This window comes from Anopheles merus, chromosome 2L, assembly GCF_017562075.2.
Source record: "Anopheles merus strain MAF chromosome 2L, AmerM5.1, whole genome shotgun sequence".
In the NCBI taxonomy this organism is placed as follows: domain Eukaryota; kingdom Metazoa; phylum Arthropoda; class Insecta; order Diptera; family Culicidae; genus Anopheles; species Anopheles merus.
Genome location: NC_054083.1, coordinates 36,160,810 through 36,443,545, shown reverse-complemented (window position 1 = coordinate 36,443,545; position 282,736 = coordinate 36,160,810). Strand labels below are relative to the sequence as shown.

The window sequence follows — 282,736 nt, the reverse complement described above, 5'->3', positions numbered from 1 at the left end:
CTTGCAAACGGGCTTCAAATTTCCTCCAACCAAAGCAGGGGCCAATCTGTATTTGATATTTGTTTGCCATCGTGGAACGATAGTGCCATCGTCCGGGGTGAATACATTCCTCCCACAGAGCACATCACCGAAAGCCAATCTGTGCGGAACGCTTCACAAAAACAGCCAAAATAAGGTTCCACGATCCACGATGGATCACCGCCCATTGCCTGACGGCGCACTATCTTGTGGGTTCTTAGCGGAGGGAATACCGGCACCGAAAAAAAACGGGAAGAAAATCGTTGCAGACATTTTATCGTCAGCAGCCGCCAAAGGACATTAACCGTCGAGACTGGGACGAGCTGTTCGTGATGATGATCATCGTCCCCAAACCAACCCGCCGTTCCTAGAAGATACGCTTTCCTTTCCTTACACGCCAGCTAATGACGACGATGACGGGGCGCTTCTTCGCGCTACAACATAAAAGGCAGGATGCAGATGAAAGTCACATTCCCCCAAATGTGGGTGAACCTTAAAAACCTTCTTCTATGTTTTTTTTTGTGTGTGTTGCTCTCTCCTTCCCCGAACGACCCAGCACGACTAATGCATTTCCCTTGTGCTGCTCGCTCGTGGATCTAAGGTAAAAACCTCAACATGATCGACTCGGTTAGCTTATTGCGCGAACAGTTTCTCCCGCCTGATGATGATAATGATGCTGACGTGGCGTTTACTTCCCGCGGCAACTACTGCTACTACTACTACTTCTTCTTCTCACAGTGGAGGGGAAATCACATTGGCCCTGGATCTTACCGGCCGATAAGCTTACAGTGCAAAATGTACCCCTTTTGATAAGCCACGAACCATGCGGCGAAGTAACGGCCGAGATGGAGAAAGGTTGCATTGCTTGATTGGATGAATTGGTTGGTTTGACTGTTTTTACTTCCCAGTTGGTGAGGTTCGAAGGTTTTGCTTGGGGAAGTAAACTTACTTTTGCATCGTGGTTGTATGATAAAAGCTTTTTTCTTCCCCAGAAATTGCTTTGATGTTAGGAAATTGGAACGTAAACTGAGTGCAATGTGCTAATACCTCAATTGTAGCTCTATTTAGAGTAACCAATTGTACCGAAAGTCTCGCAGTAAGTTCTTTCAACTTGTCCAACAGTTCATCTGGTTTAAACTTCACAACTCTATTTCCGACGTCCGACATCGCTGCTCCAAACAAACCGTGATGGTTGTAAACTATATTGTGGTCTAAAATTTATCACACCACGCTCAGCCAGGCCGGTCGTGTCGGGTAGGCAGCTGGTGCCTCTTGATGGTAAACTCAAGTTACAAAATCTCGCACCCCGATTGCAATAAATTCCAAACCCATAGCAACGGGCACAAACCGAGCTGACACCAGGCAGCTCACGCTTCACCGGTTCCAGTTGGCTCCCGTTTTGTTGTGCGGGTAAGCTTTGCATACCATCTCGAAAGGGAGACAAATCTCCCAACACTCGACAGGATGCATACCGATGCATCGACCGATGATGCGTGTCTTGGGGGGGGGGGGGGGGGCAACACGTTTGCGAGACGGTTAGAAAACGATCATATCCATGACGCGCTTTTGGGCGTTGTCATTCGCAGGCCCTGGGCTGGGCGAGGCGTTGGTGTGAAAGCTTGCAAGTGATGGCACTGTTGTTGCGTGTCATCTATCCATGACACGCGGGGATGAGATGCGCTGCTGTCTGTTACGGTGGAAAATGATGATGCTGCAGAATCTTTGGAAGTTTTGCACAGTTTTGACTTGGGGGCTTTTCGGGTTCCGGGTGAACATTCTCCGGGGCTGTTTAATGTGCGTGAAATGGTGGTTAGAACGATGTACGATGGTTGCAATAAAAACGGGCTGTAAATGTGTATGATACATGGTACACATGCTGGATTTTGCAGGGTTTCTCAATCTCAAGATAGAAATTATACTACTATGAATAAAACTCCAACTGAAATAGATATTAAGGGTTTGAAATTAAACACACCAACAAAACACTTTCTGCTGGTATCACTGAAGTTATTCCTAACTAAAAGTTGGTTTTGATGTTATATAGTAGATGCCTGAACTATTTATTAAATCATGTTTGACAAAATCATTTAAACTCATTTTTTTTTTTGCATGAATTCAGTTCTTTCAAGCAAAGAAAATAACAAGAAAAATAGGAAAATAAAAGAATAAAGTGCCTTCAATGTAAAATATACCTCATACTTTCATGGAGAATCATTTGTTCCGGAGTAAGTTTTTATTTATAATTTACTAGTATGCCAGTTGATATCGCTTATCGCATACCACCCATAAAATACACAAAGTTCCAACATAACGACAAAAACGACTCTACACGAACAGCCTCTGTCACAAAGCCCTCAGCCCTCACTACAAACGTAACACACTCTACTGCAAAATCGCATTTAAAACACGACTGTCCATCGTTACAAAATGAAAACATAACCATTATTTTAATACTGCCTGCTTGCTCCCAGCAGAATATAAAATAATTCATCCCTCAACAGTATCACGTTACAATGCTTTTTGGCATTCATAACAAGCGAGAGGTGGCAGCAAAAACCCAACGTTCGGTTTGCAGGTTCGTACTTCAAAATCGAACCCCCGTACCTGAAAGTTGCACGGTGCATTTGTGTCGCCCTTTTTTTTGTCGCCCGAGCAAGTAATTTTGCATTCATGCTCACAGTTCGCTGGCTGGCTGGGGATGAATTCCAGAGGCGTTCCGAATTCCACATTATTTACCCAACCGCGCGCACACTCCCTATCAGTAGCACTGTGCACAGCAGCCATTTGCCACTAATAGGTTCTCTAGGCGTACTGGGCTGTGGTAAGCGTAACTGGTTTTTTTTTTTTGGGAGATTGTTATAGAGAGAGATTGCGAGTAAAAGTGTTGCAAAACACAGCAGCTAGCCATTCCAGAGCTAATAGCAAAATTGTTTTGGTTATTTATCATTTCTCGTACATGTAGTGCCTCCCGAAGGTTTACCAAACAATAATTACACTTTTTGTGATGGGAAAGCAAAGTGAATAAGCACAAAAAAGGGGCTTTAAATATCATTGTGTCACATAACGACCAGTTTTTGCACTCAGATAGACCACATTGTGTGGGGTTTTATCCTTAAAGCTATCACTTTCATTCAATTTTTTAGTTGAATTCTCATAAAAGCAGGCAGTTTACTTTAAAACAAAGCCAATTAGAGAAAAGGCGGATGCTTTGGTAGGGAGATTAACAGACATAATCTACCTAATCGTTTTAAAGTCCTAATTACTCTCCGGGAAGCTCATTCATCAAATTATACACGTCATACCTGTCTAATGAGTGCGACTGTAATCAATTTTCATCAAGTTACGGGACTCATTTTCATGGCCAAAGTGTTTTTTTTTTCACTGATAAATTATTTTAACCATTAAGTTATTTTAATAAAAATAACATTATTTTAAATTGTTGTAAATTGAACAGCGTTTGCGACTCGAATTGAAATAAATTCCATTTTAATCACCACCACAGATAACACTGTTTGTCATGCGTGTCGTGAAATTTGTCACCGAATTTACAATGAAGCAATTTGAATAGAAATTAGGAATTTTCCCACCCGAACGCATGTACGCTTTCCCCTTGTGGCACACGATTAACGTTAAATCAGTGCACGTACCATGCCAGTGGGTGTCAATCGTAACGCCTTCTGAGTTGTTGCTCCCTTCGGAATGTCGATGAACGCCAAACAAAAAAAAAAAGAACGTTACACAGCGACTGATTGACATCAACTTTACTCCCAATCGCGCTTGTATTGTAGACACACAGTTGAAAGTGATTGTAGAGCCTTCTAGCCCGTGGTGCTTCACCATCAGTAAAAAAGTAATTTCATGAATCGTTGGTAAAATTTACAAATTCTTCCGGAGCATGTAAACGTATTCCAGTTCAACGAAGTACGCACAACACATAAACCCCTGTCAGCAGCTTGTTCAAGCATATTGAAAGGAAACGAGCTGATGAAAGCAGGGGTAAAATTTCCAGAAGGTAAGGCAAACCTATCATTAAAGGGAACAAACTTCTCTAATTAAGCAGCCTAAACAACCGAAACGAATTCCTGGCTGTCGACGAAATTTCCACATCCTTCACTAAAACACCGAGTGTCCGAGTATCGCAGGGTGACTAGCAAACACATTCGGCACGTACTTTTACCCCCCCGAAAAAAAAGGTGCCAGAGGTGTTAGTTAAAAATTAATAACAATAATGAGTGTCCTTTGTCGCAGCCCCGGAAAGATGAAACCAGTCATTTTTTTCACAAAAAAGTTCCTTTTTGTCCCGCTGTGAACTCCCCGAGAAACGCTACACCACGCTCTTTATCCGATAGAAAAGGTATTTCTTCTACGATGACATTGCTTGAGAGACTTGAGCTTCGAAAAGAGGAAGTGGATGTGAAAATAATCTGATTGAAACGGTGGGGTGTTTAGTGTTTGCTAACAATACACTAACGATGACGACGGGGAGGCTTCAAGCTGCTCAAAGTGATAGGTCATTGGAAAATTGAACGAATCTTTTTGAGCTGTACAGAGCTTAGGATCCATTTCAACGCAACAAAAGAGTGCAAGCTTCCTAACATTAATGAAGGAAAGAAGTCATACCATTTCCTATTTCTTCTGTCAAAGTTGAGCATTCTCAATCCAAAATTGCAAAAAAAGTATTATGTTTCCAACGCATTAATACGATATCGTTCACCCGAGGCAACTACGCAAACGGACAATAGCAATACCACGTACGGAAACTTCATTTCATTTCCACCAATTGTCCAGACGTCTGCGATTGCGGAACGTACGTATCGTCTGCTAACTTCTCGACACCTTCGAAACAAGCAAAACTTTGCCCTCCTCGGCACCAAATTAAAACTTCAACCCAAGCTCCGGGCTCGGCGGGGCAATAGTTTTAAGCAACTTTTATTTATTTTCAACACGGCAGAGTTTCTGCAGCAAATGAAACAAAACTCTGTGCCCAAAAAAATGATGGACACTTCACCGAGCGGGTTCTGGTGTGCACGATCATCATTAATTTTGAATTTTCACGACATCCGTTTTTAAAACGAAACGCTCGAAACGAGCAGCTCTGGCAGTAGGGCCCGAAACGAACGCATTAGCCTAACACCACAGGTTCCCAACCCTGAAAGTGGAAGGAATGGAGAGAGATTTTCACTGCAAAAAGTTACTTCCATTTCAGTCACAGCTTCCTTTCAACACCAATCCCTTATCGGTTGACCGAAAACTACGGCGACAAAAAACGGAGCTCCCATTTTCCTTTTCCCCGTTGTCCATTATGAGAAATGGGATCCGGGACTTGGTTCGGAACGGTGACACAACTCTTTGCCTTTCACCACCACCGGAGAAAGTCACGGTGTGGTTTGTCGTTTGTCGGGACGACCGAAGCAGCTGCAAATGGGTGCGGGCTTGTCAGTGTGGTTACTAGAAGCTAAATAAACAGAAGGTTAGCATTTGTATGGGAAGAACTTCTTGAACGGTTCGCAACATGCGGAAGGAATTCGTTGCTTAAATCATTTTGGCGTTCTTTTAATGCAAACAATGTTAAGACTCATTTCTGATGACCATGAAAAGGAGGAAACTATTAATAAAACACTACAACAAACGATAAAACGATAGAAACAAAGCTCACAATTTCATTTAATTCTTGACGATTTGCTACTCTAATCCAAAGCTCAATGAAAGGAAAGCGTACTTCTAACGCTCCCCCCAACAACAGCGGACGCCCGATTTGCCGACGAGATAAACACGCTCACACCTTCCACGACCAGACACCTTCCGAGCCAGTCGTATCGATTCTGTAAGCGGAGCTTTAGTTGGCTTATCAAATTTCTCTAATCATCAACGAAACACCATAAACATGAAACCCTCGTTCCAACAATCCAACGAATCCTGCCATTGTTCAATCGAAAGACAACAAGCAAAACAATAACGATTCGCACAGGCCTTTCTCGTCGAATCTCGCCATCCATTTGATTCCGTTCCCTGTGAAGACAGTCGCTGGGTCGAATTTTCTTCTGCCATTGGACCTGAAATGTCTGCTTCCATCGCTGCCCAAACAAGACGGGCAAAAGGAAGGTCGGCATGTGTCGGATGCGTGTGAAATGTCCTTTCGGCACGCAAACTTTACCGCCTAAAGTCTAAATGCGGTGCGATTGGAGCGCTCGGAGTGTCCCCATAATAAGCAATGACAGTCGTTGGCCCAAAATGGGGAACAAAGCAAAATTGAGCCTTGAAATAGGAAAAGGATTGTCTTTCTGTTGGTGTCGTAAAGAAGAATCGATCTTTGGAAGGTATTGACGTGATAATAATTGCGTAAAGTCTTACTGAAAGATATGAATTGTGTTTCGGCAACAAACATGTTATGAAGCGTTATTTGGCTTCAACACAAAACACTCTTTTCGAACACATTTTCATCGCAACAAGAACCTTCAATTCTATTTTAGCAGCTTGAATGAAAACAGCCTTTCAACCATTATACATTTATAGCAATTTCCAACCATCACCATGCCTTCATGTGTGGCACAACGCTTTTCAAAGTACTCCTAATGGAATAAGAGCCGCACGAGAAAATGAGCAAAATGTTTGTCCACCGTATGAAAAGCTCCCGGGAAATAAGTGAAAAAGTTTCATCGTTTCCGCAACCGTTTCCTGCCCCTCTGGCGAATTATTTCTATCCCATAGCTTTCTGTGTTTGTAACGAGCAGAAAATTGGATTGCCATCGATACTTAAAAGAAGTGAAAAGTCGCAGCGCAAAACTCGCCAAACCGTACCTGCCTTGCCAAGGAGCAAACGATGCGAAGCAATGGCCCAAAATGCTTTGGACAATTTGGCCCTGCCCAATGGTACGTTTTTTCATTTCGGTAGCTTCTTTGATACTAATAGCACAACAAACATCGACCAGATTGGTGTAATGGCAAACGTAATAATGTTTTTGTGTGTTTGGTCTGCTGGCCAGTGTCACGTTTCAAAGCGGGAAAGTGAATGAAGAAGCGTAACGAAAGCACAATGTAGGCTTTAGGTATTTTTTTTTTTTTGAATTAGTTGATTCAATTTCGACACTAAAGCTTCAGAAAGCAGTATGGAAAGCTTTTATTATTGTGCAAAAATGCTACGAAATAATATATTTATTATTGTAATTGCAATGAATTACATTTTATATTCTTGTCTAACTATTTCTAACCATACAATCTGACTGCTATAATTTGATTATTTTTGAATTAGTTTTTATTTCAATACCAATAGGAGAAACTGAAGATACGAAAAAAATTAAACATATTATAATTGTTTCAAAATGTTATCTTATTGCAACACACACAGTTATTTCAATGCCCCAAAAGTTGCCTTTGCAGAAACATCTATAGGAAACAAATATTGACACGCGTATAATCCCTTTCTTTGTTTCCAAATCATGCCACGAAACATATAATCTAAATTTGAGCAACTGTTGAAAAGATCGCCTTGACTAGGCGCAGCACCAAAAGCAGCACGGAAAGTGGACAGAAGAGAAGAGAAAGAAAAAAACTCCATTATAGCAACAGCGACTGATCGTTTGAAATACACTCTCCACTTCGGAGCAAATATTTGGTTTGATCAATCTGCCAGCAACAGCAAAAACTCCCCCCCACAAACACGAGACCAACCAGAAACCACCATTATCATCCACCGCCCGAGCAATGAAGTCAAAACAGACAAACTTTCGCGGCTGGGACGGCATCTTCTTTGCTTTGCCGGTTCGAAATTTCGTCCCCACTTCCGCAAAGCACGCAGTCGAACGGGGAGCACTGCGAAAACTCGGAACAAACAATCGGGCATAACAATGGTGTACGGGTGCAACAACATTCGCAAGCGCGTTGTTTGGGGAGTGTTGAACTAATATCATATCAGCGAACAATTTTGCGAAGACAACAGGCGTCGCAGGGTTTGTTTGACTGGGGTTTTTTTTTTTTTTTTTTTTTTTCTAACAAAACGGCACGGGGAATGCGTTTGCTTTTAATGAGATAACTTTCTTCGGAGAGTTGGAGAAAATCCGAGCAGCAAAAAAGTACACAAGACGCTGTGTATGTGTGACTTGGTAGAACATGGCTTCCGGATCAAGGAAGAAAGTTTAGCTATTTCAAAAATGTCTGTGACTCCCCGGGACATACAAGTGTTTTGAGAACCGATCAGTTTTGAGTGCTCCAATCAACGCTTCCTGAAAGTGTTGTGGCGTTTTCTAATCCATACTCATGGACTCATGGATCACTCCAAAAGAGGGAACTGTACCTCAAGGCACCTTTTTAAACTTTTCCAATACTCCATGCTCCTTCGAAAGGCTCTAACCACTTTCATCATACACCTATTATATCGTCCATGACGCGACGCTGAATTATTGGTCGTTTCGGGTGGTTCGTGACGGCGGCGCGTTAATCATTGCCCTATAAACGATGGGCAAACACGCCAAATCTAACGTGTGTTTTTGTCGGGATTGTTAAAAAAACGTAGAAATATCCTCCCTTATAACTAGACTAATAAGCAGATCCAGCACCACGAGCACCCGTACCGTCCGATTGAGTTGACAAACTCCTTCGCGTGGTAAGGAACGTGAACAAGCTCTTTGACAAAATTAACCCTTCAAGAAGGGCTAGTCGTGGTCCGTCGTAGCCACGTGCAAACACGAACACGAAACGTTGCCGAAGCATGCACAGATCCAGAGTAATTTGGTTCGCCTGATACCAATTGGAAAATTAGTTTTAATGGCTTAATTTAATGCACCTGTTTGAAGGAGCCGGTGACCATGCGTTCGGTTGCTTCTTACTGCAGACGAATAAATTTGCATGCATATAATAAATAATATAAATGCATATAAATAAATAATAATAATAATAAGCGTTACTGGGCTGGGCACTTGCGATGAAAGGTATGCGCTCTTGAGACAGTCAAAAGACTTAACCACAAACAAACATAGTGTGAGGAGTGCAATTACTTCTCACCCTGCGTGGAATGCTACACAAGAGGCGTTAGACTAGTCCCTTTCTTTTAATCACAAAAATAAACTAGAAAGAGATTTCTTTTTTTCCCGGAAATGTTCCTCATTCTACTGCATCCTTTTATTAAGCCGTTTCCTTTTCGTAGTCCCCCATGCCAGAGCAAAGCAAAGTAACGTCTCTTATCTCACTTATCGCAGATTTAATATTGACTTTCAGCATAAATACCGCAAGGGGAAGTAAATGCAATCCACCACCTCCAGCGTGTGCTCTGCTCTCCGGGGAGTTTGTTTTATGATGACAAACCGAAGTGAACTGCTGCTGTGTGTATGCCATTGCGAACCCCAGTACCCGGTATTTTACGCAGCGATGATGCAATTCAACCGGTCCCCTAAACCGGTGGTTTGCGATAATTGCTGATCCCTCCGGTGAGATAATGCTGCTTTGATATTGTGCAGTTAATATGCATGAATTTTTCAACATTTCCGGCAGTAATTTAGTCGGTTGGAAGATAGGCAGTGGCGAATCTGTAACAGATGCGATGCGATTGTAAGTGGAATAATTTAGTGACATTTTGAGAATGTTCTTTGGTAGCTTTTATTACTTAATCACTAAAAGTAATGAATATTAAACCAATAAGTAACAAGCAAATATACAACTGTTCAAACTATAGAACTTCATATGAAAAATCGTATTATTAATAAAACAAAATAACTATTCTGAATGTCATGAATTTATGGACTTGTTCACTCTAAGGTTTTATCTTGTAATTTTGGGATTTTGGAAAACAACTATGTTCAGGAGTTAGTTTGTAAGATTTTTTATTTAATTATATTTTAAATAAGTTAGTCACACATAAACCATGTAGCTGTACTAGCTTTCTGTTTTTGTTTAATGGCATCACATCGTTTCAAATTTTGAAACTAGGCTTGAAGCATTATTTGGAGAAATTTGTAGCTTTATTGTATGTGACATAATTACAGTGATGGCCACCTTAAATCGCAACCTCAATTTTTTATATATTATAATACATTGTTGCACTCTGGAAAATTCCCTGGAACACTTATCGGAAAACTTCATTCTTGGTACTTCTTTAATATTTAGTTACATTAAAATTATGAATAATATGAATATCCTCAAAATCAAAATAACTATGAAATTCATTTAATTGATTCCATATCGTGCTTGTCCTAGGCTATGTAACAGGCATCTGGCCATCCAAGATTGTTGATTGGCCTTTAATAACTGATAGCAAACGATTTTAGATCCAAATTGGCCAATCTAGGCACACTACATGGGCATTTTGTCAAGGAATGGAGGCTGTCCGACTTTCAATGAATTGCATAAAATTCATACCTTTTCTTACATTTATACATGATGTTTTGATATTGTTTTATTAATACATTTTCCGGAAAAATGGTCCTGGGAACTGTTTAGGTCAGATAAAAGGTGAAAATATTAGGTCCGCCACTGTATGTTCTTTGGACAATCTTCTTCAATAAAAAAGCATTCAAATTGGCCAACCGAATATATAAAATCATCATTTGACTGTACTGTATTGCAGCATTATACAACAAAACTGAAAATACCAACTGATAATACACATCTATTAAAAATATCATAACATTGAAATCGTCAAGAATGTGTAATCCATTACAACTTCTGATAGCATTAACCAATCAACATGCTGCTGCAAAATCGAATTAATCGAAAAAGATGTAACGAGTCTTAAATAACGTTTACATTCATTACTATCTTGTTAAACATTTGACTGCACAATTTCATTGAACAGAGCCAAGCAGAATGCTTCCTCGCACAACGTCCGTAAACAACAGTAAAACGATAAAATAATTCAGCTTTCCCAGCAGCGCGTTCTCCGATCGGCAAAAGTACCAACAAAAATGCACACAGCTCTACACACAGGAAGGTAATTCTCACAACCATCAGCCCCATCGAGCCACTCGAGCATCAACGCAGGCCGGGTAAGTAACCTAAGCATCATCGTGCCGAAGGAAGCTTGGTCTACTAAAAACCAATTATCACGCTCACTCGCACGGATGTGAAGTTGTGGTGTTGGTGGTGATGGTGATGGTAGTCCTTTGCCTCAAGGATGCAATGCTCCTTGCTGGCTGAATGTTTACACGGTACTCATTGATTTCCGGAAGGTACCCGAAGCCGAAAGTGCGCCACTTCAGCTAGTAGTAAGTGAGCATTAAATTTATGTAAAATGGCATGATGAGATACGTCAAGCGACGATCGTTCAAATGGCGGTGAAGGGGCAGGAGAGCAAGGCGGGCGATGGTGAAATGAGATGAAAATATTTGAGGGCACTGGATGGCGGTTGTTTGGCAAGTTTTGAAGCATGATGTTTCATGCTCTTAAAGAGCAGATAAAGGAAATGGTGCGTGGAAAATTATTGCAGGTGAGTGGGTTTATCGTTAAAGAGTCGTAAGATGGCTATCAATCGGAGCTCTATTCAGGTCAAAAAGGGATTAAAATCAATTTTATATATATTTTTCTTTAAGTCCAATTGATCTAACTTAAACATGAAAGTAAAATCATATTCAGTTTCAATGGCACTTACATCTTCGCACTTTGCTACTGCTGCTCTCACCTTCGCTACTAACCTCCAGTACCTGCAGACGACAAACAAACTACTTAAGCTGTGCTCAAGCGTCAAAGGAAATGGAACGAAACTGAAACACATGTCACCATTTCAAGGGGAGAGTTGGCCCGAAAGTGATCTAAATAACGGCCCTGGAAGGAGAAATACCATTCAACAAGTATCATCTCCCATTAGAAGGAGCATATCGAAGTTGGAGAACGGCATGAGCATGCGCATGCTTCGGCTGTGCTCGGTCGACACATCGGGCTTACAGCGTTTACTTCCGAAGGAGAATTGGATCTAAATTCTTGGCAATGGTAGGTCAGTCTGTTGGGTTTCGTAGCTACAAGCAGTTGTACTCAGACACGGAAAGAGGCTCTATAATGCACGAAGTAGCAATACACGTAGTTGTGTTGCTTGTTTAATGATTCATTGGAATGTTGGCTTCCTTTGACTGTATGTTATATTAAATACAATATCTTCGGCCATCTTGAGCTATCAACATCATATATAATTTATAATAAAATAAAATTGGGACAATGAAAACAAATAAATAATGTGCTAAGCTTCCATCCCGTCCTTGATGCAACTACAATTATTCAAAATGCGTAACCTTTCGCCCGTGCGTTGACCTCCAATAAGATGCACGTTGTTTTCCCTTCTTACAAACTCGACACTCTTTGTTACAAAAGCAGACAAATGACTCAGCTCCAGCACTGACAGGGCCAGGATATCTTGCAGCAAATGCACAATGCACCAATAAACCACTTTATCAAAATTAAGCGAACACGGGCGTTCGTTTTGCCTGGCAACACCATCACGCATCTCGCAAAACTGGTCTCGAAGAAAGCGAGGGAAAAGTTTGCCCGATTCTGTCGGAAAAGCTGACAACCATGACAGGGCATGTTATTGGCAAAAAAAACGGCACCATAAACACGTGAAAGACGTTGAAAGGAGAGAAGAGCATTTATTCGCTTTTTTGTTCTGCGCTGTATGCAAAATTGGTGTCAGAAATTGATGCCTTTCTTTGTGGCAACAAAATTGCAACAAATTGAGAATATTTTCCTTTCTTTGTACTTCAGGTAACATGTTTCAATACAATGTAATGAAATTAGTTCTCTTAGTGTACAATTTTTGGAGTCAAATATTCCTTTTATTATAGCAAAAGTAACAAGATAGCTCAAATAAAGGAAATGCAATGTAATGAATTTAATTCTCTTAGTGTACAATTTTTGGAGTCAATTATTCATTTTATTTTAATAAAAGTAGCAAGATAGCTCAAATAAAGGAATAATAAAATACATATTATTTTTGGGAATTTCCTTTGCATGTTACCTTATTATGAGCACAATGGACAATGGACCCACTTCCCAGTCGGAAACATAAATCTTCAAATCGAGCGACAGCACTCTTGCAACATAGCACTGCCTTCAGCAAACCGCAATGCAGTGTTCGATGCGTTCACCCGAATTTCATTGCCATTAAACCTTTGGTGGTGGCCATTTATTATGCGTATCCTATCAGGAATATCGGAAGTGAAAAAGTGTTCCAGTAGTCACTGAACCATTTTTGGGAATTTTCTTTAAAATTAAATAAATATTTTATTCGGTTTCAACTCCTATTAAACGTACAAGTTGACAGTAAAATTGAGTCGATAAGAGAGAATGCTTTAAATAATTTCAAATATATTGAAAAAAGGGCCATTCTTTTGAAAGCGACTACAATAATTAATCCTCTAATCGATCCATCACACTAAATTGCCACTGGTTTTTATTTGAGAATTGAAAAGAATAACGCTCTTTCGTTCGCTTTCTTCGCGTAAGTGGTTTTACTACAAAAAAAACACTCAAACAACCACGCAGCTTCCATGCTGCCAAAGGACAACTAATTCTCAACCACACCCACCCCACCACCCCACACCGTTGTTCCATTGGTCAGCTATTGTTGGTTAGGTGCACGAGGATGGTAACATATGTACGAACATTTTACTCCCGCCTTTTTTCCCCGCCAAACACCACTATGAATGTCCTGAATGGCTCGAAGCGTTTACTTAGTTTTGTACTATTGTTGCATCGCATTTCATCCGGTTTTGTTTTTTTTTTTTCTTTGCGCTCGTGAAACAATTAACAGGGCAGCAAGTGGACCAGATGCCACTAAATGTTGAGCATGTTTTGGTCAATTATTAAATTCCTTCCATACAACGTTTATGTGATAAAGATAGACAGCCCGTTGCCATTTTTTGTGTGTTCGCTGGTGTAGACAGTGTTTCTATTAAACCAGTGTCCAGTGTAATTATTTTTTCTTATGATGGCGTTTTTGGTTTCATGCTTTGTGAACTAAAACAGCCTATTTTTTTGTGTGATAAACTATGTTTATGTTGTTAAAACATGAAATTGCATGCGTAAAACCCATAGGCATGAGTGGATAAAAATATTCAGGATAATTATTAGCGATGGTCATTGCACGTCGTTCTGGACATATGATACCATCACCGTTGTGGGTTTTGCTCAATAACGTTTGCAAGCCTTTTTTATGCTTCATGTTATGAGTTTGAATTCGATGAAGTATGTAATACTAAGCATAAAATGACATAAAATGCACCACATGGTAAAACAGTGTACTTTTTTCTCTCCGGGTTGCTTGTAACGCTGGTAATGTGCAGGGAATTAAAGTCTTTTTTTGAACAAAATTAAATGTTTATTTTCTGGTGAATCAAGTTCCAATAACAATTACATTTTACCGCTATTAAAGGCAACAATAGAGCAATTAAAAGCATCAAGAATTTATTTCCACAATCGTAATTGTGGCGCAATTTATTCAAGTACACTATTATTTTAACATATATACATTAAAGCAATGTTTTATGCCATTGAAAACGTTTAATTACTTGCGTAATCCTATTTGAATTCAATTGCTCATGAATTATCACAGAATGGAAGTTTATGAAACTCAATAAAAACTGAAACTATTGTGACATAAATTCAGCCAACTGGCACAATACAGCGATAATTAAAAATACTAAATACTTACCTATTTTTGCAGTTAACACCGACTAAGCTTATAAGCCTCTAAAAACATGTTTCGAGTTTTGTAACGAACGCCTCACAAAGGATACATTTCGATACACGCTGCACTAACCCTACCCTACTCGCAGAGGTAAACAACCGCCTCCTACCAATCCTACCTGCCCAACGTTTACAGTCCTCCGCCTGCACACTGCTAAAGGCTTCCGGCCGTAACAGAACGGAACGTAGAGAGAGAGAGAGAGAGAGAGAGACAGAAAAATGCTAAATTTTCTCCCTCACACAAAAATCGGCGGTCAAAACAATAACCGCCACACAATACGAGCTCATTGAAAATCTGTGCACCGGGGTAGAGAGTGGGCGTATGTGCACATCCATTGAAGATTCGTGAAAAAAGCAGTGAAAATCTCCGGCACGAGTTGGCACCGTTTGGTTGATAAATGGAAAACAGCAGAGTTCATCCTGGACAATGGATTTTTCCAGGTGCGCACACCGCACACCGGGTCGGGATTTGGCCACATACACCTTTGACCATAGACACACACACACACACAATCGTGTGGACTTTTGCCGTACACATTAAGGGCGTAGCAGCATTCGGGATGATGTTTGTATTTGAAGGTGGGAAAAAATGCTATTGAATAAAACCGGAGTGCTTGAGTTTTGATCTAAACGCTTCAGCTCGATGGTTTAGCTCGTTCTCACTGCTGCACTGCTGTACTGTATAGAAGCGAAAGCATGGGATATCTTAGTGCTTGTTCAATATTCTCACTTGCCGGATTGCAAACAATAGCACCAACGTCCGGTGCAATCCATTTCGACTTCCACTTTCTTTGACAATGGATGTCGATGGACAGGCTACCAAACGAGAAAATGGACCAACTTCATGCATAGACAGATCCAGTTGAATCACTGCAACGGGAGCTTTAAAAACAGGCGGCTAGAAATATGGAAAGTGTTTTAATTACCATTCAAAAAGGGCTTCCAGACTTCACATCCAATTTTAAAATCAGTCACTCAACTGTAAAATGCACAGTTTCATACACACACAGGAAGTTTCTAAAAGCATGTAGTTACTTTTTTGCTTTCGTTTGAGACCATTTAACCTCTCCTCCAACCTTTCATCGTGCAAATCAAAGCTGTGCAGAGAAATGGACGAACACATTTTTGGCCCAACACCACAATCACCCGGTTGCCGGCAGTGTTTGGTTGTGAAATGTGTCAAAAAGTTGTATGGCTGGCACTTTGCATTCACCAAACTGTAATTGCAATTCCAGTTATTGCGGAGGAAGTAGCTGTCGTGTTCCTGCTCTGTACAGGAAACAGTTTCACTAAATACTTTGCTATGTGTAATGTCAAATTGATTGAAAACTGCAGCACTTGGAGTGAGCCAACATCGCCAACTTTTTAAAATGTAACTACCAATGTGTAAGGGTGCTGTAACAGGATAATACTTGGGTGCTGTTAAAAGCAGTTTAGCTGAGAGTTTATCAAAAACTTCAGCTCAACGGGGGCCAGATGCGATCGTAACTGTTTATGATCATGTAAAGCCAAAACTATTATTTCCACTTTACATAAAGTGATTTCCGGTTCTTCAAGCCCATGACTATATATATATACAGGGTGTTCGAGATAAATTTGACAGTTTCTGAGGGAATAGGAAAGGAATTTTTATCAAATTTATGTTAAATATTGAAAAGAAATTTTGTTCTACAAAGTTTAGCTAACCATGTTTGCCGCATTTTTTGTTCGAAGTACCCCCCCTCCGCGTCGATGGCCGCCTGCACCCGCTTCCGGAACCGTGCGCCAGCCCGGACAACCATGTTCCTGGGGATGGCCGCAAACACGGCCTTTATTCTGGCCACCAGCTCCGCTTTGGTATTGCAGGACGCCCTGTTGGTGTCCCGCTCAACTGAGCCCCACACAAAGTAATCCATAGGATTAAGGTCAGGGGAGCTGGGTGGCCAAACGTCGGTGCTGGTGTATCGGTCGAAATTGGCAGTGAGCCATTGGCGTGTTTTTACGGCCGTATGGCATGGTGCAGAATCCTGCTGCCAAACGTACGGCCGCCCATTGTCCACCGTATTGTTTTTACGGTGTTCAGCGAACACATCGCCGCCTTCCGAATTTCGGCATTCGTATGGCCGGCACGAACCATCATAACACACGTTACGCGCTTGTACAATTCGGACGGGTTCCACATATTTACGGAGCTAGACATTTTTTACACTTGTTCGCACAACTTTTAGCAATCGAATGACATATTAATCATTTCGAGACGTCAACTCAACCCTGAGATGTATAACCAAAGGCCAGGTGTCAAATTTATCCCGAACACCCTGTATATGGCTTACTACTGGAAATAATTATTAAGTTTATTAAAGGAGATTAAAGATTGTGAACATCTGTGTACAAATATGCTAAAATTGATTATCGAACAATGGTACCCTGCTCGCGATCGTTTAAGACAATATTTATCTTCACATATAAGTTTCACCTACATCACGTATAAGCCATAGAGGGCAAGAAGATCGTTCCTTATTCTTGTTTGAACTTCGAACAGGTCATATTTTGAACATCGAACTGAAAGCACTTTTAACATCGAATCCTTCATTCTGTTTAGATTTTGGGATCAATTTTGATGATTTGCTCGTCATATGGCTTTACATATAAATAAAATAAGTATGATGAACAACTTTTGGAGTAACTAGCGTCAATTAAGTCGATTAAAATATTTTTCAGCTATAGACGACAGAAGAAAATAGTCAGCAAAATTACTCTCCCATGTACCATTATAGGCCTGTACATGCACTTTCAGCCCGTTTTGCATCATCCGAAGGTATGTATACACTATAATCCCCATGATATTTTTCATTAAAAATTCATGCAACGCTTTAAATTACGACAAATACGCAACACACTCTCGGCACCCCATCCGCAAACATTGAACTAAACTCCAACCAAATTACGAGACATTCCCACGCCTAATGTTGTACCGACCAGTGGAATGCACAGTGTACCGACATATTCCCAATGCCCACACAAACAGTAGCCTCCCGTTTTCCCCCATCGGAAAATTCCCACTCCCTTCCAGCAGAACAGTACAACCTACAAAACATATCTTCATAAAACACAAGACAAATCGTCTGGTCGGGAAGATCACGCAAGCGAACGAACGAACGAACCATTCTCTTGTCGGGAGGGGAACATCAAGAGATTCTTTAACTTGTAAACAATCCTCCGTACGTGCCGTGGATGCTAATGCTCAAATTGTTCGGCTTACCTTCCGGATGCAAGCCGGTTCCCTGGTTGGCTTTTGGCCTCCCCACACTGGAGGCTGCTGGAGGGAGATAATTTTTCATCGGCTTTCACTCCAGCAGCACACTCGACAACAACCACTGACTCCACAGCCACTTGAAGGACGCATTTTGCCACGAATGCGGGGAATGGTTTTGGCTGTTGACGCATACCATTCGAACTGTGAAAGATGGTGACGATGGTTGGCAAAATCGCTGGGCCAGACCGTCACGTGAGAATTGCGCGTGCAATGTAAAGCATGTAATGGAAGTAAGTGAAAGTTTAAAGCTTTGCTAATAACAGTCGTGTAAATGGGTGGGTTTTTTATTATTGAAAAATACAAAAACTATACAAAACAGGATGGAATATTGTTATTGTCCATGTACTATTCCATTAAACCGTAATTCATTGAAACTTAATTCACCGATACAAGCCTCATTCTTTTACTTACAGATCCCGTTCAATCAAACTCTTTACTGCTAAATAATTGTTCCCAACCACCATTCAATTCCCGATCAAATTTCACTTAACCTCAGGCCATGCTCCCGAGCGCTCGCCCTGCACCTTCATCGCGAAACAATTCAATTCCCATCGAAGCAAGACTATAAATTTTAAATCACAAAACCCCTTTTTTGCTGCCAACCACCGTACCAAAGCGTACACGCGAAGGAATGTTTCAAACTTCAGATTAATCGTAAATCAATCAAACAAATCCGGATTGCGGTGGTGAAAGTACGGGAATCCCTACCCTTTCTGCTGTGTTTTTTTTATACCATTTTCATTGATTCGATCTCACTGTTGTTCATTCCCCAATTCTCGAAAGGTTTCAGCGGACCTTCGGTGGTGATTTTAATCACTCGTGCGAAGAGGCGATCAACACACACATACCCACAGCTCGTGAAGGTGAATCGGGGTGCGGACACAGAGGTTGCAAACATAGCAACATTGTAACTACTACCACAGCGGAACAATGTCATGATATCCTTGCTAAGCCTTTGGGTAAGGGGGCATGTTTTTAGATTATTCCACTTTCCACAGCACACAAAGCATACCAGACGCAGGTAAAGCTTCGATAAATCGTACCAGATAAAGATGTAAGTCTGTGCGGCTATGTAAAAACCTGGATAGCCTTCTTTTTATCGCATTTTGACCGGTTTGTTCGCTAGGAACAGGAATGATAGAGTTGCATGTTAATGGGTTTGAATATTTCTAGCATTTCGTTTGCTTGGGCTTTGTTTTTATATAACCTTGCTCTAAATTCTTATTAAATTAAAGAACTGTTGCTGATGCGTGCCTGAAATAGACACATTTGGCTTTAAATACCTGTGACTAGCAGCTGCAACGGTAGTAAAACAAGGTAGACAAGCTTATGAGAGGCTTTGTTTAGAAAAGGTTTGGATCCTTATTTACCATGTTATAAAACTTTGATAAGCTGTCTGTAATCTATTACGTTTAGATCACGATATAAACTCAAAACAATTGCGACTCTTCATTCTGATTGAATCTTCCGCTCGTTGACTCTTCGCAATGGACTCTTAAATTTTACAGCTCTATGGTTTTCTGACTTAACAACCTATCCTAGTGTACAATTCATGGGCTCTACTAATCTACTACACTTCAACTCTCTTGGACTCTGTAATACTTCGATTTTAAGATTATACGAATCTTCAACTCTTTGATTATACGACTTTACGATTCCACAAATCTTTTGGTATAAGACAGTTTGATTTTTAACCAATTTTCTTTCAACGCTGATCTCCCAATATACGAAAAGTGGTTGAATTTATTGGACAACTGGAGTGTTTTTATTGTTTTATTTACTTGCATCAAGTAAAATCAATTGCAGAATTGCCAATTATTCCTAACAATACTTTCATTCTGAACCTATGCAATTGAAGATGAGGTTCTGGTACGCAGAAATGATGAGTCGGCTATTGGACAGATGTGATACTCAATGCGAAATGCGTTCTATAGATGAAGAATATCGATTGAGGTCTTATGTTGAGACAATATGTCAATTATGAATTACAATCCTCTAGAATATCCATCTTAATACACAACATGTGAGTACACATTCATAAAGAACGGCACAAATAATACTAACTCATTTCCCAAAAATATGCAATAAGTAATATGCTTGATAATAGCGTCTAAGATTAAAGCACTTGTCTTGCTCATTAAATCAAAATCGAGTGCTTTTCATATATCCCAAATCACAGAGCATCACCTCATACAAGCACTGCATCTCCCTTTCATTCAATCCGCCTATTGCGTCATCCACACACACACACACACGCACACATGGTATCATAAACCGGGCAAAACTAATTAAACTCTTGCTCCGAATCATGGCCTCCTCTGTGTTAATCCCCAGTCGATCACTCGTCCGCAAGCGAGAATGCCCAAGTCAAGTATCGCCGTACAACACCAATTAAGAACACACGCTACCTATGATCTGTGGCGCCATGGCGCAAACCTGCTCGTCTCGCTCGTGCCGACGGTATTGTACAATTACACATCACCGCACAATAATCTCTTTTCCAATCAGGGTCCAGCATGCACATGGGATATCCTCTCACACGACCATATACAAACACGCGTATCTTGCGAGCAACCGCACGCCCGTTTCCATTTAGCATTGATTATCATATCTGTCCAATGGCCGACTTATCATTTCTGCGTACGGGAGTTGATTCCACGCACCTTTGCCTTTTCCATAATCGGCTGCTGCTGCTGCTGCTGCTGCTTCTGTCCTCCCGCACTGTCACGGTCCCAAAACCCCCCTAAAGAACCCGAACCTCGGGCAATGTGCATGCAAGAGCGGCGACCATAGACCGAGCGAGCGCGTCTGGGAAGAAAAGTGAGATTTAATAATAAATTGATTAGTTCTTCAGTTCATCTCGGGCGAATGATCCTGGCAAATGGCCAATGGGTGGATGATGATGATGATTCCCGTGGCACCTGAGCAAAAGCAGCGCCCGTGTGCGCCCGGCGTCCTGGGAAAACTCCAATCGGCAATAGACTTTCCACTCCAATCCACCGGAAAAGATCGTTACGGTATGGTACGCTTAGCGCCCGAGGCACGTCGTCGCCTGCATCACGCGCGTGCACCCCAGCAACCGAACGGAAAGCAAAATAAAGTCTTCAAGACTTTGCCCATCCCCGGTGCGGTCTAGTGTGATTCTATTTTCCGGAAAATCAAGCACGGCAACACGTAAGAAGATTATCGCAGCTGGTACGGGACGGGACGCTTCTCGAGCGTACATCGGGCAGCTGTGGACGCGCAAACCCGTCTTCACTTCGGTATCGCCCGGTGCCCGTGGCGCACTGACCAGAGATGCATCGACGGTTCGCTTCCGTACACATCTTGCAAGGGAACATCCGGGAAGGTAGAGGGAAAAGTTGCTAGAGTACAAAACTCAACACATAAGGCTAACGACGATGATGGTAAGGTGGTTTTTGCACAACCAGACGTGCCCCGCCCGTGCGAAGTGGTTGTGAGAAGCAATATTTTGCTTGGGAGTAAGGTTTCACCGAGGAGCCAATCGTATCAGCTCTGCCGGTTGGAGAGGCGGGAAAGGATGCCATATCAATATCCTAAGCTCTCTCCAATATCTTCGATGACAGATTGATCACCCCATCAGCATCAGCAGATTTGTAAAGAAAATCTACATACATTCAAACTTTGCGTAGAGCTAGATTACAAAAAAACTGAAAAAGAGTAACCTTTCACAGAAAATATGAGAATACTTAGTGCAAGAGAAGGTTTCCCTATAGTTCGTTGGTCATTATTTATATAAAATATGTGACTGTTTCATAAGAAATATTAGCTTAATGCATTTCATCATTTAATATTCTACCAATTACGACTATGAAACTTTTATTTTTCAAGCTATTTTATGTGGTTAATCGTTAATATCCTGGAATATATATCAATTTTAAGGCAATGTCTGCTGCTAGTTTGAAATGAACGAGAACGGTTTATCCCGCAGGTTGAATTCAGATTTTTTTCTTCTAAAAATTATAACATTACGAGGTGGATCTAGCTCTTAAAACTTCCAGTTAGAACATTTGCTTATTAGTAATTGAACAGCTCTGAAGTTCTAATTTGAATTCAAAATTACTACAACAGAACTGGAAGATTTACATCAATAATATGGATGAAAAATCTTTTCTGATACCGCTTTACGAATGAAAACAACTGTGGAACCAGTTGATGTGCAAGTTAAACTTTTACTAGCTACCTATTTATTCTTTTACTTATTTGGTTGTAACGACTTACGTGTTCTTGCTGGCCTATAAATGATTTCAAGACTTAGTAAGTACTACACAAACGATAGTCTGTCGGGGGACTACCGTGGACGGTCCAAATGAGGTTTGAACCTGCGACGGATCGTCATGCTGTTAAGATCTGCGAGATGACAACTGTACCATAGGACCACTCCACACTCCAGGAAATCGCTTTATCAATTTACTTAGATTCATATTGTAGTATAAGAACTCGTTGACTTTGGACTCCTTTCTTATCGAAAATGCGTATATTCGAGAAGCGCTAAGGTCTCTCAATATCTTCGGACGACTAACAACTTTGGTTAATGAACATCAATAAATAACCCAAACACTCTTCGAAGCTCACAGTCTCTGGCTAACTTGGAGCATCATCTGATCCAGTAGCCCTGGATTCTACTGCCACCGGTTGGTTAGTAACCGGGAACAGATTTTAATTCTTGCAATGTTGACAGAGAGCTGTTGATTGTTTTCATTCATTAATTTCCGCAGTGTCCCGAAATTGAACCGTGTCCAGCCGATTGAAATGCCCGCGCCCTTAAAACCGGCCCCAACCGCAGCACCCAGCACCGAAATCAACAAGCTCATCGATGATGTGTTTGTCACCTCCGGAGCTGCCATCAACTGTGGTGCGTTGCGCCGATTGCTTCAGCAACTCACGGCCCTCATTCAGCCCGGCGCTGGCGGAGGTCCGTGCCGCTGCTGCTGTTCGGCCAGCCGTGTAACGATCGATGGACGGTCGTTGAAAAAATCCACCAGCAAAACTGGGAAACTGTCCGCCCGGTCCAGCACTTCCAAAACCAAGGCGGGAGCAAAGGGTGGAAAGGATGCCGATAAGGAGCATGAAATCATCCTTCAGAAGCTGCAGGCCGTGCAAACGATGCTGAAAGTGATGCAGCAAAAAATTGCGAAAATCGAAACGCGCCTACCAAAATCACAATCGAACGTTTCGCTGGGCAAGGGTGGTGGACGGCGGGGACAAAACTCGAAAGCGTCCAGCTTACGGATTGGGGGTGGTCGTGGTGGTATGGGAGGAAGTGCAGTTGCTAGGAAACATTGCTGTGTGTCCGGTAGGCCACCGTCGGTCGTGGTTGTGGGACCATCGAATCTGAAAGCCTCGACGAGGTTCTGCTAGCGGAATGCTCAGGTTCTCAGTTGGCGGTGAAGCAATTTAGCTCACCGGATAAACATTCCCCAGTCTAGTATGCTCTGATCGTGGAGCTACGAGTTTGGCACTTTGTTTTCGATTGACTTTGGCTGTGTATGTGCTTCTTGTGGAATTAAAAATTAATAAGTGTAATTTCGTGTTTTCGAGTTTTTTTAACTCCACATTTGCCGTCCTGGCAGAAAGCTTGGTAAGATGGTTGATCCAACTCCAAGCGATCTAGAAGCATTGGTGGATGAGGCCATTGCACTGCCGGACGGAGTGATCAACTGTACCGAATTGAACCGACTGCTAAAGTACTTGGTCGAAGGTATGTGCAAGATTTCACAAGAAATTGAAGACGCTCGAACAACAAATGATGATCGGTTTCAACTTCTTGAGGATGCCATTACCGATTTTAAAGAACCAGAAGAGCCGGTAGAAGAGGAAGGTCAAGAGCAACCGACAGCAGTAATACAATGTGGTGTGGCCCTTGTCTGTGAGCCTCAAGAAGAAGACACTTCACCGAAGGAAACCGCCCCGAAAGGAGTCACCTCCGAAGCACTTCTAGAGGAAATCGATGCACAAGCGTCTCAATTCCAAGAGCAAGAAACTAAACTGCTCGCTGTGATAGGCGATCTTAAACAGCGGCTGGAGAAAATAGAACAGCTATTCTACCAAAAGCTCGAACGCTTATCGAACGAATTCCAACAGTTCCAACAGGTTGTGGAGAGCAAGCAGAACAGCGTGGAGGAGACAACATCAACCCCATCCGTGCAGCAAACCACGTGCACGGCGGACCAAATCGACAAGCTGTCCGAGTTTACCGACAAACTGGATGAACTGCAACGACAGATGGAGCTGCTCTTAAGTCATCGCGATCAACTGCCACTGCGAATCGAAGCTCTGCTCGAGGAAAAGCTACGAGAAGGCGAGCTTATGACTAGCAGCAAGAAAAGTCTCCAGACTGACGGTGGTGTCAGCTCACGGAAAGGTTCCATTACTCCCTCGAGATCCTGCTCTCAGGGTCGCATAGCAGAATCGGCCGGCACGACCCAACCGGCGAGTGAAAATTTGAGCTGCCTTTCCTGTGACACAAATAACGTTGGGCAGCGGAAACGCGATGGACGCTATCTAGCACCGCGCACCAGCGCCAAGCTGGCAATGATCGCCCGAAGGTTGGAAGAATCGGACGCTGCAGCTCGGCTGAAACCGGGCGCTCGCTGGTCGCGTACCTGTGGCGGTTCCTACACGGTCGTAAAGCCGGACGAACGTGTCTTCCGGCAGGTGAATGTACAGTTCAATCGAACGATGCAGGGAGAAAGTTCGGCCAACGACAGCTAGGAAGAGAAGTAGGCGCAGAATCCAACACACAAGCAAGAACAATCGAAGCATTCATTTGAAAAGCAGCAGTCTATCGTTTAACACAACACAAACGTTTGTAAATTTTTCTCCATCCGTCCCAAATTGAAGTAAAAAAGTGGTTTTAAAATTCGTACAAATGGCATCGTTTGTTCCAAAACTGAAACCACTGAAACGGAAAAGTTGCTGCTGCCTGATACCAAGAGAGAAGGATGCTGGGGGACTGGGTGGTGGTCGATATACAGGCGGCATTCACACGGTGACGCATCCCGAGGAGCGTGTGTTTCGCGATATACGCTACACGGGAACGAGGCCGAGGTCACAATCGTGCGGAACAACGAAACTGAAGCAACTGATTAGACAACGTCCAAGTAATTGAAGCCCAACGATGGGTTAGATGGTTTGTATTGCTTTTGTTGAAGATTAAGTACAATGGGAAGTGAATTAATTTCGTTCGAATAATTTTATTTTTCCTATGGTAGATCTCAACCTATCTGAAGAACCTGGAGAAGAAAAAGGCCCTTCTGCTCGAGAGGGGTTCAGACATGCTTTTGTACATTAAATTGATCGTAGCTTAGAAATTATAGCATTTCAAGAACGTTCTAAGAGAGTCTTTATATTATTGATGTAGAATAAATTAACTTCAAATCATTTTAATCAACATTTAAGCCAAAATAGTTCAAATTTTCATCGTTTTAATACGTTTGGAGATAAAAAATCTGTTGTACGGAGAAAAAGAAATAGCACAAGTCATGACACAAACCATGAAAATATAACAAATTAGTTCTTTTCCGTGAATGGTCCTAGACCAAGTTCCGCTCCAGCCTTAGTGGCCATAAATTCATGATTAGCTTTAACTAAAATAAATAGTTTTCGCTTAACGCACAACAAGCGTTCCAGCCCAACCGGTCGCCACTATTTACCCAAAACATCAATTTAATTTATCTTGCGGAAATGTCCGTTCATATGACGCTGGCGCTCGGGAAAAACTCGCCAACATCAGGGCTCAGGCATGACAAACCGGCAGCAGCGAAAGCGGAAATGAGCCTATAAAAACATGGCAGCAAACTTTCGCCCAATCGAGGGACGAATTTTGGGATTTTCGTGAAGCTTACGTGACTTTCCGTAAACCTCCCCCTCTCCCCACACCAAACGCAACACACACACACACATGGTGTCGAGTTTTTACGGGACAGAAAAATTGGAATCTGACTACTCGTCTCAGTGCTTCCGGCACCAGCAAACAGCCCCGCCGCAAAACTTTAACCCGTTTTGCATTTCCTTTTCGCTCGAGGACGCAAACGATTTTCGGCTCTGTTCGGGCTCAATTCAGCGTAAAGTTTGTGCACCAAAATAATGAAGTTTTTCCGCAACAGCTTGTCCCAATCACTGTCGGTGGCAGATTGGGAACGGTGTGTTTTTGGGCGGCAATACGGCGATCGACACCGGTGGGTGGTGAGGTGATAATGTGATTTGTTTAAAAATCGTGTTTTAAGTGATGGAAAAATGCAGCACATGGACGACTTTAATCGAGAGGCTGGTTGTAGCTGTAAAGGAAGGATTGGGTTCCTTTGTTTGAGTTTTTGGAATCATTAAAAATCTATAAAATGTATTTTATTATTTGGAATATTTCGGCGTACTGAAACAATCTCGCCATGTGCGTTTTGGTAATTAAACAGTAATCAAACTCAATTATTTTTTCAGGAAAAAAGTATCAAATAATCCTTTTTTCTTTCCTTCTCTCTCTGGTTTTAATACACTTGACAAATTTGAAATTTCAACGACACAGAGTGTGCAGAGTATTTAAACATCAGCCCCCCCCCACAAACCATGCACGTTACCATGGCAGACACGGTGCACACAACCGCCTGCTTGCAGAAAGTTTTTCTCATCACCCTTCCAGCGCCACCTCCACCATGCGCCCCATCATCGGTCGCCTGTACGGCTTGTTTCGCTCGGTACGTTAGCACCTTCACCTTTCATTTAGCATAAATCCCGAAGCTAGCTTGCTTTTAAATGTCACGAACCGTGAAATTAATTGCTATGGCGCACTGGTTTCTTTCAACCCGGCTGGCGGCTTTTGCTGCCTTATAAAATCCCTCTTTTCGTCTTTCTCTCACACCCGGCTATCCCAATTTTCTTATCGCTTTTTTTTGTTTCCCTCTCCAAAGCTTGCTCCTTTCATCACCAACCGGGTTGGTTGTCGGGTGCCGTTGTACGTTCGTTTGTACTTTTGTCGTTTGTCGGGGTTTAGGATTTCTGTTGCCAATATATTGGCTTACCGAGGGGGGGGGGGGATGGTGACCAACCAGCAAAAAAAAAGGCCAAGGTGCCAAAAGAACCGGAAACGGACTTCTTGGACGCTCTGCTATCGGTGTTTCGCCGCAATGGCAACAACACAGAAACGATTGCATTTGCGAAGGGTAGATTGAAGATAAACACACAGAGAGAGAGACACTCACGCACACGGATGTACCGTCCGATACGGAATCAGTTTAATATCCATTCTGTCACATACAACGGTACTGGACTTCCGGGTTGTCGAGTTTAAGACAAATCTTCATCCACCTCCAGCTGGCTGGCTGGCCGGCATTTGCCGGGTGAGCGAGTGATGCAACGACTGGTTTGGTGCTTTTCTGTGCACTACACCACCCGCTGGTCTTTGGGTTCAATACAGGAAAATAAATTACTCATGTGTTATCGCACTCACTTCCTGTCTTTTCTACTGCCTCGCACCGGAGCAATTCCATTCGATCCCGGGCAATGTGTTTGCTTTTGCCGCTCTCAGTGGTGGGTGTGGTTGCGAGGCTTTTGTTGCCACTGCTGCAACTCGGGTGGTCAGTTTGATTGTGAAGCATTTGTTTCGTTTGTTGCAATTGGGGGCGCAGATTAAGCAGCAAGAAGAAAGCAATTGTTTGCTTAAGCGAAGGAGCAGCATCAACCAGCTACTGCTACAATGGTATAAAAGGGCACATTTTATGTTGTTTTTCGTTTTCTTTTTGCATCCATATTGAATTTTTTTGTATTACTTGTTGAAGATAAGTATCATTCAAAAACATTGTAATGTTATTTTTACTCAAAGATTGTACTCAACCAAAATGTGTTGTTTTGACGTTTTCTGATATGATCTAATTAGATTTCTGTCATGGTATTAAATTATTTAAAAACCTGTACGACTGTTACTTCTAGAAAAGTTTTATTTCTTCTTTTAATTTATTTTTCAATTTGTATTAAAAATACTCTTTATTTTATTTGTTCTAAAGACGTAATAAAACTTTATTGACCAATTGATTGATATATTTATTTATTTAAATTATAGGTCATCTGGCACACTACTGGCTACTTACCACATAAATTTTGAATCTTCATCGACCATTACTTTGACACATCAAAGCCCAGAACAAAGCCCAACAATTTACCACGCAAATAAAAAAAGAAAATAAATTAACGAAAAATAAGAACATTGCTAACGGAAATAAAATCTTCAAAAATGTCTAACCTGTTTCATTGCCATATTCCAGTCTATTTGGTTACTAGATGAATTAGAATAATTTATTATTCTTATCATCGGGTCATTAGTGCCGAAGACTGTGGATCGAAAATGTGAAGTTAAAAAAATCCTAGGCCTCAACATTCTTTTAGTATCAGTGAAATTAATCCTAGATAGGAGAGACGAGGCGTACGGCTAGTCCAGCAATCTCCTTATGGAAAAATATACACTGAGCCGTTCTCCTCCTTTGCTGCAGCGTTTCCAAATAATAAACACCTAACATTGTATGATGGGCGCTCCACAACATTGGACCAGGCTAGTCAATAATACATTATTTTCGTAAATTTGTTTTTGATGGCCTCTATTTTATCTATTATATTTCATTGTAATGGTGAGCAGACAATATTCGCCAACTCATCTATACGGCGGATTAATGTAAAATACAGTAAAGTTAAACAAAATGGCTCGGTAAATTGGATGGACACACGTGTGACAAAGCCTTAGTAGCGCTGAGCTTTGGTGACTAGACCTTCATGGTGGTAATAATTGACCAATTAACGAAATTATTAAAGCTGTGTTTGTTCATATCGATGTTCGAAATATACTTAATGTACTCATGTACCACAAAAGTATTACATTTAAATGGAGCAGCCCAGTGATTAACGAATTAGACGTCAAATTTATCACCAGATATGACTCGATTCTTATTTAAATCCCATACTTTATTCCCCCCCCTATATAAAATATGCTGATAAAAAGAGCTGCCTTTTCCCTGCGACGATTTTTGTTTTTTTTGCTAAACGATAAATATCCAGTAACATAATTTCAATTACCGAACATCCATCATCAATTACCGCACAAATACCAATAGTGATTTACATGCAACGAAGCACCAATAAAACTCCCAACAACAACGCTTTTCAGCACCCGAAAAATTACCCACAACTTTGAACAACCGCAAGTTGAGAGCATTCGGTGTAAGCATCGTTCGCTCCACAACAAGCTAAATGGTTTCCGCATCAATTATTATACACTCTATCATAATTTATGATCGCTTCTGTCCCGACCAAGTGGCAACCGATGGCGACACACACACACACATTCACACTTGCCAGACACTGCTGTACAGTAAGCTAAACAAACCATGGGATCAATTAGTTTCTGCAATCGGTGGCAAAATGCCACCTTGCAGGCTCTTCCTCTTCTGTAAAAGAAAAATAAAACCACATCGAGATGTTGGAAAAACACTTAAAATTTTATTACTTTACCACCGAAAATGGCTTTATGAAACGGGCCATTAATTTAATGAGGGTGGCCGGTTGGCTCTGGCACAGCGAGCCTTTGAACCGTTGGAGAATGTAACCTTTCGTACCACGTCACGGGTCAAGTGTGCAAAGTGCTGTGCTGTGTGGCTAGGAGGGTCGGGGAAAAGTTTGCTCTTACGTCACTTTCGGTGACTGTGAGGGGAAAAGTTTGCCAAAGATAGCCAAAGTCATCCTAAAGAGCGGTGCGGTACATTATTGTTGTGTACTATTTTCTTGGTACTGTCGAAGGCAGAATTGATTCTGTTTAATGAGAAAATCAATATCTTATTTTTATTTACAAATATAAGCTTTCACATCGTTACTTGATACAAATAGAAAAACAAAAAAAAACTGCAAGAAGGTATCCACGTATCAATCATGCTCATTTTCCATGAATTTTGAAGCGAAAAGTTAAACTTGAGCGTCGAAAGCATCTCCGACCCACTCGATAACGAATACGAAGAATTGGAAACTTTTAACGCACACGTTTAAAGAGAAGCTTAAACTCTCTAAAACAATTAAAAAAAAAACTTTTGATCAATATCCAAAACGGACCATGAAATCAAGCCATAGGCTAGAAGATTGGCGTAGGAAAATTCCTCACAACCTGCACATGACAACCTGTCCAGCTTTCTGGGCGAGCTGGTTAGTTAGTGGTTGATTTTGTGCTAAGGTTTGGTGCAACCCACATCAAACCCCAAAAACAGTGTTATGGAAAGGACAAAATCAACCATCGAACCTGTGAAAATATGCTAAAATGCTTCGATTGTTCGACAATGTTCTCGAGTTATTAACTTTCAATTAGTTCATCCCTGATTTGGGTCAAAGAGCCTGTCATTTCCAAAAGTGAATGTTCAGTTAATCCATTTTGCTTGCATGTGTGAGCAAGAGAGGCAAAGTTAAGTAATGTTGAAAATACTGTTCCTTCATGTTGTGAGCCGAAGGGATATAGGAATACCATTTATTAATTTACAATGGTGCTCTAAACTCGGCAACACTGTTTTCACTACTCCACCGCTGGTAACCCTTTTCCCAATGCGCAATTTGCTTTTCGAAACAATCTTCTGTTATCATGCCCTCACCCTCACCAAATCGAATCAATATTCTAAAACGTGCTCTTCACGTCCACATCTGCTCAGCTTTGCAACGAATCGCGCCAGCTCACGAGCCGATAATAATTTCATGCATTATTTATGACCATTTATTGGTGGATTTGTGGTGGCTAACGAGCATGATTTTATGGTCGAGTTGAGCGATATTTGATATCGGGCCGTTTGTTAGGCCGAACCGAAGCCGAAAAGAAACAACAAAACTGCACAAATCTCATTTATCATTTGCGTGCACCAAACGCCAGTCGCGAATGGACATAATTGACAAACTAATATCATTGACAGTCGTTTATTTGTCCAGCATTTTTGTTGCTCTTGCAGGGAATTTATATACGAAGCGATTTGAATGATTGAATACGTACCGCCACTTTCGTTAATGTATGCATTCATGTAAATTGGCCATGCAAAATGCAATCAAATCAGCTCAATTTTCATCGCAACAGTGCGTTGACGGTGATGACGAATAATGCAATTAAATTTGCCGATTGCTGTAAACTGTGTAGCTTTGTTTAATTTGCTGCATTTTATGGTAATTCAATGTTTATAACATCTTTGTGTATGATCAACTAATTCATAAAGCTTACAGCTATGAGCTAGCTTACTGAAAGGGGCACTAAAGAGATCTTCAGTATTCCTGTATTTTAAATTGAATTTTCTAGCAGAACCATTTTCATTTTCACTTTCATCCCATTCAAACTCTAGCCAACTCTCGTTACTTTATTTTGACATCCATGTTGGCCCATCTAAGCTGGTTCTATTGTGAGACATTCCAAAGCGCATAAGACTAATGATAGCATATCCTCACGTGCCAGTGCACAACAAGCGTATTTCGCTTTAATTAAGCACAATAAGTAATGTTACATCTCTCATTTCATTTCATTTCAGTTTCATTTAACGGCTTTTAATTTCAACTGTACGACAAACAATGCAAATAACTCTAAGTTGGTTTAATCATCTGCTTTTTTGGAAATACTTGTCTTTTTTGTCCTTTCATAATTCTTATTTACACTGTTCACTTATGTTCTTGATGTATAAAAGCATATAACTCTACAAGCTGCACACTTACTTTGGTATTTTGCTTAAAGCCTGATTATAAACTGATACAAACACGTCTGGACAAATATGTGTTATAAGATATAAGATTGAAGAATCGAAACAAAAACAAAGCAAATAATAGTGTAAAACATATCCTTCACAAAGAAAGTGTTCATCTACCAACCCCAATGAACAACCATATGGAATTTAAAGAAGAATTGAAAACATACACTAAATGGGTCAAACGAAGAATTTTTAAGCATTGCACGTCCTATATTTCCGCACGTACAGAACATGGCTTAATCGACCATAATTAGGCTCCTCCTTGTGGCTATAAACAAAAATTTGATAAGAAATTTCCACATGGCACCGGAAGAAATCAGTTGACCCTAATAAAGAGGACAGCTGCAGAAAAAAAACTCGCCCCCTTCAAGTTATTAGGGCAAATGCACCGCTGCACTACTCTCAAACGCCCAGGCCAAGTGTGTTGGGATGATTGAAATTTAGAACAAACGTTGCAAACCACACCCGTGAGACACAGCTCGGCAGTGGCAGTGGTAAAAGAAAATAAAAACGATATTCTTCCTTTTACCCGCAAGTCCATAGCATCCAACAAGACATTACCGTTCACGGATGACACCGGACTGGTGCACCAAAGACTGGTGTTCTTCTGCATAACCTAATTGAATTTATGAAGTTTTTTTTTTCTTTTCATTTTTGTTCCTTGCTCCCCCATATCGTACCGTCTTTCACCTCCACAAAGCGTCTTATTCGCGCGTGTGAGTGCAGTTCGTTTTTACCACGCGAAAACGTACCGCCGCGAACCGGTTGAAAGCTCCATAAATCTTGGCCCTCCGTGCTGCATTGCTCCCAGCGCACCCATTTCCAACGCCCGAAGAGCCTGGAGTCGTTATGATGCAAAATATGCTTATCTGGCTGCCCCCGTTTTTTCCCTTCTATCGGAGGGAGGGAGGGAGTTTTCCTGTTTTACCTCCTCTTTTGCATCGCTCGACACACACAAACACACATGTGTGCGATTTGTACGGAACAACAGTTTTGAGGCTCTCGGTTTCGCTTGCTCTTCGCGATTTCGCGTGTAGCTTCGTACGGGTGTGCCCCGCGCGGTTGGAAAACAATTCAACCTCAATTGAGACAGCACAGCAGACATTTTTATAATACATACTCGATTCCCGTGCCGATGCTTTGGTTGTGGTGCGATGCTATCGATAGTGGTGTATCGTGGATAAACATTAGCAACGGTGCCCCTGGCTTTTCTATAGACCGGGTCTAGGATGGCTGGTTAATGAATGTCGATGTGGTGCCGAAGTATATTCTCGATGGAAATCTGAGGAATAGAAGATTATCTGCATCAAACTGCATCTTACTTCAGAATGGATGACAGCCTTTAAGTGTTGCTGAATGATATGATGGATTGCTGTAGAATACTAAACCAAAGAACTTTTGATTAAAGACGCTTTTCAGATTTTAAGTATCTCTTTTCAGATTTTTCTAAAGGTCAATATTTTACCATTAAAAGTTTTATAGCAAGGAGGTTAGCATTCAACAACGACTCACCAGCATTGGTCTGTCAGTGGGGCCTTTCACGATACTAGCATTTTTTTATATGGAGTTTGACAGTTAGCGGCTGAAAGCTCCATACAAAACGACAAACACAAAACTAGCCCACGATTTTCAGCCTAGATTATTTCAGCCTCAAAGCGTATAATTAGATTCGAGTACCTGTTCGAAACAATGTCTTCTTATCCTTCTTCTTTGTCTTTGTAGAGCAGGATGTAATCGTTCATGCTCTACAGACGAATGTTTGATAGAGACATATTCAAAGATATGCTGCTCTGTTTAGGTTTCCGACTGCTTGAGTCATATACCTCTCCAAATTGATTTCGTCGTAATGTTGGTATCAAAACTTTTGTCTGTGTTTTTTATGTCTGTCGATTCAACGAAACAATGTCAAAACTAGTCCGTGTTATCATCAAGGTGGAATATAGAGGAGTTGTCTTCTTAGCGTTAGGTAAATTGCCATTTTGAGATTCAGTTTGACAAACAGCCATCGATATTTTTTTATAGGCGGCAGCTGCAATATAACTTGGAAAATGTCGAACCACCACATAGGTTGCAAAATACTAGTTTTATGTGCTAAACAATTTTTTTTATTAAATGCAAACAATTCGTTCCCATCAAACCCATATACCAACAACGCTCGTCGCATTTGACAACTGGCGTCGATCCTGATTTTGAGTTTTTTTTTCCTAAAGCCTTGATGGTCAACTGTTCTACATGACGACACCTCCTTTCTACCCGCTTTGGTTATCATTTATCCCAAGTTACATTAAAGAGATCAGGTGGTGGAATCTATATGCAAAGTGTATGTAGTCCAGGTGGTCTCTTAGCATGTTTTTTAACCAAATTTAAACGTCACTTTTTGAAAGGACGGGTTTTTTTTGCTAAAATAGGCTTTCTTGTAGCTTGAAGAATTCACAAAACACTTTTAAAATCTTCATTCAGAAGCAGAAGCGATAAAAAATAGTCTTCTAAAGACATATACCTTGGGATAAGCCCTCCTGTATGTGGGTATAATATTTGATAGCTGCTCGAAAACTGCTATACAATGCAAACAGCTGACAGGCTGAAATTTCAGCCTAAGAACCTAAAACGGAAAGGACCCCAATATCAGAGAATGCTTCACATCTTGAAAGTCGGGGGTTCTTTTGTTGGGTTCTCGCCTGAAAGCAGTCGATACAGGCGATTTGTATCAAATTTCTACCGTCGTATTAGCCACACCTAGAGACCGATAAGATGAAAAAATCGATTTATTCCAAAATTTAATACAGCATTCATATACATCAAATATGTAACTCGAAGTACACACAAGTATGTACAAATACAAAACAAATTGTTTGGAACGTTTCTTGGAGGATCTATCCTAATAAAAAGCAAAAAAAAAATCAAATAAAATCCAAGCTCTTCGATTTTGGTACGACTAAACTAACCCTTTTTGCGATGGTTGATCTGGTTCATGAGCTACTAATCAATATTGGTACAAGAAGCAATCACACTCCTTAGTCGCATCGATTTATCTCTCCTCCGCTAGTCGACACAACCCGCTGGTTGGTGGTAATTCAATAAAGGAAACAAATTGTACATTATATTGGTGCAATTTATCTCGCTACTAGCTGAAGCACTGCCGCGTGATGAATATCCATTTGCTGGCAATTTACTCGCCTTAGGTAGTGAATGATTAATCAACGGTGGTGGAAGCTGTACCTAGAGATAACTGAGAGATTTCTTTCCATCAACTTGAACGAGATTGCATAAAATTCGATACGCACAGCTTGTGCATCGTGAATATTTGGTAAAAAGATGTTCAAAAAAAAGACCCAATTTGTTAGGTGCTGTTGTGCAAACTGTCAGCTGCATCCAGGTCCGCCTTTATTCAACGGCAAATTGATTTCAACTCCATGCTCCAAAAATTGTATTTTATTTCTCCTCCTATTTGTTTGCCGCCATTCAGTTCCGTGCAGTTATCAGCATTGGCGCCACCGCACGCCACACGACACGGCCAGAGTGATTGACACGATGAAAACAATCTCCTCATGTCTCACTTCATACAAATCGCCTTTTCGAGAGAGAAAGAGTGTGTGTGTGCGTTATCGAATTTCCGTCCCAATGCCCGACACGCTGCAGCACCGATTCAATGCAGCTTATGTGTCGTGCAGTGAAATTGAAATTTCTCCCGTACCCAACACCTTGCCTGATAGGTGCGACTGCATCAGCATGCGGCCTGTGTGTACCCCTGTGTGTGCATGATTACGATCGATAACGGAGGTGGTAAAATGCATTCTATGCCACGTTTCGGCTTATACGGTCTACAGGTCGGTATGGTTCAGCGCAGGCTGTTGTGGTAGCAACACTTTCAAAGCAATTATACTACTAATGGAACGATCATTCAATCTGGTTGTATAGCGAGTGAGTGTGTTTGTGAAACGTGAAAGCAAATCCTCATACAAATTGTACAACTTCAAAGAAACGTGCAAAATTACCTTTTTCAAACCTTTGGTCAGGAAATACGCCAACCGATAAAGAATATAACTTATTTGAGGACAACCATCTTCAACCTCAATTTGAATGTGAACAATCTGTATTGTATCTGATGAATAATTACAAAATGTCAAGTAAACCATGTCTGTCAACAAGAAACTAAAGAACATTGTGAATGATCATAACTGTTTTTATTTATTATACGACAAAACTTATGATTCTATTTAATGAACTAATTCAACCCATACTTCCACTAATAGACATTTGTATCGCTCTTCCAACTGACATCAATTGATGATTGATCTACGAATATTTAGAGATTCCTATAAACCATTTCAGGACACACGTGACATTGTATAAAGTGTTAAATTTTTTTTAAAAAGCTAAGTTTGTTTACCTTGTAAAGTATTTTCTTTGTATTACCATACATCAAACGTATCATTCAATTATTTTTATGTTTTATTAAACCATGTGATCTTGGTTGATCTACGATCAAACAAGCTTTTAAAGTAATTTTTAAACCTCATCGATCCTCTTATGATTTTCAGAATGCAAATTTCTACTCCAAAGCATATCAAACCGAGCACCCAACCGTAGCATAGCAAGTAAAGCACTGGTACCACATCCGAAAACATCAACACTGTAGATAGATCCGCGTTCAGTGCCTTGTTCGGTAGTCTCCACGCGTCATCGGTTAGCTTTAGAGTAATTCCAGTTTCATATAACCTTTCCAAACACTCCTTAAACTTGTTACAAAACTTCGACCATAGTCCAAACATATAGCAAGAGTCGAATTCATGCAGCGGTTCCTGCATAATGTAGAAAAAGCTCGAGTTGAAGAATGATTCATCCGATACCTCCTTTTGCATCGCATCGGATGCGTACTCTGTAATAATGTATGCAAAGCCTGGTTCATAAAAATCGTTCTCGTAAATAACAGATAATCTCGGTTGTTTGAGCTTTTTCTTCAATTGTTCTGATACCGTCACAGGTAGATGAATAAACATTTCATCCATTACCTTTGGAGCGTTCAGCATAATGTCCGAGGCAAAGAACTGTTCCAGTGTCTGTGGGTTCTCCTGATATCGCAACCGTATCATAAACGATGTCACTTGTCCTAGGTACGCTTCTAGCAGAATAAACTTCAGGAACTGTAGTACCAATACTAGCAAAGCTGTCAGTCTACTCGTTTCCTGCTGATATCCAAAAATGATCACCATGAGTATGTTTACTCTTACTCTTTTCCAAAACACCCAATTCAACACACCAGCTATGGTAAGAAGTAAAAGCAACAGATACCATGATTCCGCCTTGTACGGTTTAAGGAACTGAAGATTGAAGTTGAACCTCTGCATTTTGGGCATCAGCACTCGCACGTTGAACTTTTCGTGGAGTCGAAGTTGCGGTAGTGCCACTGCTGTGTTGCATCCCCTACGCGTCAAATACATGTCCATTTTCTTCTCCATCAATAATGTAGGTATAATTGCATACTTCAAAGGATTGACGTGTCTGACCGACAATTCTACCCCTATCATACGGGCAACTAATTTAGCTATTTCAATATCTAATCCAACCACTTGCCATTGTTTTGACAGAAATGAGTAAGGTTTACTTTCGGTTACGATCGTTCGCAAATGGTGATCTGTTAGTCGCACTTTGTAGATGCTTGTAAAATCCACTGTTTCGTTTAGTAAAACTAACTGCTTTTGTTTCATATATCCCACTATGCTTGCATTGCTTTGGTCACGAAACTGTACCACAATGACATAGGACATAATATTTAAATAATCGAAATAATGTTCTACCTTCAAGATCGTTTGTGGTACTTTGATGTCGTAAAACAACACGACTACATACTTTGCTAAATAATGATCTGTTGAGCCCGTAAACGCCGCAATAATCAGATCGTACATATCTTGCTGTGAAAAATAAATCATTCAGTAAGAGAAATAGTACTTTTTCACACTGATATACACTCACATCCTTTGTTGGTTTCAGCTCCATGATCACCAGACAATTTTCTCCCAGCAACTGCTCAAAAGCAATTGTGCGATCAAACACTATCCTGGGGTAAGGCAGCGTGTTCACAATCGTCGCTTCTGCTGCATCCCAAAATATAAGAGTGTCTACACCGCTCAACGTGTGAAAAGCACGATGAACAATCCGCTCCACTACATCCATGTTCGGTTGAACCAATCCTTGCTGAAAGAACAGTAAGCCGAAGGTTATAACTCTACACCACGCCATCCTGTGTCCGAGTGAGCAGGAACGATTGTGCGCTGAAGGATATGTTGGAAGTTTTTGAGAGTATGCACTAAATCGCTATGCAAACAGCTAAATGCCATTGATTGCGCAAGTTTTTTCTTCAATTTGTAGGTGTTTAGGGAACAATTGTGTGTTGTTTAAAGGGAATTTCGTTTTCTTAACATTTAAGGAAATTGAGTTTTTCTCATTTATTCACTAGATTTGCATGGATCATCAGAATGTTGCTGCCATATCTCATATATAAATACTCTTTTGTTTCATAATACGTTCAAATTAATGTAATAGCCACTTTTCTGTATGAAAGAAGGTATTGCAGTCTGTAATGGCGATTTCGTATGAATATAATGGTTAAAACTGCAACACATTTTCCAACAAACTTGAATTGTTTCATTTCGTTTAGCAACTCTTTTAAGGTTTTTTAGCATGTTTGTTTGAAAGACAGATTATGCCGAATCTAAGAGAATGATAAGTGGTATTCTGTAGCAAATAAAAACTCAGTGTTTGTATTTGCAAACGATTTTTATTCCAATATATTCATAAGCGTGCGAAACATCATGTTCAAACCAGTACACAAAAACAATTAACAACAGTAATTATTTAAATAAACATTTTAAAGACATACATCTCAAGAGAATCTTCATATGAACAAAAAACTTTGTATCCTGTTTTGCATGAGTTTTGCAATTAGTTAAATGCGGGGTTTTCATTTCTTGCTCAACAAATTAACCTTACTATAATGCCTTCATTGAGCACTCTTTTTTCTGTTCTAACTTCCTTAATATTCAGAAATCACATCATACAGCATCACACTCATTAACGAAAGCGCACTCTCTCAAATCGATCATAACACATGAAACACAATCCTCGCGCTCTCTGTATGGTTCTTTCCACAGCCAAGCACACAACACTTACCAGCCAACCGTAACCGATGAAGCGAAACACTGGTACCAGATCGGGAAACATCAGCACCGTAGCTGAATCCGCGTTCAGTGCTTTGTTAGGTAGTCTCCACGCGTCATCGGTTAGCTTTAGAATAATTCCAGTTTCATACAATCTTTCCAGACATTCCTTAAACTTTGATCGAAACTTGGACCACTTTCCAAACATATAACACATTTCAAGCTCGTACAGTGGCTCCTGCATAATGTAGAAAAAGCTCGAGTTGAAAATGGACACTTCCGACACCTCGTTTTTTAACGCGTCTGAAGCGTACTCCGTAATTATGTAAGCGTAGTTTGGCTCAAAAAAATCGTTCTCGTGGGTGACAGATAATCTCGGTTGTATGATCTTTTCCATTAATTGTTCTGAAAGTGCAACTGGTAGAAGTCTGAAAAATTGGTTCATCCCGATTGGAGCATTCAGCATAATGTCCGAGGCAAAGAATTGCTCCAGTGTCTGTGGGTTCTCCTGATATCGTAACCGTATCATAAACGATGTCACTTGCCCAAGGTACGCTTCCAGTAGGATAAACTTCAAAATCTGTACGATCAGTATTATCAAAGCTGTCATTCTACTCGTTTCCTGTTGATATCCAAAAATGATCACCATGAGTATGTTTACTTTTACTCTTTTCCAAAACATCCAATTGAGTACACCGGCTGTTGATATTATTAAAAGCAACAGATACCACACTTCCGGTCTATATGGCTTAAGGAACTGAAGATTGAAATTGAACCGCTGCACTTTAGGCATCAACATTCTCACATTTAGCTTCTCCTGTAGTTGAAGTTTTGGTAGTTTCACGACAGAATTACAAGCTCTTCGCGTCAAATACATCTCCATTTGCTTGTCGCTCAACAATTTCGGAATATTGTCATATGATAAGTATTCTAAGTAAATGACCGATAATGATACACCCATCTTTTGTGCTACGATCTTTGCTATCTCAATGTCTAAGCCACCCATGCTCAAGCGCTTTGATAAATACGAGTAAGGCTTACTTTCGGTGACGATCGCCCGTAACGGTAGATCGTGTAGTCGGGCATTGAAAATGATACCAAAGTCTGCCGTTTGGCTCAGCACAATGAACTGATTATGTTTCATGTATCCCACTGTGCTACGATTGCGTTGGTTAGGATACTGTATCACAATGACGTAGCTCATAATGTTTATATAATCGAAGTAATAATTAACCTTTTGCAGCGTTTGTGCTATTGTACTATCGTAATGCAATATGACTACATATTTTGCCAAATAATGTTCTACAGCTTCGATGAATGCTGAATTAATAAGATTATGCACATCTCGCTATTGAAAGAGAAAACAACTGTAAACTTGCTAGATATTCTTCATTTACTTGTATACTCACCTCGTTGGTAACTTTCATTTCCATAATCACTAGACAATTTTCTCGCAATGCGTCTTTGAAAGCAGTACTGTAGTCTAACACCATCCTGGGATATGGAAGTGTGTGAATTAGCGAATTTTCTGATAAATCCCAAAATATAAGCGTATCCAGTTCTCGCATGGTGTGGAAAGCTCGATGAACAATCTGCTCCACTATTTCCGCGTTCGGTTGAACCAAACCTCGCTGAAGTATCAGTAAACAGAGGACTAGAGCTGTACGCCACGCCATCTTGTGACTAACTGAGCATGAACGCTGGCGAGTTGAAGGATTGTTAGTGGTATTAAAACGGATGGACTAAATCGCTGTACAAATAGCTAAATGCAGTTGATTGTAGCTATTGTTTTCGTGCCTGATAATGCACTACAAAGAGGAGAATAGTTTTACAATGCCGATCAAATGACACTTGAAAAGGAAGTGTTCACAATTACAATGGGAATAGGTTTCCAAAGATTGGCGTTATATTTATTTTCAAAAGATAGAAATACATGGTTCAAAAGCAAGTAGTTATTGGCTTACGGATTTTCAATGAATAAAACATAAATAAATTAAAAAAAAACATAATACAACTAAGTAGGACAACCTATGATGTACGCAAAAACAGTCTTGTGTGGCGATATTTATACTTCCACTGTAGTTGTTTAATTTTTTTTGAAAGCCTATTTCTAGCAACAAGCAAATCACGCTTACTGCCCAACCGTAGCACAAAAACAGAAACACAGGAATTAAATCAGCAAACATCAAAACCGTGAACGTGTTTAACGTTTTGCTGGAAAATTTCCACTCTTCTGCGGTAAGTTTGTTAATTATTCCAGCAGCATACAACCATTCAAGACATTCCTTGTACCTCGCAAAAAATTTCGACCAAACGCCAAACATGGTGCACATTCTGATCTCACACAGTGGTTCCCGCAATATGTAGAAAAAGCTAGAGTTAAACAATGACTCGTAGGTGAATTCATTTTTCATCGTACCGGAGGCATACTCCAGCACGAGATAGGCATAGCCTGGCTCATATGCTCCACTATGGTCTACTGTAGACGTGTAATTTGGTTTGAATTTTGGCTGCAATTGCATCGATATAGCAAGTGGAAGATGAATGAAATAATAATTCATTGCCACAGGTTCGTTTAACATAACGTTCGAGGCGAAGAATTGCTCCAATGTCTGGGGCCTTTCCTCATATCGCTTCTGGATCATAAACGATGTCATTTGTCCAAGGTACGCTTCCAGTAGAACAACCTTCAGAAATTGAGTTGCCAGCAGTAGCACAGCCATGAACCTGCTCGTTTCCCGATGATATCCTAGAATGATCACCATCAGTATGCTCACACGCATTCTTCTCCTAAACAACCAGTTTAAAGCGCAGGCTAATATTATAAGCAAGAGTAACAGATGCCATACCTCCGCCTTGTATGGTTTGAAAATCTCAAGAACAAGATTGATATTTTGTATCTTGGGCATCATAATTCGAATCCTGAATTTTTCTTGATGTTCAAGCTGTGGTAGTTGCGCTGCATTATTGCAGCCTTGCCGGGTCAGGTAAACGTCCATTTTGTCCTGGAAAAAATAATCTTCCAATCCTGCAACATTGGAGTCATTCAAATGAGTCAAAGATAATTGTATACCCATCATTTTGGTCACTATTTTAGCTACATCAATGTCTATTCCTTGCACTTCGTTTTGTTTTGAACGATATGAATACGGTCTTTTATTGGTAACAATCGCTCTGAACGGTAGATTTTTTAACCGTGCTTTGAAGATTTCTTCAAAATTTACTGTTTTGTTTAGCAAAATGAACATGTTTGATTTCATATAGCCAACTTCCTTTACCTCACCTAGCTCAGGATAATGAATCACTACAACATACTTCATGATGTGTGCATAATCGAAGTAATGTTCAAGCAGTAGGAGCGTTCTGGATAGCTCACTGTTATAGCTTAAAATAATTACAAATTTTACCAAATGATGACATGAAGAGCCCAACAGTGCCGTTTGTAGACGCTGATGCATTTTTTGCTAGATAAATACATACATTTCTTGAGCAAGTAAGCAACTACAACGAAAAAACTGTTACTCACCTCGTCAGTACCATCCAATTCCATAATCACGAGACGATTTTCGCAGAAAAAGTTGGCTAAACCTTTTGTTCGATCAACTATGATCTTAGGATAAGTCAGTGTGCTAATACTCGATGCTATATACTCAGACGCATCCCAATAGATAAGTGTATCTACATATCCCACGGTTCGAAACGATTGATGTGCTATATCCTCTATAACTTGCACGACGGATTGAGCCAATCCTTCATGGAGAAAAAGTATGCCAAACAGTACAGCACTGCGCCACCACATGTTGTCGAAATGCCGGTTGGCAGGGTTGTGTACAAAATCTACAAATCGGTTGTGTTGTACACAAAACTGTTGTGTACTCGTCATAGATTTATAGAATTTTGGAATAACGAAGGTAATTGCTGCTCAAATAAATAATTGATTATGTTGTTTATACGTATTATTAAAATAATCTTTTCCCGTTATCTCGTAAAACATCTGTACGTGGATTACAGTCAAATTGCAAGCAATTTGGCAATCTCTGTGTAACGATGGTATGCATACGATGGTAAATGCATGTGATAAACAATTGATTATTTAAACGGATGAGTTTGACCACTAAACACAAAATGTCCACGTTTCGTCGGTCAGTTGGCTCGTAACCCCAGTGACGTACAGCCAATTGGATCAATAGCTCGAATTAAAGATTGATCCAAACGATAGTCCTATGTCCAAGGCATTAGATATGTATTCTGTACCCATGTACGCATATCCAAGTGGATTTCTTCCATTCCCCTCGATAGTAAACGTGTGGTTTTGCTAGAGCTTTTCTTGCATTCGCACCGATACCACTTGGGTTAGATCGTTAAACAGTTGGATCATTCCATGGGATGCGCTCAGCATGACATTCGAAGCGAAGAATTGTTCCAATGTCTGTAGATTCTGACCCAACACTTGCTGCACAAAGAGTGAACAGTAAATCAAAGCTCTACTGAACAACGTGGTGTCCTCAAGAGTTTGGATATTTTTTTTAAATAAAAAAAGAGATTTAAGATTAAAATGATCTTATATTTGGTCAACACATACACAGACTTAATTTCACACACCGACTTATTTTTCAATAAAATTACACCGTAACTTGACATACATTGTTACTTGATATTCAAATGAACACTTATATTTCGGTATAAAATAATTATAAGCACACAAATAATTTCTCAAGGCTCTTTTTGAGATGCGATAACATTACTCTGACCTTGTTGATAGCTATCTCTACTGCAAAGCATACCGCACTTAGTGTCCAGCCGTACAATATAAAGTAAAATACAGGAACCAGATCAGGCAACATAAGCACAGTAGATGAATCTCCTTCCAAACCTTTACTTGCCGGTCGCCATGCTTCATTCGTAAGCTTGTTGATGATGCCAGCAGCGTATAGCAGTTCTAGATTTTCCTTAAACTTCACTTGAAATTTCGACCATATCCCAAATATGTAGCACATGCTAGTCTCATACAATGGCTCCTTCATGATGTAGAAATGGCTCGAATTGAATTTTGACTCATACGAAAGTTCGTCCTTCATCGCGTCCCATCCATACTGCGTGATCAAATAAGCATAATCCGGGCTGTAAGTGTCAATTTCGTTGACAAACATTTGGCGTTGTTTGAGCTTGCTTCGTATACGCTGTTGTGTAGTGTCTGGCAGCTGATTAAAAAAGTGATTCATTATCTCAGGTGCATTTAGCTTTATGTCCGTGGCAAAAAACTGCTCCAGTGTCTGTGGGTTTGCCTGATACCGCAGCTGTATCATGAACAATGTCACCTGTCCAAAGTACGCCTCGAGCAGAATAAACTTTAGAAACTCTATCGCCAATAACAACAGTGCCTTCAATCCACTTGTTTCCTGTTGATAGCCATATATTATCACCATTAGGATGTTTATATTATGACGTCTCCAGAAGACGTAGTTTAAAGTGCACGCAATTGTGATTGAGATGAGTAGCAAATACCACACTTTGGGACTGTATGGCTTGAAGAATTGAAGGTTGAAATTTATCTTCTGCGTTTTAGGCATCAGGATTCTCACGCTGAACTTGTCCTGTAGATGTATTTGTGGATAAATCAGTTTCCAATTGCAACCTCTGCGCGTGAGATAAATGTCCATTTCGTTGAACTCTAATAGATTACCAATTATTCGATACTCCCAGGCTTCAATCCGTTTTATGGATAATGATACACCCATCTTTTGGGTGATGATTTCAGCAATTTCAACGTCTAAGCCTATCAGTTTTCCTTCGTTTGATACGTACGAGTAAGGTAAACTGTCGGTAATGACCGCTCGGAAGGGCTGATTTTTCAATCGTGCATCAAATATGGCTTCAAAGTCCGCCGTTTGGTTTAGCACGGTGAACTTGTCTACATTCATGTATCCCACATCGCTGTTCGTTCCATCATTGATCACAATGGCAAATTTCATGATGTTTAAATATTCGAAAATGTACGTAATCATCCTGATTATTCCTTCTGCAGCGCGGTTTTTATCCAGAATAATCAAATATTTTGCTAAATAATGATTTTCAGAATCAGATAATGCTACGCTGAGAAGTTCATAGGTATGATCCTAGAATGAGAAAAAAAGAAATGAAATTAAATAGGGTTTTACGTAGGCAAATGATTGCACGTCTATCGCATTCAACTCACTTCATTGACAGCTTTCAATACCATGATGACGAGACAATTTTCTCCCAATGATGTTTCTTTCAAACCGGTGGTACGATCAAACACTACCCTTGGATATGAAGATGTGTTGAGATTTGACACTAAAAGATCTGATCCATCCCAAAATATGAGGGTATTCACGTATCCCTTCGTGTGAAACGCTCGGTGAACAATACGCTCCACTACTTGCACGATCGATTGAGCCAACACGTTGTGCAGCAACAGTAACCAAAGGGTCGATGCTTTACACCATAACATTTTGTTTTCACAAAAAGAAGGATCTTTTATAGAACCAAATATTTGATTAAAGAAAAATTGCTCTATAAATTATTACTCAAACATCTAAACAAGTTTGATTGAAGCTAAAGGTTGCTTAAGTCTATTAGTGATCATTTAAATGTAACTACTGATAACTAGTGAAAATAATTCCAAACAACGATTCCGGCCTTGATAGTCAAGTATTTGCAGCGTTTGTACGTGTAACACGAATCGACCAGTGGCCACCAAGTGGCACGGTAACGGAAAAACTGATTTAATTTGCTAAGACATTTTGTAGAACATATCACGGTGTGACTATTAAAATCAATCTGCTTGTAGTTTAATTATATAGTTTGATAATCTCCAGTTTAATTATATAGTTTGGCAGTGATGTGATGATTATTGGAGTAATAAAATGGGTGGAAGATAAATTTCATTAGATAAATTAAAACCACGTCAATCGTAACCATCTCTCCCAGGGAAACAAAATCAGTTTCAATGTACTTTAAAAGGGGAATTTAAGCCAAATAAATGGTGTTAAATTCCAGGATATTCTAACAAAAGTAAAAAATAAATGCATTCAATATTGATTGCGTTCATTGAAGTTTCATATAATGTAATGTAATACTTGTAGTGAGTTGTAAAACTCAAAATGGACTATAACACGGTTATAGCACTGAGCTAGAGCATTTGTTTCTTTGTTTACAATCAAAATTACATGGCCCATACAAAGACTCGCACTTCCGCTCGAGCATCGAAAAACTGAAGGATGAATTATTGCATCAACATCCGTCCGGCTGGAGTTGAAAATGAACGGCCCCAACGAACGAACAATGAATAATGCTGGGACCGGTGCGAATCGTGCAACTCAGCGGTACTCCTGTACGTTCGGTGTGGATGTGTATGTGTGTGTGTGTGTGTGTGCTTGTGCCAACAGACAGGCAATTTGTTTGATCTAAACTACCGCACGAGGTTAAACTGCGCACCTCGCAACACTAGCACTTTGTGCACACAAAATTGAACGCCAGTCAAATGCCATTTGTTTGAGGGTGCATCGATCGATCGGTAGGGCATGGCAGGTTTGTATGAGGTAATTTGTAGCCGAAGATTCCACCCGATGCTGGTGCTGCTGCTGCTGGTGGGGAATGCAGGGCCAACAGGACGATAGGCCGGTCGAACCAATGTTTGTCAAACACAAACGTCACCACCAAACCGGTACCGTTTCATATTCAAATGATGTGCAGTGATGTTGCAAGCGCATTGCAAGTTGGCGAAGGCTCGAGGTGAGGTTCGCTTTTGGGGCGTTTGTGTTCGACCTGTCCGGGCATGCTTTATTGGAGCAACAGGACAAATCGGTCCAATATTTGAACCGACAAACACAATGTGCACAATCGAGTGGAGCATTTGGGAAGTTTCAGGAATGCTTACGGGAAGGCGAATTTAAAATGCTAAATAACACAAAGTTATCTCAAATAAAATTGTTTAGTGTATCCATCACATTCAAGAAATTGTCCTACACAGTATAGCAAATTGTCTTACATCCAGATAAGTGGCTAATAATTAAAGCGAAAGAGAACATTTCATTGGAATTAGTTCCGATATAGGTAGAAGTCAGGCATTAACTATCAACCAATTTTGCAATAATTCTAACCATTTAGACTTTTTTTAACTAACTTCCACCAGTTCTAAGGTATCTGTCATCTTCCTTAGGGCTTTAAATGAGTATTATTCTTCGCATTATGCTCTACAAGCCCAGAACCTGCTGGCCTGAGTTTATTCCATGATAATTAAATGATCAAATCTAGAATGGGCATTCTAGAGATCTAGAATAGAATACACTTGAATCAATACAACCAATTCAACAATATTCCGATCTGAAAGCAGCCTTTGATAGTGTGAATCACAAACTCCTTGAGAAGAAACGTCTGCACATAGGTTTATCTTATGATACTGTTTCATTGATTAATCTTACTTATCAAATCGTCGATACGGAGTCAAAATTGATAATGTTGTGTCTGAAGAATTCGTTAGTTTATCTGGAGTACGCCAATGTAGTAACTTAGGCCCGTTGTTGTTTTTGCTGTTTATCAACGATTTGACCACTTGTGTTTCATCCAATACTTGTTTAATGTATGCTGACGATTTTAAACTATTTTTGCTTTTTTGCCACTATTACAACTAATTTAACTTTAACTATTACAACAGTTCATAGACTCTTTTAAGTCTTGGTGCTTAGATAATGATCTCGAACTCGCAATAGACAAATGCTTTACAATAACGTTTCACAGAATAAAGCACCCAATTGAATATTCGCTGGCGACGTTACTTCGTCGACAGCATGAGTGTGATTTAGGACTAACTTTGGACCAAAGCTTAACGTTCCACTTGCACATTGACAATATTGCTAGTAAGGCTTATAAATTATTAGGGTTTATTTAGCGTCAAATTTGCCTAAAATCATCAAATCTCTTTTGCCTAAAAATCACTCTATGTTCGTTCCTCCTCTTGGTTCGTTCAAATATTGAGTATTGTTATATTATTTGGTTTCCGCATAGTGCTAGTTGGGTGAAGAAGTTAGAAGCTGTACAACATAGATTTTCTAGACTAGATATGAATTTTATACCTTTGAGAGGAGTTAGTGTTAAGCCAAGCAATAGGGACCGTGGTTAGTTATTAGGTCTTCAAACGCTTCAAAATCGTCAAAAAGTAAGTCAAAAGTGTGTTTGTTAGCAAATTGATAAATAATGAATTGGATGCACCTTCTCTATTGGAAAAGCTTAACATTTATGCATCTGCTACAACACTTCAATCGCGTAATTTACTCTACACCGTACCTAGACGTACACACTTTATGATCTAACGATCCTTTATTATCAATGGTAAGACAATTTAACAACTGCATTGATAATTTTGATTTTAATCTTTCTACTGATTCGTATAAGTCGACCCTCCTATTACTATTCAATTTCGGTGATAATAGTCGTTGATATAGGGAGTAGTCTGAAGCTTAACAATAAGTTAGTTGAATAAGTTGTCGTAGCATAAATACACAGGACAATTATATATGAATAAATAAATAACTATTGAGAACATGAACCAACCAATACTCAAGGCGGACACGAGACCGTGCGAGCCTTATCATTGAATCAATAATCAAAGGAATTGCATATGGAACAAGAATACATAAGAAGGACAAGTGCAAGGACACAAAATTGCATAGAATGATATGGTCTAAACATCAGTATCTAAAAGAATAGTATTGCTGTAACACATGTTGAGGCTCAAAATGATGAAAGATAGCTGAATTTATATGAAATCACTCAATAAAAAAAAAGAACGCTACCAATGGTCTATAAAAACCACGAAAGTTGTGCGTATCTTCATAAATAAATCAATGCAAAAACTTAGAAAGACTCAGCCCATAAACTCCTTTTAAGTCATCCACAAGAACAGAGGAGTAGACGTGGTAGACTCGGAACGAGGTGAAAATATTGCCAATGCGACAACGGATTGACAGAAGAAGGCACAAGACCGTGAGCTCGCTTGCTGCAGTCGAAGACCACAAAGTGGTACTTACCCTTAGCGCCCAGTTATTAAATAAGCATAAAACTTCATTCGCAATGGATTCTACCTTACAATTCAAACCCCCGCAATGTATACTTTTCATCTAATATTTATGCAGTTCATCTGCTATTCACTCTGCCGCACAAAACTACTTAACCTTTTTCACCGTTTTCCCGCCAAACTATCGCAACAATCGATTCATTCTGTCATTTCCTGGGGAAAGTCGAGCGCCTGTAATAACAATACCTTGGCGTATCAATTTATACAGGAAATTATGTAGTAACATAGAGCATAGGAAAAGGGAAAATGAAGTGGAAATAGGACTTGTTTCATTCAAATTTAATTCAAATTTAATTCCTTCTGATCGACATTAAACAATTTGATTGTCGATAGACTTCAAAAATAGCTTCTTCGAAGAAAATCGCTAACGCTTTTTCCGCGATTTTCTTTGAAGAAGCCATTTGCCTTTTCAACCATTTGCTTCCCTTGTTAGCCATCCCCAAACTGGGTACAATTTAAACACTTCGCAATTTAGCTCTCCTAAAGCAACAACATCACCACTTCACGCTATCTTTTGATGCTCTCCGCGATGGCTTTCTGGGACAGAACTTTCCGATAGAATGGTACCGGCGCGTCAACCGCCTGCCGCTCAAACAGACCCTTCTCCACCAAAAACCGTGGCCGGGGCAGTGCCGGTCGCTCGACCAAATAGTCCACCAAATACTTGACCGAGCGCAGGTGCCAGATGTCACGGAACAGTCGCTTCAAACTCCTCAAATCGTCCGGAACGTCTGGTCGCTCCACATCGCACCCGACCTGTGCATCGTCCTGCTTCCAACCGCTCCGCAGCTCCTGCGGCAATCCACGCCCGAAAGCTGTCCTTCTAATGCCACCCCTTGCCAGTGCCCGGTCCTGCTCCATCAGCCCTGCAATACGGTTCTCCAGTGCCAGCTGCGGCACGTTCCACTCCGTCGCCACCTGGCCCGGCACGGCCCGTATCTCCTTCGGTGCGATGCTGAGCGCCCGGGACGTTTCGTCGGCCGACTCGATCGAGAACAGTCGCTTCACCACGTCCGTCGTCAGGCTGGACCGGTCCGCGCCGAGCGTGTTCAGCCAGTCGACAAAGTCTTGCGCTCCCACGTCGATCAGCTGTTCGACCCGGTCGGCCGGCGGCCGGTCCGAGCAGCGTGGTTCCTGTTCGTGCAGCTTCGACCGCCACCGGACGCGGCCACGCGCCGGCTTCCGGAGAAAGTTTTCCATCCAATTTTCCACCCTCGGCGGAAGGGGTCGCGGTTTGGTGCGCGGGTCTATCGTCACCTGGACCGTGGTCGCTTTTTGCGCTGGAATTAGCGAGCCGAGTTCGTGGGACGGGCGGCTGCTATCGCCGTCGGTTGGGCGGGTGGCAATGGACGAGGGTGGCTGAAAACGGGGCGGAACCGCCTTTATGCAACGCTTCGTCCTTTCACGCAGCGCCGGAGACAGTGTGCGGTCCATGGTGCGTTCGAGGGGATACCGTTGCGTGGCCGCTTTCTGGCTTCGCTCGAACTCTTCCAGCAGGCGACATCGTTCGTCCCGGTCGTCAGCTGCGGCTGGGTCGTTGAATTCGTACCTCGACGGGCCTATGCGGTGCCGGGTGGTGCGGCTCATCTTCGTCGTCAGTGGCTGTATTTTGTTTGTTTTTGTCGTTGCGAAGAGGGCTACAGCATAGCCAACTATGATGACTATTTATTCGTAAAAAAGCATGGCTTTCTTTAAGCATGACTGCATCTTCTGGTTTGGTGTTATCATAGATATTACATATTGAATCGTTAATGCACTTTCCCTTTTACATTTTTTTATTTTAAACTATTTACTATCGACCGTTTACGTCCACATGGCGTAGTCATTAACTCAACTCATATCAAAACACATAAAAACATGCCCGTTGTGCTTTTAAATAAATAAATAAATAAATAAATAAATGAACGAGTAGGTCCAAATAGAGACTAATCAATCATTTTTACTGAATAAAATAAAATATAACAGTTTTCCCCACAAAAATAGCCTTTGCATAGCATAAGCCATGCCATATCGATTGCTGTTTTAACGTCTTTTAACATTCTTTGGAAGGTATTTTTTAAACTTGTTTGCAAAAATAAATCTACGACCATGCAAACTGCATTTGAGCAAATGTTTATATTTCAGGGCCAAAGCGGAAGGCACGCCAGTAGAAGGCCCGCGTTGAAATTGTAGAAGTACAGTTCAACAATTTTGGTTCAAAAAATTTTCATGGAAAACAGCTGGGGCCAGCATGGCCAGACAGTAAGGGGACTAGGGTATTATGTCGTCATTCCAATTTTCCGCCGAAAATCATCTCAAATAGTCGCATTGAGTTTTGGCGTCATTGCTTGTCGCTGGTGGGCGATTTCTGCTTCCTGATATGTTTGTTTATGCTTTACAGATACTGTTTCACTATTTGACCGGTTGCATCGACCTCCCGGCCAAGTGAACACAGCGAAGTAGCGACATTTCCCTCGATCTTCATTTTCCGCTACCTTAGAAACCTCAAGTCGTTCAGGGTCGTCGGCCATTCGGAACCGGGCTTGCGTTAGATGGTATGATTGGTGCATAATAGTGCCAAGAAGTTGTAGGTGCCAGGACAAGCTTATACGGCGTCTACAACCTAGCGCACGGAGTCCATTTTAGACGGTTCTTTGATTGCGCACGCTTCTAAACGAAGCTGCTTCACTATTTTGGCCACCATGGTTAAAGTTCGACGGATAGAGGGGTCAAATTTTGTCTGCAGACTCATGGGATAATATTATTGAAAGCGCAATAAACGTTTTATTAAACACGTTTTATTTATTATTACGCGCCTAAACACTTTGTTCTTCGAATAGTAAATGCGAACCTTTCTGGCGTCACACAGTATCAATTCAATAATAATTCCTTTACGCTCACATATTGCCGCTGTTGTTTTAATATAAATCTATGGTCTTTTAGTATATTTTTCAATGTGGTTAATAATTATTGCTTAACTAATATAGATACATTAACAAATGACATTGTCACATAGTCCATTGTATCATACAATAAAATTTATATTACACCTCTGAATTGAGAAAAAGTGTTCATACTTTTACCAGCTACCATGCGCCTCCATCGCAAAATACAGTCATTGCCACCTGATTTTGGCCTCAAGGGATCAATTTTTGACGGTGCGTATCAATTTTTGCCTCTAAGGCATCAATTTTTGACAGTGCGCATCAATTTTTGACTCTAACGCACCTATTTTTGTCTGTAAGTCATCAATTTTTGACTCCTATAGGAATCATGGCAATTTTACAAGGTATTTAAGCAATTTTTAACATTTGTGATCTTACATCTCCGCCGGTCTCGTAGTACAGTCGTCAACTGGTACGACTTAACAACATGTCCGTCATTGGTTCAAGCCCCAAATAGACCGTGCCGCCATACGTAGGACTGACTATCCTGCTATGGGGGGATCAATAAGTCACTGAAAGCCAAACCCACAAGTAGTGTGGTACAGACAGGCCTTGACCGGCAACGGTTGTTGAGCCAAAAGAAGAAGAAGAAGAAGAAGATCTTACATCTCATAAAAATTACAAAATCTGTGTAAATTGATTGTTTTTAGAGTTTTTTGAAACTTCTAAAATTGGCAAAACAATTGTTTTATTTTAAATTCTATCAATAACACTATTTACAGCTTAACTTAATTTCAATCATTTTAGAAAACACAGGTTCAGAAATTATGTAAAATTTTGTAAAAAAAAGCGATTGACTCACAGTCAAAAATTGAAGCTTTCGAGGCAAAAAATTGATGCGCACTGTCGAAAATTGATGCTTTCGAGGCAAACATCGTGACACGCTGTCAAAAATTGGTGCTTTTGAGACAAAAATAGGTGAGTTAGAGTCAAAATGTAGTGGTAACGACTGTAAAGTATTTAAAAAATATAGTATTTAAATATTTAATGTCACTTTCTAACCGTTCGATAAAGATTACCCTTAACTCTCCTTTAAAGAATGAGTTAAGAAATAATAAATAAATAAAAAAAGATTGTTAACTAAAAATCGTAATATTTTGCAGTTTTTATTCGTAGCTAAGACAAGGGAAACTGGAAAGCCCCTTTCTACCTACAGTGAGGTGCATCGATAGGGTGGGAAAAAAAGGCCCAGCAACGAAAACAACAAACCAGCATGCTATCTACCCCACCATCAAACCAAACGAAGCGTGTAGATAAAGCGACTATAAACCACAGCCTCTAGCAAATCAGGTTTCCCTATTCCGCAAGCCATAGGCAGACTATCCAACAATGAGGTGGCTCAGCAAATGCAACAGCAAAACCAAAGCACAACGGAGACAAGGTAGAAAGGTAGTGCAGAAAAAGAAGCAGCAACGCAAAAGCAAAACCAAACAAAAAGTATGATAAATATTTGCATAAAAAATGCCACCGGAAGCACTTTTCGAAGAATGGCGCGACAGCGTGTCCAAAAACGCAAATGCAAAATAGAAGAGAGAAGAAACGGAATACAAAAAAAAAAGATGGTAAAGTTTATTATGAGTTTCGTGCGAAACTCTGGGCACACCGGAGTTGAACACTTTTTTGTCTCTGTATATGAGTTTGTATAGCTATATTTCCCGTCTGAGTTGTGTGTGTGTGTGTGGATAGTGTGCGGCTTAAAAAGAGAGAAACTACCAGTTTTCGGTTAGTTACTTTAAATCATTTCACTCATAAGCGACACAAGTGGATCCAGAGCGGCTGGCGTGTCGATGACAAAATTGTGTTATGAATTGGATTAAAATGAAACACACGATGAAAATGATAGTTTACGGTTTGTTTCTCCATTCATTCAGAGTCGGTATGCTCTAACACGTGCAAAACTGTTCAAACTAAATACCTTCAAATGTAAATAACCTTAGTGCCTCGTTTTTTGTTTCGATTTTAAACATTTCTCATCCGAAGAAAGAAATACCCAACTTTATAACTTTTTCGATCATTTTCCCTGTCCATCAAACGTGTCAAGAAGCGCGCACTCGAGCTCGAACAGGAGACACCCGGGATGGAAGGGTAGGATCGATTCACAGTTTCACAACTTCTCACCTTGGCAGGGGGGTGGAATGGCAGCGTATGCACACACACACACATACACCCCGGGCTGGCGCTGTGCAGACAAAGTTTTATCTATATGGCCAAAGTTCGTGCCGAATTGGCCACTTACCATCGATTCCATCCGACATCCGGCGGCACTTTTTGACACCTTTACACGATGTGCGCCCATGTACACACACAGAGACACAGACCAGACTTTTCACCAGCAGCACGTTGCCATTTCCAAACCGAGTGTGTCCAACGGTGCTGGAAAGGCGAACGAGACGTGTAATGGTGTACTACACTTTCTTGATTCTTTCGAGTGTGCCCTCGAAACGCTTCCTTTTCATACTTTACCACCCCTGCTGGGGAATCAGAGAAGGGAATCAAAGTGAATGTGAATTTTTATACCACACACACAAGTGCTGAAATGCTTCGAGGTGTAAATGAAACACAAAAAGGCTACATTTAGCGTAGAGTATGGTTTTAGTTTAATTACACTCAGATTGATGTTTGATGTATTGACAAACGCTTCGCAATCATAACATTGATTTTAGTTTGTATTATCAATCAGCTTAATTGTTTGTTACTTTCAGTTATTAAAATTCTACTTCCACTTCCGTGCTCCAACGATGAACGACTTCAGTTCAGTACGGTGCACCACAATGAACACGACGGTTCTATTCTCTGTTCTGCTTGCAGGACTGCTTCAAAGGCTTTCAAACAAACATTCCTCGCTGTATGCAACAGTGGGAAGACTGGCCAAAGAAGCATACAGCTCACGATATCATAGTGTAGAACAGGTGTATGCTATAGGCATTCCCGATGAAGCGTTTGGTGAGTGGAACGCGTATGTACCGATGATAAGCCTGCAGGAGCCTTACACAATCCGTTGGAAGCTGGAAAACGCATTTGTTATCGTGAAAATTTCTAAGGTAAGTGTTGATAAAATGCTTCCATTGGATTATTTAGAGTAAAAGTGTATTGGCATTGGTAGTGACGAAGGATCAAGCTTTCACTCATTTCATGATCATATTGTAGTAATGTTGGCATCTTGGACCATACAATATATTCATGTTCTTATTGTAGCTCAAACTCACTAAATTTATTTGCCAAAATTCATAGTAAGCGATCGCTCCTGATCATCAACTTCTACTAATGAGTTGATAGTAAGGAGAGAGAGAGAGATAGAGAGAGAGAGAGAGAGAGAGAGAGAGAGAGAGAGAGAGAGAGAGAGAGAGTTAAAGCATTTATTGTGACATAATTATGAAATAAATTACTTAACTTACAAATGATTTTAATCGATATGTGTTAATTACCTGATTCTACTCTGAGTAAGAGTATTTTGGGAAGTTGAGAGATTGGATGGATTGAACTCAGCATGGAGCTTTTTTTATTGGCGTTTTTTATGACTCAATTTTTTGTGTAACTTGGCGTTACATATAGTGAGTTTAATCGCATTGGATTTGTTAAAGGGTTTATGGCGAATCTTCAAAGAGTGATTTCAAAATTAGCAACTCTCTCTAGCCACTTCCTTGGACTGGTTAATGCAAATGAATCTACCCGAGAATCGGAGTTTAGTTAGCATCAGTTCCAAGGCGAATATGGGGTAAGGATCAGTTCCAGAAACAAGATCTATTCAATGATCTGAATGAGTTCAGTGTCCGTTTCTGGGTTGGGATGTATAACATATCAATTTGAATGCTCCTATATAGGTCACCTGACAGGGGCGGATTCAGCAGTACGCAAACTAATCGGTCGCGTGAGATCCCCAGCATTTAAGGGGCCCCCGAGAAAAGGAATCCATAAGTAAATTTGTAATTCTGGTTCGGATTTCCTTACACGAGAAGTTGCTCGACACTTCAGATAGTCCTACATTCGTGTTGATCCGCCGCTGGGTCCTGAGTAGTGATGAACCCACTACTCCGATCCGACTCCGGTTATTGTTAGTCCGACTCCCACTCCTGCAAAACCGAAACCACTAATTTAACTCAGAGTCGGAGAAAGCTGGAGTCGGCTGGAGTCGTTCGAAGTCGTTCGGATTCGAAGTTAGAGTCGTCCAGAGTCCGTCGAAGTCGGAGTCATCCTGAGTCGCCAGAATCATCCGGAGTTGCTCGGAGTCGGTGAGACGGTCTGGCCGTCATTTCATTTCGCTTAGTGTTTTCAACTTTTGCTTTACTTGGGCACTTTGCAAACAGGCCTTTGTTTCTAAGAATAGCTTAACGAGGACTCCAACTCCAGCGACTCCGAAACCGATTCCAGACGACTCCGACACCCGATGACTCCGACTCCGGACGACTCCGAACGGCTCCTACCTTCCGGAGTCGGTTCCAAAATTTTCTGAATTCGATCGGTGTTAACTCCGGATTATTGCCAACTTTCGTTAGTCCTGCGGTAAAGTAGGTGCCGTATAACTATTACTCATGGGAAAGATGTGTGATCAATTTCAGAATTCGGATAGGTTTAGCAATACCAGCTACTTCTTTACCATGTTAGATCTTTTTTTATATATCCTTTGTTTTAATAATCTTCTGCTACTCATTACAGTTTCTAACACTCAACGTACTAAGCGCCATTCTATCACACGCACGAGATGTTGAAAAGGTTTTCCTTGCAGTAATAATAGATTCCCCGCCTAGTCATCACACCCTCAAACCGCTTACAGGAATGCTACTTAAACGAGGACTTCTGAACTATTGCATCATTCACACCAACACCCACGGAACTGAGCCTACCGTATTAAAATACGACACGATCGCGAACCACTTTCAATCGCACGATCTGAATCACACTTCAATCGAGCAACTATTTCCACCATTCCTCCGAACGTTAGAAGGCCACAAACTGAACGCCCTGCTCTCCGACAACTACCCTTACGCCTTCCTACTGTCCTCTGTCTGGGAAGGGGTGGACGCTTACATACTTACACTTGCCCGTGATCGCTTCCGGTTCGAGGTCCAACTCATCAATATGGCCATCAATCGACAGAATGCTCTCCACCGGATGGATCTGATCCGTCAGCGGCTCGAAAACGGCACGATCGACATTCACATGCCCCGGGCACATGTGTCCCGCTCGTACGTCAACGTCGATGTAGCGGCCGCCTACGAGTGGGAAGCATTGGTACTTGTAGTTCCAAAGTCGGACCAGCTAAACCTGACCAACATAATGCTGCAACCCTTCACGATCGAAGTGTGGACGATCGTACTTGCCTACCTGCTGGTCCGACAAATGATGAAACTGTTTTCCTTCTTCAAACGTCGCTGTAATCGATTCAATCTCAAGAAAACGCTCACATGTCGCTGGTCTTTTGGTTCGTTCGGCAGCCTGGCCACAGTAGGGGTGGAGCTGGTGTCTTTCCTGCTGATCGAAGCGTACCTCGCGAAGATTACCGAGTTTCTCCTCTACTGCCGCTTCCGGTCCGATCCTCAAACGTTGGAAGAGTTCTTTCGCTCCCCCATTCCCATCCTCATACCGCAGTACATGGATCCGCTGGTGGAAGCGCTTGGCCCGACCGTTGCTGCCAACTTTCACGCCAAACTGATCCGCCCGGATGAGTATGCCAAGCGGGCGGCAAGCTGTTGCGCTCGGATCCACACCCTGCCGCGGGCCGAGTATGTCGTGCGGATGGGAAAGTACTTCGATGCCACGCTGGGCCGCAAGCAGCTGTACATTCTGCCGGAGCAGCTGACGATAATACCGATGAGCTATCTGCTGGGGAGGAACTTTGCCTTCAAGAACTCGTTCGAGCTGTTCCTGCTGGCCGTGCACGAGAGTGGGCTTATAGGGCGGTACGTGACCGCTCATCGCAAGGACATGGCGATGATGGAGCGGAACTTTTTCACCAAAGGTTGGCTTACGCTGGCCGATCTGTTGCCACTGTACGTGCTGGTTGGGGCGGGTTGGTGCTGCAGCTTCGGTGCTTTCCTGTCGGAAGTGTTTGGGGTGCGCTTTAATCGATATTGGGCCAGGAAACGTGTCCGTCCCTTTGTTGCCGAATGAACGTTGGATCTAAATTATTTAAAATGATCCTCTAAAAAAATGGTAAAGCAATAAATGGATGTCCAAAAACTGGGTTTTAAATCACGCTACATGCATTTAATTTGTATAAATAAGTTGAAAACCAATGTTTACTTTATTGCTTTTCGTTTTTTTCGCAGTAAATGGGGTAAAACGAAACGAAACGGCCCCCTCTAGAGCACATCTAAGAATATTTTAAAAAGAATCCGCTATCTGCACTATTCACGATATATGCGTCATAAAAGTCAAATTTAACTAGTCGGCTAATGTTAATCCGTATTTCAATCTCTTGCCTTCCGTACTTTACACGCCAATGTCCAAAAACAAAAACACCTTCACTCGCGGTGTTGTGGTTTTGTGTTCCTGTTGGAAAACCGATCCGAACTGGAAAATCTGTCGCTCCAAACGGTTTTGCTGATTATTGTTCCTGCACCCGCCCCCTCGAAAAGGCTCTTGCGTCTCTTGCCCTCACACATGCAGCGACCGTATCGTCCGCACCGTCCGTAACCGTGCCTTGCCCTCCTCGCTCAGCTGCGGACAGTTGAGCGCGTTCAGCCACACCAGGCTGCGGCAGTGCCGCACGATATGTTCCACCGACTGGTCGGTGATCGCTTTACAGCTCTCGAGATTGAGCAGCCGCAGGCTGTGCAGATCGCGGCACAGGTACAGCACGGCTTGATCACAGATACGCTTGCACGCGTCCACCAGCACGTACTCCAGATGGGGACAGTCGCGCACGAGCGACGCAATGCCCGCCTCCGTCACGTGCAGCCCCCGCAGATCGATCTTCTTCAGCAGCGGGAACCGCAGCGCCATCAGCGCCTGATCGGACAGATCCCGGCAGTGGCTCAGGTTAAGGTAGCACAGCTTGCGCAGGTTCGCGATCGGGTAGAACCGTATCCGCTCGAACGGCATCACGATCGTGTCGAACACGTCCCGGTTGAAGAAGCTATCCCCGATATCGATCGTCCGCTGCAGATTCAGATACTCCAGCCCCTTCAGGTGCGAAAACGCCAGCTGCAGATCGTGTATGTTCTCGTACGTGCACTGGTACAGCGTGAGGCTGCGAATGTTCGGGCAGCGCTCGAAAAACCGTGGCAGCGTGTTGCGCGAAAACATTGCCGCCGACACGAACAGCTTCTCGAGGGCGGGGTTTTCGTACGCGCTCAGGTCGAGATTGCCCTTCAGCTGCGTCGCGTCCGTTATCTTCAGATAGTTCAGCTGCGGCATGTTGGCCAGAAACGACCGGTGCAGGTTGGTGATGCGGGCGACCCGCAGCTTGATGCGCTTCATCTGCGGCAGGAAGGCACTGAGGGCTTGCAGGAACTGTTCGCTCGCGGAGAACAGGTTTTCCAGGTTGAGGTGCACGATCGTGGGCTGCAACCGGGCCAGCAGCAGGATGTCGTTCTCCTTGATGGCGAAGCACGATTTGAGCGACACCTTGCGCAGCCGCAGCTGCTCGATGCGCCCGATCTGCTGCAGTATCACGCCGGTCGCCTTCGTGTAGCTGAGCGTGATCGCCTCCAGGGTGGCCCGCAGCGTCGCGACGAAGCTGACCAGCTCTTCGCCCCACCGCTCGTACGAGGAAAAGGTGAGCTTGATTGCTTTCAGGTTCGGGCAGATGCGCTTGAACAGGTGGAACAGCGCGTCGTACACGAACGAGGACCGTATCGTGAGCGTGTGCAACCGCTCCAGGCGGAAGTCGACCGGTGTGTCGTAGATGAGGTGGTCGTCAAGCTTGATCGATTTGATCGTCAGGGTGCGCAGATTGTCGCGCGTGCACCGCAGCACGCCCACCAGCGTTTGGCCGGTGATTGTGCAGTCGCTGAGCGACAGTTCCGCCAGCTGGGTGCCGATCGTTCGCCACAGCACCGGGGCGGGTGCGACCGTGCACGTCTTGAGGCACACTTTCTCGAACGTGCTGCGCGTGCCGCCCAGCACCCGGCACTGTTCGCAACCGTCCTCTATCCGGAAGTTGCGCAGGGACAGCACGAACCGACTCATCAGCGTACGGTTGCTAATCACTATCTCGTACCAGTGTCGGCAGGTTTGGCGCACCGAGGCCAGATCGGGCACGCGTAGGTGGTGAAAGATGGCCGTCAACACCTCGGTCGGCAGTGACTGGATGGTGGTGGTGGTGCTGGGGGTTGTGGTGGTAGTGCCCCCAGTGGGGACCGACTCGACGGAAGGCGATTCATCCATCGCACCGAGACGACGATGGCGACGGCGACTGCTGCTGAAAAGTGGGGAAAACAGTGAACTTGTTGGACTCCTTCCCCTTACGAGGACTACACTCTCACTTACCCTCGCGACCGAACAACGCAATGATGGTGGTGCGGAGAAAGTGTCGGGAAATCGGAAAAACGGAATTGCAACAGAAACAGCACGATTGAATAATACGAAACAAAGAGACGCAAAAAGGAGAACGAAAGTTGTTGTTTTCAATCGCAATTTTTTTCCCCTTCCGTTTTTTCCCCGTACAACATGGGCGAGGGTTTTTGACGTTCGAATATCGCTGCATCTCGCTCATTTTCGCTAGCCGTCCTTTACTTGCTTACAGTGCTCGTTTCGAGGTGAGCTACCGTGGTGTGTATGTTTTTGTTCGAATTGTCGTGCCATCTCTTTCGCGCATGTGGACGCTTGAAAAAATGTAAACAAACTCGGTGACTAATTTGTATGTGGAGCGAACAATTTTGTTTAACTTTTTACGCTTCTTCATGCACTTTTACATTTCAGATCTACAGTCTTTCTCCGAGTTACGCGAATAATGCGTCAAATATCACGCTTTACAGCCAAAATATGCTTGAGTAATAACAGTTTTTGAATGAATTTAGTTCAGTTACGCAATTTTTTACTTATTTGATGCGATTCGTATAGAAAATTCGGTTATTTCTGTGTTTTTGGTGATTTCAAACTTTGGGGAGAATCGCAACTTATTTTTTTATTATTAAATTGCACTAATTTGTCATCTGAATTGTAAAAAAAAATCGTGAAACTTTGCGATCTTCTGATGCGATGATCGTCTTTCTAGGTGGACTACTCTCGGCTGAGCATTTCGTGCTGGCATGGCCAGGATGCCAATCATTCTCCGGGTCACTCGGCACAGGCATGCCTTCCTTCATTCTCGTCTGGTCCCGATCGGCGACAGGTGCTCCTCCACTAGCTTCAGCCCTCTAGCTCCCTTGTGGTGTCCTGCATGTAGTGCCATGCGGCAGATCGATGCGCAGAGCGCTCAATCACCTTCTTCCCGTGGCACGCGGCCACTATTTGACATGTACCAGTTATTGTATCATGCTGACCTTGCCTCCATCAGGCAGATGATCCCTAATATGCGTTGTGCAAACCGGAACATCGTGCTTTAATTTAAATAAAAACTTATCACAAAATTTTCAAACGTTCTTTCTTACTCTGTACGAAACAATCAAAAGGAAAGATTTGAGAAATTGTTAAGGCCGGGCTACATTGATCGTACTCCGAGGTGTAATTTTTATATTCACTAGCGCATCTGGCGGCGGCTGACCGAAGCATTTTGCCAAACAATTTGGAGCCGTTCCAGAAAATATGTTATTTTTCCATGTTTTTCACTTTAACTGGACTGAGAAAGCTTTGTAATTGATACATAAACATGTTGTGCAAGTATTTCAACCGTTTTCGCGTCAAAAAACGATGAAAAAACTACTTAATTTTGAGATCCGGCACGACCATTCCCTCGATGACCAAAAAAAGCTTCCACCAGCCGCCGCCAGATGCGCTAGTGAAAATCAAAATTACAGTACGGAGTACGATCAATGTAGCCCGGCCTTTATGATCTTGATGACATTTATTTTTATTTTTATGTACAGGTGGTCCCCGAGATACACGATTAATGGGGACCGAAATCGGCAGCAAAATACCGCGTAACTCGAATTTCCGCGTAAGTCGAATCTTGTGATTTCCAGCCAAAATATCACTAATTTTCGTGCAATTTTGCCAGTAGGGGGTGGTTTTAGCCACTGAATTAATTATTTGATATGCTTCTAATGAATTGAACAGTTTTAAACCTTTTGAAATGGTATTTTACATTCATCAATACGGAAATTATTTGGTATTTCACAATGGATGTGTCAAATCAGTACAATTTGCTCAAAGATGACAGTTCTTTGGAAAACCGCGTATCTCCGAATCCGCGTATAAGAGGTACTGTGTATCTCGGAGACCGCCTGTAGTTATTATCCACGCGTGAGCTATGGCCAAACCCAAAATGGTGTTGCCTTCGGTCCTCGATGCCATGGCAATGTTGCGTATTGACTGGGAACAAGAAGAATAGCAGGGTGACGTGGGAAAATCTTCCGAAACCTATTTTATGCATAGCGGAATCTATTTTATCACATACAGGGTTTCCCACAAATTATTGGTTGGTTTCCATAATTTTCAAAACCATAAATTGGCATGGCACGCGAATGGCCTCGTCAGAACCAGCACGGAATAAATAAGGGTGGGGAAGGAAGTAGTGGATTTTTTTATTTTTTTTTTTGGCCTTTTAATTTTGCCCACCAACACAATCGCACACCAGCGCGAGCATTTTTGGCGGCCATCTTGATCGCTCAAAAAACCTCGCTCGAAAGGTCAAAAACCGTCACAACGACTTACAAAAAGCATCGCCATCGAGGGAAAATCGCTCCGATTTGGAGCGTTGGCGAGCTCAGGACAATCGGTTTTTGCCCTGCGGGCCCACCAGCTGATTGTCAACAAACAAACGTCAGCCACAAACCGGATTGAAATCAAAACAAACGAGACAACAAAAAAGGCTATTTCATCGCAGGTTCGTGGCTGCAAAAGTGTGCTAAAATGTTTAATTAACTACACTATGTGCTTCTTTTCAGTGCTTAATTATTTCTAAACCATCAAGCTAGCATTAGACGCCCACGATGTGGCCACTGATTATGCAATTCATGCGGTCCAACGCTGCCTACATCACGCTCCCGATAGCCACATTAGTTGGCGTGATAGGGTACAACATCGAAAGTCTCCTTTCGGACAAATATACTCCATACAGTCGTAAGATAGAAACGCTCCTGAACACCTACATGAATTTCAGTATGATGCAAATTTTAATGCTTAATTTATAAATCGCATTTTCAGCTTCCATCCAGGAGAAACGTGCAGAACGAATTACGGACGACGAGAGGCTGAAAGCGGCGACCGATGTGGAAAAGCTAGTCTACAAGGAGAATGTACTTGGGCGAAACCTTTCGCCATCGCTGGAGAAAGGAAAGTAGCATTAGAAAGAGCAGCTTATTAAGTTTGTAGTCGTAGGAGGAAAATATGCAATAAACCTGAGCCTAGGGTATGTATGTGTGCATTGTATATGTAAAAAATAAGTATTAAAATAAGAGGAAAGAATGAGAAATCATATCCAAAATATATAATTTCTTCAATTTCACAATTAGCTGTGAAGATTTTAGAAACTGTTATACAACACGCTGTATGACAGAGTGGTCACACGTTGACTTCTGTGCTACGGTATTGGGCTATGACACACTGGCCTCGTTCATGATATACTAAAAAACTTAAATTTATTTAAATAAGTAAACTGGCTAGTTAAGATTTAACATTTATTGTTGCATAATTGCTAGTTGAAATAGCTGTAAAACCAATTTTATTTTATTTATGAATTAATTTTACAATTTTTACTTTACGAAAAATATCCTTGCAATACTGCTGCAAAGGATTATCACATCCTTACTTTCACTACTTTCATGTAAAATTCGTTAAACTAGTTACTTTTTCCATCAACAATAAATCTACAGAACAAAATATAATCTTTGTTTGCAGATCGAAAGAAGAAGACTTTCAACTGCTTTACTGGGGTTTAACATACTGTGATATATGGTTAAAGCAAATTCATACATCACGAACAATCAGCTTTTCGCGATTCATTGACTCCGAATAGAGTAGACTAGTAACGTTGGTAAAAACTGCAAGGAAAATTGCTGGAGGTGGATCACCTATAGAAATCACCCAATGCTTGGATACTTTAATATGTTTATAGCTATTACTAATTATTGAATGCAGCGCAGGACAACCTCATCAATGGGCTACATGGTGATAAAATGGGCTGGATTAACCTTCATAAGGAAGAGAATTCTTCATAAGGAAAAACTGTCTCGACAGGGCACACAAAAAATCTGGAAAAAGTCTACCCGTTGAATCCTTCTTTTGCTAGGTTTTTAGGGTTTTATTTAATAAAACTCTGTTTTTTACATCCGTTTTTTTCGAAAAAAACGTATTCATTGCAAACTTTTTTTTAACGGAAAAATAGAATTATTCATTGATTGAAAAGAAAAACTATTTTTAAAAAAGCTCAAATGATTATTTACATGCACATGAAAACATAAATTAAATATAATACTTATAATAGTAATAAGAGGATACATCAACGCAATTCTTGCATGATCAAGCACTTGACAGAGTGAATCCTATCAATAACCAGTGCCATTATAATGAACGCGTCAAAAGGTTCTAGAAATAAACCCAGTCCTAGTGATAAAAATAAGCGCAACGGCATCTCTTTCTCTGGGTGGTAGGTATTCTCCATTCATCAGAAATTGCTCTCCAGCAAAGCAAACTGCGTGAAAGATCAACTGCCCTAACACAAATTAAGAACCCACCCCAAACGTGACGTCAGCCGCTGTACAAACACAATAACGAACGATCCAAATCCACTCAAAAGCTCCCCTGCGGTACGAGATTTGATGCGTGCCAAAATGTAGACAATCATTCTGCTCAATATTTACGCGCCCGTACAGTACGGGCCACGCCAACAGGTGTCCTCTTCGCGGCTCTAAAACCCCCTTGGGTCCCATCAACCCAGGGTAGCGGAGGGAGGGAGGCCCATCTTTGATTGAACCAGTTTTTGTGCCTTTGCAAACGACCTATCCATTTCCTAAAACCAGCCCTGCACAAACAAACCAGCTACGCAAGGGAGCAGGTTGCGACAAAGGATTGGGCTGTTCTGTTGGACCCGTGTGGAAGGTGGCAAACACTGCTTTTTGTTTAATGTTGCTGCCGATGGCTCTCGCCCCTGATGGTAAGCCATACTAAGGCTCCGACGTCATTATCCTCGCAGCCGTGCTCATATCGATTCCACTCCACCGCTACCGGCCGACCGACCAACCGACCGGCGCAAAGTCACCGGAACGAAACGCCCTTAAGAGTGTATAGCCCGCGAGCATTTCGCACCAGTGCGAGTCGATCATTCGAGCGCGCAACATCTGATCTGAGTAGAATAGCTGGGATCGCTCGCAGCGAATCACTGTCCGGACGTCCCGGTTTTTTTTTGTGTGACAAAAGTGTACCAGTGTGAAGTGGAAGTTTCGCATCAGAACATTTTAACAAAGCCATGAAGCCTACCACCAGCTCGATCGCTTTGCTGATCCTCGTGATCGTACAGTGCACACTGGCCAGCCCAGTACCTCAAGTAAGTTGTTTGAGTGTGTGGGGGTTTTCTGTTTTTTATTCGTTTATTTCTGTGTCACGCATGAGATACGATCAGCTTCGATTTGCTAGAATGGACAGTGTTTGATATGACGTTGGTCGTGAGGTATTTTTTCAAAACTTGAAGCACTGTGTCGTCGTTTGAAAATCGTGAGAAGCATTACGATGTGAAGCCACTTGGTGCAGATGGCAGCGAATTGCAAAGATCGATCCATTTCATTACCATACAAAAGCCATTGGATGGGTGAAGTGTGAGCATTTTTGTATTCCCTTAATGTGGGTTCTTTTCCCTCACTTCTCTCACTAGGATCGTGTCCTATATCAGAAAGTGCGGCCATGAATTAATATCATTGTTCGCAGTGATGACACGGTTTGGAGGTGGAAAATACCATACTGTCAATACAATATGTATGCTTTGCTAGAGGTAGTTAGGAATGTTTTCAACTGTCGTTAACGCGTGATTCATGATAGGTGTGTTAGTACAATAATTATAGGGGCGGGAGTAAGATGAACCTTCGGGTTCGTTGGTGATCGTGATGTTCCTGCTTGATCTCTAATTTTGAAGTGAAAAACGAGGCAAAAAAAAGATGTTTCTAATAATTACAAGACTTTTTAATGCAAAAAATAATGCTCATGATCAATTCGTCATGGCTTGTCAGGAATCATTTTTAAACGATTGTTTTTCTCAAGAATTGCTTAGTCATAGCTCGCCCATTACTTACGCCCTTTGGCACATGTCATGTTAAATCATTCACAATTAATTTTTTTTGTTTTAAATTTCGAATCTTCACCTTGCCCCATGGCGCATTAGAAACAAAGTCATCGAACAAAAACCCACACCGACAAAATAAGTTTTCTTATCCAATCAGCGCAAAGGACGCATCGCTTCACAGTTCGCTGCCCTTCTGCAGAAAGCTGATAAAAAAAATAATCTGATGATGATGTTGGCATCGCTTCGTTATTATTTTTTTTTTTGCTACTTCCACATGGAAGGCTAAATTACATGCCTAGGTGGGCTAATCGCCGTTTTCTACAGGTGTCTGTTTCACCGCACGAAGTCTCACTATGCCTTACAACGCTTCAGAATCCACTCTCGCGAACAAAGCGAAAGGGGCAATGTAAGAAAATGGGATGAAAAAGCAACTTATCTGCTACTACTACTACCCCATCCCAAATTTGTGCTAAAACAAACCGGTGACACTGTTTAAGGTCTACTTTCTGCGGGATCTGGCTTTTTTTTGGGGAGTGATGATGCGAACCACCGTACGATTATTTGAATAATGCATGAGCTTTAGGGAAGAGTCTGTGTTGTGAACTGGTTTGTGTGTGTATGTGACAGAGAGAGAATATTAATGCTAAAAACAGTTCCAGCCTCCAAAGCACTTTTGCTGGTTGGCTGCAAACAGCCGCTACAACGAAAGACTTGCGCGCGCGCGCGCGCGCGCATGAAACAAAGGCGACGAACCTTCCTTTGAGGCAAGCTGTAAATCGGTATCGCCGGTTTGTCGCTATCACGCACCGTGGTTGCAGTTGCTAGCAGTTGGTCCGAAATAAAAGTAAAAGTTGCCTCTCCTTTGCAGCCCGACAGGAAATAGATCATGGTACAAGCTGGGTGATATTACACTTGACATTGACCATCGCTTACTGTTCGATGGTCGTGTTCGATGCAGCGTCTCCCTCAGCGGCTTTGAGCGGTGTGAGAGGGAATGAGTGTTTTGGGGGCTTTTCCTTAACACTTAGTTAGTTAGTGACGCGTTCGGTGAATCAACTGATCTTCATCTACGTTGTTTTTTGTTTCATTATTTACTGTCTCAGTAATCTGAGTAATTAAACCATTCCGATCTAGCGCTTGCTGCCGGTCGGTCTGAACTTTGCTCCTACTACGTGTTCCCCGCTGTGTTGCGATGCTTCTAGATGAATCAATCCTTCATTAGCTTCTGTAACACTTCCAATATTTTCCGTGCACTTAAAGAGTCACAAAAAAATAAACGTTCTCGAAGGTCATTTTATAGGTGAGCTGTTTTTTTTTGTATTTCTTCTACCCCTATTACACCCTGCATCTCTGATTGATTAGTTTCAGCAAACGGGTCATGCAATCAACTGCGATTTACTCGTCTTCCTGACTGGGGTTGCTGCCTGCTTTTTTTTCTGCCATCGCTAGTAGAAAATAAAACTACAAGCGGTACAAATACTTGGCTGGCAATCGTCGTGACGGTTGAGAGAATTTTTCAGAGAATATTAAACATTGACCAGGGAAGTTGCCGCATTCAGGCATGGGCAGAGAATGGCACAAGTTTTCTACATATGTATGAGAATGTATGTGACGTGCAGGATAGATAAAACTTCCGTCAGTAATGCTAAATGTTGCTAAAACAGGTTTACGCGCAGAGAGAGAGAGAGAGACGATGGTTGAGCTTACGTTCCATTATGCCTGCTTGCTTAAGAAACCAGTCACCAGTGTGATCCTTTTTCTCCAGACCATCTAAGGAAGAATACTGCAGCTCAAATTACTGCAAAGGTATAGCTTCATAGGAATGAAATTGTCAATTTATTCGGTTTTTGGAACCTTTGAACTTACGAAACAGCACTCATCTTCCTCTCTTTTCACCGTAATTTGCTTAATAAATTGCCAGTTTTTGATTCTCCCTCTCGAGTGGGAGTTTCCAGTGTCTCAAACAAGTTTGTTTATGCATACGAAGCCATCGCCAGACCGAGAAACTCCTCAAGTGGCAGAAGCTTTGCAAAAAAAAAAAACTGCGACACTGATCATTCCCCCTCTCCAGCAGTGGCATTTGTGCTGCACCCTTGGTACCCTCCCGGACACGTCACACAGATTGCGATTTATCAGAATCAAGATCGTGGAATTCATGCACGTCTAGCGTAGAGCTCGATCGAACACACTACCGCGTGGTGACGCGTGCGACACGGTGACGCTCGGCAGGTAGAACGATCAATTATCATGTGATGCGATCAGAGCACCGTTGTTCGTTTCGTGCCTTTTATTAATGATGTGATTGTGTAATATCGCACCCGAGAAAGATATCAAAACTGGATGTTGCAAACGCTCTTTTCCTCCCTCCTGTTCCTCCAAATACTGACCGACCCGTGCTTGTTCCGGTTTCACATCTCTGTTTTTGCAGTTTCTCACCTTCCGCGATGGGAAGTTTGGCGTCAACTTTGGCGGCTACCATGCGGAGGCCGGTTTGGGCGGTCTGCTGACGGGCAACAGCGCACACGGTGGTTTGTCTGCTTCGGCCGGCACGCCCCACGGTCAGCAGGCCGGTGCCGGCATCGGCGGACTGCTCGGCGGCAACGGTAACGGCGTGTTGGGTGGCTTCTTGGGCGCTTTCGCACGGTCGCCGGGCTATTACTAATCGCACGCACTATTTTCTACACGCGCCCCGTTGTGTGTCGGTGCATGCTGACGACACACATACACACACAAACGAACACGTAGATGCACACAAAGAACTACCGGTTTGTGTAGAACAGGCATCCGAAAGTTGTGAAATGTTGTTTTTTTTAATAAACTAAATTTATTTGTCGCTTTGTTCTGAATTGTTAAATCACTAACTGCATGCTCTTAATGTGTGTTTCTTCTAACTGGTAAATGTGTAAAAATAAAATACTAACCGTTCTAGAATAAAGCTGCCTAACCTTGAATGTGTTTTTGATTGTTTGTACTTAATCCGAGACGCATTTAACCACACAACAACAAACAACTAAACACACGGCAAGTAGTTCGGCATTGGTTGCACGGGAAAAGGGGAAAGATAACTAATCCAAACCCTTCAGAAGGTCAATGGCTTACCGGAAGAAACGACCATTCTCAGAACGGACCGCGGGCGGAGCGTACGCTGGAGCGACGGCCGGACATGGCGTTGGAGCTAGTGCTGCCATCGGCGGTGGGCTCGATGGTGCCGGCGGTGCTGGAGGCGCCGGGGCCGAATCGCACGCCGGAGGAGTGAGCAAAAAGGTCGTCCGGCTGGGCCAAACGAACCAGGGTGCTCCACCAACGGAGGTAAGAAAGGAGAGACACCTCGATCGGACTGTTTTTGAACCATTTGCTCTGCTTGAAAGGTCGTAATTTCGAAGGAAACCGGAGCTCACCATCAAGGAAACTTTGAGCGTATCGACGATCATCACGTGAAGGAGGTGCACACCGAGCTGAGAGCGCCAGCACCGCAGCCTGCCCCGGAGCACTCCTTCCGCAAGACGATCTACAAGAAGAAAGTGATAAGCCACCCGCATAAGGTAATATAGAAAAAAAACCCTCCCTTTTACTCCCTAAAATGTGAGGAAATGTGAACTCAAAATTGGATTGCTCAAAATTTAACACCACACAAAACAAAACACACCCGCGCAACATGATCTTTCCTGATTGTCTAGGTCGTCGTACACGAAACACATCACACCGGAGGGCCTCCCCCGCTCGACCTAACTCGATTCTTCGACTTTCAATCATTCACCAACTTGGGGGCACAGTTTGCTCATCCTGCACCACTACCACCACCACCACCACCACCACCAGCGGCACCGATCGTACAAAAGACGTTTGTGAAGGAAGTGTCCTATCAGCCGATCCAAACCCCTACATACCATAAAGAGGTACAGCCACCATCAGATTGGATTTCGGTCGCTTGCAATCTGCAATGCAGAGCACCATTTTAGAACTTTTTCGTTTTAATTCATCGCCGCTTACGCTTGTACATCTTCATGCCACGAAAGCACACTACACACATACACTGCAACATCATTGTGAATATGTTCATTTGATTCAATTGGCACACCGTTTATGACCATAACAGGATCATCAAATAGCTTTGGTAATCATTATCATCCTCCCAAAACCGTTTCAGATTCACACTCGTATCGATTCGTCCAACGGGCATAGCGGTGGACACAGTGGTGCATCCTCCAGCACGCACGTCGTTGCAAGCTCGACCCACAATTCAAACTTCTGGAACGATATCTTCAACGTACGTTGGGCTTATTTTATGCTCATGTCCTTTAATTCCTATTAGCTAATTTAAATTATTATTTTATACCTACAGATTCCAATCTCTACCCTGACCGCAGTCAATCAGCTTTTGAACAACAAAGCCGGCAGTGGAAGTCTGCACGTGGAAAAGCGCATAGAGCACCATTAAATGTACCGCTCGGAGGATGGTGCATGATCAAGCTTCAGTACTTTTTGGACTACTTGTGTCAAGTAAAATGGTCTTCACATTAAATACACGTTACAAAAGTTGTAACAAAAAATAATTGTGTATATTAGTTGATGCTAATTTCATACGAAAGAAAACACGAAAGTTGTAGGTTAGCAATTGAACAATTGTTTATTGTTTAGGTAAAGTTAAAATTAAGCTCTCATTAATTCAACAAATATATTTGATGTTTACTTATTAATCATGTGTTTGTTAAATGCAAATTTATGAAGTTGTTAGATTCTTTTAAGATTTTATTACGGTAAATTTGGGGCTATTTTCCTACTAGCTTTTGTAATTATTTATTTACTCTATTTGCAAATGCTCGAAATATAAAGATCCTTTACAGATCATTATTTGATTCTAAACATAACGAAAAAAAAAAACAGATTACACATTGAACATTAGATTGCAAATCTTTTTTTTTTGTATCATTTTAACAGAATGGTGCTCATAATAATAATCTACTATCTGGAATAATATTGTATAATTTTATTATGGAGGTAGCGCTATTTGTGCAATTTTGCATTGTGCGCTACATACATACACATCAATAGAAAAAATGCCATGCTTGATGCAAAACTGATTTCTAATTGATTTTTATCGATTTTTATAGAGTTACAGTGATGGTCGACCGATTAGAGGTAAAATTTCAGTTAGTACACAACTTTACATATTAGTTCAACGTTGCTTAAAGCATTCGACAGCCTAGGAGTGCCCAAGTTGAAAAAACAGCCTGCTTTCTTTGTTACTTTGTAATTGTTAATTTAAGTTGACAAGATTGTTCCATGTAAAGTGTTTGAGAAGATGCAGAAGTTGTATAAAGTGCTCAGTCAGATTTTTAAAAATAAATGTTGCACCATCGCAAACCAATCACGATGCAGAGTCAATTCTACTAAAAACAAAACTCTTGATCGTTGGCTTTTACTCATTTTCTTTTGATTTTGTAATAAAATTACTTTAGTATTTTGTGGAACCAAAAACATCCTAATTTTATGGTTTTTAATCTGAGAAGAATGTAAAATACTAAATTTTCCATGATTTTCCACCCAAAACCGTTAACGAAATGCGAACCGGTAATGTAACGGACATTTAACGAAACGTTTCAAACCGAACCAACCGTTTCAACGCCCGCAGGCCAAAAACCGGTTTATGCGAGCTCGCCAACGCTCCAAATCGGTGCGAATTTCCTTCGCTGGCGATGCTTTTTGTAAGTAGTTGTGAGGGTTTTTGATGTTTCGAGCGAGGGTTTTGAGGGTTCAAGATGGCCGCCAAAAAGCTCGCGCTGATGTGCGATTGTGCTGATGCGTAAAATTAATAAAAAAAAAATACAAAAAAATAAATACACTCCACTACCTTCCCCCCTCATTGACCTCGCGGAGTCCTACATTTCATGTGTGTGCCATATTAGCATCAGCGCTCCGCCGTCTCACTTGCTCATACGTGTTCCGCTATTGCATTAGCTGATTCGGTGGTGGCTTGTTATGTACAGTCTTCATTTGCGAGTGATCTTGACGCTGAAGGAATCGGGGAAAGCCGGTATTGAACTTTAAACTATTCAACTAATAAATCGCATAAAATAGATTTCCAAAAATTTTCCCACCTCACGCTGTTCCCAGCCAACACGCAACATTGCCATGGCATCGACGACCGAAGGCAACACATTTTTGTTGTTGGCCATAGCTCGCGCGTTTGGTACTGCATGTATAATAACCACCGACAAACCGACGTGACACTGGTGTTACAAAAGTGTCCCACACGAAAGTACTGTCATTTACCAGTGAGGCGAACACTTCTGTCAAAGTAAGCTCTGTTCACTGCTGCTTCGATGTAAACAACTTTTCTAAATACAAATTGTGCAGGAAGTGTGAGGCACGATTTTGTGAGAATTATTGAACAAAACACCCAGGAAAATCATTTTATAAGTTTCTAAATCAATGCAAAAGATGTGAGAACTACATAAAACAATACGCATTAGAATTTGCGAAGAAAAACAAAAAGGGGATTAAGCAGTTTCTTCTCTGTGTCAGTGTAGTAAGCGAAACATTATAGAGATGGCGCTACCCAAGCGCCACAGATTAAGCTTAAACGACTGGAAAATTGAATATCCATAGAAAAAAAATGAAAGCTCCACAGCTTCATTGGTTTGATCAATAGATGGCGTATTACAACTCATCATTATATTGCTATCCTTTTCTTGCAATGTATTTCGACAAGTTGCATTTTATTATGACCTATATAGCCTTCTAACTTTCCGAGCAAAAATCTATATGAATGGTCGTGTGGTCAGATACATGGGTATCAACACCAACGACCATCACTTAAATCTCACTTGCTTCAGTACTGGTGGTTTCCATTGGAGTTTAGTATTTAAACAATCGTATCGCCGTTCTAGTTCTAGCGATGCATAACTTCAATGCGAAACCATACAACAGTACAGAGGAAATGAGAACCCAAGTAGCACAATTCTGTTAAGAAACCGTTAAAAGTATGCCTAAAAGTATTACTTTTAGCTTTCCATACAGCAGTAATTTCAGGGCTTAAAACACTGCGTAACGCTTTCCTGGCTTCGTTAAAAATTCAAATTTCGCCGGTATTTTTAACGAAAAATATCAAACTCAACGAACAAATCGACAGAGATGGCTGTATTGCTCTGTCTCATTCTATATGCATTTGCTAGATCTTCGTTAAGTTACAACAGAAGGTGTTAATATTTCATGGAATAAATGCATAAATTCACCACAAATACTTTTATTCGACATTTCATCGTTTTGTCACTGCATATTGTCACTGTATCACATAAGTTTCTTTCATTCCATGGGTTTCTTCCATTATATCAGCATGGAGGTCAGCTGCAGCCGTGTACGAAAAGCATGATGTCCAAACGCTATCCAAATCAAATATGCTGCGGAATATAAAACTTATGTAGCTCATGTGAAGATAATGGTAATATCGATACACTGACCTGTTATAAAATCATGATGACACACAAATTAAACAATAGCTGATAAAAGTTGTCGCAGACGCTTGGTTTTGTTGCCATCTACACACAAGCTACACACACGAAGCTTGACGAACTTTTTGACATAAGAAATGGAGGCGCCATGTACGTGACCATGTACAGTATGTCTCAAAAATTATCGTCATCAAGAGCATATTATTTTGCCCAAGAAAATATACATTTTTATGAAAAAATTTCTCATTTGCAAATATTTCATACCCTTTATCAAACTCTTCACATGTATTATTTGAAAATATGAAATATAAATTTTTTATTTTTAAATTCTTTTTTTATTATCACCGCAGCTTCAAATAGAGGAATAAAAGAAAACACATAGTTTTCAAACAGTTAATAAAAAAATAGTTTGGTGTAAAAATAAATACGCATTATTACATAAATAAGAATGAAAAATGATTTTCCGAATATTGAATAAATTGGAAATGGTGTACATAAAATTTGAAAAACACTGTGTGTTATAGTAACCCGAATCGAAAAAAACGAGTGTAACGGAATACGTCGTTATGATGTAACGCTGGCAAATGTCATATTCTCTTAAGAAACTCTATTTGATTTTTAAAGGCTTTAAAAAACTGTTAATAATCAAATAGAGTTTCTTAAGGCTACTTGGGAAAGCTCTCCTCCAAGCGATGAAGCTCAACTGGTTGGGGTATCCCACCAACAGATAGCGCCACCAGCTTTTTTGCTATTTTTAGAATGCATGAGTCGTTTGGCGTCTGCTAAACGAAGTCTTTCTATATTCCGTTTAGGTAGAGAACTTGAGTCGTTTAGAAGCCGTTTAGTGGTCGTTTAGTGGATTTGTGGCACTTGGGTAGTGTTTAACGTATTTTCATTTGAAATAAGGAGAAAACTTTTGAAGCTCATTTTGTTCGAAGAGTCACGTCGGTTTGTCGGTGGCATTCCTACGGTCCTTGCTCATTATTTTTAATAACATTTGCACTAAACTGTAGTCAATTGCAATGCAAATTATCAACAAAACTGCGCATTTCTAATTCACATCACCGCCGAGTTTGTTTACGTTTTTTTCACGCTTCCACATGAACGAAAGAGATGGCATGATCAAAGAGCGAGAAATACACACCATGTTAGCTCACCTCGAAACGAGCACTGTAAGCGAGTAAAGGACGGCTAGTGAAAATGAGCGAGATGCAGGGATATTCGAACGTCAACAACACTCGCCTTGCACTGCGGGCTGTCAGCCGTGCACGACATTTGCAGACTGGGTCTGTTTACCCATTGTTTTCGCAATTGTGGGGCGCCGTTTTATCGTTCTTGCTAACAACCCGTGCGGACGCGTCGTCGCCTTCGTCGTCGTCGTCGTCGTCGTTGTCGATTCGTCCTCGTCCGATTTCGCGAGAAAAAACAAGAAACAAGTAAAAGCAAAGAAGTGCATCATCATCATCATTGTCGTCTTTACATAGGGAACGTTTTTTTTTTTTTTGGTATGTTGCGGGCAGCAGCAACGCGATAACATTCCACTACATAGTGCCGCGCGTGTGTGTGTGTGTCTGTGTGCGTGTGCGTGAAGGAGTGGAAAGGTACCCTCAGCCAGAATCTGCGTCGAGAGTAAAGGAGCCACCGACCCCAATGGTGGTAGTGTGGGGCGGCACCGTGTGGGCATTCAAGACGGTCGGTGGGTTGGCCGCGAAAGCAAAGTGTGCGGGGTTTCTCGGGGATAAGGAATTTGTTTTACGATAAGAGCATGTCTTTCAGTGGGGCGAGGGGGACGGCAGTGGAGCGAGAAGAATTTCGGCAGTGAAATTCAGATATTGTTCCCATGTGTATGTGTGTACGTGTCTACGTGTGCGTGTGTGTGTGTGTGTGTGAGGGTGATGCGGTGGGCGGCCGTGTAGAGGTGGAGGGCTTCATCATTTCCTGTTGTGCGGGGCACGGGTGGGCTCTCCCCGACACGAAAGTATTACAACCTGCGCGCGAGTGTGTGAGTGTGTTAGTGTGTGGTACGACCGAAGAGAAAAAGTAGCAACACCAATTGGCTGTGTGGGCTCTGTCACTCCGTGCTATCCGTGCGTGCGTGTGTGTGTGTGTGTTGGTTTGTGTGCGCCCAAGGGTGCGCGTGTGTTTGTGTCTGTTTCTATTTGTTCGCTCTTTTCTCACCCTTTGCAACGCGCCCCCCACCTCCCCCACCCTTCACCTCCCTTCACCGTCTTTCGTCCATCGTAGGCGCTTTGGTGAATGAAGTGGTTTGACAGCAGGAGAAACGACGCATCGATTGCTGCGTATAGCCCCTCAACACACACAGACACACCGAGACACGGGCTGCCCCAAACCCAAAGATGCTGCCAACCCCCCTCCGAAAAGAAAAGGGCTCGCTGGGAAGAAATGTCACCCCACCAGTGTTGTTGTTGTTGTCTTTCGGAAGTGGTTCGCCGAGGGAGCCTTCTGTCCATCCACTGCTTTTTGTTGTTGTTTCCGGCCGTGTTTTAATCGTGTGCACTGCGGTTTCGAGGAAAGAGAAACGACACCTTGTGCAAGGGAAGGCATGCCGTGCCCCCCCCATCGCCAGCAAGGGAGCGAATTCCGGTGCGCCAACTTATCTGCCAAGGTTGAGGTTGAGCATCATCGATTGGTGGGACTTGTTTTTGGAGTGGTTTCTTCCGCCCTGCTTCTGTTTGATTAAAATGCGAATTTGCCATGTCGCGTGAAAACAACCAACCTCTCCTCCATCCCTCTCAGCTCCCCATTGGCCCTCTGTCAAAGTAGGCGACAAAGTTCGGGTGGCTGTTTTCCTCGCAATCGTAATTTTTGGGCCTGCTTGGATGGGAGGAGGGGAGGGAGAGGGGGGAGGGGGTGGAGAGAGGGATGGTTATCTTTCTATCCCTTCCCTTCATCAACATCGTCATCAGAGCAATCCTATCATCTCGGTCAGAACCAGTTTCATCCCAATTGGTCGCTGCATGTGTGTGTGTGTGTCTGTGGTTGTGGTTGTTGTCCCACAACCTCCCCCCCCCCTCTTCCTCTATTCGTTGTTGGTGCTTCATTGTTCGTGTTAAAATCGCGATCGATTCGATTGACGACATCTCCTCCTCCCCCCCAACTGATGATGATCATTGATGGGGAAGGGGGGAGATGGTGGAACGATGATTTGGTGATATAAATTGGCGCTCACAACAGCGCGCGCGGAAACAAGCCGGGGTGTACGATGCTCTCTCTCGCGGACTCCCCCCCCGCCCCCCTCTCCATCCATCCCCCTAATCTATGCGTTCAATTGTTATTTTATCATTCTGTTTGCTACCACTTCCCACAAACAAACACAGCCCCAAAACCCGTGCACGTGTGTGTGTGTATGATCGCCTTTATTACATATGTGTTTATTTCTCTCTGTATGTGTGTAAACCGGTGATGATAGAAGTGTGTCTCCCTTCCCTGATGTGCTTGTGGCTGTAGCCGTGCTGGGGCCGAAATAATAATAAAAAAAAACCCTAAAGTGACCCGTGTCCAAGAAGAAGAAGAAGAAGAAGCAAACGTGCTAGGTTTGTGAAGGGAGGGTTTTGAGACTCCCGGGGCCTATCGCCCAAATCGAAGTAAGCTGGTTTGGTGGTGCCTACCGACGCCGAACCCTGCCCAAAGGCACGTCAAAGTGCTACAGTGTGTGAAATTAAAGCAGCACCGAAAAAGTGTGTACAATGTGCGTCGCTGTACGGGGGAATCGGCCGGCGATACTGTAAAGCCCGCCACCCCTCCCACCAATGTTGCACCACCATACCGCGACAGCGCCACCCACCGCAACAACAACAACGACAACAGCTGATCGACGCAAACGACGGATGCACTTTTGCCGCTTGGTGGTGGTGGTGGTAGTAGTGTTGGTGGTGGATGCGCTTTCCACCGGCGGTGCGGTTCTGCTTACGGACGACGGGAACCGGCGGCGCTGAATACCCAACCCACAAGCCCACACACAGAGCAGAGGGGGGCTAGATACTCTAGTTGCGGCGCGGCAATGACCGAATCGTTCCCGTCGGCACTCGGCGGGCTCGGTATGGCCGCCATCAAGCAGCACCAGCAACAGCAGCAGCAGCAGCAGCAGCAGCAGCAGCAACCGCCCCAGCAGCAACCGCACCACCATCATCATCCGCACCACCACCAGCAGCAGCAGCCGGGCGCGATGTCGATCGAGAAGCTGGTGCGCGTGGGCTACTACGAGCTGGAGAAGACGATCGGCAAGGGCAACTTTGCCGTGGTGAAGCTCGCGTCCAATGTCATCACAAACTCTAAGGTACGGATTTGTTTGTGCTGTTTTATTGTGCTAACATTTTGCTTTATTTTTCGGTACTCGAATGCGCTCTGCGGGAAACGGCGGCAACCGAATATCGTGCGAGAGAAATGCTACCAAATCAATCAAAATCACGTGTGTTTGTGTGTTTGGTAATGATGGTTCGAATGGAGGAAGTAAAACCTCAGTATGATTAAAAACATCCCGGGGGTATGCAGTGAGTGGGCGCGCGATTGGGTAATCGGTGTCACCGCGTGTTTGATTAAGCGTTTCAGCAAGGTTTCATAATTTCATAAAAGCGAATGCAAATGCGGTTTGTGATCGTTTTTATATGCTCTGTAAGACAAAATTGAAGGTTACATTTTAAAATATGGCCTGCTAACTGGGAAATGTGTAATGATCATGCAAAATTACCTTCCTGCGAGGGTTTCCTTTTGCAACTGACGTGATGCTGTCTGTTGCTAGAGAAGAATCGTTTGAATGTCACGCTTTTGTCACGTGTCATATTACAACCAAGCAAGCAACCGGCTTCCGATACACGTCCGTCGAATGGAACCGGCTATTAAATCAATCAGCTGTTGTAATGATAGCATTCCAGGGGATGATTACTCAACCCTGAGGCAAGTTGTAGCGAGTTGAGTGTATCACTGACCGGTAAAGGGTCTTAGTTGAGTTTATTTTTTATTAGTTGCTAATATAGTCTTTTACTCCTTACTCCATTCCATAGTCCCAACGGTCCTTTGAAGGGTCATGATTTGCCGGGACTCATAATTTCACGCATAAGATCGCATACTTTTGCGTGTAGGAGAACGGTTTCTAACCATTTGAGCGCGTGGGTTTCTTTAAGCTATTTTCTAACACGTTTTGTTGGTGCTTTCGAATCAAATAAGATTCGTTTCCAAGCTTCATCCACTGCGTAGTGTGCCCCACTCGCTACGCATTTCCAGTATTAATTCGTTCCTTGGTCAGAGTCCGACCATGTTGGATCAACTCCATTTTTATTGCTAAAAGGCTATAAACTCAGCTGTTAATGTTTGGCGTATTTTTTAATGACATGGTTTGTTCTAAAACATGGTGTCCTACAATAATTAAACCCATTGTATAATGCTGACGCGATGATACATCAATGGGTAATTTGTACGATTGACCATTAAGTTAAGTAGACTTTGTCCTCGTCATTGCATTCGTGGTGGTAAAGAAGCGTTAAACATCCTACTTTTGTTGAAAAAAAAAAACATCAAAAATCTAAAGAATAGTTCTGCAATATTTGCAATTTATTGCGCCGTTTCTGACTAAACATATAAGTTTCAACTGTGTGTCAAAGATCATGCTAAAACGTTCTGCTGTTATGATTTTTAAATTATGTTTTAGTCATCCATGTTGTTTGCTGTAATGCTCCTTGTGATGTTCTCATTATGAAAGCATCTTTCGCCAAATTACTATTTAAATCTTACTTATTTCCTCAATAACTCAATAACCCAATAACATAACCCTCGCGGGTTCGAGCCTAGAATGAACCGTCCGCTCGTAGCTCTAGAACTGGCTATCTATCCGGCTGCGTGGTACTTAAAAAGTCTCCAAAAAAGGCCTGTACAGGTCGGCATATCCGCGTAGGGACGCTACGCCTAGCAGTGGAAGAAGAAGAATCGATTGATTAATGAAAATGATAATAAGGTTTCTGAAAGATCAATCAGAATTAATATTTACATCGTTTTCGAGCGTAAATAAACAATGTTAAGCTGCTTTTGCACATTGCTCGACTGTAAGTAAACATTGGACATCAAACTAATACTAATACTAAATACTAATGCCTATCGGAACTTTGTTCATTCGTTACTAAACAAGTGAAACCCCTAAGGTAATCCGTTTGCTGTTCGGAGTTTAGACTGTAGTTTGTGCCTTGATTCATTGAAAATAGTTTATTTAGTAGAATTTATTTGCCAATTCCTTTTATTAATAATTGACTTTTAAATTAGAACAAAATTAGTTTGAATTAAACCTAGTTGACAAGTAGACAAACAGGCAGGTTGATATGCCAGGTTGCAAATGTATACAATTAAAGCCTTTGATTGAGATAATTGTTAACGTTGTGACATGATTATTTTCTTATTAACTGCCCACATTCAACAGATAAAGCGTTTCATCTAGTTCCATCAGCAGAATGTCTTTCTTTTTTTCTTTTTTATTTTGTTTACACTGCAGAAAAAGTAAATTATTCTGTTTATATTCAATTGCTACTAGCCACTATTGTAAATTGTTTTGTTTACGTTATTCCGTTATTTTCTTCCCTTCTTCTGCGTATGTATGTGACCACGGCGATATGCTGCTTAATTACTTTCCGTTTCCTTTGATTGACCAAGCGCGCCTGGATGTTGTGTCTAGCTTGCGCAATCTTTGCAATACTATAATGGGGGAAACTATCGTCCCATCGTTCGGCTCTCAACCCCTTGCTTTGCAAAAGGTTTCACGATGAACTACGTAACAAAAACAATGTTTGATTAAAATGAAATAAGCATCATTTAAAGCTTCGATAGTGGGGGGGAAAAAGGAGGAGGACAGATCGATGCGATCCATTATTTGCCAAATCGCACTCGATTAATCGACACAACACTTGGTAAACGCCACTCCACCCCTCCCTCCAAGGAGAAGTCATCCCCGGGCACACGAGGTCAAAGGTCACCAGTGCCGCTAGCTTTCGGGTGAAGTTTTGCGCCAAGGCACTGTGTCAACTTCCAGCGGTGGGATTTTTACCAAGCCGCTTGACCGAGCAACAACTAAAAACCAGTCTCTCTCAGACCCTAACCCCTCTACCACTCTAGAAACAGCCACGGAGGAATGTGGAGAGACAAAAAAGAGAAACGATACGATATGATGGATATAATTTGCATGTAAAAGCGTGGCCACTGGCGCTGATCAGTGACGCCAGGGTGTTAATGATTTTAGCTTTGCTCTCTGTGCTGTACATCTCTCTCTTTCTCTCTCTCTCTCTCTCTCTCTCTCTCTCTCTCTCTCTCTCTTTCTCTCTTGCTCTCTCTCTCTCTCTCTCTCTCTCTCTTGCTCTCTCTCCCTCTCTCTCACACCGATGAGGTGTTTGCTGAACTCAATTGGGGTAGAACACCAAAAATTCGGTCCCCTTCAAAAACTGCTGTATAACGATTGAGTAAAGCTACCCCCACCTTCCCCATCCCTCCCAATCCGGTGGAAGTTAGTACCTTCTTCCTAATAAAAACATCCTTAAACGGCGTGTCCAAACAGTGCCAGTGCGTGCGCTCAGCCAATGTGTAACCAGCCGGCCGCTTTATCCAGCAAAGCAGGCAATGGGTGGAAATTTTCCACACTTTTGAACCGTGTGTGTGTGTAGATAACGTTATCTATCCTCACCTGATCTCCAGCAAACTTCCTACTGCCCACTTCCTCCTGTCTCGTGCCCGGGCGAGTGTTTGTTTTTCGCACGAATTGTGCTTCCTTTGGCTCGCGCAACAGTACTGTCTAACGATGGAACCAACAGCGAAAACAATCGCGTTCGCACAAAAAAAAAACCACCTGCAGCGTAACGGCAGCATTAATCACGTGCGTCGCATAACCCGTAGGCAGGGCAACGGATCGCAGCCGGCCGGGGACCGCGGGAAGGAAGGGGGTTTGCGACGTGCTAATTTTCATCCCAAACACAAAGCACGCCTGTTGTTTATCTGTGGTGTTTGTGACCGGTTGCTGTCCAGAGACAGAAGAAAGACACAAATAAGAGCCATCTTCTTGCCACTCTTCCTTTAAAGGGCGAATAATTCACCATCTGACCAGTCTGAGGCCACCAAATATACCTCGGGTGGAACATAATCGATCTTTATTTGTATGTTTTTTTTAGGTGCAGATGAAATTGTGTAACCATTTAAACCCATACAGACACCCAATTTGGTTTCATTTTTGCTTATTGCTATGGATTATGAAAACGTTGGATTGGGTCCAAGCGCTGGAGGACACAGAATGCCGTTGGGCATCGATCGTCGTCGAATGACGAACAAATAAACTCCAACACACACACACATGCCCGGCGAGCCTCGAAATAATGCACCATTTGTGCAAAAAAATAAAGGGCCCGAGGACGACGACGACGAATCGATCAGCCGGTGTGTTGTGTGTGAGTGTATGCAGGCCTCAGCCGTGTGTGTGTATGTGTGTGCAGGCCACCCTAAGTTCGCGTCACAACCACCCACTTGCCACCAGTCCCCCCTCATTTGGGCGTTCAAAAAGGATATGGCTGCGAGCGCAAACCGATGCAATTCCGGTGTCCGAGTGTGTGTTGGAGTCGGACCCGCGCGTCAGCAAAGAATTCAAAGAGAGGAAGAGAGAGAGAAAGTAGAAGCTCCCTTTCGTCAGCTTCCCGTCCCACGCGCAGTACGGGCGGGAAGTAGGAAGTGGTGAACTTTTAATGACCTAAAAATGAAGGAAATCCATCTATTATGGTCAAAGCCGGTGGCAGGACGACCAACACCATGCCTGCCTGCCACAGAAATGGCACAGGCATGGAGGCTCGTCCTTTCCGCTGCTTTATAAATACGGAACAACTACTACGGCGATGACGACGACGATGAAGGCGGAGGCTTGACCTCGCGGGACCGGGCGGAAGCTTAAAACTGGGAACCGATCGAACCTCGCCCCAGGCCGAGCCATGAGCGGAAGTTGTGTAACAGCGAGGTTGGGTTGTAACCTGCCACAACACTGCTGACATGACTGGTCAATCCTCCCCCCCCCCACCCAACCTCATCCCTTCCCATCTTAGAGAAGGAGGGAGTAAGAAGCGCGAAAGGGTCACTGAGTTGGTGACGACAAACCATAGGCACACCGGGCGTGTGTGTGTGACCCATAAATATATTCTATAACACATTTCAGTCTGGGTGGATGGGGTGGTGGAAGGGAAGGTCCTCTTCAAGGCGGTCGGCCAATTTTATGCCTTGGGACAGTTTAAAATAAGACCTCCGTTTGGTTGCTTTTTTGCTGCTGGACCCCCGTTTAGGGCAGGGGGGGGGGGGGGGTGAGGTGGTTGAGGAGAAAAGAAATATTTGCACTCATTTTGGTCCGATTTGTGTTGTGACCTCACTTTTAGCCGTAATGAGGCAATCCACTCCCCCCTCCTTCAAAACCATCCTCCCACCACCCCCCTCGGTGGGGTTGAATCAGATGTTTTGAATAATTTATACATACCCTACTGCTTAGCTTTCACCTGGATTGGTGGGTGGGTGGCTGTTGGGTGGTGCCCTATCTTATGACACCCGCTCGGTGACCCAGAACCGGCGGAAGGGGAAAGAGCGTGGGTTTGAGAAGTTCACGATATTCACGCTTTATTGATATAACCCGGTCGACCTCGATGGACATAATACAACAACAACAACAACAACATACTATAGGAAGAAGAGATAAAAGAAAAGCTTTTTTTTAATCGGGACACACCGGTGAGGAAGCCCGCCCTTCCGTTCAGTTATTTAACACACAGAACCGCCGGACTTTTCAACCTTACTAGAACCGCCATATGGGACAATTTTGTCCCATTCGTTATATATACATGTTTAGACATGTTTATTATTTCCTAAAGGTTTATTTGGGCTAAATAATTAATAAACATCATAATTAGGTACAATGAAGTTTTATTAGCAACTCAATCAATATGAAAAAAAAATCAAATTGAGATAATACCAACCGCATGCCAAGGAGACTGAGGCCACTTTTCTTTCTGCATTAATATAATATTATAGAGCTTCTAGTGATAAACGCTTTTTAATGATTCCTTAGAGGGTTGAAAGACAGTAAATCTTCGCTTATATTTATAAATTATTTAAACAATCAAGTGATAAGTAGAGTTTTCATGATAATACAACAAGTCTATTGTTCGAAGTTGTTTGGGTCTACGCAAGCGTCTGTGACAAAAATTCGATGTCAAAACAGCTCTTTTAATGCCCAAACGAAGAGGAAAAGGCTTTTTTCGGAATCAAAAGGAACACCTAGATAAATTATTTCAAGCATCCATAACACATCTTTGCTTCATCAGAATCTGGTTTACATAAAAAAAAACGCATACGTACAAAACTCTTTTAGTACAGTCATGAAAAACTATTCTATTGCATGTGAAGCATTCGTTAGCACTTTTGCCCTCGAAACAAGACATTTGAACCTGGTAGCGCTGACGAGAACCTCTGAGCATTTGACACAGGGGCAGTGCTGCAAAATGTCACTGTCAATGTCATACAAAAATCTGACTAACACAAAATCCATATCAGCGTCACGTATCACGTCAATTGTGATAATCAGAGGTGATACTCAAAACGGTTGGTGTGACCAATACATGCTTCATGACATTTTTGCGACCATCGCTTGGTCAGTCACTATGTCATGACTTTTTTTTACTGTGATCAGTTTTGCGAAATGTCACTGACATAGTCATGACAAATTACTGCTGAAACAAAATCATATGCCGGCACGAGCTCTACTGTGATGATCAGAGGCGAGCCTCAAACAGTTGGTGCGACCATCACATGGTTGGTATGACATTGTGTGCAACCAACTCTTGGTCAGTCACTTGGTTGCGACATTTTATGTCGGTGATCATCGCGATGGCCATAGGAGCTATACGGTGCTTGCGAGTGGTTCCAAGAAACATAATGAGCATGTCTTCTTGCTCTGTTTGATCCGCCAAATAATCAAAACAGACAGAGGGAGAAAGCATGCTCATTTTTTTGCTTGAGCCCACAGGCCAAGTATATTTCAAGAAGGTTGTGATAATCAGCGACAAAAATGTCGTGACCAAGTGAGTGTCCAAGAGTTGGGAGTTAATTAAAATGTCACCAAGCATGTGATTGATCCTCCAACTGTTTGAGTCTCGTCACTGACCATCTCAGTTGTGTACGTGAGCTGATTTGAGCTTCGTTTCAGTCATGAGTGTTGGTGACTGAAACAGTAGTATTTGGCAGCACTGTTCTCAGCCAAAAAAATGATCATGATTATGCTTGGGCCGGCATTAAGCTAAGCTTGTCAGTCAGAGTATCGCGTTGGACTCAAGAATTCGCATGTCGCGTTCGGCATGTCATGACGCACTTTCATTGAGTATCAGCAATGAGCATCAAGCTACCACGCATATGTTCATTGTTTTCGTTGGTGAAAATCTCGTGATGCTCATGACATTTTGTAGCACTGGACACTCAGCGGTGGGCATTTCGGTTCTCTTAAGTGAATTTTTTTTTAAACGTTAATTATTTTTATTTCAATTTATCAAAAGAACCATAGCGTTCTGTTCTTGTGAACCGATCCATCCAAATTTTAACGTGAACTGAATGAACCGTTCGGTTCTGGTTCATTTGGCACGCCTCTACTGGCAAGTTAGCGTTAGCGCTCCTATTTTCAACAAAACAAACGGGACAAAAAGTCCCATCGGCGGTTCTAGTGTTAATGTGTGCGATTTGTTGTGCCTCTGGTTGCCTTTTCTTTCACTACTATCACGCTCACACACTCATCCGTTTTTTTTCTCTCTCTCTGTCCTTTCCTTTTGCAGGTTGCAATTAAAATAATCGATAAAACATGCCTGGACGAGGAGAACCTGGCGAAGACGTTCCGCGAAATATCGATACTGAAGGTGTTGCATCATCCGCACATAACGCGCCTGTACGAGGTGATGGAGTCGCGCAACAAGATCTACCTGGTGACGGAGCACGCGGCGCAGGGCGAAATCTTCGACCACCTCGTGGCGAACGGGCGCATGCGAGAGGAGGAGGCGGCCCGCATCTTTTCGCAGATCGTGGCGGCCGTCGACTACTGCCACCGGAAGGGCATCGTGCACCGGGACCTGAAGGCGGAGAACGTGCTGCTCGACACGGACATGAACGTGAAGCTGGCCGACTTTGGCTTCAGCAACACGTTCGTGGAGGGACAGCCGCTGCGCACGTGGTGCGGGTCGCCGCCGTACGCTGCGCCCGAGGTGTTCCAGGGTGTGGAGTACGATGGGCCAAAGTCGGACATCTGGAGCTTGGGCGTGGTGCTGTACGTGCTGGTTTGCGGAGCGTTGCCGTTCGACGGCACGACACTGCACGATCTGCGCAGCGTGGTGGTGGCGGGCAAGTTCCGCATCCCGTTCTTTATGTCGCAGGAGTGCGAGCAGCTGATCCGGCACATGCTGGTGGTGGAGCCGGAGCGGCGGTACACGCTGAAGCAGATCGCGCACCATCGATGGTTGGCGCAGTACAACTCGATCCCGATGCTGGAGGCGGGGGACTACGGGCTCGGCAGTGCGGGTGGACCGGTGGTGCGCGAGACGGAGAACCTGGACACGGTCGTGATGACGCACATGCTGCAGCTGCCGGGGCTGACGGCGGACATGATTGCGCAGTCGGTGCACGAGAGCCGGTTCGACCATATCTACGCGATCTACAACCTGCTGGTGGACAAGCTGCGGCAGAAGCGGAAGGAGAAGGGGCGGCTGCAGCACCACGCCAGCCTGGCGTACTCGCGCTCCCGCAAGACCAGTATTACGACCGGCGTGGTCGACCGGACCGAGGTGATTAAGAACGATTCGCTCGAACGGTTGAGCCCGCTGACGAGCGTCGGCTCGACCATACTGAACATATCATCCGGGCTGGCCGGTTCGGAGGAGCTGGAGAAGTACGACCAGGACACGGCGACCACACCGACCGGCGGTGCACCGGCGAGACAGTCGGACGTTGGGACGGCTCTTGGTAGCGATCAGCAGCAGCAGCAGCAGCAGTACCAGCAGCAGCAACAGCAACAGCAGCAGTATCAGCATCATCTTTTCCCACCGCCAAGCTGCCATGGGGCAAATGGGGCGGGCGGTGGTGGTGGTAATACACGCCGGCACACGGTCGGACCGGGCGATGTGGCGCACGAGCAGGTACTGGTCAACCCGAACGTGGTGCCGATCAGCTTCAAGATTGGGCCGCACGAACCGCCGGTACCGCCGACACCGAACGTGCCGATCAACATTCCTTCGCTGCAGAACCAACCGATCCACAATCTGACCATCAAGGATCAGCATCTGCTGAAGCCGCCTACTGTGATGGGTGCAAGTGAGTTGTGAGGCGTCTGCCCCCCGAAGGGGGATCGTCAGTGCGCGTGCTAATTGCCCTGTTTTTCGGGTGTGTTTGTCTTGCTCTCTCTGTTTCTCTTTTCAGCGAGCTCCTTTGGCCGCCGGGCATCGGATGGTGGAGCGAATCTGCAAATTTACTACCCTTCGTCGTCTACCAACTTCCACGATCAACATCATTCACACCAGCAGCAGCAGCAGCCGCAGTCACAGCAGTCGCAACAGGCGCAGCAACAGCAGCAAGCAGACGGATCGTTGCTGGGTGCGAGTGGGCCGACTTCCGCCCTTGGACCGATTAGCGGCGCGGTAAACAATTCCACGCTCATGATGGACCACGTGATGATGCTGCAGACGCCCAACAGCGAGGGCACGGATGATTCGAACGATGAAATTCAGAGGTACGGGGGTAATCGTAAGCTGAAGCGTTTCATTTGCAAAACAGTTGGAAACGCACGCCGGTTGAAATTGTTGTTCGTTTTTTCTATGTTGTTTGAAGGGGGGTTGGGGGGGGGGGGGGTTCCCCTCATCCATCCTCTCCCAAAACACGCTGCTTATCAAAAAGTGCGTCAGGAAGGTGTGGTTGAAGGTTTTATTTGTGTTTTTATCTCATCAAAAAAGAGAAGCTTCAAGGTTCCGTTCTTTCGCTATCGACACACAAATATTAAAATTGCTGTTTATTTTACATGCCCTTGAGCGTGTTTTTGGAGGTGCTGGAATGGGGTGAAGGGCAATGCTACACTGTGTCAGCGTAGCGAATGCTGCCAGCAAATCAAAACACGAACATGGGAAGCCCGAAGCCCTTCGATCGAACGGCGGGTGTCCGCAGCGCGTCTTTGTTTGTTTGTTTGTTTGCTTTCTTTCTTTCTGCCCTTCCGTACTGGAGATGGATGGATGGTCCATTTTTCTACTGCAGCGCGTAGTTTCGGTAAAGAGTTTTTAAGGCCGTGCGCTGTGCGTATTCGTTGCGCGCGTCTTAAGCTCGAATTTCGCGCGAACAGCAGATGTGTAACGCACCTTTGCGATAAAAGAAATGGTCTTATCTGTCGCCGACACAACGCACGGTACGATAAACGTCATTTCCGACCCCCTTTTGGCAAGATGTACGCACATCTTCGCGTGTGTGTGTGTTTGTTTGTCGACGGGGGAATAAAAGGTTAGTTTTAAACGCACCTTTTTTTCTATTCCAATTCGAATGCAATGCAATTTGGGATCGATTTTGTCTTATTGGCTGCAAATTGCTTTCTAACTGGATTTAGATGGCGGAGAAGGTGATAGCTTGTTTGTAGTAGTGGCACCACTCGGCTGATGCCATAACGCTCCCTTTTTTGCGCGTAATCCCTGGGTCCGCGTGGTGTGTGGTCAATGTTATGTCACCGCGCGTGTCACGTCGACGATATATGTCGGGGATGAATTTCCATTTCCGCCGTGCGCCTTTTCGGATGTAAATGATGTGTGGAACACCGTCACCAATGGAGACATTACCAGCGAATGGAAATGCAAAGTACATGCAAACAGAGCTCCATCCGTCCGTCCTGCTTAACAAAGCCCTTATTTTTCTTTTCCTTTATGATGTACCGATGTGTTACACGCCCCGATAACTTACTGACCTTTTCGCTTTCCCATTTCCATAGATACATGCATGGACGCGGTTGCACCAAACGGCATACCGTCGGCTGTACGGACGATCTGTCCGCCGGGAACGCGTCACCGATGGAACCACCGCAGGCACACTCGCCGGCCCCGTCGGCGGGCGGCACAAGCAGTACCGGTGCGGGCGGTGGAGGCCGCACTCGGCGTACCGGTCTACTGACCGTGATGGAACGTCCGCCCGGTAAGTAATGGTTCGGGGTGCGCTCGAAACGTCACCGGTTTCTAAAGTCGCAACAGGCGAAATAGTGAATGATCGTTGCGTGTGTGTGTTTTTTTGTTTTGTCTCGTTACAATCTTTACTTCCTTTGCATGTTTGCTAAACTACTGCTAGCACACACACTTAAACACAAGAAATTTAGAAGTACTGTTTGTTGTTGCCTTACTTGACACTGTTGAATATTTCTTTTATGTTTGCACAAGCAAAGCCGTAAGAAGATTTTTACGTTTTGTTTGAAGTTTTGTAGAAATGTGTTTACACTTAGTGATGGGTAAAGTTGGCAAAAATCCAAAGTCGACTCAGATTCGTCTCCGACAATTTCTCAACCGACTCCGGAAGGTAGGTCCGTCAAGCATTATCCGGAGTCGTCTGGTGTCGGCCGGAATCGTTCAGAGTCGTCCAGAGTCGTCCGGATTCGTCCGAAGTCATTCGGAATTGGTTGGAGTCACCGAAACAAAGACCTGTGTACGAAGTACACGCGCAAAGTGAAAGACACAAACACAGCGAAATCAAATGCCTGATCACCAGCATATTGCACCGGACCGCTGCTGTTACTCCGATCGACTCCGATTCCGCACGACTCCTATCGACTCAGAACGACTTCAAATGACTCAGAATCCGGTCGACTCCGGACCACTCCATACGACTCCTGGCCATTCCGGACAACTCCGCACCACTCCGGACAACTCCGGACGACTTCGGACGACTTCGGACGACTTCGGACGACTTCGGACGACTTCGGACGACTTCGGACGACTTCGGACGACTTCGGACGACTTCGGACGACATCGGACGACTTCGACTCCGCACGATTTCAGACAACTCCGGACTACTCCGGACGACTCCGGACTACTCCGGACGACTCCGGACTACTCCAGGCGACTCTGGACGACTCCGGACCAATCCGGACGACTCCGGACGACTCCGGACCAATCCGGACGACTTCAGACGACTCCCAACCAACCAAACCGTGCGCTTTCGAAGTAAATTTGCTTCGATATAGCTTCGATAGAAGTTCTCTACCGAAGGTGTACCAACTTTGATAGGCAGTTCCTACCGAAGTTAAGCTCGGGTGTTTAGCCGAAATGCTACAAAAGAGAAAGAAAAAATTCTCTCGTTTGCTGCTGCCCCGCGTTCGCTCACACGCGCGCCCTGCCCCCTATTTACGTACGTGTTTATAGCCCCTCCCTCTTCCTCCTCCTCTGATCTATCTTCCTACCTTATGTGCAGTGATTATGTGTTTAATTGTAATTGGAAGGAGAAATATTAGATTTATTTATTACTTTTTTAAATTTTTTCGCTAAAAGTGACTTTTGAAATTTTACTCAGATTAATGTTTATTCCTTTAAATTAATTCATAAATGGGGCAAGGGAAATAATTTATACTAATACTAATAGACCACGACTTCATTGCCTGAATTATTTAGTGCCTCAAAGTAGTATATCCTCTTTGCCAAGCGTTTGAGTTAAACTGATTCTTCGCAAAATGTGAAGAGAGCGTTCGGCCCCCCTTCAGATGCTTCGACAGAGTGAAGCTCCTCCCCTTCCTCCATCAATTTTTCTCCGCGCACTCACACATCTACCCGCGCAGCTGTTCGCATGGCAACACGAGAGATGCGTGACATGCTTTCTCGCTCATCAGGAAGGATTTGCTTCGAAAGAGCTCGGTTTGGTTGGTTGGGCTATGACTTTAAACTCCGAACGATTCCGACACGGACGACTCCGACCCAAGACGACTACGACTCTGGGCGAAAATAGTGGTTCGGATTTTGCCGGAGTCTACCGGACTAACAATAGCCGGAGTCGGATCGGAGTCGTAAGTGCCGTCCAAAGAGCACATCACTAGTTTACATATTATATCCTCTTTTTTCTGTCTCCTCGTGTGATACTATTCTTTTATTTCTTTTCCGTTGTTTTGTTTTTTTTACCAATTTTGTTTTTTTCCTCATCCCTTTTTTCCTCTTTTTTTTCTTCTTTTTTGTATGTTATCGTGTAAATATGTTATTTTCAACTTCCTGTGCATCAATGTTGTTTTTGGTGTTGTTTATAACAAAAAAACCCGTAAATACCTGCTATACGGAACAACGAAACTGCACTGCTCCCTTATCCCCCAACCCAACAAAATAATACACCCTCAAACACACCCAAAATGCGTGTGCACCCCTACTACTACCACACGCTGCTGCTTGTGTGTGCGCGCGCGCGCCACAGTGATAAGCCCGGACCTGATACGGGAGGTGGAGGCACGCATGAACCGCGACTATTTGCCACCCTCGCTGCTGCCGCCCGTCTGCTCGCAGGCATCGTCGGCAATGGCCAAGCACCACGGTCCACTGGACGCCATGGGAGGACCGCACGGACCCCAATCGCACCCGCCCCCGATGGTCTGTCCGCCAGCCGTGCCAACGCCACCACCGGCCCACCAGCAGCCACTGCAGCAGCAACAGCAGCAGCAACAGCAACAGCAGCAGCAGCAGGCGGTGGTAGTGGTACAGTCGCAGCTCTGTAACCGACGCTACGCCACCCGCACATGTAAGCTCCCGACGGTGCAGGAAATCGGTAAGTGATCCGTGTCTGGCGGAACTCGCGTGTCTCATCATCTCGGGAAGGATGCATCTCTCGCCACACAGCCCAACTAACCCAACCATTCGGGGGGAGTCGTCGTCATCAAACCGGGGAGAGAGAGAGAGAGGAGACAACGAGGAATTACGGATCAATCGCTTCACACTACTAACACAGCATTCGTAAATCGCCTGGCTATCCTTCTTCATTCGTCATTTTTGTAATTAGAAATAAGATTTGTAGTCGTAACAGTGGATTGTTTTTTTTCTGGTGTTTAAATCTGCGCTAAACGTTTGTGTTGGTGTAGTAGCTGTTGTACAATTGCACGCTTTTTGTCCTTATGTGTCCCGTAGCCAGTTGCAGTGGAACTCAATATCATCCATTTCTTCTTTTAAATGCTAAATTCTAAAACCCTCAATCTAATACCCTTTTCTTCACCTTTGCAGGCCGTTACAGCCCGGTGCGCCGCGCGTCCGAGGGCTCCCGCATCACGTCCCAGTTCCAGGGCCCGTTCCAGGAGTGCCAGCAGCTGCAGAAGGGTCTGCACGCGGCCGCAATAGCGGCGTCGCAGCAGCAGCGCAGCAACAATCTGCTGATAACGCCGAGCCCCCCGCTCGCGGACAACTCCGTCAGCCTGCCCGGCTCCCCGATGCACTGCAAAGCGTTCGTGGACGAGCGGAGCAGTGCCGGCGCCACCACTGGAACCCTGCCCGACATTACCGTGCCGCACGACGTGCTGCTGTCGCTGGTGCCCGGGCTGGAGAAGCTGGTGCAGGAGAACCGGCTGCAGATCGACGCGGCCAACAGCATCCTGCACACGCGCACCATGCCGTACGAGGTGGGCCACCAGCTGGGGCTGGTGCGGGGTAGTGGTAGCCCGGCCGGAGCAGGAGGCGGTGGAACGCTGCTGCTGGACGCCGGCATAAACATGTTGCAGCTGCAGCACAGCCAAAGTGTATCGCCGCTGAATGCAACGCTAAGGCATCATGGCGGTGGTGGTGGTGGCGCTGGTGGTGGTGTAGGGGCCGGTTATGGTGGTGCAGGAGGACGGCCCACCGGCTTCCCGATGCTGGGTGGCGGCATGCAACCGAGCTACATTGCGGGCGGCGGCGCGTTTGGCAATCCGTACGCGTTCCAGAACCTGATGGCGGCACCGGGCGGCGCAATGTCGACGGTGAATGCTTCCAGCACGGGAATGTGCCATCTGTCGGGGCTGGAGTACCCGGGCAGCAACAGCAACAGCGGCTGTCCTTCTCCCGTTTACTACGCGAGCGGTTGCTCCTCGCCGATCCTTCCCGGTCCGCCGGCCTCGATCGTGAGCGGCTGCAGCGGGAACATGAGCGGCAGTGGGAGTGGTGGTGGCGGTGGTGGCGGGACTGGTTCGGCAAGCGCTGGTGGTGGTGGTGCTGCCTCCCCAATGCATCAAATTACGCGTGGCATCAGCACGTTGAATACGGGTGGTGGTGGCAGTGCCACCGGCAGCACCACAATGGCGGGCGGGTCGATTACGCGCGGCACCTCGTCCGCGGTGACGTCCGCCTTCCCGCCCTCGGTGGCCTGCAACGAGCCGCTCGATCTCAGCATGGACATCGTGAACAGCGTGGAGATCGATTTTTCCGGCCGCATAGTGGGGGGCTGCTACTCGGGCGCCACCACGCCGGTCAACTACTTCGATCCGAAGAACTACGGACTGCTGCCGCCACCGCCGCCCCAGACGATGCGCATCTGTGCGACGCCGCCCACCTCGCCCAACAACCTGTGCATCATCCAGGAGGAGCACCCGACGGCGGCCGGGACGACAGCCGCCGGCGGGGCAAGCACTGCGTTCAAGAGCCACTCGGCGAGCGGGTCGCCGGAGGATCTTAGCTTCCAGCACACGCACCCACAGATCTGCCTGACGGACGTGCAGGGCAGCGAGATCACGCTCGTCGCGCTGTCCGACTCGAGCCACGGGGATAGTGACGATTCGCTCAACTGTCCGACCGGGGGCAGCAGCGCCACGACGAGCGGGCTCGGCTTTTCCGGGCTGCTCATTACCGAGCCGGCGAGCGACATGCCGTCGATAACGCGGGGCGTCGGGCGGAAGGCAAGCCTCGACACGGAGAACAACTCGACGGCGACGGCGAGCAGCAACTCGGCGAAGCTGGACACGTCCGACATTAGCGAGTCGTACGTGCGGCGGGGCAGCGATAAGTCGCTCGGGTTCAGCGACGACAGTCTGAGCAACGATTCGAACCATTCGAACCTATCGCCCAGTCAGGAACCTTCGGCTGCCAGCTCGGGCTTCAAGAGTGCCGACTCGTACTCGGAGCAGGACGGTGGCCGGCTCAGCCCGGACTCGCTCGGCGATGGGGGGGCGCGCAGCTCGGACGAATGCTACGAGCTACCGCTGCCGCAGGAATGCTCCTCGCTGGACTCGGTGCGCATACTGGAGATGGTGAAGCGGACGCTCGACTCGACGATGCCGCCCAAGGGTTGCGTTTACGGTGTGACGGGCAGTGGCGGAGGTCATGGCAGCAAATCGGCGAGTGGGATGGATTCGAATCAGCCGGGCGATGGTGGTAGCAGATCGACTGCTGCTGGCGGAGAGGATCGATCGAGCCATGGTGCCCTCGTCGGAGCGGATGGAACGACTGGGTCGGCCCGCGGTGGCAACGGGGCCAATTCTGAGGCACGGTCCAACCTGAGCCTGGAGTTTTCCGGCGGCCTGCAGATCGAGCTGCAGGTGTACGAGGGCCGCAACAGCAAGGACAGCAATACGAGCAAGGGCATCAAGCTGCGGCGGATCTCGGGCGACCAGTACGAGTACGGCAAGCTCTGCCAGCAGCTCATTACCTCCCTGACGGTGTAGACGGTGCTTTTGTTTTGTTTTTGGCTTTCTGTCTTTCTCCATTCAACAAAAGCAATCTTTAGTATAGCTGCTGCTGGTTCACGGGCAATGGGGAGCAAAACACATTCAACCGTAGGTAGGCAGGGCACCACCACCACTCCAAGCATGCACAAGAGTGCGTCAAGCAGACGCATCAGGCATTGTGCTGTTACTTTTTTTTTTTAAATCTCACCGTGTGTGTATGTGTGTGATTATGCGTATGTGTGAACACCGGTTTTAGTTCAATGATGAAACAAGACTAATGGCTAATAGTAGACTAATGGCCACAGGGGGTCGCGCCGCGCCAAGCAAGTAGGAAGTGATTTAATTTCGTTAATTTTTATTAGGTTTATCATTTTATTCGATTTCAGACCAATTTTTAACCGTTGGCGATAGGAGTAGGGAGCGTTAGATGCCACAGACACACCTGAAGGGCAAACAGTAAGCTAGGGTGTAGAAAGAGAGACAGAGAAAGAGCGAGTTATGCCTTGATGATTTTGCCAATGAGGGAATTTCCCCGTGCTCCGCGTGCGCAATAGCCAATAGTAGATAGTTTATATCCTTGTTCGTGTATGTGTATAGTATTGTTAATATAGTAGAGAGAAACGCGAGTACGCAAAAGTCATGTGTAAGCCGGAACTGGGACAGTAGACAAAAAGAATGGGATGAGCGATTAGGCCTTTCCCAGCACACCGGCTCTGTCTCACAGCAATACTGCATTATTACGAGGAGCAAATGATTTTGGTTTTTAAAACGTCGGAACGTTTCTTAACGTTTTTTAGGAATTGTTTTAAAAGGATGATGGTGTACGCTAGCTACTAGCAGTCTAGAGACAAAGACATATGTTGATGTTTTAGTTGTTACGTTCGTATGCAATACACGGTTCTGTTGTAGTGCTGCATAACTTTCGTGAGATGGATCGAGCTATTGTTCATGTTCATGGCAGCAGAGGTTCGTCGCCTAATCATCATCCGTAGAAAGACTTATTTAATCGATAGCGATTCAGCTCAGACAAAACAAAACAAACGGTTTGTGTTCAAATGCTGCTAATCCAAAACGGCAAAAGATACGTTCCAAAATATGGTGCAAAGTATCCTACTACTGTGTAAACCTTTCCAACCTTCTGTCGAAAAAGTGGCGATCAGTCTGACAAGAGTGATGGGTGGGGGGCACAGGGGGGGGGACGATCGTGTTTTAGTCATCAATCAAAACGATCTCCGGCTTTCGGTTGTCGCAAGAGCCGCACTGTTTGTGCAATGGATATCTCGTACAGTTAGTTTTGTGTTACACAACATAGCCTTGTTTTCAGCAGAAGTGTGCGGGATGATGTAGCCGTGCAATGCTTTCGAAACATGTCGATGCTGGTGGTGCATCTAGAGCCTTAACGCGGGAGAGGGCTGCAGGTGCTGCCCAACAAGCTGTACAACAAGGGCGGGGAGCAAAAGCAAAAGTAACAATTAATTCCTAACATCATTAACGGAGCAAACAGAAAAAAAACAAAACTATTTGTGATGATTTGTGTCCCTTTAATCACACACACACACACAGAGAAACACACATACACACATACACTGAACCAATGATGTGCAATTTCTAAGCGAATACATTCCAAATGTGTGTAACTGTGTCACTCGTGTGCGTTGTGTGTTGTGATGTGCGGGGTGATGCAAAATGCAAGCATCAACAACATAACGCCCGCAGAGGGGAGAAAAAAGAATAATTTATGTGAATAATGTTGCACACATAAAATGGTGGGCAGAGCATAGGGACTCTACAGCAAAGCAAACCAACTGAACTGGACATTCCGGATGTAATGAAAAAAAGAAAAGTGAACAACCACACACACAAAAGCTAAAGCAAATGTAAACTAATGACTGTTCCACGTGGTGTGAAATATGATGTGTGGGGGAAGAAAGCGAGCCGGTGGTGTGACCCGTCCCCTGTCAAAGGGTGCGAGCTAATAGCGCGAATGATTTATATTTATTGATTGTCGTAATGTGTCGGAAAACGCCCGGCCGGAAAAAAGGGGACCACCGGCCCCGATCACAAAAGCGTGTCGTATAACTCTGTTCGCTGTTTTGTAAAACTGAAAAAGGGGCGGCTCCCAAGCCCGCAAGCACAAATCAACTGAAAGAGGTAAAACACAAAAATCACTAACTATAAAAAAAAACAAAAACAGTAAAACAAACAAAACTTTAGCATTAAATTAAAACCAATACAAATAAGTAAGGGAAAAGGAAGCTAAACAAACAAACAAAAAAGCAAGCAAGCAACTGGTCTATCTGTATCTCCTAAAGTCTGTAGAGCGTGTAGTATGTAGCGTAGCTAATAACAAATCGTGTACGCAAGAGCAACGCATTGCAGAAGAAAGGACGCAGTGTAGCAGTGTGTTGTTGGCGCAGGCAATGGCGCATTGGTGCGCGGCAACAGTGGACACAAAGTGCAAATAGATGGGATCGTTGAAGGTTGGAGAGAGAAAAAAAAACACGGCAGGGCAAAATAGGGCAAAAGGGAGCAATGATAAAACTGCGCCACACAAGCGTGTGCTGTTTGAATACAAAACGCGAACAAGTTAAGAAAGAAAGAAAGAAAAAAGGAGAAGATAGAAGTGGATCAAAAAAAATGGGGGCGAAAAAAGGAAAGATGCAAGCGTCAAAACATTCGAATGTAAGTGATTAGGTTTAGCCTACGTATATATACACACACACACACTCCCCCCCCCTACACATACAAAATTGCATACTGAATAGGCTCGCCTAGTTGGCTAAATAGTATTTTTCCATATTGATGAACCCCGCTACAGCGTTTACTACATTGACTACAACTACAAGCGGAAGCGTAAGGACTAGGAACAAGAGAAAGTAGTAGAAGAAAAAGAAGAAGAAGAAGATACAAAAGACAGCCCCACAAAATGATGGATTAATGGTTAAATTAGTAAGTAACAAACAAATAATAAATGCAAACAACAACACACACACAGAAAAATACACCACCCTTCCTTCAATAGCCCTAAAGCAAAACAAACAATATAACAAAATCAGAAACATAAAAATGGACACAAAATAACTAAACTACTGGAATGAACACAGCTGCAATAAGTAACGAAACAGCAAACACTTCGCTTGTACTAAGTAACTAAGCGCTCAAACTACTAACACGTCTTAAAATTGACCAGGTTTTCCCTCCACGCCGCCACCCCCCCCCGGTAACCACCAAGCAGTGGACAATAGAGAGAGAAAGAGAGAGAGAGAGAGAGAGTACACCATAACTAATAGCAAAAAACAAACCAACAAACAAATAGCGCCTCTTCACCTGCAAAAGAAAGCAACAACAGAACAGAAAAAGCTCCCCCTTACAAATCAAACCACAAAAACAGTTGAACAAGTTTATCATTAAAAGACTGCTGTGATTTTAACGTAATAATGAATAAAAGAAAAATAGAAAAGCCTTCGCTTGTCGTGAAATCGCATGAAAATGAACCGAACCAAAGTACTTTGTTGTAAGATGAGACCACCCAGTTTTTAAAGAGCCTTTATTTCTCACGGTGATAAACATACTTATCGACTGCAGGCAGCGAACAAAAAAACGCACTAAACATTAATGATAAAAAAAGCAAAACCCACCCCACTGTATCCTCTTTCCCCGCGCCTTTCCCACGCATTTAGTGCTCGAAAATATCAGACCATACAATTGTGTATATATCGAGAGCTAGCTGTAAAAACTGTACACACGCGCACGAAACCCACGCCGTACACCCACCGCGACCTTTGTGCGCGTATTCGAATTCCTTCCTTTCCTTCTTCCTCTTCCCCCCCCCCCCTTATCACTCAATGCGCACGTTGTAGCGTCGGTTGATGTTGCGCCTGGAGCATTCCTTGCTGCTGATGCGCAGCAACATGGCCAGCGCGAGCACGTCCGATATGACGAGCATGTAGAACACGTTGTTCCAGCCGGACACCATGCCCGCCAGCAGGGGCCCAATGGCCGCCCCGATCGAGCCGGTCCCATCGATGATGGCGGTGACGGTGGCGAGTGCCTTCGAGTTGCCGTTCAGCGAGCTGTGCTGCCCCAGCTCGGCGCTGACCGAGGTGGTAATCAGTGCGTACGGTCCGTTCACCATCAGCCCGACCACGAACAGGAGCAGTATGTTGACGGACAGCGAAACGCTGCCCCAGCACCGGTAGATAAGTAGCTGTTTTGATGGGGAAAAACCCGTTAATATATGTTGAAGATGAGCCTCTTTTGATGGCAACGGTGACACTTACCAGCGGTGCAGCGATCGCCAGCATGCCCGTGCAGGTGGTCGCCGGCATGGCGGACGCGTCCGACAGCATGCCGGCCGCGATCGCACCGATAATGCCCCCAATATCGAACACCGTCGATACGTCCGCCGACAGCTTGGCGCCCATGGAAGCTACAAAAAAAAATAATGGAAAAAATGTTCAAATTCATGTGTTATACATAGAAATGGTGCACTTACTAGAGTGTTGAATGTAAAACGGCAGCCAGAAAAGGAATGTGTAGCTGACGAGCTTGGAGAAGAACAGGCTGAGCGAGAACTCGATCACGCCGGGAATGCGCAGCGCGCCGAAGAATCCGATCGCATCGTGCTGCGGTGGCGCACGGTTAATGCTGCCGAGGATGGGCGTTCGTTCGTTGATTTCCTGCAAGGGAGGTTTTGAAAGATGGTATTTAGAGTAATATTTGCGGCAAAAAAGCAGTTATTTCTGATGCTAATGTTGTAAAGAATTGTCTTAAAAATGGATTAACTGTGCTCGATTTATAATTGTCCGTGCGCTACACGATTAGAACAAATTCCGACAACACCAAGTTAGACCCCCAAAATGGTTACAAACAACATGCACTTACAGAGTAATAGCTGCCGCGTAAGGTTCTGGTCGAAACATTGTCCTGCGATTGGAATGGCGCAATGGCGCACAAAGAAAGGCAATTTTTTACACGGCATAGCACGAGAAAAAAGCGAGCGACAAAAAAGAATGATAAAAAAAAGAAAAAAATGTATCTATTAATCTATGTCGCTTTCTTTTTCTATATTCAAAATACATGGTTAATGAACAACGGACACAAATATTAAACAACACTTGAAAAGCCTCTCCTTCCCTTACCTGTTCCGCGCTGACGCCCGAATCCTCCACATCGCTCACGGAATCGTCCATCCGCCGGACGCTCGACCCGGCAGACGAACCGCGCTGCTGCTGCGCATAGTCCGCCACCTTCTCCTGGCAGTCGACAATTTCCGGCCGCTCGACCACGAACAGAAACATCAGAAACCCACACAGCCCCATCACAAAGCCGGGCACCACGAACGACATCGACCAGTCTCGCTCCACATAGTGCGCCGCAATCAGCGTACCGAGCACGTTCCCGATCGAGGTGTGGCTGTTCCAGATGCCAAAGATTAGCCCCCGCTTGGACTTGCCAAACCAGCGGCCCACGATCGTGACGACGCCGGGCCAGCCGGTCGTCTGGAACATGCCGGCCAGTGCCTGCACCGCAACGAAGTACCACAGCGCGTGAATGTCGTACACCTTCGCCATGCCGAACAGGTAGCAAAACAGGCCCGAAAATGCCATCCCAAGGGCGAGGAAGTACCGGAGCGACACGCGCTCCGCAATAAACCCGGCAAAGAACATGGCGATCGCGTAGCTAAACAGAAAGGCCGAATCGAGCGCCCCGAACAGCGAGTTAAAGTCGGGCTGATCGAACGGCGCATAGTCGCACCAGGTGCCATCGGTGGGCAGCGCCGGCGGGACGGTCGGATCGCTCCCGCCGCCACCCCCGGGCGTGACGAACTCGGGCGGCAGCGTCACGGTGGAGCAGTTCCGGTGCAGCACCGACTTGACCACCGAGATGGGCTTCCGCGTCATGTGGTAGCAGGTGTAGGCCAGGTACGTGAGCCCGAGGACGGAACATTTGAACCACAGCACGCGGTTCACCTGCAGCCGGGGACATAGCTTGGCGGACAGGTAGCTGATCAGCCGGACGCCGATCGGGGCGGACGGGTAGGTCGAGCTCATCCTTTGCTGTCGTCCGGTGGACGGAACGCGAGCCCTTTGCATTCAGCTCTTGTGCTCGCTCTCGCTCGCTCTTGCTGGTGCTCTCTTTTATCTTACTGCTTGTGGCAGCAGTACCGACGCCTCCCTTCCCACTCCGCTTGTGGGTTTGTATGTTTGTTGGGTTGTTCGTTCGATTCGTCTCTTGCTGTTGTTCGCGTTGATTGATTTTCTGCAACAAAAAAAAAGGAAAACAATGTAATCGAAAAATGTTCAACAAACATTTAATCTCGGCACAGGAGGAAGAAGCAGCAGCAAAAAAAAAACGCGCACTGATGGTTGCTAAACGAGCTGATAAGAGCGCTAAAATGCTCGGTCGTTCGCGACGGGGGCACTCACAGACACGCTACGTTGCGTTCGATTCTAAACGATGACTCACAGCCTGAGCCTGGCAACTTACGAAGCACTTGAACACTTGCCACGAAGGAAGGCCCGTTGGTTGTTTTCTTTCCGCAATCCAGACGCCCGCAATCGATCGCTACATTCTGCGGGTCGGAATGCTTTCTGGTTGGCTTGTTGGTGACCGTAATGCTTATGATTTGAAATCGCTTCCGATCAGCAGCAGTACATGATGTGGTAGCACTGTCGATTGGCAGCCCGCATCGGGGTGGCGAGTTCTTTATGCTACACAATGCTGCGGTATTGTTTTTTTCCCTGCCACACACTATACAGCTGACGACGTTGTGCGATGTTGTTCTCGGAAGGGGGTGCAAAAACAGAATAAAGTACGCACACGCACACACAGGTACACGAGGGCACGCATACACGGAGCGGCCTGTAAACATTACCGTTCCAATAGACATAGAGCGAAAACGTCGCGCGCGACGAAAAATAGCTCAAAATTTCACTCTGTGTAGATCAAAGTAGCTCATTTGACTCAGTCAACCAACTTGTTTTATATTTGAAAACACACAAAAATAGGTTAAAATATGTTCAAATCAATTTTTTTGCGTTTGGCATTAATCTGGCTTGTGAAAAAACTAGATAATTCGATTAATTCGGATGAAGCAAAATTGTCGCGCGCGGCGAGTAGCTCTGTTTGCAAAATTGAGCTACTTTTTTTTTGTTTTTTACTTTTTGAGCGGTTAAATGACAATTAGCACGCCTAATATCCATACACCTTGGTTCAAAGCTTTCGAGCCAAAGCTCATCCGCACACCGTCGCAAAACCGTCGCTAAACGTCAAAACCGACGTCGCCAGCGAGCAAAACTCGCGACAATTTCGAGGCGCTGGCGACGGTCGGTTTTGACGTTTTGCGACGGTTTTTGACCTTTCGAGCGAGCTTTTGCCCTGCGAGCCAGTGTGGCCAGATTATATTGGCATTTCTGGATTACGGTCGGTTAGAAACAGAATGAAATGTATTTCATACAAAAACTTATAGCTACACAAATTCATAGGTTACTATAATTAAATTACTCGTAGCCCAAATACGGCTTACTATAATTCCAATAATATCTTCTGTTTTAGTTATTGAAATGACTTCAAATTTTCAGGGAAGCTGCATAAAACTTTGTTCTTTCCAGTATAAAAAAATAAGAATTTTCAAAATTATTTTTCATATACTTTTTTATTTCAACTTTTTTTACCCCTCAGTTCTATGACCACCTACCCGGGTAGGTCATACATTTTGTATGAGAAATTACTCTTTTGCGTGGTAAATTGTGCATAACTTCTGTTTTAGTAATTGAAATGACTTCAAATTTTCAGGGAAGCTTGAAGTCAGGTGTATCTCGGGGACCGCCTGTAGGGTAAGTGTACCAATTATGGCTGTAATATGTCACCAAGATACCGATTTTGCGCCTGTAAAAATAAGTGTTGGATAAAATTTTAAACTCATTCATGTTTTTATGTAGCCTACAATGTGTAGAACACGAGAGTATTTTTATTGTTACTCAATGTTTAGCGAGCCAATTATGGCTATAGTGTTCCTAGCAATTCGCCATAGCTGTACCAACTGTGGTTGTAAGCCAAAACTCGTGGATATTTACACCAAAAATTACTTTTTGACATTGTTTTATCTGAAATCAACTAATAATAAGTTCACTGCACCAATAAAAGTATGTAACCACCATTAAATACGTAAAATTAACATTTTAAAATATCCGTTTTCTATCACTGGTGGTATTGATATCCACGCTCAATTAAGCGCACAATTGATGAGGCTAATCCTGAAAAAGATACTTTCGTACATGGATTACTGCTCATACGCGAGCGATTTCAGAATCAGAAAAAATAAAGACAACATCTTCTTCTTCTTTGGCTCAACAACCGATGACGGTCAAGGCCTGCCAACCCACTTGTGGGGTTGGCTTTCAGTGACTTATTGATTTCCCCCCCCCCATAGCAGGATAGTCAGTCCTACGTATGGCGGCACGGTCTATTCGGGGCTTGAACCCATGACGGGCATGTTGTTAGGTCGTACGAGTTGACGACTGTACCATGAGACCGGCTAAAAACTAAAAGACAACATCATAATTCTCAAATAATTATCAACCATTATTATGACTTCATTTCCGTCACAAGAACATATCCACAGCAATAAGCTGTAATTTTGATAATTTATTTACGCCTCACATCTTAAAGGTCTAGAAATGGTTTTAACACGTAGTCTTAACAGAGTTCTGTAGATGGGCCTAATCAGTCTTAAGAGAGTTTTATTATATTCTTATTAGGTCATACAAGACATTCAAATGAAAAAAGGAGGATTAATGGAATAACCGTAACAACAATGTTAAAACTATGATAAGATTTAAAATGTTACTTGGGTATACAATATCGTTGTCTTTGAATTGCGCTTGGATGTATGAATTCCACTCATAATTAGTCTTTTCAATGTCCCTAGAAGTGATTTCTGGAGTGATGCTGCTAAAACTACGTTTTGAACTACTAGTTAATTTGGCCCGGTTGCAGGTTTACGCAACAGAACCTAAGCCGTGTATACTAACTGCAGGGCACATTCAAATGTTTTCATGCAAACATGTAGATAAGCAATCCTGCTCTCTTTTGATTTCTATTTACTGCTACTTTTTATGACCATGTTGCTATCCTGGTACAGGCTTCCATCCTATTCTGATCCCGGTTTATAGCCCTTCCATATTTTTATCTTATTTACAAATGTTAGTGTTTCCATTACATGTTGGACTATCGGCTTGACTCGTGGTACAGTCGTCAACTCGTACGACTTAACAACATGCCAATCATGGGTTCAACTTCCAGTATGACTGACTATTATCCTGCTATGGTTTATCAAAAAGTCACTAAACACCAAGCCCCGGTGTGGCGCAGGCTGGCCTTGGCCGATTAACGGTTGTTGTGGCAAAGAAGAACATGTTTGACCATTCCGCTAGCATTGACCATTTTCACAACCATATAGGACATAGCCGGTCCCGTAGTACACTCGTCAACTCGTACGACTTAACAATATGCCCGTCATGGGCTCAATCCCCAAATAGACCGTGCCACCATATGTAGGACTGACTATCCTGCTATGGGGGGAAATCAATTAGTCACTGAAAGCCAAGCCCACAAGTGGTACAGGCAGGCCTTGACCGACAACGGTTGTTGAGCCAAAGAAGAAGATAGGACATACGAAAATTTAATTTAGTCATTCTTAACTTATGGAAAAGCTACTATTAAGTGTCATGACATGTTCATATGACATATGGGTCCGAGTCTTCCATCCACAGGGCCCACTGTCATGGCTTATTATTGACCCGTGACCCATCTTCTGCAAGATTATTTGTGTACCAAGCAACCATGGATATTCAGGAGTACTAAATGGTAATAAAAACAACTTGTTATTGATACACGAAGTTTCACATCATTTCCTTGCATATTTTTCAAAATATCAAACAAAATGTACAGAGTTCAACATGTTTCGCCAGATTTGCTGTCAGCCAATAGTTCGGCAGGTTTCATTATTAAGAGAACCAGAGCACTTAAACAATGAATGTGTGGTTTTTATGATAGATTCTATGGTTGCAGATATTATACTAGCCTGATTATAGTTTTAAAATCACGAAAAATAAGTTATTTTTCTCTTTAAATACTGCCGAAAATTGGTACATTTATTTACGACCAATCAATGCTGTGGGCTCCTGCCGACACTCGTAACAATAACACACTTTTGATTTGGCTGAATATTCATTTATAACTTGATCACAACACTACAATGCGTATGTCGAAAAATAAAACAATATTTTTTGTGTCAAATATCACCAATTTCACTGCAAATTATCCAAACACTTGAGAGAAAAATAATAATTTGTGAGCCAGTCGGAGCCGTACTCTACAGCCGTCAGGCAGTCTCATTTCTCCAATGCCTACTTTGTTTGTAACTCACATCAAAGTGACTGTAAAAATTGCCAGCAAAATGCCCAATTTGGGCAACATAAAATTAATAATTTAAGCACTTTTCAACACTAATCCTAGGAAAAAGAGGGTGTAAAACTGTTTTAAACATTTTTGTCTACCTATTGGCATTGATTAAAACATTTACCTATCCGTATTCGTGTTGCCGAAAATAGGAGCACAGCCTGCCGGAAAATAGGACCAAACTGCCGAAAATAGGAACAAAAACAATGTTTGCATTTTCATGAATATCGCTAGAAAATGCATTTGAAACGGCAAATAAAAAATAGCACAACATAATACGATAGCTTATCGTCCATAATAATGTCACTTTCAAGAAAAATAATAAACATTGTAAGTGTACGAGCTGTTTTAGTGAAACTGCTGCACTAACCTGCCCGATACTGATACATTTACCCTACTTTCTTTCGGAAACTTCTTACAAAATAATTGTTGCAACACAAGACCATCCAAGTTTATCACAAAAATTCATTATAAATATTATTAACACAAGAGAACGTCACTAATTCTAAGCATCTGCTCAATTACTCATTCGGACACTTGACCTGATCCGCCCAGTTGCAGATGTGCAGCACCGGATCGAACAGTGTCCCCGGCGGGCAAGTGAATTCGTAGTATGTGTCCGCCGTGAGGCAGATGTAGTACCGGGCACAGTTGGTCGGATGCGGCACAAACCCGTTCCGCCCGCCGGCACACGGACCATCGCCAGATGGTGGCCGTGTCGTGCCCGGAGCTGCCCCCGTAGTAGTGCTGGTGGTGGTGTGATTCGGTGCATCGCTCGTTGGAGGCTGCGTTGTGCCCGGAGCTGCCCCCGTAGGAGTGGTTGTTGTGGTGCCAGGTGCGACAGTGGTTGTGATCGGTGCGACAGATGGTGGCCGAGTCGTTGTGCTCGGCGTACCACCATTAACGAGCGAACGAATTTCGTGCATCAGCGGGTACCGTCCACCACCGCACACTCCACGGAAGTCGTCTGTCTCCAGGGACCAAACCATGGCACCGCCCAGACCTTGATCCAGCAGATACTTTACCTAACAAGGGGAGAAAATAGACAGCAAGAAGCATCTTTAGACCTGCCTGTGGTTATGACGCTCAACTCGATCCTTACCTTCAGCTGAACCGATCGAAGATCATCGTACCCGAGCCACTGGTTGTTGCGCACCGCGTACGGTACCTGCTGCTCCTCGCTCCACCGCAAATCCCACGCCTCCGTGGCCAGCTTCTCGCAAAACTCGTTGTAACCCATCACGCCCGGTTCGCGCGTGTAAGGCCCAGCAGTCCCGCCACCGACCGTCGGCGCTCCGATCTGCGTGTTGGCCGCATTGGCCAGCGTAAAGCTTCGTCCGTACAGGGGAATGCCAAGCACCAGCTTCTCGGCCGGTGCACCCTGCGCCAGCCAAAACTGGATGCTGGCGTTCACGTTCATCTGGCCCAGCCTGTCCGTCGTGTCGGCTGACCCCCGGTACAGTGGAGCGTTGATGCCGCAGTAACTATCCCAAGCGCCGTGCATATCGTACACCATCACGTTGAGGAAGTGGAAGCTCTTCGAAATGCGCGGTATGTCGTACGATACGCCGGCCGAAAACTCCACCGAAGCGACGGCCGCAGTCAGCAGCAAACCGTAATGATCGAACCTGCAAACCAGCACGCGGGTAAGTATAAAGAGACGACAGAGCGGCACATTAACCCTTCCAACCATCACTTACACCTCTCGCATCTCCTCCACCAGCTGGGCGTGGTTGTCCCGATCGATCAGCGGATTGCCGTCCCGCTGGGCCGGATACTCCCAGTCCAGATCGATCCCGTCGAACCCGTGCCGCTGGCAGAACGCAACGCAGTCGCTTATGAAGCGCTTCCGCAGCTCGCCACTTGCCGCCATTGCGGAGAACTTGCGCGAACCCTCGTTCCAGCCACCGATGGCGGCGAGCGTCTTCAGCCCCGGCGCCACATTCTTCAGCCCCACGAACCGCTTGATGTGACCGCGGCCCCAGTTTTCCTCCAGATCCAGGTACGGATCGATGATGCGTACCGTCGCGTCCTCGTTGATGCCGAAAAACCCGTACATCAGGTGGGTGCAAAGCGACGGGTCGATGTGCTCGATGTCGTACCGACCGTTGCCGGGCCGATAGACGGCCCACGTTCCCACGTAGCATACCACCTTCTTGCCTGCGGATAGCATAAAACGATCAAATCAAGAATTTAGCCCACACGATCACGTTCACGTGGCACAAAACCAAAATTCACCTTCAGCCGCTTTGGGGGGTTCATCCGCGAAGGCTACTGCAGCAGCTGCAACTAGCACTAACACACCGACCCATTTCACCATTGTTCACTATTTCACTGTCTAAGCGTGTGTTTTGTTGCTGTCCCAAATCCCTCACAAAGCGTCCCACTTACGGTTACGAACGCACTGTTACGTGTTTGAGGAAGGATGCAGCACTTTTATAGCCTGAAGCAGGTCGTTATCGGGAAGATACTGGCATCGGCCGTCAAGTGCACTGCAATTCTTACCCGGTGAAGCCAGTGCTCACAGCGCACAGATTTGAAGTGGTCGCAATTGGCGTGTAGCTTTCCATGGTTTTGTACGCGCACTGTCCAACTGAAGCTGATTCCTCGCTACAACGAAAGCGTCAAAACAGACTCAGACACACTTCTTCCAACGTGAATGTTGGACATTGTTGGAGTAGAATTTTTACTGTGTCATTGTTTGGTCGCGTACGACACGGTTACATACATTACTTGCATACTTCGTTGCTTAGTGTCTTATTTTGTTGTTCCGATAAGACGACTATTTGAATAGATTTTCGATTTCTATACTGTTTAAATCGATCATTCTTGATCTACTTGATCGTTAGGTTCCATATATGGTGCAAACAGAGCGCTGATTGGACCACAGCGTTGCGGGGAATCCGACACACTTTAAGCCGGCAATATATCCAACAAGTGTCAATAAAGTTACGTTTGAAGTATGCGTATGCTCTTCACGAATGGTTACCGGAAATAAGTGTAAAACCAAATGAGTAATAGTTGCTTTATCTGGCCCGTAACACGCGCCCCATCAATGGAACACATCCGGTACGCTTCGATGGTCACTACTTTCTAGCGGAGCGTAGCAGTGTTTAGAGGAGAGATTATATTGCTTTTTTTTTCGTGCCAAAAAACATTTTACTATTATTCTCATTTGCCGCTGGACAATCTTTATACTGCCAACGCCAACTATCGCATCATCCGTCCGGTGTAAGTTGGTGCTGGTGTTATCAATCGAACTACGAAGCTTTGATTTGTAGTGTGTTGTATCACCGCTCAACCACTCGACCACAGCTGGTTGTCTCGTTGTCTCGTCATTAGGCAGCAAATCCAATAACTCTTCCCGTTCTACTGATCGAAAGGTGGTACACACCGTTGATAAGAATGCGTTGCTCAGCGTCGTGCGGAGCGGGCTGGTAGGATTCGCAAGGCATTGTTGCCATAATACCAGGTGAATAGCTTTGCTTTTCTTTGTGTGTAAACCTGTCGATGGACCAAGATGGACCTAGACAATAGAACATTTCTGTTTTAAAGCTTATAGATCTATGGTAATGGTTGGGCTCGAACTTACAACTACTTTCATGAGCTATTTTTCCTTTTTTCCATTCTCTCTCTCTCATTAAAAATTGCTACAGCTATCACGATATCGAGCTAAAGCAGTAATCAACGGCCTCCGTCGTTTGATAAGATGAATGAGCTTATAATTAGTGCACGATAGGTACGATCCAATGGTGAGTCGCTTAGTAACACGGCTACTGAAACTTGCTGTGATACGTATTGCATACCTTAGGGCGTAAACGCTTCCAGTGGTGAGGAAACCCTTCAAACGTATAAGATAGCTTTAATAACACATCTTTTTTGATGAAGTGAGTGATCTACACTCACACACGCAAGCTTATTTTCAGCTCAAAATTCTTATAGTTCTTTCCCCTTTCTACGGAGCACACACTCACACCCAATGGCTGTATATTTTGCAAGCTCTTTCCTCTCATCAGCTACGGTCACTACGGTCCGTACCTCCTTACTACCTTTTTTTTACCTTCTTCGCTCCATAAACCGAAACCCGACCGAGCAGTTGATTGTCACCAGCACGAAAATACACGCGTCATTCACGCGATGTTGCGGAAAATCGGACGTAAAGGGGCCCGGGTTCCGACCTCCCATTCCTATATCGGCCATTCGGCAGCGGGTTTGTGTGTCGTTTGTTCGTTAAAAAATATGTTTCTCAAGCCATTTCTTCCGTGGTGGAGAGAAGAAGGAAAGCAAACAAAAAAAAAAAAGGGTGAACTACGCAGCAAAACCACCACCGGTATGGTATCGGGACGGTATGACGTCGTACAGCTGCAGGATGCGTATTTTGGGCATACCGGCGTTGTCCATTTTGATTGGGTGAAAGGCAAGCGACACGGTACCGCTGCTGGCGTCTTTATCTACGGTCTCGGTTTGATTATCCCACAGCGTAGATGGAGTGGAAGCCGGTGAAGGTGGGTTTGAAGGCAGGAAAAGGTTTTTCTTGATAGCACGCCGGTAATGGTCATATCGTTTCGCCGTAGAATTGATGGTTCCGTATCGTAATGCCAGCACGAGTGTGTTGGCAACTGTGGTCAGTGCGGGAGTGTGGGAGGAGGAAATGATTAACCTGTTTTTTTTTTTTTTTGGTTGAGTAACACATAATTCTCTTTGAATAGTTCATTTGATTGTTGTTGGAAGCTTGGGCACTATTTGAGGCTATACAAGTTCTTACGTTGAATGTAATGGTTGCAAATGTTGAAATATTGAAGTCCAAAAAAGTACAATTAATTATACTTACTACTTGATGATTGAGTTAACAATTCAATGTTCGTTCGAATGTCGTACAAGCAAGATGCTTTATAGCAAGATAAGCTCATTAGTTTTATTCAGCAAATAAACTTTAATCATTAGACCATAACAGCGGTAAAACTGGAGACTAGACATGCAAAATTTGTACTGTAATTAGTAGAAATTCAGTAACAAGCTGCAAGCAAACTCTTCATTCCAGGAATAGGAAAAGATACGGTGACCAAATTCAGGGCTTGGACTAGTACTAGATCAGCTCTATAGTCCGAATGACCTGTAGTGCATCAGTACAATGAACAGGGATACGGAACGTTACTGTTATTTTGGAGTTGGGTGGATTATTGTCCGATTCTCAGCTTATCTAAACCAGGAAACGTTGAATCTATTACTTCATGCAAGTAACAACGCACACCATTCACGGGCTTGTTTGAAATATAACCGCATCTTAAGGCTGTTGAAGGCATTTCATTACCACATCTTTAGGCCTCTTTGATTAATTAGTCTACATCTGTCATCAAGCATATTTGTACCAAGCATAATGGTTGATGATTTTCTCTCCGCTAAATACAAACGTTTCTCATGAAGCATCATGGAGTTGAGCATGTTAATGAACTACTTAGCAAGGTTTCGATTTTGTTTAAATTTAGTTTTCGTTACTTAAAGTTTAAATAACTAATCTGTTATCAATTGCTGCGAAAAAAGGTTATAAATTCAGACCCAGAATAATCAATCACATGAATACGCAGTTTGCTTATTTATCACATTTTAGGAGCATTTTGTTTACAAAAACTATTAATTTAAAAGAAGTAAACTGATAATGGGGCCCTTCACAATTCCACTCAGTTTTTTGTATGGAGTTTGACAGTTGGAGGCTGAAATAATGTAAACACTTCATACAAAACCACACAAAAAACTAGCCTGCAATTTTCAGTCTAGATTATTCTAGCCTCAAAGCTAGAATTAGATTCGAGTACCTGCTCGAAAACACGGTGTTGTTTACATTTACCCCAAGGTGCATTAAAGAGATCAGGTGGTGGAATCTAGAATCAAAGTGTATGTAGTCCAGGTGGTCTCATAGCATGTTTTTAAAACCAAATTTGAATATCATTTTTTAACAGAATGGGTGAACACTTTTGCTCCAAAGAGCTTTCTGGAGGCTTGACGAATACTCAAAACACTCTTAAAATATTCATTCAGGAACAGAAGCGTTAAAAATCAGCCTTCTAAATTCATACACCTTGGGATAAGCCCACCTGTATATTATACTCACTTAGATAGCTGCTCGAAAACTGCTATACAATGCTAACAGCTGACAGGCTGAAATTTCAGCCTACGAACTTACAACGGAAAGGGCCCCAATACTCGTTTTATTACAGATCTTTTTGATGTCACATCAACACTTACCCGTTTTTATGAATTCATTTCTTTCTCTCAAAAATCACGCGCTATAAAAGTAGAAATCCAATTCCAACTAAGACACACCCGATTCAATGGCTAGCTCTGTGAATCGGCACGGATACAAATATATTTCCTCGCACACTTTCACGTTTTTACACATCCCTTCTTCAGCTACACCCTTCCGCCCGTCCTATCCCTTACGATCAATTGGTTTCCTTCTTTCCCTTTTATCTGTAAATACTCTTAAATATCACACAGTTTTGCCACAGCTGCTCTCAGCTGTGTTCATTCCGTCTACCGTCTTCTACCGTCTCCCCTGTTCCACATACATTCCTCTCCCGTTACTTTGGTATAAAATGAAACGCACAAAACTAAAAACACGCACACACAGTCGCTACCGGTTTCCTGTAATTTAGTTCATAGTGAGGGTTTTGGATTTGGCAAGCTTTTCTCGCATCTGCTTGCTTTGCGTTGCCCGCTGACGTTGCAGCCCGAGAGTAAAGCCCAAGCGTGCGCGGTGTCATCAGCACAGTTCATGTTTTATGTGTTCTGCCTGCTTGCTTAACGCTATCGTGTATATATGCACGGTGTTTGGTTCGTTCACGACTCGATCGTGGGACAGAAATCCGTAGTCCTCAAGACACGTGATTGTGTTTCTTCTACGAAAGAGCAATAAATATGATTATTTCATCCTATTACGCACGATCGTTCGTCGAGATCACTTCATCACTTTTGTCTCGTTCAATGGTTTGCTCTTTCCTCCGAAAATCGTGTCCTAATTATAATTGTAAGTGTGTGCGCAGTGTTCATATACCACTTTTACATTGCCACGAACTACACACTCAATTTAGCTAAGAAGCGCTATTCAACCGAACGCTTGAAACTCGACAAAAAAAAACAATAAAAAAAAAAAGACAACACCCCACTCAAAAGAAAGCAACACCGCGGCAAAGCTGCAGCAACCGCACAGGCAAGAAAAGAGCATGCGACAGCACAAAAAGCGGCAAGTGCAGGTGCATTGATTCATTATAAAATAATTGCATTTCTACCTGTTCATACCTTACGCTGATTGCGCGATTACAATTAACCTCGATCGAGCACGCCCTCTCGCGCGGCAACGGGGCCGGCCCAAGGCACACTTCTTCCCTCTGCTTTGCCCAGTGCGAAATGCGGAAGGAAATGGTGAAATGGTAATTCGATCCATCGACACCCTTCCCCCGTTTTGACCCCGAACAAGTTGACATTGGGCCCCGGGCGCAAGCAGTTTAAAATGGCCGGCCCGGGTCTTCGTTCGGGTAGGGACTCGGGCGGCAAAGGCAATGTCTCGCACAAGGGGAAAACCAAAAACATCAACGAGATTTTCCGTGCACTAATTAATTGCTGCTTCGCTCCTTGGACCCTTTGGGGTTGGGAGTTGGGCGGGGAGGCGGTGGGTGGTGACCGTTGTCCCACCAAGGAAGTGTCATTTATCCTGACTGGCGGCATTTCCTGCGATCAGCTTCGAGGGAGTACATTGGCAACATCAACGACTTGGGAGGGAAGATGAGGAGGGCCACAGAAAGGAGGAAAAGGGGAAGGAGGTTACATGGACAGCGTGTGTCCCGTTTGTTTTTCTTTTTTTTTTGTGACAGTCTAGAGCTCGCCCCTCTTTTGTACGCTCAGCCCGCAGCCACTTGAGAAATAATTTGCGCTCATTTTGCATACATTCAGGCGCGTTGCGAGGCGCAGGGAAGCGCTCAGCAACCACGCGTCTGTGGAGGATGTACAGAGAGTCAATGGGATGAAACGACACAAAAGGCTGAGGGTGGCAAATTTTGCTTCCATCCATCCGTCCCTGCGGTTTTCGCTTTTTTTTTTTTGGTCCGCCGGTTGCAAAGAAAGGCGACAGGTGACGGCACAAGGGCACCAGACAGCCGCGCTCTATAATGATGCGCTGAGTTTGAGAGATGTCTCGCCCAACCAAGGGTTTGGGCACAAGACCAAAAAAAAAAAAAAGGAAAAAACCACCCGCGACCATTTAAAAGTGTTTTCTTCTATTTTCGCTGATTCAACCAGTCATTGCGCTAACGAACGAACAAGCTGTGGGCAGAAGCTGTAGGCAGATGAGCAGGTGAGCTGCTCACCGTGCTGATTAAGTGGTGTGGTGAAATCGTGCCTCGATCTGCAATACTGATACGGTGTTTCGAGCTCATTCGGAGGGGTAAACAAAAAGGTAAAGCACAGCAGCGCTCATTGTGCGTCACTCATTTATCACATGCTGGATAATGATTTAGAAATGCTTGCCCGATAATAATACTAACAAACAACCTGGGGGGGCTCATCTTGCAGGAAAGGGAAGGACATTAGAATGGCCACCTTCGAGTGACACTCGTTCGCATTGATTTAACTTCCACTTCGAATGATTTACCGGCGCCGGTTCATGCTTTCAAAATGGCCATCGTTTTTGAAAGCCTCCAGCCAGCCGACAAAACCACAGCCTGAAGAGTGGCCTGATCACTGTGGCGTGTTTTTGCTTTCCAGTTAATGGCCCAAAATTGTAAAGACTATTTGGTGCTTTGTTTTCTACCTTCGTTCATTCCTGTTCATTTCTTTTCCATGTCCAGCGACATCCAATTGGAATGGTTATGGTGTGCTATGTTAGGCGGTGTGGTCATTGCAAATTTGTTTTCAAACGAATTCCCCAAAAAACAAGCGTCCTTCCCTGTGTTAATGAATATACGCTCTCCCCCCGGGGGTTGATGGCGCCATCGTCATTGGTACGGTCATTGGCATTAGGCAATCGCCTCTGTTTTTTTTTTTTTTTTTTTGCTGTGAGGAAGGACATTAAAAGAAAAGTATCACTACTGCCCGGTATCTGTTTGGCCGGCGAAAACAAAAATAAAGTAAAAACTATGCCCTTGCGCTCGAAACTCTATCGAACAGCACGAGGAACGGTGGGGGTCGTAAAACTGCGAAATGATAGCTGTGAAGCGCTCGAAAAGCTAGATTGGACTGTGGCCGTTTTACGCATTCCAGTGATCGTTTTGGCTTGTTTTTTTTTTCTTCCGTTCCGCTCGTTGCTCGTTATAGCAGCGCCCTGTGCCCTGTTATGATGGGTGCTTCCGCCGTACGATCGAATTCCGGGGAGGGAGTGCTTACTCCTAAAGGAATTCGATTATGGCCACAGTTTGACACGGTGTGGGTTGTTCACCGATGGGAGAGAGAGAGAATGGTTAGTGTTCGGGCTGCTGCTGATGGTGCTGCGCGGTCGAGCCTTTGCCGCTCGGATACAGTTGATTGACGTTGGACAGCTTTTGCTCGTGCCAGGAAAGCTTATCCTCGCTGTACTCTGGGAATGAGATGTGAGAAGTGAGCGGACATTTAGAAGCAGATTAGATAAATTGTGTACTGCATTCGATTTTAACTAAATACTAGCGTTAGGTGAAGGATGACTTTGAAAATTTTTCTCTACGAATGATTAAAACTCAGCAAATGATGATGTTTGGAATATTTTAACACGTACGTTACGTTTAGTAGCCATTCATTATCAATTCCTATTTGAAAGTAATATCGATACTTTGAATGTTGAAAAGTGGATGCAATGTTCAGAGCAACCAAAAACAAAAAAAAACTTTTATTTTGCTTAGAGTACAGCTGAAAGATGATTCTAGAATTAATTTCCGGACCGAATGGTTTGCTTTGCCAGTTTTTGTTTTGTTTCCTAGATAGTGCTACAGTTCATTTCAAGCACTATCAACACATTGTATGGATAAAGAATAAATGGTTTTAATACATAACTAGTTTTGTCTCTTGCCGAGAGTGTTAACGTCAACGTTCTAGAGAAAAAAAAAAACATTTCCAATACTGTACAACCACAAAATCGCAGACAATTCAGTTCCCATAACTAATTCTGTGCGTGATTCAGGTGCGCAGCTGGCAGCAGATCATTACAAGCTCTGCATTGCCAACCCGAACCGCTTAGTAGGTTTCATGTTGCGTGCTGGTAAATATTTCCAAGACCCTTTCAGCTTAAAATCTTTGTATTGCGCTATCGTGCGTCCAATCGATTGAGTTCGCGAGTGTTTTATGAACTCCTACACAGCAGCAAACTTACTCTCACTCTCAACGAAGCGCATTTAAACGACTTTTGTTTGATCTTTTGTTACATGTGTTTCTTCAATATTTATTTTATCACTTTTATCTTATAAGTGTGATGTAATGTAACGCATAGAAATAACTTGTGTAGGTCTATAGTTGTTTATGATCGATTTTGTTATTAAATAAATTAATAATAAATAAATAAATAAATAAATAAATAAAAAGTAAATAAATAAATTATTAACTATAAAAATAAATAAAAAATATATGAGCAAATTGATAAAAATAATACATAAATATTTAAATAAATAAATCAATAAAAAAGTAAATAAATAAATAAACAAATAAATAAATTTATAAATGAATAAAAATAAATAAATAAATAAACAAAATAAAATAAATACTTACATAAACAAAATAAAATAAATGTATTAATAAATAAATAAATCAATAAAAAAATAAATAAATGAATATCATCAATAAATAAAAAAATAAATAAAAAAAATAAAATAATAAATAAATAAATAAACTAAAACATTAATAAATTTATTAATTAATAAATTAATAAATGAATAAATATACAAATTGATAAATAATAACGAACTAAATAAATAAAAAATTAAATAAATAAAAAAATTTATAAATAAATAAAAATGAACTGTGCTTCAAAGCATTTCAGAATAGTTCAATATGTGCAACTAACATCATTCAAAATTTATTTCATTTCTTGCTGCATTAGCTTAGGGCTTTTAGATTTTAGATTTTTTTTAGATTTATAAAAAATTTAAATAACATTTCAATGAATCATTAATTCGACAAGCTCACACAAAACATTTCCAAATGCTTTATTTGTCTGATAAAAGACAGTAAACATTGTTCCAGGCATTCTATCCGTTTTTTTCTCCAATGTCAAAAATCGTCCGCTTTTTCAAGGTGGCTATAAATCGCTTTCCATCTAAATAGCTGCCATGGTAGCGAATTTTTGGAAAGCTTTCCACATCTATTTTCATGCAGAGACAGAGCCTCACCGGTTCTAGGTAATTGGTAAGCCCGGCGAGTTCGTAAAAGCTTCTGGCGCACACGCTGCAGATAGAAATTCGGTTTAATTTGTGATGTTTAGTAACACAAAACGGGAACGTTCATCGCACTAGGAAGGACAAACAAAAACATGTTCTGTAACGTGATAACTTTTTCTATACTTGGTAAAATGTTACCCCATAAAAAGTGTACTATATTTCCTCTCTACACTGGTTTGACATACACCAGGAGGAAACCTGTAATTCCTTGGGAAAAGTTGTGACAGTTTTTAATTGAAGACTTTCACCACCTGATAAGATTGTTAGAGGCGGTCGAGCTATTTTATGTTAATTATAATTCAATTCATGCAGCGATATAATTAACCGTAGATTGGCAAAAGGACGAATTAAGCATACACAAATAGCAAAACCCTTCAAATAGACGCCCGCAAAGGATGATTATTTAACAATCACCAGCAGCACGGGCAGCAGCGGGTTCCATTAAAAACTCATCTCGTCTCGTTCGTGGAATTGCTTAAGCGAGTAATACCGACACGGCAAAACAGCAAAACAAAACAACAAAAAAACACACCTCAACAAATCCAAAATCAACAACAACACAGAGGCCTCACTTACCGGGCAGCGTCTCGATCGACACCATCATGTGGCCGTTCGGTTTGGTGGCGTCTTTGATGATGTTCTCCGGATGGATGATGCCCGTGCAGCAGCCCTTCGGCTTATCGCTGGCCGAAAACTTGACGTGCTTCTTCAGCAGCGACGCCCTCGGCGGACGGACCGTCGGCGGCGGCCTTAGCGGGGACGATGCTACACCTGTGCGAGCGAGGGGCAAAATGCGGAAACAGAGATTCGAACCGTTAGGAGACTCTACTGAACCGGGTCCCGGGCTGGTGGGCGGGTTTTTAGCATACTTCCCACGAACGTTCCATTGATCTGCGTCTCCTCCGGGATGAGGGTGCAGTTGGAGTGCGGGCAGATGACGGGGCTGAGCGTTGTCGTTTTGGCCTGCGGTAGACAGGTGGGCGCCGGCGGACTGTACTGTATGTTGGTGGGCTGTGGATGAAGAAAAACAAAAATCAAAAGGAACCGAATTAAAGATGACCGTGCCGGGTACTGCCGGGTTTGGTTGGGATAATGGTGGAAAGGAGAGAACGAAAAAGGTCCCAAACAAGAGGCTGCCGGTAGGGTTATCAAGCCGTCGCGCATTCTTCGGATGGGAAAAAGTGTACGCGTTCTGGTGACCACATTTATGCAAATCATAGTTCCACGGTTGGGTTGACCATTTTTTTCGGTAGGAATTCGGTAGAGTAAAAAAAAAAGACATGCTTTTGCAAGCCTTTTCATACTTCGGCTAATCTTGGACGATGGAATTCGGAAGTTTTTAGACGAACAAAAATGCTTGCAATACAATGCGGATGCCCATCGTAATGTGTCTGTTTGGAGGTCAAATATTTGATTTACAAATTACGTAGAATTTAAATTTCATGTTTATTTTGACTTTTAATTAATAGATTTAATTAGTAGCATGTTTATACAAAATGGTTTTAACACGTAGAAACAAAATCAACTAGCCAGACAATAGTACGAAACATCAAATGGAACCATTAAGGCCGGGCTACATTGATCGTACTCGCTAGTGTAATTTCGATTTTCACTAGCGCATCTGGCGGCGGCTGACCGAAGCATTTTGCCAAACAATTTGGAGCCGCTCCGGAAAATATGTTATTTTTCCATGTTTTTTAGTTTAACTGGACTGGAAAAGCTTTGTAATTGATAGATAAACATATTTTGTAAGTATTTCAGCCGTTTTCGCATCAAAAAACGATGAAAAAACTACTTAATTTTGAGTTCCGGTGCGACCATTCCCTTGATGACCAAAAAAAGCTTTCGCCAGCTGCCGCCAGATGCGCTAGAGAAAATTGAAATTATACTAGCGAGTTCTGACAATGTCCACCGGCCTTTAAAGGTCGGGCTACATTGATCGTACTCGCTAGTGTAATTTCGATTTTCACTAGCGCATCTGGTGGCGGCTGGCCGAAGCATTTTGCCAAACAAATTGTAGCCGCTTCAGAAAATATGTTATTTTTTCATGTTTTTAACTTTAACTGGACTGGAAAAGCTTTGTAATTGATAGATAAATATGTTGTGCAAGTATTTCAGCAGTTTTCGCATCAAAAAACGGTCAAAAAACTAATTAATTTTGAGATCCAACACGACCATTCCCCCGACGACCAAAAAAAGCTTCTACCAGCCGCCGCCAGATGCGCAAGTGAAAATCAAAATACACTAGCGAGTACGGGCAATGTGGTTTTTGATGCTGAAAATGGCTGCAATACTTGCCCAACATATTTATCTATCAATTACAACGCTGTTTCAGCACCGACAAACCGACGTGACACTGGTGTTACAAAAGTGTCCCACACGAAAGTACTGTCATTTACCAGTGAGGCGAACACTTCTGTCAAAGTAAGCTCTGTTCACTGCTGCTTCGATGTAAACAACTTTTCTAAATACAAATTGCGAAGGAAGTGTGAGGCACGATTTTGTGAGAATTATTGGACAAAACACCCAGGAAAATAATTTTATATGTTTCTAAATCAGTGCAAAAGATGTGAGAACTACATAAAACAATACGCATTAGAATTTGCGAAGAAAAACAAAAAGGGGATTTAGCAGTTTCTTCTCTGTGTCAGTGTAGTAAGCGAATCATTATAAAGATGGCGCTAGTGTTTAACGTATTTTCATTTGAAATAAGGAGACAACTTTTGAAGCTCATTTTGTTCGAAGTGTCACGTCGGTTTGTCGGTGGTTTCAGTCCAATTTAAGTAAAAAAAAAAAAATGGAAAATAACATATTTTCTGAAGCGGCTCCAAATTGTTTGCCAAAATGCTTCGATCAGCCGCCGCCAGATGCGCTAGTGAAAATCGAAATTACACTAGCGAGTACGGACAATGTCCACCGGCCTTAAGGACATTTTAATGACCATGAATATGATGGTAACAAACCGTTACCATTGGTTTAAAAATAAATCGGGCTTTCACAGTAAGCAAACACTGTAAATCTAAAAAAAGGAATTATGTTTGGTTGAGTGGTAATCCCATTAGAGAATAGCTGTTCAATTAATCAAATTCAAATTCAAATATTTAAATCGCACATTAAATCTAATTAAATCAGAATTACCTACTGACTTTCGATTGAGTTATTAATCATACTCAACAACTAGTTCCCATAAAAAGCGAATTATATCCCTTTTTTTCAAGCGGTATTTTTTGAATTCAATTATCACAAACATGTAACACGTCATCCTATTTGGCACTGTGTCATGTTTAATTTGTTACCTTGTCAATCAAAAGCGCTTCCATGTGCGTTTGATATGATAATCGCGCGAAAAGCTCATTATTGTATATTCACACACACACACACATCGTACGTAAACACACACACACACACACACACACACACACACACACACACACACACACACACACACACACACACACACACACACACACACACACACACACACACACACACACACACACACACACACACACACACACACACACACACACACACTACTCAGGAAGATCGTAAGCATTGCAGGCTTCTTGTGCTATTCTTTAAAACCTTTCGCCACACCAATTCCCGGTTTACTTTCCACACCCCCTAGAAGGATAAATCATTCGTGGAAAAATGTCACAATGCGAGAGGGGAAAACCCCTACCACTGCAAGGGGCTATTTTTCCGCCTTCCCCTCCGCTTTCCAGCCGTGTCCGCCGGAGAGATTAAATCCGGTCGGTTTGGTCGTGGTGCAACGCCGGAATTTATTTGTTCATATTATGATTAATGGGTCTGAGTACAATTTCTCCTCGCTGCTCCGCTGTTCCGCCTTTTTTTTCGCGTCCGGCACTTCCCGCGGATATTATGAATTATTGGTCGGCAGCAGGGAAAAATGGTGGCCACCGACTCCCAAAACTCCGGAAACTTTGAACTCTTGGAGCGGTTAATGTTGCAACCGCTCGGGCAAGCCGTTTCAGGGTAAGCTTCGTGCAATGGAAACGTGTTGAATATAATTTAATCTTGATAAAACGCTGCGAATGAGCGGATCAGCCAGCCGGAACGGGATAAATAAAGTGATTCAGAAACAAGCTGAAGCTAGTTCGCGTATTGATTTTCTTCACTTTTCATCTAAACAGACACTGCTTTGGTTGTTCTCTTTTATTGGCTTCCGATAAAACAAAACAACCGTGTGGCAATGTTGCGTCCCAGACGATGTATCTATTTAATTTGACGCTTCTCAGAACTCAGCAACAGCACCGTAGCAGAGGGCGCGTGTCAACAGCACAGCTGTAAAGCTGTTGGGCCAATCGAAGCCAAACGCAATAATTATGTGCAGGACTGAGGATGAGAAGCGTTCTTCCGTGCGTTCTTCGAAATGTAATTAACCGGCGGCAGGTTGGTTGTATCGATTGCGCGCTACTGTACTGGAGGGATTTAGCGAGAAGTTCAATCATAAACCGGGAAACAGCAATGTGGGTACTTACGCAAGTGTACGAATCGTCATCGGCCTGTCCGCGGCCAGCTTTATATTCCTGGTACTGCGATATCACGCACAGCAAACAGTAAATCTGCAACGAGAACAAAGCGAGAAATTGGGATGTAGAAAGGCACGGGCCGGGTTGCAGGAAGCTGTTTGGTGAGCGTAAGGCTCGTGGCGATAAAGCTAACAGTCTGTGGTGCTCGATAGAACGGGGGCAAAGGGTTAACAATTTCGCGCTAAAATTGTGTAGTTTGGGTTGCTTCCAGCGACCCGCCAACGTGAAATTGTGTTTTTGCTTTTGGCGAAAACAGACATCATGCTGCTGGATGGTTGTTGTTAACATTTGTATGAACAAAACACAACATGCCGCGCTTGGAGGGGGAAGGGAACATTAGTTTTGGAGCAGATTGTTTGGCTTTTTTGGAAAAATTCCGTTACACGTGCAGTTTGTTGGGGAAATCGATAACATTTCGGGCTAAAATTATCGAATTGTTGTTTATTCTTGATACCCAATGAAATGATTGGTTACTTTAATATTATAATATTATAAATTAAGTTTTTATGTCTCTATTTTTTCCATTGAATAAAGCTGATAAAATTTAAAATAAGTTAAATAAAAATGAGAAAAATTGAATTGAAAAAAGTATGAGGTACTAGGCGTCTCCATCGTATAAATGTGCTGATAAGAAATACAGTACAAAAAATAATTACTTCGTGTTAACTATTAGAGACTTGGTTGATTCAATTATTCCATTGTCAGATAATCTTCCAGTAGCAGTTTGATAAGCATTTAACATTTTGTGTATTTTGAATTGCATTTTTAATTATTGAACTAACTAAATAATTACTATCAAAAAAGGAAAAAAAATATCATCCCAGTTTATAACAGGGCCTATACATAAAACCTTGTTACAAGTTAAAGTACAGGTTTTGAGCATACTATTCGCTTAGCATATAATTTTAAAAAATGTTCATTTTTTAAAATATACATGATATACTGGGCGTCTCCATTACGAAATAATACATATATAATAGTCACAGACAGGACACACAGTAAGCATCACGGTACATCAAACGGAGCCTCAATCAATAAAGCTTGATTTTTCACTTATATTTATATGTGTAACAGCTGGAAAGCTTCAAACTTTCATCGTTTCGAATGGCTGGCATGATACTAATTGTTTATTCCCGTCAAATTGACGCCTGGCTGTTCTTAATCCCTACATTAATCAGTAACATATCGTGTCTGTGTTGAAATAAATCTAGGTGGAATAAACCAGGGTTACTTACATTAAGACACATGATGAAAAAATCAATGGTAAACAGCATCGCCGTCAATGGCTCAAATTTAAGCTGAAAGGTATAGAAAAAAGGGGTAACAAAAACAAACATAAGTCACACAATGTTGCCGACTGACTTCATTGACGGAGAAAGGGACAGAAAAAAAGGTTCTGCTTATTCTATTACTGTAGCATGAAATTTTAAATATAACACATCCACAATGAAGGGCAAACCCCTTTACCGTACCGTTTCTATAGCGATGAGATAGACAAAATGTGCACACTCGACCAGCAGATCCGCTATCATGACCCCAATCCATGGCAACAGTAGGCCACGGTTGTTCTGCAAATGTAAGAAGAGAAAGATAGAAAGAGAGTGAGAGAGAGAGAAAGAGAGAGAGAGAGAGAGAGAGGGGGATAGAGAGAGAGGGGGAGAGAGAGAGAGGGAGGGGGAGAGAGAGGGATAGAGAAAATAAACAAACAAACGATAGCATTTAATGAAGCAACCCGGTTTAGAAAGGTTAAAAACCGGACAGAGATTTGAAGAACGGGAGAAATAAATAAAAAAAGGCAATCAAAGAAAGAAAAGGCGAAACAGTTTAAAAGAAAATCTTTTCTGTGGAATTCCTTGCGGGAGGGGATCAAGGTGCGCTTGTTGATTCGTACCATTTTTAATCCGATTAGAACGAGCACGGATGAAAGGACGCCCAAGGTGGCAAAGATGAGCAGCAGTACGTTGAATTTGACCGTGACTGAAAAGAGAGATGATTTAACGTCATGAGGATGGCAGTGTATGTGTGTGATTTCAAAGCCCGCTGGCAGACAGAATTTTTTAATTGCAGACCGGTGATAAATGCAGAACAAAATGCCGTTTATCAACTTCGATTGCTGCTGCTGCTGCTGCTGCTTGAACGCCACCATTGGCAGGTGGCAGTGCTCTCGAGACGGCCATTAATACGATACTGAGAAATGGCGACGGGTAGTCGTTTCATTCTACACACAGCAAAAAAAGAAGATTAAATTGAGCTTAATAAATAACAAAACGATCCATCGATGCGGCGCAGTATCCTTGGAGAGGCAAATAAACAAATAACAACAGAAAAACACTCGTGAAAGCTTTTGAAGCTTGCCTTCCCGGTGTGTGATGGATGTGAATGGTGGAGCAGAGCAAAGAGGAAGCCCCAATATTCAATCAGTGGAATTTTGATTCGAAAAATTGCTTTGTTTGAATAGTTGCAATTGAAGTATTTTGTTTTTGCAGATAAAAAAACAGCAAACCAAGCTAAGGGACTACCACATGCAACAGGCGAGCTTTTATTTGCTTTTCCCAGTTCAATAGTTCCAACACCGCTGGACGGATGCTGTTGAAAGGACGGTGTCCTTGAATGGGAGAAATGTTGTTATTTTCCCTTTGATTAACGTTGTAGGTGAGCTTATACAACTTCGATAATGTTAATAATCCTTTTTTCGAAGCCATGGTCTACCGTTCTTTGTTTGCGTTGGCCACATTTTAATTAAAATGCCACAAAATATCGTTCAAACTGTAAATCACAAGCGAGTGGGTGTGTGTCATCTGTGTTTGTTGCTCTGCTCCTTTCATTTGATTATTCGCATTTGGCAACATGCTTTGTGCTTGTTAGCAGGTAATTGCACTGTGCATTTTGAGAACCGTTCTGTGAGGTTTGATAGCTTTTAGAAGCATTTGTCAATCAGTCGGCTTCGACTGCTTTGTTTTCTACACCATGCTCCCTACCCAAAGAATTAAGAGGGCTTAAAAAACCTATAAAATTAATCAGTATTTATTTGCTTTTGGGCAACCCAGCGCAAAAATTACGCTCCATGTGATAAAACCCCCGGATCAGGCTTGCCTCATTTGAAGGGAAGTGAATGCTTTTGTAAATAAGCTTTCGGGGGGGGGGGGGGGGGTGTCCATCGCTCTCGCTCGGCCTAGTACTTCTCGCACATTCCCGTCGAACACAATTACAACTGCACCCCCGTTGCAATCCCTGTCAGCTGGGCTGCATTAATAATGCAATCGCAATTATTCGTTTGAAGATGAAGCGGTTCCTTTCTCATCCCGTTTTTTACTTCCTCCCGTTCTGTACTGCCAATCTGTTTATTGTGCAAAAGCCTCAACCGTATCATGACGATACCGCTGTTTGTATGTGTGCAGTGTTGAATTTCGATTCGATTATATGGGCAGGATTGGCTTGCGGTACGGACCGGGAAACAAACAAAAAAAGGGAGGAAGCAAAACTTGTAAGGATGATTGGAAAATTAACAAGGTGATGATGGGAAGCTTCAATTTTGCAGTGTCCCCTTTCTGTTGGCCAGCCGGCTAGGGATGCCAGTTCGGTCGAGATGCTGTTGAAATGCATTTTCCATGAGCTAATTGGTGATTCAGCGAAGGTGAAGTGTATCAGGGATGGATGCTGGTGGGAAGTGACGGAACGTGATTGGCAAGATACAATGCAGTCGAGCAAAAGCAGTAAAGGATCACCTTTATATGGAGGTTTTTTACGTAAAAAATGGATTTTACTTGGATTACTTTTTGGCCCTTTAAAAATCATCCAAGGCAGTATTATTTGTTCAAGAAGCTGTTCAATATGGACGTTTTTAGGTGTAATGCTGTCAATTTATACATCTGGAATAGACTATTAGCTTTTTTTGTACAGACAGGATGACTTTTTTTTAAGTTTTGTGGATATTTTTGATAACACGAGATGGGTAAAATGTAATTGTGACACAGTTTTCGATTACTTACTTTAGTGAGTATAAATACTTTTGCTTGCTTGCACTGTTGAACTCTATTCTGTTTGCTTATTTGCTTCCTATAAATATTAAATAAGCTTCAATTTCCATGTATGATATCATTCTGCTACTATTGGACGTGTTGCTTAACGTCATGTCACTCGTTTTTGCAAACGACAGCAACACTTCCACATTTCACTCTCTTTTCGGTTGACAGCAGCTTCACGCAACTTGACAAGCTTATCAGTACAATAGCTGCATTCGCTTGTACTCATGTCAAACATATGAGAAATGAGTTTATATTACAAGTGTAAACAGATAAAAAAGGTGTTTTTTTTCTTCTACTGAACGCGTGGTTCTGCCCTTCCAGGTTGCCATAGTAATGAAGACAACAGTTTGACGTTTCATAAGCTTTTGAATGGTTCCACCGATCCTTGTCTATCACTTGGCTAACAACACTGAGGAAGCCATTTCCACATTTCAGTTACAGGCAGGTTTCGCCTGAATTCGTTTGTTTGTTTCCTTTCTTTCAGTAAATTATGCTTCTAAAGAACCGTAGCAGGTTGGTCGTCGTCACTTGGGAGAACGCTGTGCCCAAACACATACAAATGAGCGCCGTGCGCTGCAGAGCTATTCCCGCAGCCTCATGGGGAATTTCGCTAAAACATGCTTAGCTGTCAAGCGTCAAGTATTCACATTGAAACGACTTTAGGTTTTTGCAAGAAAAGTCAATATCTTTTAGTTAGTTTAATGAAAAAAAACCTTTTCTTCATAAAGCTTATTACTATTGATACGTTACGTTACGTTTTGTTTTATATTTTTGCAACCATTGCAACCTACGTTATGTAAAAAAGTTACAGAAGTAGCAAATTTAACTTCGGAGGCCCATAATTGCTATCATAATGATTCGAAGCAAAAATGTCATGTCACTCTTGTGAATTTTATTATGAGTGGGTAGTGAGGAAATTAACTTTGCTTAGTAGAAACGAATGAAAGCCTCTGTTACGTAGCGAAGCTTAAAGCTACATTTACCTCCAATATTGCAATCATGGGTTTACTATTAATAGATCTTTTTTACATAAGATACTGCAACAAAAAGCAAACATAGTTACAATCGTCGACGAGCCATAACTACGGCGATCAGTCCAATATTGTCGTGCTGGTTAAATTTATTAGCTTAAATTTTTCTTATTTTTAATAACGTTTCTAAAACATTGTTCAACCAATGTTCTTCGACACTTCAATTTACTAAGCTGCGTAGAAACGATTCTCATTCACCGTGCTGCAAAAGATTACCAAGAAAAGGAAAAACAACGCACAGCAAAAAAAAAAGGCACAACTTTGCATACGCACCGCCCGAGATGGTGTCCCGCTCTAGGAAGCTTTCGCCGATCGGTTTGTCCACCTCGCCCCGCAGATAGCGCCGCTCCTCGTGCAGAAACAGTGACATCGTGATGCAGGATATGCTGAAGTAGATCTGCAAGTGAAATCGAATCGAGTAAAACGTACGTGGTGTGATAACATTGTTAGGGTGTGGTGTTGCTGGTGGTGGTTTCCCATTTCTCATTATTATTTTTTCGTTTAATATGTAAAGCAATCAATCGAAGCACATGCTAATGAGGGAGCAGGATAATCCACCCGAAGTCAATATTATTAATAGGGGAATTGTTATTTGCTTCGCGAAACCGACTTGAAATGAAACATTTTCATCGTTCAATGTCGTTCAGCACTCAATTTGCGCAAATTTATTTTTGCGTACCGGCATCAATATAAACTGTTCGAAACACGATCACGTGGTGAGCTTGTGCTTGCAGCTTAATTGTGCCTTATTACGACCAATTTCGCAGAAGGAATGTAGACGCCAAATAGCGGGACAGGTCACGACAAAATTTGAACACGCTTTATAGCTTTATCAATTTCAATTACAAAAAGGAAAAATTAAACAGCCAATTTCAAGGGACTTTTCCTGCGCCAAAACGAAAAAAAGCCAAAATTTTCAATCGAACCCCACGGTACCACACAAAGCAAACAAAAATCATCCCGAAGCGGACTTACGCGGAAAAGCGCGGTTGTAGCACGATGTAAATTCCACTGTTTTCCATGTTCCGTCCCGTCCCGTGCGCACTACGGCATTTATTAGCCCCGAATCTCTATTTTTACGGGCTCTTTATGCTTTACTCCTCATCAAAGCGGCTTAGGTGCCTTAGCGCACACACAAAAAAGCAGACTTTCTTTTTTTTTGCTTTTTCTCCCTCCCCTCGGGGGAATGCTTTCGCGTTAAATCCCAAACATAATTAAACTTAATTTCACTCTTCCTTCGCTCAGCCCGGGCAGCTGAATCCAGCAGAATCTGTTTTCCCGCATTCAAATACCCTCTTAAAAAAAGGAGACCGCACGTGCATCGGTGTATGTGTGGAATTTAATATCTTCCCAGAATAGCTTGGCGAAGCGTCAGTGTAACGCCCCGACCCCTGTTCCGGTAGCCGAAAGACAAGCGGGAGCAGCTAGATAAGCGTGCCCTCCGTTTGCCCAGCGAAGATGCGTTCAGTTGGAGCTTTCTTTGCACACACTAAAACGCTTGCGAACGAATGAATGGGAGGAAGTTATATGAACGAATAGAACCAGCAAGCAAAGCAAACGCAAAACGGACGACCTTCCGTTGGATGACTTACTGACGGCTTACCGTGACCCTTTCCTGTTGGTAGCCTTGCCACGCACTGGAAGAAGCTTATGATGGGTTGGTGTACGCACTTTCTCAAGGTAAGGTCATCGTGTGTGTGTGTGTGTCACTGTCTGGATGAAGAAGATGTTTTATCTCCACAAGAGACAAAAAAGTGCTCCTCATCTCTCTGAATGACGCGCTGTTGGTTTAGCTGCTGGACGCTAGCTTATCTTATCAGAGGGCAGCATCATTGGGATTGAGAAGCGGTGGGGTTTTGCGAAAGGGTTACGAACATGGAGGAAGCTACATTATCATCTGGCCCGTGTGCTGTATTCCCGTGCCTTGTTTCGGTATCTTATCGTGCGAAAGTATTTGCATACCTTGCGAGTGTGACAACCGTCGCTACGATCTGTGGGGGGCTACACTATGGTGTCCGAAACGGGAATAGCAGACCGCGGTCGAGTGTAGTGCAAATAGTGCAGAGCGGTTGGTAGTGTAAAAGTGAAATTAAACACACACACACGTAGGAGGACGATATCGACCAATTAGCTCGAATGGTACTTTACATTTTATCGTTTGTTATCGATCGGGTAACAAGGGTTGGCAACGACGGAATGTTTTACCCTTTGCAATGGAACTGTTACTTTGTTGGATTGTTGCCGTGTGTTCACTTCTCTTGTCCATTCGGTGTTACAGAGCGTTTAGCATATGGACTGTTGTTTTGTGTAAATTAAGTTAAATATTTTAACGTAAATTGTGTTACTTTTCCCCATTATATTAACGTACTTTTAATAAGTTATACTCGGTAGTGCAATAATTTTGATGATCCTTGATTATCACTTGTGTTTGTATTTCTTCTTCTTTTAATTTTTATCTATCGCATTTCTTCTTCATTTTATATTTACCATTTTTCTTCTACTTCGTCTCATTCTTCTTTGCGTTCTCCATTGTATCTTTTTCTCTTGCATCTAAATAATCTTCTTCTTACTTTTCTTTTTCTTCTTCTTCTTCTTCTTTTCCCCATTTCTTCTTTTATATTTTAATTTTTCTCTTCTGTCCATTCTTCTTCTTCTTCTTTTTCTTCTTTTTCTTTTTCTTCTTCTTCTTCTTACCTTTCTTCTTCTTCTCCTTCTTCTTCTTCTTCTTCTTCTTATAATTCTTCTTCTTCTTTTTCTTCTTCTTGTTATTCTTCTTCTTATCTATTCCTTCTTCTTTTTATGTTTTTTTTCTTTCTTTGTCCATTATGCTTCTTCTTATTTTTCTTCTTCTTCTTCTTCTTCTTCTTCTTCTTATTTTTCTTCTTTAATTTTTTTTCAATTGCTATGTTCTTCTCTCTCACACATTTTTTTTTCTTTTTATCTCTGTTTTATTTGCTTGTTCGCTTTTACTGTTACATGTTTTAGTTAAATTCGTCTTTTATAAACTTTATATTTTTCTTCTTTTTTAATAATTGTTTTTCTAGTAATATTAACTTCATTTTATTTCCATCTTTATATATGTCTAATATAAGACATCATTTTATATACTATAAATTTTTATTGTGTAGTTTATATAGCATCGTATTACATTATTTTTACAACACGACAAAGACTATTAAATCGACGTGCTTTATGTGATCGTATACGTTAGCCATGTAGTAAAACTCATTATTTGATAATTGACATCGACTGCTTTTTTGTCCTTTTTCATATATTACGAAATCAAGATCACAGAATATAGCTAGTTAGCTTATATATCAACATTAAAGTTCTCTGCTTACTAACAAATAAATAAGATTTCGAAATCGACATGGAGCGTATGCTTGACGTCTTTCAATTACGTTCCATTCAAATACAAAATAACATCAATCTTGTATTGATATTGAACGAGAAATTTAACCTTTTATACCCTTAGCTTCTACCCTTTGGGCTCCTTGCCTAGTCATCAATTATGAAGCATCCGTTTATTGAAAGTTTTTTATATCGCTTTACCTGTAAATTTTTCCACTACATCGAATTAAACATCGCCAATTTAGAGCTAGATTCAAGCTGTTAAAATGATAATGGGCTTTTTTTACCAATCCGTCCAATATCTTGAAATGTTTACCTACCAGAGCATTCTAATTAAAGTATGTGCCCCAAAATCCGAACTGTTCCAAAGCCCATCACCATCGGCCGCCCACATCGCCGTCATCGCTCATCAATAATTTATAGCCTAACGACGACTGTACATCGAAAGCAACTCTAGCGACGCTTTGCAAATGAATCTGCACGTCGTCACTCGAATGTCCTTGTGGTTTTTTTGTGTTTCACTGAATTCATTTCTGTCCACCATACATCCCACAACGTCCCAATCCCACCGTGCTACCGTATCGCGACCATCGCGATTACAGCCCAAGACGCGCCGCCGTTGGAAAGATAAAGACATCCAAAGCAAAGAGGCGGTCACACCGTTTCCGCTCGCACTTTTACCCGAGTGGGGCATATGCGTGAGTGTGTGCGCCCGATGTTTGATGACTTGCGTCCACTCGACTGCTCGCGCTGGACAAGCGGTGTGCCAGTGATAAGTGACAGCTCCGGCCGGGGGATTCTCGACCCGCTTAAATAAGCTTGCCCAGCGCTCGAGGGAAATTAGTCTTCCCACAGCGAGAGGAAAAAAATGACCTTCACCGATCGCGTACCGCTGGCGCTGGCCGCTCTTGCCTATCTCGCGCTCGTGTCCGGTGTACGGTTTCATCTCAGCGAGCAGAACGATGTGCTGCCGGGTGGATCCCAGGCACGGCGTCCCTTCTTCCAGGGTGCACGAATAGTTGGAGGATCCGTTGCGTCGGAAGGACAGTTCCCGCATCAGGTGGCGCTACTGCGCGGAAATGCACTGACCTGCGGAGGATCGCTGATCGAAAGTCGCTGGGTGCTGACGGCGGCTCACTGTGTTTACAACGGTGGCTTGGTGTAAGTGCGTGTGTTCGGTGGCATTGTCTGGCATTTTGTAATGGAAAACTCCACCCCAAACAGTGTTCCAGCATCGTCGATCGTTGTGGTGGCCGGATCGGTCAGCTTAAGCAACGGTGTGCGGCGTGCGGTGGCTCGAGTAATACCGCACGAGCGGTACGGCAATTTCCAGAACGACGTGGCACTGCTGCAGCTGCAACTGTCGCTGCCCAGCTCGGCCTACATCCGACCGATTGCCCTTCGAACGAGCAGCGTGCCGGCGGGCAGTGAGGTCGTTATCTCGGGCTGGGGCCGTATGTACCAAGGTGGCCCCGTATCAACCATGCTTCGATACAACCGTGCTACCGTGGTGGCGGATCAGCAGTGCCGCATGGCCACCGGTATTTCGACCGGACTTATCTGCTTTACCTCACCGGTGAATAATGGTGCCTGCAATGTAAGTCTTACTGTTCTCCTTTTCCACCACCCCAAAACGTGATCTGGTAACTTCATGTCTCTCTCTCTCTCTATCACTCTCTTACACGTGCAGGGCGATTCTGGTGGTCCCGCCATACTAAACAATCAGCTCGTCGGCGTCGCTAACTTTATCATCAACTACTGCGGCTCGGCCAGCCCCGACGGGTACGCCAAGGTGTCCGACTTTGTAACCTGGATTCAGACAACGATGCGCCGCTATTAGTCATGCAAGTCTCGGGGCAGGCTCTCAGCGGGATTTGACTCTTCCGAAACGCAGCGAGACTACAAACAAACAAACACTCGCACACACACAAAAAAACCACACTGTAGGGGAAAATATTTATTCACCTGCAGTGTGTGACGTGTGTTTGTGATTGGCGGGAGGGTTGCGCCAAGACAGATTGTGCACTGACTTGTAAGCTGTTTGTAAGGTGCACACGCGCGCGCTCCCTGTGCAATGCTGGGATCTTCTGTGATGTCTGACGCTTTTACATGTTGATATAAATAAACAGCGGGGCGGTTGGATTGTTTTTATTTTTGCATTAAATAAGTGAGATTACTACAAGGTGCCTTCCGCGATCGTTGGATTGCTTGCACACAACGATTGATGACTGTTGGGAAACGATTTCTTGAGATGAGGTACCCATTTAAAGTGGGTTCCACCATAGCCATATGATAGTTTATTGTTTTAATGTGTGTATGTGTAGTGTATTGGAATGTTGTAGTGTGTAAGTGATGATAAGTTAGGAGATAAAACTCTTCAAATTCACATGCACACATTGGAACGTTTTAGCGCCATGTGTGTGGAATTTCTTTGCTTTTATGAAGAGCTGTTTTGAAAAGAAAAACAAACTTCATTGAACTCTGTGGTGTATGACAACTCTCTATCTACAATCTCGGCCAAATATGATATTTTAGAAAATATAAATTTATCTGTTTTTTTATAAACAATCAAAACACATAAATTTAGGTTTATAATAGGTATCTAGTTTTTATAGTTCAAGCTAAGAAATAGGAAACCAACAAAAGAAAACCTTTTCTTCTAATCCTTCTCGTTTATCCAACCTTATGTTATGGCCTTATGGCATGTTAGAATCGGTTCCGACAAGTAATTGCAACGAGATTGAGAAGACCAGTAGGATCACTAGGTACAAGAAATTATACAGGGTTTACCTAGCCAATCGGGCGTCGTCAAAACGTTATCGGTCGCCGTAAATACTTTTTCGGGCGACGTAAACCCTCAATTGGGCACTGTCATTTCTATTCGAGCCTTGTGAAGTATGAATCGGGCAAAGTGTAGAATGAATTGGGCCTACTTTATATTTTGTTGGTTTCTAGCTATAAAACAATACTTTTTTGCGAGTAGTTTAACTGATATGTAAGAAAATTCACTTTTTTAAAGTTAAATTACATAAAAATTATTCAAATTCATTTTTTAAAAATTTTAATTCAAACCCGTACAATGCAATTTGGTTTTATATATTTTTTTAAAATATAATATGTTTGATGATTTAATTAGGTAAACATTTTAAAATAATACATAATCAGTTAAATAACAAGCAAAATACGTATTTTTAAACAACTTGATGGATCAAACACAACGGAGCGATCGATTTAACACCTTCAAGAGTAGGACGCTTTCATTATGTGCTTTGCCCGATTCAACTTCACAAGGCTCGAATAGAAATGACAGTGCCCAATTGAGGGTTTACGTCGCCCGAAAAAGTATTTACGGCGACCGATAACGCTTTGACGATGCCGGATTGGCTAGGTAAACCCTGTAAGCAACTAATATCCGTTGGAGCCTCGAGTTCCGGTCGGAATCGTTTGCGTCGTCTTGCACCTATCGAAGGTGTTGTGCCTACTTGTACCTTCCGGACTATCGGGGTCGCTTAAGGATGGATACAGCAAGGGAATGTTCGGATAGCATCTATACTGAATCACATCGATTACAATTTTAAAGTAGTTATTTTATTTTTATCAAATCTGACGAAATCATCATCGTATGTGTGGAAGCACACTCATTGTCGTATCAAGCTCGGCAAGCTTCAGTGGACAGGCCATGTTAAACGCATGGATACTAACAACCCAGGAGTTTTGCGGGGAGGGGGGGGGTTGATTTCGTCACTTGGCATTGAATCAAATACACTTTAATTTTTTTTTCTTGGGAAAGTGGGAGGTATTGGTCGGAATCCTCCATATATGGGCAACCTGTAGTCTTTGAGTCCCTTCGTCCATGGAGCCTCTATCGTTCACGGAGGCCCGCGATGAGACTACTGTACACACCATATATGCTGGACTTTATATCCACGGGGCTTCCCGCGACCACTCAGTCCGCTTACCGTTGAATCCGCCATTGCGGAGGGGAGGCGTTGTAGGTTTAAATTTAAGTGGCCAGATGACATGGAGGCGTCAGCCATTAATGCCAGGATAATGGACTGGCGAGGGCGGGAGACCGTGAGCGGTTTCGGACACTCCTTATTGCACGGAATAAGTGTACCGCGTTGTTTTAAAATATGTTTGCACAAGAGCGTAAAATACGGACGTTCACGGATCCAACGTTCGTGGTGGCTGGAGTTGATGGGCGCACATGGTACACGGCACAGGACAAGGGTGAGCAAAGGCGGCTAGTTCAGAAAGGATTCAAACCTCGTCCTCCAGTTGATACGATTTTGTTTCACTTAGACTTGTTCAGCCAACTACCCGATTTACACTTTACCCGGATTGTTTGAACAGGCCAACAGTCGGTACTGTCTAAGGCCACTTCTGGTGTGGATTCTTTACTAGATGGTCCATAAATAGGCCAAATTTACTATTTTATTCATTCCGCAAAACAACGCCTCTAAATGTAAACAAAATTGTGTTTGACAGATAGGCAAAACCAATGGCTACTCGAATCGGAAAGAGTTATCCACCAGTGGAGAAATTATCCACCGGTGGAAAATAAATTCCACCGGTGGATTCGAGCATATTAACCGATCGGATAAATTTTATCGATTTTCGTTGGTGATTAGGTCCAATGAATGCGAAGCGTCAAACAGCAACAGATGCATTGATGCGTTTGGTTTGAAAACTGGTTGTTCCATCTCCTGCGTAGCACGCGGGAACCTTTGTACCCTGTTAATGGGAAAATCACAATAAGCCTGAAGTTCAGTTCAATTTGAAATTCAACATACAGCGTTTCTCACGTGTTTTTGTCTGTTTCCCCGTAATTAATTGTATTTGTGTGCTTGTCTTTAATTAACCTCCGTTTCATGAAACATATGCGTTTATGCTCTGTATTCTACCTCTACTACACTTCTACTCATGCAAATTCATAGTGAATCCTTTACAAAAGGATGTTTATGAACAATTATTTATTGTATAGTAAAAAAAAAACAGTTAATATCAACTGTTTTTAGTCGCGTTGTATAGTTGTCTTCTCGAATGGCTCAATCACATACCCGTCATGGGTTATAAGCTATATATGTCGACATGACCGCGTTGCTAAGAGAAACATTGTGTTATAAACTGTTTAAACACACATTCAGATCGCTCTAACATGACTTTCGTTATACGATTGATTTTAAGACGCCAGTACAAGTTTGATGTTGTAAATGTTCCATCTAAATATCGAATACAACTCAATGTAGAATCTCACCAGTTATTTATTACTAACTCCTGTGCTACAGGCAAGTTGTCACTCAATCAACTATCAGAAGACGTTTATTTGAGTTAAACAGCAGAACTACATATTAAAAACAGACCATAAGCTCATCAACGATAGCTTTGGTGAAGAATAGATCCTTAAATTGGCAAAACAAACGATCGACCAAATACTAATTATCGAAGAAATATTACCCAGTATTAAATTTATTTAATTATGATAAACGTACCTATCGTACCGTAACATAAGCCGATCTGGTGGTAAAGTCGTCATCTCGAACGGCTCAATCACATACCCGTCATGGGTTCAAGCCCCGAACAGACCGTGCCCCCATACGTAGGACTGAATATCCTGCTATGGTAACAATAAGTCACTGAAAGCCAAGCTCACTTCACCAGTGGGTACTGGCGGCAGGCCTTGACCGGCAGCGGTTGTTGTGCCAAAGAAGAATAAGAAGAAGAATTCACCAAAAAAAAGGTCAAAATTCGCATATCAAACTGAGCGAAAAATCGACTTCAAAACAAGCACACCCTTCCCGGTGTGGATTGACTGCAGTCTCTCTAATTTATACATTTTGTCCGATCAAATTACGCAAGAATTCAATATTGTGGCATTGATCCTCGCTATTCAAATGAAAACAGCTTAAAAACTAAGTTCCATTTACATTATACACAGTTTTTAAGGCATCTTTGACTAAAACCACAATTGGAACACAACAAGACGACTATAAGACGAAGCAGTCATAAAAATATAAATTTTTCCAAAAATTTGTTGTGTTTGATGGTTCATACATTTACCTTCCTAACACTTTCAACCAATTAAAAGACATCTGTACCACTACAAATTACACCACTATTGGTAGATTTACCCTATTGCTTAAATTTAAAATTGCAGCTTAAACAATAATATTGGGTAGCAAACATGGCAAATTTGTTTTTATCAATATTTCCCTCTACAAGTTCCCTCCTCAGTACGTCGAACATCCCACTGTTTCCTGCTAATCAGCAAACGCACAATCCATTTACAGTTTGTTTATACTTCTCCGAAGCATACTTCCCATTGCTCCCTGTACCATCAAAGCTTGAGTGTTTCTGGTGTAAGAAACTTGCAGCAACACCATTTGCTTACGGTTTATCCGAGAACAGGCGCACCGTCGCCCCGCTAATGCTGGGCGTAAAAGTGCTTCCAAGAACGTGCAAAAAGTACGCGATAGCCTCGAGAGTAATGTAATAAGCTTGCGACCAGTGCGGCACGGGTGAGAGCGAGCGAGGCCCAGGGTATGCATCATAATGTTGGCACAGTGAAGTAGCGAGACACAACCGCCCCTTGTCATCTGCTCTAAAGTGACTCATCTCGACGGAACGTACGCCGGATCTTCACGACTTTGCGAGTTTGGTTTGCCGAAGATGGAATGCTCACTTGCCTGGGAAGATTAATTTGCCACTCGGTGTATCGCGCACGATATAATCAAGTTCACATGAACAAATGCGCAGCGCCAGTGAACAACAAGGCAAGAACGTGCGAACGAAGCTAAAGCACAACAGCAAACAACGAGTGGCACCGATGCCAACTTCCGGAACAAGTCTTTATTTATGGCCCATCTTTTGTTGTTTATTTTTTTTTCTCTCTCTTGCCACCGCTCTTACCGGATTTTGGCAAATCTTTAAGGTTATTGATTCAACTTGTGAGCGAGATCAGCGCATACATTAGGGCTCTGTTTGGGGTTTCTCCCAGTGTCCTGGCTTCCAGCACAGCCATGGATACTTCCAGGATCGTTTTAAAGGTATCACCTTTGCGGTAGAGCGAACATCGCACATCGCCCGATATCTGCTTTTCCATGCCGTCGATTGCTAAACTGCCGTCGGTTTGGCGTTGATTGATGATGAATTATGTAACGCTGATGGCTTCCCGCTGAGAGGTGGATGTGCAGAAGCTTGCCCAAATTAAAGAGGAACTGAGTCGGGCAAAAGCAGCCAAAACTCTTCGTTGCGATGTATGGCGAGAGCATTGCCAAAACGAACGGACCAAACGATACCGGCAAACGATCGTTGAACGAACGACCGGTCAAACGATAATGGGAATCATGTGCTCGGTGTGAAAGTCAGTGTGTGATATGAGATACAAGATGACGTAAAGTGTGATGTACTAAAAAAAAAACAAGTAAACACATACACACACAGAGATAAAATGCAAAAATCGGCTTGAGCCTTTAGTACGAAAATAACATCAAACAATATTTATTGCTTATATGTTGTTATGCTTTACGGCTCACCGGCCGAATCAATGAACGTTCAAGCGGCCTCTTGCGCACCAAACAAGTGGCCCGATACTCACCAACAGCTTTCCATGGGAAAATTACTCTCCTACTGCATACAGTACACACACACACACACACACACACACATGGTCAGGACATCTCGTCTAGGCCTCATACAAGCAGCCCTGGCGTTACGGTCCGTCAGGCGGACAGTAAATGTTAGCTTACACGACCGGCTATTGCTTCGTATGCTAACGGGGACGGAGCCACATTCACTGCAGTGCTGTGGGAAGAGCTTCGTTTCCGGCCAGATGGGTGTGATGGGGCCGGTTTTCCCCCTCTCGCCCAACATGAAGTTCCCGTTCACCACTGGATGGCTGTTAGAAGCTACTCAAATCAATTTGGAAGATGATCTTTACTTATCCTGCTATGGATGGGTGATAGGATATTCGCATCATAAGTCGCAGCTTATTGGTGCCCGTGCTTGCAAAAGGGCGTAAAGCACTACGGAAAGGATGAGGCAAAACAGATACAAATGATACATTTTGCTTACGCACGTGTATAGATTCTATTGATGGACGCTTATAGCAAACGATAGCTTTTCAAATATCGTTTGGGAGCAGTTGAAAAATGGCAAATTAAAAGTGTGTCATGAAAATGGTTGGATGTGTTCAGCGCTGCCTAATACAATGTGTTTCGTTCTGTAAGAACGGATTAATTTCATGTTGAAAAAAAAACTTATTCAAAAGCATTAAAAAACCCTGAATTTCAATTGCTATCTCCAGATATTCTAGCCTTGTCATTCAGCCCGAAAGCTGGGCATACTGGGCTGTTATCTATAGTTGTGTAATGACTGTTTTAATATTGTAAAAACTCTCTTCCTGCTGTCAGGATGAATAGCATTACATTATTTGGAATTTTATTTTGTGAAAAGATATACTCATGTCCATGGATCCACTGAACACAGAAAGCTTTTCAAACAATTTCATCTACCTAGCTGTTCTCTATCTACAATCACGACAAAAATGCTATCATATATTCATGAAAATTCCTAATAAATTTGAATATTCCAGCACACGCCGCACGCACAGCTTTTTCCATACTTTTAGTTTTACATTCGTATCGATTAAAGGTTGTTGTTGTTGATTTATTTTTTTATCAGGCTTTTTAGCATCCGCCTCTCGTAATTCACATTTTTAAGTGTTTTTTACCACAGTCCCTTTAAAGGTACACAAAACAGACATGTTCCTATAGTGGTTGTAGTTATAAAATCTTATTGAAACAGGTCATTTTAGATTTTTTCGATGATATTTTTGACATGTCGTACTGTTTTCACTAAAATAAGCAACAGAAATGAGTTTTTTGTCGGTAATTTACCAAAAAAAAAGTCCAAAATTCGCTTATTCGGCTGAATGAAAAATTGACTTCAAATCAATCACACTTTTCCGGGTGTGGGTTGCCGACTAGGTGTGATGCAGTGCTTTTGTCAATAGTTTCATCAATCAAATTTATACATTTTTACGATCAAATTACGCAAGAAACCAATATTATAGCAGTAATCCTTGATATCCATACGAAAACAGCCTCGAAACTAATTTTCATTAATATTATACCTTTTTTGGAGGTATCTTTGTTTACCACCACTAAAGGAACATAATACGACGACTAAAGGAACCATGCCACCATTATAGATACAACGAATCAGTCACAAACATATGTATTTTTTCGTAAATTTGATGGATTTCATGGTAAAAATGGCTGTGATGGCGAAGATAAAACATATTGCAATTGCTATGTGTTAAAATAATCAGAAATTGTCTTCCCAGACACTTTAGATCCATTAAAACATATCTGTATCACTACAAATTGCACCACTATTAGTACAATTACCCTAACAAATGTTGTGAGATTCAATTAATTACCTTTGGAAAACCATAACTGTTTTTACAAATTTTGTAAAAAAAATTTAATTATATTTCTATTTTTTCAATCCGTCCATCAAAATGAGGAGCATACTAAGAGTGATAATATATTTGTGTAACTGTCAGATTGCTTTTTCCATTTATTTAAACTCGGTGTGGCCAGTGATTTGCAAAATAAACATTTTTCTACTTCATTCAAATTGAAAATAGCATAGCTTTGTAAGATTTTGTGACTAGATGCTCAATATATTCACATAAATAGTTATTTTATGGACAATGTTTCAAGATAATTGTCATCCATAAAATGATATTTTATCCACCGCAAATAATTCAGTATTAGTGATAATTAAATTATTCCAACGACCAAAGGATTTGCATTAATTAAATTAACCGATCAAGCTTCATCGCCCTGAAGGCGACATACTTGAATCTCAAATCTGAAACCATCCGACCATAATTTCTCTTCAAACATTAATACTCACTTAGCAGACTCCTCGAAGCTGTATGTACATTCTTCCCAACTATCAGCTTACCGCAGGAATGAAAGGAACGCTACAGCACAGCGTACGGTGTTGATTTCAACTTTCAAACCGGCCACAAACCACCAAACTAATCAACGCCTTACACCGTGCTTAAACATGCTTTTCAACTAACACCCAGCCTGAACCGCAGCATTACAATATTCACTATCGATCAGCAGCCAAGCAAAAGTCAAAGCCTCCTCTTTTGCCCCACCGAAAATTGTCACCTTTGGCAACCTCGAATGCTGTGCCGGGCCCGGGCTCAACTGAACTGAGCTGTGAACTCGAGACAGCGATCAGCGGGAGATACATAATCCTCCAGTATTTTTTTGTTTTGCTGTGAAAGCATGCGAAATCCGGTGACTTTGAAACTTTTCCTATCTATTTTATGCAAATAGGCGTGTGCGTGCTCGTCTGCTTTGCCTGATTCCCTGTAAACGGTCTCAGCTTTCACTGGGATCTCACCCCATGGGAAGCCACCAGGCCGATGTATAAATATCAATGCCGCGAAGCAACAGAATCAGCACAGCAAGCCGAGAACTTCAATGTCCCGCGTAACTGATCCTGGCGGCGCAGTTTTTGTTCCACAATTTTGTATGCCCACTTCACGCGACCCGCAAATAAACAGGCTGTTTTTTTTCTTTCTTTCCTTTACACCCGGCCCGGTTGTATTATGTTGCCTTTCCGGGTAATATGACCGGCGGAGAGCACTTGAAAGTGTAATGAAGTTAGCGCTCAAATACTGGTGATCGTTTATGGTTGGTCGGGTCGTTAATATTGTTTCATGTTTGATTGGATTTTTCCAATTTTTTTTTTTGCGGTTGCACTGTCGGGCGAGATCGTTTGATGGATGAACGATTTACGTTTTTTTTTTTTGATAAGGAAGTTTAAATATTTTAAATCGAACTCTATGGAATATGTATAATTCATAGCAATGATGAAGGTTGAGGTTTTTGTTTGAAGAGGGAGAGATAGAGAAAGAGCAAGGCAATCATGGATTGCACGTACACAATGTAGCCTAATTACATCATTTCCAATTATCACGTTATTTACCAAGCAATTTGTCGTCATGCATACATTCTGTTGAACCATAATTATGGAATTCTCGGTACAGGTTGATGTGTGTATAATGAATGCTTATTTTCTGTGGGGTTTACGCTCCTCAACTTTTGTTTCTTTCTTTGAACTTATTCATTCATAGGACTATCAGCGTTTCTTGTACTATTTTACAATGTCATTTATCGTTTTATATTGAGTTTTGACGTTTATACAAGATTACAACAAAGCCATTAGCCTTGTTTATTGAAACAAGAAGCCTTATTTTGTCATAAATACATAAATACATTAAATTATTCATGAATGTAAAATTCATAAAAATTCATAAAATTATAAAAATATCGGATATTTTTTCCGATATTTTTTAATGGATACATGACTACATTTTCACATAAATGTGTTGTGTTATTTTTAGCCGATAGTAATGCAAATGACGCGATACATTAATTAATCCTACGATTATAATGATGTCCCTTTCAACTGGCGGCCAAGCCAGCAACAAGTGCAGCACGGCGAGTTTTAACAAACACTCAAAAAAAAAAAGGCGAATGAAAACAGACAGCGAATAAACTTTGTTCCGTAATTTACCTTGTTGCCATTAACGCAACGGCCCGCGTTTGCAGCCAACCCGTCGAGTGATGACGAAAAGAGTAGACAAAGCAAAAAAAAGCACCCCTTAATCGAATAAGTTTGTCGCAAGCAGCAGAGCGGACGGGCAAACTTGTTACCAACGCCCGGAGTGCCCGCTCCTTATTACTATCGTTCTATTTCACTGCCCTGCCGTGTAGCGTCCAGCGACAAATCTGCAATTGACAGTGCGACCGTACCCCGGGACCGTACCGGCTTTGCTTAGTGGCGTATAAATAAAGCACCAGCAGCATTGGAATTCGAAAAAGCTTTTATCGAACACGTGCTGTGTATGATGACCGCAAAGGCGGGCATGTTTGATGTGGTTCTGTCGGAGGGGGGGAAACGGGACCCTTCACGAGCAGTGCACGTGCGCTGTTGTGCGGCATTCGTGCTTTGTTCGCCAAGATTTAAGACTTCCTTTAAGACATCAAAATCAATCAAGCTCTAAAGCCACTGCCGGCTGGTGACAGATGAACCCCCGAAAGATAAACACTGGGAAATGGGGAGTAGCTAAAAAGGAGTGACAGGTCCATAAATATATTCCACCTCAATCGTATCAACATGGGATGAAGGAGAAAGTGGACACACACACACACACAGACACCATGAGAATGTAATAATGCAAACACATGGGAAGCGGCAAAAAAGGGTCCCCCTGATTGGGGAACAATTGTTTTGCATTGTTATTTTTTATGGAGAAAAAAGATTTTTGCTGCCGGAACATTCATGCCATGAATCCGGCATCGAATTTATAACGGGGTTTGATGAAGAAGAAGAAAAAAAAATAACGAAATGGAATTGCTGACAAATTCAATCGAGAGAGCCAGCTGTCTGTTTTCTTTGTTTTCTGACAAAAGAGACGAAAACATTCACATCAACAGCACGTGGGACGTGAACATGTCAATACGGGAACGAGCCACAGCGAGAAAGTAGGGCGTCTTTCGGTGATGGAGCCTTATCAATCTCAACAGTAGTCCCTAGACGCTGTCAATTGAGTGTGTTAGGTTTGTCTACAAGTTTGTCTCACATTCAATCGTGACTAATCACATCTTGTAGCAAACAAATAGTTCTTTTTCGACAGACCTTTGTAACTCATGATTGCCTTTTTTGTCTTTAAAATTGAAGATCTGTTGCGAAACAGTGTCACGCTTTAAAGCATCAGCTTACAAAAGACAGTCTGCTTATCATTACTTAAACACACACACACACACACACAAATGCTTTGATTCGATTTGACAGCTTATGCTAATCCAATTAGAATTTTATGTGCAGCGTTTCTACCAACGCTTGAAATCGCATGCTAATAGCACATTTTCATCTCCGCAACGTATCGTCCGGCCCGTCATGCCCACACAAAGTCTTGTGCAATTATTTCTTGACCACGCACAATTCCCAGTATGCTTAATCGAACGGAAAGAAGCATGCAAGCTGTTCCGGCATTGCGTTTTGCATATAATTACACACCGACGCAAACAACAACGAAAGGTACACTTGAGCACCTCCGTCTTGCTCGTTGAAGTGTTTTCAGTTTGAAGTTGAACCAATTAACGATACCGACACCGTGTGCCAACTAATGAGTGTGATTTAAAGGTGACTTGACCATTTTCTAACGCTTCTCTATTGCATTATTATGAACATTGCAGTAGTGAGTGCATTGAAGCATTATGGTTTCCGCTTTTTCGTACGATGATAGGATAAACATCAAACGAAACATGGATTGATTGTGAATGTTATGCAATTTTTGAACGCTTATCGGGGCGTTTGATATGTAAAGTGAAGTGAAGTGGTAGGAGATGCTTAACAGATACTTTATGATATCATATCACATCACATCTTCTTAAGCATTATGAACGGTTGCTTTGCACAGTCTTTGCTTCGCGTGATTCACGGCAGAGGGCGACACAGCATACGATTAGTGTTGTCAACGTTTAGCACTGATGCCTGAGACTGGGTATTTCCGAAGTCTAACGATCGAAGCTAACTCTAATAGCTCGTAGCCATGGCAGTAACGACCAAATTGTGATAAACTTTGGCAACACAGCTGATACAGGGTTTCCCACGATTTATTGGTTGGTTCCCATCAATTTTTGATGGGTTCCCATATTTTTTTGGTGCGTTTCCACGATTTTTTTAACCGTTTCCCAGAATTTTTTGGTCCAATTGTATTGATATCCAATCGGAAAATACCAAAAAATTGTGGAAACGAACCAAAAATCTATGGGATACGATCAAAAAATCGTGGGAACACACCAAAAAATCACGATAATTGACTAATACATCGTGGGAAACCCTGTAACTGTTAAAAAAGAGCTTTCCTCGTTGCTTCACAAAAAATGCACTGCTTACAGCTACATCAGATGGGTTTTTTTTTTTCAAAATTACTTGTCCAATTTCTCCAAATCTATTATTCTTTCATGTGGTTTTAAGCAATTAGATATATAATCTACCATGATGTCCGATCTACCAGGTACTCCCTCAATGTTTATTGATGATGACCAGTTGCCCTTTGATTGTTTGGACAAATATACATCACTTGGGATCAAAGTTTTAATCCAATCCGAGTCTTATAAACCCGATATAAGTCAAAAGGGAAAATGTCACATTTTTAATTGCGATCAATTCGTTTTTTTCTTTCATTCAACCACTCATAGTTCAATAAACTGACCAATTTCCGGTTGAAAAAGCATATCAAAATCTTGAAGATTGAATCCCTTTTGGAAATTGACACGATTTAGTAAACAAGATGCAATTAAAAGCATTTGCTATTAATTTGGAAGACATACGCGCTACAAATTTCAAACATGTTTCTTGGGATATTAATACAAAACTTTTACTCTTCTATGATACTTCCTACGAACTGACAGTCTACGAAGGGAGCACACACAAAAAGACAATCAAAAGCTTTAAAAGACCATCGCCAGCAGGCAACGGTTCCTGGAATGCAGTATTGCTACAAGCACTGTTAAACCTGCTACCTGGGAACAGTTGTACACGCGGCGCTTAATAAAACATCTCCCGCATATTGTTACAACTTATTTCGGGAAAACTAGAAATCTAATTGCAGTGATAGCTTTTAAAAGTCATTAAAACTTTGCCCGCAATTCAAGCGTAAAAATAGCGAGTACATCTTCCCGTAAGAACATTGCTGCTGCCCGCTACACAGGACCGCAAACAAACGTCCATAGTGCGCTGAAGCCATCCTACTTCGACCACTCGTCAGGCAGTTATGACGCGAGCGAGTACTCCGATTGTCCTAATTACCCAGCGGGCGCAAGTAAACAAACCCATTTCGCATGGGAATGCTGGTGCCGGGAATGTACGTACCAGAACGGCGAACCATCTCCGAAACCATGTGACACGAAACATCTGCGTCAAGGTGGACGGTTTGGCTGGCTGGCTGGCGGGAGAAATCGAATCGAACTTGAATGCTGCCATTAGTCAACAAGATAAACGACATGGATTCTGTCAAGTCGGCGCTGGGCTCGTTCGCTCGCTGACGGTTGTTTGCTCCACATACTGCCAAGAGGGGTGGCTGCGATGGTAGGACCGAAAGGGAATTGGGAAGGACACGAGGGAAGGACACACGGCTGCAAGGAAATGGAGGACACGAAACCAGATATTCCGGATGTTGAACCGGAAATAGACATACGCTGCCATTTCTCTCCCGGATGGATCTTATCGGGTGGGTGGGTGGGTGGTTGGATGATGATTGCCTTTTGCAAGATTGTTACCGAATTCTCTCGCACGCATCGGCCACATCGGTCTTGTCCGTTGGGGTGGAAGAATTCCGAGAAACGGCACGATGGAAGGTGGAGAAGCATTAAGATTCTTCGCTTCCTTCAGGAACCGGAAACTCAACAGGTTGCCTGTGGCCTGAATTGACCATTCCCATCCCATTAGCTTGGGGATAATAATGGAGAACGAGGACGTGCCATTTTGGGCGGGATTGACACATTTGTTCAGGGTGATCTTCGTTTTGGGGCGTTCGGATTAAATAAATGCAATGATTTGGCATGATATTGATGACCTTTCCCTGTTTAATAATCCAATTAATTTGGAGAAATAGAATAAAAAAACACACCTTATACGTTCGTACAGATGCAGACGCCTCTGTTGGCTGCTGCAGTCTAGCTTCTTCCTTTCCTTTGAAAAGCCTCATTCCAATTAAACTAAACTCTCCAACCGTCTGTGAATGAGTGGAAAGCGGGCATCCTTTACTGCTGGTTAACACATTCCTCTTATCAGGATAATTATTTCTCGCCGTATGTAGCGCCAAACCAGTGTTGCTTCGCGCGCCGACGAACATATTCCTTCCACCAACGAGCGCATCATCTTGTTAGATGGAATGTTTCACTCATCAACCATCATCTTCCTGATACGGGCGGGCGCGCGTAATTAAATCGCTAATCCCCGGGAAGCAATGATGGTTTCCCGGGCGGAGTATACTGTACGGTACCGGTACCACCGTACCGTGGTCTTTTTGCACTGCACATGTCTCAGCGCGCGTACGAGCGACGACAAGCGACGGATGAAATAGGGACTCGCCTCGGATGCTTTGCAGCGCACAGGGAGAGCACGGCCGAGCGTTCCTTGCTCTCTTTTGGGAATGTTTTCATTGCACTGAATGCACATAGCTCTGCTAGTGCGAACTGGTGTCACTGGTGGTACCGGCATGTACAGCATCAGTAGTCAACAGATGCACATCACCGCAGGAGGAGCGAGAGCAGCAGGATTTTGCAAGTGTTGGGGATCGGACAAAATATGCCCCTGCTTGTACGCTCCGAGTGATGTTTCTTTGTTGCAATCATTTCAACCTGTTGGAATCGGAATTTTAATGTCGTTGCAAATGGCGGACAAGGTTAACTGGAACGCGTGAACGTAAGCTACGAGGAAACTGTCTGTAATGTTGGGATAGTGGATGCTCTGGAAGCAATTCTCCCATCATCAAATCAGAGCAAAGTGAGATGCGCCAAAAATGCTTGGCAGAAAATGTCATAATTATACAGCAATCGTTTGAGTTACGGTGCAATCCGTGATGTTATTGTCCATAGTCAAGGCAACACTCAAAACAAAGACATTCTATACTGGAACAAGGACTCTTAGAGCTCAAATTTTAATACAAAGTTTTAATAAATTATATATTAGATATTAAGCCGGTCTCATGGTACAGTCGTCAACTCGTACGACTTAACAACATGCCCGTCATGGGTTCAAGCCCCAAATAGACCGTGCCGCCATACGTAGGACTGACTATCCTGCTATGGGGGGAAATCAATAAGTCACTGAAAGCCAACCCCACAAGTGGGGTTGGCAGGCCTTGACCGGCATCGGTTGTTGAGCCAAACAAGAAGAAGAGATATATTAGATAAGCCTTCCAAAGGGAAATAATATGCAGAGATCTTTTAGATTGGTTCCTTATGTCCTTTACTCCATTACGTGCATGTGTCACTGCCATGTGGTTCCCAATCTATCTATCTCTTTCTTTTAACTTCTAAATTTGTAGACCTATTGCTATTATATCCTTTAATTGTGTTCAACATCAGTAATAAATTTGCTTGATTCTGTACTGTCACTAGTTACATCTCAATATTAGGACATAAAAGAGACCTCATTCGAGCAACTCTGTCACTGCTCCAATTATATTCCATTCTTATCCTATTGCATGCTACCCTTTTCCTAGTACTTGCTCCTACAATTATTGGTTCATGAAAGAGCAGATGTAGTGTGCACCTAGCATGTTGCTGCCCAGAAGATCATATAGTGGTTTTAGTTGCAATCAACTGAAGGTGGAGCTTTACAAGCCTGTCACAACTGCCCGCAAATACCCTTTGAAAACGAGTACAGAAGATAACGAGGAAATTTAAGTAGACATTGCTGGGAAAACAGTGGACAAAGCACAGTACCACAGTTTAATTTTAAACTCTTTGCCAATAAACGAACAATCATCATGAAGTGAGTCTATCATTGCGTAATAGTGGCAGTCGATAGTTGGCAACATAAAACTATGATTTCCTCTTACATCGTAATCAACTTTGATTTGTAAAATCTTGGTAAAACACAATAATGTAAATCTAAAAAGTGTTGAAAAAAGATGAAGCTGTAGGTATAAAACTCAAATCATACTTTAAAAGCATTATAACGTCCTTGAATGTGTGCAAACATGTATTTGTCTAAATCTATGCACAATTGTGCTCTGATATTTATGTGATGGTAAAAAGACACATATTTCTTCGTAAAGGTACCGAGAAAGGAGCGGAAAAACAGTATTCTCGCAACGCAAAAAAGCAGCAAAACGCTACCCCAAACGAAACTGTCAACTGCACAAGAAGCCAACACTTAGTTCGTGCCGAGCATTGTGCAACCCCCTTGCACAATACATAATGTGTGGGATTAGTTTGCTCTCCTTACCATAACGATAGCATAATGGCAACATTATCCATTGTAAAACATGACCTTCACCGTTTGCAATACCGCTGTCCATCGGCGCTTTTATTCCTATTCGACTACACAAATTCCTATTGTGGAACTGATCCCTATTATTTTGCTTGCCGTACCGCACTGCTCCCTACACACACAACTATTTCCATTATGTTTGTGTGTGTGAATGTGTTTTCGCTCGAAAGCGTCCATTCAACGGACAATCGGGAACAGAAGTCGATGTGCTGCATTGTTGTGGCACGCCGGATACACACCGGGAGTGCACCCCTAGGGAGCAACTGCCGTGGGACCAGCGCACGGGAGCGCACCGAAACCCAAACCGAAGCTGTCCACTGAAGTGAGTGATTGTAGTGGACGGCACCAATAATAAGGGTGGGCCCACTTGAACAGTTAACAAAGCATTCCATTACCGCGGCGACTTCCTGTTTTTCTTTGCTGAATGGATTTTCACAGTAGTTATTTTGAAGTGGTCGTGGTGTGTTGAGGTGGCTTTGGCTTGGGATGGGGGTGCGCCGTGATTTGAATGCACGGTCAGATTTTCTTCCCGGAGCAGGTCTCTGATAACACTTGAACCGTGCGCGACCACCTGCTCGGGTAACAAGAGACGGGTAGCCTTCCCACTAGCGTCAAACTCCTCAAGCACTCGACACAAACAAAATCTGAAGCAGCGAAATAATGGTGCCGAACCATGGTTTTAGCGAAAACATGCATGAAGCTGCTGCTTCTAGTGCTTCCCAAGGCTAATCCTCCTCCCCATCCCCCCCCCCCCTCCCTGCTGGTTGGGTCGAGAGATCTTTTTCGTGTACAGTTTCGCTCCCACACTGTCGCTGCAATTTAATCTTCCCGAGGACCTTCGCAACGCCCATATGTCATCCAGGCAAATCCTGGTCGATCCTGAGTGGCCTGCACTGCTTATCCCGGTCCTTTTTCGCTCCTCTGGAGCGATGGCACAGTTTTCGACGGAACGGACGGATAATAATTATCGCCAGGGAACGGACGGAAACGCTCCCGGATTAGGGTGGCCACTTGGGTGAACGGGGGACAACAACAGTTTCGGGCAGGATGTCCCCTAATCCCACCGCTATTGACCTGCGTGGCGGACAGTGGCGGAATGGGGCTATAGAATTTAGGTTGCAAAGAAAATCAGGTTACCCTCCAGTCCCCTAAGCACTCCAGTCCCCCTAAAACCGGCCCCCGCTTCCGGTCGGTACCAGCGAGCGTCCGGGGTTTTCTGCGCTTCCACAAGGGTGACAGCAAAAATTAACTGTCCTTGGTTCATTTTCACGCGGAATCTATGCCAACAGTCCTTAAACCTTTGCAAAAACGTACACACACACCCACACTGCTCACATACAGTGCACCAAATTCCCCAATGAGGTCAGCAAAATGTGCTCCCCGTCTCGGCGAAATTGGTCGGCGAAAAGAAAATCCCACTGGCCAGCGTTCCGTTTGAAGAAACGATCAACGGAAACGTAATGATTAATGATTGATTGATTTTTGTGTCGTTTTTTTTTTTGTAGGTTTGGACGTGAACCGTACGGTGGAATGTACGGGGAAACAATTTTCCCTCTGCACTGGCGCCTCCTCTCCCCTGGGTGTGGTCCAATTTTTCGACTGGTTGCCGGTACGTTTAGCAGGTACGGTTTGATTTAATTTCATCAACCGTCACTTTAATGGTAGTGGTCATTGTGAAACAAATTACCTTTTCGACGCAGCTCTAGGGGAATTTCAAGAATGGAATTTGAACGAACCACAGTCATAATCGGGGATTGCTTATAAGAAATATTAAATAAGTTATTACTCAAAACGTTCAAGAAAAGAAAACGAATAAAAGTTATCTACGATTAATAGGCATGAGAGCAATAGTAAACGCCTAAAGGTATGCAACATAATGCTTACTTTCGCACCAAACGCGCAAAACTGAGCATTTCGATACTTTCAAGGCTATTTCTTTACTAAACATCCATTTTTGATGTTTTATGTTCATAAAATGTGTGTAATATGTTAAATATAATATGTTAAAAATGCCAATAGTTCAATCATTCGTTTTGGTTACATTAAACATGTCATGCCTTTTCAGTGATTTTTACTTCTCACGGTTCCAACCATTGAATTAGTACTAATCCGTTCCAATATGTTTGGTCTAGCTATATACTTCGTAGAAGTACGTTTGTTTTCAAATGACTTCTCAGAGCTCGACCGGTGTTAAAATAGTTAAAAATAGCCCCGGACGCATTCTTTATCATTTCTCACGCCGCACAAAATTATGCTCTAAATTTGAATACATATCCTTCCTGCTATTTCACTACGAGGACTGTGTTCTCATCTTCCCGGTATTTGTAAATCAACAAACATCAAAAGAAAACGGTGACATTTTCAGCAACTCGGCTTGTCGAGCTGTTTGACCGCGTAAACTGCGAAACGGAAGAGATTCGGTCAAGCCTTCACCTCCTACTTCCTTCTGGTGCCCGTTCGGACATCCTCTTGGTCACTCGAACTTTGTGTGTGTGAGTGTGTGCGATAATTTAAGTAACCAACTGCCCCCACCAGCCGGGTTTGCCATTATGGGCTGCATGTTGCCAACGCTATTAGGGGCCAATTAGAGCGCTGATAGCTATTAATAAACGTGTCAATCGTGCTGGGTCACGGCCTGCGGTGGTCCATTTTTTGTTTTGTTTTCGGTCATCAATGCCCTTCCGTGAGTCCGTTTTGTCGTGGAAGTGGGAAGAGCGAACTTCATCGATCTATCCACCGCTGACAATGTTCGTGTCATCGATTAGGAGTGATTTATCCGCCGCACTGTCGGGTGGAGCTTATGGTGGACCACGGTGGAAAGATTGAGTCCTCTAGATGCGAGTATCGAGACGCGGTAGTAAAACGTGATGATTGAATTGAGAGCGAAAGGTTAGGCAGTTGTGGTAAATCTTGTATTGGTGGGCAGCTTTAAGAAGCTAACAACATCGTCTGATTTTAATGAGCTTTGAAGTAAGAAAAGTTGGGTAATAATTCATCTCAAATAAAGTTAGTAATTTAATAAATTTTCACACATATTTGCCATATAATTAAATGCCAAATTGCTTTAAATTAATTAAATTCAAATGATCACTTTAATTGGTTACCAATGTTAGTCAAACAATCTGCCCATACTTACCAGTGTGTAGATGACGCTCGCAAAGCTTCCCCGGCGAACGCTTCGCCAAAGGCAGCAAGAATGCAGGATGGCCATTTTGTATTGTTTTCCGTCAAGGTACACACACACACACTGACCGTGTTCGATTTACCTTTTGCAATTTCAACTTCCTCACACAATATAAAAGCACACAAACACTTTCACGCACGCTCGATCTAAAGCTGTTTACTTAAAAGCACCATCAATGGGTTAGTTTTCCGTGCGCTTTTGTAGTCCTTTTTTTCCTCTCTCTCACACACAAACTGCTACTTGGCAGACTGAAATTTCCTCCGAGACACAGCCTACGAAATGACCTTTAAACATGTGCCCCGAAACAGGGCGACGTTGGTGGTGGCGGTGGAAGTTAAAACAAACGCACTCAACACTACGCCGTGCGCTGGAATTCCGCCGACATTAAACATACTACCGTTTGGGTTCGGGGGGTATACTTTTACGCTTTCCGGCACACCGGTGGATTTTTCCATTCGCCGGAATCCATCGCTTTACGTGGACGTGCGGGTGGGTGGCAAATGTTTTGCTTTGCCAGACGCTCGAAGGTTGGCTTTATAAATATTCAACTGTTGCTTAGAACGCGCCGCGGTTAAGGCTAGCATGCAACTGTCGCAGCGAATCCTATTGGTGAGGAAAGATAAGCGAAGAGAAGGGTATAGAATTAGTTAGACGTTCTTTAGCATGAAAATACAATGCATAAAAAATGCACTTCAAACTCGATCGTATCGATCGAATTTTAATCGTATCATATGTTGTATACCAAAATAGATATCTCTTACTTGCAGTCTTTTTTTAAAGCAATCCCATAAAGCAAAATAATGAAATCCTACCAGAATACTAAATACTTCAAGGATGCTAATTGTTTGCACAACATCAGTAGGCCGTAAGCTGACGGTTCTACTAATAAAAGCCAAGTGATGAGCTGTAGGTTATTAGTGAGAGCCCTGTGCCCTCTCTCTGATTATTACTTGCTCGTCCGCCTTTACCTCGCCAAAGGATGCTAATTGTTTTGGATTGTTTTTTTTTTACTTATATCATATTACTTAAGTTTGAAATTGATGTAAACCGATTGACGCTAATATCAACGATCTAATTCCGCTAATGGTAATGAATATTTTAAGACAATTCAAGAGACTTAAAATAATTTGTATTTTCCTAATTGCCGTAAGTTTACTTATATTATTACTTACTTATATTATTACTATTATTATTATTATTATTACTAAGATTCAAACATCTACTCTCTAGCTAAAAGTAACATCACAATAGCTTTTCCATAGCTTTATTTAACAGCACAAATCACATCTGTTGAAGTCTAATTTTAAATCATAAAACGGATATTGGCTGTATTGTTTTTCGATGTAGAATATTTTCCTTTTACAAAACCATTTACTACACTGTTTTGCTTCACTATTAAGACCGGTTTTTGATATTTGCAATCTTGTTTGATGTAATCCATAGGCCGATATGCAATCAAAAATACAACAAGCATTTGCCACCTTGTGTTTTCCATTTTTCTTGATCTGGATAACATCTACCACAGTTCTGAATAGTCTGTGGTTGTAATAACGAGCATTTTTGAGGTGCCGTTTACTACCCCAACTGAGCAGAATTTCTCCATTTTGCCGTTAACTCATACTGTACTTCACTTGTCTGGACGCGAAACTCATCTCACTCAAGCGTCCTATTTTGGCGTACCAAAAATTCCATCTTCTTGTGGGCTGTTTAAAAGCCCAACATTAACAAAAAAAAAGCACAAAACACAAAACCCATTCGCTCATACCTTTTGGGAGGCTGTTTTTGTCATTCCTTTTTGGAACGTTTGCCGACCCTGATTCACGTGCTTTGCATTGCTCGGATAACTCTTTGCAAGCTCCACCAATTCTTTTTGTGTTGGCCTCCCAAAGAGAACCACGTGAAATGGCTTGCCCTGCCGTGCTGCTCTGTTTTCTTTTCCCGTTTGTTGAAGCACTTTAGTTTTATTTTTTTGACAGCTTAAAACAATTCCAGTGAGGTGCTAACAGAAGCATCCAATTTTATACATATACAGAAAAAAAAACAATCACTTCCGTATGTTAACTACCGAAATAAAAACTTCATCCTACCTACATGTGGTTGCTCGGTAGGGCTGGCTGGCACTTGGCACAACTGTACGTAAAATGGTCGTTAGCAAAGTTTAAAGATTTATTCTGCCTGCCCGGCGGCACTTCAAGCCATGGTGTGGAGTTTGAGTTTCGGGTGCTTTGCGATAAAAGCATACCAAAGGGAGGCAAGTCGGAGCCAAAATGTTCAGATTTTCCCGGAACTGATGAAACGAAACTGTTGTAAAAGGGGTTGTTTAAAAACTTCATACCACATGCCCAAGCCCTCCTGTTTTTGGGTTGGAAACAGTGGCGGATTTAACGGTGCGCGGACTGAGCGGCCGCGGGGGGCCCCGTCAATGTAGGGGCCCCGTGTATGGTAATTCCAGCATATAGAACAATGTGTACAGTAGTATCAGCGAGAGCTTCTGTGCTAGATAGGGATGAATGGATGAAGGGACTCATAAACTATAGGGCCCCAGCACAGAGAATTCTGAGCACCCCCCCCCATCAGCAAACCATTAAAGTGTGTTTGATTCAAAACCTAATGCAACAATATGCACCCCCCCCCCCCACTCGACACCAACCGTGGGGCCTCCACTCCTTTTAACGCTTAGGGCCCCCAATACCCTAAATCCGCCACTGGTTGGAAACCGTACAATGCACGACCTTAAAGTGCCTATTCAATAAACTTATGATTGTTACAGCCCTCTTGTGTGGGGTTGAGGTTTGATGTGCTGTGCAGTTGCCACATTACCTTTGCTGCAGCTTACTGCAGGGAAGCTAGTGCTGCAGTGTAATACTTGCGGACCCCTTTCCCTATGTGTGTTTGCGTGGATAAACAAACATCGTACAGATATACGGTACGGTGCAGCTAACGCACACGCACCGTACCGTTTGCATGCTCATTAGCTTCCTGCTTATTGGACGATGCCAAATAGTTTTCAAGTGAATTTTCTCTCCAAACATCGCCAGCGGTTGCAACATGTGAACACTATCTTTGAAGTACCATCTCCGAACGCTTAAACCCGTACGTTCTCGCCACAAGACGGCCTGGTCCATGGTGGGAATGCGCAACAGAGAGTTGCAATGTTTACACCGAATGATGCAATGGCGCATATGCAAAACGAAGCCACCAACTGCTGCATCGCTGGGACGTGGGAGGGTGTAAATTTGGAGCATTCGGATGGTTTCCGAGCAAAGTGTTTTTGCGGTACAATTTTGTTCCTTTTTCTCTGTTCAGATCATGCACACCCGTTTGATTGTTCCCATAAGGCTGGAAATAGTACGCGTTTTGGTGGATGGCAACAAGTATAGAAATAGTATAGCCGCGCTGCTCGCGATTTACCGCCTCAACCAGCACTGGGAACTACTGCCCCTGTTGGTGCTTGTTGTAGTTGTGCGAGGGACAAAGAAGTTTCTTCACTGAGAAGCGCACTGGAAAATACAATTCACCGGAAATGTTATATCCTATTTCCAGGTAGACGTTATCGTTCCATTAACATGACACGTATTCATTCTGTTGCACAACGGTTTTGTTCGTTGTGTATTGAATTTAGTGTCCGTATGGTGTTGGTTGTATTTCCTTGTCAGGAGATGTGCTGTTAGTTTGCTATCGGGTTTCAATTATCTAAAAAAAATATGCTGAAGGTAGTTTTCACACAACAAGATATGATAAATTTTGCTTTTTAATAATCTAGTTTTTAAATGTTTAATGTTTCGAATGCTTAATGTTTCGCGTTATTTTGCTATTGATTTATTGCTGTCATTCTGAGTACTGCCTATTGTACATTTTCTATTGTTTAGTCAATGACATATGCTCAACATGTGACAGGTATAATTAAACCAATCAAATGTTATTCCGTTGACTTTAAACGCGTCCGTAATTAAACTTTTGTTTGTAATACACTATTGTCAATCGTTCCTAATTGGTTTAATCATTCATAATTCCATGTAGTTTCTATTGCTGAACTGCGCTCGCACATAGTGTAACAGACACAATTTGCATAGGTCAGCATTATTGTTTGAAATAGCGTTCTTTTCATAATGATACGATTGCAATGCATTGTCGTACAAAGGAATAGTTAACATTTATTAAATCATTCGATCGTTCAATTGTCAATTGGTTCCTTTACCTACAAATGATCATGTCTGATTCATGTGCAATTTTTGGTAAAAGTAAGGCTCAGCCCTCTACGTTACGCTAGCGTTACGCGTAACGCCTGTTTATCTCAAATCCAAGCAGCATTATTTGAACGCCTTTTTTAACCGTCGTAGATAAGCAAATTGATAGATAATAATGTCTAATAATACAAATCTTATGAATTTTCAGCAATCGTTTATAAGGTTTAGATTCATTGATAATTCATTAAAATAAAAATAAAAATATGTGACTATTTCCTTTACTATTTTTGATATTCATTAATATTATAGCAATATTAATAATTACTTTTAAAACAATTTAAATATTAAAATACTTATACATTTCTTAGCCTCGGCATATTGGTAAAACTATGATATTGGAATTATAATCATTGTGTACATTTATTAATTAACCTAATTCATCACCCTTATAAAAGCCTTTAAACTAAATGTAATTATGATTTAAAATGGCCAGAACCGTAGATTTCATAGACAATAAATACATGTCATACATTTAACTTAATTAAATATATTTTACATGTTGTTTTATTTTATACTTTTGGAAATTATACTCCAATTTAAGGCTTCAAGAGTTTTTCGAACTTTTATTGGCTATTTTTCATAAACTATGTATAAAACTTGTGTTTCAGAATTAAATTTCCTTGATATTGGTTAATCTTAAAACATAAAACTTTTATTTTCATCGCAGTTTTAAATATTTTTCATTTAAAAATTGACTCTGGTCGGTCGCGTGGATGACAAAACTATAATAAAAATGTACTTGGGAATGTCTCATGGCATGTAACGCTTCTCCTATGTAACGTAGAGGGCTGAGCCTTACTTTAACCCAATTTTTCTAAGAAGCCTTTTAGTGAGCAATCGATTTTAATGATTATTTTCGATCATATGGTTGCTTAGCATGGCTGAAAGGCATCACACTCTTTGCGTCACCTGAATTGAATTATTTGAAAAATCGAATTTTTTCTCCGTTTAATTTCTTCTAGTTTACTCATAATTATTTTTAAATGTCGTTCAAATGCAACTATTTCCGCTGAACACGCGCGCTACAGCTACATCATATCGCATACAACTGACAATCATGTTTCATTCATAAATGTCCTACTGTCTTGTATTGCGCCCCATGCATTCAGAATAATCATCCAATAATCTTTTTCTTTCCACCCACCAGCAATCCATCAGCTGTTGCTGTCTGCATGTTGCTGTTGATGTAAAGAATGCCCCTTTTCCCATCCCTGAATAGCACACACACATACACAATCACATTGCTACATGGAACAAATCAATACAAAACTGGAACGTGTACGTGTGCGCCTGGAGTAGGATCGGTCTAAATGTAGCCCATTAGTAACATTTGCGCCCGTCCCGAGGAGCGCGTGGAAAAGCGCATTATGATAGACCGGGGCAGGCTACGGGCTCACGCGCGTGCCGTACCGTACCACACAATCGCCCGGAACGGAGATAATTGCTACAGCTAAGGGTGAAAAACACTATCACACGTTTGAACAAACAGCTGCCACAATGAACATCTAATGAGGATCTAATGTCTCTCCGACTGGTAGCTGCTTGCATGGGAGTGTGTGTTGTTGCTTTGGCTTAGAACGGCGCGAGCTGTTTGTTTGGTTTCGGTAGCAATAAATTGTTTTTCTTTAAATCACAAAACTTGGACTCCGTCTTGAGCAGGTGGAGAAAGTTTCAATTGGACTTTAACTCGAAGCAATCATACTGTGGCGACGCTTGCTTGCTTGCTCGTAGAACGTTACCGTTATGGGTCGCCATCGTTTCCAATGCCGTGATAGCTTGTAATTGAACGCTTATATCAATTACAGCCCCAGCTCAACCGTGACACCGTAAAAGAATGCTCCTTAGCCCACGAGTGACACACGCACGGCATCGCCGGTCCCCGGTACCAGCAGCAACAGAGTCCCATCAGATAGAGGAAACAACTTTTCTTCCTCTTCCCACGCGGTTCGCGAACATGTGCGAAAGCGCATCGCGTACAGATGTCCCGCGTTACCGTTGCCGTCGTCTGGGCCGTCGTGCTGGGTGGTTGGTAAGGAACGCTTTTATGGATCGTTGGCTTGTAGCCCGACGGTTGACGAAGGCTCCAGGGCAGCAAACAATCAACCGTACCGGCGTTGGGAGGCAATATTTGATATACCAGTAAATGTGTGTGTGTCTTTACTTTTTTTAGGAGGCTTTGATGGCAGAGGGAGAGAGTTGGTGCAGTTTGTTTAAGTATCCGCATAAAGGCTGTTGGTATTATAATATGCTTTCCTGCCCGCTGTGTAAAATGGAATTCAAACAATCCGGAGGTGTGTGAGTGTTCGTTTGAGTGGGACTGGGCAGCTAAAAGGTTAGCTCGGTGTTTGTGTTCTGGATGAAATTCAATGTTTGATTACGCTTTAATGAAAAAATGTTTCATTTGTTTGAGCGATTTTAAATGATTTTTTTTGTGTAATTGGATTGTAATTGGCATTTGGCATTATTTTTGAATTTTGGATATGGTTCAGAAATTTTGAATAAAGACAGATAGATAGAGAGATAGAGAGATAAATAGAGAATATGTATATAAACATTGAAAGGAAATAAATGGGTTTGGGTTCCATGGTCCAGTCGTCAGCTCGCAAAACTTAACAACATGCCTTTTCTTGTTCAATATAATTGTTTGATTTCTTTTTTTTCTTTTCTTTTCTTTTCTTTTCTTTTCTTTTCTTTTCTTTTCTTTTCTTTTCTTTTCTTTTCTTTTCTTTTCTTTTATTTTCTTTTCTTTTCTTTTCTTTTCTTTTCTTTTCTTTTCTTTTCTTTTCTTTTCTTTTCTTTTCTTTTCTTTTCTTTTCTTTTCTTTTCTTTTCTTTTCTTTTCTTTTCTTTTCTTTTCTTTTCTTTTCTTTTCTTTTCTTTTCTTTTCTTTTCTTTTCTTTTCTCTTCTTTCTTTTCTTTTCTTTTCTTTTCTTTTCTTTTCTTTTCTTTTCTTTTCTTTTCTTTTCTTTTCTTTTCTTTTCTTTTCTTTTTTTTATTCCTCTCATTATGTTTTCTTTTCCTTATTTCTCTCTTTCTCGATTTATTACTCGCTAACAAACACAACCAAACATTTCCTAAGCACCCCTCAACTCGCTTAGCTTCAATCACTCACAGACAAAAGGCTGATCGCGTTTGCTGAGTGGCGCATAAAAGAAACTAAATTAAAAATCCTCACACTTCAAACAAGCCAGCAAAACAAAAACGAAAAAAAAAATCTGTTTCACTCAAGCATTTTCAAATCGACATTCCAGCTTTCCCCGGTAATGAGCAACACGGCGAAGAAAAAGGTACGGCGAAATGTTTTAGCACGGCAACACCTACATATCTGTGCCAGCTTGGCAAAAGACACGCAACGTGGAATGTTCATTTTAACATACTTTCCCGTTTTCCAGCGTTCCGAGTGCACTCGTCGTTGAAGTGATTTTTATCCCTCATTTTGTAATGGTTTACTTTGCTTTGCCGCGATTTGAATGTGCCTTTTGCTTTGCGTAATATTCAAACCGGTAATCTGGTAGCCACATATCTTTGCTTGTGTACAGTCTGTTAAAACTATCTCGCAACTACCGGGCGTCGGTATTTTGGGGTGTGTAATTTTCAGTATACAATCTCATCAACCTACATCTGAACCGTTTTTTTAATGTTTTGGAAAGCAACGGCAACACTTTACCACGGCGAAACGTTTGTGCTTTCGGGCCTGACAACAACTTGCCGGTGACAAAGGGACACTGGACCGATGTTCTGGCGTGTGCAGGCGTCCCGAAACCAGTGCTCGGGGTGACTGGGTTGGTGTAAAAGTTTTGTGGCAAGCATTTTTGCGTAGGTTTCTCGCCAAATGTTTCACTTCCACCACAACTGCCGGTACGGTGCGCTGGGGAGTGAAAGCTCACAAATTGGAAACGGTTCAATTACAAAGAAGATATTTAGATTGTTCTTTTGTGTAGTTTGGTCCAACGGGTTGTATGGATTTGTTCGAAAAGTCAAATTTAGAAGTAGAAAATACTATAGAATAACTGAACATTAATAAAACTATTTCATTATAGTAGCTTTCTTTTATATATAAGCTTTCTTATAAGCTTTGTCCGCTCCAATTTGAATTATCATTTTTATCAAATTTTAAATCAAATAAATTATACCGTTTCCAATTAAACTGTACTAAATATTGTTTTATTTGCATACTTTCAGGCGTTTAGCAAGGCTATCGAGGTGTAATCCTTATTTACACCGAATCATCCAGCGGAGACTCATTAAAAAATAAATAAAATTCTTCCCATCCAGCTTAATGTTCCTTTCAATTAGTCCCCAGCTGTGTCTCAGAAATTTGTAATAAAAACGAACAGAAACAATACTAAAACTTAAAATCGCTTCTTCAACGGTAGAACCTCACGCTGCGTCACGATTCTCCCAGTTCTGTGGACCGCAATCGATTGCTACACGGTAATCAATCCGCAATCGGGTTTGATTTCACCCGTCACACTGGCTCACTCAATTGACTGCGACAGCGATTTTAGCTCGAGCGATCAAATTACGCTGTCGCCACATCAATTAGAACTTATTAAAGTTGGCCTGGTGGCTGTGCGTCTGGCGGCGGGAAAGCCGATACGCTCGAAAGTCCTGGCAATTTCACTCGCGCTACGCGTCACGGTGCTTCTTCCAGATCGTTCCGTTGCCTTTGGCTAGCGACGTTGGGGTCGACCCGCGATGTCGCGTAGGAGGTGAAGTTGATTTAAACTTTTGACTTTTGGCCAGGAATTGGCGTGATTGTTGCTTTACTTTTCAGTCTCGGGGTGGGAAAGATGAAGACGTTTGGTGAGGATAAACAAACGTTGTTTTCATAATGCGCTAAAAATAGGGCTGAAAGTATGACGCTGTGAGCCTTCTGAAAATGCTGATATTTTTTTGCCTTTCTTCTCGGGGTTGCAGTGCAACACACCGGTGAAGCCTTTCAGCTGGGAACTGGATTGTGCTATATGAACACGAAAACATACACTGAAACACCTTTCACTCCAAGAATCATATGGCTCTCACAAAAAATGGGATACCAAACAACCAAGCGTGAAATTCGTTTTCGTTTCATGCATCCGATGCGTAGCGTGGGGAGCACACAGCACACAAATTAATATAGACCTCCAGGAAAACAAAATCACTTAATCAACACGCGTGAAGCAATTCGCACGAAAACGCGCGAACTCGTGTGTGTGCTGTAAATATAGCTCAAATATACTCCAATTAGTGGCTGTTAAGGGTGTTTAAACATGTTGCAAAAGTAATAAGACGTTTATTATGACGCACTATGGTACTTTAGCCTGCGTGTGGAAGCTTTTAAGTGTGATTTTTGACATTTATTACGAGCTTCTATTAGATTATCTTGCTAATTGATGCGCAGCAAACAATGATTTAATAGAACTAGAAAGTAAATTAGATTACAGAAAATCTTATATTTTTTTCAGTAGCAATTAAAGACTACTATTGAATTATCATGCATCCAATCTAATGCATCGCCTGTAACGATAAAGCATCAAATTTTTCGGCAATATAAACAAACCTGTTTGCATTTGGCTTGAAACTTGCTATTATTATGAAACAACACTATGCTACAGCCGCCCAAAATAAATAAATTTCAATCATGTCTATTGAGGATCATTTATAAGAATCAGTAATTATCTGTCCGCACCCCAATGAAAGAGTGTCCGCTCGTAGCTTTAAAGTTTACATCCTTTTTCTCACTCCATTCTTTTCAACGTCTTATAAACTCAAGGTTATTTCTGTTCCCTTAAACGATACAATGTTAGGCGATGTTATTCCCTTTGACCTACGGAAAGAAAGGGAAAATGAGCGCTCAAAAAATCGGCGTAAGAGTGAGAACTTCCAGCACACAGGAGCGAAAAAGGAGCTCGCAAGCAAGACAATGTGTACAAGTGGATTCGTAAATTGTTGTCATAATTTCACCCGAGCAACAATGAGCGAAATAACAGAAAAGCTCTCCCACCACGGGGAGCTTATGATGGATTCGTGCAACAGCTAGCAGGCACGCGTGCGACCCAACAACGCGCTAGCCGACCAACCAGTGGTTCGTGGTTCGTGGTGGTGGTGGTGGTGGTGATGAAGAAACATAAATTCATCTACAACTTTACCCGCCCATTGCCCTGCTCGCAACTGTAGCCCCCAGTGCAGTCACATCTACTGTCCATTGCTCAGCAGCTTTCCAATGGGACGAAGGGTAAAAACGGCCTCAGTTCTCTCTCTCTCCGGCAGACTGTGAATGCTGGACAAATGCGGTTCGGTTCTGGATGGGGCCAGGGTTTCGGAATAGTTTTCTGAATATATTATAACTTTGTCCCGCTCCTTTGTCTTCCCTTCCTCATTTACCCCAAACCACCGCCCAGCATTTGCATACATTCCCCCTCCGGAGTTGGAGCTGCGGTCGGGATCGAATGGTATGGAACGTAAGCCGTCAGTGTAAGCGAACGTTGGAGCCTCGTGAACACTCGGTTTTCCCGCATGTCATCCCGTCATCAAAACCCGCTAACTTCCGTTCTGATGATACCGTTACTGTTTACGATCGGTGGTGTGGAAAACGTATTTCGCATTGTTTTAAGTCGTCGGGTTCGGGAGTAATGGGGAGGTGCAATATGTTCGTGCGGAAAAGACGACTTTAAATCGAGAAAAAGCCCTTTCTTCAGCGCTCCCGCGTGTAGGTAGGTTTCCAATGCAACGGTCGCGGTGCCGTCATGGTGCTCGTTGGAAGGCATTTTTTATGGCGTGCATACACACTTGCTTGTAACCGTTCGTCTAATCGTAGATTGAATTTAAACAGTACAGAAAATGATGCATTTATTTTATTTCATCATTTTCCTTTATGGCTACTGACGCTGAGAAAAAATTAACTCAATGAATTCTTCTGATGCTTTTTGATACTCTTAAGTTTATCATAACCTTTGCAAATGAAGTTTATCTGTTGTGAAATGATGAGCAGATTGTGAGGGTTTGTTCTTGTTAATTTTATCTATTCTATTCTAGTCTAATCTAATCTATTCTTGTTAATCCTATCATTTAATTGCAAATGAATCAAAATAGTTTGTTCCTCAAGGATGCTCGTTTTAAATTTTACATTATGTAAACAGTTTTGTTTTTCGTTTCAAACTGATGATAGTTCTTTAGTGTAACATGTAACATGTGTAACATTTTCTTTCCGTAGGCCCCAGGGAATAACATCGCCTAACTTTGTATCGTTTAAGAGAACAGAAATAACCTTGAGTTTATAAGACGTTGAAAAGAATGGAGTGAGAAGAAAGATGAACCCAATGGTGTTCTAGTAACATTCTACACCTTTGTTAAATCAAATTTTCAGTGATATCTTTTTCCTTTTTCGTCATAATAGGATGTCTATCCTAGAAGACAAACTTACATTCAATCAACATCTTGAAAGTCTTGTCAATAGTGCTACCAATACTCTAGATTCGAGCAACCGCTGGACCGCCGGTTGAACGACTGCAAGACTGGAAAAAGTGCTAAATCTTTTCATCAGAATTGCTTTTTACCTGCATGCAGATTCAAATCAGCAGGCCCTGTTATGACACTCAATTTTGGCCTTGTTAGCCCTTCATTCTGTGGTGATCCGACGTACTGCAGCACATGCAGGCTTCATCTCCAAAATTCTTGATGGCAGCATTGACGCACCGGCACTCCTTGGATCACTGGAATTGTAAGCACCTGCACGTCAGCTAAGAGTGCGGAATACTTTGAATGACATTTTCGTCGTACTGTGTTCAGATCCAAAGACCCTTTACTTACTTGTGTTCGTGCATTTAATCAAACTTCCTTCTTCTCTTCTTCCCTCACGCTTAGCGTTCAAACCGGCTTTCGTTATAGAGATTATGAATACCCTTTCTTGTTACTGTTCAGGATACGTTGTATTCACTAACTAGTTTTTAAGCTAGTATTTCCTTAGATATAAACCAGGTAAAGGTATTGTTTAACCTCTCTAAGCTAACTATCGAAATCAATTGAAATTGATATTGACTAAAAATGGCTAAAAAATCCATAACAAGAACTCCTTTACACAAATTTGATGCTACAGCGATGTAGCTTTGTAACAAGGACGATTTGCTTCACATCGGTTTAAAATGTCTTAAATACTCAAACATCTTTCAACCAACTCCAAACACTACTACAAACCATGTGCCATATGTTCACTTAATTCATTTTCATTTCAAATTAAAAAAAAAGCCCATTGCCAACGGGGTTTATGATTCGATTTCACCGATTGAGTTGTCCCAAAACTTTGCACAAACGTAACAAACAATTAAGCCCACACACTCGGGCGGAATAAATTCCCCTTCTCGACCTCCACAAAAACCGTGCAGTATGATGGTCACGTACGAAGGCTTCCAGCTATGTGCAAAGCAACCCGACCCGAAACAGTTGGTACGGGTACGGACCGACACGTGGTTCAACCGCCTCTCGTCAACCTCCAGCTTTTATTTTAAACCTCATCACCCGTCACCCGACACACAATGGCAATGGTGACAATGTGCGTTACACACACACCCTGTGTGCAATCATACTTCAATCAGGTCAATCGATTAAATCAATCAGGACGGCTGATTGGTTTCACCGGCCACCCAGGAGTGTGTTCCGCAACAGTGTAAAACTCCTCCGCGCAACTCCTGGTGAAGCTTCTCACACGTACGTGCCCGCTTGTACAGACCCGGTAGAGTTAATAAATTCAGCAAATATTCGCAAGCTCACATCGGCACCAACAATAAACCTTGCGCTCGAATGGATGAAGTGGTTTGCGGGTGAAGTACAAACAAAAATTGATGAAAAGTAACGTTGGCTCGCGTTGCCCGCTGGTGCAAGGTGTAAACGAAATGGTGTTAAAATAAATCGATGCGGTAAAAATAAAGACGGCGAACGACGAACACCCAGGACGTAGCGTAACGCATGTGGCACATTGTGTTTCACGCGCCTTCATTATGTCTGCGTGTTATACGGGTGGCGTAGAAAAGCGTGCAAAACGACCATTGTGTTTGAAATTTGCTCGAATTAATTTAAGACCGTGCGGAAATGGAACCGTTTCCTTCGTTGTTTTCTTGTTTCTATTTAACCATTGCTTCCAAAACCATGTGCTTGATAGGTGTATTTTAGGCTCGATAAAGTGCTTTAATCCATCGTAAGCTTTTTGGCCTGGTTTCGTAAGGTGAGCGATGCTGAGGATTTCCTTTTTATTTTCAGCAAACCATAATATTGTTCCCGAAAAAGAGAAAACAATTACCGAAATTTCTTTCTTCGTTCCGTACTCCCAGCCACCACCAAAAGGGAGGGATGTAAAATATTTGCTTATGCACAAGCCACGTGCCAGGGTTTGTAGAATAAATAATTGCACAAACAACCATGCAAATAGTACGTGTTTGTGGCAGGGATTTGGAAAACTCACACAGTTTACGCATGTGCTTCGGTGGGAAAAGGACAATCATACGTGATCGGTCGGAAGGTTTCTTGGGACGAATAAAAACCCTTCAGGATGTAAGCAGGGATCTTTCGGGGGGTTTGACAAGATATTTTTTCAGGGTGTTATGTGACGGGCATTATATTTTATTATGTACATAGTGTAGTAATGTAAGGAGTTAGATATGAGACCACAAAGCAGGTGAAATTCTAGTCCTGTTGAATAATCAGGAGCATGATATTAGCAGCATTAAACATATCGCAAATAACATGTTTAGGAGAAAATATGGCCGAAACCGTAATAATGTTAATATAAACACGAATTAAAAATATCATGTCTGGGAAAGGAAACAGGCAATAGTAACCTGTTGAGGATTTTATAGAATAAAAATCATCTTAAGTAGAGCACTAATCGCAATCGATAGGCAAATAGCATTATATCAGTTCACGTGGTAAGATTTTTTCAGTTTTTTTTCTTTTGCATTTCAATGTTGTTTAAAAATGTTCTAATTTTCACAATAAAGCTTTTGTTTACCTTTTTCATTTATTACTAACTGTATTCGTTTGATGTATACATTTAATTTTATGAGTTATATAGCATATCGTTTGAAAATAAGTTAATTGTTCACGATAAAATGAAACTTATCAAGAAATGAATCTGCTTTTTGTGCCTTTCAACGAATGAACTGAAATCATAGTGCTAAGCGATTATGTTATAGTATTAGTTTGCCTGAATTATGAAGCCTTTTAGTTAGAAATGAAAATCAATTCAATATAGAAAACAAGCAGCTTGTATAATATAATGCAACGAAAAAATATTGCCATAAGATAAAAGAGCTCATTATCGAATTTTCCATTATTTATGCACTTCGATCAAAGCTGCTGGCTGACTATGAAAAAGCCCACTGTTGAATAGAACTTTGGGACCGATAGCTTAATGATACACTATTTCACATTGACTTGTTGATTCGCATTGTTTGGTTTGGCCCATTCGACCGAAAATGTTCCTCCAGTTATCTCGATAATCTATACAAAGCGTATTTCCCGGCAAAACCTAACGGGTAATCCTTTTTATGCGATACTCGCAGGTCGTAAAATAATGAAAAGTCTGTTGAATTAAAAAGATTAAAAGATCATAGCCTTGGGAAAAATAAAAATGTTTTGCTTCCCTACGTGGAACAAGCAATTTTAAACCGAAAAGCACATTAAACAGAGCTTTGCTATTAAACATAAAAGCTTTTTCAAATATTGAATTTTATAACGAATTTATTTTTTGATCTTTTTCTCCGCTCGTATGTGGATCCAATACTAGGTACTTTTTTCAATTTCACACTAAGAAACCCATCCATACTCAACATTATCGACACTCGTTACTTTGAATTTAAGTTAAATTGTTTAAATTTAATTTAAATGCTGACATTAATAAACTTTCCTTTGATGACATTAATGCTACCATAAAACTCATCGAACTGTTTTTCACCTTTGCACCTACCGATGCTTACCAATGCTAGGCACCACCAATTTGCTCTCTCTCTCTCTCTCTCTCTCTCTCTCTCTCTCTCTTTCTGTCTCTCACACACACATACATTCGAAGCGGTAATCGCATCAAAAGCCGGCTTTCTACTACACTTCAAAAGCCGCTATTTGTTTGATGGTAGCAACACGTTTGTTAGTGTCATTTTGAATCGATTCGGGTTATCAAGATGGTTATCTTGAGTGCTGGCAGTTTCGTGTGCTCCCTTTGTTGTGTGTGTGTGTAATTAAATAGCACAGTTTGTATCCGAGCTCCAAAATGTGTGGGACGTTGCAGACGACTCATTTTGACTCGTTTGCTCGAATAAACGCATTCGCAAAAATATGTTTGTCTATTGAGCAAATTTAATTATCCCATTTCCGAAGATGCGGGAGACAATGAAGGCTAAGCGTAGGGTATAGTTTTCGCACTAATTAATTTAAAATATGTTGAATAATTTCGCAACAGCTTTCATCTTGCTTTTTTCTAGCAACCTTTTTAATACAACTAAAAAATGGTACGAGTGTTTGAACGCAAAGCATAATGTTTTTTTTTTTCCCACAATCGACCTATGCTCATTTTGATGCTGCACGATTATCGCACATGATCGAGTCGAACCAATTTCTGAGCGCTGCTAATAAATATGTAAGCAGCTTACGCTTGATTCATGAATTTTGCTGCTCTGGATCGATTTTTCCACTTTGCCATCCCTGTTTCAGGCTTCGACAGTCGGTTTATGGTTAACATTGCACAAAACCTAAATGTGCAATAGGTGGGTGCTGAGTGTTGAAATGCCATTCAGGCCCACACAAACAAACAGATGGTGAAAACAGTCAGCACGCGTACAAAAAGGTACGCTGAAATGTGAGATTTGCTCATACGATTACACCGATAGGGGTTCCCACATCCAACTCCCGGTCGCAACCCCTGTTGCGAGCCCCGTTGAAACCCGAACCTACCTTGGCTTGAATGGCTCCAAAAGTTTGACCATAAAGTTCTGCCTGATTAGATCATTTGGAAAACCTCGGCTCATCTTTCCAATAACCTCTCTCACTCTCTCTCTCTGCTCCAAAACCCCCCTTCTCAGACGAGTTGGCATGGTGGCACTTTTCAATAACTCATAGGCGTACCGTTCGGGTTTTACGGGCACGTGGGGTTTGGTGTTTGTTTGCCCCGGTGGTGTTTGTATGCGTGTGACCTTTTGTTTTGCAGCTAATCAATAAACACACAAACAGAATAAAACAACACAAAAAGCAAGGGGTAAAGGGGACAACGGGGTAGAAGTGAGCAGAAAGTTGATCCACAACGGTACGGGACCAGTTGCTGGTGCGAATTGGATTGTGCCCGATAGGGGTGTTTGGTTTTGGGCGAGCCGCCAACGAAACCCACGCATGAAGGGGGCATTTTTTTTGTCCGGGTAAAACTTTTCGCATCACTTTTGGAGGATGCACGCTTGGGGGAGGGAAAAGAAGATGGTTACTAAATGCTAACGGTAGAGATAAGCAGACAGAAGATGCGCAATAATGGAGACGCCTGATCTTTTACTCGGACATTGACGGCAGATCGATCATCGTTATGTGTGCTTCGGACGGGTGTGATGGCGGAGATTTTTTCTTGTTTTGTCAGAATTTCAGAATTTTTTTCAATTTTTTTTTCTTAGTTCAAGAATTATCTATCTTTTACTGTTATAATATAAAAAAAATATCATTTGAACTACCTATGCTTCATAGACACCACATCAATCTCATCAATTTCTAGTCATTAAACATCAATTTCAATCAATCAGCAACTTTTTTAACATGTTTGCTATTATCAGCTATTGCACTCCTCAAAATCTTTTTACAGGGTTTTCCAGCGGGTTTCATAGATGGAAAGTAACTTGATTCTTTCCAATGGGAAGTGAACTTTATATGAGGGGAATGGGACTCTATGCTATCCTTTTCAGATAGGTTTATTGGAAATTGCCATTCGATTTGTCCAACACGCATTCTACAAAGACCAGTTCCAATCACATACAGTTCATTTCACATAAGAAAGATTCAAGAAAGTGTCCAACAACTATGAGAACTGCTGTAAAACACTGTAATCTATATCAATAAAATGCATACTTGCCATCGTGCTTAAGAATTGTGATGTGAATGAATGGCAAGAAGAAACAATATCGAGATAGAGATTTTCATTTAAGTGCTGAAATAATGATAAAAAAAATTCAAATTATATTAGACTTTCTTAGCTTGACTTTTTTTTAAATAAATTTTAACAGGGTTGGCTACCATTTTTCCATTGAAACAGTTTGTCGCCCAGTAGCAAGGCATAACAATCAGGATTCTTGGTAAAATTAAACAAATGGAACCGTATTAACAATAAAGGTCATGTTAAACCTAACGGCCCAAGCTACACGGTTCAGCATTTAGTCGTAACTGTTGTAATCTTTAATCAAAAACAATTCACTCACACATAGACACAAACTCCAACAACGAACAAAACACAATTATTAGTGTCTGTTTTAATGCGGCTGCTTCACGAGCAGTTCATTTTTTTCTGTTGCTCCACAGTTGACAGTTGCCAGACACTTCTGGCGGACCAGACCAGTAACGACACGAAAGTTTGCTAGACACATTTGTCGATTCGACAGTGCGTTATTGTTCGTTTCCAGCGTAACTGAAACAGCTGCGCGCAGACATAAACACACACACACAAACGCATAGCCCCGGAGGTCAAATCGTTCTTGTTTTCTTGCGCTATTAGTTTGTTTCCCCGAAAACCATTTTGGGCAAAGTTCAAATCAAAGCCATTGCAACAATTCAATCAGTGTGCTTTTGATGAAGGTTATTTTAATGTATTTTATGCTTCTTATTTTGTAGGTTGCTTTAATGAGTCGTGTAATTTTTACAACTTTCGTTGAGTGTAGACATAATTCATTAAACATGGTGATATTAGAAGAATTATCTCTTTCGTATGGCAATGTCAGCTCATCCCGTATTAAACTGATTTAATTATGAGGCTTTTTCGCTTTAAAAACATATCCCAAAAATTCAGCTGATACTTCTAATCCTTACAGAGTTTCCCACGATTTATTGGTCAGTTCCCAAAATATTTTGGTGTGTTCCCACAATTTTTTGGTCGTATCCCATAGATTTTTGGTTCGTTCCCATAATTTATTGGTATTTTCCGATTGGATATCAATACAATTGGACCAAAAAATTCTGGGAAGCGACCAAAAAATCGTGGGAACCCACCAAAAATTGATGGGAACCGACCAATAAATCGTGGGAAACCCTGTAAAGAGAATGAGAACAAGCGACATGATATTTTCAACAGTTCTTTATAATTGCAAAGCAGAGATAATCATTCCTATTGCACCGAACCGATCATACCGATCTCCATCAAACCCGTTCGAAAGCTTCACTAACATGCAATACACTACTCCTTTGGATGAAAATGATTTGCTTCGTGTTTACTGAACAAAGAACGCATCACGCACACACACAGAAGTACACACACGAACCGATACAAAACATCGAACACACAACAGAAACTGACCGCCGAAAAAGTCAAATTCACGGTCGTGGTACGCTCGTCGTGGGCGCTCGACAGCAGCACAAGGTAGAGCGCGTTACGCTGAGACGCTGCACGCTGCCATTGTCCCTGCTGCGTTTCCTTCAATGGCACAGCGGACCACGTCTACCACACCAATCCACACTCCTCCTCTCTCCTTCCCCCAAACGGCTAGAAGAAAGTGGGGGTGTAACTGTTTATTTTTAATTTCCCCGGTGCTCTATTTATTCTGGACAGTCCCGCCCAACTACCCGGCCTCATCGGTTCATCGGATCGTCGTCGCTGAATGTACATTTAGTCGTCGACGGCAACCGGTCGGCTGGTGTTGTTATGTGCGTCACTTGTGCCAAATTATCCATCTCTTCCGGTATCACACACCGAGAGGATATACCCAATTCGGGGCGATGCATGGCACATGATGGGAGGCAAGAGAGAGAGAGAGCAAGTGTGGCAAAAAACGACACATTCGTCTGCAGTCAGTAACCTCTGACGGACTGTTCCTTCATCATTATTGTTATTATCATCATTATTATTATTATCATCACCATCGACCGTCTGTCTCACTTTATGCGATGTGGGCCTGACTGTCTCTCTCCTTTTTTTTTGGTTTTGCTCCCTTTTCAACTGCACACCCGTCACAAAAACCCCGTTTCCCGGTGGGCCTCTGGACCGGTCCAGGCCAGAAATTATGCAGCAGAAAAATCAACTAATGAGGATCGGTTTTATTGCGTGTCTATTTTTTTGTTTTGTTTTTGTTTCGTTGCTTTAACTTTCCTCTTTTGCCTAGGTTTGATACATCCACACTTTCCCAACTTTTGCTATCTTTTGTGTGTTATTTTTGCCTCCCTTCCTGTTAACTTTTCCTTTCTCTTAACCATGCAGTCACCCAACCAACACTTACGTTCTCATTTATGCGAGCTGTGTATTTGCTGCTGCGTTAGAGATCATTACGGTTTGTTTCGGTTTGTCCACTGCCGGGTCAGACGAAGGGAGAGAAGACAAACCAAAAACAGGAGACAGTACCCAGTTGTTGCTTACTTGCCAAAAGGCAAAGTAATTAAATTTCACACTTCACACAGCGGAGCCGGTAATGACTTCACCCTCCGGCGGCGATCACCGGCAGGACCGGAAGTGAAGGGTCAACTTGTTTTTTATTTTTTGTCGCACTTCAATCTTTAAAACCACACAAAAACACACACACACAAACCAAAGAACACCAGCGGCCGAGTTTCGTTTATAGGTCAGTTAAATGCTTTTTTGCTTTCACCGATTGTAAAGTATTTTTTTGTAAAACATAAACCCGGACCGGCAATGCTTTCTGCTCCACGTTTTAAAGCTACCACAAAGACCCTTCTCACACACGCACGTGTTGTGCTGCACGCGTCAACAACCGTACACGAACGAACCCAGCCCAGAGGGATGCTGCTGACACGCGCGGTGTTACTCCTGAACCGTTTCCGGTGTTGCCCGGCGTTCGGCAAAAAGGCGTCCGTTCGCGCCGTCTTTCACCCAATGACTGAGCCGGCATTTGTGTGCGGGACCGCCAGGACCAGACTGCTCGGAAGCGGGTTTTTGTTTTGGTCGACGTTCGGCGTGCGGCGTACGAACGCGGCTTGTGCCGAACGGTCGGATGAACCCTGGCAACAAAGAGGTGCTCGTGCCTTGGCCGTGGGAATGCGAATGCGCACGGATGCACTTGAAACTGGGCGAAGCGGGACGGCAAACCGGCGAGCTGGTTGTTTATCGCCGGAAAATAATCCACATCGGTTTGTTTTGGGGGGGGGGGAAGGGGAACGGATGGTGCGTGTGTGAGTGTGGTGCGGTTGGCACGACAAAACTTGCTAATGGATTTTCACGGTATTACTGATGCGGAGGGCACAGTAATGTGGATTGGGAAGTGGGGGGAAAACTTGCCGCACCAAGCGGACAGCAATAACAAAGGTTGCCGGCTGACGATGGATGAATGCCCGGCAAGTGTTCATTCCCGGCCAGTACCGGTGCATATGAGGCGGTGGTATGAGATCATCAATTCATGATTAGTGTGGTGTGTTGTTAATTATCACGATAAAACAATCGATTTGAAAATATTTTATTGCTTTTATCAGACGTAAAATAATGTTTAATATTTAAAAATAATGCTTTGGCAAACGATTGCACTCTACAAAATTATAGTTATCTTTAGCAATTTAAAACATATTTTGTTACTTTTTTTAATGAATATTGTCAAAATGGTTTTATCATTATCATTATTCATTATTTATTCTTTTTATTATTATTTTTATTTTTTGTAACTACCTTTGATTATAAGTTATGCTCAATGGCCTTTAATTCGGTCCATAAAGGGTAATATTTATCAAATTTAAATTATTTACGGATACACCAAACCAAATAATTTAAATTAATTTAAATAATACAGGGTTTCCCACGATTTATTGGTTGGTTTCCATCAATTTTTGGTGGGTTACCATGTTTTTTTGGTGCGTTCCCACGATTTTTTGGCCGTTTCCCAAAATTTTTTGGTCCAATTGTATTGATATCCAATCGGAAAATACCAATAAATTATGGGAACGAACCAAAAATCTATGGGATACGTTTAAAAAATCGTGGGAACGCACCAAAAAATCATGGTAACTGTCCAATAAATCGTGGGAAACCCTGTAAATAGGATTCTGCTTGGTGACTTCACAACCTTCGTGATTCTTCATCTTCTTCTTTTTGGCGTAACGTTCTACGTGGACATGCTGGACTATACCAGGCTTTCGAGACTTAATTCATTACCACGCAGCCGGATAGTCAAATCCTTGCTACGGGAGGACGGTCCATTCTAGGTTTGAACCCATGACGGGCATGTTATTGAGTCTTTCAAGTTGACGACTGTACCACCTTCACGGTTTTGCCGGTCTAAAAAAGATCTCGCCACATTTTATGCGCATTCTGCTCCCGAGTTACGCGGTTTGTACATTCCCGAGGAATCCGCGTAACTGAAATATCAGCGCAAGTTTCGGCCAAAATGCAATTGATAACTCGGTAATTTATATTTAATTTAGTACTTTATACACGTTATTACTTATTTGATACGATTTGTGCCGAACATTCTGATCTTTTTGGCTGAATTTATTAACAAAAATGCAATTTATACTGCAGTGGACAGTTCTTTAAGTAAATTATATTGATATGTCGTTTGATATAGCAAATCCTTATCTTATAGGAATTTACAGGGCATAATCGAATGTCATCAAAACAATTTGAGTAGCTCAAGATTCAATTTCCCTGTCAATAGTTGCTGTTTCACCGCACTGTTGCTATTCTCACAGGCGCAATATGATTTTTAAAACGTTCAAGGTATTTTTTTAAGAGGCTTTTTGCATCGTTTTGCAAACTCATTCACGAATTTTGAGATTATTTGAATAAAAATCAATTATTTAAAGTATTTTATCGTTATATTTACGAAACATTACGTATCTGTTGTAAAAATGAGGATTTGCTGTGCAACCATGGCCTTCACGCTGAATGTAACACCTTGTTCATATGACAAATTCACCTTGTTGTCGTATAAAACTTCAACTGATCAACTTTAAGGGATAGTCAGCGTTGCTAATGTGTAGAAAAAACTTCAACTTCATTATTTTAAAACTTCCACAAATTGTAATATTTTGGGTCAGAAAATCTTTAAATGAAACACACCGCCGACAATTGATAGACCACTGCCTACGTTCTCCTTAGCTCCTCAATTGGATGAACACAACACCAGACTGCTGTTTGCGCGAATACATCGTGCTTATAGCATGTTTTACTCCTCTTCATCAAACGAACGGTCCACGCTAGACGGTGGAAGTTTGCGTGAAGAGTGTTGCCCATTTTGCGCTGCATTTTCCACCCGATCTACCCGCACACCACCATCCAACGATGGATGAAACTCACAAAACAGTAACATACATCCACGTATAAAGATAGAGAAACCGATGGAACGTTACAAAGCAAAGGGATGGCACGGCGGTGAAGCAGCGTGCCTGTATGCTTGCACCAAACAACATCAACAATAAGCAGCAAAATCAAATAAACAGCTCGCTGCAATGGTTTGCAAATGCACCATCATCCTCCCCATGGCGAAGCGTGATACATCCCGGGTTGTTGTGGAAGGCAAGGGTAGAGGGAAAAGTTTTCCAACAGCAACACAAAGAAATCAAGGGCATTCTTTTCTACGCTTTCTCTCTCGCTCTCCGCGAAGTTTTAGCTTCTCTTATCATCGTGTGGCAAGCGGAAGTGGAAACAATATTCAATCAAACAAAGTTTTGCCCCGATATGAAGTTATGGCCGTGCAGCCTGTTAAAGCGTGCTCGTATCGCACACATTCCCCTCCGTGATGGATTTATTAGAATAATTAATTATGAGTTAAGCTGCCCGGATGCTCCTAATCGATCATCTTCTCCGATCATAACAAGCATTTATGGGGCTGCTCTAAAACGGCACAGAGACGGCGAACGTGGTGGGCATACAGCTCGAGATACAGCCATGAGAAGATTTAATAAACAAACAATGCTTTTATGGATTGGATGGGATGGGTTAGCATTCGATGTGACTGTGCCGGATCGTTTCTGCAAAGACAACAACTCACCATTCAGAGCTTTGGCTACTAATTTCCAAGACATTTCCACACTAATGATAGCGCAACATGGCAGCGAAGCATATTTCGATTTATGCCGGTGCATAAATTGCACGCCGTATAATCAACTGTGCAAGTCCGTATGAGCCAGCGAACCGGGGCAACTGCACTGCTAACCGAACCGCAATCATTAATAATATTTGCTATTAATCTCCCCACACACAACTGTATGCACCACGCAGCAGGGACGAACTTGAAACGCAATCACCACCAATCAATCCGTTCGATTTGGAGTAATTTAATTGTTATTAATTCAATGAAATGGAATACATTTTATTGGCTTTGTAGGCGTCCCACAGCAGCAGCTTGCAGGGTAAGGGTGTGTGTGTGTGGGAAAGCCCGTTTCACATCCACCCATTCCACGGCAACGGTGCAACGGGTTGCATGCAACTTAATTTACTTTTACGAGTCATGTAATTTTCCCGGCAGCAGATTAGATTCCGAGCTGCGAGCGTGTGCTGCTTGTGCTTCCGTTCGCTTCATTCCTTGTGGAGCGTTTGCCATGTTCCGTGGACGGATGAAATGTTTTGGTGCGACATGCGACAACATTAAGCTTGGGCGGATTTTTTGCCCTGAGAATGTTTGTCCCGTCTGGTGAGCAAACAGTTTACAGAGCTGCCGCTGTTTCGGGCGCGCGTCCTTCTACTTGTTCCGATAGTTTCCAGTGTCGAAGCGGACCGGTGTGAGTTAGACTCTTTCTTTTTTTTCGTGATGAAGTACACAGTAGACTTTGTGGGTTTACTCTAAGCCTGCCTGCCCCACGCGGACAGCTGATTCGAATCAACGTGCGAGCAGCGATCCATCCCCAAGGATGTTCTCGTCAATAGCACCAAGAAGCAAAAGGCAAGCGTCCCCAAAACTGGGCGTCCCGTGGCTGACAAACATAAAGACTATCCATATCCTTGTAGAATTATAGATTAAGGTAAACACGGTTGAGCACTGACGGACGGCCAGCGACCAGGAACTGGCAGCATCACCGCGTGTTTGCCCTTCCGACACAAAGAAAGGACAAACACACGGACAGCTTATCGTATCGATCAGGATACGTCTGGATGGTACTAAAAAAAACAAAGAGAGCAAGCAGTTCCGTTTTAAACGTGTCTCGCTGCCAGTTTCCGAATTCCGTACACCGGGCACCAGCATAAAGGAAGGAGTTGCTTTCGACGTTCGATGCAGCAATTCAAAGCGTCCTCGTGCCGGATTTTGGATTTTATCGTCACCGGTTGTTTTGAGGGTCCTGCGTGCGGTAAGGTGCAAGGTGTCCGTCACAACACACCGTTTATGTAGTTCATGCAATGGGACAAAGAGCAACATACACACAACAGGAGACCTGACTTTTGACCGGTGATTTTTGCGACGTCGACAGCTCGTCAAAAAACGGGAAGGAAATTGCACCGAACCGCCAGGTGAGACCAACCTTCGCTTTGTGGCGTCCCAGGATGGCCTCGTAAATCTATGCCACCGTCCAACAAGGCAACCAACGATTTATGCCGTACCGCTCAGACGACTTTTAAAGTGTGCTCATGATTTAAAAAGAACATGGCAAAACGACCACCTTTTATTGCTCGATAACCTTAATGGTGCATAATGGAACAGCTTTCGCCTGGCCCTTTCCCTTCGTTCGGCGCGTTCTGTGCGGGCGAAGCGACGGGATACAAGGATGAACAAGGCGCTTTTATGATGGGTATGGAGATAATCTTGCGTCCTGTGGGGTGTGCGGTCCCCACAGGAGCCTTTTGCTCAAATAAATGTTATTCAGAAAAAGCAAGATATTGACCTCGATCATTCACTTCCCACCATGCAAGGCAAGTCAGATATCGTTATTGAAGTTGCATAAACGCAGCAGATTCTGCCATATTGGATACTTATTGGGGAAGAGAGTACAGAGTTCCTTTGCCACGACATATTAACCTCACCGAACCGGGACGGATTAGCCGGCAGCAATGCAACCAAAATCCAAACCGCCAGCACGAGACGACTGAACCACCACCACCAATCCGATTATTGGTTTGACTTCCTTTCTCTAACTTACAGCGCTCTAAGGTAGTTACGTTTGCGATTTGCTTACCGGAAGAGAACTAACGCGTATAGTTGAGGGGGGGAAGCAGACAGTGGAGTGCATTTTATTATTCCAATTCGCTAGCAGAAATTCCTGCTCAAATCCCGAAAGAAAGCAAAGATATGCAATAAAATTCACTTATGTCTGTCTGCGTGTGTATGCGATTCACTCTTCACGTTTGAATGCGTCTTTGTGAGGGTGAAGGAAAAAGTTCCACAGCGTATTTGAAACGTGTTGTTCCGCCGAAATCGTAAATGGGGCCAGATTTTTACGACGGTTGCATACTTTCAGGGGTTTATAACCAACGAATGGTTACGTAGAGCATTTTTTATAGTTTAAATCATATAATTTTTTTTTAACGTCACACATGGTTGAAAACAACAAAACGATTTGCTACGAATAGCTTAAATATGATAAACAAATAAATAGAATACAATATTGCATACCTTCAGGCGTTTTTTTAGTGCTCCTGGGCGGATGTGACAAGAAATGAACTGCTTATCTTTAATTAGGTTATTAAATTAAAGGCGAAATAGTTATAAAACTATTCCTACCTTTTTTATTAAAAATAATAGATTAAATTGATGGTTTAGTTCAAACCTTATGGTGTCTATAAGGTCGAATTGCACTCAGAGCTTTTCAGAAAAAAACTACTTAAGAACCGTTAAGAATTCTGAATTTTCAACTTAAAAGTAACCGCTCATTCTACCTACTTTCCTGAAATGAACAATGTCAAATACCTCCGATTTGGATACGGAATAACTCACATCAATGATAGTGCATCTGGCATGGTTTGTACACAAAAAACAAAAACACCCAACGCTGCACTTTTGTCCGGTGCATCATTATGCTCGCACGCTTAACTTATCATTCAACAAACGAACTTTGGTCTCGCCTTTCCGGTGGCTTTTCACCCCCCCCCCCCCCACGAGAAGGATGAACGCTTCATACACATTTATTTCCACCCCGGCCTTTGGCTCACTGCTATCTGTCACAAATTAATCCCAGGCAATAATATGTATGCACAAGCCCCACCGGCTTGACCTGGGTATGCCGTTCGATGCCGGACACTGTATTGATCGGATCCGGTACCGCTGTCATATGTCCGCTACCCGTGGATTGTGATTAATTTTTATATGCAGCTCATAAATCCGGGATCGAGTTTTCGAGAAAAGCGCACTACAATACCATGCCTGCGAATCATCGTTTCGCTGGGTTGTGACCGCTAGAGCTGCGAGAATATTGGACATTGGACAGCGCCCCATAAAACGTACGCAATAATACCCTCATAAATAGTAGAGCGTGTTGCCGCACTCGTCCTACGATCTCTGCCATGTTTTGTGACGGATTCAGCCTGGAAAGTGGCAGCCTTCCCGTTTCGATGCAGCCATTAGTATATCACGCGCTTTTCATTACGACCATTTTTTGTTCATTAAATAACAACAACCTGCACCATCGGTTTAGGTTCCCAGCCAGACAGCTTGGATTGGATGGATGTTCTCATGACCGACGGTAGCATATGGTTCAGCAGAATCAATGGACTTCAGCTCACACAAACACACACACACACACACACACACACTCTAGCGGACAATTCGCAAAGCAACTTCACAACCATCATCATCGTCGCGTACGCGTATGCTTGCAGCCAGTCAAATAACTGACCGTAACTGGTGACAAATTAATTAGCGTAAACACGCAACGCGACCCAGTACACCTGTGCCGGTCTTAATTAGTTCGTTGAAACGCGAATGATGTTCTCATGGAATGGAAATGCTCGGTGCTTTGGATTTGAGATAACCATTGTTTGGAACTAAATTTAGCTTTAATGAACGATAAAGCAAGGGTTGTTTGACGTACGCAGCCATAATTTTTATGGTAGCTACTTCAAGCAAAAAAGCAACGATAATCAGTACATTGGGCTGATATAAACACTCCAGCAATAGAAGAAGAAAAAACGAGCAAATTCAACTTATCTTATCAATGTAATAAGATGCTGTCAATAAAAAACAGGTTTTATCTCTACCGTTGCTACTGATTTTGTACGAACCAGATACGTTTTTCGTCTGCTGATAGCGATATGATATGTATTGCTGCATTTAGGTGCGTGTGAAACGCTAATATTTAAATTTACACTTGATAATTTTATTCCCACTCAATGGTTTTCAACCTTACGGTACCGACTGTACCACCTCGTTCACCGAGCACAGCCCTTGATAGCGCGAGTCCTGTCCCGTCGTGCAGCCCTCCGCCGTGGTGCCGCGCACATACACGGGCTGGTTGACGATGTTGGTGAACGAGTAGTTGCACACGAAGTAGTACGTGATCCACATGCCATCCTGCAGCCAGTTCTGCATCGCACATCCAACCGCCCAGGTGCGATCGCTGGCGATCTGCGTAAAGTGTCCGATGGCGGGTCTACGCAGCAAACGCACCCAATGAATAGGTTATAAAACACTCAGCTCCAAACACACTGTTCCAGCTGCATACTTACCCCACATGGTTGCTCGGGTAAGAGTCGATTTGTCCGGTAGTGGTATCGAAATGCTCATCCCACCACATGCGCACGAAATCGTTGATCAGCGTCTCGACCGTAATCGTCTGGCCGAAGAACTGCTTGATCGCAAGGTTCTGACCTGCCCAGCGGAAATCGACCGTGTTGCGGCACCGATCGTGCTGGAAAACACATGACCGGGCATTGTGGCCGGCCTGCGAGGCCAGCTCGTCGTCCCACACCAGCGTCGGCATGCGGCGGGCTGGGAAGAACGGGCTCAGGCGGCCAGTTGCAATAAGCGAACGGCGGCTGTTGTGCTGGTCAAGGATGAGCGACCTGAGGCTCGCCGTAATCGGCACCACGACCGGCGACCGGCCGAAGCATTGCGGACCGCCACTGAGCGGAGGAGGATTGCAGCCAACATTGGGGAGTCCGCTGCTGCACAGGTTCGCGGTGCAGTAGTCGATCGAGTAGATGCTGTCGATCAGACCGATCAGCAGAAGAGATGCTATAATTTTGGAGAAATAGAGGAAGAGAGAGAGGGAGAGAAAACAACTCTCAATGTTAGTAGCTGCAAAGGAGTCTTATGTGTGTAAAAGGCGTGCAGAAGCAGTACCAAGAATAAAACGAAACATTTTGTGAGTCTCACTACTGGACTTCAACTACACTTTTGGAAGGGTATGGTTTGGTTTGTATGTCGCTGGGTACGAGGCAGACCATTTATACCTCATCTTGGAACCACAATCAGAGCACTTAACCACCATGCACGAAGATAAGCCACGCATTATCAATGTGTGCAGATTTCAGATTTCCAAAGAATTGCCTTCAATCAATGAAAGTTATCGGTAAACACTCATTTATGCGATGCTTTTATCACACCTTCGCAGAACTCGTTCGCAACAGCTGGGGATTAGTCGATTTGATGAATTTTGAAGCAATCTTCATTGCCGCCGGGTGGCTGATTCTTGGAACTTCGCCTTCGAGGTTGGTCTTTCATATCAAATCAAACCGGCCATTCAGCCGAAGGGTCATGCAAATGTGTCATTTTGTTATCAAACAACAACTTACTTGCATCAGACGACGTGGATTTACCAATACGGAACATAGCAGCACCGTATCGGACTTGCCTACTGTATTGGACAGTAATTAAACCAACCGTGTTGGCCGCAACTGAGTTTTTTGTGAGGAGAAATTGAAGACATTTTAGCACTGTGCCAGGGTACACGAGATAAGTGAATGCTTGTCTAGAGTGGCTCAACAACCAAAGAACAATTTCATTTCATTTACCTCTTGAAGGAAGTTTTACAGTAATAAATTAAATACAATTACCTCAATATAATACAACAACTTCAGTGTCTAGAAGTCATCGTATCGCAGAGACTCCGTCAGGGAATTACTTGTTTTTTACGTTATGACATCATGTCACAAACAGTCGAGACATTTTCCCAACAGATTCAGTGAAACTAAGAACCTTCTCTTTGATCTTTGTATTAAACAATCTCTTTGAGCTCAGCAACAGATGTCTTGAATGAACTTGTCAATAGACATAGCTTGTCAAACACAAATAAAACCCTTGGGCGATCAAAGTTTTGTTACATTTGTCATATATAGATCATAAATGATCAGTTGAAGCTTTACTACTTAATAGTACATGTAACGTGCCTGGTAGATTTGCAACTACTTTACAATGCACGTACCGAGCAACTCAATCATACAAAAAGGCCGTTTGATTTTTTTAACCTTCATTTACAACGAATCGAATTAGCTTGCTAAAACAAAACACTCTTCTCGTATGTACAACTTTAGTTCACGTTAAGGTATGCCGCGCACTATGGGTTGGTAATTGAACTTTCTATGACAAGAGAAATCTCCCTTCCCGTTGGCAACAGCAACAACCATAGTGCTGACAATTTCGGAATAAAATTAAATACTTCCAGCTTGCTATGTTGGGAGCAGGTGCTCACAGTCATCTGTTAGTAATAGTGAGCAACGTCGACGTTCAAAAATCAATCTGTTTGAATTGGACTTTTGAAAATTAACTTACAATTCAAAATTTATAAAAAATTTATTAAATTTATAAAATTTATCTTTCCCCAAATTCAATCAATTTTGAGTATTCAGTTAAGACGTACATTGCTTTGAATTTATATTTGGATATTTTTATTGAAATAAATTATTACCTTTCTGTCACTCATGATGAAAGTTGCACTGTTCGAGTTTTGTTAATAATTTTGTTTTTGTAAAGCAGGTTGTAACTTTAGATTCGCACTACATTCGGCGCTGTTAGGCGCTAGTACAGAACACACATAAAAACAGAAACACACTGCTACAACTGGATTACAACAAGCTTAACTCGGTGTTTTGCTAGCATGCGGATTGTTTGATTCGAAACGTTATAAAATGCCACAGCTGCGTGAGTGTAACGTTACAGTGTACTCGGGATTCGGTAAAGGTTCTGCACCAGTGTTTAGGAAAAATGGCCCATCAATGGCATTGGACATTCGGTAGGTGGAAACGGGTTTCCCAATCCATGTTTGGTACCTTGTGACACATTGTGAGCGTCTTATTTGCTTCCCTCTAGTTGCGATCGTGAGCTGTCTAGTCAGCGTACTGCAGGCTCAAACTGACTACTGTGCCAATAGCTACTGCCGGAACGGTCGTCAGAACGTTGGTTGCAATCCCCCCGCCAGTCCGGGTGGACCGGCCTGCGCTGGTCTGAATGCAGAGGTTAAAACGTTCAGCCCCGAAGAACAAACGTTGATCCTTTCCGAGCACAACAAGCGCCGATCGCAACTGGCGCAGGGTGAACTGAAACCCTTCCAACCGGCCGTTCGTATGCCCACCCTTACCTGGGACGAGGAACTTGCCAAACAGGCGGGCAATAATGCACGCAGCTGTACGTACCAACACGATAGCTGCCGTAACACGCCCGTCTTTGCTTGGGCCGGACAGAACCTTGCGCTGTCGCAATCTTCCGGCATGAACAAAACGGTATCGGAGGTTATAAGCAGCAGCATCGCTTCCTGGTGGAGTGAGCACAACGTTACTAGGGAAGAGCAACTCAACACCTATCCATCGAGCTACTCAGGGTAAGTAATTACGGGTAATTGGGATTTCTAAGAACTGAAACGATACCGATTGTAACTGGTGGTGTTGTGCTTGCTTCACAGCCCTGCCATTGGACATTTCACGCAGATGGCCAGTGATCAGAGCGACAAAATTGGATGTGCCATGCAGAATTGGATGAGTGACAACTGGCAGACGTACTACTTCGTGTGTAACTATGGCGTCACAAACATTGCTGACCGTCCAGTCTACAAAGCGGGAGCGGTTGCTTCCAAATGTACTACCGGGCGCAATCCGACGCTGCCTGGACTATGTTCAGAATCGGAAAGTATCAATCCTGTTCCAAACGAACCTAAAGAACCAAAATAAAGCTATTCGATAGCATAAAATGCTACCCAACATTAAGGTACAATCGTAACCATCTGCTGCTGGAAGATCGTCATACAAGACTTCAAACAATTAGTGTAATTTCAACGATCGTTACCTCAACTCAACATACTCTCTGTCTCTTTTTAGTAAGTTAAGTAAGTAAGTTGCGTCTATTGTTTCTATCTCTCTACCTTTTTGACTCGTGTCTAGAGAGCCCAAAGAGACAAATAATTTACTGCTTCCTTATCTATCATCTACCGTACAGTGAACGATAGCCGCAATATTTAGCCACCTTATTTAGCTAGCTTGAACAGTTGTTCTGCTCGTCCGGACATTTGAATAAGCACACATTAACTCATTGAACCCAGCCAGACAGCGTTGATGCATTCAAAGCTGTTTCATTACTAGATTCGCGTCACAAAGGCGACTGTACAGTGAAATGTAAATTCGAACTTAAAACAATCCGTTACATAAACCCGCTAAGAAGATGTAATACTTTACGATAACGATCAGATAGAGATAAGCCCATTCTATCAGTACGTACGTAAAATCCTTCAAACCTGTCGTATTTGCGAGTTGCTTCGAAGATAGATCAGGTATGTCAAACACATTCAAACAATCTGCAAGAAACCAAAGGATTTTATGAATTATTCAGGGATTTTAACATATATTAGGGAAACTAAAAGATTGCCATTCAGACTTCAATATAACGCTTGATCATGGTATTTATGATCATTGTATAATAAAAAAAAAACTATTTATTGCGAATTTATTTTGCCACAAGGTTGGCTGCTTTGTCTCTTAGTAACCGTAACGTTTGTAACGGATAAACGTTACGCTTGAAAAAAGATGCTATCAAAAGTTTGACCTATTGAGCGTTAATTTTGAAATCTAGCATGAATTATATCACTATGGCAATCAAAAAAAGCTAATCCACGTCAAGCTTCATGCCAACTCTGCCGATACAATTATTTCTTATAATAAACAATGTCAACCAACTTAAATATTTCGTGAATAGGAGTTTTAACAGTTTTATTAACTGTTCTTGTGTATAAAATAAAACAAAAATCAAAGGCCCTGTTTCCGGTACATGTGCACAATTGTGGGAATCCCATATGGAGATTCGCAACTATCAATTGAGATGCAAAATAGAACCCAGATGATGATTATACTTTCACTGATAGACCGAAACTTCAACTTTCCTCCTTGAACTGGCAAGTGGGACAATATTGCTATTAAAACCTAAACAAATATTGAATAAACCTGAATTTGAAAAAGGACTCGTTTAAATCAACATTTCCTATTCATAATTCACTCTGATGTATTTATTGACTGTTTTGTACGATTTGATGTTTATTTTATGCCCGATATTACGGCAGTATTTTCATACTTTATAATGTTTACTTCGAAATCATTATCATTTCTCTTGCACTGTTCATGTTTTGAAAATTGTCTTGCACGCTAAAGACGGCTGTAAAGTTTAGGTTCGCACAATACTCATACGCACATTACACTTGATAAAATACGGCATATTATTTGCTCACATACAACATCCATTTCACATGCGAGCGTCTGTGTGGTGTTAGTCGGTATACACATAACAACAGAAACACACTGCTACAATTGGAGTAGAACGAGCTCAACGCGGTATTTCGCGGGTATGCCAATTGTTTGTTTCGAAACGTTATAAAATGCCACAGCTGCGCAAGTGTAACGTTACAGTGAACTCGGATTTTGGTTAAGGTGCACACCAGTGTTTAGGAAAAATGGCACCATGGATATTCGGTAGGTGTACGCGAGCTTCATCCTATGCTTCGTACATTGTATAGTCGCATTTTGACCATCCCCTTTTACTTCCATTCTAGTGGCGATCGTGAGCTGTCTGGTAAGTGGACTGCAGGCTCAAATCAACTACTGTAGCACTAGCTATTGCCGGAACGGTCGTCAGAACGTTGGTTGCAATCCTCCAGGCATTCCGGGAGGACCGGCCTGCGCTGGGTTGAAACCCGTGGTTATAACGATCAACTCTACGCTACAAACGTTGATCCTTTCCGAGCACAACACGCGCCGATCGCAACTAGCCCTAGGTCAACTGAAACCGTTCCTGCCGGCTGTTCGTATTCCTACTCTTAGCTGGGACGTGGAACTTGCCAAACAGGCTGGCAATAATGCACGCAGCTGCCGGTACCAACACGATAGCTGCCGTAACACGCCCGTCTATGCGTGGGCCGGACAAAATATTGCACTTGCGCAGTTTTCCCGCATGGCCAATACGATATCGCAGCTAATAAGCTCCAACATCGCTTCCTGGTGGAATGAGTACAGCTTTACTAAGCAGGAACAACTGAACTCCTATCCATCGAGCAATTCGGGGTAAGTGTAGCGGGGAGTTTTGATGATCTCTTTGGAGCTCCGTTACTGATTGTAACCGGTTTGCTTCACAGACCTGCCATTGGACATTTCACACAGATGGCAAGCGACCAGACGGCCAAGATTGGGTGCGCCATGCAGAATTGGGTGAGTGGCAACTGGCAGACGTACTACTTCGTGTGTAACTATGCTGTCACTAACATTATTGACAAGCCAGTCTACAAAGCTGGAGCGGTTGCTTCAAAATGTACTACGGGCCGCAATCCAACGCTACTTGGACTGTGCTCAGTGTCAGAAACTATCAACCCTGTCCCAAACTAATTTAATGCAGCAAAATAAAGCAATCAATCCGATTATATAAAATGTCATTCAAAACTATTGCACGAACCTGAACATCGTTGCTGAATTGCAGTCTATCTATATCTCAACTCAATACACTTTTTTCCTATCGGATATTATTTGAACGTGCGTGTTCTTAGTCTGTTCTGCGTGGTTGTAGATACATCTCTCCAATTTACTGCTTACTTGTCTATCCTCTGACGCACAATGAACGTTGTCAACAATACGTAACCACTTTGTTAAGCTTATTTGAACAGTTGTTCTACCACCGCAGATATTTGAATAAGCACACATTTATGGGAACCATATCCATCGGAACTCATCGAACCCTACCAGCAGGCGTTTTTGCCGGTAAAACGATTTCATTACTATATCAACCTCGTATTAAGGTAACACTGGAATGCAAATTCAAGCTTAGAACGGGCCGTTACATAAAGGGCAAAGCAGATGTAACGCTTAGTCACAAAGATCGGACAAAGAAATGCCCATTCGATCAGTTGCTTACGTACATAACTCCTCTCGAACCTGTCGGATGAAGATTTGTGAGTTGTTTGACAAATGTTAGCTTGAATAAGCCAGGTATGTCAAACTCTATGCCTTTGTAAATAAGCAGTTTTCCGCAACTGTTAATGGCAAAAAAGAAAAAAAAACTAACATCATAGCCTACAACATCCCGTTGTGAAATAAAAGCCAATTAAAGTAACATGAATTGAGTGGTTAGATTTATTGCAAATATATGTCACTGCAGTGATTCTTGCTTTGTTTAGTATAGTTTAAATTAGTTTTTAATTATTATTTAATTATTTGTTTCAATTATAATTTTAAAAGTATCTTAATATCTACCATAAGTCTAGCGTCTTGCATAAGTATAAGTCGTGCTAGCTAATTACTTCACAAGCTAATGTGCATTCTTTTACTATTTATAATATTTAAACAAAGCTGAATACTGTTAAAACAGGAATAATATTTCCCGGCTCAAAACTTCTATTCTTCTATCGCAATAAACTTGTCACGCAATAAATCCTCCTCGAATGTTTACAACTAATAATTTCGTGTAGCGCCCATCAACGGAATGTGTTCGACGTACCTGTCTGAAGCGATTGGAATTTTCTCATTATCTTTACGGCGCCCTTTTACGAGATTTGTTACACGTCTTGGCTAACGATACTTAAAATCACATTTGCAACGTTCAACCTAGAACTCAAGCTTGAGCTACATATAAAAGACAGTTTCCCTAGGCGGTGGGCCGTTTATTTACGTATTCGTAGATCGCCGCTCAACCCGTACACACGACGACGATGCATTATTCATCATCCAGTGAGTGTATTATACACCTTAGAAGTATATCGCGCGAATCTCCATCTCCTGTGCTTTGTAGTGAAAGTTTTCGATTGTTTCTTGCAGGCACACTGGCCCTACTGTTTCTCGCGCTCGTCCGCAACAGCCACCAGCAGTCCTGGAACTACTACTGTGAGGCGGACTTTTGCGAGCCGGGGCTGAAAAACGTTGGCTGTGATCCACCACCCGCAGAAGGGGGGCCAGCCTGCAGTGGAAAGCAGGCCGAAAGTGTGAACTTCAACTTTGTCGTACAGGCGGCAATTGTGAACGAGCATAATCGACTGCGCTCCCTGCTGGCCACGGGCCGGTTGGGTAAGTTTGCTCCCGCTTCCCGCATGCCGCAGCTCGTGTGGGACATTGAGCTGGCGAACCAAGCCGAACGCAACGTGCGCTCGTGTGTCTACGGGCACGATGAGTGTCGCAATACGGCCCAGTTCCGGTTCGTGGGCCAGAACATTGCCATCGTTCGCTATTCCGGCCCGCGGAAAAGTGTGCTGGAGCTGTTGCACGAGGAAATATATGGCTGGTGGAGTGAGGCTAACGGTACGACGCAAGCCAACCTCAGGCGATTTCCCTCCGAAGAGCCGTTGTAAGTGCACCCTACGAAGTCGAAGTCACCCGACGTCTAATAAAGCTTTTTCCATTTCCTTTTCTCAGATCGCAAATCGGACACTTCACGCAGATGGTTAGCGATCGGACGTGGAAAATGGGCTGTGCCGCCCAACAGTGGACCGAGAACAAGGTGTTCAACGTGCTTTACTTCGTGTGTAACTACTCTTTCACCAACATGGTAGGCGAACCGGTGTATGTGGCGGGGCCTCCAGCGTCTCGATGTGCCACTGGGGAAGATAAACTGTATCCCGGGCTGTGTTTGAAATCGGAGCGAATTTATTCCACACCCTTTGCGGTTGTTAACTAATCGTGTAATCGTTTTGCTAGACATTTCTTATATTTATGTTAGTGTTTAGATTTTATTTTTCGATAAAAAAAAATATACTGCCCTCTTCAAGAGCTTTAAAAAATAACAAAAGTGTTTAATACACTAGCAATCGTTGTATTTCAATAGTAAACAAAACAGTATTACGGAAGGAAAAATGCTTTCAAAACGATTCATCTTTACTCAGTGTTTAAACAACGACAAACAACGTATTTGAATCAACAGGTACAGAACACCGTGCACAACTGGACAAATACTGATACGTCAAATAAAAATATGACAGTTTTTCTATGAAATTCTTTTGATTTCGTTTTCAAGGAAATTCTCATTGCTATTTATTTAAATTCACAAATAGTGTATAAGCACATAGGAATCCGATTCCATTTTGTACGCCTAAATGTATGCTACACATCCACATAGCACACAATTCCATCAAACTGCAATAACGGAGCAGTGCAGTCAGCAATGCAATGCGGGACGTTTGAGAATTTTATTTTTTATTATGAACCAATCAGCACTTTGTTGACTTGTTTGCATTGTATTGAATTTAAGCCTTTAAAGATTTTCTTCATGTGTTGTCACTTTTATGGGCATTGAATTGAGCCATAGATTAGCATAAGTTTAATGTTACTGTCAAATGCATGCGAACAGACCTATTAAATATATTGGGATAAAGCGCAGACAGGAAGAAAAGGCCTTATGTAACAAGATGGTAAGGTTGTAAATCGATTTCAAAGATCCATCTCAATAAAAAAAAATAAATTAACAAGGCAAATTATATCGAATATCTTCATATCAAATAAAACAACTTCTACTACAATGTTTTTAAAGCAAAACATTTATGTGATCTATTTATGTGATGTGATTTATGAGATCAATATAATAGCTCATCTCATACGGATTCGTTTCTATATCAAGGCCAAGTAAATAAGATTTAAACGTTTAACTCCAACATAAGCTTTTCATCCTTTATAACCTGTTAATAGCAATAACAACCATTCCCAACAAGAACCATTTTACTCTACAAAATTCCCAACCTTATCTTCCGTACCTGTTTTGCAACTTGTTACCAACGAAATCAATTTTACGATATGAACTAGCTATAACACAATAGCTCAGAGCAACATATTTCACATTGCACGCCACAACGGAGCTCATTCAAACAACGGACGTTGAAACATTTGCACGCTTGCCAAGTGATGTGATGTGACAATCATTGCGCGAGAAAACTTTTATTGGAACAGCTGTGCAGAGTACACGTGAGCTGTAGGAAACATCAAACAAGACCATGCAAACGGAGCTGATCTTTGATCGGTATAAAAGATCTCCCATCCTGTGTACCGTCCTATCAATACGTTCACAATGACCATCTGGATAGCTTGTGGTAGGTTCTTTAGGAGAGGAGAGGAATATTTATAATTCCCAATAACATTATCATATTCCTTTACTCCACTTCCAGCTACACTCCTGCTGGTCGTCCTCTCGGGGGTCAGCGCCGGCGGGAAATACTGTAGCAGCGATCTTTGCCCGCGCGGTGGTCCACACGTTGGCTGCAATCCACCCAGCTCGTCGGGTGGACCAACGTGCCAGGGCAAGCAGAAAGCCCGGAAAGTGCTGCTAACACCGGCCCTGCAAGCCTACATCATGGACGAGCACAATCTGAACCGCTCGAACATTGCGCTGGGCCGGATCCGGCCCTACCCATCGGCGGTCAAGATGCCGACGCTTACCTGGGACCCGGAGCTGGCCTCGCTGGCCGACGCGAATGCACGCTCCTGCAACTACGGTCACGATCGGTGCCGGGCGACGAAGAAGTTCCCGTACGCCGGGCAAAACATTGCCATCACGCAGTTCTTCGGCTACCGGTTCACCGAGAAGGATCTGATCCACAAGTTTGTGTCGAGCTGGTGGAGCGAATACCTGGATGCACGCCCCGAGCACGTGCGAAAGTATCCATCGTCGTACAGTGGGTAGGTAGAGCATGTCTTTTTTGTTTCATGGAAAGTTGTCTGTTTAAAGAGTTTTTTTCGTACTTTCCTTGCGTCACAGAAAACCGATCGGACACTTCACGCAAATTGCCAGCGATCGTAGCACGAAGGTAGGCTGCTCCATGTGGTACTGGAAGGATGGACAGATGGATGTATACTACTTCGTGTGCAACTACTCGTTTACCAACATCATGGATCGCTCGGTTTACCAGTCCGGTCCTACCGCGTCGCAGTGCAAAACGGGACGGAACTCCAAATTCCCCGGACTCTGCAACGCCAGCGAAGAGCCACGCTCGATTATGGATCCTTAGGCGAACAGGCAGCAAGAAGTTTGGCAACTTAACAGATCTTTACAATTGGCTTACAAATGTAGACAAATCTTAGAATAGCTCAAAGCAGAAATTAAATCCTCTGATCCGTTTCAATCCAAACTCAACTACAAACATCCTGGATCTACATAGGATGACAATAATCCGGTCCTAACCGATCTCTGTTAATCATCAACAACAACGGATGATGGGAGAATCAGCGCGAACAGATGTCATTTCCGAAACAACGTCCGCCAACTAATCATCCTCACGAGTCATCCCACCATCGTCTGGGGGCAGCTGGTGTTGACACAAAGACTCCGTGCCTGAATTTACGACCACTCGACGGACGTATGTCCTCCGTTACCAGTGAGACGCACGCGTAAAAGGAACAGAAAGGCGCACGAAAAATAGTTCCCCATTAGCATAACCCAGGCGTTGGTAACTACTACTACTACTACTACTTCTACTACTTCTCCTGCTACCACCAACTTGACAGGACATCTTGATCTCGAATGTTCCCAAAATAAATCAATGTTCGCCCTCCAAAACGGGAAGCGCGCTCACGTTCCCACGCGCGACAAAAGCTCACTGTGCAGTGTACAAAGTAGCAGCACGTTGCAGAATCTGCCACACTGCTACGATGTCTCGCGAATGAGATTATTCCCGGGTGCTCTGCCAGTCTACTGGACCTGCCCGACTTGCCCATTGTTGCATGCGCTCAGGCGTCATGGCGTAGCATAGGGTATAATTTATTCGGAAACGGGGTTTCCTTTATCGTCTCGAAAACTCTACCTTACCCAACACATAGACACACGACACAGACGACTTCCGACCGAAACCGACCGTCCTTGGTGCCGGTTGCAAAATGCAGTTTCACTCTCGCTTTTGCCAATGCTTCTCTTTGTATGCAGCTCTCTGTTCTCCAGACTCGTAAGTTTGGTGTGTTGTTTCCCTGGCACCTGATACGATTTGTGTGCAGCTTAAACGCTTCTACCAGCGACCAGGATGCCCAAAAGCTAAACAGGAAGAGGAAACATCGTACGGTTTTTATGCTGTTTTCCCTTGCGCATCACCTCCACTCCGCATCACGTACAAACGCATCGTTGCGACTTGCAGACGATGGCAGTTAGGTTAGTTTTTTTTTTATAATTGGAATTTATCTTCCAACAATCTCCTGCTCTCTCGCTCTATCACTTCCACCATCACCTTGCAGGCGGAACAGTGAAACCACCCCGTCTAGACGGAATTTTGGCATTCCGAGACGAAAAGATTCGCCCAAAAGTGCAACAGCGAGAAGAAAACCGGGAACCGTGGGACGGAGTGATTGTCTTTTTTTTTTCTTTTACTTTGCTGCGCCATACTGTGCTGCCCCGGTGAAACTTTGCCCATTTTACCGAACTGCAGGCGTGATTTTAGTGGCGCGGGGCAGGTGGCCCTTTTTGACCGGTGGGCTGTGTAGCAGCGCGCGTGTGTGTGTGTGTGTGTGTGTGTGTGTGTGTGTGTGTGTGTGTGTGTGTGTGTGTGTGTGTGTGTGTGTGTGTGTGTGTGTGTGTAGGTCAGTCGTGGATGGCAAATCACCCGTCGTCCCGTCTGTTGGTTGGTAATCGAATTTATTCATCCGTCTAACGTCCCATTCGTTATGGGCACGCGGTAATGGCAGGTTCGTATGGAATCGATGCGGTGGCCTGCAGCTGCAGAAGATTGTGAATATTCATGGTGGGTGGTTTATGCATTCATAAGGATGCAATTCCCTGCCGGGCGGGGGTGTTCGCAGAAAGTTTTCCAACAATGGCATGCTTTTATGGTGGATTTGTGTAAATGAATAGTTCTGGCAAAATGATTGGCACTTCATTAAGCTAAAGCTATTAATTGTGTGAATTATATTAAGCCTTTTTATTACACCGAGCAAATCAAATCAAAGAACATTGGTCTTTGTTTGAAATTCTTTCTAAGTTATGCAAAATATATGCATAATGAAGTTTTCGTAAAAGTGCTGGATCTTTTTTTAACGCCACATCGTTGCTCATTATAACCAAGGTCACAGCGCCTAAATGTATGCAAACCTGTAAAAGCATGAGAGTGCAGGGGCCGGCAATTTGCAGTTCGTACGGAGATATTGTTGTTTGACAAAGTCAAACATATGCATACTTTTTGATAGTTTTTAATCTGCTGATCTTTCAATTGAATTGATATGGTTTTTTTAATAATATTTTGTAATTTTTACAATATTCATTGTTTGTACTATAATAAAAGAGTGAAAATTTAAATAATTCGTAAGTAATGTACGCTTACATTAACTGATCATTAAAAGTTGGAAAAAATCAATCACTAGTTATTCTGGAGCTGAATCAACTGTAAAATAATTAAATAATATAAATAATAAAATACTATAATTATTCTTTGCAAAAAAATGCCTAAATAGGGCTAGAATATGCTTATTAAAATGTTATTTTATTCTATTAAATAACTTTGATGTGTTGCATCCTTTCTTTTAATAGTTATATAATTGATAATTGACCTTTTATCTACTTAAAAGCACTAGATTCACCCAAAAATGACTAATATAATAAATATCAATCTAGTAATAAGATGCTTTTTTATATGTTAATATGTTTAATCTAATGCTCTCATCGGAAATTACACAAAATGGAACTACAGTGAACCCACTCGTTAAGAGTACTTCTCATTATGCATTTTTCGCACAATGAATAAGTAGAAATACTTCACAAACACGTCTTATAAAAAGCTTACAGGGTTTTGTAGGAATACTCATTGCTGTGGGACACTTCCTTGGCTCCTTCCTAATGGAAATGAACTTCATTTGATTGAAATTGTACTCTCTGGCACCCTTTTTTGTCAGGCTTGACTTGGAAATTCCTACTGGATTTGTCCAACAAGGGTGCTATAGAGTCCAATTCCCATTACATTAAGTTTATTTCAATTAAGAGAGAGTCAATAAAGCGTCCCACAGCTATGAGAACTTCTGGAAAACCCTGTAATTTCGCTTTGCGAGAAACAACTCTCCTGCCTTATTGATACACTTAAGAAGAGTGCACAATTGACAAAAGTATATCTAGAATAACGAGTTTTTCTAACGGATGAGTCACTGTAACCGAGTATACTCATTATTCAAGTGTCCAATGTACTAATTTAATAAGCAATGACCGTTATAAAGCATTCATGTGTGGAGTGTTTGTGTTCTAATTCCATCCTTTACGTAAGGCGTGCGTATTTAAAAATATAAATTTTAATCTTTAATCAAATAACTGGCCAGTAGGAAATGTTTATATAACTCACTAAAAACGTGTATATCAATTTTTATGTTGATTACTATCACTGCTTTATTCGTAAGCTTGATATCTACAATGAAACACGATAAAAGCACAATTCTAAACACAAAGCTAAATTGAATAAACAATTAACAGTGCCCGTAAAAGGGAACAGAAATAGCTTCAATCAAAACTCACAAAGAGTTGCGTCCCGTCCCGCGTGCAAAACAGGCAATGCTCCAACATCGACCCACTTTAAGGCAGTGAACAATAATGTCCATCTCGCCCACATCTTGTCGAATGTTCACTTCACTTCCACTGAACGCACCTGTTACCACAGCGCTTACCTACTCTTCTTTGCCTGTGTTGTTTGGGATTTCCTTTGTTATCGTAGCACCGCGCATATTCCGCACCTGTAACGATAACAAAAACTCAACCACCTACCTACCTTTCTCCCACTGTGTGCAGAACTTTACCAGCAATAGCAGGATAATTGACGAAAAAGGCGAAACGATTAAAACCGACCACCGCAGCTCCGTCTTTGTTTTCTTCCCTTCCATTTTCTAGGTCGCATCACTTCCGACGAAAGACCATGACATACAACGCGTACGGACATTGTTCCTGACTCCCCCATAGCCACCAGCTTTGTCCCGTTGGCACCGCCACACCACGACCGCCAGTGCGCTTTGTGCGTTGCGCATGGATGGTTGCGAGTTCGCCCGTTCCATCAACCGTTGCAATTGAATTGCATTCTAGTGAAGAGGAGTTTATGTTTCGAAAGTATTCTATAACCGGTTCCCGGGCCGCACCCTCCACCCTCCACCCAGTGCTATTGCACGGCGAGTGGTAAAAACTTTTCCGCCATACGAAAGGGGTTAGCGATGGAGGCGCATGGTGTGGTGCAAAACCGCTTCCCACACCACGGCGAGGGAAGAGCTGCTACGGAAAAAGCTCGCACAAATGCATTGTGCTGCGGTATGCGAGACGTACACGGATGAACAAAGACAGAACAAACACACACACACACGCTCTTCATTCGACCGCTGCCGGGGTGAGTGCAATTTTTATGCTGTCCTCATTTTGTACCACTTCTTGCGGTAACAGAAACAATCACATTCGTCGCACCTCATTCGCTAGACGACAACGCTGGCAAACAACTGCTGCACATGCTACTACTGTCTTTCCTACTGTTCTACAGCGTTCTGGAGAAGTCATCATCGGGTGCGAGGGTGATTCCGGAACGATTCCGGGTCTGTGGTTCCGGCACGCAATCGTTTGGAAACAACGGAACAACGAACAGCGAAGATGAACGCCCCGGATCGCTGGAGGAGATGCATTCGAGTGAAGTAACCGGACACATTGTTGCAAGGGTGTGCGAGCGTCTTGCAGTGGAAAGCATGTAAGACGCGTTCTGGATATGCTTTTCTCTTCCGCTTCACAGTGGATAGTAAATGGTTATTTGTTCGCTAGTTTGCGGAGGGTATTTACGTTTAAAAAATTGGGGAAAAATAATAAAATAATGGAATTTTTCTTAAGTTATTAAACAATCCATTAAAATCTTCTGATTTTGGTTAAAAATATTTTCTAAAAAATATCACTCAAATTGGCGTCTATTTTATTTAGCAATCTGTATGGTTTTAGCCCATTTATTTTCCACTGATATGGCCATTTCTTAGAAATAAAATAAAATTCTACATAAATTATTGCTTAATTGAATGACATAGAAACTACCGCTCATCAATTCACACGTTGTCATTTGAAAGACATTTTTTGTATAAAATATCCACTCTTCACAATATGTCCCAAACCTAACCTACTGTACTGTACAGTGCAAAGGGAAGCATCGCCGTACGATTTGACGACTGTTACCGATACATTAGTTTCATCCATCAATTTGAGCGACATAAATGTTGTTTTGCATGTATACGCGCGCTCGTGTTGAGCTAAGCCACGACACACGAGCGCAACGAATGGTAGCTTTCCAGACCGGAACTGTCCTACTTTGAGCCGGTGTGAGCATTGCAGTCGGTTGATGTTTATGACAGTAAAAAATAGAGTTTTGGATAAAGATGCTCCGTCGATGTGAGGCACTAATCCTGTCGATTCTGGCAGAGATTCTTCGCCCAGACTTTCAGAGTCGATAGGAAATTTAAGGACAGTTATTTTTTATCTCAGGTTCACGTTCCATTCCTGGAACCGGTTCCGTTCGAATCCTATTATTCTACAAAATTCCCGAAACTATTTATCATCGATTAGATTTTCGATGATTTCACATTTTCACACATTTTCGATGATTTCAGGTTGATGTTTTTACCGACGACACTCCACAATCTCCAGCTCCTTTGCTGAAGACGCACAACTAACTCAAATGTTGTTTAGCTCATTATACCCTTTCTTAAGTCAGTTTTTTTAAGTCTAATGCTTTCATCATGTACGAATTACGAATGTACGATTTGAATACAATGAACAGCTCCAAAAACATGCATGTAGGGGAACATGGGGCAAAATGGTTAGGTGTGGCGAAATGGTTACCTGCATTATTGGCAAATTAAAACGGTTATGATGACTTCTAATTATTGAAAAACATCAATACAATGTTTAAAGCTCACCATGAACCTTTATAAGATTTCTAAATAAGTGAATAATGTAGCAAATAAAATATTTGCTCTAACCGATGTAAATTTCATCGTCTTGAAAATAAGCTTTCGTAAGAATTTAACACGTAATTAGAGCAAAAAAAGATTGTGTATCCAGGCACTTGATATTTATCTATGATTTAGGTAAAAAAAGTAACCATTTGAATCTAATTTAAAGTTTTTAATGTTAAAGTTTGTAAAATGTTTCGCTTGGGGCAAAATGGACGTTCCAGCTTGGGGCAAAATGGTCGGGTTGTTTTGACAAGAGCAACAAGATGAGGCAATGGTATAAGCTAAGATCGCAAGAATATACAGATTTTAGATAAATAAAACTGTGTTGTATGCATACTATATCGACAAAAAAATACTGACAACACGTGAATTATTGAAATATTCCAACATTTGACTAAATTATTCAACAAAAATAACAATTATGTCAAAATAACAGTGGAATCTGGTGTAACCAATAAGATACAGACCAAAATCCTTAATAGGTCCATTTTGCCCCGCTTGCCTTTATAACATCATATTGCATAACCTCAGGTGCAACAGCTTTAATTATAAAGAAACAAGTACTGCGCCCCACCTACATGTAATTCTATGGCTCAAGTAAAAAAAATAAGATGATGAAGCACGAGTTACATTCACTTGAAACAATCTTATATTTTTTATTAAACTTATAACGGATGATTTGGAATAAAAAATTTGTCTCGCGAGCAATAGACCCACAAACTCTACAAAATCTAAATGACTTCTTCTTTTATTATATAGCTCCCACCAATCAACACACTAAATGATACTTTAACAATCAAGTACAAAGTACTTTCCACTATAAACAACGATGCCTAGCCCTAGCAACACGCTTTTCCCAGCAATCGCCCTAACCAAACGTCGCGTAAAGCCGTCGCGCAACAACCATCAGCAGGGCTGTCGAGGCAAGCACGATCACGTTCGGCAGCACAGCAGTTCCATTCGCCTTAATGCCAGTCAAAAACACATCGGGTTCGGGTTGATAGTTAAAATCGATCGTACGCGTTTTCGCAATGCGTGCAAACACTTTGGACGACACTTTGCCGTACCGGGTGCGCGCCGGATCATCAAAATCTACGTAGTACAGGCCAAACTTTTGTCTACGGATGGAGGGACAGACAGAGAGAAAGGATTATTTGTATGAATGTAGATACTTTTCCGTGCTAATAAACTCACGTATAGCCATCGCGCCACTCAAAATTGTCCATCAAGCTCCACGCTACGTACAGCCGCACGTCACACCCATCCTCGATCGCGACCAGCACAGAGTTGAGATAAAAATTGAGATAGTGCACACGCTGCAGATCCTTCGTGCCCGGTCCGGACCCGATCCCGTTCTCCGTGATGTAGATCACCGGGCTGTTGTAGTTGTCCTTGATCCAGAGCAACAGTTTGTGCAACCCAAAGGGCACTATCTGCAATGGGACAGTACTCAGTCAAAGGGGAATCTACAAAACGTCATCTCCAAGTCGTCTCTCTCGCCTACCTTGATCCAGGAAGTTTCCTCCGCTACGGGCCAGTCCGGATCGGCCGACTCCACGACGCCCATATCGTGCAGATAGGACGGTACCGGGTAGCCAGCCGTATTGTTGGCATCATTTTTCGACACCAGCGAGGTCGTGTACGTGTTCAGGGCGAAGAAGTCGGACGATCCGCGCAGCAAGTTAATTTCCCGTGCGGTAAAGACGGGCAAACGCGACTGCGGAAAGCCTTGCGCTTCGCTCAAATTTCCAATGCGCTCCTTCATGATGGACGGGTAGTCACCTGCCGCACTGAAGATGGGATGCGCGAACCAACCAAGCTGTTGCAATACAAGAACAAACACTCATCTTGATAACCGACACGTTGGTTTGCTTTTGCAACAACACTCACATGAAACTGTAGCTGCCAGTCGGACGCTTCCCGATCATCTTCCGACATGATGTGGGCCGGTTCGGGCCACCGTGCGTCCAGCGAAATGCCGATCCTGCCCTGCTGAACGCTCTCAAACGTGCTTCGATACAGACGGACAGCTTCCCCGTGCGCTAGCAGTATGTTGTGGCCGCACATGTACGCCGGCACGCCCGGGAAATCGTACCCCGGTGCCATCTCCTCCCTACCGTACCCATTCTCGCAAATGTGCCACGGCTCGTTGATCGTCGTCCAGAGCTTCACCCGATCGCCAAAGCTGCTGAACGCAACGCGCACATACTCCCGGAAGTGCTCCACAATCGCCGGGTTCAACCATCCACCGAGCTCCTGCAACCGCTGGGGCAAATCCCAGTGGTACAGGGTCACCATCGGCTTTATGCCATTCCGCAACAGCTCGTCTATTAGCTTGTTGTAGTACTCTATTCCCTTCTCGTTCACGCTATTGCTCAATCCGGTCGGCATTAGGCGAGGCCACGAGATCGAAAACCGATAGTACTGTACGCCCAGTTCGTTCACCATTTCCACGTCCCGCTTCCACTGGTGGTAACTATCGCACGCCACATCGCCCGTAGAGCCGTCCACAATCTTCGACGGCACGGTGTGCGACAGATGGTCCCAGATCGATTCACCCTTGCCGTCCTCGTTCCAGCCACCCTCGATCTGGTACGCCGAAGTACCGACCCCAAACTCGAACCCGTCCGGGAAGCGTCGCGTTATTGCATCTTGGCCAATGGCTCCTGTCACCAGTAGCAAACCTGCGTAAGAAAAATTGAGCAAACCACCCCGGTAGGTAAAGGTAAACAACACTTTGCCATTATCGTTGCGCTATCAAACAATAAACCGCGCTTACCGAACGCAGCGAACGCTAAGGCCACCACACTACTTCGCATTACGACGACCTAACATAAAACCGTACCGGTAGAATCTTCACGACAGACTGAAGCGCCGGTTGAGCTTTGGAGCTGCGCATCGTCTTATCGGGCCGGTTTCACTATCAGTGGCAGTGAAATGTTGCGGCTCTGCTAAATCTTTTGCGATTGCGCGCACAGCATATAAGAAGCAATGGCAACAAAAAGCTGACCCCACTCAGGAACCTGAAGTTGATGTGTCTTACATGGCTTGTTGAGAGTGTTGAATCATACTACTGATTAGGCATGGGATGTATAAAGGCGATTAGTCTAGTGGCAGATAAGAGGGATTTGCATTTTTTAAGTTTGGTCGCAAGAAGCTACAGCATGTGAATGAACGATTTGGTGTGGGTCTGTGCCCGTGTGTGTGTGTAGTAATTTCAAAATAGGTTAATCGGTCGATTAAAATGTACCCCTAAATAAAAGTAGAACGTATGTGTTTTGTCCCCAAGATTAGGGCAGGGGTCGGCAAACTTGTCAGTAAAAGTTGCTAGATTGAAGGCATGTACAGATATTTTAACAGGTAGTTATCATTTTCATTTAGCTTAGTTATGTGGCACGCATACTAGTTGGTGATAATCGAAAACAAAGCAGACATTTACTTCCTGTCCCACCAGTGATCAGCAGTATCTACCCGTAGTGGAGCATCCGCTCGAAGATAACATTTTTGAGTATCAGCGCGCGATAGGTTTTGAGGAGGTGTATAAGTTAGTTCAGAATTGAAACTCACTAGCGATAGACTTGGTAGGTTGAATAATAGAAATATAGGAATATAATTGGAACCAGGAATTCGTGGATCTGCGGTACTTTGTGCTAGCTTAGGCTAACAAAACGCTATTTAAGTTATTGAACAAATATTAAATTTTTAATCATATAAATGCAAACACGTATCAAATATCAAAAAGTAGTACCTAATATTGTTAATTTGTTTCACTTTCATAAACCGACCAAGGGTCTCTAGCTGTATTCAGATTAATTAGAAAAACTGTCCTGCTATGGGGGGTAATCCTAACAGTCCTTGAAAGCCAACCCCACAAGTGGTTCAGGCAGGCCTTGACCGACATCGGTGGAGAACAAAAGAAGAAGAAAAAGAAGAAGATCGCTTCAAGGATATTATGATTATTATTATATATTCTCATAGATTCTCATTCTCATATCGATGGTATTCCAATTATACAAACTCTAATTTTTTATTATAAATATCAACAAATGAGGTCAGAACTAGAACCAATTTCACTTTATAGTTAAAAAAAGAAAGAAAAAAATATAAATTACCTTAAAATTCATTCAGATATCCCAAACGGACAAGATATGCCTAAAACAACCATAAATACTTAAACAAAAAATTGTCAACAAAAAGTAATAAAGATAAAAGTTTCATCAAGAATGCCTTGATGTCCGACCAAGAATGCTCAGAGTTTATTTTATTAATTAATTTTATGAAACAAATAGTTGTTTCAGTAAATACATTCCAATCCTCATACCTATGTTCCAGCCTAAACCACCAAGCATGGAGTACCTTCAGCAGATTTCCATATTTTAGCACTAAAATATTTAAGGTGAATAACAGCGAAGTTGGAAATTTAAATTAACAAATAGAGTGAAATTAAACTTGTCCAAAACTCTGCTTATTATTCATTATTTTCCATTTTTTAAGTAGAAAAAACGTTAAAACATTGTAGGATTCTATGGAGATAATATTCGCTGTGTTATTAGTTGTTTTACATGGGCATATTTTGTTAAAGTGTCATGTAATATTTAATATATGTAAACCAAATTTTGAGACGTTTACCCGTGGCCACAGGATCTTGCCAACCCCTGGATAAGAGAAACTTGGGACGTCCTGGAGTTTGAGCGCAATTTCTTTCATGTCTCTTGCTCCCGCAAACACAAACACAACCGCAAGTGATTACTTTTGCATCCTAAGTAACATTTACTAACCCTTTTACCCCTTTTACATGTTCAACACAAACAGCATAAACGAAACGATGATCAGCAGCTTCGAAACTAACACCCCAGACGCCGCATCATCATCATCATCATCGTCATCACCCTGCTTCGTCGTAGTTTCCGCCCGCACCGTAGTCGTGGTAATCGTTTCCCCGGGCCCCGGTATGTACAGCTCCGGCTCGGGCATATCGTCCGGATCGATCCACCGATTGCGCACAATGTTAGCGAACGCTCTGGCCGACGATTTTGCGTACCGCGTCAGCCCCGGATCGCTGTAGTTCACGTAGTACAGCCCGAACCGCTCGCTCAGCCCTGCCCGCCACTCGAAGTTGTCCATCAGGCTCCACGCAACGTATCCCCGCACATCGCACCCATCATCGATCGCGTCCAGGATGGCGCTCAGATAGTCCTTGTAGTACTGCACACGAGCCACATCCCGCGTACCGCCGAGATCGCTGACACCGTTCTCCGTGATCCACACAGGAGGGTTGCCATACTCGCGTCGGATCCAGCTCAGCACGTTGTACATACCGCGTGGGTACACCTTCAACCAGGGGGAACCTGCCGATGGCCAGCGATCGTCCTGGAAATCGACCGTATTACGATCGTGATCGAACGATGGTACGCGGAAGTTGGCAGTGTTGGCCTCATCGTTCATGTACACCAGGTTGGTCGTGTACCCGTTGTAGCCGAAAAAGTCCGACGATCCCTTCAGCTTGGTGAGCTCCTCCGCAGTAAAGGCCGGCAGCCGGGACTTCTTGAAACCCTGCTGCATGCTCAGATTGCCAATGCGATCGATGATCATTTGCGGGTAGTTGCCGATATAGATCGGATGCATGTAAATCCCAAACTGTAGCGTCATATGACAAAAGAACATGATCAGAGTTTGAAGATGTCTTCAGATATCCCGCTACCTACCAAAAACTGCATCGTGATGTCCGATGCTTCTCGCTGATCCTCCGACACCGGTTCAGCCCACGAACCGTCCACCGTTATACCGATCTGACCTCCCTGCGTCGGCTGAAACTCCTTCCGGTACAGATCCACCGCTTCGGCGTGCGACAGCAGCAAATGATGCGTGCACAGATAGGTATAACTTCCCGGGAAATCCAGCCCCGGTGCCATCGCATCATACTCGTACGGAAGACGGCAGGTTTGCGGCGGCTCGTTGAACGTTGTCCAGATCTTTACCCAATCGCCAAATCGCTCGAACGCAATCCGTGCATACTCGCGAAAGTGGCCCACAATAAGCCGATTCGTAAAGCCTCCCATCTCCTGCAGCCGCTGCGGTGTGTCCCAGTGGAACAGCGTCACCATCGGTGTGATGTTATACCTTAGCAGCTCGTTGATAAGATTGTTGTAGTATTCCACACCTTTCTCGTTCACCTGATTGCTGATGCCCGTCGGGAGTATGCGACTCCAGGCAAGCGAGAAGCGATAGATATCGACACCGAGCTCGCGGATCATTTCCACATCACGGCGCCACTATAAGAGCACACGGAAAACACTATTCAAGATCTTGTCCAGTTAATCTTATACTTTCATACACCTACATTATGGTAACTGTCACAGGCCACATCTCCATTGGTTCCGTCAGCGATCTTCTCGGGATAGTTGTGTACCAAATGATCCCAAATCGATTCACCCTTACCGTCCTCGTTCCATCCTCCCTCGATCTGGTACGCCGATGTACCGACGCCAAACTTAAACCCTTCAGGGAACCGTCGCTGTCCGTGCGTCAGCGACAGGGTGCTATTGTGGTATTGTGGAAGAGATTATAGTAATGTAAGGACTCCACTGCATACAACGCTCTTCCTTATACCTTATACACAGCAACGCCACACAAACGATCGTCCGCATCTTCACAGCAAACACCACCTTCAGTGGCAACCTTCAAAGTTAGACTGAACAATGTGTCCTCTCGAACTGCTACTGATAAACCATTCGTTTACGATGACCGAGTGGCTCAGTTCGAGGGGTGGCTCAACCCTATCATACCTGTCCACCTCAAGATGCTATCATCCATTACCGGTCTATTACCGGTGTTTATAATTGTATCTCGCTTTCAATTGTGATCCGAAAGCGTCGGACCCGAAAAAGGATGATAATGTGCAGCTGTAAAACGATATGGGGAGGTCTTGTCTGCTACAGAACGTGCTAGACAGTTTGATAAGGCTTGCGATTATCATCAGTTTAAAAGGTACCTAAAGGAAACTCGATAGCCGTTCGCTGGCGGTAAGATTAATGTATTTAGGTATTTATTCCATTACGTTTCGTGGTTCTGAGCTTAATCAAAATGCATTGGACAAGACAAGGGCGAAATATGCGAGATCTCCCTTTGTAAATTAATCTTCTCAATAAGTTCAAGACAACGCAATAAGTAAATCAATAATTATAATACACAATCAATCATTTCCTTTATTCCAAACAACTCAGTACACATGTTCCTAAAGACTTCTTACAGCTTTCCCTGCGTCGGGGGAGGAATGAAAACGTCCGGCTGGGGACGATAATCGTAATCGATCTGGCGCGTCCTCACAATGTTCGTCAGCACCTTGGACGATGCCTTCGCATACCGCGTACGTTCTGGGCTTTCGAAATCGACGTAGTAAAAGCCAAACTTTTCACTAGTTTTGGAGGTGGAAGAGACATTAGATGTAAGAGTATAGCAATCTCTAAAATGGTTCAACAAAAACGGAAACACTTACACATATCCCGCCCGCCATTCGTAGTTATCCATCAGCGACCAGGCGATGTAGCCCCGCACATCGCACCCATCGTCGATCGCATCCAGCACCGCGTCCAGATAGGTGTTCAGATAGTCGATGCGCATATCGTCCATCGTGCCACCGAAATCACTAACCCCGTTCTCCGTGATCCACAGCGGCGGGTTGTTGTACTCCATCCGGATCCAGTTGAGTAGCTTGCGCATACCCCACGGGACGATGTTTAACCACGGAGAGGCTGCCGTCGGCCAGCTCGGATCGCGGAACCCAATCACGTTCGTGTCGTGCCAGTGCGAAGGCGTATCAGCCGGATCGTACGGACCATCGTTCGCTTTCACCATCGAGCTACCGTACGTGTTGAGGCCGAAGTAGTCCGACGTGCCGCGGATGCGCACGATCTCTTCCGGCGTGAAGGCGGGCAATCGGGACGTCGAGAAACCCTGAGCCGCGCTCAGATTGGCAATGGTTTCGCGCATCTCCTGCGGGTAGTCACCGGCTTCCGAGAAGATTGGGTTGGCGAACCATCCAAGCTGTTCGAGTTGTTTTAAAATGTGAAATTAGCAACAAAAAAAAGGCAACAACTTCTAACCAACTCCTAGTCCCAATGGCACTTACATTGAAACGTAGCGAACGCTCTGCCGCGCGGACATCTTCCTCCGCATCCGTAGCCGGTTCGGACCAGCTCGAATCGAGCGTAATACCAATCATACCCTGCTGCACCGGTTGGAACACATTCCGGTACAGATGTACCGCTTCGGCGTGCGCCTTCAGCAGGTTGTGCGCACAGTGGTAGGCCGGAATGCCGGGGAAGTTGTATCCCGGTGACATCGCATCGTTGCTGTACGAATTTTCACACGTCTGCCACGGTTCGTTGAAGGTGGTCCACGTTTTGACACGATCGCCGTACCGCTCGAACATAACACGCGCATACTCCGTAAAGTGATCCACGATCAGCTCGTTCGTCCAGCCACCCATCTCCTGCAGCCGCTGGGGCAGATCCCAATGGTAGAGCGTCACCATGGGCGTGATGCCATGGCTGAGCAGCTCATCGATCAGGTTGTTGTAGTAGGCAATGCCGTGCTCGTTGATCTCGTTCGCAATGCCGGTCGGCATGATGCGGGTCCAGGCGATCGAGAACCGATAGATATCCACGCCAAGTTCCTTCACCATCTCCACATCACGCTTATACTGTCGGCGGTAGTGTTTCTCTCAGTGAGCATGACCGTAACAATGGATCAACCGTGTCTTACCAAGTGATAACTATCTGCAGCGATGTCTCCATTGCTTTGATCGAGGATCTTCTCGGGACTTTCGTGCGTTAGCCGGTCCCAAATCGATTCACCCTTGCCATCCTCGTTCCAGGCACCCTCGATTTGGTAGGAAGAGGTACCAACGCCAAACTTGAAGTCGTCCGCAAACCGACGCTGTCCGCAGACAGCTGTCGTTAGAAGTAGCACACTGTACCAGGAATACAACAAAGGTAGTAAACACACGGAGTAACGAAATAAGAGCCCAACCCACTTACATCGTGCAGATGTGTTTCATGCTGGCCTCACAGTCAGACTGACCAATACCACCTGGTAGCTACATCGCTTTATTAAAACCACCTCTGCCTTGCCCCACGTAACGAAGCCGTCGTCGGCTATCATATCAGCCTAATCCCCTCGCACAACCCAATAATAGACACGTACCCCCCTCCAAGACAAAAGATACGCCCATTATCTTCCATTAGTATCTCTCCGGCCATATAGGGCTTTGGCCTTTATCTTCACAACCGTGCTATTATCGCACAGGTACTGACCAGTTCAATCAATAAAGCTACCATCAATGGAGAACCCCTGTGCCGAAACCGGTCGTATCCTATCTCGGAGGGGTGTCGCACGCGGGCACCAACGCCAATTGGACATAATGCAATCGCACAATCCCCGTGGAAACTATAGATAAGAAGACGCCTCTACACGAAGGAATATGCTTAATAGGACAATGGTTTTATCTCTACCTTGATGGACAAGATGAGATGAGCTACGAGAAAGTTCGAATGCATCTGCTGATTGTGCAATGGTAGCTGACGTAAGCAACAGCTAGAATTTAAATTTCGTTGCAGTTTATTATATTAATTGCTGTACATAATGCACCTTTACGTCTCACTTCAACCAATTGTCAGACGACCTTTTGTTAACGATCGCCCGCAATCAACAATTCTGGCTCGGGCAGATAGTCCGGATCGATCGAGCGCGTCTTCACGATGTTGGCGTACACCTTGGCCGACGTTTTCGCGTACCGAGGACGCGCTGGATCGTTAAAGTCCACGTAGTAAAGTCCGAAGCGTTGCGAATAGCCCGCACGCCACTCGAAGTTATCCATCAGCGACCAGGCGGTGTAGCCGCGCACATCACACCCCTCATCGATCGCATCCAGCACCGCGTCCAGGTAGGTGTTAAAGTACTCCACACGCTGCAGATCGTACGTCCCATCCACATCACTAACTCCATTTTCCGTAATCCAAACCGGTGGGTTGTTGTACTCATCGCGTATCCACTTCAGCACACTGTACAACCCCTTCGGATACACCTTCAGCCAGGGTGAGGCAGAAGAAGGCCAGCTTGGGTCGATGTACTCCACCACGTCGCGATCATGATCGAAGGATGGTTCGGGGGAGTTGGCCAAATTGTCCGCACCGTTTGCCGTTACCAGCCGGGTGGTGTAAGCGTTAAAGCCGAAGTAGTCGCTCGATCCCTTGATCTTATCGATCTCCTCCTGCGTGAATGCGGGAAGCCGGGACTTGTGGAAGCCCTGCTCGGTGCTCAGCTTGGCAATGCGCTCAATCATCACTGGCGGATAGTTGCCGTGATAGATCGGGTGCATATAGATACCAATCTGAAGATAACGTGGCGAAGGATCTCCGTTAGTACATTATGAATGCATCATTCGGGGCCTGTATACTACTCACATTGAACTGCATTGCCCTTTCTGCAGCCTCGTAGTCATCCTCAGAATTGGGCTCATGCCAGGCCGAGTCCACAACCATTCCAATCACACCTAGCCACAGAAATTGCCCAAATGAAAACCTCTTCATCAACTGTCCCCTCTCCTTCTACTTACCCTGTTGCTTCTCCTGGAAGAACGTTCTATACACTTCGACCGCCTCAGCGTGGGCTAGCAGCACGTGATGCGTACACAGATAGCTGTACACCCCCGGGAACTCTAACCCCGGTGCCATCGCGTCCTGCTCGTACGACTCCTTGCACGGTTGCTTCGGTTCGTTGAACGTAGCCCAGATCTTAACCCGATCGCCAAACTGTTCGAACGCTACCCGCGCATACTCCCGGAAGTACTCCACAATCTCCCGGTTCGTCCATCCGCCCATATCCTGCAACCGCTGGGGCAGATCCCAATGGTACAGCGTCACCATCGGCGTAATGTTGTACTTTAGCAGCTCATCGATCAGATTGCTGTAGTACTCGATGCCTTTCCGGTTCACCTCGTTGCTAATCCCAGTAGGCATGATGCGCGACCAGGCGATTGAGAAGCGGTAAAAGTCGACGCCAAGCTCACGCACCATCTCCACATCACGTTGCCACTGGGGAAAAAACCCCCGCAGTCATGTACACAGTGTCATCGGCAGTTCGTTCTCACTCACCTGATGGTAACTATCGCACGCCACATCACCGTTCGACTGGTCCGCAATTTTGTGCGGCTTTTCGTGCGTTAGCCGGTCCCAGATCGATTCACCCTTGCCGTCCTCATCCCAGCCACCCTCGATCTGGTAGGAAGAGGTGGCGACACCGAACTGAAAGTCGGCCGGGAATTGACGCTCACCAAACGCCACCAACAGGGTGCTGCTACTGCTGGAAGTAAAATTGAACAAAACCACAGTTTACAGCGGAAAGTGCAGGGGTTTAGCCACTGTTTTCGGTAAACAAATCCAATCGATTACGCACGCCAACAGCAGCAGCTGCAGCATAATCTCGACTCCGATTCGTCTCATCTTGCTAAGGAACAACGCGGGCCTGCTGGGTTGCGACTCCCAGCTGCGATTACAATCTGGTACTGGAAGTCTCGCGATTTTTATAAACAAACACGGATAACCGATCGAACGCTGTATCTCCCCTCTGCCACAACGCATCGGAATCGTTTTGTTAGGTAATCGTTATCAAGAACCTTCGTCAACAAGAAGCAAAACAGAAAAAAAACAACTGATGCGCTTGCTTGTTGAGTGGATCTTAGTAGAGGCCGCGATGCTACCACGTCACCGTGTGCCCGATACCGTATCTCAAACTCCAATTTGTCAACGTAGGCTGCTTGAATAATTAAAACACGCCCTCCCCTTTCTCTCCCCCTAGCATCCTTTCCACAGTGACACAGTTGCACCCAGTGACGCGAGCGATAAGAAGGCGTGCGCCCTCAGGTGAGTTTCTGTATAATACTTTAACGTCTTTTTATTGGCATCGGCACATTTTCGTTATCAAATAGTTTTTTCTCGTTTTCTTACACCTTAGCCTAACTATCTCACACGGCACACGCAGGGAGGTGGGTCATAAATAAATCTCTTACAACAAGTACAAGTACACGGCTTCGGTAAATCCGGGAGATCTCTAGCTGGGCGCTTGGCAGGCCGGGCCGGGTTTCAGCAGCACAGTGCTTTGACTAGCGCACCCATCGTGGCGACCAGCAGGCACACCAACGGGACGGTAATGCTCAACCGGTTGCTGCCCGACTGGTACGGGGACGGGGGCAGTATGAACACCTCCGGCGTCGGCCGGAAGCTCCAATCGATCTCGTGCGTGCGGACGATGTTGGCGTACACCTTGGCGGACGCTTTCGGTGTGCGCGTCCGGTTCGGGCTGGTAAAGTCGACGTGATACAGGCCGAACTTTTCACTGCAAGCGCGACCGAAAAAGTTGGGGTTTTCAGTTTAGAATTGCAATTAGGTGGATGGATGAAGGTTTAACTTACGTGAAGCCAGCCTTCCACTCGTAGCTATCCATCAGCGACCAGGCAATGTACATCTGTATGTTGCAGCCGTCCTCGAGCGCATCCAGCACCGCCTGCAGGTAGGAGTTGAAGTAATCGATTCGCTTCACGTCGTTCGTACCGCCGAGATCGCTCACACCGTTCTCCGTGATGTACACCGTCGGATTGTTGTACTCGCGCCGAATCCACTTCAGCAGCTTGTTCATACCGGACGGCACAACCTACCCGCATGGGACGAGGGAAAGAGGCAGAAGGTGTTAGATGATGTGATCGGTATGTGACACCAGCGTCCATCCAACATTGCTCGACACTGAGCAGCAAGCAATGTCACAAGCAGCGCAAGTTGCAAAATTACGACCATTAATCGCGCAAACGTGTGGGCCTTCAACGCGCATTGAAATCACGCCGGCTAATGCCAGCCGATACTCACATGCAACCAGACGGATCCGCTCTTGGGCCAGTCCGGATCGGCCGACTCCACGACGCCCATGTCGTGGTTGAAGGACGGCACCGGGAAGTTGGCCGTGTTGTTGCGATCGTTCTTGCGCACCAGCACGCTCGTGTACGAGTTGATGCCGAAGAAGTCGGCCGTACCCTTGATGCGGTCGATCTCCTCCTTGGTGAAGGTGGGCAGGCGCGATTTGGTGTAGCCCTGCTGGCGGCTCATCGCCGCAATCCGGTCGATCATGACGCGCGGATAGTTGCCCGCCTCCGCAAAGATGGGATGTCCGAACCAACCGAGCTGGTAGAGGTTGGGAGATAAAAAGTGCCGCGTAAGACACACCGTTTTTGGTTTTGTTTTTGATTCGAAGGTCCTTACATAGAATTGGGCCGCCAGCTCCGATGCCTCCCGATCGTCCTCGCTGTTGGTGGCCGGTTCCGGCCAGGATGTGTCCAGCGTGATACCGATCTTGCCCTGCTGCTTCGGCTGGAAGATGCGCCGGTACATGTGCACCGCTTCCGCGTGCGCCTTCAGCAGATTGTGCCCGCACAGGTACGCCGCAATGCCCGGGTAGTCGAGGGCCGGCGCCATAAAGTCTACGCCGTAGCCGTGCTCGCACACGTGCCACGGCTCGTTGATCGTCGTCCAGATCTTGACACGGTCGCCAAACTGCTCGAACGCCACCTTCGCGTAGTCGTGGAAGTACCCGATCAGCTCGGGATTGGTCCAGCCGCCCAGCTCCTGGAAGCGCTGCGGCAGATCCCAATGGTACAGCGTCACCATCGGGGTAATGTTGTACCTGAGCAGCTCGTCGATCAGGTTGCTGTAGTACGTGATGCCCGCCTTGCTGACGCTGTTCAGAAACCCGGTCGGCATGATGCGCGGCCAGGAGAGCGAGAACCGATACACATCCACACCGAGCTCGCGAACCATCTGCACATCTCGGCGCCACTGGAAAAATAGATTTTGCATGTGGTCTCGTGATTTTAGAGAGTATTTTTTGGAGGGCCAGAAAACTTACATTGTTGTAGCTGTCCGAGCTAATGTCACCGTTGCTCCCATCGGCAATCTTTTCCGGATGCTGGTGCGTCATCCGGTCCCAGATCGATTCGCCCTTGCCGCTCGCATTCCAGCCGCCCTCGATCTGGTACGCCGAGCTGCCAACGCCGAACCGAAAGTCGGACGGAAAGCGTCGCGCAAACTTGCCCTCGGCTGCCGGTGTCAGCAGTGCCAGCAGGGCGAAACTGTACAGTGGAATAAAGGATGGGGAAGTTAGCACAAAATATGCGCGTCGACAGGTTGACGAGATTAAGCCCTGCGCGTGTTCCGCGAACCCTTTCTAAAATGTGTAGGAAAAACAAACAGAACCGCCTTGTCGGAACAGTTCTTCGACAAGCGCGGTAATTGCCACCTGCGCGCTACACTAAACGATGTCGGCTCTCAGCTGATCAATTATCGATCTTGACTGATTGAGGCTGTTGGGTGGACGGTGTAGGGAGGTAGGGCAATTGAATAATCCCCTCCCAAGTGGTCCGCGCCCCCGAGGGGAAGTAAATTAAATTTTACGACCCTCTCTTAAATTGATCGTAACTCAGGCGTAATGTAGGCTGGAGTGGACTTGAACGTGGTGGATTGGAGCCTATCAAAACCTACCACCCGATGAGAGTTGTAAACGCCATCCTACACACCGGGACGCCGTACAATTTGCATGCGCGTTGTATCGGTCAATAGAAATTTACAAACCAAATCAACAAGTTAAACGTTTTCTGCTCCCTGTATTTAGCCGGAGCCTTCAGTTGGGTGCGTGGTAACAGGTGCCGATCAGGTCGGTGAAGGCTTCATCCTGCTGGAGCTGAACTACAGCCGACAGATAAGGCACCACGGGTTGCATTTGTGTCAGACGGCAGGTTGGACAGGTGATGAGTGGTACATAGCCCCTTTCCAAATTGAATTACTGCATAAAGATGCGGTTGCAGTCATCTAGTGCAAGTGTCATTGATTGATCGTTTGCAAGACACGCTACTGCTGCTAATGGGTTGTCTCTGGCTGTTGTATAGTCTGACACTAATGCCATCACAGCAACAATTGAAGAGCTCCAGGCAAGGTTGTCTACGTTGGACGAGTGACACTCAGTAGCTTGTGATGGCATAATTAGTGAAGTTACTTTTTATTCGCCAAGAATTAATGATTCTTTAAGAGATACTGAACTTCTAACACTGGACAACAGAGTAGTCTAAAATAAAAAAGGAATCTTCTGAAGTGTTGTTCCTCTGAATCTTCTGACGATTAAGTCTTAGGTTGCAGGATGTTGTCTACATGAAAAAGATCACACAAAACAAAATTATACACAGACACAGACACACTTCCGGCACAAATCACGATCGCCTAGTCTAGTACCTTCTTAGTACGCCTAATTAGACACGAGCAGAGTACATTAACATCCTCCCGCTGCTTCTCGGTTTATGTAAGATCTCATCCAATTCGTGATCACGATCGTACGCGTGTTTACGATCATTCGGAGATGATGCAACAGGTAGCTCTCGATCGACATTCAGTGTCCGGTGTGTTAGTGTGTTTTTTTATTGAATTCACCCCAAATCTTATCCCTCAGTAGGTCACCTGGGAGGGCTGTTAATTAGCGGACGTAAAGCGTTGAAAAATCGATAATTGAACGTGCTAAAAGCTACCTGCCGGATCGCTGCCGGGACAGGAAAATTTCGCATTATTATGATGAGATCGAGAGTGAATTTAATTAGGATGTTGTTATGTCTTAATGATGTAGCGCGCAGCGTTCTGTTTTAATAGCCTTGTAATAAAAATGTTTAAGCGCGATCATACTTTATTAATTTATGATCGTTTGTTTATTGTGATTTTGTTTTCGCACAAACGAGCTGCTTAAACATCTCGTTGCATAATGAACAAGTTGACGCACATTCCAGATAAAAAAGTGGTGAAACATTGCAAACGATTCCATTTCAAGCATACCAAACCTCAGGTCGTGGTTGCATGTCCCGAGATAATGCACCACCATTAAACACATTTTATGATTTACATGCATTTCACCTTCGCAATGCGAACCTGGTTTAGCGACAGAGTGCCGCCTCATCTCACCCGCACAAGGTGAGTGTTCCAAACCTGTTTCGGTTGATTGGTGGTGTATTTTTATTGGTCTTTACCGAAAGGAAGTAGAGGAGCTGAATACTACTGCACGGTAACACAGCCTGAGCTTTATATGCGCCGGGAGCCATTAATAATGTTACCGCCCCAGGCAAAATGTTGAGTTGATTTGTCTATTCACCATTCGCACCAGGTGTTCTGGTTTTTTTACTTGATTTAAATCGATGCTTATGCATGAGCCAGTCATGTTCGATGTGGGTTAATTTATTATTTATTGATTTTTAATTTATTCGCAACACTCTTCATATTCGAGGTGTTGAGTTGTTTTTTTTTTGCTTCTTGGTGATCACGAAGGTGGTAATCTTATCCCATGATACTTCACAACATTGTATAGATGTATAATTTGACATGGGCACACACAAAATTAATTTAAAAAAGTATCCAATTCACACCTTGGAAAATCCAATCGGAGACCCAAAAAAAAGATCCAATCATTTGCAATTATCCCATTCGGCAATTATTGATTATCGGTTCCGATACCGAACCGGTCACAGAATTGGTGCTCGCATTGAGCCGATTACCACCGATACCTAACCATGACATTCCTTCCATCAGTTATGATTAATGACCCAACAGAATCGAGTAGAATGAAGGGGAGGTGATGCTAGTAATTGAATAAATCACAAAACATGCCATCGATTACCGTCTGCTTACATCCAGTTTGAGTTGATCTGTTTGCATAACATTGGGTTCGGATTGCTGCACTAAACCTTGGACAAGGTGACAAAGCGCTTCCCGCCGTCATGTTTGGGACCCTGAACCTAACCCACAGACGGCGCTGATCTAACGAAGAGCTAATCCATCTAATGCTGCTGGAATGTGCACATACTAGACCACAGACTCCGACAGCTGAAGGAATGTGTCATCGCTTTTGCGTGATGTTCATCTTGAACTTGAGCGGATTGAGCGGTCGGCGGTGGCGGTGGCTTACTTTTTCATCCACCGATTGCACAACGCGGACGTAATTGATTTGTTTACTTCTACGCTGCGGGGCAAACGCTTGGTGGCATGTGCGACTAGAACAACATAGTAGACGCCAACGGAGGCGCTCTGTGATCGCTAAAACGAGTGAGGTTAATTGCAGACAGGCACACACGCGCATTCTATCCTATATCCAAACGAAGTTCTTTAGGCATCTGAACTCAATGTGCTCTTCTATGCGCAATTAAGCTTAAGCGTGTTGCTTATTATTCCCGGGGGCATTTACGAGTGGCATTTCCCCGCTTTTTTTGCCGAACATTTCCCATACCGTGCAGTGGGTATTTGTACCCAATCAAAACACTACTGGTGAAAGGCAAACACTCCTCAACCGGATCCACGTCCGCAAATGAAGAGGAGGGTATATTAATTCGGCAGCGGGGGTTTTTGGTTTATGGCGCATTGAAGTTACTCTCTGCGCCTGTTTGCGGACGTTTGGCGTCTGGATTCACGCTAGAATGGGTTTGTGTGGTTAATAAAAGCTTCATATGCACTGATGCATACCGCGATTTGCCATTCCATTGCAGAGGATCTATTAGAACGAAAAAAAAACTGATATTCCAATGCAAGCTTCAAACAAATTCTTCATTTTAATGCCCAACTTCAAAGCACGAATGTCCCACTCCATAACATGCAATAATTTTGCTGTCTAATTCACCCGACCGACCCATTCACAAATCCATCCCAAAACACACGTGCCCCCCAGTTAGTACCCAACACAAGATCACACGGCTCAGATGATCATGGTCAAATGCGCCCGAGCACGATCATTCAACGAAAACGCCGCTCATGAGATGCACGTGCGCGTACGCACAGCACACGCCACACACGCCCGAACTTGACTCCAATTCGGAACGCGCACGTAGTACACGGGCCTGCCCGAGACCCTCGCTTAAATCCCCCCCCCCCCCACTTCTTCCCAAACCGTTCATCTCGCCAATCGCCATCATCAATGTCGAAGCTTCGGCATCAATCGTACGCCACCTGCTGCTACCACTTACACTGCTACTAAAACACCTGAGAACTCGACACTGCTGCGGCTGCTGCTGCTGCTGCTGTTACTACTACTACGGCTGCTGTTCGTCGTCACTGCCATTGTTTGCTGCTGTTTTGCTTTGCGCATTACGTACGGTGACCCCAATCCAGTTCGTTACGATTATAAGCTTATGGACGCGGGGTCTCTGTATATTTGCACTTCAAACTTTTTCCTCACAAAAGTCTCTCTCTCTTTCTATATTCACTGCTGCGCAGCGGGCTACTCTTGTTTTACTCTCAAATCTTGCGCGCGCGCGCTAACCGGACGAGACACCGAAGATGTCCCACCGCACCGTGTTCCGCGGGGTAGTTTGTTTTGAACTTTCAACACTTTGTTTGAACTAAAAATCACGATCACACACTACCGCTACCTATAATACACCGCAGGGAACACCTCCGTGACGTGCAAGAGGATTCCGCTCACTCTCGGTGTACACTACTGCCGGTGAGTGAGTGATTGTGTTACGCATGTGCGCCCCGTACAGGTGAGCAGAGAGACTAACCGATCGCAGCCTCCGGTGGCTCGTATTTATATATTGGACCGGTCGGCCGCCCTGTTGGTCGTTCGCGGTTCGTACGGGGTTTGTCGCGCGAGCTGGAAAAACCAGAACGCGCCGGTTTGGCGTCCGCGAGCGCACAATGTGTTTGGTACCACCACCACTTCACCACCCACCAAAAGCCTACCTAAGCGCAGCCCAATTCTCCAATGTAAAGCGATCGCGCAAAGTTCGATTCGGGGCTTTGGAGGGGTTCGTGTGCTTGCCGAAAGCCAATGCCGGATCCAAAGCCACCACAAGTATGGGGATGATTAATCTTCCTTACCCTGGAGTAATGGAGTAAACTTCTACACTACTGCCACGGTTCGCTTCCTGATCCTGAGCATTCCCGTGTTCGGGGGGAGTTTTCGCACAAAGCTTTGCCAGTTCTTGTTGCCGTAGTAGTGCTGCTGTTCTTCAGTGACACGCGCAACCGATTTAGCCCCCAACCGAAATTTACGGCGCAGTACAACCACACTTTAATTGCGGATCAGCAGTGAAGCGGGTCAACGGACCAATCTGTCCCGGGGGAAGGTTTGCTTACGCCAAATTTACGATGCACAAACCAAGGAACCTTCTGCTCAACTCCATGGCCATTGGGGGATCTTTTGAGAGGGGCCACCGGCGTGCTCTTGTGTCATAACTCAAAGCTCCCACTAGCATCAGTGCTGACAAATGATCTTGCGAGCACGCTGTTTTGATGCTTAGAACGCGATAACGCCCGCCCGCTCTTGGTGGGAAAAATGGACTTGCTGAACGGAGCTTACCGCATCCCGGCGCACGCGCACACTGTGGCGGGCCGTTCTTGGCACGGGGCTTTGAATAAGATAACACACGCAGCAGTAGCAGTAGCAACTGGCACGATCAAAACTAGAACCTCATCTAAGGTAGAGCTAATCGACCGCAATGAAAAATAGCTGGCGAAGAAATTAATATCCAATTTGGAGGTTTCGTTGCTGCACAGAATTAGGCTAATTAGAATCAAATCGTGTGCCTAATTGGGTCCGCCGGTCATCGCCGATGGCGCTCTGAAGGACGTTTGAATGTTTTGATCTTCTTCGTCTTCGGGAAGGAATAGAGCGAAGATCATAGAACATTCCTATAGGTCCTTGTTTTAAATTTAATCTCCGTCGTAAGTTCGGACGTACTTTATGTTGAAGGACATGGTATCGTCGGGCTTATTATGTTTTGATGTAAATCAGTGTAAGAGGGGACGTGTAGATCCTCCAGAACAAGTAGGGGTCAGATTCCGTGTGTTCTATCTGACCTCTATGAATCCATTAACATTGATATCCATGGCTTATTGCGGCTAGACAAATAAAAATAACTATAAAGTGGTAAAACCATTGTCACGTTCAATAGATGGTCTAATTGCGGTTCGACGAGTGAACAGTATTTGACTTTAAATTACATTTTTTGCAGTGTCACTGGCGTTGGAAGCGATGTAGCTTCAAATTTCTATTATCAAAAAATGATGATGGCGAACCTTTATTAATTAGAAATCATGTTAGCATCGTTACACCATAAATTAAACATCTTCCCAGTAATTGATTTAAGGGGAATAATTAGTTAAATAGGCCAAGAATTCTTCTCCTGTCAAAGAACTGGCATACAAATTTACTACAGATTAAATTCCGTTGAAATTTCTTCTCATTCTCTTCTTCTTCTTTTTCTTCTTCTTTTTGGCGAAACAACCTGAACAACGATTGCATAGATACACAGAGGTTCTCTTATTGGTTTCACAACATTGATGTCGAATCGTTGATATTGGTGGTGGTAGACGGATCCTAGTTGGGAATCAATTCCGTCCGATGTTGTAGGAGCCAATGCTTTTACAGAATAGACCACCGGGGTCATCCTACGTTGTTACGTTAAATAAGCGTTTTTATTTTTGCTAAATTTCTAGAAAACCCTGCACTAAAACCTTCTATTCCGTTGAGAAATAAGTTTGTTAAAGATTAAGATTATTAAGATTAAGATATTACTTTAAACTAACATTAATGAGAGCAAGAAAAGACGATTCCATTGGTATTTATTTCTAACCAAAATGCTCAAAACAGTATAAAATAAGCGGACTGCCTATCAACTTCCCTGTCCGAGAGGTACACATGAATCAATTATTATTGTTACAGAATCTTCTATAAGCTATTTGTTAATAATTGTAGTTCCCCCCCCCCCCCCCCCACCCTGAGCCGCTGAGTAATTGTTGTGCTGTTGTTGTTCACTCCACATCTCCACAGCAGCAGCTTTGCTCTCAATCTCACGGGAATCTCGCTTTCTTCCCGGAAATCCCAAACACATCTTCAATCAGGCACGTCCAATCACAAACCAACCCAGACGACACAACGTTCAAAATCGTGCGTCACCACGGCCGTCTTTTATAAATAGAATTGGACCAAAAATCCCCTCAAAGTCGCTGGAACGCTGGGTGTGACATTCTGTGACAACGAGCCGTTTTTGTGGTGCTTCTCATCATGATATCATAATTAAGTCGTTGCACCGGCTCGTTTCGATTGCCTTGTGTGTGTGTACCCCGCTTAAGATCAGCCTTTAGGATGGGGAAGTCGATCGCTGCTCGCGGGCCGATCGACGTCCAACGCAAAACAGGTGCAGCGCTCGCACGGCGTATCAATGCGTAAGCCACCAACTGGCACAGCGAGCAGCAACTTTTAAGTTGGTAACTGCCGTTTTTACATATCCTGGTCCCGCGTGATTGGACCGGGGTTGTTTTAGTTAGGCAAATTGCATACCCTTTCCCTCTCCCATTCCTCACCATCGTTTGTCCCTTGCCGGACGCGGAGGGCAAAACGTGAAGGAAGAATTATTAATATAGTTTACCGACTCGGGGCAGAGTAGAGGCAGTGATCGGGGGTTTGGTAATTGAAGTATAGAATGATATCTTTATGCCGAGCTTGGAAACGGTTTTGACGCTCCGATGTGTGTCCCGATCATAGCCAGCAGTAAAGCGGGTGTATTTATGGCCGTGTGTCCGGTTGATTTGACTGAGAAGTAATTTTTCAAGTGCACAATTTGCATAATACGCTACAAAGACTTGCAATGGACGCTGTGCACGGTCTTGGAGTACCTGTAGTTTCAATTTGCTATGTTTTGGCGGATTATTATTATTATTGGCAGTGAAATCAACACCTTGATGTTATTCCAATAGGAAAGCTTCCTGCAAAGGTATTCACCTTTTCTCGTGCTCGTGCAGGAGGAGTAAGCCCCTTAAGCCGCAAGATTGTTTTACTGAAATGCTCGTAAACCTTCCCTTTTTATATCCTTCTAATCCACTGTCTTTATACTAACACCTCCCCTGAAGGCTTTGCAGCAGCATCGCTTCCAGGCACGCTGGGGAATCCTTTGAGCAATCAAAAGCAAATCGCTTCAAAGCCCCGGGGGCCTCGACTTTGCCGGAATGCTGCACAATTGGCAATGCTGACGAGCCCCCCAACAAATCCCGTTGCTGCACCCACGCGGAAGCGAACAGCAAAAAAAAAAAATACCAAAACATAATCCATTTACTGTGGTGGCCTGATTGGCAAATGACCTGCCAGGGTGATGCAATAATAAATCATCGTCATTACGCTAATCGTCATCGCAGTATCGCCCCAAGCCGCTGACACCTTTGGGGAGGGGGGTGAGTGATGCATTTGTCTATTCCAACTCGTATCGCACGCACCAACTTCCTTCTATCCACGTCAGGGTCTCAAGGTCATACACACACCCGATTGCACCAATCCGCAACGCACGGCACCAACCAATAATTGAAAGCTTTTTTTCGCTAATAAAAGCTCACACCCCTCCTCCTTCCAATCACACGAAACTCACGCAAAACGCTCGGCGCTCGTAAATTATTTCGAAACGTGTCAATACACTGGCTCCGGTATCCGTTTTATGCTTTTTTGTAAGTACCTCGGCGGGACCTGGATGACGTTCTGAAGCGTTTTATTGCCCCCCTCTCCAGGCCGCGTTTTAACGCACCTTCGCATTCGTACGCATAATTCGATTTAGCCCAGCCAACGACAGGGCGCGACATTCAATTACGGTGGTTTGTTGGAGCTGACGGTGGCAAAAAGGCGACTGACATTTTCCCAGAACGGAACTGATTAAGGTTCGTCGTATAGACGCTGTTTTCTGTCTAGAGCGATCCCTAGCAGAGCAAAAGCTTTACATTAAACAACCAGCGAGCGGTAATGTTTTATGTGAGATCATTTCAATTAAGCAATTTATGATAAGATCTTATGTTAATTACTACGATTAAAATGTATTCATACGGGTTAGGCCTCTCTTGCGCCTGTCGAGTTACTCTGGAGTAGTGTTGGGTAAAGTGCTGCTGTGCGCACTGTGAGCACAGCACACTATACTGTGCGCACAGCACAGCACAGTGCCTTAAGTGCTACCACAGTGCTAGCACTTTCGCACAGTGCTAGCACAGTGCTAGCACTTCCGCACAGTGCTAGCACTTTCGCACAGTGCGCTCTCTGAGCACAGTGCGAAAGTGCTAACACTGTGCTAGCACTTCCGCACTGTGCTCAGAGAGCGCACTGTGCGAAAGTGCTAGCACTGTGCTAGCACTTTCGCACTGTGCTCAGAGAGCGCACTGTGCGAAAGTGCTAGCACTGTGCTAGCACTGTGCGAAAGTGCTAGCACTGTGCTAGCACTTCCGCACTGGTTCCAAGTGCGCACTGTGCGCACAGTGCGCACAGCACACTAAAGGCAATGTGCGTGTGCGCACAGCACACTTAATTGTGCTACTTTACCCAACACTACTCTGGAGCATTCAGAAATGGTACTCGCTCATCATAAAGCGTCTCGCTGTACTGACATGTCAATTAAATGTCCTTATGTTTTTTTGCCTTTAAGTTAACACATAATAAAGTAATTCCGGCTTGAATTTGCCCGAGTAAGCCCAGAAATAAACCCAACAACACAAAGTGCAACAAGTTTTCCGCTTGTCACATTCTTATCAATGCCCTGCACTTCATCCCTTTTAATGAATCCCTCTCCTCTACCCTTACCCAGAAGAACCTTACCTCGCGACATTGAAATGAAAGCAGAAAAACGCGTACTTCCCCGTCACTTGCAATGCCCTGTTCGACGCCGAACTTAATCCGTTTGAAGCAGTTTGCCGGTGCCGGTGTGTGCCTCCATCAACAAGTTGGACCGGTTCTGGGGCTGGTCGCGGCTGGTTATTTCCTACGGGCTGTGAACTTCCCAAAACTAGCAGCAGCAGCAGCAAACACCATCGTTCCCGGGCGATCGTTTGACGATCAGCTCATCTCTCTGTCGGCGAGGAAGGTCATAGGAAATGGTGGGAAAATTTGGGATTAGGCTGTGAAATTTTGAGCTCAAATCATTTGTGCATCTTCCTGTGACTCACCATCATCATGCTGGACAGTTGACTGAACTGCGTTGACACTGGAAACACGCTCACACGAGGAGTACCTAGTTGATCGGTAAATATAGGAAGCGATCTTGTCTTGATCAACAACCCCACACACACACAAAACACGGAAGCTTAGTGCAAACAAAAACAAAAAAATGACACAAAATTGTGATTTCTTTGTTGTTTGCAGTTCGCTAAAAATAAACCCCTAAGAGGGGGAAACCCGGCATGATAAAACGTACCGAAAGCGTTCACTTCTGATGGCGAAGCGCAATAAGCAGCAGCATAACTTTATAGCCGCAGCCGCAAGCGAATATGCTTATAATTACACAGCAATTATGTCCATCAGAGTTGCGTGGCAGTGACTCGTTATTCTTTGTCGGACGTTTTTTTCAATCATTCTACTGCTTATCTCGGCACGATGGGATGGGTGTGTCCCGTCCAGGTCCTTGAGATTGAGAAGCGTTAAACAGCGTAGTGACGTCATTAAATCCTTCCTTTACCAGGTATCAAACGGCACATCAAACAAAAATACATCCATAAAACACACGCTTGCCTTCATCATCATTAACACACACACCCAACAGGTTTGGGTGTGATAATGAAAAGAAAGCGAAATGAAATGGCAACTTTGTTTATTACAACACGTCAAGCGTCGGAACTCTCTTTGGGTTGGGTTGCTATTATGTCCCAGGGGTATGTGGACAGCTGGTTGTACCCGTACCCGGTGTAATTAATTCACGCAAAACGCTAATAATTTCCCAATCAACAAGAACAACACACGCCGCTCGACAAGCGCTTATCGAAGATCTTATTGGAATCTTGTACGATTTGTTATTCCAGACATTACAGAATAACTTCGTTTGCGTTCGTGCCGCAACGGTGCCGCAATGCTGGGGGATCGTGTGTTCCGCAAGCAACGACTTTTGTTTCACCCTTCCATTCTTGTCTTTTCCCCCCCCTCTCTTCAATCTATGCCTAATTATCTTCTCACACATGCCCCCGTGTGTAGTTGTGTCTACCTCAACAAACATCTACTTGATCATTCCGCATCCCCTCTCGCGCTCTCTTTCCGGTTGCTACCATAACGCGACCCACAGTGGGGTAGTTGCACACCGAAATCCCCCCCCCCCCCTCCCATTGCCAGTGCTTCCAACGCCACTTCGGTACAGCATAACGGGTTGACCAACAAACGGGGTCATAAAAACGCGTTCACACCTTTCTACCCTTGGGAAGTCGAACCCGCCTGGGAAAGGGAAGCTGCGTCGTTTAAGGTCGTGTTTGTGTGTGTTTGTTGTTATTTTTTGCATAGCGCAGCATTCCGTGGCTCCACTTCGGGTCGGTTAAACGAATCAATTCGTACACAGAGACATATCGTGTCGTTTCTAACAGAAATTGGCAAAGAAGGTGCGCGCGTTTGTACTTCCGCTCGATCGTTAATCAATTACGAATTGCAGCCCGGTAGTTCCTGATTTTTTTTTGTTGTCTTTTTGGACTACCATTTGATTTTGGGAGCTATCATTTAGATGTGATTTATATAGCCATGTGCGCGCACCCTCTCAAACAGGAAGCGGGGCATGCAGATGCCTCTTAGCTTCGCGCTCAAGGATATATCGAGTAACGTGAGAAAACAAGTCAATGTACGATTAAATTGTCTCGTTAGAGTACAAAAGCCCGTGCTGGCCAGGCTCGTAAATTACCGGGTTCTACTGGTTGACGCCACGGCGAACCCTTTTTGCGTCATCCAGCTGCGGCCGCATCAAGGACACGATCCTCCAAGGACAGGTGTAACCGTTTTTAGCAACATTAATGGCGTCGCACTTAATGCTTCTCAGCATAACGAGAGCTGTTTGTGTGGTAGGTTAATGATTTCGACGCAATTTTTTAAATATTAGTCACTACAAGCAGGAAGTTTGATGACGCATCGTGGACGGAGAGAACCTCAATGCGTCGGATAAGGTCGATATCTATTTTTGAACCCCAGTATTAGTGCCTAGATTGCATAACCGGAGTTTCCGTAGTGTAGAATTTGTGTTGTTTGCTACTTTTTTGCTTTTCTTCTTATCCTTGAAGCATTAGAGCCCTTGTGACCGGTCTAAGGTTGGGTAAATCTGATTCATGCATTCATGAATTGGAATGAATCTTTGGAATGATTCAATGAATCTAAATTTCGATTGGAAAGATTCACGAATTCCGAAAGATTCATAAATCTCGAATGATTCATGAATTTCGAATGATTCATGAATCTTTGAAGATTTGTGAATCTTTAGAGATTCTAATCACTCATCACTGAAGATTCATATAAATTCATCTCAACGAAAGATTCATGAAACTCAACCCTAGACCCGTAACTGTTCTTTTCGAAGATTTTCAAATACAGATCGTGTGCTATTTTGCCTTCCTTGTCCTACGAAAACGAGGTGTAAAAACAACCAAGAATGTACTACAACTAATTTAAATTATGCCTACATTAATCTTATTCCAGTTTACCGTGCAGCAACATTCAAATCGAGGCCACAAAGGGATTAAACAATATTAAAACCGCACTTTACCTCTATACATACAAATCGGTAATCATTACACACGCTCACGCTCAATTAAAATTTCATTCTACACCACTTTTCGGATTGTTTATGCATTAAAGAATCGTGTTTCGCAAGACCGCAAGAACCGTCTACTGCTACCATTTATCAATTCATCGCCGCCCCACCAAGCGGCAAAAAACCAGCAGCAGCGGTTTTGCCACCGGGACCACGGCGATGTAAATATGATTTATTTTCGTCCTCCGAGCAACATGTTTGTGTGTTGGCTTTCTTCTCTGCTGTACTCTCTCCTCTCGGGCGTTTTTTCCCCTCCTATAACTTAGGCGCTAATTCTAAAGAGCTGTGGCTGGTGGTTTTCTCGCTGAGAAGTGTTTGTGTGGTTTTTTAAGGCACCGGAAACAAAACCTACACACTGTGGCGTATAGTAAGTGTGTATATAACCACCATTCTAGTACCAATGCCGTTTTCTACGCACCACATTCAAATACAAGCATACCTCTCTTCTAGTTTCAATTCAACTTTTCTTTAAGAATTTGGGCCGAGGAAAAGCTCTCCCTAAGGGATTACTCTTTCAGTATCGACCACCCTACCCTACCCCACCATTACAATATTTCTCTTACTGTAGCTCTAAAAAAACAAGTACAATGCACAACGGATATTGCTTAACTTACACAGATACACACGCACACTCAAAACATAAATCGCCTCATTGTGCACAACCCTACAGCTTTGAGAGAATGTGCCGCTTCTTACACCGGTAACTACCACACTAAGGACAGAATAATTTGTTCGAAATGATTACTTATTACTTTAAGTAAAGGCCACTTTTTAAGCACGAGGTATTAAACGCAGCACGTGTAGCACCGCCTTGGAGCGCTCGCGCGCGCGCTTGCTATTTGCCGCTCCTTAATTCTTTACTATGTTAATGCAACCGTCATTATCATCATAATCCTCCTTTGTCTTCTGCAGATACTTTCGGGAAGTGCAAGAGATTTTCACGATGGGAACTCGTACAAAATGCTTACAAACTATACTGGTACTGCTGCTGCTGCTGCTGTGTAATCTATTATTTTGTTGCTTCAGCCTCCTTTATCGGTTTCAGTTTCTGATTGTGAGACTGTAACAGAGATTAAAAGAAAAAGGGAAAATTAATTACTATTCAACAAGTAAAACAACAACCATCGTCCTTACCTCCTCGGCGATCTTAAGCAGCGTGTTGAAGGTGCTCTTGCCCGTCTGCTTCACCATGCCGTAGAACACTTTGGGACCTCCTTCGGTGGTTAACAGCTCGTACGGCGTGCCGAACTCAACGCAACGACCTGCGTCCATTACAAGCACCTACAAGAGCCACCAAACAAGTAAAATATTAATTAAAAAGCTGCATCTTCAACCACATCAAAGCATCTACCTTGTCCGAATCCATGACGGTGTTCAAACGGTGCGCAATCGTCAATACTGTACAGTCGTTGAATTTCTCCCGTATCGTCTGCTGGATCAGCTTGTCCGTCTGCGGGTCGACGTTGGCCGTCGCCTCGTCCATCACCAGTATCTTGTTCTCGCGCAGTATCGCCCGCGCAAGGCAGACGAGCTGCCGCTGGCCCACACTGAAGTTGCTACCGCCCTCGTTAATCTTCGACGACAGCCCGGACGGCAGCTCGTTCACCGCGTCCTCCAGCTTCACCTCCTTCAGCGCTCGCCACAGCTTCTCGTCCGGGTACTCGTCGAACGGGTCGAGATTGTAGCGCAGCGTGCCCGAGAACAGGACCGGCTCCTGCGGGATGATCGACAGCTTCGCCCGCAAATCGTGCAGCCCCATCTGGCTCGTGTCGCGCGTGTCGATCAAAATCGAACCGCCGTTGTAGGACAGCCGGAAGAGCGCATTAATAAGGGACGATTTGCCCGCACCCGTCCGTCCCACGATGCCAATCTTTTCGCGCGGCTCAATCTCGAACTGCAAATCGCGCAGCACCAAATCGCTGTCCGTGTCGGGGCTGTACCGCAGCGTGACCTTCTCGAAGCGAATCCGTCCCTCCTGGGGCCACTCTTTCGGGGGTTTCTTGTCGGCCGGTGCCTCCAGGGCCGGTTCCGGATCGACGTTATCGTACTCGACCACCCGCTCCACCGATGTCATCGTGTTTTCGAGCTCCGCAGATTGGCGCATTCCCCACTGCACCATGCCGGTCATGCCGAGTGCTTGCGTGATGGCCAGGCCCACGTTGCCGCCGCTGTCGCCGCGTATGAAGAACGTTAGCGTGACGATCGCGATGTAGATCACGCAGAACACGTCCAGATAGAAGCCGAAAGCGCGCGACGTCGAGATGAAGAGGTAGAAGGCGGAGCTGTGCAAGTCCTGGTGGGAGTCGAACTCGTGCACGAGCACCTTCTCTGCGCCAAAGGCGCGGATTGTGGAAAGGCCGGACAGGGACGCCGACAGATGGGAGTAGATCGGTGATCGTGCTGTAAAGAAAAAACGGATATTTTAACAATTTCTATTTTAAATAATTAAAGAAAAACCAACAAATACATACTAATTGCTTCGACGCGCTTAATGTTGCGTGAAGTGAGCAGATAAAAGGCACGCATAAAGTAGAAGATGATACCGATCACGACCGTCGGGATCAGGTTGTACGGGTTGACGATCGCGACCACCACCACGATGCCGATCAGCGACAGGAAGATCTGTATCACGTCCACCGTCACGCTCGGCAGGTACTCGTCGATCTGGCCCATGTCCTTCGAGAAGCGGTTCAGAATGCGCCCGGACGGATTCGTGTTGAAGAAGTACATCGAGGCGCGCGTGATGCCATTAAACATGGCGTCGTGCAGCTTGCGCGAAGCTTTCATTGCCGTCTGCAAAGCAAGGCAAATTCGTTACATTAGAAAATAGAAAAAGGGGATGATTTTTGGGTAGAACTCAGTCACTCACCCTGAAGAAGAACATGCTGCGCGTGAGCGTTATCACAACCGTCGCCACCGTTAGCGCCGTAAAGATGTAGATGTCAATGTACCGGTCCTCCTCCTCATCACCCGACGCAAACATCTGCCGGATGGCGGTAAAGAACACGCCGATTCCGCCCGCGCCCGTCGTAACGGCCGTAGTTACTGCCGGCGGCTCAAACGTGGTAGTTTCGTTGAGCTCTTCTGCCGTCCCGTTGGCCAGCGCACTAAACATTGCACCCGCGGCGCCACCGTCCCCGCCGGCAGCGGCCGGCGCTTTCTCTTCCGCTTTGTTCACCCAGTACGTCAGGAAGTAGTCGCCCCCGGACGCGCTCAGCTGCGACAGCAGAAACATGAACAGTATCAGCACCACCACCAGGTTGCCACCGCTCGCCCTAAAGTACGCCCGGTACACGTCGTACCCGATCGAGCCCTCCTTCTGCCGCTCCTCGGTCGCTTTCGCCTCCGGGCCCTCGCCGTCCGCCACGGCCGAGTCCATGCTCGACTCGCTGTTCTGCCGCTTGTACAGGCTGCCCGACCGCTTGATCGACTCCGTGTCGGTGCTGTCGTCCTCCCGGCCGGACGGGGCCGCCAGCAGCTGGGCAAAGTCCTGCCCACTTTCGCGCAGCTTATCGTACGTCCCGACCGCCTCCACCCGGCCGTGCATCATCACGACGATCTGGTCGGCGTTCTGCAGGTACTGCAGCTGGTGCGTCACCAGTATCACGATCTTGCCCCGCAGGTAGTCGCGCATGCAGTGGTCAAACAGGTGCCGGCCAACGTGCGAATCAACTGCGCTGAGTGGATCGTCGAGCAGGTACACCTCCGCCCGCCGGTACACCGCCCGGGCCAGGCTGATGCGTGCCTTCTGCCCGCCGGACAGCGATACACCGCGCTCGCCGACGATCGTTTTGTCGCCGTCCGCAAACAGGTGGAAATCGCGCTCGAGGGCGCACGTTTTCACCACCTGCTTGTAGCGCTCGCGATCCATCGGCAGGCCGAAGAGGATGTTTTGCCGAACAGTGCCGGAGAACAGCCACGGTTCCTGGGAGGCGTACGAAACGTTCCCGTTCACCTTGATGCTGCCGGACTCGAGCGGCAGCTCGCCTAGGATGGCGTGAATCAGGCTGGACTTGCCGGCACCGACCGGTCCAATGACGGCTACGAGCGTCCCTGGTTGTACGTGCAGATCGACCCCGTCCAGCGTAAGCTCGGTCGCTTTCGCATCCCACCGGGCGACCGCCTTCTCCACGATCACACCCGCATCGGACAGATGATGCTGCTGCTGCTGCTGGTGGTGATTGTTCACTGCTGCCGGCTCCTTCAGCCCGTCCGATTCCGAGTGGCGAATGAACTTGCTGTTCGGGAGGGCCAGCGGATCAGCGTCCGGTTTCTTCTCCTGCAGATCGGACGACGAGGAGGAGGATGCGTCCTTTCCATCTCCACCAACCATGGAAACACCTTCCGCACTTTCGATTTCATCGTACTGCATAAACTTCTGGATGCGCCGGACGGACACGAGCGCTTCCGCAAACTGGCCAATGCCTTGCGGGAAGAAAATCGTCATCGTCGTGCGGAGGATGTTGTAGTACGCGGTAATGGCGAACGCTTTCTCCGCCGTCACCACCTGGCCGGCGAGCGCGTACGCTACCAGGCTGAGAAAGATGGACACGCGCGTCGTGAACATGATGAAGGACAGCAGTATGCCGCGGATGTACGAAACGTAGCGAATCACTTTGATTTCCTTCCTGGAAGGGGAAAAAGGAGAATGTATTGAGATCAGAATAGTGATGTAGTGATGGGTAAAATTGGCATTGGACGTCGGGAAGGAAAAGTCATCCGGAGTCGTCCGAAGCCGTCCGAAGTCCTCCAGAGTCGACCGGAGTTCCGTCTAGTTCCATCCAGAATCGAAGTCGACTCTGATCCGATTCTGATAATTTCAGAACTTATTCTGGAGCCGTCCGGAATCGCCCGCAGTCGTCCGGAGTCCCTCAGAGTCGGAGTCGTCTCCGGATGACTCCGAGTCCGAGCTACTCCGGACGACTACTTTCTCGATAACTCCAAATCCGGGTGGAACTAGGCGGAACTCCGGTCGACTCCAGACGACTCCAGACGACTCCAGACGACTCAAGCCCGGAGTCGGAGTCATCGGGAGTCATAGTCGTCAGGTGTCGGAGTAGTCGTCCGGGTCGGAGTCGTCCAGAGTCGTACGGAGTCGTACGGAATCATCAGAAGTCGTCCGGAGTCTTCCAAAGTCGTCCGAAATCGTCCGAAGTCGTCCGGAGTCGACCGGAACTCCACCTAGTTCCGCCTGGATTCGGGGTTGTCGAGAATAGCATTCCGGGTCAGAGTCGTCTGAAGTCGTCTGGAGTCTTCCAGAGTCGTCCGGAGTCGTCCGAAGTTGTCAGGAGTCGTTCGGAGTCGTCAGGAGTCGTCCGGAGTCGTCTGGAGTCGTCCGGAGTTGTCTAGAGTTGTTCGGAGTCGTCTGGAGTCGTCCGGAGTCGTCTGGAGTCGTCTGGAGTCGTCTGGAGTCGTCTGGAGTCGTCTGGAGTCGTCTGGAGTCGTCTGGAGTCGTCTGGAGTCCTCCGGAGTCGTCCGGAGTCGTCCGGAGTCGTCCGAAGTCGTCCGGAGCCGTCCAGAGTCGTCCAAAGTCCGAGCAATTCCAAACAGCTCCAGACGATTCCGAACGATTCCAGATAATGCTGGACGAATCTACCTTCCGGAGTCGATTCCGAAACTGTCAGAATCGGATCGGAGTCGACTTCGGATTTTTGCCAACTAAACCCATCACTATAATTTCAAGCTTCTTCTCTCCCGACAAGTTCTTCGCGTACTTACTTTCTTGCCATCGCGACCAGCGCAGCGAACGGACGCTCCCACGTGTACATCTTAATCACCTGAATGCCCTGAATGATCTCGTTCATCAGCCGTACTCGCTCGTCCGTACGCAGCGCTGTGCGCAGGCGCAACTCCGACGTCTTCTTGCCCAGGTACGCTTGCAGTGGGATAAACAGTAACAAAAACAGTACACCGTAGATGGCGGAATAGCCAATCTCGCGGTACATCAGGTACGTTACAACGAGCGTTTCAAGCGGCCCAATCCAAAGGTAGTGCACAAACAGCACGGCAAGATCCAGTCGACCCACGTCGTTCGATAGGAGATTCACCACCTGTCCGGCGGTCGTGTCGCCCAGTGCCGTTTTGCTCAGCCGAAGCGACTTGCGGTAGATCATGCTGCAGGCGGCCACGCGCAGCTTCATGCCGAGATGCAGCTGGGACAGCATGTACGGATGGATGAACAGGACGTTGATGGCACTGCAGAGAACGACCGCACCGGCATACAGGTACGCCTCCGTAATGTCACCCTGCTGGCGGGAGTAGTAAGCGACCAACTTGCCAAGGAAAAACGGTTGCGATACTCTACAAAGGAATAAAAGTGTTAGCATTTCCAAAGCCCCAAAAACATCATCAATCGAATACTCACTTGAAGAGCATTTCCAGCGTCAGCAGCACCAGCCCGAGCAGCGCTATTTCCCAGCCAAACACGCGAAAACCGGCCCGCAGCAGCTTCGGCTTCCGGTTCTTCATGCGCGCCTGCTTCTGCTCATTTTCCCACGCCTCGCACAGCCGATCGCCGAGCCCGTCGGATTTGTGCTCGCGCAGCGGCTGGTACAGATCGTCCGTGTTTAGCTCCTTCTTGTAGCCCTTGAAGAAGATCGGTATCGTCCAGCCGAAGATGATGTACGACAGAAAGTTGGCCTTCTGCCGTGGGCACGGTTCGCGCTCCTTGCGCTTCTGTGCCTCCATGGCGCTCGCCGTGAGCTGATAAGCTGGGAGGGCGAACGAAAAAGAACGTTTACTATTTCGTTGTAGGGCCAGATGGGCACACAAACCCCGGGAGAGTGCACCAAACAACGGCGCTTGTTTGATTGCGTTGCATAGAAAAAAGAAAAACACGAACGAGATTGTGCGGGACATGCACAACACATCAACAAACCATTCGACCTAGAGCACGCACATGATAAGAGATGCATTCATTCTTTCTTGTTAAAAAGCAAAATAAAACATAACGATTGCACCATATGGTGTAGGCACTTTGATGCGAGAAAGTGAAGCAGTCGGTAAGTCCGGTGAGGCATACACAGAGAGGTTATCACGGTTAAGGGTGAATCATTAAACAGGAAGAAACACGATTGAAGCTGCCGTTCCTTTGCGTTCACGGGTGACAAACGTCTCCCAGACTGCGATCGTACCATAGCGATCGTGATCGTACGTTCAAATTAGTGATGAGTAAAGCTGGCATAAAACCCGGAGTCGATTTTTCTTCAAATTTCGGAACCGACTCCGTATTTCCTCCAGTATTTTTCGGAGTCGTTTGCACTCGTCCAGAGTCATCCGGAGTCATCCAGAGCCGCCCGAAGTTAGCCGAAGTTATCCGGAGTCGTCCGGAGCTGTACGGAGTTGTTAGGAGTCGCCCGGAGCTGATTTCAAACGTCTCCGACTCCAGACGACTCCAGACGACTCCGGCAGACTCCAGATGACTGGGACTCCAGGCGGAACTAGTTGTTCCGATTTTCTGAAGTCAGAACCAGACTAACAAATACCCGTAATCGGATCGGAGTCGTGGATGCGCTCCAGAGAGTACACCACTGGTTCAAATCTTCATGAATTGAAAATCCAAATATTCCAAAAAAAGACGTCCTATCGTCCGCATAAAGGTGGTGTAATTACTAGTAACGATAGCAAAAATGCGAAAGTAAACACAATTTATGTCCATCCATCCCCGACGACGGCCTGCAGACAGTGTCGTTATGCCGGGGCCCCTCTGTCGGTGAGGGTCAAAATTAAGGTGAAGGTCTCCCCCCAGCCAACGAGCTGGACACGTACTACTGCCGACCTCCTCCGACCATTCGTGTTACTTGTTCGTGCGGAAACTTTGCGTTTTTGCTTCCGTTTTTTTTTTTTTTTTTGCTTAGTTTGTATACGTCTGCGTAACATAGACATAACCGTCTCTAGAGCACTGGAAAAACCGGCTGTTCACGGTCTGGTGGATGATCGTTCGTTTCGTTTTCAACGTTCAAGTTTGGCCACGTACCGGGTGGTGTAGAGGTGCGTGCCGCGTAATACTTTTGTACTCGATGTTTTAAAACTAAAATTGAAGAATCTAATGGGCTTACACGTAAGCGATCCTTGCCGTTTGACGTAACCCTGTCCCAGTCTGCAAAGGTTCTTCTTCAAGAAAGGTTTTCTGCTCTTGGCGTAATGCGCCTACCTCTGCTGAGATTGCAACCTGTGGTTTCTGAAGTACAGAAACCACCGGCCGGCCAGCCCATCCGACGGCAAATGTAGGCCACGACGTGCTTGATAAGCGGTAATCGGAGCTGCTTCTCAAAGGCATGAAGAACTCACTCACAAGTGCTTCCGGAGAGCATTAAGTCTCGGGGCTTAAAGCTGGCGGTAAGTCACCACAAACACCCTTAAGCCGGCACACTTTACAGCGTGATTCATCGGTTTCGCTTGTAAGATCGGATCCGTTGAACTCTAGGCGTACTCGAGACGTGTAATAAGCAGCAATCACGGAACAATTTCTTCCAGTAAAGACACACTTCTCGGAACGCTCGTCTTAAGATCGTCTAATGCATCCAGAACCAGTACAAAATCCGCTTATCGTGGACACCGCGCGACACCAACAATCAAAATCCACTAAACACTAACCACCGTGGAAGGGTCTTCCCCCTGCATAGGGTGATGTGTGATTCCTTGTACACATTTCATTGATCCAGCTATTTTCCGTGCCTTTCGCCTGGTACGTCGAGTTCGAACCTTTTTTTTTTGACGAACCAGAGACTTTGGGAGAGGGCGAATCACCCAACCATCGTTAGAGGCCACCGAAGTGCACGTGTAGTGTTTCATGCACACGGGTATCAATTTTAAAGCTACGAGTAGTAGTGGTGGTGTAGTATTATATAGCAGTAGTTAGAAGTTTTGGGCTCTTTTGGCGGTGGGGCAACAATGTTAGTGTTTACCATTGCGCTTCACCGACCACCTTGTATTAGTTTGTGATGATTGATGTGACCCCAGCAATGCCTGAATGGCGGCACGAAGTACACCAAGACACACACACACACACCATCGCCCTTCGCCCTTTTGCTGCATATTTTGTGCTATTATCGTGACACGACTTTAAATCGATTAGTCGATCCTTCCCTTCCCGTATTGCCGGAACCGGAGCAGCAAGCGGGCTTTGGTATTGGTTCTTTAAATAGATTTATCGAGCAGTGACTGCGTTTAAGTATTTTGAAAAGCTAAATAATCGATAAAATAGTTGCAGACGGGTTGGGGGAGATAAGTGAAAAATGATGCACCGAACACAGCGAGCGGCGATTGCGCACTCAGGTGATGTTTTAACGCATCAAAAAGAAGCATTGCGTGGAAAAGAAAACTATTATTAGCACATAGAATTGAATGAATAAAGACAATTAAACTCTATTTTTGCAAACAGCGCACTACTTCAAACGCACTAGATGACAGGCTCTAAATTCACTGCCGCTTCAGCTATTCAACCCCAACAGGTTTATCACCCCGTTTGCGGGTGGTGGTTACAGCCCCCGTGTTACAGTGGTGGCCAAAGCAAATCTCATTATCTCGCTTATGGCACCCAACCGGCCGGCCTGGAGCAGCGCTGTCGTTTTCATTTGCAGACAAAATAAACTAAGAATACAAAAAAACAAAACCTCCCCCCTTAACGGGTGTCGGCGACATATATTATCTGGCTTATCTTCTTGTATGCTCCCCCTAGTACCCTTGTTGGGTGTTGGGTATTTGCGTGTTGTACAATGGCGCCCCCGCATTATCCTAATGCATAAAACCGACCCCCAAATCCTCACTCACTGTGATGCAAGTCTTGCGATGCGAAGTAGGCCGTGCAGTGGTGCGTTAGGCGTTACTAATTACTTGAATTAAAAATAGAATCTTCTTAGTCACGCATTGGCTTGGACCGACCAAAAACACGGACGATGACTGATAACGGACAACGGTGTGGACACGCAGTGGTATGAGGACAACTTCCGGAGCATCCTTGGCAGCGCTGCCGTGAAAGAAGAACCGGATTTTAATGTGTTATTAATTTTTAATTTGCCGCAAATGAAGCGCTAAACTGCTAAGTGGAGGTCAAAATAGCTCATTAATGGGATTTTTTTTCTATTTCGCTCATGACGCTTTTGATAAGGCAAGGCGCTCTTGCGTGACGTTCAGTGTTTGCAGTCGATGGAGCACCAACTTCCGCAAACTGATAACTCTCTGGCAGCGCAGCCCGGCTGTCAATGGATCGTATTCCTAATGACTAAACAAACTTCTGGGCACGCGCTTTTGTGGGTGAGTTGCTGCTCTTTTCTTGCTCCAAACTCCAAGGGTGATTTTGAATGGTTATTTCATTTAAGTAAGTAGTAACTTTATACTTTCTCCTTGTCGTCCTCGTACGATTCCATGTTAGGGATCCAAAGGTCCACTCCCTGTCGTTAAAAAAAAACAACCCACCTATCTGCTCATCGTCTACTTACGCGCATATCGCTTTTTACTTCCTGGCTACTTGGATGTCTACACAGAATTTTTGAAACAACTGCCGTCAAGAATGGTTCGTTTACCAGTAGCGGAAACAGCGAAAGTAGCGGAGGATCGAAGTAGGTACTGTGTCGATTCCTGGGCCGGTATAGATTTCCGATTCGAGGATTGCTTGAGAGAAGTTTAGACACAGTTACGCAAATGGAATAAAATAAGGATAATCTAACAGAACCTGACAGTTGGAGATCAGTTCCAAAATCGACATAGGTTCTTTATAAGTTGTAGGGCGATTATTTGACGGGGATCAGTTCCAAGACTGAATTCGGTGCGGGATTGGTTCCCGAACTGGTATAGATTCTCGGGAATTTTTAAAGCTGTTGTGTTGTGTATGGGGATATCAGGATATCTTCCAAGAATTAGTTCAATATCTGTTCGAGGACCGGTATGGCATCAGCATAAAATCCAGGACATTGATGGATTCGGGATTGGTTTCAACATCAATATGGTTATGGGATCAGTTCAAGGACCGAGTTAGGTTCGAACTCAATTGTATGACCTTTCTGGATTTGGGATCAATTCAAGGACCACATCGGATTGAGCATAAGTTCCAAGATCGACATTGGTTGGAGATCAGTTCCAGGATCACTGTAAGCTCTGGATATGTTCAAGGATCGGTATGGGATCAGGATCAAGACCATGACCGTGACCATGATATCGATTCGGCATCGGTTACAGGATTGGTGATGAGTTCAGGAGCATTTCCAATGCCAGTACGGGATTTGGGATCAGAATATGTTCTTGGACTTTTATAGGTTGAGAAATCAGTTCCAGCTCTGTTATGTATTAAGTATCATTTCCTGGATAAGTATGGGTTCAAGATCCGTTACAAGACCGATATAGATTGAAGATCAATTACAGGTTCGGCATAGGATTGTGATCAGTTCCAGAAACGGTTTAGGCTTGACCTCGCCGTAATTTCTCCTGATGTGCCCCTTGGCTTTAAAGAAGCGTCTGGAAATTGCCTTATCATAAAAAAAAAACCTTTGTACCCTGGGGATATTACGTACACCCTCAGTATTGTGTTGCGTAGCCCTGTAATCAGGCCAAACAGACTAGTATCTGACACATTACAGCATCTCCCGATAGTCCACTGCGTATTGGGCATTGTTTCAAGCTGCTTGTTTATTTATTTGCAGCCAACGAACTCGAAATCAAAACAACTATTATTCAATGAATCGCGTAACGCTCTTATCAGTCAGTAGGGCACAAATTTGAATGACATTTCCTTAGTGCACTGCAATACTAGCGGGGCGTAAACACCGGCCAGCGTGCCCTTCAAAAGAAGGGCCCGTCTTACCTGATTGCTGACGATGATGCTATACCGTTGTCTATTGAAAACAGAAAACAAAATTCACTATTCACTATAGGTAGCGAACTGCGTACATTGCAAGTCCTTAGATTGGTGAATTTCGTCACTATCAGCAACACCAGACACTACTATCTACTATCTCCGATCGGAATGTTGCTGACAAGCATATTGTTTTAAGGGTGCCTTCTTTCTTCTGATATTCCGGAAGCGAAGAGAACTCGCTACTACTCCCCACGAAAGGAGTGGCCAATTTGCATCATCTGTTCCAAAAAATTGCTCCCCAATACTGCTGCTGCTGCTGCTGCTGCTGCTATGCTACGAACGATTGCCTTTACGCCTACCGCAGCTGATAAGCCTGATAAACCTGGCCTGATAGACGATCATTCTAGAATATCGAAACACATATCGGTGGCAGCAATCGGGACTTTGCGACACGAAACAATTAAGCTACACTGGGCGACCAGGAGGTAATTCCAGCGCCACCCAGCTCGTCCGGAAAGCTCGTATGATCATCATAAAAACGACGTTATCTCGCAGCGTGGGAGAAGCGTGCCAGTCAACAGGAATCGTGTACAAAAAAAAAAGGTTGGCGCTACTATAAGAACTGGCAAATACCACACCCGTGTGATAACGTATCGTTAAACAGCCGGCTGTTGCAGACCAGCGCGGCCGCCAGAGATCCGACCTCAATCTACCATGACACACGCAACTACAGTGGGCAAATATGCATCGCTCCCCAGATGTGCAGTAGGAATTGAATTGCATTGCCGTGTGTGCATCTTCAGCATCTGTTGTCGGTGGTTGAACCAATTAATGTGGCGCACGAGAGCAAACGGCCGCGCGCCCGGTGCTGCGGGCTAACACTGCGCGCCCGCCGCTCTGCGGCGTTTATTGTATTTTGTCGAAAGGGGGCAATTTAAACTCCAATCATTCAACGCATCCAGTGCGATGTGAAGCGAGAAGAATAATAAATGATTGACGGGATGGTAGTGGCCGCCATAGAATGGGATCGAAAATGCGTTTACAGGGGAGTTACTGGCGAGTGGGTCGTTGGTTGCTTTGGTTGTGCACGTGGCGATGCATTGCACTGTGTATCGTGTTTCAAACTGTTGGTAAAATAGGGATTTTAAGACAATTTCAATTCGAGACGATCTCGAGATGACGGCTGGATCAATCGGGCTGTTGGACAAATAAATTGATTATCATTTCTTGAAGTTATATAATCGAAGAAAACAGTCTCACAGTGTCTTGGCAATGACTGAGATCTTTTGATCTTCTTGTGATAGATGTTGGGTTTTTCAAATCCCATGATGGACTTGAGCTTGAGTAGTTGTTTGTGCACCTCTATTTGATATACACATAACCAAGAATCCATTTTTTCAATTATTCAACCATTTGTTATGACTCTTTCTGTTCAATAGTCTACATTTCGGACTCAAAGGCTATACAAAGCTTAATAGAGGTTATATACTTTTATCACTTTAATGATACGACAACAACAACAACGAATGTGGGTTAATTGCAAGTCACCGGCAGAGGTCAGAGCAAATCCGGCAGAAAGGAACCTACTACTTCACGGTCTGGTTCGCGTTCCCAATCTCCATTCCGATTGTCTTTCGAATTTGTCCGAAGTGTTAGTTTATCATTTGCTGCAAATCTTCACGCTCACACATAATAGGAAGTATCATTGACAGAAGAGAACGATAGAGAGGAAAAAAACGAACGAACGGATGAACGACATAATCGCACAGAAGCTTCCGCATAGGGCGCCACACCACGTCATCGTATTGTCGTCCCCTCGCCTCAATCTGATGTATCGAAACGGAAGGAAGTTCGTTCCGTCGATTGAAACGAACAAAAAAAAAACCCCGCCGGACGTCATCGAGTGATTCGCACCGTACCAAACACAACGACGCCGTAATCACACGTGACGATGATGCCTCCTACCTCCTCCTCCTCCTCCTCCACATCCAGCTTCGTAAACATCGTTAGTGTTTGCTCGAAGTGACAGAAAGACTTTGAAGGTGAGCGTTGTGGCAACAGTTTCTAAGGCACGGATGGAGGTTAAGATCACACGGGGTTTGGAAGTTTTAGCATGTGGAAACGTACCACGCAGCAATGATGCTTGTTTTGTGCTTTTGGAGGAGGAGTTCGTTTTGTGGGTTAAAGCCACGATTTGTATAGATGAAGCAACAGGAGCGTAGCCCTCAGTACTTCAACCTGCTTTTAATTATATCTTGAATGGATGGTTAGATTGAATAATTGGTCAAAGCAGGGCAGTCAAACGCTTGAATTACACCCGTGAAGGTGTCCTTTTCTCGTTTGGGTTGATCGGTGATCCAGTTCGTTGCTGATCTTATGAGTACGATACGATAGAGATCGTACACTTTTGCTGAATTTCATCATTTGCTTTGTTACTCTTTAGTCTTTAATTTTCGTTATTCGTAATGTAAACATAGTTACTTATTTCATTACTTTTGAACGCAACACTTTGATTGTATAGAAGTGATTGTATTTTTGCCAAGAAATTATCGTATTTTATCCGCAATGATTCAGCATTCAGATACCTAAGCTTTTTTAGGTATCGTTTTCAGATAGGTTTTTAACCAACAAAACTATTCAACAAGCTTTGTTTTTAATTTCATAACAAGTTTCAACCGATCTAGTAAATTTCGTAAATCGAATGAGAATCATCAGGGTCGTTGGAATATTCGATTTTATTTTTCGACGCCGTGATCATGTGTCGATCCTATGACGAAAAGAACAATATATAATCTTTATAATCAGCTGATATTTTACACCTAATTTCTCTGATTACTAATGTTTTGAAATTTATTCTCAACTCATGATTAATTGTTCAAAGATGTCTATTTGAGCCGCTAGAGTCTATACTATTAGAAATTATCCAAAAGTATGATTTTGGTATCATTTAAAAAAATCTGATAAAAAAAATTGAATGCACAACCATTGGAGACTTAGTGCTGACTATTGCATCATATTAAATCATTGAAGATTATAACTCCTCTAAATCTCGAACACCATGCAAAGCCCCCCAACGATCGGACGAGTTTGACACCGCTGTCTTCCTGAGGTCTGCTGCCCTGCTGCGAAGCCGGGGGGTTTGTTTTGTACCTGTTTTAACCACAATCTCCAATAGCAAACACCAAAAGGGTCTATTCGACAACATATCTATAATAATTCCATCGTTGTGTGTGTGTAAAAAAACAATAAATTTCGCGCCTACGTGAGCTAGAACCGACACACGCGAGACCGGCCGGCAAACGTTCAAGAAGATACACGTTGAGATAAGGCCGTAGCAAATTCTCCAATGACTTGCCACTTGCTGTGGAGTGTTTGTAGCAAAACAAAAAAAAAAACAGCGCCATAGAACGACCACGAACATGCCGGAAGTCCCCGTTCATCAACCACACAGATGATTCCCGAACAAGATGACGATCAACATCATCATTATTCCCCCGCACTAAGCTGTCAGATCGAACACGCTTTGTTGTTGTAAGGGAGCGAAAAAAATCGGTAACTTCAACAAAGTAGGCTAAAACTCTGTGTGTTCCTTACCGGCAACCGCACGAAACACTTATCTAAATTGTCACACTTTCACCTGTACCGTGGAGTTTGAAGACGGAAGGAAGGCCCTTCGCTCCCCTCAACCCCTTTTCGCGCGGGGGGTCGTATGCTGTGCGGTGGGTGTATTTATGTAATACGCGAGCGCGATCGAAATACATCATCACCCCCCCCCCCTCCATCCGCGTCCCTCAAATTACATTGGCCGTAACGACACAACACACCCCCAGCACACCATACATTGTGTGTCCTCAATCTCGCGCAACAACACGTACGTACACACACCGATCTATCTTTATATTCCCACGTTTACATTCTGCGGCCACCGACAATCGTTTCTAGTAGGCGCTGTTCGTTCCTTTTTTTTCTCCCAAATCTTTTCCTCTATCATATTCCCGCCTTCGAGAGCCGCGTGCCACTTCCGACTGGAATTTACCTGTATTAGCGCGAGCCTTGTGTGTGTTCGATTGTCTCTTGGCTCTTCCACGAAATCCAGGGAAGAAAGGACGGACAATGACCCCCGGGGGGGGGGGGGGGGGGGAGAGCAGGTAAGTTAGGTTAGGGATACGGGGTTCGGGTTAAAGGCGACGCCGCTCTGCGGTCGCCATACGAATTGATTTAGCGAGAAGAGACGCCTAATGGTGGTGGTGGATCCAAATTAACGCACACACAAACACACACACACACACACACACACTGCGTTGCCATTGTTACCCCTTGCGCCTACGGACGGAAAAGAAATCGCAAACAAAAATGTATCCCAAACATCATGGCCAAACATGTCCACCAAAGAGAGAGGGAGAGAGAGAGAGAGCGTGTTCTAGAACGATCGCTTCCCTTTTCCCTTTTCGGCACACTTTGTCCGGCACACACTGGCACCGCGTTGACCGGTTCGGCCGCGTGCCTTTTCGGGGGCCCTTTCCGAATTTTCTTACTCCTTTTCTAACCTCACTTTAAAAAACTCACCTCTTCGATCTAATCACTACCACGACGAATGATGATTTCGGGCACGGTTCGAACGGCACGTACGGGAAGCGGGCGAGATTGCTATCCGTCTTCACCTGAATGCGCTCTCGCTCGCCACTCCACCAAACAATTCCACACAACAAAACACAGCTGATGGGCTGGCGATAATCAATACGCCAAAAACTCTGAATCACTTTAAGTGCACACACACACTCGCTGGCACGCACGAACGCACGCACTTACACACTCCGCCACTCGTATAGTAGGATAGATGTACAAAAACCCGGCCCTCTGTGTGTGATGCGCACTGTTTTTTCCGTTCACTACATTCTTTTCCGGAGCGCTCGGCAAACCTGTGTACGGCTCGAAGTGCGGCTTGCAACTGAGCGGTGCTACGTATATTCTAATGACTAGCGCGCGCGTTTGTCTGCGGCAGCACCTTACACCACCATTCGACCACGCCGGACAACTAGCACCGTGTGTGTGTGTGTGTGCGTTAGAAGTCGTCAGCGAAAGAAGTTTTATTATGAAAAAATGGTAAAACATACAGTGCGTAACTACTTTTTGGCGGCACTCGTTAAAGTGCTGTCTCTTATTATATTGGGGGTGAGTAAATGTACAGCAATTATCCGCAGTACGCGATACTCGATATACGCGAATTCGCAGTACGCGATTTCTCTAAATTTGACAGCTCCATGTGTTTTTCGCAAATATTTTAATTTTTTGAAATATGTTATGCTCTTTTTGAATTTCTTTAATGTTCTTAATGCATTTTGGATTAAATTTGTGCAAAAGATACCTATTGTATAACAAAAAACTTTAATGCAAAACTCTGAGGCGATATATTTCAACCTTCGAACCGGTAGTGTAAACTATTTTTCCATAGGAATCCGCTATACGCGAAAACTCGAGATACGCTATTGCGCTCGGTCCCGTACGATAGCGTATATCGGATAATGACTGTACAGGTAGTCCCCGAGATACACCGTACCTCTTACCCAAGGTGGATTTAAAAATATCAGGTGGTGGAATCTAGTGCATTTTGACAATTCGTCTCTTGGCGTAAGGTCCCCAGGATTCAAACATTGTTTACATTTTTTAAAATGGTTCATTTAATTTATCTACCACATTTTTTCGATATAATGTTTTTTAAATATATATTTTGGGCTTTGCGAGTTCGTATTTAACATTAAAACATAGATTTAAGTGTGTTCTTTCTTGTTATTCCGTAAATTTATTCTATAATTCATTGTTTTTTTTTCTACATTTTTGAGGATAAAAACTAAGAAATTATTTTTTTTGCAATTTTCACGTTAATTACTCATTATATACGAGCAGCATGGACAATTTACGTAAGATTCGAACTCTTACTCACATGATTTTACATTTCGTGCATAAACAAATCATCAAATCTTTTGTTAATACATCTGTTTTTTCAATAAAATCAATAGATACACAAAATTGCACTTAGTAACAAAGCAATCTTTCCTATTTGCTATGCTTTGTATGCGGAAACCATTGGTTAACGGTTTTAAAATGACGTAAAGTCCCTCAACTATGGCGACCCCCCAAAGGCCCTTATCAACCACCTGATATTTTTAATGCACCTTGCCTCTTACCGTATCAATAAACGATCTCAGATTGCGCATATACTTATCTGTCAAACGGATCGGTTTCATATATTTATCTGTCAACAACAAATTATACATCTCGGACATATAATCTTGAAAATTTATGCGCATTCTTGGCGCAATCTGAAATTGTATGGAAATTACGTTTATAGATCAGGGTTGGCTACGCTAAATGATATATTTTTGACAAAACGAATTTATGCGCAATCTGAGATTGCGTATCGTGTATTAATACGGTTAGGGCCGTGGCGACGCTCATTCGATGCGATTTTATCGGAAGAAATTTATATGGGATTTTACAGATGACGTCGGACGTGCGATTCGGCAAACATTTTGACATGCCATCTCCGAATCCGCGTATAAGGCTCGTGGCAACGCTTTTAGGCCGTGTCTGTTTTAAGGTTTAACAGTTTTGAGGTTTAAAACTGTTGAATTCAGTCAGAATCATATCAAATAATTAATGAAGTGGCTTAAACCTTAAAATTATTCGAAAATTAGTGATATTTTGGCTGGAAATCACAAAATTCGACTTACGAGGAAATTTGAGATACGCGGTATTTAGCGGCCGTTTTCGGCTCCCATCATCCGTGTATTTTGGGGACCGCCTGTTATTATTTACAAGTTTATAATAATAAATTCGCTCTTAACTGTATGCACACACATCATGATTAACATTAGTTACGATAATCTAAAGATAGTTCCTATTTCGTTGAGTTTAAAAGAATGGATGTTGCCTGAATTTTGGTACACACTGTATGTCGAACGGGTTTTCCCGGCCACAGTGTATTATGGACATTTGTTTGCCCATAGTTTGCCGGTAGCAACGCCGCCAAAGGCTACGTTACACCAAGCGCAAATGTGAAATGTCCTTTTGCACGAGATGAATAGTTCCGGGAACGTTTTGATTTCCCGTTTGAATTTTGTATTGAATTCTATACTTGTTTTTAATTCAAGTTTTGTTCATTTTAACTATTTGTGATGTTTTGGTTTATTTTTACATTTCTGTACACTTTATTATTTTTTAAAGAATTTTCCCTCGAAAGTCAAAATCCATTGAGATTAAAATCAAATATGGTCGCAAAATTACAAGCAATTAACATTGCATGTAGGCTTAACTCTATTCAACTCACAGTTTCCCATTTTCATATGCCTTTCGTAGCTCTAATTTCGAATGTGATAATAGCGATCTAAATAGTGGAAAAACGATTGTTGTTCCTTTAGCTTCGTTCCTTTATTAACAGCAACGCAGCACTCTTCTATCTCACTGCATCATTTACTGGGGTTAAACATGGTTCCCTAGTGCCTTATGCTCATGTATCTATATTATACATGTCTTTTATGTCCATACTATGTAAATTGTCTCAACATTTATCATGCGTGGCCATAAAATACTTGCCAAAGCGAAACGTTTTCATTTTGTTGGTTTACTATGGCGAGTCAGTAGTGACACTCGTCATGTGATTCGATTTTGCATAGAATTCTACCCAACAATTATTCGTTCCACTGTTTGCACCAATAATCGAAAAGGATTATCAATCCTACACTTTAAAATAGAGAATTGAATAGAAATTCTATTCTAAAAGCATCTTCAAACCCTAAGCTAAAACTATTCATATAACACTCAAATGTATGTATGTTAAATCTTCCAAAATTAAATGCTAAACTCAAAAAAAAAACTATTCTTCTATTCGCTTACATGCTTAAAATGATATTCTACATATCGCTTCCGGGAGAGTTAAACACAGCATGAAAAATAAACTTCGATTGTGGTTTAAAAAAAAACAGCAAACTGTACGCGCAAATGAAAAACGGAAATCAAATTATAGCTATAAAGCTACAGTATAGCCGCTCAAACAAGGCCTATATAAAACTTAACGCTAACGCAAAACATTTGGTAGTGTTTGCCCTCGCTACATCGTAAGACTATGCATATCCGAGTGGATTTCTCCGATCTTCTTCATCTTCAGCAAATCGTTCAGCAGCATATGGATGGTTTGCTTCGTTTTCGGGTAGTTCTTGGCGGTGGGCGATTCCAGCAGGTCCGCCTTTTCATCGTACGCTTCCAATCCTGCAACCGAAATCATTACCATTATTAACGTGTGTCTTTTCCTTTATCTCCATTATCCTTTACTTACCGATAATCTGCGCCTCGATCGCTTGCAGCCGTCCCATCGCGTCGTTCTGCAGCTTCTGGATGTGATCCAGCAGAATCGTCTGACACTCGGCCGGATCGATCGGTGCCTCCGGGACCGGGATCTGTGGCAACTGCTGCTGCTGCTGCTGCTGAGTCGCACCATCCCCTTGCAGTGACTTATCAGCACCACCTCCCGCCGAGCTGCTGCTACTGCCATCGCCACGCGGTGGACTCTTTTCCCACTTCTTCGACCACAGGTACATCTTCGGGTGGTCCTTCTTCTCCGCAATGTTAATCTTCATCTGCAGGCTGTGCATGAAGCGCTTCAGCTCGAGCAGATTGCCCGTCAGCGTGTGCGAGTTCTTCAGTATGTCGAAGCGCTGCGCGTGCCGCGAGTTGGTCACGTGGTACTTCGCCACCGGCAGCTTGCCCTCGTACAGCCAGTCCTGGTCGTGCGCGTACCGCTTCGACGCCCGCCCCCGGTACGGATACCGGCAGATGCTGCACACGTACGTGTCCGGCACCTCGCTGCTGTGCCGGATGTTCTGGCAGAACGCGTGCTGCCAGCACAGGCACATCTCGCACTGCACCATCAGCCCGTCCTCCTCCGTCACCTTGCACAGGCAGTTGATGATTTCCTCCTTGCGCATACGCACTATCTTGATCACCTCGCCGTTCTCGTCCACCAGCCCACCAGCGGCACCGCTCGTGCCCGCCACACTGGCATTGATCGACTCGTCGTAAATGCCCCCAACCGTTTCGTTCTGAAACCCGCCGCTCCCGTACGCAAACGACCCCGCCAGCGTAGTGTCGTTCGGGCGCAGCAGGGCCGGTGCGGATCGGTTCGCTGCCGGGCGGCGCGATGGTTTCGGGCGCTTGGATTTCTTCGACCCGCCGGACGCTTTCTTCTTCGTTACCAGCCCGTGCCGTACCACCTTCTTTCCTCCTTCGCCCGCTGCTTTCTTCTGCGAGAAAAGCTTAATTTTCGTAACCTTGCTCGAACCCTTCGACTTGCTGGAGGAGGCTGGGGTGGAGGCGGTCACGGTGCTGCTAGCGTCCGCCGATGATTCCTCCGCGAGCGACGCTTCGGTGTCCATTGCCATTAGGGACGCTTCCGATTCGGGCGCCTTCTCCGCTTCCTGCTTTATCTCCCGCGGCGGCTTCAGTGCTTCCTCCACTTTGCCGTCGGACATCACCACCGTACTCTCTACCCACATTTCCGCCGGTAGCAGTTCCTCCTCTTCCCTCATTTCCTCCCTAACCGGTGCGGGCTGGGCGGTGGAAGCTTTCGGCGTTGCGCCGGCGGCCGCCGTCTGCGATTTGCGGCTAACCGGTTTCGGCGTTTCCAGCAGCTCGATCGGTGTCCTTAAGGCCGCCAGATCCTGCATATTGGGAATGTCACCCAGCCCCTTCGCCAGCTCCTTGTGGTAGTGTTTGATGTGTATCTGCAGATGGTTCTCCTTCCGGAACGTCTTCAAACAATCCTCCTCGGGGCACTGGAACAAATTATCAATGATCTTCACCTTCACCGCGCCAATGTTCACCTCCGTGTTGAGCAGCACCGGTTCGGTGGCCGGTTTCGGCAGGAAGCTGTCGCGGTACTCCTGCGTGTAGTGGCAGAAGCCGAGCTGCTTCGCCCGCTTCACGTGCAGCCCGAAGTCGTACCGGTTCGGGTCGTACTCTTCGCCTACTTCGGCCAGGTACGCTTTTACCTCCTGCCGTGAGCGCAGCACCTTCCCACTGGGGCTGATCAGCAGTATGTCCATCTTGCCGTACGTCGTGATGCGCTGAAAGATGTGCTTGACCCACCCCTCGGGCATGCGCCAGTCCGGCACGATCACGGTGTACACCCGCCCGCCCGGCAGGTCCACCTCGGACGACTCCCCGACCGGATAGTCGTTCATCCAGTGGCAGCACCACTCCCCGTTCTGCGGTATTTCCGGCAGCTCGCTCAACTTCACCACCTGCGGAATGCGCAGCTGATTCAGCGAAACCAGTGACTCCACCGCCGCCTCGCCACCTTCCCCATGCTCCAGCGGTTCCGGCTTAACCGTCGCCCCGACATCCGTCGCGCCTCCCGCGCCAGCAACCTCCCGCTCCGGGCCGTCGCCCTTCGCATCCTCGGACCGCTTGATGCGGCTAATGTGCGTCGATTTGCAGATCTTAGCAAACCCGTCGTCAAACACCACCTCGTACATCTGGTTCTCCAGCACGCTCTTGATCGTGGCCTTAAACTTGCGCGAATCGCTCCACCGGGCAAACACCTTCTCGCCCACGCTGTAGATCGCGTTCGAGATCGGCCGCAGCCGCACACTGTCCATCGGGATCCACTCCTCCTGCGTGGTCGACTTCAGCTTGTCCGTCTTGTCGAACTGCACCAGCACCTCGCGCTCCTCCGTGTCCACCTCCACCACCTTGGCCGCGTGCCAGATGCCGCTGAAATCTTGCGCCTCGATCTTGCTGCCGGGCGTGAAATCGATCGGCTTTTCCGGCGCACCGCCCGCTTCGGGCTCGTCCGGAACGACCGGTTCTTCCTTTGCCGTGCTCGCGGTGGCCAGTTTCGCTTCCCCGCCGGCGCCCTTTTTCGGCGTTTGCTTTCGGTTCGGTGTGGATGATGCAACCGGTTCAGCAGTGCGTGCTTGTTTGGCCGGGGTTTTCGTCGCCTTTTTGCTGCTGGTCGGGCGCTTCGACGGAGCGGCCGCTTTCGGCTTGCTTCGGTCCGGCGTGACCATTCCTTTTGGCGCTTGTTCCGACTTCAGCAGTGCCGTCACCTTCGCGTCCTCCTTCACCACAATATCCCCGTCCATATCGCCGACCTCGTGCGGCACCTCGCCCTCCTCCGTTTCTTCCGCCTTCGCACCTTTTGCGTCATCTTTCCCCTTTGTTGCGGTTTTCTGCGGGCTCTTGGAGCTACTAGCCGCTTCCCCGGGCGGTTTCGTAACCGTCCAGGGGAACACGGTCGGCACGACGCCCAGCTTCAGCACGTACTTCTTGCCCTTAAACTCCTGAAAATCGGCCCGCCGGAAATGGCGGCTGCACACGTTCGACGCTTTCGTGGCGAAGTAATCGTCCGGCAGGTGGCACGCCACGATCCAGAGCCGCTTCATTTCGTCCAGGTACGGTATCTTGTGGTACGTAACGCCACGGTCTTCCGGGCGTGCCGAGGACGACGGGCACTCCGGTACGATGCACTTGCGGATACCCATCGCGGACGGGCGGGTCGGGGGAAGGTTTTATGTTTTTCCCGTTCCGCTCGCTTTGGACATCGGAAATGGTGCGTTTTCACGGCACTCCTGCAACGGGGAATAATCGAGAAATGGAAAAAGTAGTTTGTTCACTCGCAGCAAATGAATAACACCACGTCCGTTTCTTCTACTTCTTTGTTGTGTGGTGATTATTTTTCACTGCGTCGTTTTTTGACAGCTGATGATGGGCGAGATTGGCTCATGACGGCTGGGCGCCATATTGAATTGCAGTGTGAAATTGCATGAGATTGTTTTATACCAGATTATTCAAAAGGGACGTTAAATTTTATTTTTGTTTTTTTCTTCATAAATAATGTTTTTGCTGTGTACATTTCAGAGTATTTTTAACAACAACATCAAAAATTGTATTTTATCACATAGCTATCAAAGCAATAAATTATTTTTTATGAAAAAAATTATACAAAAAAATGTAACCTCGAATTAATGTCTCTTTGCCGTTTAACAAAAGCATTGAACAGGCCTCTGAACTTGAAATTATTATGCAAATTATTGAAATCGAACTCCTGATAAATGCCTCTCGAAGTGCCACAAATCCACGACGATTATACGGGTTTTAAACGGCACTCAACCTAAAAGAAATCTAGAAAGACTTCCTTTAGCAGACGGTAAACGACTGATGTGTCCTAAAAATAACATAAAAGTTAGTGGCGCCATCTGTTGGTGGGATAACCCAACCAGTGGAGCATTTTCTCCTTTCCTCTGTACTGTCATATGGTTTCGCATTGAAGTTGTGCATCGTTAGAACTAGCACGGCGATACGATTGTTTAAATTCTCAACTCTAATACGATACATCAGAACTAAAGCAAGTGGAATTTAAGGAATGGTCGTTGATGTTGATGCTCGCTGATTTTCATTCTTATAGATTTTTGCTCGGAAAGTTAGAAGGCTAATTAAGCCATGATTAGATGAAGCTAGGTGTGAAACATATGTATTGCAAAAAGAGGAGAGCAATATAATGATGAGTTAAAACACGCCATCTATTGAGCAACCCAGTGAAGCTATGGAGCTTTCGCTTTTTTCTATGGATATTTGATTTTCCAATCGTTTAAGCTTAATCTGTGGCACTTGGCGAATTTCTCTTGGCCGTTTAACCAAACTTTAAACAGGCCCCTGTGAACTTGAAATTATTATGCAAATTACCGAAATCGACCTCGTCGAAAGCTCGAGCTAATTGTGGCAGTGTTTAGATATGAAAATGTATGCTCTTTAAAATCATTTTAAATGCTTCTGTGTGGTTTGATCTGTTCTGTTCAATACAAAATAGTTTCGAGTGGGAGAAAAATGGCCACGCGCAAGCCAATTTGGTACATTTCGTTAAAACAGGTAGCATTTTTAAACCGTTTTAAGCCATTAAACGTTTCTCTGTGCAACGAAATTAAATCCAACGAGATACGCCATGGAATGATCTTGACGGGATGGCCAAATGCTTAATTTATTAATTTATTCATTTGATTACAGCAATTTGTAGTTCTAGTTCACTGTTCACCTTTGTCAAATGCCTCCACATTAGGTGATAACTAACCCTGGTGGCAAGAAAAAGTGGAATTATTCAGTCGGCAGTGCTAGGCCATGGGAAAGAGAGAGAGTGTTCGTCTTGTAGAGAGAACATTCAAAATTCAAAAATATATTTAATTTCCATCCATCCAGTTCAGGGACGTCACAATCGAAATTTCCAAAATGACATAAGAATTACATTGCTGGTAAGAAAGCTTCTACGATCGGTAATAGGAAGATCACGAGAATCTCCCAAAGAAGCTTATGGCCGTTGCACGCAGATTATATGTTACATGATCTTCCTGCTCGAAATGCTACTGGACATCGTAAAGCAATGTCGGGACAGGGTCATAAAGCCCCAAATGCCATTGAGCGTAACTAGCCAATTGTGCCGAAAGTTTAGACACAAACGAGAGAGAAGGAGAGAGAAATGAAAAAACCCAAATCCCAAAACCTTTCTCATTCCTGGCCCGCGCCGGTATTAAATCTATGTCACGAACAGATTCGGGAATTTGGTCCAATTTTTTTTTTACTGTGTTTTCGGGAGCTTTCGATGCATCACCAAATTTGCCACCGTCGATTAGCGAAACCGGCCTTCACCGTGAAGGGAAGACCAACACACCCGGGGGAGGCAGCTCGGTATGAACTATCGCGCTGCATTATAATTCGGAATCGAAGCAGGGAAGGAACGTGCCGAAGTCGTACACGCTCGCGCGCGCCCGCACGCATATCCCGGCCATCCACAGTTATGCAACTCCAGTTTACCGATTTACATAAATCATCACCTCTCCTCTCCCCCCCCCCCCCCCCCCCCCCGGACGGATGTTGACCAAAGGGGGAAGGTTAGGGATTTACTTTGTCTGCACGAGGACGATCGGCGTTGGGCCGCCCTCGAGGCAAGCGAAAGCTGACCGGCAGAAGGGCAATGGAAGTAATATTTATTCGAATACACAAACACAGGCCAGCCTAAGCCAAGTTTGGGGACGTGATGGAGCGGCAAACACGCACCCACCATGGGTCGGGCGGAATTTGATGCATTGCAGTGCGTTTGGTGCGATGCAGCGCCACAACCGTCGACGCACGCTGCATGCAATATCAGCATGATCGGAAGGGCCAGGTTTCGAGACGGTTCGCGATCACTAGTTGACCAATGAGACTACAAAAAAATCCGCAATCCCTTAACGGGGAGGATTTGATTAGAAGGCAAGGGTTCGTGACTGGCGCTGCACTCAATGTGCAAAAAACGGGGAGGGTCGTAGCCGGCACAAATTGATCATTGTCTGATGCCTCTTGCCTTGACACAGAATGTCTTCTAGGTCTTCGAGACGTTGGCGGCGGCAGATGAGCACGTCCAGAAATTGGAGGAAATCTCTAGCCCCCTCTCCTTCTGATTCTGTGTTATATTGACCTACATGATGTAACCTGTCTGCATCGGTCGCAGCATGAACAGGTTTCTTTCCCACAGTGGCACGCCACAAACACTTGCATTACAGCAACAGCACCGTCCCGTACAGAAAATCTTCAATGGCGACAAAGGCGACCGATTACAAAATGCTTCCTGTTTGCCAGTTCCTCACACGTAAAGGCCACCCGCCCGCTTATCGGTCCGATCCGACTACTCTATTGAGTGTGTGGGCCGGTAAGGCACGTTCCGAGAGATGATCGTACGAAAAACCGGGTATCGACCAACGATTCCACTGGGAGTGTGTCAGGTGGATGTAGCAAAAGACCACCAGCACCAACTCCACCCGCGGCTTCCGTTTTCCTTCGCTGCGACACACAGAGAGAGGGAGAGAAAATAACGCATTATCAATGCGGAAACGTGATCTTCTCCGGCATGAGGGCATGAGGTGTTATTAAATACGCCCGAACGGGGAGGAAGCCGATCGGTATCGATCCCCGATTGAGGCGGACAGGTTTTTGGGCGGCCACCCCTGTCCCGACATGCGGGAAGATGTTTCTGTACCGACCTACCAAACAACCTTCCTTGCTTGAAGCCGAAGGAAGGATCGGAAGGAGGACCAGACGACACCAAACGGCTGGCTGGTACAATAAGATTTGCATGAAATACAGCCGTGTAATAATGGCGTTGTTTAATATTCATATACAATACACACCAAAACACGCTTTACCCGGGGCGGTAAGACTGAGGAATGAGGAGACTTTAACTTTCTTTCCCGCAAAGAACGTCTGCAATGAGGCCGGTTCGACCGATGCCGGACACCGAATGCTGGAATGCTGGAATGGTGGAGAAAACATCCAAATACAGAGAAACATTTTTATTGCCATTATGCGAACAGGGGGAGGAAAATGGTAGCAAATTTCATATTCAGTTTATTTTTAAGTCGAGCTAAACGAAATCGATCGTTCGGGACGAGCAGATGAAGATAGGGAACCAATTTTAATATTTTTGCATTTTTTTTTAAATTGTATAATCATTTTTATAAGTTTATTTTTTCTGCTCTTTGTGATGCTGATAGCTTACTACAATTGATTTGGTATCGAAATTTCGCCTTTGTTTTCATTTAAAAGTTATTCTTTCTTCCGTACTTTTTTTCTTATTTATCTGATTCTTTTTATTGTTCTTTTCTTATGTTATAGGGTCGTTCTTGTGGTTGTCTTTCAATACTTGTATATATTTTCTTATATTGTATTGATATTTATTATAAAAAAAATCTTATATGTTTTGATTGGTTGTTATATACGGATTTTGATTGTTCAATTTTGTTTTTTTTTTGTTAGTACAGTTCTGTAACTGTTTTTTGTTATTCGTTTAATAATATTTACCATTTTTTCAATCGTTTTGTTTTGTATTTTTTATTCTATATTTTTATCTTTTCCCTTATTTATATATTTTTATTGGATCGTCGTTGTCGATATCTTTCAATATCTTCGCAATTAAAAACCAAAGAGCACTAAGTTAAGTTTTCTTTAATTTTAGTTTTTACTTTTTCTTATGTTTGATTTTTTATAGTGTTGATATTTATCAAATCAACATTCAAATTACTATTGTTTCATTTTGTACGACTTCATTTCAGTTCTACAGTTCTTTACTTCTTTAATGTCCTTTGCTTCATTACATAGCATTTCTTCGGGGTTTTGCTTGTTTTTATTTAATATTTCTTTTATTGACATTTTCATGCCTTATTTTCTAATCGTGATATGGATCTATTTTGATTATAATGTTTTCCTTTTTTGATAGATTTAGTTCTCTATAGATTCATCTTGAAAAGCTTTCGTTCTATTTTAAGTACTTGCATACGGTTTTATAAAATTTGTCGATTCAATCGATAATATTTTTATTTTTATCGGCAGCCTTATTGCTTATTTTTTCTTTTATTGCCTTTCACACTCCTGTTTTTATTCAAATTTTTGTAATGTGTTCTATTTATTGTTATATTTTCTTGATCAGATCTTTACACATATGTTATAGATGTTATATCGCTTAACATTTTAAGATTCGAGTACTTATAAGTTCAAAGAATAAATTAAATTCATTGGTTCAATATAAAATATTTTCTTGTTTATTCAAATAATTTAATACTTTCAAAGATAAGATCCGTGAAGATATATTTAAGTAGTATTCGAGTATTGTTATAATTTTTCCTTGTATAAACACCCAAACTCAAGCATGGCTTAGTACTCTAATATTTTCCAGATAATTTCACCCAGCAGAAAAAAAAACAATCAAAAGACAGCAATAAATGACATACGAATGCAATAATCTTCAATCATAAGTGAAAAGTTAATTAACAAAAAGTGAAACCGAAAACGTTGCGAATGCAGCCAAAATCTACATGCAAATAGTAATTTTTGCATTAAAAACAACAACACCCCCTCCCGTTCCTTTTTTATGACACCACCCCTCTCCCCTGGGTGCTTAAATTGGAAACACTCGCTCCCGCAAGAAGGTGGAAAATTGCACGGTCGCACTTGATTACGCGCAGGGGTAAGTGTTTGCGCACCGTGTTTGCGCGCACCGGCCCGCACGATCAGGCTATCGAACGCCCATTCCCTGTGGCCCCCCAAGGATCTGGTCAGGCGGGACGGAGGGAGGCCGCGAATATTTGGCGATACCGTAACGTCCACACACAGCTCGATGACACAGTGTGCAAGACGCCAAGTGGTGTGATTTAAATATTTGTATCCACTTTCTCCCGAGCGCCGAAGACGCGCGCGCGCGTTGGGCGTTTCGTTCCTTCGTTGATGCTTTTAAATGATAATGCCGAGTGTACGGTTGGAGCGAGGATGTGTCTCTTGTCTGTTGATGGTCTTTTTTTTGTGTGCAAATTTCAACTTCATCTCTTTCTCTCCTCCACGCCAGTTTGGTTGGAGATATATTCGTACAGCGTCGTCAGGATGTCATGGGAAAATCCATTAAAAACAAAACCAAAAAAAAAGACAGCGCAGACGGCTTATCGATAGCGAAATGAACTTTTGGACGCGCTTCCGGTTACGGGGAGTCCGGATTCGATGCAACCGCACTGGCCGCTGGCCAGCCCAATCTTGTTATCCTTGCAATTATCTACCCGGCATCGGGGGTATGTTGCCGTCATTAATTCACACCTCGTGACCGGCAGCGAGAGCAGGGGAGGGCGGAATGGAAAGACGCCGTAGACGACGCCCGATGATGTCAGATTGATGAACTACGCCCAGCGACAAAAGCAGATCACACTCGTGCTTTTGGTTTCTTCCTTCTCGTCGTCATCGTCTGCTTCACGCCGACTTCGTCTCAGACAGCGTTACACAATGTGTGCCGAAGGGGCGCTTTCTTTTCCCCTTTTTTCCCGTTTGCTACACTTTTCTTCTCGCAGCTTCTCTCTCCGACACCAGCCTTTACAGAACACACAGTACCAACCCTTTTGGATGGATGGATGGATTGATGGAAAGTGAAATCTTCTTCAACAGAATGACAAGAATCTCAACAGCGGAGCGTGGGATCGAGCGTGTTTTTGGTTCGGATTACGGAGCTCCTCCTTCAAGGTGATCCGTCAATCCAGAGGGAGAGATGCTCGTGCCCCGGGGAAATGGAAACAGGTTAGCAGGACCCCGGAGATGGATTGCGTCAACGTGTTCAACCCTCGGTCGTGTAACAATGTGGGAAGGAAACATCGGCATCGCCCCGCAACCCATTGTTGTGGATGACGATCGAAGGTCAAATACGATCCGTAAAAAGATAGTGATCGTTCTGGTATGGTGTAGTGCGGGAAGAAGCGCTTTTCCTGGAGATTTCCTGCATTGCGTGTCGTGTCGGCGTGCTGTAGAATAGGAACTGGAGAAGGGAGAAGGGTTTGAAGGGTGTCGCTTCAAAAGGGTTCTCGTTACGATGGCAATTGTTCAGCGTTGGAGGTTGAAACGTGTCACTTGACGTATGGGGTTTCTATAGAGTTTCTAGACTAATGAAGCTTAGGAGGGCAAAGCCTTGGAAAATGAGGAATCATTCTATACCGTTGTGTTGTTGCTGATTGGTGAGCATTTAAACATGAACTGATGTTCTTCGTAAGCAAACAGGACGTTGTAAGTCAACATGAAAGTACATCAACAATTGACTTGCCTACAATAATTGCCAACAATTGAAAATGACTAAAACTTCCCTTGAACAATCCTGTTTTAAGTTTCAAGAATTTGTAAAGATAACAATCGAAGTGTGAAGTAAGCCGGTCTCATGGTACAGTCGTCAACTCGTACGACTCAACAACATGCCCGTCATGGGTTCAAGCCCCAAATGGACCGTGCCGCCATACGTAGGACTGACTATCCTGCTATGGGGGGAAAATCAATAAATCACTGAAAGCCAACCCCACAAGTGTGTTGGCAGGCCTTGACCGGCATCGGTTGTTGAGCCAAAGAAGAAGAACAATCGAAGTTGACGGACATTTTAATACTAAATAGATAAGAAAATCCAACTCCGTTCCTTTTTCATTTGAAATTTGAGTATTTTCATATATTTAATGACAAAGTAATACGATTACGTTGATAGTCCTTTGTATATTTTAATTTTAATTCTTCCACAGACTCACATTGTAAATAAAACTTTACTAAACTTCATGCTCCATTGTTTTAAACATTAGAAAAAATAAAAATAAAAATATAAACATATATAAATTAAAATAAAATATATTATTTTTATTAATTTCGGACATTCAGCATATTTTTATTGAATTTCTTCACATCCAGTTTCTGGCCATGCCGATTTCTTATTGTACATGATATCAATGATGTACTAGAATCATTTACAAATATGTATGACCCCTAGTATGCCATAATGTCACGATAAATAAATATTGTCTATCGGACAGATCACCACCGAATGAATTATTAGCAGTTTTGTTTCTAAACGACTTCAAAGAAATTTCGTATTTAATACCTGCAATGTTTGTCCAGATGCTATTAAGTACATCGGAATCCATTGTAGAGGTAATTATCAAGGTAAGAACACCAGTGTTATATCATACTGTGCTGTGATTTTCAATCAAATACTTATTTCATTCAGTCCGGTACGCGAAGCAAAATATTTGATCTTGTTTAAACCGTCTTTCTGTCGGTCTAGAAGGACTCCAACACTCAGAATTGGATGTTCGGACCTTAGAACGAGCTAAAAACCAAAAGAGTTGGGTGTGAATTTGAAGTTTATTGACGATATTTTGAGGTTGTCCGGAATTTGAATCAAAACGTCCGTAATTTGAAACATTAGCTTGAAACTGTCCGGAATAATGATCAAAATATCGTTGCATTTTTATGAATTTTTGTAATGTTTCTAGAAAAAGCATTGGATATCTTTATTTTTCCTAAACTTTTAAAGGCTTGCTGAAGTGAGTTGTGCAGAGGTATGATTGATTAAAATTGATTATGATTGATTAAAAACATTTTTTTATCTATTTATTTAATTGAAATTTGAACGTCCCCAATGATATCCACAATTAGTTTCAACTGATTTGATAAATTGGTTTGCTACTAATTTTATTAAATAATATTTAAACGCTTATTTACACACTTACTGAGAGGAGAGTAAATAAGGTTCCTGCTTATTTTTATATATTCCTCTGACTGTGTTACAAATAATTTTGAGTGAATTGCACGGCTTTTAATGGCAATACGTGAGATGTAAACAATAAACTGCTACAAATATTTGTAAAATCTAGTGAACCATTTCCGTCATTGCATAATGCTTATATATGTACATTATTATCTGTTATTAAACCAGTAAATTTCTTTCACTATAAACACATTTTTATTTATTTTATAAATAATCTAACCAAAACAATTACCACACCATTCTGCTTGCTAACAATGTGTGCCAAACTGCTCGTAGGATTCTACTGCTATTAGCAGCTTTTACTTTCAACGGGACGGCCCACCCAATGGTTCATGGGTCGAGTGGTAGCAAATGTGTTAAATTGTGCCCGATAATTGAATGTGTAATAAAATGTGAAATCTCTTTTTTCACCCCATTTCGTAAGTACGCTACAGTCATGCAGTCGGGGCGTTGAATCAGCACAGTTATTTGCATCCTTGCGCGAGAAGCGCCAGCGAAACGAGCGATGTCATTTGTTTCCTGGTTTTTTTGTTGTGTAGCGCGATGAGGGTAAGATTCGATTTCTTTCCCCGTGTCGCAAAAGCCCTCCCCATTCCAGGGTGTGTGTGTTGCTGTTTGAGGATGGAGAAACGCACGGTTCATTTGCTTATCAAATGATGCGTATGTGCGTGGTGTGATGTCTAAGTGTGTTTTAGCCGTTGCTCCCGCGCTGCTTCGGAGATGGATGCGTTCATCGATCGTTCCGGCTGGGACCAGATGAATTAATCGATGAATACAAAAAATATGATTCTATTAGTATGGTTTTAAGCTGGAGCATAATCGATCACACGGCACACGATCCACCACAACAACAAAACAGGCCCCTAGGAAAGCCGGATCAAAACATCAGACCACGCGACCAGACCGCCCCTGACTGCTCGTCTTCACTGCATTGTCTTTTGCGTTCGAAGTCCATCTTCACTTATTTCCCTGCCGAACCGGGGGCGATCGAACCACGCTCGTCTGCGGGGGTCTCCGTTCGGGGCTGTGTTCCGTCTTCGATCCTCCCTCCACGCGCGGAGCGAAGCAACAGCCTCGGAGGGGGGGAGGAGAGTGACCGAGGGCAAAGACGAGGGTTCGTCGTCTGGCACCGATAGCTCTTCTCTATAAATAAAGGTTTGTGGGGGAATTTCAGCTCAGTTGAAGCTGAATCGTGCAGCCAAGTGGAAGGTACGTTGTGTGTTGTGGAACAACGGAAGGTTGTGTTGTTATCATTGAGTGTCGGCATTGTCTCAGCGCAGGAAGTGATTTCGTTAGCAAGCATTGTTTTGTTGAAATCTTTCATTTTTGTTTTGTGAAATTGTTCAATCTTTCAAAGCTAGTTAACATTAGAAAGATAGTTAAAGTTACAGTGTGCGTGTGTTTTAATAGCTAGAATCTCTCTTTTCTAACTCCACGTTTTTGTTCTCGTCGGCAGAAGGCAACCAAAAACACACACACACATTTTACGATACCAAATCCACCAATCTCACCACTCACAACGAGTATGAAGCAGTTCGCGCTGATAGCGGTGGCCCTCGTCGGCCTGACCGCCGCCCAGTTCCCGAACGGACGCACCCTCGACGCACCGAATCCGGCCCTGTGCGCCAGCAGAATCATCCACGAGCGGGCACCGGACGGCAAAGGGTAAGGCACAGGGCAAAAACATGAAAAGAACCAAAAGACAAAAGACTTCAATGCCGCGCGCGCGGCCAAAGCGTTCGGGTAGTGACAAGCGACGAACCCCTCAATCGCCGGTTTGCGGGAGAAAGCGTTGGCTCCAACAGGATCTCGTTTGTTTCGGTTTCGGATTTGGCCAGGCATTTTTTTTTTTTTTGCTCAATCGTCTTTGCTTTTCACCCCTAAGACAAAAACCGCCTTGTCCTGGGTCCGTGGTTGGCCACAAATTTCCTTCCACGGCTTGCGCAACGCAACGCTCACGCTGATGCGGTAAGAGTGCGCGAGAGAGGTTTGTTTTTTTTTTGTTGCTACCATACCTCGGTTGGCTCGGTGAAAAGCGATCGAAATGGTAACAAACAACCACCTCCACTGGCGTGAGAATTTCGTTACGATCATCAGCGCAGAATGGGAAGATGTGGCCTGGTTGGGGATGGGTTTTCCCGCAACCACAAGCATTAGCGGGAGGCTTGTTTTAATTGCACGTTTTTCACGTCTTTAACCTCTCGGCGGGTGGTTGTTTTCCCTTCCCCTTATGGGATCGCTATCATTGTGGCTGCGCCAAATGTCACTGAATGGTTTACTGTGAGAACGTCTGTATCGGTCTGTTTGTTTTACGTAAACCCTTAAACGCGTGTTATCTTACATTATACCCGGGTTAAGCAGCAAAAACTGAACGCTTAGCTAGATAAAATGTGCTTTAAAAGCATATTTTAAAAACAATCAACGCTTATTCATAAACCTGCCCCATCTTTACAAGACATCTTCTTTCTCCTCCGACGTATTTCTCTCTCCGCATTCTATTACGATGATGCCATACCCTTCCCCGAGTAGCGTTCTACGCGCTACTTTCTCTCGCCATGAACCCTAGAACCTGCTGCTGCTTTGGCTAGGGCGGACAGGGAAGTGGTCAAACAACCTACCGCACCAACCGCCAGGCAAGTTCAATGCCAGCGCCAATGCTGAAGGGCTGAAGGAAATGGTAATGGGCACCCAGTTTCACCGTACCATCACAGCATGTTAAGTCATTTCAGACCCGATCGGTAGGATGCTATTAGGGAGGGAGGAAGGGGGTGGGGAGAAAGGGGCAGATGGAAAGGTTGTTAAATAGGCTTTTTAGAGGGGGGCTGTGGTTCTGGGCTGGTAATCCGTGGTAAAGTGGAGTGGAAGGCATCCGCCGTTCAGTGCGGGATAGGTTTATTGACACACGGTTGATGTTGTTTGTGTGGCGATTGTCTGGCTGCGGAAGGAGAAGATTGATTGTGGGCAGATTTGAAAGGGTTGTATTGTTGATGTGAGGTATGTTTTTTTTTAAATCAAAATACCTAAGAATTTTGAACATTACATGTTTGGCAAGAGGAAGACAATTTCTTGGTTTTTTGTTTATTTTATATGATTTTTGCTTCATTTTTTATGCATTATAGTTTTGCATTTCCTTCATTTTCACTAGAATAGTGAAAATAATGAAAATGATTGCCTTTTTTATGGCACTGGTAGCATTATGCAGCAATATATTACACAAACCTGTTCAATCAATGAAAAATGTAGGTAAAATGACAGATTTGAGACGGAGTTTGTCAAATTGAACCTATCAAATTCCATACAATTGTTAACGTTCAATGTCTGGTTCGATTGGTGCCGGAGCATCGGATATGCAGCTTAAATTATAAACCAATTTGTGTATATTTTTGGCATTTTTTCAACTAGTTTTTGGATTTGCCAATTTATTATTTTTGATTGCTTTGTCCTTTGGATGCTTTTTGTACTATGTCCATTGCTAGTCATACTTATATCAATGTTTTCTCCTTCTTTTTCTTCTTCTTCTTCTTCTTCTTCTTCTTCTTCTTCATTGTAAGGTTAATCTATCTATTAATTGCATGGGCAAACTGGGATAATACCCAAGTAATTCATAGATAGTCTACATTACCAAGAAGAAGAAGAAGAAGAAGAAGAAGAAGAAGAAGAAGAAGAAGAAGAAGAAGAAGAAGAAGAAGAAGAAGAAGCCGAAAAATAATCAAAACAATAATCATCAGTCCTATAGCACAGAGATTCCCAAGGTTTTTTGGTGGTTTCTCAAAAATGTTTGGAGTGTTTCTCGGAATTGTTGGGTTCAATAGTATTGATGTCCAATGGGACTGTACGAATAAATTGCGGGAACAAACCAAAACTCTTTAGGAAACAAGGAATAAATCGTGAGACAAGCACAAACAATTACGGGAACTAACCAATACCACGATTTATTTGTTTAAAATTAAACCTTGAAAGAGAGACTAGGTACCTCCGAGACTTGAAATCAGGACGGGCATGTTAGAACGATTTGATCTTAAATTTTAATCGCTATGTTAAATTTTGAGTGATTTCAAAGTATAACTTTATTTAATAGTGGCTTTTTAACTTTATGGGCAAAATAATTTTGTTTGATTAACTATAAAAAAATGAAGTGACAGATGAATGTAAGTTCCGTCCTACCATAAACGTCCTAAATTAAGCCATAAACCAACAATTTATAGTTCACCCGCCGCTCGTACTTCAAACTCAATCCCTTCCCATACTCTTCACTCATGCCAACAACTATCATCCAAATAAAAAGAGCCTTTAAATCAACCTGTCAAAGATACAATTACACTCCAAGCGATTGCATTAATCACGGTTCTTTCTCCTCAACTAAAAAAAAAACTCACAAACTCCACCATTCAATTTCACCTTCAACCCCAGAACAGTAAATTTTATTGATCGATTTCCTTGCCTATTTATTGATTCAACATTCTTTTTTCCCTTCCAGCTACTTCTTCTCGTGGCGCGACCCAACGCTCCGGGGCGTGGAGAAGGATTGGCTCGATGCGCGCAACTACTGCCGCCAGCGCTGCATGGACAGCGTGTCCGTCGAGACGAGCCCGGAAAATGAGTGGATCAAGCAGAGAATCGTCGAGGGCCGGGTAAGTGTAAACTGAGATTTGCAGCAAAAAAAGCCCTCCCCGGAAGAGGGTTGGCTAGTTGTTTTGTGTTGGCGGCCTTGCGCGATCGAAACGAAACGCTTTTCCCGATCTGTCGTCGATAAATCGCACTGAGCCGGGTGTGTATTGTGTTTGGTCGTCGTCGTCGTGTGTGATCTACGGTTTACAAGTGGTGACCGTCAAGTGCGATCGGTTTTCACCGGCACGAGAGATCGCACTGGCACGATAACGCGGACCGTTTTGCACAGTTGTGCGCCGCATAGCTGTTGTTTGTGTTTTTACGGTTGCATAATGCGGAAGCCCGAAGCCGCCAACCGGTCGAATGGGTCGCTTTAGGAGGGCATCTAGTAGTCGGGGTGCATCATTAGCATAGGCACGGGGAGGCGGGTTTTTGACCACCGCCCAATATGAAGAACTCGTTCCGTTCGATTTGATAATACACAAACACAACCCCTTTTGCTGCTCATTGTTTGCTCGCCTAGTTCCTAGTCACTTTCCTATTATGTCACCGGTTTTTTGGACGAAGCATTTGTGCGTCTTTATCACCCGATTGAACCGGAACAAAGGACAGAGAGAGAGAGAGAGGGAGAGAGTGAGACGCCTTTGCCCTTGCTCCACGCATACATTGATCAGCGGCATCTCATCTGCATTCTGCATAGCGACCTAACGCTACCAACCCTTTGGCGATGATGACGATGATGTCACCGCGGCCGGTATGTGGGCTGTTGCATCGACAATGTGTGCCACACTCACACACACACACACACACGCAGTGCATACAAACCGCCGCGTAAATTGTTATGCGGATGCGCGCACGTGTTAGCACGTGCGTTCGTTTGCGGAAGGTCGCGCGTTGCGCGTTAGAGCTTTCACTTTTCGTGTGCCTTGGCGATCCTCGCCAAACACGCAACGGAACTGCTGCAGCAATGGGGCTGGGGATGCACCACGCGAGCAAGGATAATAAATTTGGTTGCCTTGTGCTAACGAGAAGAAGCGAAGCTTGTTGCGAAGCGAATTCATAAGGCAGGCGCAGTGAAAGCGCCCGAAATGGCAAATCCGGACACCGCCAAACCGCGCCTGCAGGACTGTAATTTTTGACCTCATCATTATTATCATCACCACCACCGCCACCAGTTGGGGGAGGGTTGGGGTTGTTGATGGGACTCCGGGGGGATGCACGGTGGCGGTAGTGATCGAACGATGGTGGCCAAACTTTCCCTTAAACCGGTTCAACAGGCGGGGGAGCATGATTTTCGCTTTTGTTTCACTTCTTTTTTGTTTTGCAAATTCCAGACGACAAAATTCAATTCCTTCCGTGCGGTGGGTGGGTGTGGGTGGGGAGGGGAGGAGCTTAAATTATGACAAGTTGGAGTTGTATCGCGGCGAGCCTCGCCTTCACCCCGTACTGAATATTCATTGGGCTGCTCCCCCCCGGCTGGAACTGGACAAATACTAATCGCTTATTCATGCTCGGGAACGTAATTGGACTTTCGTCTCGTTTTTTTTTTGCTTGTGTAAACAGTTTTGTACAGAATCAGTCGATTGCTGTTTCCTGTTTCTGTCGGCTTTCATGCCGGTTTTCCCCATTTCTTTTGTTGAAGTTTTTCACATTGTTTGAACATTTTAAACCGATTGGTTTGACAAATTGTCTTTATTGTCTTTAAGAGAGGCTTTAGGCTTTTAGGCTTTACGCCCGATTGCTTATGAAAATAATCAAGTCTACAGCTAAAACTCACTGGTAACAGTTTTCCAAACACCCATATGATCCGATGGACGAAAGTTGATCCGTCCGGTTGCGGTAAAGGTTCGAATTTGGATCGATTTTGACGATGTGAACCACTTTCCCCAATAGCAAGGACATGAGATAATTTGTTACCAAATAAAGTCCAGTAAACCTGTTTGATAAAGCTCTGGCCTAATGGAAGTGTGGGTCTGATATAGTGATGGGTATAGTTGGCGTAAATCCGGAGTCGACTACGATCCGACTCCGATAAATTCGGAATCGACTCCGGAAGGTAGGTCCGCTCAGCATCATCCGGAGTCGTTCGGAATCGTCTGGAGTCGCCCGGAGTCGTCCGGAGCCGTCCGGAGTCATCCGGAGTCGTTCGGAGTCGTCCGGAGTCGTCCGGAGTCGTCCGGAGTCGTTCGGAGTCGTCCGGAGTCGTCCGGAGTCGTCTGGATTCATCCGGAATCGGCTAGAGACGGAGTCATCCGGAGTCGTCTGGAGTCGGCCGAGATCGGCCTTCGATTTGTATAAGAAGTGCAAGTGACTCCGAACGACTCCGGACGACTCTGACTCCAAACGACTCTGAACGACTCCGGGCGACTCCGACTCCGAACGACTCCGAACGACTGCGGAAGGCTTCGGACGACTCCAGGCGACTCCGACTCCGGGCGGATCTAGTGGTTCCATTTTGCCGGAGTTGGAATCGGACTAACAATAGTTTGAGTCGGATCGGAGTCGTTGGTGTAGCTAATTCAGTGATAATTAGAATAAAAAATCTCGTTAAATATCAATATTCTAAACCTAATTTGCTCTCCAATAAAATATATATACGAAGCTTGGAAATTTTATTTACATTTAAATATTTAACTAGTTTTTGTTTTCTCTCATAAAAAGGAAGTCAAAATTCCAGTTATTTGAATCGAAACGGACGCTTGTGATTTAAAAAAATGGTATAATGTTACACCAACTATTAAAATACTTTGAAGTACGATCAATCGATCCAATGCTCTCAAAATACAGCTCCATTGAAAACGAGTTAAAATTAACCCAACCAAATATGCCTCAAAACTGCAAGCTTTTAAAATTGAATTTATGCTCATCGTTACATACACTCATACCCTGTGCCCGGTAGAAACCCCCTCCCCCCCAAACCCAGGAAGTGCGCGATCAGTACCACCCAAAATGCCGTTTTTCACACGCTGCTCTACACTTGCCGCACGCCGCCCAAACTGTTCGCGCATCATCTTCTGTTTGTGCGCACTCACTGCGCTGCGTGACGTTACGTACCGCGGGGCCAGACTGGGCCGGGCGCAAACCAAACGCCGAATGCGTAAATGCGTTTATTTATTCTTCCGACCGAAGCCATTTCCCCGCTCCGGTACTGTGTTCCCCTCTGTTTAAACGTAAGGGAATTATTGTTTGATGAAGAAAAAAAAAAAAGATGGGAGTGGTGGCGATGGCACAATATCAATAAAACGCACATTCCACCCGGTGTGTAAGGCGCATCCAGCATCCAGGCCACTCCATCGTGGCGGAAACGACTTATACACACCTTCCCTCTTGCGCTCGCGCGGTCTGTGCGATGATGATGCTGCGATGGATTGTGAAATCTTCACTGACTGACTGACCGATCGACCAACCGACCGACCGACCGGCCGAAACCATGATGCAACAACCTCAATGAAGCCCCGGACTCGTGATGATAATGATGAGCTCATGAAAATCATGCTTTTCGTGAGCAGAAAGAAGGTGTGTCCCCGGCAATGTGCAAAGTGTCTGGTATGTCGGGGGGAAAACTTTCGTTTTCGTTTGGTCAGCGCCAAAACACTCGTTGCAAGGGAAGGAAGATGCTCCCGCTTAATGGTGACGCGTGTGAATGACGAATGTGTGTGCAGGGGTGTTTTTTTACCCCCTCATATATAAGAACCTAATGTCTGCCCCGTTTCTTTGGCATTTCTTTAATGGCTTGATGATGATGATGATGGTACACGCGCACGCACGCCGTAGGAAGGAGTGCAGTTTAATGAGAAGAGATTTGTGTGTGTCCACAAATTCGCAACAAGCGTTGAGTTAATTACAGCTCGTTGCACAAAAAGGCGCGATGCGAGAGTGCAGACACTGCAGGGCACTCGTTTTAACTCGAGCGCTAATCTGTGCACACGTGGTCTGTCCATACCACCACTGGAGAGGAGAGTTGGGTGGTTGTGGCGCAACGTGAAGCTGCCTCGAACAAGCAGGGTTAATTGTCTGTGGGTTTTTGTTTTGCGAAATCGCATAATACTTGTTATACGCGGCGACCGTTCAAATGAAGACAAATTAAAGACATGAAGATGTAGCAGCTCTGGTCAGATTGCAGAGGAACGTTGTTTGACGTGGAACGTTAGACATTGAGATCTTCGTGGGCACGTCAGCTTGTCTAGGCAGATGACCCAAGTGCGTGTAAGAGATGGCAAATCTCGAAGATCTTTGATGAAAATAACAGCCTTTAGGAAGCTACTGGATTTTCCAAAGTTTTTATTTCTATTTCGCAAACATATGAGCTGCTGTTCCTTAGGTCCTGATGGGCATGGGCTGTCAAGATAGCTCTGTGGTTTATGTCTGAATAGGTTTGTGTAAGAGATGGAATATCTCCAAGACCCTTATTTAAGATGACATACAGCATTTAGCCGGTCTCGTAGTACAGTCGTCAACTCGTACGACTTAACAACATGCCCGTCATGGGTTCAAGCCCCAAATGGACCGTGCCGCCATACGTAGAACTGACTATCCTACTATGGGGGGATCAATCAGTCACTGAAAGCCAAACCCACAAGTAGTGTGGTACAGGCAGGCCTTGACCGGCAACGGTTGTTGAGCCAAAAGAAGAAGAAGAATACAGCATTTACACAAGAATTTGTTGAATATTTCGCTAATATTATTGAACGGAGATTAATTCACACATTAGACATTGCGTGCATGGGTTGTCATCTTAGTCTTTGTCTGGACAGATCGTCCCAGTCTGTGTAAGAGATGGCAAATCACCAAGAGTTTTGTTTAAGAGGAGATCATTAACTTTTAATAGATACAGGATTGGCACAAGGATTTGTTTACCATTTCTCAAACATGTTTGAAGATGTCGCCTAGGTCCTCATGTGTATGTCTGAAGATATTAACGAAGTCTGTGTAAGAGATGGCACGAAATCTTCAAGATCTTTTAGGAATCCTCACGATCTAGCTATTTACTATAAATATGGGTTTACCAAGAAAATCTTGCACCAACCAAACTCAAGAAGCTCCCAAGAATGCTCTTATATAAACTAAAAGATTTTAGTAAATTTATAGCTTTTTGGGATGTTCTTTGGAACTTAATGTTCTTTGGAACTGAACTTCTTCCGTCGAATGCTTCGATCGTCCAGTGTCTTTCTGATGACCTGCCCAAGTCTAATGCTTGACAAATCCTTATGTGCTGCAGAGTCTGCAAAAGAAGAAACCCGTTTTTAACATTTTTATGTACTTCTTAGAAACCACAAAACCTCACAAAACTAATCTTTTCTCTTCCACTTTTTAATCCCATCCAGCAAAAGTACATCTGGACCAGCGGACGGCTGTGCGACTTCAAGGGCTGCGACCGTCCCGATCTGCAGCCGACGAACATTAACGGTTGGTTCTGGACGGCCGAGCTGCAGAAGCTCGCCCCGACGACCGTGCGCAACCAGAACGACTGGTCCGAGGGTGGCGGCATCGGTAAGCCGCAGCCGGACAACCGCGAGCTGATCCAGGGCGGTGCCTCCGAGAACTGTCTGGCCATCCTGAACAACTTCTACGACGACGGTGTCCACTGGCATGACGTCGCCTGCCATCACGTGAAGCCGTGGGTGTGTGAGGAGAACGACGCCCTGCTGAAGTACGTCAAGTACAGCAACCCGAACCTGCGCATCTAGAGAGAGAGAGAGAGATAGAGAGAGTAACCCCAAGGGGGATGCATACAACCAGCCAACTGACTGCTGCTGCTGATGCAACCCGTTTTCTTACTTCCACTTGCGTTGGCGCATGGTTACACTGACATGATACATATTTATTTGAATTACCGTTTCGCGACGATCGACGACGACAAACGTCGATCGGCGACTGAGTGGTGACCGACACTGCGAGGATGTAAGATGATTTGGGAGGAAGATTTTTATACAATCAAATCGATGTGACAAAAACGTGAAAGAAGCAAAGGAAAGATATAAGTAATAAATTTTAATTAAGTACTACAATTCAAGCTGCGAGTGTGTCTGCCTTTTTTTCCGGCTTCGGCTTTCGTCATCGATAGTGCCAGAGCAAACGATCCTGGTTTTGTGTTGTTCGGTTCATTCGTAGTTTCACTTTGTATAAAACACATTTATTCAATAATATATTTTTTTCCAATAAGTCTAAAACGAAACTATGCTAATAATTATCATAGCGATAATAATAATCTTATTAAGAATAGTAATAATAATAATAATAATAATTTTCTCGCAATTTACCTTCCCTGCTGGGCTGCGTTTGCACTTTCTTCCTACTAATTAGACAACTTTCCACACGCACACACACACGCACACTTTGTAAGTGGGATTTGTTTGTTTGTTTGCTTGTTACCATTACCGGAAGGAAATGATTTATAAAATAGTTTGTTTTTTCTTCTATTTCTACCTTCCTTTGTTTTAATATTTGCTCCAGTGTGTGTGTGTGTTTCATTTTGTCAACTAAAACGTGTTTAAATTGCTTCTTTCAGCACTTGTGCCATGTATGTCTGTGTTTCTTGTTTTTGTATTTCCACCACACTTTTCTGTTTTCATTCCATTTGCTCTTCCTTTTTTTCTGGTTTGTTTCGTTTTCACTCCTCTCAACAGCAGCAAACACACATTGCTAACAAAGAAATCCTCCAATGATCCTTTTCGTTCGTTTCTTTTCTGTTTTGTTTTGTGTGTTAGTTTGTTTGTTGCTTACTGTTTTCACTTCGCTTAGCTTTTTAGCACTTACTATTTCAAATACCTTACACTGCTACAATAATGCTGCCTAGCTGCAGCCAACAAAATAAATTACAACGTTAACGACGGCGGTGTGCGAACCTGGTTTCTCTTTGTAAACGTTGACCCCGCGTCGGAGAGTGTGTGGGTGGTGTGTGGGGATGGGGGATGATGATGATTCAAAACTGGGATGAGGATATTCATTTGTTGTTTTTTTTTGTCTCCTTTAGCTACACTCTCTACACTCTCTCTCTTGGTTGTTTTTCTACGTATTTTTGTCATTTTTTGTATCGCAACGAAAAGGGGAAATCTCAGGCGGAAGGAGTTTCCGTTCCTTCACGCGGCCTTTTGTCCTTCCCCCGTTCATCGCTCCCTTCTCATTGCTATCTTCGTTCATGTTGCTTAGCACTTGTGGGAAAGTGATTATAACTGAATTTTGCTTCATTTTTGTGAAAAAATCCTCTTTCAACTCTCCCATCCATCCTTAACCATTATTTGAAAGATTTTCTTCCTATTCTTATCATTTTTTATATTTTTCTCAGACACACACAATCACTCTGTTACTCTCTCGTTCATACATACACACAAAATCACTTGACCGTTTTGTGCCCACTGTTTAACTTCAAGATGAATACTACAATCACTTTGTAATAACAATTTAATATGCCTTACTTATCCATTCTCTTACCACACTACGCGGCCCGATACAGCAGAGTTTTACTATACTTATGCTTCTACCATTACTTGTATGTTAAAGAAACTGTTTCTGTTTTCTTCTTTTTAGTCTATCTCCCTTTCTCTTCCGTGAATATGTTCGTTAACTGATATTTACGCACAGAATGGTGTAACAGAAAGTCGGGACGCTGCCGACGGCCACTATTTGTTACTAATTAATTGGTTCCGAAAACAAATCATTATTGCAACATTGGTTTGCTTAAAAGTCAAAACAAAAACCCTTTCTATGCGTTTGCGGTCAATTCGAATCCTTCACGAAGTAGTGTGTGAGAAGTTACGCGGGTCGGAGAGCAAAAATCAAAAGCAAACAACACGGGTACGATGTGAAAGGTACAGCAGCACAGGTTCGCGTTGGCCAGGAATGGTTCAGTTGAGTTACAGGTAATACATTATCACACCCAGGGGTTTAATTCTGATTTATACGCTTTAAAAAACACTAACTTTATGCTACAAATGAGAGCAAAATGATTGAATTTTGCGCACAAAAAGTAACTAAGTAACGCAATATATTGAGGTGCATCATACATTAAAAAGCCCTTTTTGCATGAAGGGTAAACAAGTTTCAAACACATAATTTCAATTATGTTTTAATTGTAAAGAGGGTCACACAGTTAGTATAGCTTAGTGCAAATTAAAAATATTGATAAAACATTTTACACAATGACGCTTCTTGTACTTTAAAAGCCGGCAAAAATGACGGTAAAAGAATTTAAAATATTTTTTGTTTTAAATAAAAACAAAACATTGCACTAAATTTCCAAATTTCTAAAGTTTCTAATACTTGGTTGAGATTCCTTGCAGAGCAAAATAAATCCATAATGATTTAAGCTTCACATGGTGGAGATCAATGATACCGCAGCTTTAAAAATAAAAGCAAAAAAAGCCGTTTGCTGCCAATTATCAACCCCAAAATTGCTACACTCTCACTTCGTGAAGGATCGCGAAAGGGGACCCACGCAAAAGGACGTAATTTACAAGCTGCGAGCGCGTATAAAATGCATTTTTGTTTGTCAAAGGAAGAAGCGGGAGAAAGAGAGAGACGTCCATAGAAACGATTCCGATCTAGCACACGGAAACGTTTCCAAATTCTCGAATCTCGTCCCTGCAAATCTATACTGGTTTTTTGTTTGTTACCCTGTTGCATATTATGTTAGCTTTTTTGTTTAGAATCGGTTTTGTTTGCCTACCAGATGATGTAAAAATACAACAAGCCTAAATATTTTTTAAAAGAAAAAGTAAAATCCATCCAACAGGTAAATAAGATCAGTTGATAAGATCAGCTGGTCGCTAGTTATGTTTTGAGATCGTTTTGAGCGTTTGTAAATTTTGTAGCGCATAATAGCAAATAGCTTGTGAGCTTGTGAGCTTGTGTGTTGCCTGCCACTCTGGATAGGTACTACTGGTTAAACAAAAAACGATAAAGGTACACCTGTTGCTGCTTAAATTTGTAAAGCGGTTGAGGGAGAAAAGCCGCGAAAGGGGTTTGGGGCATTGCACGAATTCCTTTAGCTTGCTACAACTTACTAGAAGCGCACACACGAGCGCAGCACTACGTTACAGAACAAAAGGTAGCAAAGTTTAACACGCTTTTTAGTTTTGTCTTTTGATAGCTAGAGGTTTGATGAAGCCTTACACTGTACACGCTGTACACACCACCTTCGATTCAACGCATCGGATGTGTGCGACCGGTGAAGCGGAGTGTACTACAACTAGTGAAAATATTAAGCCACCCCGTTCTATCCACCGCTGCCTGGCTGCCTGGCCTTCTATGCGCACTGCGCAACTAATTACAAACAAATGGTGCTTTGATAGCCACCTTCAATATAAATATGTTACAAAAATGCCAACAATGGGAGGGAAACGGTTGCCTCCCACCGCACAAAACCGCAAAACGGGCAAAACTGCTGTCTCCGTCAGAGACACACATACACACACACTCACTGATATAATGCCACCATAATTTGATCCGAGCCGCGCGCACACTGCTGCTCCCGCTGCTGCTTATCACACACCATCGAACTTACTTTACAACGTATTCTATGTGCACGGGAAGGTGATTCGCCAACGCTCAGGGTGCCGGTAAGCAGATCGCACAAACGAGGAGCAGGGGAAAAAAGGACGCTTAGGTGTCTGTGGGAGAGGAGGGGGCGAGTGCCGATTGCGCCCCGGGGGCACACTTGAGCGTAACGCCCAAGTTTTCCCGCAGCTCGGCAATCTCCTGTGCGCCCTGCAGCAATCGCTTGACGCCCCGCGGCAGCCCCCGGCACGAGGCGAGATTGATGGCGTTAATGTGCGGACAGTTGGCGAGCACCTCCTTCACTGCCTCTAACGAAACCGACGATCCACATAGATTGAGGTACCTGTATGGAGGGGTTGAAGCAAAAAACCAATTTAGCGGGCATTATAATCCACCAAACACTTCACGGCTAAAGGAAATATATATAGGGTTTGGCGGGCAAGAGCACCGGAAAGCCTTCTTGTAAGCCTTCCTGTCTAAGAAGGGCACAGAATGGGGGAGGGGAAAGGTGATGTAACACCGACACTCACTTCAATGGCGATTCAGAACCCTTGTCCGCGAGTGCTTTCAGCGCATCGTCCAGCGGTTTGGTAGCGCTTGCCCACGCCAGATCGAACTCGATCAAGCTGTGCGCCCATTTCGACGCGATCAGCTCCAGCCCGGCACTGTTGTTTGCGATGAGATAAAAAGAAAGAATACGTTAAAGATGGACCTAAATCCTGACTACACCAGCGATCACCTACCCCATGTCGCGGTTAATCGAGCAGCCGGACAGGAAGAGATGCTTCAAGTCCCAGGTCGGCAGCCGGATCAGGCTGTCGTGCGTTAGGCGCGCGCAACCGCGCACGTCTAGCAGCGTTAGCTTTGTACTGGTTTTCAGAATGCGCTGCAGAAACTCGTCGTTAAAGAGGCGCGCCTCGTCCGCGAGCGACGCCACGGACAGCTCCTCCAGCTCGGGAAAGCCGGGCGATTCCATCTGCAAAGGGGAAATTGGTTACAGCATGTTGCGAAATGCCTTCCGGTGGCAAACAATCACGCACCTGCTCCTGCAGCGAGGCCGTGCTGAGGTTGATGTGCGAGTTGGTTATCCGGAGCACCTTCAGCTTCTGGCAGCCGTGCTGCAGCTGCTCGATGTGCAGTATGCCGTGCGACATGGCCACCGTGTTGACGTTGGACAGATCCAGCAGTAGCAGATTCGGACAGTGCGTCTATTTGATTGCAAGAAGCAAAAAATAAACGGAAACAAACCAATCAAAATCCATTGGATGACACAACCGGTAAGAATGCACCCTTGAAAGTGTTTTCAAGCACCATCTTTGATTTCAACACACTTGACACACTTACCGCGAGGGCTTTCACGATTTGTGGTATGCCGCTGAGCCGATTGTGGGCCAGATGCAGGTGGGTAAGCCGGCTGCCCATTTCCTTGATGGCATTGCACAGGGACGTCTGACCGACGGCCGTCTTGTTGGCGTTCACTTCAGCCTGTAAAAAAAAATAAAAAATAAATTGGTTGGAAAACACAATTTCTTCAACAACCCCACACCCACAAACATGACTTACATTGACGGAGCTGAGGTCGAGATTGCGGAGGCTTTTAAAGTTTTGCACCAAAAACATCAGATGGTCGGTGGAGAGCGCCTTCCAGCCGGCGAGCGAAATGGTGGTCAGCCCGGGCGCCGCCTCCAGCAGCTTGTCCAGCACGCACTGCACGTTCGTCACCTTCCAGTTTGCTGTGAAACAAACGAGTGCAGAAGAGCCAATAACATTATAGCTAGAATTACACGACGAGGCCAGCGCGGCATACAAAGCTTACCCAGCCCGACTTCGGTCGCATGCTGGAGCCGGTTCTCGATCAGCCACTTGAGCCGCGGTTCCGTCTTAAACCGATCCCTGCCCCACGTGCCAAGATCGACGGTGCGCCACAGGGAGCACTGCTGCGACACCTTGTACCAGGCCGTGCACACCTCCGACAGGCGGATCAGCGTCGGTAGGCAGCCCTCCTCCTGGACGGCGTTTTTGAAAATCTGAAAAGAGCAATAAATGGTTTAAAAAATTTTGGCAAACGGTCCCTACACCCGCCGTACGGCTTACCGTATACAGCACCGACTCGGGCAGCCCGTTCGCCCAGACGCTCTGATCCTTGGGCGGTGTGTACGCTTCCTCCGCGCTCCGCTTCTCGGTGTTGTTGTTCGTTTTCTTCGGCCTCGGCTTCTCGGTCCGCCGGTTGCGCTTCTCCGGCGACGTCTCGTCCGAGCTATCCTCGTTAAGGCTCCTGGGTTTACGGGCACGCTTGCGGATCGGTTTCTTTGGTTGTACTGTCGCATCAGATGCTTTCTTTATACACAGCTTAATTCCGATTTTGTTTTCACTTATCTGGTGAAGGAGGGGTGGGAAAAAAACAAACATAGAATTTATTAGAAATCGATAGGATTGAATGTTTTCAATGGGTTAGTTCAATAAATTGTTGTAAAGAGTAGTGATGTGCTCTCTAAAGCGCATCCACGACTCCGATCCGACTCCGGCAAAATGGGAACCGCTAGTTTCGGCCGAGTTGTAGTCTTCCGGAGTCGTCCGAAGGCGTCTCGGATTCGTTCGGAGTCGTCCGAAGTTGTATGGAGTAGTCCAGAGTTGTCCGGAATCATCCGGAATCGATCGGAGTCGATCGAGATCGACCGGGATCGGAGTCGATCGGAGCCTACCGGAGTCGATCGGGGTCTACCGGAGCCATGCGCTGAGGGATTTAATTTTGTTGTGTTTTGTTGCGTCCAGACTCCGGACTCCAGACGACTCCAGGCGGCTCCGGATGACTCCTAATCACTCCAGACGACTCTGGACTACTTCGGACTAGTTCGAACGACTCCGGACGACTCCCGGACGACTCCAGACGACTCCGGAGACTCCAGACGACTTGCGAGACCCGGGAGACTCTGGACAACTCCGGACGACTTCAAACGACTCCGAACGACTCCGGACAACTCCAGACGACTCCGGACAACTCTGGACGGCTTCGGACGACTCTGGACAAATTCCGGACGACTCCGAACGAATTCCGGACGACTCTGGACGAATTCCGGACGACTCCGGGCGAATTCCAGACGACTCCGAAAGACTCCGGACTACTCGGAACGACTTGAACGACTCTTGGTGAATCCGGGCGATTCCGAACGGCTCCAGACAATTCTGAACGACAATTCAGTAGTCGGTTCCGAAATCGGAGTCGGAGTTGGATCGGAGTCGACACTGGATTTTTGTCAACTAAACTCATCACTAGTAATGAGAGAGAGGCCAATGGATGATCACATTCCTAACATATCATAGGTTCCACGATGACGATGCTTGATCGTAACCGGATTGGCGCGATGTCGCACTTTAGCGTACTTGAGCAACGAAAACGAAAAAAAAAAAAAAATCTCCGTCATCCTAAGCCATAAAACTGTAACTCACTGTCCAAACAGAAAACCTGTTACACCTTCCAACCAACCGAATGTTGAGTGGTTAGAATGTCAATTGACAGTTCAATTAAGTATGTCGTTCGATAAGATGCTCCAATGGTGACTAAACGCAGCACGCACCATATCATTGCTGCTCGTGATGCATCTGACCCCGCTTTTGCAACAAATCATGTCCCGTGGCATATCAGAAGATCCCGCGTCCTTTGTTCCGGGCTGGTGGAATCCCCTCCGATAAGTGTAGATTGAATTGAAAACTGTTTACCGTCCTTTAGAGCCCAGCCGAGAGGGTTCAGGCCACTCGAGATATGGGAATGGACATTATCTTACGGCAGCGGTCTTAACCATGGATAGAAACCTATAAAAATCTATTTCCCCCGCCGGCTGGAGCGTCAGTATTGGGCAAAGGAGTGAATCAGTGAGAGCGTCGTGTTAAAAGTGACCTCCTCGAAGCAGCCAACAACAGCCAGCATGATCGGTACGTGTCCGAACGCTTCTGTTAAATGTTTTGTGCAGCTTGGTGATCGCTAAAAGTGTGTGAAGTTACAACTACACTCGTATTAAACACTCATTTCAAACTCGATCCACAGCAGCGGCAATGAAATACGTTGCACTGGGGCTGGTGCTGCTTGCCGGCAGTGCCCGGGCGGAACCGGGCGAAGTGATCCCGAACCATCCGAACTGTCCGGACATGCAGGGACCGCTGCCGCACTATTTTATTCATCCGACGAACTGCAGCCGGTTCTACGAATGCCACATGAAGGACGCATGGGAGTATGAGTGTCCTGCCGGGCTGCACTTTAACGTCGCCATCGATGTGTGTGACTTTCCCGTCAATGCGAAATGTGAGCCCCAGTCGCCGGGAGATCAGACCACGACGACATTAAGGCCGACAACTACAACAACAAGATTTCCAACAACAACTACAACGAGTGCTCCAACAACACCATCAGAATGGACTGATCCAACAATCACAACAACAACTACAACAGTATGGACTGATCCAACAACAACGCCTGCTCCAACAACCACAACAACATGGAGCGACCAACCACCACCAACAACAACAACGACAACAGTATGGACAGATCCAACAGGCACAACAACAACGCCTGCTCCAACAACCACAACAACATGGAGCGACCTACCACCATCACCAACAACAACAACGACAACAGTATGGACAGATCCAACAGGCACAACAACAACGCCTGCTCCAACAACCACAACAACATGGAGCGACCTACCACCATCACCAACAACAACAACGACAACAGTATGGACAGATCCAACGGGCACAACAACAACGCCTGCTCCAACAACCACAACAACATGGAGCGACCTACCACCATCACCAACAACAACAACGACAACGGATTACACTACAGCGTACACTCCAACAACTAGCGAACCCCCCTCAACACCGCATCCCACCGATCCGCACTGTCCACCGCCCGGAGCGACGCTGCCGAACTACTGGGCGCACGGTACCGACTGTTCCCGGTACTACGGTTGCCTCCAAGGCTGCGTCAAGGAGTTCAAATGTCCCGACGGGCTGTACTGGAACGATCAGCAGAAGCGCTGCGATAGCTACTCCAGCTCACAGTGCGGTTGTCCGGACATCCCGCCAGCACCGAACATGTGGCCATCGATGACGTCACAAACACCACCTGCCAAAGCTTGGCCATATCCCAAGCCATGAGTGTTGTGTGCAGGCGAAGTGTCTAACGAGTAGTGTTTAATTATAGCTTAATGATGAAACATACTGGTAAGTGGGGCATTTTATAGCAGAGGAAGTGACGCAAATGACACGATACGATAAGAAATATAAGAATACAAATAAGCATAACATAGTAATTATTTTCTATTGTTTTTTTTTTTTTTGGTGAATAGAATTTTGATAAACTATAAAACGAAAGAGTCCATCCAGTACTCTGAACAAAACATGGACCTCCAAAAACTGAACTTATTATTTTAAATAGTTCCGAATTCCACAAGTAAAACAAGGATAACAGTTCTTTTGTTTATCGAAAGATGCCAAACCATTACGTGCTTCATAGAGGAGGAGTTGCTTTAGGCGTTACATTCAATTCTTCTTTTGTTACGTAATTTATGGATAAGCCCTCAAATATATTTTCATGGCCAAAAGAAACAGTTGATTTGCAAAGTAATAGTAGTACAGCGGATGTGTGACATGCATAGCTTATATGAATCTCAAAGAGAGTAAATTAAATATCCAAATCCATATAAACATATCCGTTGTACTCTGATTTCAATCCGATTACTGAAAAGAGTGAGATTTTTCTCATGTCTTCAATGGACATTCAGGGCCAGTGCGAAGATAGCTATGGGTTCGCGATCAGTTTCAGAACCGGTATGGGTTCGGGATGACTTCAGTCTATGATCATGACAGATCATGATCAGGATTAGCTTCACATCGGTATTCAATAAGGATCCATTTCAGGGCCGGTATGGATGCGGGATCAGTACCAGGATCGTTATGGACTTGTGATACCGCCTCAGAACCAACATGGATGTGATATAAGTTCTTTGACCTATGTGTATTCTGGGCCTGTTTCCGATTTGAGATTGGGACATGTTTAAGAATTAGCGCGAAGATCGGTATGGGTTCATGATTAGTTATAGAAGTAATAAGGATTTAGAATCAGATCTAGAACCGGTATTGGATCGGTTGGAGTTCCACATGACCGCGTTAGAGTTGCGGTTTGGGAGCCTTGTCTTGTCGGAGTTCACTCGTACTTGGGAGATGCGTTACTGCAATCCCTGCAATCAAACCGAATATCAAACCCGGCCGAACTAAAATCACTTTAAAATTAATTAATTCCAGTTCAGTACCATCATTTACAAGGAGTAAAGCCTCTTAGGTCATAAAACTTGCCATCATGAAGTTGTATAATGCTTATTCATTGTTTATAGCGACTTTGACAGAATCCAAGATAGCCATCCATGGCAATTAAAGGATAAAAATAACACGTAAACAATCGCGTAATAAACGCAGGGAGAGGGAGCAATGCTGATCACGCTCAGCGCACACGACCACCGTACAAACACACACGTTCGTGCTTATGGTTTTACCGGAGGTTTGCGGTTTGATTCTATCACTATTAAGTGTCAGCTCAAGAGGCTGCTACATTGTAACGCAGATAAGCCGGTTCTGGGTAACACACAAATCGTGTCGCATGTGTGGTCTTTACTGCGTTGTTTGATTGATTCTCTTCCCCTTTTTTATGTTTTCTGTACATCGACTACTTCTTCTTGCTTTAAATAAATTATTCCACTTTATTAATGGTGCAAATGCAGTTCAACAGTCGGTGATCATCGCGCCTTCTTTGCGTCTTAACCGAACCAAGACTGCAGCCGACCCCAGAACCCTTCGGACTGCTCCTCTTCCTCTTGCTCCTCCGCTTGTTCCTCCGCTTGTTCCTCCTGTTGTTGCACCTCTTCCTGCTCTTCCTGCTCTTCCGGTGTCGGTTCCACCGGTGCCGGTACTTCCTCCCTCTCCAGTACCGGTGCTGCCGGTACCGGTGCACAGCACTTGTCCGGGTTCGGCAAGGTGCACCGTTTCGCCGCACTATCGTACACTAGCGATTCGGGACAGTGCATGTCCAACACCTGCCCACCGGCGCACTGATAGTACTTGGAGCAGTTCTGCTCGTCCGTCCACGCCTTTACCGATTCGCGCGATGGACAGCGCGGGTCCAGTGGACCATGGTCCGGCACGCTGGGTGAGTGGTTCGCCTCTTCCTCTTCAGCGCCAGCACAGTGGGACGACTTTTCGCAGCGTAGCGTGCGCTGATTAAAGCCTAACCCTTCCGGACATTCGTACTCGTACGCATCGTTACAGACACACTCGTAGTAGCGAGTACAATCGGTGTAGTGCGGGAAGAGTGTAGATTTCTTCGGGATGGCGCACATCCAGTGGTTAGGCATTATCGAAAGCCAGTTAGATGCTAGGGCGGCACGAGATCCATGCTCGCAGGCCGTTAGCGATGGGATGGCACCTAGAACTACCAGTAGTAGTAGCACAGGGATTGCAGTTGCCACTGTAAGAGAAGTTGGAGATGATTTACCTCTGCTCCACACTATCTGCTCAATATCCAAGGAACTTACTGATCACGATTGGTTGACTACCCGGAACGAGTGAACGTACTCACAGCAGTGGCACTTTGATTTATGATTCTCGACAGTAGCACGGAAGCGTGCTTTATATAAAGGTTTGCCTGATCTGTTTGGGGAAGACACTTTTGGGCAAGACACTTGAGCAGGATATCACAGCGCGTCACGTGTGGACGGCCACTTCATCTCGCGGCACGGTCCACGCGTTGAATGGGATTAGGCGATCAAAGGCATCCGATTGCATGTGCAACAGAATTGCACAAGCAGCGCGAGTGTGTTTGTTACGACACGGGTAAGGCAAACTCTTCAGCCAGCCGGGCGGTCACCTTGCCCGGTGATAGCGGGTATTTGAGGGCGCTTATAAATACTGACGGACAGGTTCTGGAGTTCAACACTTACCTCCAAAACAGTCGCTGTGCACTCCTCAAGAACGAGATCACAAGATGTCAGGTAGGCAGTTTAGTCGCTTCCAACAGAACATCTCCCTAGAAGGTTTAAACTAATTCTTCCACCTTCTCATCTAGGTTGGCCCATACTAATTCTGCTAGCGTTGGCATCCCTGACGTTCAGCGCGAATGCCCAGGAGTCGTGCCTGAGGTGCGGCTTCCCTACTGGGAACAAGCTCCACGCTCACGCGCATTGTGCGCAGACTGGGCCGCGCAAGTACTTCCGCGATCAGCACGACTGTGCGAAGTTCTACCAGTGTAACCGGGGCACTGCGTACGAGTTCCTGTGCGCTGAAGGATATGCGTTCAACGAGGAACAGAACGCTTGTGAGCATATTGCGAAGGTACGGTGCCCCACGGTCAGTGCTGATCCGAGCAATACGCATCAGTTGGAGTACGATTTTGTGCGTGCGAGTGGTGCTGGACAGCGGAACAGGACGTCAGGACATGAAGAAAGCTCCCATCACAGCAGTTCGCACCAGTTGGAGTACGATTTTGTGCGTGCAAGTGGTGCTGGACAACGGAATAGGACCTCAGGTCATGAAGGAAGCTCCCATCACAGCAGTTCGCACCAGCTGGAGCACGATTTTGTGCGTGCGAGTGGTGCTGGACAACGCAACAGAACGTCAGTTCATCAAGAAAGCTCCCATCACAGCAGTTCGCACCAGCTAGAGCACGATTTCGCGCGTGCAAGCGGTGCTGGACAACGCAACAGAACTTCAAGTCATGTAGGAAGCACTTCACACCACCTAGAGTACGATTTTGTGCGTGCGAGCGGTGCCGGACAACGCAACCATACCACGTGCAACATTTGCCAGCAGGCGAAGCAAGTCATCCAACGGCATGGCAACTGTCCCCGCACAAACGGGTACTATCCGGTGATGTTTCGCAACGAGAAGGACTGTTCCCAGTTTTACCAGTGCGATCATGGCACGGCCTATCTTATCCAGTGCCCGGCCGGATTGCACTTCAATACGCGGCTCAGCGTGTGCGACTACCCGGACAAGGTGGACTGCAATGGACCGGTACTGAACGAACACGTGACAGGTGGTGCTCACGGTGGTCATGGCGGTTCGCCGTCCTGTGCCGTCTGCCAGAGTGCAACCAGTGTTGTGCACCGTCATCCCCAATGTCCCACCCGAAATGGGCCCCACCCGATCATGTTCCGCCATCGAACGGACTGTACGAAGTACTATCAGTGTGATCACGGCACTGCCTTTGAGATCACATGTCCCGCTGGATTGCATTTCAACACGGCGCTCAACGTGTGTGATTATCCGGAACGGGTGGGCTGTTCCGAAGGTGCGGTAGGATCGGGAGGCGCTAGTGAAGCGCCGGCTGTGGACCGCCCAGTGGTGGCGAAGATTCATCCCAACTGTCCGGCTGTTACCGGTCGGCAGGAGCCTGCCTATTGGGCCCATCCGCACGAGTGCGGCAAGTACTTCGGTTGCCAGTGGGGATGCGTGGAGCTGCTGAGCTGCCCGGCCGGCCATCGGTGGGACGATGGGAAGAAGGCTTGCTCGCCGGACGAGTCGCTCGAGTGTGCGAATGCGGAATGGTAATGGAGGGGAATATTTATGAACACATGCTGGAAGCCCAATAGCAATAAAGAATAATACAAGCAATTAGCCGGGATTTCATTCAGCTCTGTAAGAATGAGATATCTCAGTATCTTATAGTATAGTTATTCAAGAACAGTAGAAACTGGATAAGATTTTATACAGCAAATCTTGAAATTGAAGATACATTTCAAGACAACTGGGATTATTTTAGTTTCTTCAAAATAATATCAATTACGAGAAGATGAAATAATATGTCCCTTGACTGGGACAGGTTCAAATATAGTTCTTGAAAGGATGACTTCCAAGATCGATATTGTTTCAGGATCAGTCCCAGTATGGGTTCAGGACCATATCAAAGGCCTTAATGAGTACGCGAGTAGTTCGAGAATCAGTATGGGGTTAGGATGCGTTCCAAGACCTGGTTGGACCTCTAGGACTAGTGTTAAATCAATTCTCAGGATCAATTCAGAGCCCTGTATGGGGTTGGGATCAGTTCAAGGACTGGTATGGGTTCTGTAAAAGTTCCAGGGTTCAAAATCGGTTCAGGATCAGTTTCAAGATGTGTTCTAGACCAGTTCCAAGACTGGTATGAGTTCAGGGTCAGTTCCAGGGTCAACATAAAATGAAGATATGTTCCAGAATCTTTATGCGATGAGTACCAGGACCGGTTTGGGTCAGTTCCAAGATCTTTATGGGTTTAGGATCAGTTTCACAACTTATATAGGTTATAATTAATTCCAGTAGAAATGCGAGTTTAGAGTAAGTTCATCAATGGTTTCAGCACCAATATCGGTTCAGAATTATTTCCAATACCAATATGAGTTCAGGACCAATTGAAAGGCCTCGAGGATCTCGAGAATCAATCTGAAGTCAAGATATGTTCCAGGACCTATGAGGATTAAGCATATTTTCCTTAAGAGCATTGGGATGAATACATGATCTATTTCCGAAGTGGTGTGTTCTCAGAATCAGAGACAAAATTCTAAGACCAGCATGATATCAGTATCAGGTCCAAAACGATTGCTTCAAACAGAGTGGTCGCTGATGCTGATTATAAGTCGTAGATATTCACCACTAATGCCATGTGGTAAACCATGTAGATTATTAATTCAATTTTATTCTCCTAGAAATCAACTACCTCATATTCTGACATGGATGACTGAGCTAGTCATATCCGATAGCCAAACCCTTTAGAGATTGGTAAAGGATTATCCAACCAGCAAAAGATACCTATTACTAAATTTAAATTCAAATGTTGTGTAAAACATCACTCACCTGACTTTGATACATGGCCACCATTGCTTTGCGTTTCGGTCGCCCCCGCGATTTGTTCATCTTCCGGTCGAAGTCACGCATCGCCTTCGGCTTGCCACCACTCGGGGCCACCCTCGGTAAGCTGGCACCGTTCGACACGGACGGCGCCTGACCGGTCGACTGTTCCTTCCCACCAGCTGCCGTTGCCACCGCCGCCGCCGACGTGGAGGCAGCGCCCTGCCCGGCACTGCGCTTCCCGTGGCCCGCTTCCAGCGCCGGCTGTGAGTCGGTATCGGCGCACGATTCGCTCAGCTCCTTTTCGATATTCTCGATCGTCTCTTCCGGTTCGGCGAGCGGCCCGGGACTGAGCACACTGCCGCTGCCATCCTCCTGGGACGACTGGGAGTGATCTTCGAGCAGATGGTGGTGGTGGTGCGGACCGCTGCTACCGCCCGGGCTGGTGCCGATGATGTTGGCCAGCATCGAACCGCTGTTCTGGGGCGACTGTTCACCCTCGGGCGAGGTCGGTATCAGCGAGGACGGTTCCGCGCGCCGCAGCCCCGACGGAAGGCTCGTTTCTGCCAGCGTTTCCATGGCGGAGCTCGTTCCAATGTACAATGCACAACGCGGACTAAATCGAAGCAAGCCTGGGCTCTTGGGCTCTTGTTTCACTAGGCTCTCACGCACACCGGTGTCTCTGCGTTCGTTGCGTACTCCTTACGTTTTAACTTTTCTCACACAACAAATCCATCATTACCCCCCTTTATCCTTATAACACTTTAAAATCCACTTTTTTTTAAATAAAACTAACCGAAACTTCCGTCCACAGAAACTAACACCCAAACAAAGGCTCACCATACACGCACTTCACCAGCAAATCATCACCGTCTTCGCTACCGCTGCCTCCAGCATTACATCTTTGTGTTTCACTTCAATTCTACTTCCTTTCCGGCTCGTAAAATTCATAACCAACCGGTGCCTGTGTATTCAGTATGCAGTGCACTTTTGGGTTATTGCACTTTTGCAATTGCACTCGTCTTACTACCCGGCCACCCGTTCGTTCGCCCGCTCTTTTTGTTTCTTTCACAAAGTAGGCATTCACAAATGCAAAGGAAGGGACACGACTACATTTTCCTGTACGGGGTTTTTTGGCACTGCTTTTTTTAGTACGTACGTCTTCGTCTCGACACGGATTCGGTTTGCAGGCGGGGAAGCAAATTTCGTACGGAAATCACCTAAAACAAAACAACAACAAAAAACTGTAACGGAAAAATCAATGCTGCACGCTGAACAAGGCAACAACTTCTGCCGCTGTACGGTCGTGTCCTTTTTTTTTTTGTGAAGCGTTTTTCACCTTCCACGAACGGACCCCTTACTTGAGAAGCATTCCGCGCTGTTTGTGTTTTTCTTTTGCAAAAGGAGCCTTTGTGCCCCTGCCAGGGAGGGGGTTACTGTGGTTCGCTGTCCTGACTTGTCTTAAGTAGGCATTGCAAAAAAAAAACGAAACTATCTGTCCTGCATCTTGGTTGCTACGCACTTCCTTCCCACCACCAGCTTCCCCAGCGGTACATGGTGTGTGGAAGCTTCCTCCTTCCTTTCCGTGGCAGCAACAGTGTTTCCGGGGGAAAAAATGAACCAGGATTCCGGCACGTCCTTCGACCAGAATCAACAGCTTCCGGGCTGCGAGAAAGCGAGATGGAAACGGGACTTTCACTTGTTTGCGGAAAATTCTTCTTCTCGCAATCAACACACACGCGCACACTTCTTCGTGCAGGGAAAACTTGAACCCTATAGGTAAGAGAAAGGGAAAAAGAAAAAAAGAGTTTAGAGGGAAAGAAAAATTAGAAACGAAAATCCATCCACACAACAGAAAAAAAAACAACACACTCGCGGCGAGGATGTGCCTGTCTGTTTATAGACAAAAATATTTGTTGGTAGTGATGCGGTCACACTCTTCCTCCCCGGTGCCCCACTTTCTTCTCCCCCTCACGCACACACACACACGCTCTCTGTCTCTTTTCCGTGCTCAATGTACACGCTCTCGCAGTGCAACGCGGCAAGATTTTTAACCACTCTCTTTCTCGCTCTTTCCCACTCTCGCTCTCTATCTGTCTTTCTCGGGCCCGCAACACCGCTACAAGGGGAAAAGTATCCGCGCGCAATGTCGCTACACCTGTTGTCTCGCTCGCACGCGTCACTGCGTGCGCGCTCGCTCACTTTCTCTCCGGGTTGGCTGTCGCGCTTGCACGGGGATTTTCTCGCTTTTCCCCCAAACTAATGTCATAAATTGTAAACAAGAAAATTCCCCCCCCCCCCCCCCCTGCTCACATTTGCCGCCACCACACACACACACATACACTTTCGTTTGGTTGGAAAAGCGTTTTCCACGAGCCCACACTGGTTTATTGTCACCGAACACGCACCAGGTTTACAGCTTTATGCACATACGTTTAAGCCGTTCCAGCACACACACCCGTGTTGATGTGTATGCACATCTTGTCACCTCGGGGCACACACTTATCAGACCTTATCGCACAACGCACAACGGGTGCTAATGGGTGCGTTGCTAATGTGTATGTATGTGTGTGTGTTTCGGTGGCATAGGTGAGAAGACACACACGGAAACGCGCGCGCGTACCTTCGCACCTTTTTCCCGTTCGGCGGGCACTAGCTGCCACGTTTGTTGGCCACTGGCCACTGCCTGCACCAACAAGTAAAAAAAACACAACGTCCAATTTAATTTGACCATCAATTTTCGACACACACACACACACACACGCACTGTTGGCCGCTGTGTTGGCGTTCCGCTTGTTCGCCGTGTTGTGTGTTTGTGTGGCCTAATAATTTTCTAACTCTCCTAGGCTTATTACTATTTGCCACTCTGTACGCGTTCTGTACCTGTTTGGCTCGCTCTAGCATGCGTACCGTGCGCGCGCGGTCAGAGCGAGATGACGATATAAACATTGCGCTGTGCACTGCACACACGCACGTACGCACACACAACAATCGCGCGTTTGCTTACGCGGTCTTTCTCTCTTTCTCGCTCTCACTCTCTGCTTCGCTCGTTTCGTGCGCGTTCGTTCTCTCTTTTTCTTTTCCTTCTAATGTGCGTTCAGGCGGTGGGGGAAGCGTAACGCAATCAATCTTGACAACAAGCTGCACCATTTGAAACCGATGATGCTCTTGGGCGAAGGCTTTGCTTTGGCAGAACTGAACTTCTTATTCGATGCAAAAACAACAAAAACATCACTTACTGTTGTCACTCCGATGCGATAAACACAATCACCACCCCCGCCCCTGCTTTGCACGCTTGGATGTTGCGCTTTGCTTCAGCGCGAAAGGGTCAACACAACAAGCAAAAAAAAAAAAACGGGAACATCACAACTTTGCACACGAAAGTGGTGTCCTGGTGATGGGCGCGCTTCAGTTTTGTTCCTTCTTTTATTGCACATTCGAGATGCACCAGCACGCTGATACGATGCAGCACACGCTCACACGCACACGCTCGATATGAGTGGTAACGAAAATTGCAACTAAAACGCTACTCAATTTCTAATTACTCTCTGCCCGATGCGATGCGATTTTCCAAACTATTTTTTTCCTCTTGCACTGTTGACATTTACCATCGCTGTCAGTGGTGTGCACGGGGGGGTAGGAATGACCCAGCGAGCAGGTTGAGTGTCATACCCCTTGAGCAGATGGTAAATAGTACAGTGAAGGCAATAATATTAAGACTGTTTGGAAATGATTTTGCTTTCAAACGCGTGTTTTTTGTTAGGAAATAATAAGCACATTTAAATTTTTGAACGAATACTTAAAAAGAAAGTTGACTTTAACCCTGTCACTGGAAACCAAAAATACATCATATTCCAGGCAACCGGGCTACCCGGGTAGCCAGCGACTTTGGAGGCTTATAACTTTTGAATGCGTAATCCAATATTGGTACAATATTCTGATAAAAATTAAACAAACTAATGCAGTTTCTATAACTGGTCATAGATTGGTTCAACTCGCTACCGTTTTTTAGTTATAGTTTTTCAAAGTTGGCAGGATTTTTTTGAAAATAATAACAAAATGTGAAAAATATTTTTTTCAGTACTTTACAAAATTTTCACAGCAAAATGGCTCCAGAAGCTTTGAGAACTGTATGTTACACGTATTGTATAAATTTTTCAGAATTT

The 282,736-nt window shown here is 44.0% G+C and overlaps 28 protein-coding genes and 1 long non-coding RNA gene across 56 annotated transcripts; 14 read left to right on the top strand and 15 right to left on the bottom strand.

Moving 5' to 3' along the window:
* The first annotated feature begins 10,994 nt into the window (after positions 1-10,994).
* On the top strand, positions 10,995-12,116 carry LOC121593984. Of its 2 annotated transcripts, none has more exons than XR_006004876.1 (2): positions 10,995-11,431; positions 11,535-11,561. XR_006004876.1 is itself a non-coding variant. In XM_041916815.1 (2 exons), exons 1-2 carry the CDS (start codon positions 11,372-11,374, stop codon positions 11,916-11,918), a joined length of 336 nt encoding a protein of 111 aa, XP_041772749.1. In that variant the 5' UTR covers positions 10,995-11,371; the 3' UTR covers positions 11,919-12,116. The 2 variants fall into 2 exon arrangements, 1 of the variants encoding a protein (XP_041772749.1); XM_041916815.1 differs by lacking the exon at positions 11,535-11,561 and adding an exon at positions 11,643-12,116.
* A 10,439-nt stretch (positions 12,117-22,555) lies between these two features.
* Positions 22,556-23,521, top strand: LOC121594268. Its single transcript, XM_041917339.1, has 2 exons — positions 22,556-22,633; positions 22,714-23,521. The coding sequence occupies exon 2, from the start codon at positions 22,748-22,750 to the stop codon at positions 23,354-23,356; it is 609 nt and encodes a 202-aa protein (XP_041773273.1). The 5' UTR covers positions 22,556-22,633; positions 22,714-22,747; the 3' UTR covers positions 23,357-23,521.
* A 25,727-nt stretch (positions 23,522-49,248) lies between these two features.
* Positions 49,249-50,642, bottom strand: LOC121594493. The gene has a single exon (XM_041917795.1). The coding sequence runs from the start codon at positions 50,566-50,568 to the stop codon at positions 49,489-49,491; it is 1,080 nt and encodes a 359-aa protein (XP_041773729.1). The 5' UTR covers positions 50,569-50,642; the 3' UTR covers positions 49,249-49,488.
* A 7,525-nt stretch (positions 50,643-58,167) lies between these two features.
* Positions 58,168-60,516, bottom strand: LOC121593564 (F-box/LRR-repeat protein 2-like). 2 transcript variants are annotated; one of them, XM_041916033.1, is made up of 2 exons: positions 60,336-60,516; positions 58,168-60,267 (listed from the first exon to the last, which is right to left on the bottom strand). In XM_041916033.1, the coding sequence occupies exon 2, from the start codon at positions 60,231-60,233 to the stop codon at positions 58,500-58,502; it is 1,734 nt and encodes a 577-aa protein (XP_041771967.1). In that variant the 5' UTR covers positions 60,234-60,267; positions 60,336-60,516; the 3' UTR covers positions 58,168-58,499. The 2 variants fall into 2 exon arrangements, with proteins under 2 accessions (XP_041771967.1, XP_041771966.1); XM_041916032.1 differs by having other exon boundaries at positions 58,168-60,264.
* A 2,176-nt stretch (positions 60,517-62,692) lies between these two features.
* LOC121592985 (small integral membrane protein 12-A) lies at positions 62,693-63,360 on the top strand. Its single transcript, XM_041914968.1, has 3 exons — positions 62,693-62,832; positions 62,894-63,068; positions 63,153-63,360. Exons 2-3 carry the CDS (start codon positions 62,939-62,941, stop codon positions 63,287-63,289), a joined length of 267 nt encoding a protein of 88 aa, XP_041770902.1. The 5' UTR covers positions 62,693-62,832; positions 62,894-62,938; the 3' UTR covers positions 63,290-63,360.
* A 1,807-nt stretch (positions 63,361-65,167) lies between these two features.
* LOC121593504 (one cut domain family member 3) lies at positions 65,168-70,772 on the top strand. 2 transcript variants are annotated; one of them, XM_041915877.1, is made up of 7 exons: positions 65,170-65,490; positions 68,648-68,822; positions 69,341-69,528; positions 69,588-69,761; positions 69,897-70,115; positions 70,367-70,486; positions 70,562-70,772. In XM_041915877.1, exons 1-7 carry the CDS (start codon positions 65,413-65,415, stop codon positions 70,655-70,657), a joined length of 1,050 nt encoding a protein of 349 aa, XP_041771811.1. In that variant the 5' UTR covers positions 65,170-65,412; the 3' UTR covers positions 70,658-70,772. The 2 variants fall into 2 exon arrangements, with proteins under 2 accessions (XP_041771812.1, XP_041771811.1); XM_041915878.1 differs by lacking the exon at positions 69,897-70,115 and having other exon boundaries at positions 65,168-65,490.
* A 4,195-nt stretch (positions 70,773-74,967) lies between these two features.
* On the top strand, positions 74,968-97,816 carry LOC121594866. Of its 7 annotated transcripts, none has more exons than XM_041918618.1 (7): positions 74,968-75,106; positions 77,101-77,967; positions 85,502-87,026; positions 87,132-87,441; positions 88,675-88,874; positions 91,122-91,469; positions 91,919-97,816. In XM_041918618.1, the coding sequence occupies exons 2-7, from the start codon at positions 77,692-77,694 to the stop codon at positions 94,321-94,323; spliced, it is 5,064 nt and encodes a 1,687-aa protein (XP_041774552.1). In that variant the 5' UTR covers positions 74,968-75,106; positions 77,101-77,691; the 3' UTR covers positions 94,324-97,816. The 7 variants fall into 7 exon arrangements, with proteins under 7 accessions (XP_041774552.1, XP_041774549.1, XP_041774555.1 ...); XM_041918615.1 differs by having other exon boundaries at positions 77,009-77,967; XM_041918621.1 differs by lacking the exon at positions 74,968-75,106 and adding an exon at positions 75,118-75,271.
* An 18-nt stretch (positions 97,817-97,834) lies between these two features.
* Positions 97,835-101,308, bottom strand: LOC121594867 (glucose-6-phosphate exchanger SLC37A2). 4 transcript variants are annotated; one of them, XM_041918624.1, is made up of 6 exons: positions 100,755-101,305; positions 99,468-100,587; positions 99,211-99,252; positions 98,822-99,005; positions 98,607-98,755; positions 97,835-98,533 (listed from the first exon to the last, which is right to left on the bottom strand). In XM_041918624.1, the coding sequence occupies exons 2-6, from the start codon at positions 100,419-100,421 to the stop codon at positions 98,165-98,167; spliced, it is 1,698 nt and encodes a 565-aa protein (XP_041774558.1). In that variant the 5' UTR covers positions 100,422-100,587; positions 100,755-101,305; the 3' UTR covers positions 97,835-98,164. The 4 variants fall into 4 exon arrangements, with proteins under 4 accessions (XP_041774558.1, XP_041774559.1, XP_041774557.1 ...); XM_041918625.1 differs by having other exon boundaries at positions 100,795-101,305; XM_041918623.1 differs by having other exon boundaries at positions 100,816-101,305.
* A 3,907-nt stretch (positions 101,309-105,215) lies between these two features.
* Positions 105,216-107,377, bottom strand: LOC121594359 (chitotriosidase-1). Its single transcript, XM_041917531.1, has 4 exons — positions 107,029-107,377; positions 106,491-106,950; positions 105,893-106,418; positions 105,216-105,815 (listed from the first exon to the last, which is right to left on the bottom strand). Exons 1-4 carry the CDS (start codon positions 107,108-107,110, stop codon positions 105,312-105,314), a joined length of 1,572 nt encoding a protein of 523 aa, XP_041773465.1. The 5' UTR covers positions 107,111-107,377; the 3' UTR covers positions 105,216-105,311.
* A 4,444-nt stretch (positions 107,378-111,821) lies between these two features.
* On the bottom strand, positions 111,822-170,743 carry LOC121593290. Of its 4 annotated transcripts, none has more exons than XM_041915533.1 (10): positions 170,092-170,743; positions 150,379-151,029; positions 126,063-126,186; positions 122,625-122,710; positions 122,206-122,301; positions 121,969-122,031; positions 120,683-120,766; positions 117,050-117,191; positions 116,757-116,951; positions 111,822-114,355 (listed from the first exon to the last, which is right to left on the bottom strand). In XM_041915533.1, the coding sequence occupies exons 2-10, from the start codon at positions 150,451-150,453 to the stop codon at positions 114,240-114,242; spliced, it is 981 nt and encodes a 326-aa protein (XP_041771467.1). In that variant the 5' UTR covers positions 150,454-151,029; positions 170,092-170,743; the 3' UTR covers positions 111,822-114,239. The 4 variants fall into 4 exon arrangements, with proteins under 4 accessions (XP_041771467.1, XP_041771469.1, XP_041771468.1 ...); XM_041915535.1 differs by having other exon boundaries at positions 170,557-170,743; XM_041915534.1 differs by lacking the exon at positions 170,092-170,743 and adding an exon at positions 169,010-169,192.
* LOC121593291 (serine protease SP24D-like) lies at positions 129,823-131,305 on the top strand. Its single transcript, XM_041915537.1, is given in 5 exon segments — positions 129,823-130,301; positions 130,365-130,593; positions 130,595-130,646; positions 130,649-130,737; positions 130,831-131,305. Coding segments are annotated over 5 exon segments (813 nt in total). The 5' UTR covers positions 129,823-130,008; the 3' UTR covers positions 130,981-131,305.
* A 7,292-nt stretch (positions 170,744-178,035) lies between the features above and the next one.
* On the bottom strand, positions 178,036-179,112 carry LOC121592528 (antigen 5 like allergen Cul n 1-like). The gene is made up of 3 exons (XM_041914034.1): positions 179,023-179,112; positions 178,407-178,914; positions 178,036-178,330 (listed from the first exon to the last, which is right to left on the bottom strand). The coding sequence occupies exons 1-3, from the start codon at positions 179,039-179,041 to the stop codon at positions 178,084-178,086; spliced, it is 774 nt and encodes a 257-aa protein (XP_041769968.1). The 5' UTR covers positions 179,042-179,112; the 3' UTR covers positions 178,036-178,083.
* A 1,628-nt stretch (positions 179,113-180,740) lies between these two features.
* LOC121594374 (venom allergen 3-like) lies at positions 180,741-181,877 on the top strand. Its single transcript, XM_041917551.1, has 3 exons — positions 180,741-180,910; positions 180,988-181,495; positions 181,577-181,877. The coding sequence occupies exons 1-3, from the start codon at positions 180,883-180,885 to the stop codon at positions 181,839-181,841; spliced, it is 801 nt and encodes a 266-aa protein (XP_041773485.1). The 5' UTR covers positions 180,741-180,882; the 3' UTR covers positions 181,842-181,877.
* A 1,640-nt stretch (positions 181,878-183,517) lies between these two features.
* LOC121592612 (antigen 5 like allergen Cul n 1-like) lies at positions 183,518-184,589 on the top strand. The gene is made up of 3 exons (XM_041914237.1): positions 183,518-183,626; positions 183,707-184,214; positions 184,286-184,589. The coding sequence occupies exons 1-3, from the start codon at positions 183,608-183,610 to the stop codon at positions 184,530-184,532; spliced, it is 774 nt and encodes a 257-aa protein (XP_041770171.1). The 5' UTR covers positions 183,518-183,607; the 3' UTR covers positions 184,533-184,589.
* Positions 184,590-185,804: 1,215 nt separating this feature from the next.
* Positions 185,805-186,894, top strand: LOC121593333 (venom allergen 3-like). Its single transcript, XM_041915589.1, has 3 exons — positions 185,805-185,867; positions 185,955-186,477; positions 186,546-186,894. The coding sequence occupies exons 1-3, from the start codon at positions 185,849-185,851 to the stop codon at positions 186,805-186,807; spliced, it is 804 nt and encodes a 267-aa protein (XP_041771523.1). The 5' UTR covers positions 185,805-185,848; the 3' UTR covers positions 186,808-186,894.
* A 1,293-nt stretch (positions 186,895-188,187) lies between these two features.
* LOC121593278 (antigen 5 like allergen Cul n 1-like) lies at positions 188,188-189,242 on the top strand. Its single transcript, XM_041915508.1, has 3 exons — positions 188,188-188,209; positions 188,285-188,795; positions 188,875-189,242. Exons 1-3 carry the CDS (start codon positions 188,188-188,190, stop codon positions 189,122-189,124), a joined length of 783 nt encoding a protein of 260 aa, XP_041771442.1. The 3' UTR covers positions 189,125-189,242.
* Positions 189,243-195,773: 6,531 nt separating this feature from the next.
* LOC121593777 (myrosinase 1-like) lies at positions 195,774-197,931 on the bottom strand. Its single transcript, XM_041916445.1, has 5 exons — positions 197,821-197,931; positions 196,932-197,725; positions 196,546-196,860; positions 196,236-196,474; positions 195,774-196,159 (listed from the first exon to the last, which is right to left on the bottom strand). Exons 1-5 carry the CDS (start codon positions 197,858-197,860, stop codon positions 195,910-195,912), a joined length of 1,638 nt encoding a protein of 545 aa, XP_041772379.1. The 5' UTR covers positions 197,861-197,931; the 3' UTR covers positions 195,774-195,909.
* A 1,856-nt stretch (positions 197,932-199,787) lies between these two features.
* Positions 199,788-201,770, bottom strand: LOC121593898 (myrosinase 1-like). The gene is made up of 4 exons (XM_041916658.1): positions 201,651-201,770; positions 201,382-201,580; positions 200,747-201,313; positions 199,788-200,678 (listed from the first exon to the last, which is right to left on the bottom strand). Exons 1-4 carry the CDS (start codon positions 201,686-201,688, stop codon positions 199,833-199,835), a joined length of 1,650 nt encoding a protein of 549 aa, XP_041772592.1. The 5' UTR covers positions 201,689-201,770; the 3' UTR covers positions 199,788-199,832.
* Positions 201,771-202,220: 450 nt separating this feature from the next.
* Positions 202,221-204,191, bottom strand: LOC121593944 (myrosinase 1-like). Its single transcript, XM_041916743.1, has 5 exons — positions 204,080-204,191; positions 203,805-204,012; positions 203,170-203,742; positions 202,537-203,084; positions 202,221-202,455 (listed from the first exon to the last, which is right to left on the bottom strand). The coding sequence occupies exons 1-5, from the start codon at positions 204,097-204,099 to the stop codon at positions 202,287-202,289; spliced, it is 1,518 nt and encodes a 505-aa protein (XP_041772677.1). The 5' UTR covers positions 204,100-204,191; the 3' UTR covers positions 202,221-202,286.
* A 437-nt stretch (positions 204,192-204,628) lies between these two features.
* Positions 204,629-206,611, bottom strand: LOC121592849 (myrosinase 1-like). 2 transcript variants are annotated; one of them, XM_041914691.1, is made up of 5 exons: positions 206,496-206,611; positions 206,195-206,402; positions 205,657-206,134; positions 205,505-205,593; positions 204,629-205,431 (listed from the first exon to the last, which is right to left on the bottom strand). In XM_041914691.1, the coding sequence occupies exons 1-5, from the start codon at positions 206,540-206,542 to the stop codon at positions 204,730-204,732; spliced, it is 1,524 nt and encodes a 507-aa protein (XP_041770625.1). In that variant the 5' UTR covers positions 206,543-206,611; the 3' UTR covers positions 204,629-204,729. The 2 variants fall into 2 exon arrangements, with proteins under 2 accessions (XP_041770625.1, XP_041770626.1); XM_041914692.1 differs by having other exon boundaries at positions 206,195-206,399; positions 206,496-206,607.
* On the top strand, positions 206,610-215,478 carry LOC121592850. The gene is made up of 3 exons (XR_006004700.1): positions 206,610-206,697; positions 206,898-206,962; positions 215,411-215,478. It is a non-coding gene; the product is annotated as an uncharacterized LOC121592850 (long non-coding RNA).
* LOC121592848 (myrosinase 1-like) lies at positions 206,968-213,674 on the bottom strand. The gene is made up of 6 exons (XM_041914690.1): positions 213,127-213,674; positions 208,992-209,214; positions 208,349-208,921; positions 207,959-208,270; positions 207,511-207,749; positions 206,968-207,434 (listed from the first exon to the last, which is right to left on the bottom strand). The coding sequence occupies exons 1-6, from the start codon at positions 213,246-213,248 to the stop codon at positions 207,182-207,184; spliced, it is 1,722 nt and encodes a 573-aa protein (XP_041770624.1). The 5' UTR covers positions 213,249-213,674; the 3' UTR covers positions 206,968-207,181.
* Positions 215,479-221,768: 6,290 nt separating the features above from the next.
* LOC121592101 (probable multidrug resistance-associated protein lethal(2)03659) lies at positions 221,769-238,502 on the bottom strand. The gene is made up of 8 exons (XM_041913390.1): positions 238,040-238,502; positions 228,047-228,392; positions 227,401-227,982; positions 224,552-226,310; positions 224,154-224,475; positions 223,034-224,082; positions 222,817-222,963; positions 221,769-222,742 (listed from the first exon to the last, which is right to left on the bottom strand). Exons 2-8 carry the CDS (start codon positions 228,367-228,369, stop codon positions 222,692-222,694), a joined length of 4,233 nt encoding a protein of 1,410 aa, XP_041769324.1. The 5' UTR covers positions 228,370-228,392; positions 238,040-238,502; the 3' UTR covers positions 221,769-222,691.
* Positions 238,503-240,989: 2,487 nt separating this feature from the next.
* On the bottom strand, positions 240,990-245,191 carry LOC121592987. Its single transcript, XM_041914973.1, has 2 exons — positions 241,806-245,191; positions 240,990-241,738 (listed from the first exon to the last, which is right to left on the bottom strand). Exons 1-2 carry the CDS (start codon positions 245,008-245,010, stop codon positions 241,581-241,583), a joined length of 3,363 nt encoding a protein of 1,120 aa, XP_041770907.1. The 5' UTR covers positions 245,011-245,191; the 3' UTR covers positions 240,990-241,580.
* A 9,579-nt stretch (positions 245,192-254,770) lies between these two features.
* On the top strand, positions 254,771-264,222 carry LOC121591989. Of its 2 annotated transcripts, none has more exons than XM_041913136.1 (4): positions 254,771-254,810; positions 255,061-255,266; positions 258,079-258,232; positions 263,534-264,222. In XM_041913136.1, exons 2-4 carry the CDS (start codon positions 255,127-255,129, stop codon positions 263,894-263,896), a joined length of 657 nt encoding a protein of 218 aa, XP_041769070.1. In that variant the 5' UTR covers positions 254,771-254,810; positions 255,061-255,126; the 3' UTR covers positions 263,897-264,222. The 2 variants fall into 2 exon arrangements, with proteins under 2 accessions (XP_041769070.1, XP_041769069.1); XM_041913135.1 differs by having other exon boundaries at positions 254,772-254,810; positions 255,058-255,266.
* Positions 264,223-264,320: 98 nt separating this feature from the next.
* LOC121591984 (F-box/LRR-repeat protein 6) lies at positions 264,321-282,165 on the bottom strand. Of its 11 annotated transcripts, none has more exons than XM_041913126.1 (11): positions 281,810-282,160; positions 279,910-280,343; positions 278,577-279,814; positions 269,799-270,080; positions 269,521-269,731; positions 269,268-269,437; positions 269,049-269,189; positions 268,745-268,912; positions 268,448-268,680; positions 268,235-268,369; positions 264,321-268,047 (listed from the first exon to the last, which is right to left on the bottom strand). In XM_041913126.1, the coding sequence occupies exons 3-11, from the start codon at positions 279,147-279,149 to the stop codon at positions 267,810-267,812; spliced, it is 2,151 nt and encodes a 716-aa protein (XP_041769060.1). In that variant the 5' UTR covers positions 279,150-279,814; positions 279,910-280,343; positions 281,810-282,160; the 3' UTR covers positions 264,321-267,809. The 11 variants fall into 11 exon arrangements, with proteins under 11 accessions (XP_041769060.1, XP_041769061.1, XP_041769062.1 ...); XM_041913127.1 differs by having other exon boundaries at positions 278,577-279,790; XM_041913128.1 differs by having other exon boundaries at positions 279,932-280,343.
* LOC121591987 (probable chitinase 10) lies at positions 271,554-273,303 on the top strand. Its single transcript, XM_041913133.1, has 3 exons — positions 271,554-271,634; positions 271,747-272,196; positions 272,392-273,303. The coding sequence occupies exons 1-3, from the start codon at positions 271,628-271,630 to the stop codon at positions 272,856-272,858; spliced, it is 924 nt and encodes a 307-aa protein (XP_041769067.1). The 5' UTR covers positions 271,554-271,627; the 3' UTR covers positions 272,859-273,303.
* LOC121591988 (peritrophin-1-like) lies at positions 274,316-275,396 on the bottom strand. The gene is made up of 2 exons (XM_041913134.1): positions 275,288-275,396; positions 274,316-275,220 (listed from the first exon to the last, which is right to left on the bottom strand). Coding segments are annotated over exons 1-2 (708 nt in total). The 5' UTR covers positions 275,289-275,396; the 3' UTR covers positions 274,316-274,513.
* On the top strand, positions 275,692-277,470 carry LOC121591986 (chondroitin proteoglycan 2-like). Its single transcript, XM_041913132.1, has 2 exons — positions 275,692-275,743; positions 275,818-277,470. Exons 1-2 carry the CDS (start codon positions 275,737-275,739, stop codon positions 277,299-277,301), a joined length of 1,491 nt encoding a protein of 496 aa, XP_041769066.1. The 5' UTR covers positions 275,692-275,736; the 3' UTR covers positions 277,302-277,470.
* Positions 282,166-282,736: the final 571 nt, after the last annotated feature.

Bases quoted from the DNA above. Each gene is read 5' to 3' on its own strand.
- LOC121593984 (XM_041916815.1), top strand. From the start codon at position 11,372: ATGATGTTTCATGCTCTTAAAGAGCAGATAAAGGAAATGGTGCGTGGA. The intron at 11,432-11,642 runs GTGAGTGGGTTT...ACTAACCTCCAG, and splicing joins TGCGTGGAAAATTATTGCAG to TACCTGCAGACGACAAACAA.
- LOC121594268 (XM_041917339.1), top strand. From the start codon at position 22,748: ATGCCCGCGCCCTTAAAACCGGCCCCAACCGCAGCACCCAGCACCGAA.
- LOC121594493 (XM_041917795.1), bottom strand. From the start codon at position 50,568: ATGAGCCGCACCACCCGGCACCGCATAGGCCCGTCGAGGTACGAATTC.
- LOC121593564 (XM_041916033.1), bottom strand. From the start codon at position 60,233: ATGGATGAATCGCCTTCCGTCGAGTCGGTCCCCACTGGGGGCACTACC.
- LOC121592985 (XM_041914968.1), top strand. From the start codon at position 62,939: ATGTGGCCACTGATTATGCAATTCATGCGGTCCAACGCTGCCTACATC. The intron at 63,069-63,152 runs GTAAGATAGAAA...TCGCATTTTCAG, and splicing joins CAAATATACTCCATACAGTC to CTTCCATCCAGGAGAAACGT.
- LOC121593504 (XM_041915877.1), top strand. From the start codon at position 65,413: ATGAAGCCTACCACCAGCTCGATCGCTTTGCTGATCCTCGTGATCGTA. The intron at 69,529-69,587 runs GTAAGAAAGGAG...TCTGCTTGAAAG, and splicing joins AGGGTGCTCCACCAACGGAG to GTCGTAATTTCGAAGGAAAC. The intron at 69,762-69,896 runs GTAATATAGAAA...CTGATTGTCTAG, and splicing joins TGATAAGCCACCCGCATAAG to GTCGTCGTACACGAAACACA.
- LOC121594866 (XM_041918618.1), top strand. From the start codon at position 77,692: ATGACCGAATCGTTCCCGTCGGCACTCGGCGGGCTCGGTATGGCCGCC. The intron at 77,968-85,501 runs GTACGGATTTGT...TTCCTTTTGCAG, and splicing joins ATGTCATCACAAACTCTAAG to GTTGCAATTAAAATAATCGA. The intron at 87,442-88,674 runs GTACGGGGGTAA...CCATTTCCATAG, and splicing joins TCGAACGATGAAATTCAGAG to ATACATGCATGGACGCGGTT.
- LOC121594867 (XM_041918624.1), bottom strand. From the start codon at position 100,421: ATGCAAAGGGCTCGCGTTCCGTCCACCGGACGACAGCAAAGGATGAGC. The intron at 99,006-99,210 runs GTAAGTGCATGT...CCTCCCTTGCAG, and splicing joins TACGCGGCAGCTATTACTCT to GAAATCAACGAACGAACGCC. The intron at 98,756-98,821 runs GTAAGTGCACCA...TTTTTTTTGTAG, and splicing joins GTTTTACATTCAACACTCTA to CTTCCATGGGCGCCAAGCTG.
- LOC121594359 (XM_041917531.1), bottom strand. From the start codon at position 107,110: ATGGTGAAATGGGTCGGTGTGTTAGTGCTAGTTGCAGCTGCTGCAGTA. The intron at 106,419-106,490 runs GTAAGTGATGGT...GCTGGTTTGCAG, and splicing joins GTGGAGGAGATGCGAGAGGT to GTTCGATCATTACGGTTTGC. The intron at 105,816-105,892 runs GTAAGGATCGAG...TCCCCTTGTTAG, and splicing joins TTCGATCGGTTCAGCTGAAG to GTAAAGTATCTGCTGGATCA.
- LOC121593290 (XM_041915533.1), bottom strand. From the start codon at position 150,453: ATGGCCATCCTGCATTCTTGCTGCCTTTGGCGAAGCGTTCGCCGGGGA. The intron at 126,187-150,378 runs GTAAGTATGGGC...TTTCACTTGCAG, and splicing joins CGAGCGTCATCTACACACTG to ATCTACTTCAGCATATCCTG. The intron at 114,356-116,756 runs GTAAGTGAGGCC...TCTCATTCCCAG, and splicing joins GTCGATCGAGACGCTGCCCG to AGTACAGCGAGGATAAGCTT.
- LOC121592528 (XM_041914034.1), bottom strand. The intron at 178,331-178,406 runs GTAAGTATGCAG...TTTGCTGCGTAG, and splicing joins TACCCGAGCAACCATGTGGG to ACCCGCCATCGGACACTTTA.
- LOC121594374 (XM_041917551.1), top strand. From the start codon at position 180,883: ATGGCCCATCAATGGCATTGGACATTCG. The intron at 180,911-180,987 runs GTAGGTGGAAAC...GCTTCCCTCTAG, and splicing joins TCAATGGCATTGGACATTCG to TTGCGATCGTGAGCTGTCTA. The intron at 181,496-181,576 runs GTAAGTAATTAC...CTTGCTTCACAG, and splicing joins TATCCATCGAGCTACTCAGG to CCCTGCCATTGGACATTTCA.
- LOC121592612 (XM_041914237.1), top strand. The intron at 184,215-184,285 runs GTAAGTGTAGCG...TTTGCTTCACAG, and splicing joins TATCCATCGAGCAATTCGGG to ACCTGCCATTGGACATTTCA.
- LOC121593333 (XM_041915589.1), top strand. The intron at 186,478-186,545 runs GTAAGTGCACCC...TCCTTTTCTCAG, and splicing joins TTTCCCTCCGAAGAGCCGTT to ATCGCAAATCGGACACTTCA.
- LOC121593278 (XM_041915508.1), top strand. From the start codon at position 188,188: ATGACCATCTGGATAGCTTGTG. The intron at 188,210-188,284 runs GTAGGTTCTTTA...CTCCACTTCCAG, and splicing joins GACCATCTGGATAGCTTGTG to CTACACTCCTGCTGGTCGTC. The intron at 188,796-188,874 runs GTAGGTAGAGCA...CTTGCGTCACAG, and splicing joins TATCCATCGTCGTACAGTGG to AAAACCGATCGGACACTTCA.
- LOC121593777 (XM_041916445.1), bottom strand. From the start codon at position 197,860: ATGCGAAGTAGTGTGGTGGCCTTAGCGTTCGCTGCGTTCG. The intron at 196,861-196,931 runs GTGAGTGTTGTT...GTATTGCAACAG, and splicing joins ACTGGCAGCTACAGTTTCAT to CTTGGTTGGTTCGCGCATCC. The intron at 196,160-196,235 runs GTGAGTTTATTA...CTCCATCCGTAG, and splicing joins GAGTGGCGCGATGGCTATAC to ACAAAAGTTTGGCCTGTACT.
- LOC121593898 (XM_041916658.1), bottom strand. From the start codon at position 201,688: ATGCGGACGATCGTTTGTGTGGCGTTGCTGTGTATAAG. The intron at 201,314-201,381 runs GTAGGTGTATGA...GTGCTCTTATAG, and splicing joins CCTGTGACAGTTACCATAAT to TGGCGCCGTGATGTGGAAAT. The intron at 200,679-200,746 runs GTAGGTAGCGGG...ATGACGCTACAG, and splicing joins ACATCACGATGCAGTTTTTG to TTTGGGATTTACATGCATCC.
- LOC121593944 (XM_041916743.1), bottom strand. From the start codon at position 204,099: ATGAAACACATCTGCACGAT. The intron at 204,013-204,079 runs GTAAGTGGGTTG...TTCCTGGTACAG, and splicing joins ATGAAACACATCTGCACGAT to TGTGCTACTTCTAACGACAG. The intron at 203,743-203,804 runs GTAAGACACGGT...TACCGCCGACAG, and splicing joins CTGCAGATAGTTATCACTTG to TATAAGCGTGATGTGGAGAT.
- LOC121592849 (XM_041914691.1), bottom strand. From the start codon at position 206,542: ATGAGACGAATCGGAGTCGAGATTATGCTGCAGCTGCTGCTGTTGGC. The intron at 205,594-205,656 runs GTAAGTAGAAGG...TTCTGTGGCTAG, and splicing joins CTTCCAGGAGAAGCAACAGG to GTGTGATTGGAATGGTTGTG. The intron at 205,432-205,504 runs GTGAGTAGTATA...CGTTATCTTCAG, and splicing joins AAAGGGCAATGCAGTTCAAT to ATTGGTATCTATATGCACCC.
- LOC121592848 (XM_041914690.1), bottom strand. From the start codon at position 213,248: ATGCGCAAAGCAAAACAGCAGCAAACAATGGCAGTGACGACGAACAGC. The intron at 207,750-207,958 runs GTGAGTATCGGC...CCATGCGGGTAG, and splicing joins GCGGATCCGTCTGGTTGCAT to GTTGTGCCGTCCGGTATGAA. The intron at 207,435-207,510 runs GTAAGTTAAACC...TCGCGCTTGCAG, and splicing joins GAGTGGAAGGCTGGCTTCAC to TGAAAAGTTCGGCCTGTATC.
- LOC121592101 (XM_041913390.1), bottom strand. From the start codon at position 228,369: ATGGAGGCACAGAAGCGCAAGGAGCGCGAACCGTGCCCACGGCAGAAG. The intron at 224,083-224,153 runs GTATGTATTTGT...TTTTCTTTACAG, and splicing joins TAAGCGCGTCGAAGCAATTA to CACGATCACCGATCTACTCC. The intron at 222,743-222,816 runs GTAAGGACGATG...TCTCTGTTACAG, and splicing joins TGCTTAAGATCGCCGAGGAG to TCTCACAATCAGAAACTGAA.
- LOC121592987 (XM_041914973.1), bottom strand. From the start codon at position 245,010: ATGGGTATCCGCAAGTGCATCGTACCGGAGTGCCCGTCGTCCTCGGCA. The intron at 241,739-241,805 runs GTAAGTAAAGGA...TTTCGGTTGCAG, and splicing joins GATCGAGGCGCAGATTATCG to GATTGGAAGCGTACGATGAA.
- LOC121591989 (XM_041913136.1), top strand. From the start codon at position 255,127: ATGAAGCAGTTCGCGCTGATAGCGGTGGCCCTCGTCGGCCTGACCGCC. The intron at 255,267-258,078 runs GTAAGGCACAGG...TTTCCCTTCCAG, and splicing joins CGGGCACCGGACGGCAAAGG to CTACTTCTTCTCGTGGCGCG. The intron at 258,233-263,533 runs GTAAGTGTAAAC...AATCCCATCCAG, and splicing joins AGAGAATCGTCGAGGGCCGG to CAAAAGTACATCTGGACCAG.
- LOC121591987 (XM_041913133.1), top strand. The intron at 272,197-272,391 runs GGAGCGACCAAC...CCACAACAACAT, and splicing joins TCCAACAACCACAACAACAT to GGAGCGACCTACCACCATCA.
- LOC121591984 (XM_041913121.1), bottom strand. From the start codon at position 279,149: ATGGAAACGCTGGCAGAAACGAGCCTTCCGTCGGGGCTGCGGCGCGCG. The intron at 269,190-269,267 runs GTAAGTCATGTT...TTTTTTTTACAG, and splicing joins TCGACCTCAGCTCCGTCAAT to GCTGAAGTGAACGCCAACAA. The intron at 268,370-268,447 runs GTAGGTGATCGC...CGCAAACAACAG, and splicing joins TCGATTAACCGCGACATGGG to TGCCGGGCTGGAGCTGATCG.